The sequence below is a fragment of the Ictidomys tridecemlineatus genome, chromosome 5 (genome assembly GCF_052094955.1).
Source record: "Ictidomys tridecemlineatus isolate mIctTri1 chromosome 5, mIctTri1.hap1, whole genome shotgun sequence".
NCBI classification, from domain to species: Eukaryota; Metazoa; Chordata; class Mammalia; order Rodentia; family Sciuridae; genus Ictidomys; species Ictidomys tridecemlineatus.
In genome coordinates, this window is record NC_135481.1 from 152,477,955 (window position 1) to 152,766,312 (window position 288,358).

The 288,358-nt window shown below is 42.1% G+C and overlaps 4 protein-coding genes and 1 long non-coding RNA gene across 18 annotated transcripts; 3 read left to right on the forward strand and 2 right to left on the reverse strand.

Moving 5' to 3' along the window:
• The first annotated feature begins 604 nt into the window (after nucleotides 1-604).
• On the forward strand, nucleotides 605-87,237 carry Abhd12 (abhydrolase domain containing 12, lysophospholipase). 3 transcript variants are annotated; one of them, XM_005334582.4, is made up of 13 exons: nucleotides 606-990; nucleotides 61,143-61,267; nucleotides 68,837-68,942; nucleotides 71,256-71,375; nucleotides 74,591-74,621; nucleotides 76,180-76,225; nucleotides 77,928-78,057; nucleotides 79,182-79,219; nucleotides 79,564-79,643; nucleotides 80,687-80,769; nucleotides 83,252-83,330; nucleotides 84,575-84,702; nucleotides 86,568-87,237. In XM_005334582.4, the coding sequence occupies exons 1-13, from the start codon at nucleotides 803-805 to the stop codon at nucleotides 86,605-86,607; spliced, it is 1,194 nt and encodes a 397-aa protein (XP_005334639.1). In that variant the 5' UTR covers nucleotides 606-802; the 3' UTR covers nucleotides 86,608-87,237. The 3 variants fall into 3 exon arrangements, with proteins under 3 accessions (XP_021588399.1, XP_005334639.1, XP_040131005.1); XM_040275071.2 differs by lacking the exon at nucleotides 61,143-61,267 and having other exon boundaries at nucleotides 851-990; XM_021732724.3 differs by lacking the exons at nucleotides 74,591-74,621; nucleotides 76,180-76,225; nucleotides 77,928-78,057 and having other exon boundaries at nucleotides 605-990.
• Nucleotides 87,238-89,455: 2,218 nt separating this feature from the next.
• Pygb (glycogen phosphorylase B) lies at nucleotides 89,456-131,445 on the reverse strand. Its single transcript, XM_005334583.5, has 20 exons — nucleotides 131,068-131,445; nucleotides 119,733-119,834; nucleotides 114,142-114,220; nucleotides 111,932-112,035; nucleotides 109,580-109,711; nucleotides 108,862-108,973; nucleotides 108,305-108,387; nucleotides 106,566-106,709; nucleotides 105,984-106,076; nucleotides 104,895-105,041; nucleotides 103,831-103,994; nucleotides 102,392-102,506; nucleotides 101,254-101,355; nucleotides 100,193-100,340; nucleotides 98,975-99,033; nucleotides 97,258-97,399; nucleotides 94,912-95,119; nucleotides 93,325-93,459; nucleotides 91,748-91,814; nucleotides 89,456-91,066 (listed from the first exon to the last, which is right to left on the reverse strand). The coding sequence occupies exons 1-20, from the start codon at nucleotides 131,308-131,310 to the stop codon at nucleotides 90,914-90,916; spliced, it is 2,532 nt and encodes an 843-aa protein (XP_005334640.1). The 5' UTR covers nucleotides 131,311-131,445; the 3' UTR covers nucleotides 89,456-90,913.
• LOC144378033 (uncharacterized) lies at nucleotides 130,278-135,432 on the forward strand. The gene is made up of 2 exons (XR_013439494.1): nucleotides 130,278-130,950; nucleotides 135,173-135,432. It is a non-coding gene; the product is annotated as an uncharacterized LOC144378033 (long non-coding RNA).
• An 18,690-nt stretch (nucleotides 135,433-154,122) lies between these two features.
• On the reverse strand, nucleotides 154,123-183,257 carry Entpd6 (ectonucleoside triphosphate diphosphohydrolase 6). 10 transcript variants are annotated; one of them, XM_040273951.2, is made up of 16 exons: nucleotides 183,078-183,254; nucleotides 182,636-182,737; nucleotides 181,613-181,708; nucleotides 172,625-172,924; nucleotides 170,642-170,718; nucleotides 168,929-169,072; nucleotides 167,714-167,789; nucleotides 166,877-166,912; nucleotides 165,645-165,733; nucleotides 164,280-164,359; nucleotides 163,622-163,686; nucleotides 160,626-160,727; nucleotides 158,889-159,026; nucleotides 156,982-157,038; nucleotides 155,509-155,621; nucleotides 154,123-155,298 (listed from the first exon to the last, which is right to left on the reverse strand). In XM_040273951.2, the coding sequence occupies exons 4-16, from the start codon at nucleotides 172,914-172,916 to the stop codon at nucleotides 155,197-155,199; spliced, it is 1,371 nt and encodes a 456-aa protein (XP_040129885.2). In that variant the 5' UTR covers nucleotides 172,917-172,924; nucleotides 181,613-181,708; nucleotides 182,636-182,737; nucleotides 183,078-183,254; the 3' UTR covers nucleotides 154,123-155,196. The 10 variants fall into 10 exon arrangements, 8 of the variants coding, with proteins under 8 accessions (XP_040129885.2, XP_005334644.2, XP_021588400.2 ...); XM_005334587.5 differs by lacking the exon at nucleotides 182,636-182,737; XR_013439495.1 differs by lacking the exons at nucleotides 181,613-181,708; nucleotides 182,636-182,737 and adding an exon at nucleotides 158,199-158,256 and having other exon boundaries at nucleotides 155,272-155,298; nucleotides 172,625-172,927; nucleotides 183,078-183,255.
• Nucleotides 183,258-265,052: 81,795 nt separating this feature from the next.
• Nucleotides 265,053-273,539, forward strand: Vsx1 (visual system homeobox 1). 3 transcript variants are annotated; one of them, XM_078051316.1, is made up of 6 exons: nucleotides 265,053-265,153; nucleotides 269,390-269,468; nucleotides 270,374-270,497; nucleotides 270,700-270,744; nucleotides 271,393-271,573; nucleotides 272,457-273,539. In XM_078051316.1, the coding sequence occupies exons 3-6, from the start codon at nucleotides 270,456-270,458 to the stop codon at nucleotides 272,744-272,746; spliced, it is 558 nt and encodes a 185-aa protein (XP_077907442.1). In that variant the 5' UTR covers nucleotides 265,053-265,153; nucleotides 269,390-269,468; nucleotides 270,374-270,455; the 3' UTR covers nucleotides 272,747-273,539. The 3 variants fall into 3 exon arrangements, with proteins under 3 accessions (XP_077907442.1, XP_077907441.1, XP_005334670.1); XM_078051315.1 differs by lacking the exon at nucleotides 265,053-265,153 and adding an exon at nucleotides 266,549-267,141; XM_005334613.4 differs by lacking the exons at nucleotides 265,053-265,153; nucleotides 270,700-270,744 and adding an exon at nucleotides 266,554-267,141.
• The last annotated feature ends 14,819 nt before the right edge of the window (nucleotides 273,540-288,358 follow it).

Below are 288,358 nucleotides of genomic sequence, written 5' to 3' on the forward strand. Positions count from 1 at the left end.
GCACTGGGTTCAATCCTCAGCACCACATAAATATAAAATAACTAAAAAATAAATAAATAAAACGGGCTGGGGATGTGGTTTAGTGGTAATGTCCCTTGGTTCATCCCCAGCATCGCCCCCCCCCCCCAAAAAAAGAGTCCTTCTGGAAAAATAGCAACTAATCATTAAAACGGAATTGTGATGTTACCTTTTTGTTCATATAAACCTAAAAGAACAGTAATCCAGGGTTAGGAGCCAGAGGCCCTGGGTTGGAACGGGAGGGAGACAACTTTGGGCAGCAGCTCATGCTCGCAGGGAGGCCACTTTCTGGCCGGCGTCCTCCCAGTGTTTTCGCCGTTCGGACCACTGAACTGAGGCACCACTGGGTTGTCTGCGGGTTACAAGAATGCCCGGAAGGTAGTCCCCTAGCCCCATGCCCGACCCAGTCCTCTGCGCTGCAAAACCTAACAACCTTGCGCTGCCCTGACAATGACGCGAGGAGGCAGCTTCTACCGCCCTACTCCAAGATGGCGGCGGGTCGGCGCTGGGGATGCTGGGCGCGCTCCCCGAGGGACCGGGGTGGAGTTGATGGGGCGGGGAGGGGGCAGAGCGAGCAGGATTCTGGCGCTGATTGGCCTGTGAGGCCGACCGGCCCCCAGCGCTGGTCCTCAGCGGGCGCTGCGGCCTGGGGCTGAGATGTGAGGGGCAGCGGGCGGGCTCCCGGCGGTGAAGGCTGTGAGCTGCGGCGGCTGCGGCGAGGGCGGCGCAGGCGGGCGGGCGAGGCCAGCGGGCGCCGTGGGCGGCCGGCCTTGTCGGCCGCGGGATGAGGAAACGGACCGAGCCCGTCACCTTGGAGCATGAGCGCTGCGCCGCCTCGGGTTCATCCTCCTCCGGCTCGGCCACCGCGGCGCTGGACGCCGACTGCCGCCTGAAGCAGAACCTGCGCCTGGCCGGCAAGGGGCCGGAGCCCCGTTGTGCAGCCGACTCGGGCATGAAGCGGACGCTGGGCAGGTGAGGCGATGCACTGGTAGTGGGGAGGGTTCCCCTCACCTGCCGTGCAGGTGCGGCCCACAGGTCTCCCCGAATCGCCGCCCCCCTCACATTAGCTGCCTGCATAAGGATTTCCCACCTCACCCCCCATTCTCCCGGTGTCCTCTTTGACCCTTCTTCAGACCTCTTCCCCTTACTTGGCCTGCAAGGAGCTCCCAACCCCCATCCTTTCCCCAGGCACCTTCCCTCGGGAGCACCTTACGTCCCTTCAACTCTAGTATCCCCTCTGGCGCTCCGCACTTCGAACGCATCTTTGCACCCCTATACTTTTCCAAGAGAGCCACTGCGGACCCCTAAGCTACGGGTTTGGAGCGGCACGGAAGTCGTGACCTAGCACGAGAGTAGCGTAAGGGGTGGGGAGGCCCCCGGACGCGCGGCACGTAGGCGGTGGGACGTGGAGAGGCTGGCGTCAGACCCTCAGAGCTCCGGGGTCCGCTCATACCTGGTTTGCATTGACCTCCCAAACCGAGCGCACTAGCCGGCGCCTGTGTGCAAGCCTGGTGGTACCCTGGTCTCTCACTTCAGTACTTCTCGGGTAACTGTTGTTAGAAGTGGCATTCGCTGCTCAGAACTGCTGAGCCTTTGGAAAAAGGTTAAATGGCCTGTGGGGTTCAAGGGAAAGAAAGGATACACCACATTCTCAGTTGTTGGAGGAAAACCGATCGTTCGCTGTGCTGGTGGCTGCTTACCTTTGAAATCTGTATAAAGGAGTTGGTCCCACCGAGAATTATTGTAGAGTCCCGAAGTCATTTGAGGTGTGTGCATGTGTTTTCTCCCTTTGCGAAGAAGAATGCGGTTATATAAAGCTGATTTCGGAATTGAGATAGGAGCTTATTTCACAGGGACATATTTTTTTTCCCTCTTTGCTGTTTTCTTAATGATTTGACTGTTTGTGGAACATATAATTCATGGCAATTTTGAAGCGTTGGAATTTCATGATGATGTTTGATTGAAGTTGGTATGTGATGTTCTCAGGTGTTTCTTTTGGAAGCAGTTGGAATGCCTTCAATTGAACCTGAAGCATAAAATATTTATTCAATTAGCCCCTGAAGAAAATGAGAACTTCAACTTTAGTACTTAAAAAGAACATGAAATTAAACTAGGGGCCTCTAAGTCAATGATTCTCAGTCCTGCCAGAAGGGCAGGGACTGATAGGTTTGATTTCACGTGTGAGTATTTTTGGGAAACTAATATGTTCTTTTTGGAAAGGTTTAACTGTTATCAAGAGTTTTTACTTTAATACATTTTATTAGTAGACAGCACAAAACTTAAGTAAGTTGGAAAGTCTTTGCTTGTAAAAGATCGAATTGTTATGCACAATAATGTTGGGAAACAATGCTGCCCTGACACCTTCCTTGTGAGATGTACTATATTAAAAGAATCTGATTTATTTTCAGTTTTGTATCAGGGGACAAAGAGAAACCTTCAATAGTGTCCATATCCTTTAGATAATCAAAAGGCTGTTAGGGAAATAAAATGCACAACACAGAAGAAAGGTCAAATTTGTGTTACCCCTTGGCTTTTTTTCCTGTTGCCTGTCCTAGACATTCTGGTGCTTGACTCAGGCCCAGAGAGACCTTCCCAGACCAGCCCATCCCTGTTTACCTTATCACTTACGTGGCATTATAATTGCATGCATACTTGTTGACTTGCTTTACCTGTGCCTCCTATCCCACAAGAATGGAAGCACCAGAGAGCAGGTTGTTTTCTTCCCTTGTGTATCTCTAGTGCCTGGCACATAGTAGATGGTAGAAAATACTTGTTGAATGAATGAATATCTGGGGAATAAATTCCAAGAAGTGGAATTTCTAGGCCAGGGGTGTGTGTTTATAACTTCAAAAGGTAAAGCTAGGTTAACCCTCCACAGAAGTTGTATTAATCTGTACTCTGACCATCAATGTAAGTTGCCTCCGCCTCCTATATCGTGTATTATCCCATATTTTGACCTTTGTCTGATAGAAGAAAATTATATCTGATTTTGGTATTAATTTCTAGTACTTCCAGGTGGCATTTTATGTGTATATAAGCCTGTTATATGCCTTTGCAATTAGTTGTCTTTTATGGTCCTCCTGCACATTTCTTTTAATTCTTTATTATGAACATTTTATTTTTGATATTAGTGATTGAACCTAGAGCTGATTAACCATTAAGCCACATCCCCAGCCCTTTTTTTTCTTTTTTGGAGACAGGGTCTTTGTAAGTTGCTTAAGGCCTCACTAAGTTGATGAGGCTGGCTTTGAATTACCTACCAATCTTCCTACCTGAGCCTCCAGAGCTGCTGGGATTACAGGAACACAGTACTGTGTCTAGATTCAAGATCACTACAAGATTTTCAAATATATGAAAGTAGACAATATAGTGATCCAATGGTTTGAACAGTTTTCAATGTTTAGCCAAACTTGAATCATTTATCCCTCCTCTCTATTTTCTTGTAGGTTGGGGGACTGTAATATTTTGAAACAAATTATTTTCTTTATAAAATACTTAACAAATAAGGACTTTTTGAAATATATATAACCCCAATGCTATTATCCTATCTATTAAACTAAATTTTTATCTGAAATCAATATTATCAAATATCCAGACCACAAACCACTTCCCAAATTGTCTCAGAAATATATGTCTGAGCTGGGTATGATGGCACAAGCGTATAATCCTAGCAACTCTGGCGGTTGAGGCAGGAGGATCGAAATTTCCAAGCCAGTTTAGGCAACTTAGTAAGATCCTATCTCAAAATAAAAAATAATAAAAGAATTGTAGCTCAGTGGTAAAAGTGCCCCTGAGTTCAATCAATGATATAAAAAAAAGAGAAATATCTTTACTTGAAAATTCTATACATTCTTTATCCTAGTTCATCTTTTTTGTTTTTACTGAAAATAGGATCCTTTATTGTATTGCATATTCTTAGTTCTATTTATTAATTTTATAACTAGCAACTTAATTTTATTGTTTCTAATAGTTTTTACTATTGTTGAATTTTCCAGGAGTACAATCACCTCAGCTACAAATAATAATTTTGTCCCTTGTTTTCCAATATTTATGCCACTTGTTTCTCTTTTCTGATTGCAGTGTATTTCCAGAACAAAGTTAAATAATGGAGATGATACTGGGTACTTTTAACTAATTCCTCACCTTTTGGGGACTCGGGGTGGGAGTTATTATGGCGGTTTACTACTGATCTATATCCCCAGTCCTAGTTTATTTTACTTTGGGAGAGGGTGTTGCTAAGTTGCTAAGTCTGGCCTCGAGCTTCGTGATCCTCCTGCCTCAGCCTCCTGAGTTGCTGGGATTCCAGGCATGCACCACCACTATATCCAACCTACTACCCCCCACCCCCATGTGCTGGGGATTGAACATAGGGCTTCAAACATGCTAGGCAAATACAAGAATGAGCCACCTTCCCCAGCCCTAATTTCTCATCTTTAATGAGATTGCTTTTAGTTTTGTCATTAAGTGTGCTGATTTTACTAAAAAGTATGTTGCTAATAACATTTTAAAATCATTAATAGTGGTTGAATTTTTAAAATTTTAACATCTGTGTTATGATCATAGTAATTTTTCCCTTTACTTGTTAATATGTTATTGTAACAATAGATTTTATGTTATTGAATTATTATTGCATTCCTGGGATGAGCCCTTATTGTGAAGGCAGAGTCCGTTTATTAACATTTTACTTAGAAATGATACATCATTATTTGTGAAAGTAGTGTATAATTTTCTTTTTTCTTTTGCAATACTAGGGATCCAACTCAGGGCCTCCCATATGCCATGTGAGTGCTCTACCACTGAGCTACATCTCCAACCCTCTATTTCTTTTTTAGTGTTATCTTTATCAAGTTGTGTTTTCTATATCTTTTAATATTAAAAATGTTCTTTGGCTGGGTTTATGGCATGTACCTGTAGTCCTAGCCACTCAGAAGACTGAGGCAGGATGATCATTTAATCCCAGGAAGGATCCCAGTCTGAGCAATATAATAAGACTGCATCCCGGGGCTGGGGATGTGGCTCAAGCGGTAGCGCGCTTGCCTGGCATGTGTGCGGCCCGGGTTCGATCCTCAGCACCACATACCAACAAAGATGTTGTGTCCGCCGAGAACTAAAAAATAAATATTAAAAAATTCTCTCTCTATCTCTCTCTCTCTCCTCTCTCACTCTCTCTTTAAAAAAAAAAAAAAAACAGCCACTAGAAGACTGAGGCAGATGGATTGCAAGTTAAGGCCCTGTCTTGAACTGGAAGGTTAGCAAGACCTTGTCTCAAAATAAAAAATTAAAATGGCTGGAGATGTAGTAGCTCAGTAGTAGAGTGCCCCTGGGTTCTGTCTTTTGTGTGTGTGTGTGTGTGTGTGTGTGTGTATGGGGGCTGTACTTTCTCTGCTTTAGTCAGTTTAAAATTCTTTTGAAATTATCTGTTTGTTTTTTTAAATTTGGTAAATTCCCCTATAAAACTACCTAAACCTTGTGCTTTTTTAGAATATAGCACTTTTATAACTATACAGTTTCCTTGAGACCATTGGTCTGTTCAGATTTGTTATCTCTTTCTGGGTTTAGTTTTGGTGGTTTGTGTATTCATAGAAAATCATCCACTTACCAGGTGTGGTGATGCACACCTCTAATTCCAGGGGCTCAGGAGGCTGAGGCAGGAGAATTGCAAGTTCAAAGCTAGTCTCAGCAACTTAGCAAGGCTCTGAGCAGCTTAGTGAGACCCTGTCTCAAAATAAAAAGGGCTAGAGATGTGGCTTACTGGTAAAGCACCCTGAGTTTAGTTCCTGGTACCAAAGGGAAAAAAAAATAAAGAAAATCATGAACTTAATCAGCTTTTAATCAGCTTTTTTTCTTTTTTTAAAAAAATATTTATTTAGTTGTAGATGAACACACAGTATCTTTATTTATTTTTATGTGGTGCTGAGGATTGAACCCAGTGCCTCACATATGCAAGGCAAGCACTTCACCACTGAGTTACAGCCGCAGCCCCAGCTTTTTTCCTCTTTATCTGGGACTTATTTCCCTGGATTTGGTCCCATTTATGTACTTAGGCTTTCTTGCCCTTATTTTTTTTCTTGATTAGGCTGACTAATGATATATCTAACACATAAACACTAGAGTTTGAAATATATGTGTGTGTGTGTGACTGTGTATGTGTATATATACATATATATATACATGTGTATGTGTGTGTGTGTATGTATATAATATATCTATCTCCTTTATTATTTCTGAGAGAGCCAGGTAATGCTGAGGGCTGCCCAGAAGTACAAAACAGGTTCCATCTGCAGCGGGCAGCAGCCTCCACACCTGGTCCTGATACTACCTGGAATGTGGCCCAAGGCAGCCAGGTCCTCTAGTCTTTCCAGAAAAGAGTAGATGTTTTTTTGGTTTTGTAGAGTTTTGTTTTAATTGTATTTGTGTGTGTTGGTCACCATAATTTTAACATTTTTAATTAATTCAAATTAGAACGACTTTGGAAGCCAAAGTTTTTGGTTTTGTTTTGTTTTTTAAAATTTCTGAGCTGAAGGGTAATTTAACTCAGAGGTGATTTACCTCTGAGCTACATCCCAACCATTTTTTTTTTTTTTTTTTAAAGACAGGGTTTCACTAAGTTGCTCAGGGTTTTTCTAAGTTGCTGAGGCTGGCCTTGAACTTGTGATCCTCTTGCCTCAGCCTTATAAGTTGCTGGAACTACCAGCACGCATCACTGCACCTGGCTTAAAAGGTAATTTTTAAAAGTAAATATATATTGAAATCATACATCAACTCTGTATCCCTTAAGAAGATGAACTAGATATTAGGGTTTTTAAAATTGTTTTATTTTATTTGGTTTGGTTTTAAGAATTAAGCCCAGGATCTTGTTTTAAGCACGTGCTTTATTACTGTATTAGGTCAGATTTGCTGTGATGAAGTACCTGAGAAAAATCAATTTTAAAAAAGAGGAAAGATTTATTTTGGCTCATTGTTTCAGAGGATTTAGTTCAACGTCACTTGAGTCCATCACTTTGGTCCTATGATAGGAGCACATGGCAGAGGAGATCTATTCACATCTTGGTGGCTAAGAGACAAAGCAGGAGAAGGTAAGGGACAAGGTTCCAATATCCCCTTCAAGGGAATCCTCTTCTCCCCTACCAACTACCCCATACCCCTCCCTCACCTAACTTCCTTTCACTAGGTCCCACCTCTTAAAGTTTCTACCACCTAGCCACATGCAGTGATACAAGCCTATTTCCCAGTTATTTGGGATGCTGAGGTAGGAGGATCACAAGTTTGAAGCCAGCCTGATCAACTATAGCAAGACCCTGTCTCAAAATAAAAAGGGCTGGTGATATAATCAATGTTAAAACAAACGTGGTTTCAGTCCCTGGTACCTCCCTACCACCACCAAAAAAGTTTCATTACCTCTCAATAATGCTATTAGCTGAGGACTAAGCCTTCAAAACATGGCTTTGGGGGGACATTTAAGATCCAAAGCATAATAACCACATACCTGTATACTCCTAGCTCTAGATACTAATTTTACTTTGCAAATTGTCTGTGAGAAGGTGCTGGGCAAAAAAGAACTTTATGGGCTTCTCATTTTCTTCTCATTTTTGTAGCTCTGGAGTTCTTGGGAAGGTGCATTTAAGGTACACGTTGTCCCATTTGGACCCTGAACTAAAATCATAAGACACGCAAGATCTGTGTATCTCAATCAGCTGGTCTTTACCCTTCCTCTTTCAAACTGTAGGGCAGGCCAGATAGGCCAGATAGATGGAGATCAATGAATTGCATGGGAGATGCTAGAGCACCCTCCTGTGTAAAACCAAAGAAGAGTCATCACCTTAGTTCTTCCTTGACCCAAAGAAGGGATTTCATCTGAAGCTGCTAATGCTTCACCATAATGCTGAAAGGCAGGTGGCTGAGATTAATGCCTATCTCCTTTTCCTTTAGCTGACCTGAGGTGTGATAGTCAGCTCACCCTCCAAGCATTTCTATGTGGTGTCTCTTCACCCTTGCTTCACAGATTGAGGAGATGAGAGCAAGTGTTCACCAAGCTGTTATAGCTAAAGTCTGCTTTATCCCTTTTTCTTTCTTCTCTACCTAGAGTACAGTCTAGGATAAGACTCTAACAAGAATTTAACAGGTGGGTCTGCCACTTCCCAACTTGATATACCTTTTCACAGCCACAGTCCAGACAGAGGCCTGGAACCTTAGAACTGGGATCTGGTTTTATTAGGGCTTTGTGTCCTGTATCTGTGCTTGGTTCAAAGTTACTTTCAGCCAACACACACCCTCCCTTTCCAAGGGAGTGTCTCCCTTTTGTGGTAACTTTTGCAGACAGGCATATTATGGAAGATACCTTTGGGCAGACTGAAAAGAGGCATGGAAGATGATCACTTTGTCAGGTGTAGGCTGATGAAGATGGGACCCCATCCCATATTTCTGCTTTTCCTTACAATAGAACACTTTTCCTCTCAAAATGAAGTCTTCAGGAAGAATGTTTATTGAAATCCAACCATGAAAGAAAACAGATTAAGTCAATGCTTTTCACCCAGAGGTGGTAAAATTAAGTTTTTAAACAGAAATTAAGTTTCAGTGAGTTTGTGCTTTGCCAGTGGGCTTTTTCAGTATGGAGAGGGAATGAGTCATTTGCCTTCTCCTAAACTGAGGGCCAGTGTCTGGAGTGTAGTTTAGAAGAGCTGACCAATACCGAAAGGAATGATAGCTAGAAAGTCTGGACTAAAATAAAATGTCCCATGCTTAGAAGGATCTCTATTTGGGTTTGGTTCCCATTGTAGTATGATTCCATGTTTAAGAGGAAGCTTGCATGGCAAACTGGGTCTTGAGTGAGTGTTTTCAGAATCTGTCATTTGCTTAACTTTCTGATTTGTCTCTTCATCTGTGATGTGGGGAAAAGAATGATGCAGGATTGTGGTGAGGTCTAGGTGTATGGAAAGTTTCCACCAGCAGCAAGCCCTCAGTCAGTGGCATCTTCTATCCCATTATTACTACTGACATTACGTGCTGAGGGAAGTGATAAAGTCATTAGCACATATCGGGAAGAATTTACTGCTTTCTTTTTATTCCCCAGGTTATTAGTCTGGCTTCTCATAGTCATGCATATTCGGTTCATCATGATCCATCATCGTAACTGTTAACACTGGAGCATTTTTAACTATAGTCTTTGATCATCCAGCACTTTTTTCAGCCACTCATTTAACATAGTTTGAATACCTGTGACTGCTGAGGCCATAGTAGTGACCGCAGTCCATGTTCTCATGGACTTTACATTCCAGTAAGGGAGACTGGTGACAAATGAAGAGAGATATGACACATCAGGTGCTCTAGGCCAGTAGAGGAACATCAGGTGCTCTAGAGCCAGTAGAGGAACATCTTTAGACTGGGCACCATGGTGGGATGTGTGGTTTGGGTGAGAAAGAGGCCTTCCTAACAAGGGGACATTTGAATGGAAGCCCCTGACTGCTTTAGAGCAGAAGAATAACATGATAGGTTGTATGTATTATCATGTTACTCTGAGTCTGTAATAAGAACAGACTGGGGACAGGGATGTGGAAGTCCAGCTGGGGCTCTTGTCATCCAGGTAAGATACTGTGAGGGCTTGGGCCAGGTTATTAGCCATGAGGGTAAGAAGAAATGTGGAATTCTGAATGTTTTAAAGGAGATGCCAATAGGATTTGCTAATGGTTTAAATGGATGAGTGTGAAAGAGACAGGAGTCATATTCACAGGATTTTTTCTGAACAATGAGAAAAATAGAGTTGCCATGTACTGAGAAGGGAACTATCTTTGTACATTGGCTGATGCTATAACAGAATACCACAGACTGGGTAAATTAAAAATAATCAAAATTTATATGGCTCATGGTTCTGAGAGGCTGGGAAATCCAAGATCCAAGCACTACATCTGATGAAGATCTTCATACTGAATCATAACATGGAGGAAGGCATCACATAGCAAAGGAACACTTAAGAAAAGGGTGAGAAGGAGCAAGAGAACAACCAAACGAGAGAGTCTGCTTGTATAACAAAGTCATTCCCATAATATCTAAATCACTCCCAATTGTAGCATCATTAATGCATATTCAGGAGGGTGGAGATTTATGACCTTAATACCTCTTAGACATCTCACCTCCCAATACCATCCCAGTGGCTTAAATTTCCACATGAGCCAAGTGTTGTATCATACCTCAAGTTCTACTTGTTCAGGAGGCTGAGGCAGTAGGATCACTTGTGTCTAGGAGTTTGGGGGCAGCCTGGGCAACATAATGAGACTTGTCTTCTTAAAAAAAATTTTTTCTCAGTATGAATTTTGGAGGGAACATTTAAACAATAGCATTTTATTCCAGTAGTCCCAAAAGTCTTAACTCAATACAACATTAACTACACAGTCCAAAGTTCAGAGTCTCATTGGAATCATTATGGATGACATTGAAACACAATTTATCCTGAGGCAAATTTCCTCTAGCTATGTACCTGTGAAATCAAAACAAAGAATGTACTTCAGAAATGCAGTGGTGGGGCACAGGATAGATATTCTCATTCCAAAAAGGAGAGAGCATCAAAAAGAAAGGAGTAAGGCAGTCCAAAGCTCAATGGGAAAAACAGCATTAAGTGTCCACTCCCTCTTCCCAGACTGGGTATTGAACCCAGGGGTACTCTACCACTAGGCTACATCCCCAGCCCTTTTTATGTTTTATTTTGAAACAGGGTCTCACTAAATTGACTAGGCTGGCTTCCAATTTATGATCATCCTCCCTCAGACTCCTGGGCTTTTGGGATTACAGATGTGTGCCACTGTACCTGGCTGGATTAAGTCCTAAAACTAGAGAATGATTTTTGACTTAGTATCTTGCATCCTGGGCACAGTCGTGTGGGGATCAGGCCTTCAAAGCCTCAGGCAGCCCTGCCCCTACAACTTTTTTGGTCTCAGCACCTCTCAGGAGTTAGAGTCTCATGCTGGCACACCGATAGCTCTATAGTTCTGGGATCTTGGGGGTGGCCCTACCCCTGCAGCCTTCATCAGGCATTACCCTAGTAGGGACTCTGTGGTAGCTTTGCCCCCATGACAAGGCTCTGCCTGGGCACCCAGGCTGTCTGCAGCATCCTTTGAAATCTAAGTAGAGAAAAAAAAAAAGAGAGAGAGAGAGAGGAAAAAAGAAAAGAAATCTAGGTAGAGGAAGTCATATCCTCAGAGGCTATTTCATAAAGTTCTAGGGTACAGACATAAGGTCTTTTTGCCACTTTATAACAAGAGTGGTCTTTACTCTAGTTTCCAATATCCTGTTTCTGTCTGAAATTTCAACAGAGTGCCCTTTACTTTTCGCATTTCTAATAGCATTCTGATCACAAGCACTTAAGGAAACTCTCTGAAAGTTCCTGATTTTGCTTACAGCTTTCTTCTGAGCCTTCATCAGAATCACTCTTAATGTTCCATTTATGGCAGTGCGGGCTTTTTCTAGCTTGCTCCACTAGATTCTTCCAATTTCTATCCATTACCCAGTTCCAAAACTGCTTCCACATTTTCAGGTATTTGTAAGCAACAGCCCACTTCTCAATACTGCTATACCACTGACTAGCTAAATTATAAACAATAGAATATTTGGCTCCTTGTTTTGGAGGGTGGAAAGTCCAAGATCAAGGGGCTGCCTTTGATGAGGGCTTTCATGTTGCATTATAATATAATGGAAGTCATAGTTATCACATGGTGAGAGCACAGGACATAGGGGCTGGAGCAAGAGTACCTGTGCCAGAGGGAACTCGCTTTTTTTTTTTTCCTTCTTTGGTAGCAGGGACTGAACCCAGAGGTGCTTAACCACTGACCTACATCCCCAGCCCTTTTTATGTTTTATTTTGAGACAGGGTCTTACTAAGTTGCTTAGTGTCTCACTAAGTTACTAAGGCTGGCTTTGAACTTGCAGTCTTCCTACCTCAGCCTCCTGGTGCTGCTGGGATTACAGATGTGTGCCACCATGTCTGGCTAGTAGCTCACTGGGAGCTCACTAGCTACTCCCTTGATAATACCCCTCTCCCACAGTGTTTGTCAAGATGAATGCAGAGTCCTGGGGTTGTAGTTCAGTGGTAAAGAGCTTGCCTGAGACATGTGAGGCATTGGGTTCAATTCTCAGCACCGCATATAAACAAACAGATAAAAAAATAGATACAAATAAAGATCCATGAACAACTAAAAAATATTTTAAAAAAGAAAAAATAGGAAGTGAAGGAATAGAAACAACTTCATGAGTATTGGAATTTAGGGTTTATTCTGGAAGCTTGAAAGAAGTATCCCTAAGCTTTACGGTAAAAAACTACAACAAAAAGTTCAAATTGTCTTCACTTCTTATCTGACTACCAGATTCTTCATGCAAGATTTGGATATACTGACTGAACTATTATTATGGGCAGGTAAGAAAGATGAGAGTTGAAGTCAGTTTTTTTTGTTTTGTTTTTTGTTTTTGTTTTTTACAATAGCTCAGGTCTCTAGAAGAGATAAAGCTTTGATTTTTTTTTTCAGTTTTCTTCTCCTAATCATGTGTATAACAGATATGCCCTTATCTATTCATTCTTGATTATTATACCATTCTTGGTCCTGCCTGAAAGTGACTATATCAGTGTCAGGTACCCATGGATTATTTTATTTACTACTAGACTTTGGCAGATGCTGTGTCAGGCACTGGAATATAGAGATGCAGGAAGATAGTCCCCTTCCTTAGGAAGTTGGTTGTCTTAATCAGTCTTTATGGGTGGCAACCATCAGCTCTTGCATTCTAATTTTTTTTTTTTTTTGGTACCAGGATTGAACATGGCACTTAACCACTGAGCCACATTTCTAGCGCATTATTAAATATTTTATTTTGAGACAGGGTCTTGTTAAGTTGCTGAGGTTGGACTCAAATTTGCATCCTTCCTACCTCAACCTCCTGAGCCACTGGAATTGCAGGTATATGCCATGACTCCTGGCTACCCAAATGGTTTTTGTGTTTGTGTGTTTGTTATTTGTTTTGGTACTAGAGATTGAACCCAGGGATGTTTAACCACTGAGTCACCTCCCCATTCCTTTTTAAAATTTTTTTTTTTTTTTTTTTAATTTAGAGACAAGTCTCACTAAGTTGCTTAGGGCCTCACTAATTTGCTGAGGCTGACTTTGAACTTGAAATTCTCCTGCCTCGGCCTCCCAACCCACTAGGATTATAGGCATGTGTCACCATGCCTGGCCACCTAAATGTCTTGATTGTGCCTTTGGCAGAGAGTATACAAGGATGCTTACAAGGATACCTGGAGATGGTCAGTCTCCTCCCCACCCCTTTGTTTTTTTGTGTGTGCGTGTTTCTCTCTCTCTCTCTCTCTCTCTCTCTCACTCTCACTGTGGATTAGACCCAGGAGGGGTGCTCTATCACTGAAATACACACACACACACACACACACACACACACACACACACACACACATATGGGGTTTTTTTTGTTTGTTTTTTGTTTTTTTTTTAAAGAGACAGGGTCTCACTAAGTTGCTGAGGCTGGCCTAGAACTTGTGATCCTTCTGCCACAGCCTCCTGAGTTGCTGCAATTACTCTGACATTTTTATGTGCTAATTTATCTTTCTTTGGAACATCCCATCATTTAGCCTTTTACTTTATTAACAGAATGTAATGCAAAGTGACATTACTGGCTAACCAAGCTGTCTAGAAATAGAAAAAAAGAAATTCCCACAGTTTGAGGGCATAGGACACTTTAATAGGGCATGTCATGTCAGAACCTACAGGAAGGAAAAAAAAAAAAAGGTTACAATCCAGGATATTTGGTATTTGTCTTAGGGTTCCTCTAGAAGGAGACTATTACACCAGTGCAGGCCAACTGGGAGCCTGTTAATATAGGCCCAGGGCCTCAAGAGAAAACTCAAGGAGGTTGTACAAAACATAGGAAGGGATCTCCAAGTGTGAGGACACCCAGGAGACGGCCATCACCATGGTGAAAGGTTTCCTCTGAGGAGCTACTTCGCTTTCATTCTGTTCCTTTCAGTTTACTTTTCATGTGATTTCTTTTTTTTTTTTAATATTTATTTAGTTAAGTTAGTTTTCGGCGGACACAATATCTTTGTTTGTATGTGGTGCTGAGGATCGAACCTGGGCCACACACATGCCAGACGAGCGCACCACTGCTTGAGCCACATCCCCAGCCCTTTTCATGTGATTTCTAAGTAAGAAAAAAATCTTTATAAAAACTTGAAACAGAGGAAGATGATGGAGGAACTGAAACTCCCCCTTGATAATTGCTATTAATAGTGTGGCATATTTTGAGAGTATTGCTTGCATGTTCTGTCATTTATTTAACAAATATGTTCTCTTCTTTCATTTAGCCTCTTTGAAGGTTAGAGGGTATGGATAGAATGTCACACAAAATGGAATAGTCTCAGTATCTGCAGAGCTTACATTCTTTCTTTTTTTTTTCCCCACAATACCTTTATTCTATTTATTTATTTATTTTTATGTAGTGCTGAGGATCAAACCCAGAGCTTTACACGTGTTAGGCAAGCACTCTACTGCTGAACCACAGCCCCAGCCCACAATGCTTATATTATTATGCACATAAATATACACTAAAATTTCAACATGGTGGTCCACTGCTATAAAGAAAAATAAAGCAAGATAGGAAGTGTAGTCATATGAAAAGCCCTTGAAAACAAGCTGTGCTGCAATGGGAAAACTCTTTCTGCTAGCAGAATAAGGCCTTCTTAAGGTAAGGCACCAGCTGATCAGCTCTGCCAACAAAATCCTCATGGGTTTTTGCCTTCTTTGGGAACAAAGAGACATTTATGGATTGCTTTTGTATGCTTTATTAAGCCTTAATGTTTTCAATTCCGAAGAGTAAAAATGCTCCTAGGACTGACTGTGTTAGGATATGATTGTTAAGATTTATAACTGAAAAATAAGACAAATTTAATTCAACTATTAGTCTTAGGGAATGAGTCTTGGCTTTAATCTTTTGTTACTTCTGAGAGAATGTAATGAAATAAAATGATAAAGCAAAACACTTTTTCCTCACCATTTTAATGACATTAAATTGTGGAACAAGTTTCAGCAGCCTATTATATGGGTAGTTTGAGTCCCCAGAGAAGGGGAAGGAGAGTAAAAATATTTGAAGAACTTATGGCCAGAAACTTTCCTATCTTGGTGAAAACTGTACCCCCTATTGAGAAACTAAATGAATCTCCTTCCCAAGAAATGTGAAGACAGCTATTCACAAAGACATGTCGTGATCAAATTGCTCAAAATTAGTGATAGAGGAAAAAATACTAAAAGCATCTGGATGGGGAAAAAGACACATACATAAATAAGAACAAAGATATATATATAGCAGTTTTTTTTTTAAGGAAAAATAAAATCCAACTGAGAAGACAGTGGAGAGGCATCTTTATAGTGTTTAAAGAAAAACAAAATTCACCTAGAATTCTCTATCAGGAGGAAAATACTTTTCAAAAATGAAAGCACAATCTTGAAGTTTTCAGACATACAGAAGCTGAAAGAATTCATCGCCAACAGACCAACACCATATAAAATGCAAAGGATGCTGGATATGGTTGTACAGGCCTATAATCCTAGCTACTCCAGAGGCTGAAGAAGGAGGATTGCAAATTCAGAAACATGCGGGGGGCCTGTCTTAAAATAAAAATAAAAAGGGCTGGGGATGTAGCTCAGTGTAAAGGACCTCTGGGGTCAATTCCCAGTGCCCCTCTCCCAAAAAAAGAAGAAACAAAGGATGACCTTCAGGCAGAAAGAAAATTATACCAGATAGAACAACTGAATCTTCACAAATGAATGAAGAACATTTTTAGAAATAATTGCATGAGAAAAGTTTTATTAAGTGATAAGGAATCAATAACAATGCGTTGTAGGGTTTATAATGAATATAAAAGTGAAATTCATGACAATAAATGCATAGACTGGGAAAGAAGAAATGTAATCACATTCTTAAAATGTTCTTATACATGAAATGTTAAAAATTTCACTAAGATGTAGAATGTAATGAAGATGAAAACTGTAAACCTTATGACAACTAAAAATAGAGTTCTAACAACCCAACAAAGGAAATAAAATGGAGTCATAAAAAATGTTTGATTATCTATAGGATGGCAGCCATTAAGAATACAAACAATAAAAAATGCTGGAGAGGATATCAGAAAAAGTAACACTTTTACACCATTGATGGGATTGTTAATTAGTTACAACCATTATGGGAATCAATTTGGAGGGTCCTCAAAAGCCCGCCATACTACTCCTCAGTATTTATCCTAAAGAATTAAAGTTGGCATACCCATGTTTATAGCAGCCCAATTCACAATAGCCAAACTACATGTTTTAGTTAACTTTTTCATTGTTGTGAACAAAAACCTGAGAAGAAGAGTATAGAGTAGTGGAAGTTTATTTGCGTCTCACAGTTTCAGGAGTTTCAGTCCATAGATGGTCAACTCCATAACTTTGGGCCCAAGGTGAGGAAGAACATCATGTTGAAGGTAAACAGCTCAGAAACATGGCCACCAGGAAGCAGAGAGCAAGCTCTGCTCACCACAGAAAAAATATAAACCTTAAAGCATGACACCAGTGACCCACCTCCTAAAGCCACACCCTGCTTCCTCTAATTACCACCTAGTTAATCCATATCATTGAGTCAATCCACAGATTAGGTTAAAGCTCTCATAATCTAACTATTTTGCCTCTGAATGTTATTGCATTGTCTTACACATGAACTTTTGGGGGATACCACATATCTAAACTGTATCACTATGGAACTACCCTAGGTGTTCATCAGTGGATGAATGGGTAAAGAAAAAAAAAACATATATATACAGACACCATATTTTATATGGTATCATATATGTAACACATATATATACACACCATATTTATACAGACATGTGTATATACCACATTTTCTTTATACATACACATATACATGTATGTATATATGTGTATATATATGTATGTATACTGGACATACATGTATATTATATATATATATATATGTATGCACACAAAAAACAAAGGAGTTTTATTCAGCCATAAATAGGAATGAAATTATGTCATTTGGGAAATGGATGGAACAAGAATATTATGTAAAGTGAAATAAGCACATTCAGAAAATCAAGGGTAGTATGTTTTCTGTCATGTGTGGAAGCTAGAGAGATGAAAAAGGCAATGGTAATAGTGCGGTGGGGAGGAATCTCATGAAATTGAAAGGAGATTAGTAAAATAGAGGAAAGGGACCAGGAGGAGGGAGGAGAGGAAGGAAAGGAAAAATACTGGGGAATGATAACAGCAAAATTATATTGTTATATATAAATATGTGACATCAAATCTCACCATTATGTACAATCATAATGCACTAATAAAAATATGGGGAAAAAATTACTATCCACCATATTCCCCACCACCGCAAAACAAAGAGAAAAACATTAAATGTAAACGGCCTAACTACCCAGTTAAAAGATTATCATTTAGATAAAAAAGCAAGCACCAACTATATGATGTTTATTAAACACGTGTTTTCAAAAGGAATCTGTTAAAGCAGAAGACAATAATTTTGACACATTCTTTCAAGGAGCTTCAAGAACATAAAGCAAGTTGATAGAAATGCAAAGAAGAAAGACACCTTTACAATTGTCATCAGAGATTTCAGCATCTCTCTCTCAGTAACTGATAAAAGTAGGTGGAAAACTAGCATGTAGTAGACTTGAATGTCACTATCAAGCAAGCCAACCTAATTAGGATACAGAGTATGTTTTCTGACTATAAGGAATTACATTTGAAATCAATAAAGGAGCTAGACACAATGGTGTGCTCCCACTGGCTCAGGATTCTGAGGCAGGAGTATCACAAGTTCAAAGCCAGCCTATTATCTATTATCTTGCTGTTTGTTTTCTCCAGGAACTTTGTGAGGCCCTAAGCAACTTAGTGAGAACTTGTCTCAAAATTTAAAAAAAGGACAGGATGTAGCTTGGTGGTTAATCTCCCCTAGGTTCAATCCCTGGTAACAGAAGAGAAAAAGAAAGAAAAAAAAGAAAGAAAGAAATTAATAATGGAAAGATATCTGAAAAACATTTGGGAACTGATTGACATACTTCTGAATAAACCATGAATCAAAGAAGAAATCAAACTGGAAATTAAAAAGTAGTTTAGTGAATGAAAATGAAGACATTTACGTTCCTAAAGCATCCTTGAGGAATTTGTAGCCCTAAATGCCTATAGTAGAAAGATAGAAACTGCTTCAGTTGATGATTTCATCCTTTACATTACAAAAGTAGAAAAAACAAATTTAACCCCAAAGTAAGTGTCTAACAAAGAAATCAAGGAAATAGAAAACAAAAAAATAGAGAATGTTAATAGCACCTTTAAACTGTAATAGACCAAACCTGGAAACTACCCAAATGAACATCAGTAGGCAAATATAAAAACAAAATGTGATGTACCCACACAGTGAAATATTACTCAGCAATAAAAACAAATTAACTCAGAGCACAGAGGATTTTTAGGACAGCAAAACTACTCTGAATTATACTGTAATGGTAGATGTGTATCATACATTTGTGAAAATCCACAGAATGTACAACAGCAAGTTCATCAGTGTAGTTTCATTAGTTTAGAAATGTAGTTCTTTGTGTGTTTCTTCAGTTTTGCCGTGGATCTAAAACTATTCTAAAAAATAAAATATTAAATAAACTATTAGTTACAGGCATCAATGAATGAGAAAATGAATCTCAAATAATTATGCTGTGTACAAACAGCCAGATAGATCCCATGTATGTAAAACTAGCCAAATCAAATCAATATATAGTGACAGAAAATAGATCCAAAGAAACTTGGGAATGGAGGGGTTGGGAGGGAAGTATTAAAAGGGGCTGGAGGGAGGGCTACAAGTATAGCTCAATGGTAGAGCACTTGCCTAGTATGTACAAGGTCCTGGGTTCCACTCGTACCACCTAAGGAAGGGAAGAATTGGGGAGTCAATGTTTAATGGGTATAGAGTTTGGGATGATAAAAAAGTCTTAAGAAATAAATGAAAGTGATGGTGCACAAGAGGAAATTCTTGGGATGATGATCTTGATTGTGGTGATGGTTTCACAAGTATTTACATATGCTAAAATTGTATCACATTATATACTTTGTGCAGTATGTGTCAATTATGTATCAATAAATCTATTTTTTTTTTATTGTTGGTCGTTCAAAACATTACACAGTTCTTAATACATCATCTTTCACAGTTTGATTTAAGTGGGTTATGAACTCCCAACTTTACCCCGTATACAGATTGCTGTTTCACATCAGTTACACTTCCATTGATTGACATATTGCCTTTCTAGTGTCTGATGTATTCTGCTGTCTGTCCTATTCTCTACTATCCCCCCTCCCCTCCCCTCCCCTCCCCTCCCCTTTTCTCATCCCTGTTTAATGTAAATCTTCTTCTCAAGCTCTTCGTCCTTACCCTGTCCTTGTTTACTCCCCTTATATCAAAGGGGTCATTTGGTATTTGTTTTTTAACGATTGACTAGCTTCACTTAGCATAATCTGCTCTAATGCCATCCATTTCCCTCCAAATTCTATGATTTTGTCGTTCCTTAATGCAGAGTAATACTCCATTGTGTATAAATGCCACATTTTTTTTATCCATTCATCTATTGAAGGGCATCTAGGCTGATTCCATAATCTTGCTATAGTGAATTGTGCTGCTATGAACATCGTTGTAGCAGTGTCTCTGTAACATGCTCTTATTAGGTCTTTAGGGAATAGATCGAGAAGGGGAATAGCTGGGTCAAATGGTGGTTCCATTCCCAGCTTTCCAAGAAATCTCCATACTGCTTTCCAAATTGGCTGTACCAATTTGCAGTCCCACCAGCAATGAACAAGAGTGCCCTTTTCCCCGCATCCTCTCCAGCACTTATTGTTGTTTGACTTCCTAATGGCTGCCAATCTTACTGGAGTGAGGTGGTATCTTAGGGTAGTTTTGATTTGCATTTCTCTAACTGCTAGCGATGGTGAGCATTTTTTCATGTATTTATTGATTGATTGTATGTCCTCCTCTGAGAACTGTCTGTTCAGGTCCTTGGCCCATTTATTGATTGGGTTATTTGTTATCTTATTGTCTAATTTTTTGAGTTCTTTGTATATTCTGGTTATTAGGGCTCTATCTGAAGTGTGTGGATTAAAGATTTGTTCCCAGGATGTAGGCTCCCTGTTTATCTCTCTTATTGTTTCTTTTGCTGAGAAAAAACTTTTTAGTTTAAGTCCCATTTGTTGATTCTAGTTGTTAACTCTTGCGCTATGGGTGTCCTATTGAGGAATTTGGGGCCCGATCCCACAGTATGTAGATCATAACCAACTTTTTCTTCTATCAGATGCCGTGTCTCTGATTTTATATCAAGCTCCTTAATCCATTTTGAGTTAACTTTTGTGCATGGCGAGAGATAGGGGTTCAGATTCATTTTGATGCAAATGGATTTCCAGTTTTCCCAGCACCATTTGTTGAAGATGCTATCCTTCCTCCATTGCATGCTTTTAGCCCCTTTATCAAATATAAGATAGTTGTAGTTTTGTGGATTGGTTTCTGTGTCCTCTATTCTGTACCATTGGTCCACCCGCCTGTTTTGGTACCAGTACCATGCTGTTTTTGTTACTATTGCTCTGTAGTATAGTTTGAAGTCTGGTATCGCTATACCGCCTGATTCACACTTCCTGCTTAGCATTGTTTTTGCTATTCTGGGTCTTTTATTATTCCATATGAATTTCATGATTCTTTTATCTATTTCTACAAGAAATTCCATTGGGATTTTGATTGGCATTGCATTGAACTTATATAGAACTTTTGGTAATATCGCCATTTTGATGATGTTAGTTCTACCTATCCATGAGCAGGGTATATTTTTCCATCTTCTAAGGTCTTCTTCTATATCTTTCTTTAGGGTTCTATAATTTTCATTATATAAATCTTTCACCTCTTTTGTTAGGTTGATTCCCAAGTATTTTATTTTTTGGGGGGATATTGTGAATGGAGTAGTTGTCCTCATTTCCGTTTCAGAGGATTTGTCACTGATATATAGGAATGCCTTTGATTTATGCGTGTTGATCTTATATCCTGCCACTTTGCTGAATTCATTTATTAGCTCTAATAGCTTCTTTGTAGACCCTTTTGGGTCTGCTAGGTATAGGATCATATCATCTGCAAATAGTGATAATTTAAGTTCTTCTTTTCCTATTTTTATGCCTTTAATTTCTTTCGTCTGTCTAATTGCTCTGGCCAGTGTTTCGAGGACTATGTTGAACAGAAGTGGTGAGAGAGGGCATCCCTGTCTTGTACCAGATCTTAGAGGGAATGCCTTCAATTTTTCTCCATTCAGAATGATGCTGGCCTGTGGCTTATCGTAGATTGCTTTTACAATGTTGAGGTATGTTCCAGTTATCCCTAATTTTTCTAGAGTTTTGAACATAAAGGGATGCTGTACTTTGTCGAATGCTTTTTCTGCATCTATCGAGATGATCATATGGTTCTTATTTTTAAGTCTATTGATGTGGTGAATAACATTTATTGATTTCCGTATATTGAACCAGCCTTGCATCCCAGGGATGAATCCTACTTGATCATGATGTATAATTTTTTTGATATGTATTTGAATCCGATTCGCCAGAATTTTATTGAGGATTTTTGCGTCAAGGTTCATTAGAGATATTGGTCTGTAGTTTTCTTTCTTTGAAGTGTCTTTGTCTGGTTTCGGAATCAGGGTGATGTTGGCCTCGTAGAATGAATTTGGAAGTTCTCCCTCTTTTTCTATTTCCTGAAATAGCTTGAAAAGTATTGGTGTTAGTTCCTCTTTAAAGGTTTTGTAAAACTCTGCTGTATACCCATCCGGTCCTGGGCTTTTCTTAGTTGGTAATCTTTTTATGGTTTCTTCTATTTCCTCTATTGTTATTGGTCTGTTTAGGTTGTCTATATCCTCCTGACTCAATCTGGGCAGGTCATAAGACTTAAGGAATTTATCTATGCCTTCACTATCTTCTATTTTATTGGAGTATAAGGATTCAAAATAATTTCTGATTATCTTCTGTATTTCTGAAGTGTCTGTTGTGATATTACCTTTTTCATCCCGTATGTTAGTAATTTGAGTTCTCCTTCTCTTCGTTAGCATGGCTAAGGGTCTGTCAATTTTATTTATTTTTTCAAAGAACCAACTTTTAGTCTTGTCAATTTTTTCAATTGTTTCTTTTGTTTCAATTTCATTTATTTCAGCTCTGATTTTAATTATTTCTTGCCTTCTACTTCTTTTGCTGTTGTTTTGCTCTTCTTTTTCTAGGATTTTGAGATGAAGTATGAGATCATTTATTTGTTGGTTTTTTCTTTTTTTGAGGAATGAACTCCAAGCAATGAATTTTCCTCTTAGAACTGCTTTCAATGTGTCCCATAGATTCCGATATGTTGTGTCTGTGTTTTCATTTAACTCTAGGAATTTTTTAATTTCCTCCTTGATGTCTTCTAAAACCCATTGATCATTCAGCAACCTATTGTTCATTCTCCAAGTGATGCTTGATTTTTCCTTCATTCTTTTATCATTGATTTTCAGTTTTATTCCATTATGATCAGATAAGATGCATGGTATTATCTCTACCCCTTTATATTGTCTAAGAGTTGCCCTGTGACATAATATATGGTCTATTTTTGAGAAGGTTCCATGTGCTGCTGAGAAAAAAGTGTAACTACTTGATTTTGGGTGGTATAGTCTATATATGTCAATTAAGTCTAGGTTGTTAATTGTGTTATTGAGTTCTATAGTTTCTTTATTTAACTTTTGTTTGTAAGATCTGTCCAGTGGTGAGAGAGGTGTGTTGAAGTCTCCCATGATTATTGTATGGTGGTCTATTAGACTCTTGAACTTGAGGAGAGTTTGCTTGATGAACACAGCCGCACCATTATTTGGGGCATATATATTTATGATTGTTATGTCTTGTTGGTGTATGGTTCCCTTGAGCAGTATGAAGTGTCCTTCTTTATCCCTTTTGATTAACTTTGGCTTGAAATCTATTTTATTAGATATGAGTATGGACACTCCTGCTTGTTTCCGCATTCCATATGAGTGGTATGATTTTTCCCAACCTTTCACCTTCAGTCTATGAATATCTTTTTCTATCAGATGCGTCTCTTGTAGGCAGCATATTGTTGGGTCTTCTTTTGTGATCCATTCTACTAGCCTGTGTCTCTTAATTGGTGAATTTAAGCCATTAACATTTAGGGTTATTATTGAGATATGATTTGTTCTTCTAGCCATATTTGTTTATTGATGTTTCTAAACCTGATTTGTTATTCTCTTTGACTATTTTTCCCCCTTTACTGTCCTATCCCCCATTGTTGGTTTTCAATGTTATTTTCCATTTCCTCTTCCTGTAATGTTTTGCCAAGGATTTTTTGAAGAGATGGTTTTCTAGCTGCGAATTCTTTTAACTTTTGTTTATCATGGAAGGTTTTAATTTCATCTTCTATCCTGAAGCTTAATTTCGCCGGATACACGATTCTTGGTTGGAACCCATTTTCTTTCAGTGTTTGAAATATGTTATTCCAGGATCTTCTAGCTTTCAGGGTCTGTGTTGAGAGATCAGCTGTTATCCTGATTGGTTTGCCCCTAAATGTAATCTGCTTTCTTTCTCTTGCAGCTTTTAAAATTCTCTCCTTATTCTGTATGTTGGACATCTTCATTATAATGTGTCTAGGTGTGGATCTCTTATGATTTTGCACATTCGGCGTCCTGTAGGCTTCTAGGATTTGTGATTCTGTCTCATTCTTCAAGTCTGGGAAGTTTTCTTGTATAATCTCACTGAATAGTCTGTTTATTCCTTTAGTTTGGAGCTCTGTGCCTTCCTGTATCCCAATGACTCTTAAATTTGGTCTTTTGATATTGTCCCATAATTCTTGGATGTTCTGCTCATGGTTTCTTAGCAGACTTGCTGAGCTGTCTATGTTCTTTTCCAGTTGAAATACTTTGTCTTCATTGTCTGATGTTCTCTCTTCTAAGTGATCTAATCTGCTGTTAGTATTCTCAATTGAGTTTTTAAGTTGGTTTAATGATTCCTGCATTTCTAGGATTTCTATTTGTTTGTTTTTTATTACCTCTATCTCCCTGTGAAATTGATCTTTTACTTCCTGGATTTGTTTGTCAATGTGATCTTTCATTGTCTGATTTTGCTGTCTCATGTCTTCCTTGAGACTCCAGATCATCTGAAGCATATATATCCTGTACTCTTTATCTGACATTCCGTCTGTTGCAGCTATTACCTCTTCTAAAGTTGAGTTGACCTGCATTGCTTGTGGTCCTTTCTTTCCTTGTCTTTTCATACTGCTCGCGTTTCTTTCTGCTTGGTGCAACTGTTGTGTTTTTGAAATTTACCTCCTATTTATTTATATTGCTCTTGTATAGTTGGGAAGTCTCCCTTGCAGGGTGGGTAGTGGCTGTGCTCCTCCCCTAATTAGGGTGGTCTGTCTACCACGCTAATTGGTCGCAGGTCTGCCCCCACTGCAGGCACTGGTGGCTGTTCTGCTCTGACCCCACTCCAATTGTGGTAACGTAACTACCACGCCCTGGGGTCGTTGGTCCTGATCTGGATGTGGGTGGCGGCTCTGCTGTGCCCCCACTCCAATTGGTGTGATGTGTCTACCATGCTGGCAGACCTCTAGGCCGGTGGGTCGCAGTTCTGCACAGCCCCCACTCCCAATGGGGGTACCTGACTACCTCTCCAACGGGTCGCTGAGCCCCCTGCGGACCCGGGCGGCGACCCTGCTCCACCCCCACTCCAACCAGTGTGACGCGACTGCCTCAGTGTTACGTGTCCACCACGTTGGCAAGCTACCTGGCCTGTCTTGCCAGTGGGTCGCTGGTCCTATTCTAGGCGTGGGCGGCTTCTCTCTTCAGCCCCAGCTGCATTTGGGGTTTCATGATACCACGCCGGCGGGTCACTTGGCCTGCTCTGGGCGCAGGTGGAAGCTCCACTCTGCCCCCACAGCACCCAGCAGGACCCTGGCCGAGAAGCAGTCACCGCCGGTTCCCTAGCCTTGGGCCAAAGCAGCTTAGGTAGCAAGAACCCCGCCTTTCCGATCCAGATACACTCTCTCCGCTGGGAGCTGGCTCCAGCGAGCGACCCCCACGGGTTCCCCAGCCCCAGGCCAAAACTGTCCCCCGGGAGTCAGAACCCAGTCGCCCCAAGCTCAGCGCACGCTCCACTCGGAGCTCGCCTTCACAGGCAGTCTCCGCAGATTCCTCAGACTTGGGCCCAGTTAGCCCCGGGAACCCAAGTCCCGGGAACCCAAGTCCCGCTGCTCAGTGCCCGGCGCACGCCTTGCCAGGCACGAGCCTTCAAGAGTATTCTCCACAAGATCCCCAGTCCCGATCCTGAGCAAGAAATCTGTCTGCTATGCGCAGGCAAATACCAGCCTGAATTCACCTGTTCCGTAGCTGAATGAGCTGAGATCAGCAGAACAATGGGATGATTACATCATCTCTCCAAGATGGCGGCCGCCGTCCTCCGTGGTCAGACCGGTGACTGGAACCACCGCTTCTCTCCTCTGTCTCAAGCCGGAACTCCGCACCAAGCGCTGCCGATGTATCCCTGGCAGGAGCCCCCGGAATCCGTATCGCTGTTCTCCCTCTCCTCGCTGTTCTCCCGCTCCGGCACCCTGCCGATCCCCAGCGCGCGCCACAGACAACCAGCCGCGGAGCGATCAGGCTATGCGACCCTCCGTGCGGAGAAATGGAGCTCCCACTGCCGAACCTCGCACGATGAAAACCTGTCTATTAGATTCTGTAGCGCCTCAATTTCACTGGAAATTCCCAACAAGATATCCTTCAGCCGTTTCATATCTTCTTTCACTGGCTCAGTGATGCGGCGCACTGGGGTGATGCACTCCCTTCGCCGCCATCTTTACTCCTCTAAATCTATTTTTTTAAAGAGAGAGGTGAGAGAGAGAGAGAGAGAGAAAATTTTTAATATTTATTTTTTAGTTTTCTGCTGACACAACATCTTTGTATGTGGTGCTGAGGATCCAACCCGGGCCGCACGCATGCCAGGCGAGCGCGCTACCACTTGAGCCACTTCCCCAGCCCTAAATCTATTTTTTAAAGTCAAATATATATTATGGCACTTTACATGGGAATTTTGGGGAAAATGCCCCTCAGCCCCCTGTTTAAAAGGGGTGGGCATTTTCATCTATGTTTCTGCTAATTCAAAAGAAAATACCTATTTTACATGTTAATTTTTTGCCCAGTTTTTGTACTGTTTTTTGAGATATTAAGTTACATATTGCTAATTTTACCAAGTCCTTGTATTTTTGCTTTTATATTTTATTTTGTACTGGGGATTGAAGCCAGAGGCATTTTACCACTGAGCCACATCCCCAGCCCTTTTTATTTTTTATTTTGAGACAGGATCTCCCTAAGTTCCTTAGAGCCTTGCTAAACTGCTGAGCTGGATTTGAATTTGTAATCCTCTTGCCTCAGCTTCCTGTGTTGTTGGAATTGCAGGCGTACATCGCTGAACTGAGGCTGTATTTTTTTTTTAATATTTTTAGTTTTCCGCGGACACAACATCTTTATTTGTATGTGGTGCTGAGGATCTAACCCAGCACTGCGCACATGCCAGGTGAGCGCGCTACCTCTTGAGCCACATCCCCAGCCCCGAGGCTGTATTTTTTTACCACAGGTTTCAGAACTCTGTCACATGTTTTCGGTTTTGTTTGTTTGTTTGGTTTGGTTTTGGCTACAAAAGTAGCACTGAAGAATCTCTCCTTCCTTATTCTACTTAATAAAGTGATTCCCAATTCTTTTTCCTAGGCAATGTTTCTTGAGCAAGCTGAAGGGAAATGAATGGAAAAGGAACTATAATTGTTTCTCAGGATAGTTTTTCATAAGATTGTTTTATTATAGTTAAATATACATAACAAAATTTACCATCTTAACTTTTTTGCTTGTTTTTTGGACTGAACACAGGAGCACTTTACCACTGAGCTATATCCCCAGCCTTTTTAAAAAAATTATTTATTTTGAGGCAGTCTCAATATGTTGCTTAGGACTTCACTAAGTTGCTGAGGCTAACCTTGAACTAGTGATCCTCCTGTCAGTCTCCCCAGTCACTGGGAATGCAGGCATGCACTACTGTGTGGCTCATCTTGCCCATTTTTAAGTACACAATTCAGTGGCATTAGTTCATTCATGAATTATGCACCCATCACTACCATGTATCTCTAAAACTTTTTCATCATCCCAAACAAACTTTATACCCATTAAACATAAGACTCCCCAATCCTTCCTTCTCTCAGCCCTTGATAAACACTTCATACTTTTGTTTCTGTGATTTTTTCCTTTTCTAGGCACCATATATGAGTCACACGGTATTTGTCTTTTCACTAACCTTTCCAAAGTTCATCTGTGTTATAGCAGGTGCCAGAATTTCCTTCTGATTTAAAGCTCGATGATATTTCATTGAAGGATATACTACATTTTGTTTACACATTTCTTTATTTCCTTTTTGCAGGACTGGGGAACTCAGAAGCACTTACTTTATCACTAGACTCTATCCCCAACCCTTTTTATTTTGAGGCAGGGTCTCACTAGGCTGGCCTCAAACTTGCAGTCCCCTTGCCTCTGCCTCCTGAGTCACTGTAATTACAGTGTGATGCATGTGCTGCTGAATCCATATAAGTCGTTTCTATTAGGGATAAGGAAAATAAAAATTATCATTTATATTTATGTAGCTGATAAAATAGAAAAACGGTATGTTGGTTTTCTTTAGCATATTCCTTTCTACCTTTTGAACGTGTACTTTTATCCTTTCAGAAAAGTAAAACATAGTCTCGTGATTTTGCATATTATTCCTGCCTTCTCTCTGAATAGCAGGCAATTCTTTCATAAGCTTTTGCTGGATTCTTCTTCCTTTTTCCTCTTCTCCTTCTTTCCTTTCCCCTCTCTTCCTTCAACTCCTGGGCTCAAACAGTCCTCCCCTCTCAGCTTCCTTAGTAACTGAGACTGCAGGCACACACCAGCACACCCCATGGCTGGATTCTAATGTGACTAATGGAAAATGTTTTCAGATATAATACTCACAGGTGGACAAGGTGATACATATCTGTAATCCCAACAGCTGGGGAGGTTGAGGCAGGAGGATTATGAATTCAAAGCCAGCTTCAGCAACTTAGTGAGGCCCTAAGCAACTCAATGAGACACTGTCTCAAAAGATAAAAAGGGCTGGAATGTGGCTCAGTGGTTAAGCACCCCTGGTTCAACCCCTGATACCCCCCCCCAAAAAAAAGAGATAATGCTCACACACAAAAAAATAGTTAACTTATGTTTATCAATTAACTTCTGCAGTTATTTGAAGTCAGAGAAACTTCCTCAAATCATTTAGTACTTTTGGCAGATGTCGTAGTCTGTTTTGTGCTGTTATAACAAAATGCCTGAGATTGGGTAATTTATGTAGAATAGAAATGTATTTCTCATGATTATGGAGGCTGAAAATTCCAAGATCCAGCTGCTGTCTGCTTTCAAGATTGAACCTTGATATGGCGTCCTGGCTGGGGCTGGGGGTTGGATCGGGTGGAAGTGCTAAGTTGTTACGTGGCAAAAAGGTGAAAGGGCAAACTAGTTGAATGCTATATGAAGTCTCTTTTATAGGGCTTTAATTCCTTAGGGCCTCACTCCCTCTTAAAGACCCCATCTCTTAGTACTATCAAACTGCTGACACCAGAATGTTAGAGGAGACATAATTCAAACCATAGCAACATGTGTTGCCATTTCCTGTGTTTTCAAGTAGGGTCAATTTTATATATTGAGTAGAATGATACTGCTTACTATTTGCTACCCCACAAACAAAGAAGAGTAAGAGGAAAGAAAAAAAATAAGTACTCCTCTTCTAAGCAAGGTCTAGGAGAAAGTAAATGGTAGATAAGGGATGGCAGCTCTTACATTATCTAAAATCCAGGACCTGCTGGGTACAGTGGTACATGCCTATAATCTCTGCAACTCAGGAGGCTGAGGCAGGAGGATTGCAAGTTCAGAGCCAGCCTCAACAGCTTAGTGAGACCTTGTTTCAAGATCAAAAATAAAAAGAGGGCTAGGGTTGTACCTCAGTGGTAGAGCACTTGCCTAGTACTTGTGAGGCATTGGGAGTTTCTGGGATTATAGGTGTCCCCCACCACACCTGTCAAGAGATGTTTGATTATCTATTCAATCTCCTTAATAGTTATAGGTCTATTCATATTTCCTATTTCTCTCGATTTTCTCTTGGTAGGTTCTGTGTTTCTGGGAGTTTGTCTGTTTCATCAAGAAGGTTATCCAGTTTGTTGGTTTACAATTGTTTCTGGTACTCTCTCAGAACCCTTTTTACTTCTGTAGAATTGATAAAAGGTACCGTGTCCTTCTACAACTAAAAATATTTACAATAAAATAAAAAGGGCTGGAAATATGACTCAGTGATTAAGTGCTGTTGGGTTCAATCCCCAGTACCAAAAAAAAATTTGAGACAGGAAACAGGATCTTGTCTTACCAAGTTGCCCTAGGCTGGCCCCTGGCCATGAACTTTCGATCCTCCTGCTTCAACCTACCAAGTGGCTAGGATTACAGGTGTGTACCACCTCGTCCAGTTTAGAGCTCTTTTAAAGAGCAAATTTACAGGCAGTGGTGCACACCTGTATTCCCAGCAGCTTGGGATGCTGAGACAGGAGGATCACAAGTTTCAGGCTAGCCTCAGCAACTTAGCAAGACATTGCCTTGAAATCTGAAGAGAAATGACATGTGACTTGTGTGATTCTCCATGCCCTCTGCCCCTGCTATATTAGACCAGGATGCAAGAAAAGACCACTGACTCCAATTAAAATCAAATTAAAGCAAGCTTATTGTTTCGACCGGCCGGGCTGTCTCTCCCTCCCAAAATGGCAGGAACAAGACAACACCCCAGCTTTCCTGCAGCCCAGCTTTATAGCCCAGAAAGTTACCCAAAGGGGGGTTACAGATAACAGAACTCTGACAAGCATCACACTAATGGTAGTTTACATTTTTTGCTGGCCCCAACATCAGAATTTATGAGGACCATTAGAGCCTCAGAGAGGTTCGTTGTCTGGCCAGGGAAGGCCAGTATTTATGAGGTGTCACTAGAGTTTCAGAGAGGGCTGCTATCTGGTCAGAGAGCCAGGCATGGGTGAGTTCAAGGCATGGGCAGGCATTCCAAGCAGGTTCAGAATTTGCAGTAATTTATAGTAAAGCCGAAATTATCTTTTCATGGCTTTGGGGTGAGATAGCTCCCAATTTTAAGAAGAGATCAGGTTGGGTCTATCAGCTACAGCAAATGCTAAAGCCTTGTTTTGGAGATGGCAACATCACAAAGTAACACAGCTTCTGCAAGTCTTTTTCCTGAGTAACTCATTAGTAGGAACTCCCAGTAATCTGTGCTAGACACATAACATGAGCAAGAAATAAATGATTATTCTTTATGCCATTTAGGTTTGATGCCTGCTTGTTACTGTAGTTTATTAGTTCTAATGTAATCCCCAGTTTTTGGAATCTTTTTATTTGTACGAAAGACATTTGGGAGCAGATTCTCAGAGGATGGTACAGCGGGAATCTCTTCCCACCTAGAGAATAACCACATAAGCAAAATGTGTATGCTGTAACTATATTGGAACTCAGGAATTTGTTGAAGGCTTACAATTGAACTCTTGTCCAGTAACAGCTTCTCATCCCTTATCTCCAGGGCTCTGGAGGAAACTGTGTAACACATTCCTGGAACAACCTATGTCACAGTTTACTAAGAAAAGGGTTATCCAAAAGCACCCTGTTCTCTGATTACTGCTTCTGATCTCAGAAATGCAGACAATGAGGCAGGTAGTCACTGTCAAAGCCTCTACTCATTTACTCCCAGGTGAATGACTTTAGAGGAGTTAAACAGCTAAACAGCACTTTTAAATGTCTCATTCTTTAATTTCTGACTTTATCATTTTCCTTTCTCCTTTTGGAGACTAGAAATTAAAGACAGGAATATTTGAAAGAAACTGTATAAGTGAGGAAATTTTAGAAAATGTGTTTGTCTGGGGAAGGTCTCAGGTTCAGAAAAGACTTCAGAAGTGTCTAGGGTGTGGCTAAGTGTAGAAGGGCTTACCCAGCATGTGCTATGCATTCCAATCCCCACTACAGGGAGAAAAAAAGAAGAAGAAGAAAAGACTTGAAAACTTTTAAGTTTTATACATCAGGTGGATCCTTGGCACAGGAACAGACCACCACAATAAACAAAAACAGTAAATAACAACAAAAAACAACAACCAAAAAACCCAACATACCAGCAAACTTTGGGGAAAGAGGAGATGTGAATTCCAGAGTACCACATTAATAGATTCAAATGACAAGTTTTCAAGAAAAAGCTTCAAGGCACATAAAAAAGCAAATGACAAAATGACAGAAGTAATTCTCTCCTTGTTAGTAATTACTTTAAATGTAAATGGATTAAACTTAACAAAAGATAAGAAATTGACAAGATGAATAAAATATACATGATCCAACTACATGCTGTCTACAGAAGGCTCAGTGTATATCCAGACACAGTTTGAAAGTGAACAGATGGGGAAAGATGTTTCATGCAAATAGAAAAAGTGAACAGATATAATAATATAAGCAAAATAAACTTTAAATTAAAAGCTTACCAAGAGGCAAATAAGAATATTATATGTTAATAAAAGGACCCATATAGCTAGAAGATGTAGCAGTTACATTTTTTAACCTAATGACAAATTATCAAAATATATGAAACAAAAACTATCAGAACTGAGGGGGGAAGTATAGTTCTACAGTAGTGGAGACTTAAGTACCCTCCTCTTAAGGACAGGAAGATAAGTTAAGAAAACTCTGAAACCATGAGCCAAAATACAAGGGTTAACACAATAAACCAAAAAGGTCTACAGATATACAGAATACCCAACAATAGCAAACACATTCTCAAGTACACATGGAACATTTTACAGGATAGATCATATGTTGGGCTACAAATTAATTCTCAATAAAATTAAAGAGTGCACACAAAGTATCTAACTACAATGGCATGAAGTTAGAAATCAACAAGTTGACCTGAAAAACTCATTAAATTGTTGAATACACTCCGAAACAACCAATGAATGAAACAAGAATCACAAGGAAAGAAAATAGAGATGAATTTAAAAAAACAAACAACATACCAAAACTTGTGGGATACAATAAAAAATGCTAGGGGGAAATTTATAGCCATGAACACGTTCAAAACAATAAAAATCTCAAGTCAACAACGTAGTTTTATAACTTAAGTGTATAAAACATTGCTGTGGGAAAAAAAGTATTTGCAAAAATCAACTTAATAAAGGAAATGGCTTATTTTGGCTCCTGGTTTTATAGCTTTTAGCCCTTGGTCTCTTGACCCTGTCACTTTGGGCAAGGAAGCACACGGTAGAAGCACCTGGTGGAGGAAACCTCTTCCCCTCCAAGGGGCTAGGAAGTTAAAAAAAAAAAGAGGAAGGACATCCACTATTCAAGGACACACCCCATCTACTTTTTACTAGGCCCCACCTCCTAAATGTTCCACCACCTCCCGGTAACCTCCTTTAGCACATAGATGTTCCGAGAATATTTACGATCTAAAGCATAACTTTAAGGAACTAGAAAAAGAACAAACTACCTCAAAACTAGCAGAAGGAAAGAAATGATATAAATTAGAGCAGAGATAAAGTAGAAAAACAGTGGAGAAAAATTAAAACTAAAAGTTGGTTCTTTAAATTGTCAACAAAGTGGATAAATCTTTAGGTGGACTAGGAAAAGAGAAGACTCAAATAACTAAAAATTAGAAATGAAATCAGGGATATTACCAATTCTACAGAAGTAAAAAGGGTTCTGAGAGAGTACCAGAAACAATTGTAAGCCAACAAATTGGATACCCTTCTTGATGAAACAGACAAATTCCCAGAAACGCAGAGCCTACCAAGGGAAAAATCAAGAAAAATAGGAAATATGAATAGACCTATAACTGTTAAGGAGATTGAATAGATAATCAAACATCTCTTGACAGGTGTGGTGGGGGACACCTATAATCCCAGAAACTCCTTGCTTTTTCTGTTTCCACTTTGTTTTCTATTTTTGGCTTATTTGTTTTAGTCTTTATCTGGATTATGAAAGCCTTCCTTCTGTTATCTTTTTGTATTTAAGAATAAGTAAACCCAGTGTGGTAGTGCATAACTGTAATCCCAGTGATTTGGAAATCTGAGGAAGGAGAATTATGAGTTCATGGCTAGCCTCAGCAATTTAGCAAGGCCCTGAGCAACTAAGACTCTGTCTCAAAATCAAAATTGAAAGGGCTGGGGGTAGAGTGCCCTTGAGTTCAATACCCAGTACCACCAAAAAAAAAAAAAAACAAAAAAACTCAACAAAGAAAAATCTTGAACTGGGTTTAGGTTCACAAAAAATTAAAATATTTAAATTAAAAAGATTCACAAAAATGTATTATCAACAATGAAACTGCAGCCCACAGAAACGGGAAAAAAATATAAATCTAATAAAAAGTTATAGTATCCTGAATAATGAGGGGTTAATATCCTAAGCAGATAGAAAACTCCTAAAACTTAACAGCAACAGGAAAAAAAAAACCACTCAATTTTAAAATAGTAAAGAACATTAATATTTCTCCAAAGAAGATCTATAAATGGACAATAAAGCACATGAATAAATGCTCAGACTCACTAGTCATTAGAGAATGCAAATAAGAGCTACCATGAGATACCATTTCACATTCATTAGGATGGTTAATAAAAAGTAAATAAAAACAGGGCTGGGTTGTAGCCCTATCAAATACCAGTGGTAGAGTATTTGCTTGGGATCCTGAGTTCAATTCTCAGTACCGCATATAAATAAATAAAATAAAGGTCCATTGATAACTAAAGAATTTATTTTTATTTACTGAGTAAAAAATAAATAAAAACAGAAGAAAATAACAAGTGTTGATGAAATCAAGAGAAATTGGAATCCTTGTATACTGTCTCGAATAAAATGTAAAAATGGAAAATATTATGATGGTCCCTCAGAAAACTGAACATAGAATTGTCACAAGTTTTAGCTGGGAGCTAAAACTCCAAATCTTGCTTCTTGTGTTCCAACAAAAGAAAATTTAAAGTCAAGATACAAAAACTCATGCAAGAGAACTTTATTATAAGTGAAAGTAAAGTAAAAGCCAAGTGAGGCTCAAGCAGAAAGCACTCTCAAGAGAGAGAGTAGGCCATCTCCAAGCAGAGAACGATAAAGGAGACAACACTGTCTCCAAATTTATTACTGTTTGATTTACCAGGAGAACTGGGGACCACCTTTTGTACTCTTAACTAATCAGGTATTCAATTCTTCCTTAATATCCATGGTGGAGTTTTTTTACCTTAGTTGATCTGACATGGTGGCCATACTATTTAGGGGCTTCATTTACATGTCAATCTCATGTTAATGTGGGCAGTGGAGTCAATAGCTGGTCCAAAGTTACCTTGGTGCACCTTTGCTACTATAGAAATCTTCCTTCCCAGACAAATGGAGACACCTGCAGCCACAATTCCTAGCTTCACATCAACATCAGTGGACCCTGTCAAGAGTTAGTCCTATTATTCCTTTTCTTTTGACATATTTTCCCATTAGCTCCTTTGCTTCTGTTTACTTTATGCAAATTAACCACCACCCTTCCACTTCAGAGTACATACCCCCCAAAAAAGTGAAAGCAAGGTCCACAGAAGACATTTGTATAGCCGTGTTCTTAGCAGCATATTTACAATAGCCAAATCATGGCAGCCATCCCAGTTAAGGCTGAAAGGATAAGCAAAATGTGGTATTAGCCTTAAAAGGAGGGAAATTCTGACACGTTACAACATATGAAGCTCGAGAAAATTATAAGCGATAAAAGTCACACACACACACACACACACACACACACACACACACACAAATACTATATGAGGGCTGGGGTTGTGGCTTAGTGGTAGAGTGCTCACCTAGCATGCATGAGCACCACATAAATATAAAATAAAGATATTGTGTCCACCCAAAACTAAAAGATAAATATTAAAAAAAATACTATATGATTCCAGGGTACTAGAGTTGTCAAAATCATAGAGACTGGAAGTAGAGTGGTAGTTTCTAGGCGCTCAGGGAAGGGGAAATGGAAGTTGTTTAATGGACTCAAGTTTCTGTTTTACAAGATGAAGAGTTGTGGAGATGGCTGGTGGTGATGGTTATACAAGATATGAGTGTATCTAATAACACTGAACCATACTCTTAAAATAGTTACAATGGTAAATTTACCATAATGAGGTCTGGGGTTGTAGTTCAGTGGAAGGGCACTTGCCTTGCATGTGTGAGGCTCTGGGTTCTATCCTCAGCACCATATAAAAAATAAATAAATAAAAGTTTAAAAAAAAGATTTTTAAAAAATTTTACCATAATGAAAAATATTGAAGGAAAAAAAAAAAAACATGCCAGAGCTGGGAGTGTAGTGCAGTGATAGAGTATTTGACATGTGTGAAGCCCTGAGTTCAATCCCCAGCACCAAAAGAAAAAGAATGTGTGAGATTTTTGAAAATACTGATGGGCTGAGGTTGTGGCTCAGTGGTGGAGCACTTGCCTACCACGTGTGAGGCACTGGGTTCGATCTTCAGCACCACATAAAAAATAAATAAAGGTATTGTGTCCATCAACAACTAAAAATATCTATTTTTAAAAAGTACTACGGGCTGGGGTTGTGACTCAGTGGCAGAGTGCTTGCCTTGCACAAGTGAGGCACTGGATTTGATCCTCAGCACTACATAAAAATAAATAAACAAAGTAAAGCTATTGTGCCCATGTATAACTAAAAATATATACATATATATTGAAAGATATGTGGTAAATTCACCTCCCACTTTCCCTTCTCTTTCTACCCCCTGCCATTGACTACACAGACATGCTTTCTTTGCTTTTAACAGTTGTGCTGCATGACATTTCAATGTGTGGATGCATTATCCCTTATTAAGAAGATCTAAAATTAATATGCTGGAATTTGTAGCTTATTGTATACATACAGTGCTTAGTTATAAAATATATTGGAAGAGAAGATTTTTAAAAATCAATCCAGGGCTGGGGATATGGCTCAAGCGGTAGCGCACTCACCTGGCGTGAGTTCGGCCCGGGTTTGATCCTCAGCACCACATTACAAACAAAGATGTTGTGTCCCTCAATAACTAAAAAATAAATATTAAAATTTAAATAAATAAATAAATAAAAATCAATCCAAAAAATGCCTAAAATGATGCCTAGAGAAATATGCAAAAAAAAAAAAAAAAAAGAGAAAGATCTTTAAAACATTTCTAAAGAACATGAAAACAGACTTGAAATGTAAGAACATACCATGTTCTTGAATAGGAAAGCTCAGCATCAGATTGCCTAACCTTGCTGGCCTGGTGGAGCAAACCTGTAATCCCAGCAATTTAAGAGGGTAAGGCAGGAGAATCACAAATTCCAGGCCAGCCTCAGCAATTTAACAAGGCCCTGTCTCAAACATAAATAGAATTGGAGATTGTAGCTTATTGGTAGAATACCCCTGGATTCAATCCCCCACTACCTAAAAAAGGAAAAGAAAAGAAAGGGCTGTTGGTGTAGCTTTCAATGGTAAAGCTCCACAGGGTTCAATAATCTGTACTGCAAAAAAATAAACAGACTGCCTAACCTCTAGATTATTCCTCAAAATAAGATTTTTTAAAAAGTCCATCTGTTTCTCATGGGTTCTACACAAGCTGATTTGAAGTTCAAATGAAAAGACAGCTCCAAGAGTGTTAAGAACCCTCTGATGAAAGAAAGTTGGCGTGTGGAATCTGGTCCATGTGCAGTGCTCAGTTAGATGATTTGACAGTAACTTTGAATAACAGGGCAGTGAGTCAGAACAGATTACAGAAAAAGACCCAAGCACATTTGGGAATTCAGTATGAGATAAAGGTAGGATAATAAATGAATAGGATTAAAATTATTTTGATTTCTTCCTCCACACACCCCGTACTGGGGATCGATCTCAGGGCTTCACACAAAGTAGGCAATTACTTTGCCACTGAGCTACAGCCCTCCAGCCCCTGATTTTGATTTTTAATAATAAGTTTTGGGACAGCTGGCTACCTATTTGGTATAAAATAAATCTGGAACTGTACCTGTGCTCTATATCAGGATTAAGGTGAAAATGGATCAGATTTGAATGTGAAAGTAAAACCAAGATGTACAAGAAGAAAATATGGCCAGGTATGGTGATGCACACCTGTAATCCCTGTGACTCAGGTGGCTAAGAAAGAAGTATTATAAATTCAAGGCCAGTCTCAACAATATATTGAGATTCTGTCTCAAAATAAAAAGTATTTGGGTATAGCTCAGTTTTAGAGTGCTCCTAGGTTTAATCTTCTAGTACAAGAGAAAGAAAAGAAACAATGAAAAAGAAAATGCAAATGAAATTCTTTATAGTCATGAAATGAAGGAGGCTTTTTGAACTACAATTCAAACTTCAAATTCCATAAAAGTTTGAAAACTTTGTTTCTGAAAAAAAATTGTTTCATGGAAAACATCTATATTGCATACATATGACCAAAAAAAAAAAAATTTGCTCTGGGCATGATAGTGCCCACAGCTACTCAGAAGACTGAGTAGCTTGGGCAATTTAGCAGAATCCTGACTCAAAATAAAAAGTGCTGCCTTGGTTGTGCCTCACTGGTAGAGCACTTGCCTTATGTACAATGCACTGGGTTTGGTTCCTAGTACCATCAAAATAAATAAATATTTGTGACTAAGGTAGGTAAGGACTTAACTACTCTAAAAAGAGTTTCTAGGAATTAAAAAGAAAGGATCAAAATGGAAAATGTGCAAAGGCCATGGATAATTTATAGAAAAAAAGAAATATCATGAGTCTTTAATATGTGAAGGAATGCTCAACTACACTTTATTCCTTTTTTTTTTTTAACCCCCAGTGCTGCAGGTGAAGCTCAGAGCCTTGCACATGCTAGGCAAATTCTCTACCACTAAGCTGTGCCCCAATCCTACTCTTTATTAGAAACAGTTTAATTGAAAGTACACAAAGATGCCATTGCTCATTTATCAGATTGGCAAAATTTTCTTTCTTTCTCTCTCTCTCTTTTTTTTTTTTTTTGTGTGTGTGTGTGTGTGCTGGGAATTGAACTGCAACATTCTACCATTGACCTACATCCTCAGCCCTTTTTATTTATTTATTTTTTATTTTGAGATAGGATTTTGCCAAATTACAAAGTTGCCGAGGCTAGCCTCAAACTTGCAGTCTTCCTGCCTCAGCCTCCCAGTCACTGGGATTACAGGCATGTATCACTGCACCCAGCCAAAATTTCATCTTTGACAACCACTTTCCCAGTGTGGTTTTGAGAAAAGCAAGGATTTGGGAAAGTAATTCCTGAACAATTATAAGAGGACTTGCACTTTGATCTAAGGGTTTCCATTCTAGGATTATCCTACCTGTACCTGCACGAATGAAATTGTATATGTGCAAAGTAAACCACAGTGGCATAGATTGTTGGAAACAACATGATTGCCCAGCAGTGGGAGAATGATTGACTAATTTATGTTATCCCATTTCAGTGAGACACTGGGAGGTGGGGTACAAGAAAGCCATGAATTGATATGAAAAATTGCCTGGATATACATGTTGTAGGATGAAAAATAAAGCATAAAACACTTTACAATGTGTAGTATGTTTTGTATTTAAAAAGAGAGGAATGAGAACATTTTGTATAAGGAAAGTCTGGAAGAATAAATCAGTAGTTAATAAAAATTGTTAGCTGTGAACATGAAGAAGATAGGAAGCAGGTAGACAGGTTGGCCTATACAAATATAATACATCATTAAAAATTATCAGAAAGTTAAAAACAAAAATGGAGCATGTGGAGAACAATTTCAATGTTGGGATAACACTAGCTGCTGTACCAAACCAATACCAACAACCAGCTGCTTTAAATACTGTATGTCAAATTGGTAGAACCACCCACAGGGCCCTCTGTGCTCCCCAGGTGGACTGTGATATGTCCTCAGCTGGGCAACCTGTTCCTGTTACCAGCTATGCATTAGTAGGGAAGAATTCCAATTCTGAGTGATCTACTAGCCATCTCTACCACAGAACTTAAAATTCATAAAATATAGTAGGTATAGAATTGAGCTTTAAAGGGCCTACTACTACTACTATACTGGTATGGTTTAGGATCATATTTATGGAGGCATGCCTATTTCATGCCATTTTGCAATTTCCAAATTTTCTACATTGATGTTATTGAGGGAAGTCAATACTAAGAAAAACTGTCCTGTTTAACATTGCAAATATTTTCCATTTTCCTCTCATAATCTGTGTCACAGAAACTATGTTGGCACAGAAGCTCCCTGGCACACTGGAGTGAGTATGTTCATACGATCAATTCTTCAGAGTGGAATTTCCAGAACTAAGAGCTGTTCCCCATAGCCATCGTGTTTACCTAGACTTACCATTTTGGTATGATCACTGGAGGAGTTCCCAGAGAGGGGGACCTTGACCCAGGACATGTGAGGTCCTTGGCATATGTGACAGAAAAGAATTTCAGCATATGCCAGTTAGAAACACAGTCAAATTTATTTAGAAAAGCAGTTATACGTTCAAGGGAGAATGAGGTCCATTATGAGAGTGAGAAGCTTTTGGTGTAAAATAAGGAATACATGTTCAAGGGAGAAAGTGGGCCAACTCCAGAAGAAAAGACAGCAACCCCTTGGTTTGGACTATTAATATTTATGGAGGGGCTACTAGGGAGTGGACTAGCGGTGAAGTCAGGAAGTCGATACATAATTTCATGCTAGTTTTCCCTGGGCTTGTGTATTGACTTCTACTGTGTTGGGGTTTTTGCTGTAAAGATAAGGACAAAGGATATGGGCTGGGTTGCTCAAAAGTTGTTTTGTAATTCTAAGGTTCATGGATCTTCCCTGCATTCCAGCTGTTCAGGGGTGCTTATCTTTTGAGATTCAGTATATCTTTCTTTTTCTGTATCCCCAAATTCTTGTCTCAGTATTATCAGTATTCTTATTTGCCAACAGTGTAGTGGAAAATTTGCATTTCCACATATCTCTTAAATCAGTTCATGTTTTGGTAACAGAAAGTGTCACAAAATAGAAGTTTGTCATCTTAAGATAAATTCACAGAATACCACCTGTTGTGAATTTTTATGTTATTTAAGTAACAATAGACAATAATTTTGAGAATTGTTTCAGTGTAATCTCAGTGTGACCTTGACCCAGAGATTGGGAAGATAGTCCTAGGGCTTGGATGTATACTTGGTTACAAGGCCTTTGAGGTACAGGAGGGAAGGGTGGCAAGAACATGTAGCAGAGGAAGCTGTCACCTCATGCAGCCAGGAAGGGGGGAGAGAGGATCTGCCAGAGATAAGATATACTTTTCTAGGGCACACCCCAGTGACCTACTTCTTCCAACTTGACCCCTCTTCCTACAGTTTCTACCACCTCCCAATAGTCCATTCAGTCTAGTTTTGTTTGTGAAAAATATCCTTTTGAGTGTACCATCTTGTACTATTTTTCACTTAGCAATACATCAAGAATATATTTTTGCAGTAAAAATTTCTTGTGTAAAATTAATTTACTTTTTAACAATAGCAAATGAAAATCAATATTCTAAAATTCAGGGTTTTTTTTCCTGATTATGAAAGCAACTCACGTTTGTTGTAAAAAAATAAACTTAGAGACAATACAGAAAGGCACAAAGTAGAGAATACAGATACAATTTTACCATCACCAGATAATAGTTGTTAACATTTTAGTTGTAACTTTTCACACTTTAATCTGTGCATACATTGGTACACTGCATTTCTACATAAACTGTAACTTATCACTGTATTCTAGATTTTTGTTCAGCTGTTCACATAGAGATGGCATTGGATTTAATTGTCATATAGCACATGTCTTCTCTGTTTTATGACCCTTCCTCAGCACTGGGTTGGCATGTGCTGCCTGACTCTGAAAGGTATTCATTGAAGGGGGAGGGGATATGACATGGACAAGGAACCACGCCTTCAGTGTATGGGGTTTGCTCTTGTATGGCCTCTTCCTGATCCTCATGTGTTTTGGCACATACTAAGAAGGAGGTTCACATTCTGATGCCAGAAATGCACAAAGGAAGTGGTTTAAAATTCAGATTGGAAAGGAAACAGTAACTTTGGAAGGCCTTCACAAACTCACTGTTGCCTGCAAGTGTAGATCAACAGTTGTGTGGTAGTAGTTGGAAGAAATTCCTACCTATGGCATATTATGACATCAGGGCAATGTTAGAAAAATAATTACTGATTTTGCCAGTCAAGAACTCTGTACAATGCTAAGTGGACTCATCATTTATTTAATCAACATCCTACTGATGAACTGTTTGTTCTGAGTGCTTTTTGCTATAAATAGCAATTTTCTAATATTTAATCTATTTCTTTTTTTCTAAGTGTCTTTTTATTTAAAGTAATTTGACATTTAGTGGGTCAGAGAATATGAATATTTAAAAGTCATTCTGTTGTCAAGATGGCTGCTAACAGGTTTATGAGGTTTTACCCTCCTAACAAGAATATTTCAGTGCCTTCTGCTCTTACCCTTGCCTTCATTAGAAATTATTATCATGAATGTCTGTCAGTTGGTGAATGAAGCCAGCCATTATGGCACTTGCCTGGAATCCCAGCAACTTGGAGACTGAGGCAGGAGGATCACAAGTTCCAGGACACCCTTAGCAAATATAGTAAGAAATTGTCCCAAAATAAAAAATTGAGGACTAAAGATGTAGCTTAGTGGTTGAGCACCCCTGGGTTTAATCCCAGTACTACAACAAACAAATATATAAATTTAAATTTATGATGGGTGAAAATTAAATTTTATATGATATTTTCATTTTATGCATTTGTTGCATGCTATTTGTAATCACTTGAATCTTGGAAAAATTTATAAATTCTTACTATTCCTTGAAAATATTTTGCCAGTCCAAATTGTATTTAAAAAGTTTGACTTCTCTGGGGATTGAACTCAGGGCACTCAACCACTGAGTGCTGAGCCACATCCACAACCCCTTTTTGTGTTTTATTTAGAGACAGCGTCTCACTGAGTTGTTTAGAGCTGGCTAAGTTGCTGAGTCTTGCTTTGAACTCAGGATCCTCTTGCTTCCACCTCCCAAGCTGCTGGGATTACAGGTGCACGCCTTTGAGCCTGGCCAGAAGTTTGACTTCCTATCCTATCAAGTTCCTTTTCCCATCTAGTGAGGGAGTTCATAATAGAATTGCAGCAATTCACCTTTGTTAGTTTATTAATTTCATCCCACCAGTATTTCTTGAGCATACAAATCAACAATTTGAATGCTTGTGTAGGAGATATTTTATAAATGATTATATAGGTAAGTAATTTTGGAGACCATGAAAGGGAAAGGAATAAGATTAAAAGAGATCAGAGGACCAAAGACTTTGCAGCAAAATAGGACAAGACTTGGAGGAAGGACAGGGTTAGGGAGCACACTTGGTGTTCCATGTGGGGACACTTGGCCTGTGCAAGAGACTGAAAGCAGCAGTAGGCACAGGCCCAGTGAGTGAATGCAGAGGAGTGAGCAGCAGCATGGGTCACAAAGGGCCTTGAGTCCATGTTTTATATGCTTTTGCCATGGTTAAGGGGGCACTGGCATGATCAAATTCACATATTAACAAGGTCCCTGGCAGAATGGTAAAGAATGTTGGTGGTGGAAAGCAGGTATAAGGTTGAGAGTTCCATTTAGGAGGTCTTTTCAGGAAGCGAGGGCATTATTCTATGAAGTGGAGTGTTTGGGGAGGAAATATTGAGCTTTCTAATTATATTTGTATTTAGAAGTTAACCAACATAAACATACAGATCATGTTTATAGTCAGTGAGTCAGTAGCCAGAGTGGCTCTGGTTCTCTTATTACCATCTTGGAGTGCTAGGTTCATTGTCTCCATTCAGCAAAGAATTGAAGAACAGGACACAAAGACTGCAAGCAAGAAGTAGGTTTATTGCAAAAGAGACAGAGATAGAATTCTCGAAAGAGAAGGAGCCCCAAAACTGGAAGTTTCTTTGGGAGTTTTGGCCTATTCTTATTATCCCTGGAATTTCCTCCTTTCCTTATCTCCTCCCCTGTCCACACACTCCTCACAGTTACTGATTGGTGCCCCCTCTATCCACATGTCTGTTTTTGTTTTTCTATTGTCTGATTGGGCCCCCACTTTTGTCAAGCAGGAAGTTGACCTCATCAGAACACCGTCTCTTTGCTTCCTTGTTCTGGCCCTCTCCCCAACTTCCTCACTCACCATCTTGCATTGGCTGCCTAAGCCCTTCTACATCTCCCTCACTGTGTGGGCTCGTGTTAGGGCTCCATATCCCTCTCTAAGGTCAGGGGTGGCCAAGCAATATGCTTTGGCTAGGGAAACATGAGCAGAAGAGTGTTTGTCTGAGAGATGGAGGAAGTGTGTGTGGTTCAATCCCCAGCACCGCACACACACACACAAAAAATTTAGGACAACTAGGCTTGTCTGGACAAGAAGGTGACTAGAGGCATATGAGTTTGAATCAGGTTTCAGAGACTTGGTACAGATTGTTAAGGGGAGGGAGGAAGAAAGAAGAATGTCAGTAACATACCCAGGAGCCTGCCACAGTGCTTGTGGGCATGTGGCATTTTGGGGAGGGAAAATGGGAGAAGATCAAGAATTTATTTTTCAACATGTAAATTTTGAGTTGCCCATGAGATTCTAAATGGAAACCCAAGGAGATGGCAGATAAGGAGGTGAATATTGGTCTGAGAGATCTGGTTCTTCCAAAGAATCCAGCCCACTGAAGTGTGTGTCTCTCGTTTCCACTGTGTGCATTAGCTCTGCTTGTTCTGGTCAGTCAGGGTCCAGGCCAACAGATCTGACTCCCACACACACTTCCTCCATCTCTGGGACACAGGCTCTTCTGCTCATGTTTCCCCAGCCAAAGCAAGTTGCTTGGCAACCCCTGACCTTAAAGGAGTCCAGAGAAAATCAGAGCAGTTCTGGCCTTGGGCTCACAGTTTTCAAGACCTTCCTGCTGGTTCTCAGCTATTCACAAATACAGGTTTGAGTTTGCTCAGAACTGTGCCCTCTTCCACTTGTCTCAGGAAATGCCCTGGAGGACCTCAGGCAGAATGCATGCTGCAGCAGAATCTCTCTGGGGCTAGACTGGTACAAATGTCCTCAGACCTAGGAAAGAGAGGTCTCTGCAGGAGAGGTTGCCATCTTGTCATTTGTCTTTCCAATTAGCCTCCCTTCACCACATTACTAGAGGCCACTGCTTTAAAACACAAATGTGGTAAAGAGCAAGTGAGATATATCAGTGAGGTTAAACAAAGCCAGGGTGTATCTCCCTCTCCCTAGCCTCTGCTGCTAGTTTCTGCTAAATTTCTTTAATTTAAACTTTCTTTAAAAATATAGAACAGTCCCTTAGGGCAGATTCCATTGCCATCCCAAGTGGAGACTCAGGAGACCCTCTCTTGGGGGTGGGGCTCTTTCCACCTATGCCTTAGCATCTGAGTTTCAATATTTATTCAGTAGAAGAGAGACAAATCACTATCAAAGTTGCCATCAGAAGACAACCGGTCCCTGCTGTACTTCCTGCTCTGCTGCTGTTAGCCAGGTCCCCACAGGCCTGTTTCTGTGCCCTTCTGTGGTGACTGCGAAGGGCATGAGTTTTTCCTCTGTGGCTCATCTGAAGGATGCTCATGGAGAGACTGGGCCACAGATTGGCCAGGCAGGATTCTGGGCCCAATGCTGGGGAGGTGAGCACAGCAGGCAGGCAGGGGAGGGGGAGTGTACCAGCTGAGATCATGCACCCCTGAAAAATGAGGATGGTGTTACAGGGCACAAACCATGCTGCCGAGCTGAGGCAGCCACAACAGTCCACAACACATCAGAAACATTTCAGGCATGTTCCTCAGAGTTGCAGTCATGAGTTTTAGTAGAAGGGTTAGGAAAAGGAGAAAAGTGACACTCTCAAGGGAGAATGGATCTTCTTAGAGAGGAGAAGGATGATGTGACCTTCCTGCCCTCCGGTTTTATTGGGGATCCTAGGGAATTTTCTAGAGCATCCCTCTCCAGTCCACCTCTTACTTTTGATTGATAGCATAGGAGCTGCATGGACCACCTCCAAGAAAGTATGGTGCAGTGCTCCTAGAGTAGGAGTTTTTGAGTTCCTCTGTTTTTGCCTTGATTTCCTGCCTCCTTGATCAGCTTTTTAAAAATTTTTTTTAATTTAAAAAATGTTTTAATTTATAAGTTTTTAATTTTTTTTTTTAATTTGGGCTGGGGTTGTGGCTCAGTGGCAGAGTGCTTGCCTAGCGTGTATGAGGCACTGGGTTCGATTCTCAGCACCACATATCAATAAATAAAATAAACATCCATTGACAACTAAGAAAAACATTTTAAAAAAAAATTTGTTCTAATTAGTTATACATGAAGTTCATGACCCTTTGACTAGCCCTCAGCAAGTCTTCTTTGTGAGAGTCTTGATGTTTTGATTGCCAGGATCATGGGGGTTGTGATAGTTTGGTGATAAGAGAGGGTCCAGGCTACTTCGTAGAGTGTAATAGGATCTTGAAACAATTTTTTTATTTTTTTATTTATTTCTTACATACATGACAATAGTGGAATGCATTACATTCATAATTATCCATTCACGACAATTTTTCGTGACTCTGTATATAATGTATGTTCACGCCAAATTATGCCATTATACATGAGCTCTTTTTTTTTGCATTACAATTCTTAATACACCTTTATACCACAATTTATCATATCTCTGTTTGTATATAAGGTATGTTGACACCAAATTCACATCTTCATACATGTATTTTGTATAATGGTGACTGTCTCCTACCACCATCCTTGCTTTTCCCCTTCTCCCTCCCTTTCCCTCCCACCCCTATTCCCTGTCTAGAGGTAATCTTCCTCCCATGCTCTCCCCCCCCACACTCCACTTTAAGTCATCCCCCTTATATCAGAGAAAACATACGGTATTTGTTTTGGGGGGATTGGCTAACTTCACTTAGCATAATCTTCTCTAATGCCATCCATTTCCCTGCAAATGCCATGATCTTATTCTTTTTTAGTGCCCAGTAATATTCCATTGTGTATAAATTCTCAGAAGAGGATATACAGTCAATCAACAAATATACAAAAAAATGCTCATCATCTCTAGCAATCAGAGAAATGCAAATCAAAACTACACTAAGATACTATCTCACTCCAGTAAGAATGGCAGCCATTATGAAGTCAAACAATAACCAGTGCTGGTGAGGATGTGGAGAAAAAGGTACACTCATACATTGCTGGTGGGACTGCAAATTGGTGCAGCCAATTTGGAAAGCTATGGAGATTCCTTGGAAATCTAGGAATGGAACCACCATCTGACCCAGCTATTCCTCTTCTCAGACTATACCCAAAAGACCTAAAAACAGCATACTACAAGGGACACAGCCACATCAATGTTTATAGCAGCATAATTCACAATAGCTAAACTGTAGAGTCAACCTAGATGCCCTTCCGTGAATGAATGGATTAAAAAAAAGTGTGGCAATAGCTTTTCTTAAGGGATTGTAATTATGGCTGGAGGAGGTTTTAACATCCCAGGTCTCTTCTTCCAGGTGCTTGCCTGTCAGATAAGTCTCTTTATAGTTTCCATACATCTTTCATGTCCTTTTCCCTGCTCACCCATTCACAACTGACTAGCTACCTAATAGCAGGAATATAAAAGTGGCACTGGGAAGGTTGCCTGTTGCCTTCCAGAAGCGAAACCCTTGTTCTCAGGTACCAGAGCTAAGATCAAGAAGAGTTACCTTGGAGGCCTGATCATGGATGTAGACCCGGGGGGTGACTTTTTCCCCTCAATTTTACGGATGATGTTTGACCAGAGGGCTTCACATAGCACTCTTTAAGCCATACATTTTTTTTTCAGCTCCAAGCACAGGAATTGCCTCTCTGGAAACAAGCCCATTCAGTTAAGGTTTTTTCAGTGCAAAGAGTTTGTGGGCTCCTGTGGTTATTTGACTGGCTTGTTTTCTCAGGAAAAGTCTGTATGTGCCCATTGCTGCTTCATATCATTGCCCAATTTCATAGCTCAAAGTGGAGAAGGAGAAGCCAGCCTCCTGAATATAAATGACAGTTTCTATCAGTGGCATGCAACAAACTGCTTTTTCAAAAATGAGTGCCCTTAAAATATGTTCAGTTTCTATCTGTGGCATGCAGCGAACTATTTTTTCAAAATTTATGTGCCCTTAAAATGTGTTCAAAGGAAATATTTTATTTCGCAGCAGGAAATAGTAAAAATAAAAAGGAAGAAATGGCAAATCCATTCAACTGGAAGCTTTCTTGACCTGAGTTGAAGACACAGCATTTTTTCCTTAAGCATGATCTCAGCCATGTGCTTTTTTTCCCCTTACTTTTGCCAATCCAATAACAAAGATGAGGTTTTGAGAAAAGGGAAAAAAAAGTTTTATTGCTGTTACCAAAATCTTGGTCCTTGTCCTTAATACCAGTCCAATAATGAGGACACAGTTTTGAGTAAAAGGAAAAAGAAGTTTTATTGCTTTGCTAGCAAAAGACAAACACATGGGATTGCTGTCTCAGATGATATGATTCTGCCCATCAGGGAAATAGGGAGCTTTTAAAGGTGATTCAAAGGCTACATTCCATGTGTTCTCTGTTTCCCAAAATTAAGAAGTAGAAGATCCTAGAGGAGATGATCAAGAAGTTAAAAAACAAAACAACAACAACAACAGAAAAAAACACTTGCTGGTTTTAAAGAAGCAAGGGCTATATGCAAAGCATAAAGTGAACCATTGTTAAATTGCTCTGCTAGCAAAGGAGAAACACTGGAGACTCCAGTTCCAGAATCTGTGATGGGGAGCAGATAGTTTTTAAAGACATGATCCAAAGGAATCCTGTTTCCAGACATAAGGAAGGAGAGATCAGGGAAGGGAAGATAACTGAGAAGAGAAACAGGAAGAAAAAGGGTAGGGGAAGGAGGTTAGGGGAGAAGGAAAAATTATGTACATTTTAGAACAGCAAAGGACTATATTCAAAACATTAAGTGAACCACTGAACAATCCTCCCAACCCCCAACCCCCGTGATAGGGATAGAACCCAGAGCCTTCTGCTTAACTAGGCAAGTGCTTTATCACTGAGCTACATCCCAGCCCTTGAGAGTTTTGTTTTGACAGGGAAAAACAGGAAATGAAAAATGTCCCTCTTGCTTTTCTTGAAGGGTGTCATCCAGCCTGCAGGTCATGAGTATGCAGAAGGGTGTGCAAACAATAGCACCAGTGAATTCCACAGGAAAGCAGCTAGTATAGCAGAGGCTGTGCCAGGGTTTACTTGAGAGCAAGGGCCTTTTGGCGGGCATTGTATCATTATTTTTCCTGTAGCCTAGTCCAAATACAAAGTCTTGACAGCTTAAACCAGCCACAGGCCCAGTTCTCCAAGCCAAATCTGATTTCTCTATACCTGGAGCATTTGCTTATTTCTCAACCTTGGCAGGATCACAGTATTTCTCAGCTAATTTCCAGGGATAGAAACTAACATTCCCTGTCCTGCTCTAAAGAGGACCCAGCAGTGGCCCAGCCTATATGAATATGAAACAGATGGGCTTTGATCCAGCTGTATTTCCCCCTCAGGAGCCTTTAATTTTCCCCTCTGGATGGGGAACGGAGGAATCACCATAGTCTTAAGCACATTTTGAGAGGATTATCTTTTGGAACAAGTAGAGAATAATATTCTATATTCTGTCTGTAGACTTATTCTTTAAATTTCTCCCTTGAATTTTTGTTTGTTTTAATACTAGGGAATTGAAACCTGGGGCACTTATTCCTGAGTCACATCCCCAGCCCTTTTTATATTTTGAGATAGGATTTCACTAATTTGCTTAAAGCTTAAGTTGCTGAAACTGGCCTTGAACTTGTGATCCTCCTGCCTCAGCTTCCTGGGTTACTGGAATTACAGGCATGTGCCATCACACCCAGTCTCTATTGATCTTTACAATCATCTTCATAACTTGTTCATACTTAAGGAGTTAACTTTAAAAAGTTCATTAAACATGGTATCTGTCTGCCACGGGAAAAAACGAGGCTAACCTTTGGCTCTAGAATTTAGTTAAAATTATAAAAATGTGTGATAATCCTTAATTATTTTGGTTATTGTTTTTGTATCTTTGACAATATTAAACAAAACAAACTTAGTTCCTCCTGTTCTGTGCTCGAAATACAGATAACTTTTGTGATTCTGAAATGAGGGTGACTTCCTACCCGCAAGCAAGCTATCAGTTCTGAAGTGGACACCAGCTGGGCATCCTGTAGTTTATTTCATTTCTGACACTACATCAGAGTATATCAGGTCCACAGGTTCAGGCAGGGCTCAGTAACACAAAATGGCCCCTACTTTCAGACATAATCACAAGTCTAGGCTTTTGGAACTGCTGACCAACTGGCTACAAATTGGATTCCTATTGTTACAGGGCTAGGACCTCCTGGGAAACTGAGGCAGTACAAAGGCTCCCACCTTTAAACCTAATTCTAAAGATTTCACACATATTGCTCAGAGTGCCAGGCATGAGTTTATTAAAAGAAAGGGGTTTGGCACGGTGGTGCACACCAGTAGCTTGGAAGGCTGAGGCAGGAGGATCACAAATTTAAGGCCAGCCTCAGCAATTTAGCAGGCCCCAAGCAACTCAGCGAGACCCTGTCTGTAAATAAAATACAAAAATGTTAAATGCCCCTGGTTCAATCCCCAGTACCCCCCCGCAAAAAAAAAAAAAAAAAAAAAGGAGGAGGAGGAGAAGATGACGACAACAGTAACACTGAAGGAAGAAGAGAGTGGGTCCTCCAAGAGCAGAGGGATAGCATGCATCTCCTGCTCTCTGGTTTTATTGGGGATCCAGGGAAATTTCCAGAGTCTGCACAGGTCCACCTCTTGACATTTGACTGACAGCAGGATGATAGAAAACTTTCAAGTCTCCATTGCTATGACTCTAGTCACTTTGACGTATGCCAACCAGTTTTAGTTGAAACCCCTTCTTACAGATTTTATGGTTAGGGGGAATTAACCTTATTACCCTGAGTTTCTGGATCTAGTCTGTATAGGGTCATAGAAGCCCCTATTTCAGGGTAACTTGTATTCTTCTTATCGGCATTTTAGGGCCTACATTTCTTTTACAGATAACAGGTAGTTTGCTGAGGAATATAATATATCCTGTGGACATAAGCCAGGCAGGGTTGCAGGTAAATTGCTTCTCAAAAGTGAAATTATGTAGGGGTGAGCACAGTGTGTCCAGTCTATAGAACCATTTCCCCAGCCTCACATTCCTATTACTCACACCTGACTGTTCCCTATCACCATGATCCCTTTTTTTTAGGCTTCATTAATTTACTATAGGAGTTCACAAAATTCAGGAAACCACTTACTTACATTTACCAACATATTACAAAGGATATTTAAAAGACACAAACAGCCAGATGAAGAGATCTGGATAGGTCCTGAGTATAGGACCTTGTGTCTCCATGGAGTTGGGTTGTGCCACCTTTCTAGCACATGAATGAGCTCTTGTTTACCTTCCTACAAATCTCTGAACCATGTCCTTTTGAGTTTTATGAAGATTTCATCATGTAAGCATGATTGAAGCACAAATAGTCATGTAGAAATGTGATTGAACCAAAAGGAGGTGGTCCAGTGCTAATAGACCCGAGTGAGGAATCCCCACAAGGCCTATCTATTCAGATTTTTCTTGGCCTCGCCATGCAGCAGGACCCCTCTGAAATGGGGGTCTTATGAAAGGTGGGGAACATTATAGTTCCTGTGACTGCCTTGAGGAAAAGAAATTCTAGTTTCAATGGTCTGCCTTGGGAGAAAAGAGGGGCAGTTGAAAGAAGGGCAGAAGTTCTGAGAGAAATTTTGCTTGCTGAGGCATAAAGCATCCCAACACTGTAACAGAAGAAAGTCTTTCACCTCATTGCTCTGAAGCTCTGCCAAAGCACGTCCGGAAGCAGGGACAAGTGCCAAATACTTTAACAAGATAAACACATTGTTCTAGGTATTTAAGAAATAACAAGGACTACTGGAGTTATGAGCCTGGAACAATGAACAAAAACCAAAATACAAATATCCTATCAGAATTGCTTAATGATAGAGTCAGATTTCAAGCTAGCTCATTTTCTTTTCTTTTTTTTTTTCAAAGAGAGAGAGAGAGAATCTTTAATATTTATTTTTTAGTTTTCAGCAGACACACCATCTTTATTTGTATGTGGTGCTGAGGATCAAACCCGGGCCGCACGCATGCCAGGCGAGTGCGCTACCACTTGAGCCACATACATCCCCAGCCCATCAAGCTAGCTCATTTTCAACTATAAATTCTTTATATTTGTTCCTTTATAACTAGACATCAAAAAAACTAGGGTGATAGAGCAGCTAATTATAAGTCACTAGTTTGGGTTTTCTTCCTTTTTTTTTTTTTTAACTAGGGATTGAACCCCAGGATGTTTAACCAATAAGCCACATCACTAGCCCTTTTTATTTTTTATTTTAAGACAGGATCTTGCTAAGTTGCTTAGGGCCTCACTAAGTTGCTGAGAGTAGCTCTGGAACTTGGGATCCTCCTGCCTTAGCCTCCTGAGCCACTGGGATTGCAGGCTTGCACTACCATGCCCAGCCTAAATCACCAGTTTTGAAATTAATTTTAAATTTTCAAAATTAATTTTAGTTTTGAGAAATCCACCAGCCCTTTTTATTTTATTTTGAAACAAAACAAAAAAACTCCCTAAATGCTCAGGCTGACCTTGAACCTGTGATCTTTCTTCCTCAACGCCCCAAGTTGTATGGATTAAGGCATGTGCTGCTGTGCCCAGCAAGAAATCCTTTTTGTAGGTATGTACAATTAATAAATGCTCTTTTCGAGAAAATGTCCTGATCCAAAGACACAGAGACTCTTAATTAGTGGTCCCTTCATTTAGTTGTTGATTGATGTAATAAATGAATATGGCTGTGTATGTGTGTATGGCAATGTGTTAGATACTGTGGGTTTTGTTGTTTTAACACGGTGTGTCTGTGTACACACATGCTACTGGATATTGAACCCATAGCCTCAGGCATGCTAGACAAATGCTCTACCGTTGAGCTATGTGGCTATACCCTGTGAGTTGTTTTTTAAAATGATAGTCATAATCAGATCACACTCAAAGCCAATGAAACTAGAATCTCTGGGACAGATATCAAGCACTAGAATTTTATAAACTTCTCAGAGAATTTTAACACACAGCTAAGTGATTGTCAGCTCAAGTAACTTTCAACACAGAGTTGTCCTTCAGTGTCTTTGGGGTATTGGTTTTACACCCCACCATACCTCATGTGGATACCCAAATATGTGGATGCTCAAGTCCCTTATATAAAATGAGTATTTGCATAAAACTTGTATACTTTTTTTTTTGAGGTATTAGGGATTGAACCCAAAGGCACTTTACCACTTAGCAACCTATCCAGTCCTTTTATTTTGAGTCAGGGTCTCACCTCAGTCTTCTAGCCTGAGCCTCTTAAGTAGCTGGGATTATAGACGAAATCATCTTTAGATTACTTATAATATTTACTCCAGTATAAATGCTATGAAAATAGTTGTTATACTACTGTATAGTCTAGAAAATAATGACAAGAAAAAAAAGTCTACATTTTCATTTACAGACACAATTTTCTTTTTAATGTTTTCAATCTGCAGTTGATTGGATCTGAATATAAAGTTTATCTTATTTAAAAAAATAAATGACAGCAGAATGTGTTACAATTCTTATTACACATATACAGCACAATTTTTCATTTCCCTGCTTGAATATAAAGTATGTTGATACCAATTCGTGTCTTCATACGTGTACTTTAGATAATTATGTCTATCACATTCCATCATCCTTGCTAATCCCCTGCCCGCTCTCTTTCCCTCCCAACCCCGCTGCCCTATCTAGAATTCAATTTATTGTATAGTCAGTACTATCATGACCCCAAACCCAGACAGAGAAATTTTATGAATATCAGTAAAAAATCATCAACCAAATACTAGCAATCCAAATATAGTTTTTTTATATATACATTCTCTCTCTCTATATATATATATATACACACATATATATGTATGTGTGTGTATATATATGTAAGATGTTTATAGTATTATACGTCATAAAAAAGTGAGCTTTATTCTAAAAGTACAAGGTTAGTTGAACTTACAAAAAAATCAATTAATGAAATGTACATATCAGGGCTGGGGATGTGGCTCAAGCGGTAGCGCGCTCGCCTGGTATGCGTGTGGCCCGGGTTCGATCCTCAGCACCACATATAAACAAAGATGTTGTGTCTGCTGAAAACTAAAAAATAAATAAATAAATAAAAATTCGTGCTCTCTCAAAAATGAATAAATAAATAATTTTTTTAAAAAAAGAAATATACATATCAGTAGAATGAAGGACAAGAATTACATGATCATCTCAATAGATACAGAAAAGGCATTTGACATAATGTAACACTTTTTCATGATAAAAAAATCAACAAATTATAAATAGAAGGGAACCATCTTAGTCTAATAGAAAGCATCCAAAAAAACCCCACATACTTAAATAGTAAGAGACTGAAAAGCGAGGAGGTCTACTATGTTCACTCCTAGTCAACATTGTACTGAAGGTTCTGCTAGGGCAATTAGGCAAAAAATAAGTTATGTAAGTAGGAAAGAAAGAAGTAAAACTAGTTCTATTTGCATATGACATAAGCTTATGTGTAGAAAATCCTAAGGAATCTAGTAAAAAACTTTACAAGGCCAGTAAGGTTGCAGGATATGAGCAATATATAAGAATCAAGCTAAGCACACTCACACCTGTAATCCCAGAGGCTTGGGAGGCTGAGACAGGAGAATTTCCAGTTCAAAACCAGCCTCAGCAACTTTAAGCAACTCAGTGAGACCCTGTCTCTAAATAAACTACAAAATAGTGCTGGGGATATGGCTCAGTGGTCAAGTGCCCCTGAGTTCAATCCCTGAAGGTTAAAAAAAACAAAAACAAAAAAACCACTCATCTTTTTACTATCTCCATAATTTAGCTTTTTCCAGAATGTCATATAGATGGAATCACACAGTAATTGTCCTCTGTTCTGGTGCACTGAAGATCTTATCATAAGTGGGTATTGGATTTTGTCAAATGGATTTTTATGCTTATATTTTATGACCATGTGATTTTTCTTTTTTAGCCTGCTGAAGGGAAGGATTACATTAATATAATATGCTTAACTATAGTTTAAAGAGGATTTTCACCTCTAACTTCATGTGAGATAATGGTCTGTAGTTTTCTTGTAATGTCTTTGTGTCTGATTTAGGTATTAGGGTAATGCTGTTCTCATATGATGAGTAAGGAAATGTTCTCTTTTTTTCTATCTCCTGGAAGAGATTATAGAGAATGGGATCTCTTCCTTAAGACATTTGGTAGAGGGCTGGGGATATGGCTCAAGTGGTAGCGCGCTCGCCTGGCATGCGTGCGGCCCAGGTTTGATCCTCAGCACCACATACAAACAAAGATGTTGTGTCCACCGAAAACTAAAAAAAAAAAATAAATATTAAAATTCTCTAAAAAAAAAAAAAGACATTTGGTAGAACTCACAATGAACCCAGTACTATCTGTTTTGGAAGGTCATTAATTATTGACTCAGTTTGTTTAGTAGGAATAAACCTATTCAAATAGTTTGCTGCTTGTATTTTGAGAAGTTGTGTCTTTCAAGGAATTGGTCCATTTCTTTTGTATTATCACATTTGTAGACAGTTGTTTGTAGTATTTCTTAATCTTTTAATGTCCATAGAATCTGTAGTGATGTCTCCTCATCATTTCTAATATTAGTAATCTGTGTTCTCCCATTTTTTTCTTAATTGGTATGTGTAGGGGCTTATCAGTTGTATTGATTTTCTTTTTCAGAGAAACAGCTTTTAGTTTCATTGATATATTCCTACTCTCTGTTGAATTTCTCTTTTTGATTTTTCTTATTTTTCTCTTAATTTTTATTCTCTTCTTCTGGTTATGTTGTATTTAATTTGTCTAGTTTTCTAAGCTCAAAGCTTACAGGTTTGGTTTTAGATCTCCATTCTCTTATAATATTGCTTTCAGTGTTATAAGTTTCCTTGTAAATAGTGCTTTCACTGTATCCCACAAATTTCAATAAGTTTTTTCATTTCCAATTAATTAAAAATATTTTAAAGTTTCTTTTGAGATTTCTACCTTGACCTGGTGGAGGACCTGGAGGGAAAACTAACAAAAGCTCCCCACTCCATTCCAACCCCTTGACTGTGTTGACCTCATTCCTTTGGTAAATCTGAGAAGAATTGTTGATTTTTTTAGTTTGTTCAGCTTTCTACTTTTAAAATGGAGTGATAACATCTGTGCTCCCTTATATGCCAGATCAGAAATCAGATATGCTCTGAGAAACATTCTGAATCTCTGCATGACTGAATCAAATTAAACTGATCTGAACTTACTCTGGCTTTGAGGGGTTAGTTGTTGTTGTTTGTTTTTTGTTTTCGTTTTTTTATTTGGTACTAGGGATTGAACTCAGGGATAGTTAACAGCTGAGCCAAATCCCTATCCCTCAAATGACTCTGTTTTTTGATTTCTTTGGAAAGACTAAGGTATCTGACCTAATTTTACATTCTCTTTATTCTAAGAAACACCTTAAATTTATTTGTAGTCCAGCCCCTACTTGAAAGATAGTGGGTTGACATTATATACCTTATAGCAAAACCTCATAAAGTGTTTATAAATCTCTTTCCTTTTCCCAGAGTTTCCTGTGGGTTCTGCCACATCTGTAGACATCTATGTCATTGGTGTGAGAATAACACTGCCTTCCAGATAAGGACACACACACACACACACACACACACACACACACACACACACACACACACACACACACACACACACACGGTGTGAGGTATCAGTATTTGAGTTGTTGGATCCCAGAGAGGCAAAAGGCCTGAAGGATGTAGGACCCAGAAGAGTGGCTGGCTTATGGTCTGGTTCAGAAATGGCTCATTATCTTGTCACCTGCAGGAACTGCTGAATGTTGGCCCAAATCCTCCCCACCTCCTCTACTGGCTGCCAACTTCCTTCTCAGAAACTTGACCTTGCCAGGCCCCTTCTTCACCTGCTCCATTCCTTTCGGCTGCAGGGTGCATCTCCCTCAACCTCTGTTTTGCACACATACCAAGCAGTTCAAATAAGGGCTGCTGTGTGTTGCCCCCTATACCATTGATATAGTTCTTTGTTCATGGTCTTTATCAGACATGTAATCTTAAAAGAAAAACACCTGAACAGGCTGTGGCCAAAATTTTGACCCTGCACTTGGATATGTGAAGTCTGAAGAACCTTGGATCTCTTTGATCAAACCAGGTCCCACGTAGGCAAAGTTGGCAGTGTGTTCCATCAGCCACATGGGCAGTGTTCATTCCTACCAGTAATCAAGAACAGCAGCTGCTTCCAGTGAAGAAGGACTACAAGTAAAGCAGTAGTACCAGTGATAAAGAAAGTTTTCTCACAAATAGTCACAAAAATGACACAATAAACAGGTAGCATTAACTTTTTAAAAATTGGAGAAAGTGGGGCTGGGGATGTGGCTCAAGCGGTAGCGCGCTTCCCTGGCATGCATGCGGCCCGGGTTCGATCCTCAGCACCACATACCAACAAAGATGTTGTGTCCGCCGATAACTAAAAAATAAATATTAAAAAAAAATCCTCTCTCTCTCTTTCTCTCTCTCCCTCTCTCACTCTCTCTTAAAAAAAAAAATTGGAGAAAGTGATATCCCCCACACACATCCTCCCCCCCAAAAAAAAAAACTTGTATCTTTTAAAAAATTTTTTCTTCTTGGTCAGTTCTTTTTAACTTTTTAGGGAACAGATGATTCCTGCCTTTATAGATTATTTCAGAATATAAAGAAGATAGGGCTATCAAGTACAACTAAGTAAAAAAAATTTAAAAAGGAAAAAAAGAAGAAGAAGATAAGGCTAGGGATATAATATGCTCAATGATAAAATGCTTGCCTAACATGCATGAAGCCCTGAGTTCTATCTCCAGTACTACAGAAAAAAAATAATTTTTAAAAATTAGAGAAGATAACTGCCAGGTCATCTTCTGTGGAGGTGCAGTCCTATAATCTCAGCAACTTAGAAGACTGAAGCAGAAAGATCTCAAGTCAAGGCCAGCCTAAGCAAGTTAGTAAGACCCTGTCTCAAAATTTTATGAAAATAAGAGCTGGAGCTATAACTCAGTGGTAAAATGCTCCTGGGTTCAATCCCCAGTATGAAAAAAAGAAGATAGATGCTGTTCATTTCCATCTATGGAAGAATCATCACCCTGAAATATACATCTCAAGAAAGAAACTATTAATTTTGCAAATGAATAGAGATACTTTTTAGGTAAAATAAATGTCTCCGGAGGGAAAAACTGCCAGTGTCCTAGACATCTTTCACTTGGTGTCTTTCATTAAGCTTAATTATTTTGAGAGTATCTACATGGTTACATGTAGCAATAATTTTCTCCATTTTCTTGGTATTCCATTCTGTGTACTTAACCTTTGGTTTGTTCATTCATTGTTGAATGTTGGGGTGGTTTCAGTTTGGGGATATTGTGAATTCAGCTTCTATGAACATTTTGAAACACGACTTTGTATGGGTATTTGCTTTTCCTTCTCTCAAGGCATAAAATCTCAAACTAACAGAACACATTACAGTAGAGCAAAGAATGAGTGAGCAAATTGTGGGAGGACACAGGAGTGATCACAGGTGGCCAGAACAGAGGACTCAAGCACAAGTTGAGCCTTTGGTGGTAACGTTTGATTACAAGCTATTTCTTTTTCTTTCTTTTTTTTTTTTTTATGAACTCTCCATTTCTTTTGGAATCAAGTCCTGAATCCCCAGCCTCTTTTGACCACTCACATTAGATTTATATTCCCCCTTGCAGGGCATTTGTGCACAGAGGGTTATAATAGTTGAGGTGAGTTGCTGATTCTGTGCCAGGATTCATACACATGCTTCACATGCATTATTGTGTATAAGCCTTTTAGGAACCCTGCAAAGGAGATGCCATTATTTTTCCCCCTTCCTCCATATTTATTCATTCTCTTTCCTGCCCTCCTCTGCCCTCCAGTGCTGGGAAATCAAACTAAACTCAGGGCCTCTTGCATGCTCGGCAAGCATTCTACAACTTAGCTAAGATACCAGTTGAGACACCATTAGCATCCCCACTGTGCTTTGAGGAAAAGCAAGGCTCAATCAAGTTAAGGAACCTGCCCACAATTGTATGACTAGACAGTTGGCTGGTTGGATGTTAATCCAAACTTAAGATCTGGCACTTTCAAACACAATATTGTATACCTTTCCTCACTGCAAGGGTAGATTATGAATAGAATTTAAAATGCCATTTTAAACTGTTCTCCCACATCTAATTAATTCCTAAATTTCTTAGTGTGTCAGCTCAGTGGCTTCTTTTGGATTGCCCAGACTTAGTCAGATCACACTGTGGGGTGTCTCGAGGCACCAATTATTTCTCCCAAAGCCTGCCACAGCCTTGAGTCTGCCTTACTGGGCTGTGAGCACAGTGCCTGTGTGGATACTGATCTTTGCTGCCTGATTGTCTAATGCCTACAAGATGCCAGATGCTCAGTAGTGACTGCCGAATGATCCTAGGGTAAGAGTAATTTAATAGCATTACCAGGTATGAATACTTGTCATCAGTTTTATTGAGGTATTTGTATAAGCCTTGTTAACTTATTGTTTGCATTTGTTTTATTTAGGTATTATTTATTTATTTATAGTAAAATTGACCAATTTGCCTTACTTTAATAAGTCTTTTTTTAAACTGTCTTTTGTGTGGTAGATAATGCTTTCTCTCCTTTTTTTTAACCTTTATTTTATTTGTTTATTTTAATGTGGTGCTGAGGATCGAACCCAGCTCCTCGCAAGTGCTAGGCGAGCGTACTACCGCTGAGCCACAATCCCAGCCCAATTTAATGAATCAACAACTGTGTACAATCATGTAGTCATAGCCACAATCAAGATAAAGAATACTCCCATAACTTCAGATTCCCTCATGTGCCTTGTGTTTGATTTCCTTCTCTATCCCAGCTCCTGGCAATCATCATTCTTATATTTTCTGTCCCTGTAGTTTTGCCTTTTCTAGAATTTCAGAAAAATGAAATCATAGAGTCCATAATTTTTTGTGAATGTGTTGTATACCTTGGCATATTGCTTTTGAGGTTCATCTCTGTTGTTGCGCATGTCAACCATTTTTTAAAACCACCTTAATTTTTTTTAATTAGTCCAGAAATAAGAAACCAGTTCCAATAATGTTTAGTGTGGTGAAAGCAGCAATTCTCAAAGTGTTCTGCACACTTGGGGGTGGGCCCCAAGATCCTCTGTAAGTTCAGTGATTTTCATAACATTGAGATGTAATTTACCCTTTCCACTCATCCAAGTATAAGAGGAGTTTTTCAAACACTGTGCATCATGTGATACTACAACAAATTGAAGGCAGAAGCAGATAGGATCCATCTACCTTCTGTTGAGCTGCCTGACTTAAGGAAATTTATAAAAATGTGAATGGCACTCTTCTCACTAAAACTATTTGTGTTAAAAATAAAATAGAACTATTTTTCATGACAAATATTAATCATTAACATGTAATGGGCTGTTTATTATTTTTAAATTTTTAAAATATTTTTTAGGTGGACACAATATCTTCATTTTTTTGTTTGCTTTCATGTGGTGCCAAGAATCTAACCCAGTGCCTCACGCATGCTAGGTGAGCACGCTACCACTTGAGTCACATCTCCAGCCCAACTGTTTATTATTAATAGATAAATTGATACACTTTTTTTTTTTTTGCAGTGTTAAAGATGGAACCCAGGGCCTCGTGCATGCTAGGCAAGTGGTCTGCACTGAGCTGCACGCCCAGCCCTAGACAAAATACCTTAATTTTAACTTTTCATATGATGGATAATAATTCATAGAAGCTATATAAACAGACGTTTCTGTAGAGAGGTGCTGAGACCAAGCAGTGTGAGAATCTTTGGATTAGAGACATTTTTGATAAGGCCTCAGGAAGAGAAAGGAGAGATTCTGATGCTGGGTAGGGATAAGAAGTGGGTCTTAAAACCCTGGGGTTACTGAGTGTGAAGGGCCTAGAGAAGGGATGGGGCCCAGGGGTAGGCATAAATGCCAGGACAGGGCTTGACAGTCACAGTCTTGTTCTCAGCCCTCTGTCATCTCCTTGGACCTGGTTGGACAGGTTCTTCTGATATCCTGATTGTACATGCTTCCTACAAATAGCAAATGAGTAACTAACAAGGGCAGTTGGTTCACAGAAGGGTGACTGCAAGACCCAGAGAAGGCTACTGTTTGCTGAGATGAAGTGGCAACTGGGCTATGATGTCAGGTGGGGTGCTTTCTAAGTCTGCTGTGTGCCAGATGATGATGATGATGGTTATTATTATTATTGTTACTAATACTACTTTTATTATTATTGGTACTGGGAATTAAACCCAGGGGCATTTTACCACTGAGCTACGTTTCCAGCCATTTTTCATTTTGAGACATCTCATTAAATTGCTGAGGCTAGCCTCAAATTTGTGATCCTCCTGCCACAGTCTCCTGCGTCACTGGGATTACAGGCGTGTTCTATGCTCCTGGCTGTCTGCTGAATTCTTACCCGAGAGCAATCATAAGAAATCAATAGGATTGTTTCTTTGGCTTTCAGGAAAAATAAAGACAAAAACTCTCCTCCTACTCAATATAATTCTAAACTCAAAAGACTCTCTGAAGTAATTATTTTGACAAAAGCAGATGGGAGGCTACTATTATTACTGGCAATATTCTGAGGAAAAGATGTGTGTGGTCCTCATTTAATGACTTTACCAGTGCTATTAATAAACAGTGACAAAATTGGACCTACTGATTTTTAATCTTTTAATTACTTCTCTCTTGCAGACGAAAGGGCCTATGGTTCCGACTGAGGAAGATACTTCTCTGTGTTTTGGGGTTGTACATTGCCATTCCATTTCTGGTCAAACTATGTCCTGGGATACAGGCCAAATTGATATTCTTGAATTTTGGTAAGTGGTGTATGTCAAATTTTTAATAAATTCTAGAATTTATTTCCATAGTGATGTCTGATTTTAGTTTTTTTTTAATTTTAGTTGAGATTGAAGTTGTACCTAGTAAAATTTATAAATCTTAAAGATACAGTGCATAGTTAGGTAGGTAGTTAGAGCCACCACCCAGTTTAAGAAATAACACATTTCCATTGCCCAGGAAATTCCCTATGGCCTTTCCCAGTTGTAATGATTTTGTAATGATGGCTTGCCCTTCAGTGCTGCATTGTGTCCCACAATGACTGTACTGTGTTGGGTGTTGGGAACCTGTCTTAAGCTGTGGTGAATAAAATGTTGACGATGTAAAAAGTCATCTGAAGCTGCCATGTTGGAGATGATTTGTCACTTGTACAGTATAGGAAGTTAACTGTCCTTGGAAAAAAATGACCAATGAAAAATTTAGCAACTTTAAAAAAATAGTAATAATAATAATTAGGCCTTTTCTTTTTTTCTTTTAAAAAATGTCTATTTTTTCCTCCTGAACAACACCTTGACACACAGGCTGGGGATGTAGCTCAGATAGAGTGTGCTTGCCTCGTATATATAAAGTCCTGGGTTCCATCCCTAGTACCAAAAAAAAAAAAAAAAAAAACTGACATGGTTTGATTTTTGTGGAATTTCATGCTGGCCTTATAAGTGGCATAGGCTCTTTGTTAGCTTGGACCCGGTGTTTCAAAGTTGTTTTGGGGGAAGTTGGAAGAAATGGTGTGAAAGTATTGAGCCTATGAGACAAAAGGCAGAAGGTAACCAGATGTGGAAATAGTCACTTTGGGAGAATCATTTCACACTCAACCCATTTACTGCATGAAATAAGTCCTTGAAAATGAACATGGACATCATTGGAATTGGATGAGGAGGGCTCCACACAGGCTACTTGCTTGCTCTTTTGCAGGGTTGGTTTGAAAAGAGAGACTTTGGCCCTTGTGTAGATAGAAGCTTGATTCTCAGGAAGCTGGACTTCATGCTGTAGAAGCAGCAGGAGACTGTCAGGATTAGTGGGAATTGCAGGGAGAGGGTAGATGGGAGGAGCTGTGAGGTGCTGGTTGATGTGGATAGATGTGTGGCTTAGGAGATGCAAAGCCAGGGATTGGTGGAGGGTGGCAGGCACCTCTCTAGTGGTACAGCACATTTGGGCTGTCAATCTATAACAGACTTAAATCACAGAAACTTGGAGATGACTGAATAACATGGAATTTCTGCTCCCAACCCCCAACACTGTTCTGTTCCTACAGAGGAACAGAACAGTGAGGCCAACATTTAATGCTTTGTAAATCCAAATCAAGGTTTTTATTTTGGTATGTTATAATAACTGTAAAATACTTTCTACTAAGAGACACATTTGGTTTTTCTTTTTTCTTTTTTTTTCTCTTTGGTACCAGGGATTGAACCCAGTGTTCTTAACCACAAAGCCACATCCCAGGTTCTTTTTTTTTTATTTTTTTATTTTGAGACAAGGCCTCACTAAGTTGCTTAGGGTCTCGCTAAGTTGCTGAGGCTGGCTTTGAACTCACAGTCCTCCTGTCTCGGCCTCCTGAGTCGCTGGGACTACAGGAATACACCACCATACTTGGTGACATTTGATTTTTCTAATGGAAAAATTAGCCAAACTTCTAGAAATTTATGCTTACTAGAGGTTTTACCACTGTGAGAAGCACAACTTAAAAAGAAACTACAATATACTAAAATCAAGGAAGCTTTATTTTTCTGACATTAATGCCCCTTAAATATAAAAAAGAAGAGAATTGGGGGTTCCATGTAAACACAAAAGCACAGGGCTGCAAATTTGCTAGTGACAAACTTGAATGGATCCTGCATGGTCATATAACTTTGCTGGCCCTTTCTTGCCTTAGGCCCCTGGGGACAACAGGGTTGTGTGAGGCATGTTATCCCCTGGGGCCTGGCATACTGTGGGGCCTCAGCAAAGATATGAATTGAATTTTCTTTAGGTTATTTATTGGGTTACTTTAGGTATAGTCCACAAATTTTGCTGGGCTGCTTTCCTAAGAAGATGACAGATTGTTCCACCAGAGTAGAACTCTGGGTAGAATTAGCCTCTTTGGCACAGAGGGGAAGGCTGTGCATGCGAATTGGGGTTATCACAAGCCCCCAGGGAAATATCAGTCCGTAACACTTTCCTTTACATGTCTGTTACATGGAAGTAGGAAGCTTATGGAAGGTTTTCTTGGTTTCTTGGTTTGTTTTTTATCTCATTATTTTTTGCTCTGCTACGGAACAAATCCAGGCCATCATGCATTGCTAGGCAAGTGCTCTGCCACTGACCTATACCCCTAGCCCTATGGCAGTGTTTTGTTTTTAAGGGAGATTTTTAGTTGTCAAATAGATAAATACTGGTTTGGGGCCTCTTTTGAAAAGTTACTCAAAAATCTGGTACTAGGAGCAGCAATTGGACATTTCCTGCATCTTCACCCACATGGGCACCTGCCTGTCTCTATACAACACATCAGATGTCCCCTCACACAGAACTGAGGAACCCTGGTCTCCAGGCCCTGCCACCCTCCCCAGGCAGCTGGAATGGGTCATGACAGCCCTTGAGGTCCTCATCAAGAATAGCCTTTTGTTTGCTGGGAGAAAGGGACATTCTCTGCACAGCTGCTTGAAGCTCCTGGCTTGTCAGTTTTTCTGTTCTTACTGTGTCAAGGTTTAAATGTCCTTGCCCATCTTCCCTGCTTTAGAGGTAGAGGAGATGGTAGTTTGGGCGCCCCCTGGTGGTGACCTGGAATTTTGCCTTAAGCCAGGAGAAGGCCTGTGTGGAGGGAGGAGGTACCTCTCTTCTTATCTCCCCCAGATTGGTATCATGACCTGGTGACTGGCCATTTTGACATTGAAGGAACTATAATAATCTTTTGGGCCCCAGAACATGGTTACTATGGTCTTAAGTTCACAGCAAATCTGAAACCAACGAATCAGATAAATAAACTTTAGAAGCATAGCATCTGAGATTTTTTTTTAATATTTATTTTACGATTGTAGTTGGACACAATACCTTTATTTTACTTGTTTATTTTTATGTGGTGCTGAGAGTCGAATCCAGGGCCTCGAACATGCTAGGCAAGTGCTCTACCACTGAGCCACAACCCAAGCCAGCATCTGAGATTTAATGCATTAGTCTATTCTAAATACATTTTCATCAGCAAAAGGAATGTCTTTTGTAGTTTTGTGTTTTGTTTTTGTTTTTACAATACTAGGGACTGAACTCAGGCCCTCGCCCTTGGAAAGCAAGCATTCTACCACTGAGCTACATCTCAACCCCTTTTAAAATTCTATTTTGAGACAAGGTTTCAATAAGTTGTCCAGGCTAGCCTTGGACTTGAACTTGGGATCCTCCTGCCTCAACCTCCTGAATAACTTGGATTACAGACATGCAACAGTAAAATATATCATCCTTCTAAAACAAACAAACAAATAAGTTGGTCAAAAACTCTGAATAGCTTAAATAACAATAAAAGTCTCTCCGAGAAACTCTTTGGTAACACTGTAGTATCTTGTTTCTCTCTCTCGTGTGTGTGTGTGTGTGTGTGTGTGTGTGTGTGTGTGTGTGTGTGTGTTTTGTGTGTGTGTCTGTCTATCTATCTATCTGCTTTTCAATACTTGGGACTCCAAGTCTGATTCCATCCAAAATATGTCCAGGTGATACCTGTCATCTGTTGTTTGGGAATCTGGAATATGTTCCTGGCTGTCATTCTGCCCTCCAATCAGGGATCAGGATGGCATATCCAAATGAGAAGTGAAAACAGACTGTTAGTTCAGAAGCCAGGAAAATAACTCTAGTCTGAGCACATTGCCTCGGGCCTTTCTTGGAACTAAGTTAGATTCCTATCCCCAGCTTTCTTTTCTTCCTTGCAAAGCAATTCATGTTAACTCCCTATAGTTGTCTTTTTTTATCCGTTTGCTTCCTGGGGAAGCCCCTGTATCCCACATCAAGTAATTAGAATTTGATAAAACTCAGATAACCTGCTCAGTCTTTTCCTTTGTTGATACCACACCTGGTACCAAGTCTGCTCTGTTACAGTGATCAAAATGACATGAAGCCCCATACTAAAGACCCTCAGGCCATCACAAATGCCTGTCACAACTCAGTGGTGTTACCAGTGTCACCTTTTACCCAATATATTTTCCAGATTCACTACAAAAAAATATGACAAGTTGGGCAATATGGTGCACCCATATAACCCCCAATACTTGGGAGGGTGAGGCAGGAGAAGGATCCCAAGTGCAAGGCCAGCCTGGGCAACCACATGAGACTATGTCTCAAAATAAAATTAAAAAGGGCTGAGGATGTAGTTGTAGGGCTTGCATAGGTAACATGCAGAAGGGACTGGGTTCGATTTCCAGTACCACATAGACACACAAAAAGTATTACAGAGTAGGTTGCTTTCTATTCCTTTCACATGTTTATTCACCTACTCTACTAAGTGCCTGTATATGCAAGATCTTTTCTAAATCATGCATGCTGATGTCTGTGGTTGCTGATAGCCACAGCATAGCCAAAAGGTAGATAATGAAAAACTGGGGAAGAAGCCTAAGGACACAGGTGAGTCCTGCTTATCTGGGTGTCAGGGACCTACATGTGGATTTCCTGGGCTGTGCACTCAGCCCTGTTTGAGGTGAGCCTATAAGAAACATTCATAGAGAGGAGTACCCTTGCCCAGGGGCCCACTCATGTGGTGCTGCCCATAGGCCATACAATCTGTCCCTGCTCCAGTCTGTATTAAGCAGGAGGTTGGGCTCCAGTCAGCATTTAGTCACTAGGGCCTCAAATGGCTGATAGCCAAGGGAGATCTGATCATCTGGGAGGTTAGAGGATCCTATGTTCACCTGGTATGAGCCAGCAGGACTGAGGCACTTCTAGCCCAGGCATATCTCTCAGCACTGTTCAGGCCAGCTCCACCTCACACACACCCTGTCCTTCCCTTGCTTGGTGACATTTCTGCTTATTTAGTCCAGCACTGGCTAAGTGATTCTTACAGCCACCAGTCTCTGGAGCTGTTTGATCCTGGAACTGACCAGGCCTCATGTCAGAGAGTCCTCACACTAGAGGACTGCTAAGTAAAAGGGGTGGTGTCCACTGAACTGCAGAGCATTCATTGTGCCTCCTCTAAATCTAAATAAAAGGAAATTTGGAGACCAGCTTCCTAGAATGAGGCTATCTAGAATAAAATAGGGCCTCGTGGTTCCTGAATTTCTTGGGCTTGGAAACTTTCTGGATTAGCGCTAATCCTCAGAACATTTGGCAGTGGCCAGGGAATCCTCTTAGAATACCAGGGCAGTGTTTTAGTACTGGCCTCCTTCTTTGGACAAGAACTGAGCAAGATCTGAAGCCAAGCCAGCAGAGGCCTAGTGCATCAGCCCTTAATTGACACCACCCTCCATTTAGTTGGGAGGTGGGGAAGGTCAGTTCCAGCTTCAGAGGCAGGCCTACTTAAATGAGTCTGGGTGTAGGGATTGACAGTGGGCACCAGGTTGGAATACTTAGTTTTATTAAGGGCGTCATCTTACCTCACAGTTGTTAGATGGTGATGGTGATGCACATCAAACCTTAGCTTTCTGGTTCCAAAAGCATGCAATAGAGCAACAAAGTAGAGACATTGGAGTGGGCCATGAAGTGGAATCACCTTCTAGGCCTTCACTGGGTCCTCCTGCCAGGATAAAATCTGAGCTCCTTTATTGTGGTTGTGTCCATTTCTTGGGGTGCCCTAATAAATACACAGACTGGGAAACTTAAAACAGAAATTTCCCTCACAATTCTGGAGGACAGAAGTCTGACAGTAAAATGTCAGCCAGGCTTGCACTTCATCTGGAACTCTGGGATAGAGTTGTTGCTGCCTCTTCTATCATCTGGTGATGGCCAGAACCCCTTGACATCCCTTGGCTTGTAGATGCATTGGTCCAGTCTCTGCCCCATCTTCTCATACACCTAATGACCTCATTTAAGCCTAATTACCTCAATAAAGATCCTGTTTCTGAGTAAGGTCAAATTCTTAGGTACAAGGCACTGGGACTTTAAAACATCTTTTGGAGGGACATGATAGCCTGTAACAAGGACACTTCAGGAAAGCTTTTAAAATTTAGTCTGCTTCTTATTGAAGAGATGGATTAAGAAGTTGGTGGCAGAAACAACAGTCCAGTGGAAGATTTGTCTCCTGGCATGGTATGGGGTAGACACTCAGGAGTTTCTGGGAAAGGAGCATGTATGTTCCCATGTCCTCGTGAGGCAGATGGTTCATTTATTCAGCAAATGTTCCTCAAGTCTTGGCATTTGAGGAAGTGAGAACTAGACAAGCACAGTGCCACATGATGTATGAGGTTAGTAGTGAAACCCTCTCTTCACCAAAGAAAGCAGTCAGCAGCTAGGGCTTCCTCCTAAAGACGAGGTTATGCCACACGTCAGTCTTTGTCACTGTGCCTGCTGTTTTAAGTGAATAAATTGCTTCTCAGGGTTTGTGGGGTTTTTATTTGAGTTTTTCATTTTCAATTAAATTTCTCTTCCAAAGGTTGTGTTTGCCACAAGTAATAAAAGTACCATGGCATATAAGGGAAAAATTAAGCATCCCCCCCGACACACACACACCTGGCATATATCTTTCTGTATTTTCCTGAGCCACACACAAATGGGTTGTTTATGTTGACTCTGATTGTGTCTGCAGTAATGGGGTGGGGTTGCATAGTACCTTGTGCAATGGCTCCTTTCCTGCTCCTCTCATCTGCCTTTGTGTTCTGGATAATCCTCAATCTAAAGGCCCCATGATTTTCCAGTTTGGGGCAACAGTTTATTCAGCCCTCATTCTACTGACAGGTGATCTCTTCACTATAGGACTCCTGTTGCCTCATTGCATTCCCAACTTTACTTACTCTGGACAGGATTCCATGAACTCATTTATTTCACTGCCCCCACACCTCAGTTTTTTGCTGTTCTTCCTGCGTTAAGTGACAGTATTAGAAACTTTTTACCTCCTGCATTCATTGGATCCTTGGGTCCTGTGGATCCAGCCCCAGAACATCTCATACATCACCCCTTTCCCATCAGCCTTCCACCCACGCCAGCCCACACCTCCAAGCACAGCTTAGCTGAGCTCTTATGCAGCCTCCTCAGGCCTCTGGAGGACATTTTCTTCATTCTCTTGCATCTCCTCACACCTTGAACAACCTCTCTGTTTCCAGGATCTGCTCAGATCCCATCCTTACTGCAGTATCTAGGAAGCTCTTAGTACTCCAGAACCCTCAGACCCATCCCTGCCTGGGCCTAGGGGGTCCCATATGGTAGGGATCCTGAAGAAATAGTACTTTTACTTTCTGAGAGCTTCACCTCTGCTGTAAGCGTTGTATTTGTTGACACAGGCGTATGTGTGCAGACATGTATTTTATGAGTAGGTGTGCTTTTGTGGGTGTGCATGTACATGCATGTATGCACTTGTGAGTGGGTTATGTGTGAGTGTGCACGTGTTTGTGCATGTGTGTACATGTCCTTCCTCCCCTACTAACTGTGATTTTTATCTCCTTGTCCCCCCACAGTGAGGGTTCCCTATTTCATTGACTTGAAAAAACCGCAGGATCAAGGTTTGAATCACACATGCAATTACTACCTCCAGCCAGAAGAAGATGTGACTATTGGAGTCTGGTGAGTGACTGCAATGCAGCTGCAGGGCTGAGGCACCAACTTTGGGGGCCTCTCCAAGAGGCTAGGAGAGACCTGCTAGTGTCCTTGACATTAGTCTCCAAAGTGTTGCTTGCTCACTTTTACCTTCACCCTTTCCTATTCCACACAGAAATCTCAGCTAAATTTGATCCTGATGGTGCAGTATGAAGTGGCACCAAACTCTATCCTGAGGTTTTAAAAACAGCAAAGGCTTTTTAAACTAGATTATTTTTAAAAAGCTTAATTTCCAAGGTAAACAAAAAATAAGCTAGAAATAAAGATAATGTAAGCACATAATTGCAAGCACAGGTTTGAATGTACCTTTTCATTGAAGTGAATATCTAGCTACTGAAAACAGTTTGATTCATTTCCACCTGTAGCACTTCTCAGGAGTGGCAATGGTAGTGCTTGCTGTCTTCTAAGTATTTTCTTTATTTGCCACAAATTTAAACTGGACTTATGCCCTGTGAGTTCTCTTTGTCTCCTTGGAATACACTTTAATGCTTTGGTTTTTTTGTTTGTTGGTTAGTTTTTTGGTTTGTTTGTTTATTTTTATATAGATAGATAGATAAGCACATGTTACTGAATCAATGCTGACCAGTCTCACTGTGGCATTTTTTCCCCCTCAGAAGCAGCTGTGAATCACTGCCTCTTTATCTAGCTGGGTTTAGTTTTCAGTAGCCATAGAGTCTCTTTCCACTGTTTCAGAAAACTGCTGTGTATGTGAGAAGTTTGTAAATGAAATGCCTTGAGTAGATTTCCAGTGTATACGAGGGGACACTTCTAATAATGGTCCTTAGTAAAGAACTTTAAAGAAAAAGGGAGATTTTTGTTCTTAGAAGTTTGTTGTGGGATTAGAATCTTTTGTCAGTTTCTGATTTGATTTAATCTGTCAGTCAGTGACACGTGTTCCTGTGGGACTCCTCACTTTCTTATGTCAGAAGCTTGAACTATTTTACTCAGAGCTATTTTACGGGAATGGTTTGGACTCCACTGATGAACATGGATCTGTCATATTGCAGGAGGGGTGTTTATGGTGATGGTATTTAAGTTTAAAACACCAACAACACCCACATAAATTATCAGTTACCCCCCAAAATTTTAATATCAAGTCTCAAAGTAGCAACAGTCATACAGTGTATTTCTGGGTGCCAGTCTCTGCCCCATTCATGCCCTGTGCCTTCATGATGACACCAGAGCCTCAAGATATAACAGACTCCATTGACAACTGCCCTCACCATCATCTCATCAGTCAGCATCCTGAAAGAAAGGCTCAAGTGCCTCCTGACAGCCATTCTTGGCCATCAGCTTAGAATGCCCATGTCAACAAGTTGGAGAGGCCCAGAAATAGGACCTTTTCTGCTGCCTAGAAGCTTCCTAGAATTCTATCAGGAGCCCAAAGTTTGGGATAGACTGGCTTCTGGAAGCACCTCAGTTTCTAGCACTTTTAAAGTGGACCTACTATTCTGGAGGCTTGATTGTATGATTTATCATGGTAATTATAGTGGCCAGAATCACCCTGAAATGTGATCCTCTTGAATGGATTAGAGATACAAACAAGATTTACAGAAAATTCTTATTAATTCAAATCTTCCCTGTTGATTAATAGTATTCAATTTGGCCTGAGTTAAAATTAACCTTAACCAGGTGCAGTAGCACATACCTATAATCCCACTAACTTAGGGGATGCTAAGGCAGGAGTACTGCAAATTCAAGGCTATCCTTAGCAACTTAGCAAGGCCTTAAGCAATTTAGCAAGACCCTATCTCAAAATCAAAAATTAAAAGGATTATGGATTTAGCTCAGTGATAAAGTACCCCTGGGTTCAACCCCCCAGTACAAAAAAAAAAAAAAAAAAAAGTATCTCTCTGAAAGAGGAATTTGCTAAACAAACTAATGATCTCAGTTGATTGAGATCATGGAATGAGCCCAGTTGATTGTGAACATGTCTCTGCATCCCATGTTGTCCCAGCTCCGCTCCAGAATTCAGGCAAGCTCTTGCCTACAGAAATGGCTCCCCTACCTTGTTAATTGTTGCCAGTACAACTTTTGAGGCCCATGGCCAATCAGGAAACACTTCTTCTGCAGCTGTTAGCATAAGCCTTCCAGCTTGCAGATCCTAGTTATTTATTCCACTGATGGGAAATGTTGCTGCCCTACTCCATCCTTATGTATAGGTAATGAGCTACTTTCTGCTTTCTGAGACTGGAGCTACCTCTGTAACCCTGCCTATAGTTAACTATTGTGTGCAGAAGAGGTATCTATCCATGCCACTCCCTCTGCTTCTGTCTCTAGGCATACCATCCCTGCCGTCTGGTGGAAGAATGCCCAAGGAAAGGATCAGATGTGGTATGAGGATGCCTTGGCTTCCAACCATCCTATCATTTTGTACCTGCATGGGAATGCAGGGACCAGGTAAGGTAAAGGAAACCACACAGACAGTGCATCCTCCCTGCAGAGCACATTTCCTTTCTGAATGTACTGCCCCCAGGCCACTAGGAGCAAAACTAGAGTCCTACAGATTGAGTTTACATTGCAATGAGTGAGAATGTCCCAAGAATGAAGAAAAAGGCAGAGTTCTTAGGGGTGGGGGAAGGTGGGAGTTTAGGTGAAGTTTACATGAGGCAGAACTTCTCCAACAGGCTCTGGCAGAACTATGTGCAAAGGACTAACAGGTCTGGTTTGCAAAGCATACCTGGCTGTGCTTCCTTGGAGACCACAGTGTTGAGCATCTGTGGGAAGCTGTGCCCAGTCATCTTATCTGAAGCCCATTCCTGGGTTGAGATGGAGAAGGAGGCCACCCAGAGGGGGATGTTTCCTATTGCCTGCTATAATATTAAAGGACAAAATCCTGTCCCTGTGTGATTTAGGGAGAAGAATTTCTCAGAAGGAAGGAGGATGTGATAGTCACTCAGAGGAAGGGTCCTAATTACACTTGACAGTGGCTACAGTGCATCTTGGGGGAAATGTCTCCTGTCCACTTACCACTGTTTTTCTCTGTTTATTATCCCCATCTGAGATTGGCAGGCAGGTCCGTATTACCTGTGAGATAGCTTCAGGGTACAGACAGGGGCAGGAGAGAAGGCTGAAGGCAGAGGGCAGCCAGCAAAGACCCCAGCTGATGTACGTGGATATGCCAGTCCTCTTGGGCTACCCATCATGGGATCAGCTCTCTGGAGGCAGCTCTGATACCAGCAATGCCAGCATGTCCTAACAGACTTGATGAAATACAAGGCCATATGGTTTTATCACAGATGCTTCTCCTGAGTGAGTTGAACAGCTCATCCTTTGAACTGGAGTTGCTTTCCCCACCCAAAGACATCTGATGCCCCTTCCACCACATGATGTTGTTCAGAAGAGCCTCTGTGGAGTGCCCACGATGGGGGAGGAAGGGAGATTAATTTTCTGTGTGAAGTATTGTTTGAGAACCCTAAAGTCACTGTTTCTGCTGCTTCCTTAGGTCACCTCTGACAGCCAGAAGGAGCTAGCAGGGAGGCAGGGTGCCCCCACAGGGCTGGGGTTGGGGTGGTTGAGGGGGAGGATATTTTATAGGCAAAAGTATCAGAGAGAACAATAAAGAGCCCTTTCTAGAGAGAAAGCAGGCCTGTATGTCAGTACTGCAAAGCTGTATTACAGAAAGCCCAAAAGCACAGCCCACAGGATGGTCTCTGTGCCAAGAACAGAGTGCTTGGCTACTGAGTCACGTGTGCCCAGTGCATTTTGTTCTCTTCTTTGTGTGGGACAAGCTACAGAGGGTTTCTCTTCTGCTTTCCAAAGAGCAAGTGGCTACAAACAGCTCTTGTAGCATCTTTCTATAAATAAGAAAACTATAGTTGGCAGTGAATAAGGCACAGTTCTGGAGTTCCAATCACATGGTTTAAAAAAAAAAAAAAAAAAAAGACAAAGCCTGTCTGTAAATTCAGGTTTGAGAGGAAATGTGACTTTCAGTTTGTCACCCTCCAAAGACCACCTGTGTTACAGGTCCACCTGTATTCTGCCTGGTTCTGTCTGCAACCCTGTCCTCAGAGCCCCTTCTTTTACTAGATTCCCCCAGGGAAGACCTCCTAGAGGGTTTTGGGATCCATTAGTTTGCAGGATCACAGATCCAGATCACTTCCAGATCCTCTCAGCCCCTATTTCTTTCATTCATTCATTCATTCGTTTGTTTGTTTATTTATGCAGTACTGGGGGAACTCATGCCTGCTAGGAAGCCCTCTGCCACTGAGGTACATTCCCAGCACCTTTTATTTATTTTTTTTTTTATTTGGAGACATGATGTTGCTGTATTACTGAAATTAGCCTTGAACTTATGGCATCAACCTCCTAGGTAGCTGGAATTCCAGGCATGCACCACCACACCTAGCAGCCCTTTTTCCTCTTAACTTTATAGAAGGAATTGAGCAAAGAGCTACCATGAACTCTTCCAAATTTAACTAAAAACATTTTATAGTATTTATTCCTGATCTTGGAACCATTCCTTTTTATTTTTGCTTCTGCTATATATTGGCTTTCCTCCATTTCATCATTGTTTCCCTGCAACATTACTGTGCCACCACCAGAGCCATATACTAGAAATGGACTCATTGATGCTTGTTGATCCCTGTTGTGGGGTCTATCCACTGCAATAGCTGAACAACTGGACAGAAAATGGAATGAGGGATAAATGGTCATTATACAGAGAAGTACAAATATGTGAAACATTTAGTGCACTGAGCCTTAGAAATGAGAGATGCTTCAAAAGCTGAGGTCTGATGGAGAGGGGCTGGAAGCCTGCCATCCCCACATACTATGGTAAGAGGCAAGGTTCTCCTGATGAAATACTGCCAGGTCACAGTGGTACATGCCTCTGTGTCTACAGGTGGGGCAAACATGGGTGAAGAGACATCAGTACAGGCTGGCCATAGCAGTAAAACTGTTAGCACAAGGTAAGGGGAGCCAAGAGATGAGGACAGGGAGCCTCTGCTAAGCAGAGCACTGACTATCTGCTGAGTCCTAAGGAAATGTGGACAAAAAGGTACTCATCAAGGTTTCGTTGGGGGCACAGCTCTGGATGCTACAGTCCTTGGATGCTAGAAAGCTAGGGAGTGGCTAGATGACAGGGGTAGGAGCAAGTATGGGCTTGTTCTGTTTCCTTTTGTGTCTTTTGAATGTGGAGCTGTAGGTATGCATTTCCTATTAACAATTTCCTACCTAACAATAATTAAAATAATTCAATAATTTAAAAATGCTCCTCAGCCAGGCACAGTGACCCATGCCTGTAATCACAGCAGCTCGGTAAGCGGGAGAATCACAAGTTCCAGGCCAGCTTCAGCAACTTAATGAGGCCCAAAGCAAATTAGCAAGACATTGTCTCAGCATAAAAAATAAAAAGGGCTGAGGATATTGCTCAGTGGTTAACCACCTCTGAGTTCAATCCCCAGTACCAAAAAAAATTTTAAAAGTCAGTACTGCCAGAGGCAAGATTGAGGCCACTTAGGAAACCTGAGAAGGATTAAGAGAACCAAGAAAGAGATCATCTGTCCAGTATAGGTCCCTCCTTGGAATGGGTTTGGGATCCCAGACCCTCCAGGATTGACTTGGACATCATTGTCTGAGGTGGGGCACTAACACCCACTTCCTGTTCCTTTCAGAGGAGGCGACCACCGGGTGGAGCTCTATAAGGTAAGTGTCCACAGCTCGCTGGCCAGAACGAGCAGTACTGTTTTATTCCAGGAGGCAGAAACAGAGGGAATCACTTGAATTAATAACTTGTAACGGTAGATGTGCTATATGGTAGTGCCTGGCTGATTTTACCAGGGTTTTTCCCATTATGCTGCCCCTAACTGGCCTCTAAAATCAGAATCCGTGCACTTTATGAATCATCTCCTAACTATTGGCAAAGAGTATAAAAGGTATTTAATTTTTTTGTTTTATTGGTACTAGGGATTGAACCCAGGGACTCTCTACTACTGAACTGCATCCCCAGTTCTTTTATTTTTTATTTTGAGGTAAGGTCTCAATAAGTTGCTGAGGCTAGCCTTGAATTTTCAATCTTCCTGCTTCAGCCTTTTTCCAAGTCTCTGGAATTACAGGTGTGAACCACCATGCCTGGCTTGTTTGGGGTTTTTAATGTTTACTTATTTATTTTTGAGTGCCCTGGATTGATCATCCCTTGCCTTCTCTCAGGGGAGTGTTTTCATCTGCTAACAGGGCAGAAAAGAACATCTGCAGAGGTGTGGACCAAGTCAGGAAAGGCAAGTGCCAGAGAAATTACCAGTGCACTTGAGGTTTCTATCATGGAAGTAACTCTCCCTGACCAGGTGCAGGAGGCATGCTGTGTTGTGCTCTGGATGCTGGCTCTGCAGGGGGCTGGGAATGGGCAGGAAGTACCAGGGTGCCTGGGAGAATGGCACCAGATCTTCCCAAATACAGGGAAGTGGCAAGTAGCTGTGGGTAATGGTAGTGGCATAGCAGCCTCCACATTGCTCTGTTCACACCCCAACCAGGGCACAGAATGATGCCTGGAGGCATAGCTCTGGATACTACAGTCCCTGGATGCTGGAAAGCTAGGGAGGGGCTAGATGGCAGGGATAGGAGCAAGTGTGGACTTGCTCTGTTTCCTTTTGTGTCTTTTGAATGTGGAGCTGTAGGTATGCATTTCCTATTAAAAATAAAAGTACCTAACAATAATTAAAATAATTCAATAATTTAAAAATGTTCCCCAGTCAGGCACAGCGGCCCATGCCTATAATCACAACAGAAAAGGTCAGCTGGTCTATAGGAATTTTTAAATAACTAGTCATGAGAAAAAATTCAACAAAACCACAAAATCTTGAGTGATGCTGGGTTGCAGTAAGTGTCCTCAGATGGGGTCTCCATGCTGTGGATTTCTCTTCTGTATGTCTGCTGTTGTGCTGGGTTGTTAAAGCTCTTTGGCAGCACCTGAGAGCTGTCTGCCCACAAGGAAGCTGACACTATCCTGCAGCATGAACAGAGTGCTGTACTGGGTGCTTCAGCCATCTAAGCAGCAGAAGACGTGCCCTTTCCATGTTCCTTAGGCAAAGGAAGTCAGCACATCCTGCACTAGCAGATCCAAGCAGGAGTCAGTCTGCATGTTATGAAGACTCCACTGTGTACAAGGCACAAAGACAGAACTCTGGATGGGCTTAGAAGAGACAAGTTGTCCTCAATCAGAGATGCTTGGATTTGTTGCCAAAGATGTGTATTTTTCACATTTCAGGTGCTGAGTTCCCTCGGTTACCATGTGGTCACCTTTGACTACAGAGGTGAGATTTGAGAGTGCATCTGTGCACATTCCCACTTCTCCTAATCATATCTAATGGGCATGCTTGCTCTAAGAGCCTGTAGGTCTGGCAGCTTGCTTTTGTTGGTCTATGACCTGTGACAATTGTAACCATGTCAAGGGTGGTGAAGGCTTTGGATCTTTTCTGATGTGGGTCCAGAGAAATGACTTTTCTGGCAAAGCCCCTGACAGACACCTGAGAACACCTGGTAAGATAGGCGCTAGCATCTGGAAACCCCAACATGTGTCCCAGCAACATTTAAATGAAAAAAATATTGCCTTTTTTTTTTTCTTTTTCTTAACTGGATTCAAACTCTCCCCAAGCTGGAAATTAGGCAAATTTTATGCTCAGCAGCAGAACCAGCCTTGTGAAGTAATAGAAATAGGAAATAAAATCATTAAGAAAGAAAACCAATTCTTCTGTACCCTCTGCACTTCTTTCTGTTTTGAATGAATCAGGTTTTGCTAGTAGACAAATCAAGAATCCACAGTTTGATGTACGTTACAAATATTCTACCTTAACAAGCAGTAGAAGTGCTTTGTATCAACAGTAACCAATTTAAAAGAATACTCTTCCATATTTGGAAGAGCTTGGAAAGTAGTTCACTCTATCATCCTTTCCTCTTCCTGTTACATGCTGGACATCTTAGCATAATAATAAGGGGCCACTTCCTCTTTGTTCACCACCCTGTATGGCTGTCATGAAAAGCACCCCACAACACCTTCTCTTTTCAGTTCTTACTGCATCTCTGCATTTCTGAGTAGTATGAGTGACCCCTAGTTCCACCTTTGACTATTTTTCTGTCTCTCTATTCCTGTCTCTGATGGACCACCTCCATATTTCTGTCACTCCTCTATCTCTCCTTCTACTTCCATATTCCTATGTCCCTGTCACCCACAGGGTGTCTTGAGTCTTCAGCCTTACCCTGTCCTTCCTCACCCCTCCCTCCTCTGAGGTCAGGGAGCCTTTTCCTTCTGTCCTTTTGCATTAACTGGGGTTTGCTTATGCAGCAGGACCAGCTCTTCTGAACCTGGTAGTGCTTTCATTTCATTTGATGATGACTCACTGCTGAACTGCTAGAAAGACAATTGTACTTAACCTTTGCAGGAGATGGGAGGAGGAGCAGTTGGGGAGGATCAGAGTTGCCTTGAGCCTGGAAATCCTCCTTCCTATACCAGCTCTGCTTTTCTTCAGACCTTGGGCAGGATAGGCTCTTCCTGGCTGGGTCTGTCAGCATTCCTTCTTGAACCAGCCCCACCACTGGGCTTAAGTGTTGGAAGGTTAGTCTCTCATCAGGGAAAGGAAGGAGGAGAGCCTCTGGCCTGGCCTTAGAGATGCCCATACTTGTAGGCAGCCCTGCCAGGGTATGTGTCTGAGGTTCTGGGATGTATTTTGTTGACTCTGTTCTGTTAGTCACCAAGTATGCAACCCACCTACTTAGAGTGACTGGGAACCTCTGGTTTGTCCAGTCATCGGGGGACAGGAAAGATCACTGCCAGGCCCTCCCATCTTCCCTCACCAGTGCTGGAGGGTAAGTGAGGGCCTCTTTCTCCCCTAACACCCAGTCTGCCAGCAATGTGGGTGGGACCAAAGGCATTCACCAGACAGCTTCTCTACTGTCGCTCTCCTGGTTTCATGATCTGCCTTTGACTTCCTTCTCCTACCTGCTGTTCCTCTCTTGCAGGTTGGGGTGACTCAGTAGGAACACCATCGGAGCGGGGCATGACATATGATGCACTCCACGTTTTTGACTGGATCAAAGCAAGGAGTGGTGACAACCCTGTGTATATTTGGGGCCATTCCCTGGGCACTGGGTAAGAGCTTCCAGCAGGAGTGAACTTTAGTGGACTTCCAGGTGACACTCCAGCCTAGGATCTGAAAAGAGCCCCTGGCCTTGAGGATGCCTCTGACCCTGAGACACCATCAGTCTCAACAATCCTGATTCCTGGTACCTGTAGTGGAGGGTAAAGCTCCACAAAGTACCTCAAAGGGATTGAACTGCTATAACTCTGTATCCCAGGAAGTACCTCAGGACAAACAGGGGTAGTTGTAACAGAGATGAATATCTCTGCAGAGGGCCCTCACCCAGTGCAAATGGAACAATGCTCCTGCTGTGCTGGCACTAGGGCTTTGTGTCAGATATGACTTTGAAGAGCATGGGCAGGCCATCAAGTCCAAGTGTACAAACTAGAAATGTTATAAAGCAGCTTTGCCATTTAGACACCAAAAAGTGTAGGGGAGGAGCAATGTGTGGTCTGCATCCTAAATCTGCCAAGACAGGAAGCATCCTAAATCTGCCAAGACAAGAAGCATCCTAAATCTGCCAAGTCAGGAAGCATCCTAAGTCCATTTGTGTACAACCTGAATTGCTTCTGCTGATGCAAGGTCTAGGATATTTCTGAAAGGAGCCTTCTGTAGCTGCCCCTCTTCCTTCCACCTTTTCCTTCAGAGACAGTGACTTGGCCTTTTCTCACCTCTTGCTCCTCACTTGGACTGCATCCTGTAGGTTGGAAGTATGTAGTACAGAACCCCTATTCCTTTTGGAAAATGATTAGTGTGCCTCATGGGAGGCCCTAATGCAGGGACACCAACTATTCCTGTGACTGTCTACGTGGACCTGCCCTGTGTGATCCTGGGATGGTGATAGGCCCCTGATCCTTGTTGGTGATTAATGCTGCCATCTCCAGGAAGGGTGCATGCAGACCCCAATCTCCTCCCCACTGACAGGGTGGAAGTCAAAGGCACCTTGTCAGAGGGGTCAGCAAGTGGCCTGTGCCCTCCTCCTTGGAGGCATTTTATTACCCCTACTCTGCCTTGAAACCCCATCATTAGTTTCTCAGGTCCCAGAGCTTCTCTGAATGTTTTCCAGGATCAGGACAATCTCATCAAAACAATTTTGGTCATAATTCAACTGAACTGTATTTTTCTTTCTTTCTAGGGTGGCGACAAATCTAGTGCGGCGCCTCTGTGAGCGAGGTACAGACCTCTGCTGCCCTGAGCTGGGCCCCTCATCCTAACAATTAGCATTCCAGCACCTACTGCAAGTTCTTGTCAAGCCAGGGCTGGCCAGCAAGCAGCACAGTGATGGCACTAGCTGGGCATCAAGGGTGGAGATTCTAGGTTGACCCAAGCCTGCCCTCCCATAGGATGCTTGGAAGCCACCTGGGGCCCCCTCGTGGGCACCCCACACACCTGACTGACAGGGGTGGATTGCCATATGGAAGAGATGCCCCTTAGATTTACTGTCCCATCAGGGGAACTCTCACATGGAGCCTTCACCTGGGCCACTCAGACCTTTGTTTGTGATTTTGTTTATCTAGAGACACCTCCAGATGCCCTTATATTGGAATCTCCATTCACTAATATTCGAGAAGAAGCAAAGAGCCATCCATTTTCAGTGGTAAGTGCAGATTTTATTAAAAACTAAATTTTTTTCATTATTAAGATAATTACTATAACATATAAAAGTAGCTAAGTGGATAATTACAAATAAAAATAATAATTATAAAAATATAATTTAAATATTCTCATGAATACAGATTTCATTAAAAAATGAATCCTAATTCTAGGCACTGGCCTGCCTGCAGAGCTTCCCAGAAAACTCATAACTTTGCAGCCAAGTAGGATGGAAGAGTTGGATTGTTGAAGGGCAGCTGGCCGCCAGGAGGCCTTCCCATGTGGTCTCATTACTTGAGTAGTACTGTTGCCCACGTGTTGTCACTGCCCACCATGTCGCTATTAAGCAAGCCTGTGGGGCTCAACCCAGGCTGAGGCAGATGTCTTGGCTCCCTCCCCAGGGATGGAGCTGGTGGGTATCCAGTACTCTCTGCTTGGGAGCCAGGCTGGGTGGATTGGGGAGTCTGGCCTCCCCATCATGTCTTTGTGTGAAACCCATGTAACTCTCACTGGAGATTCCAGGGTGAATTAGCCCTTGTGTCTCTCACTATCTGTGACTGAAGCCTTGGACCCTTCTTATAAATTCTGATCCCTTATTCTCTCCTTCCTTCTGTGCATTCTGAGCCCTGTGTTTTGGACCACCTTGATCTCAAGCAGCTGCAGAAGCCTTTTATTTTTTCTTAATTTCTGATGTTGCATTTTCTCTGAAATTGCATGAGGAAAGCAGCCACAGACCTTCATTTTCTTGGAGGTGGCAGCCCTCGTGTCTATGGGAAGTCTAGCTTCTGAACTGGATTTTGGTGACAGCTGAGGTGCAGGGGCCCTATTTGCAGGCAGCTCCTGCTATAGCCTGTTATGGGCCTGGTGGGTTAGTTTTCTGCCCCTAATCACAAAGCAGGGGGTAGGAGTTGTCCCCTCTGCTACAGAGATAGGTATTTAAGGGTATTATATTGTAAATTCCTGAACTTAAACTGAGTGCTTGACCTTTGCCTTCCACATAAATATCTTAATAAATTCTTATGAAAATGGTTTCCATCTTGTCTTCAGATATATCGATACTTTCCTGGGTTTGACTGGTTCTTCCTGGATCCCATTACAAGCAGTGGAATTAAATTTGCAAATGATGAAAAGTAAGTATTGTGGTTGACTGACTAATTTAGGAAAACACCAGGAACCCCTTAGATAAGCCTCATTTGTCACATTACCCAACTAAAGTGGAATTCAGGATATTTAGTGTTGTTCTAACAAAACTGATCTTTAAAAAGGGAAAGCCTGGGCTCGGGATGTGGCTCAAGTAGTAGCGTGCTCGCCTAGCATGCATGAGGCACTGGGTTCGATTCTCAGTATCACATAAAAATAAAAATAAAGATATTGTGTCCACCTAAAACTAAAAAAAATAAATATTAAAAAAAATTTTAAAAAGGGAAAGACTGCAAAAAAAGGAAATAGGAATTTTAAAAGACTATAAAATTAAAGCAAAATTAAAATAGCATATATTTAAGTGACTGCCTCAGAAATTTGATATGTGTTTGGTAATAGAAAGATATTATAAAGTTTATTATTAAAAATATTTCTTTTGTGTTTATGGTATGGGGGCGAGAGAGGGGAGATGAACCCAGGGCCTTGTGTGTGCCAGGCAAATGTTCTGCCACTGAGTTATATCCCCAGCATTTTTTAAATTTTGAGATGGGGTCTCACTAAATTGCTCAGGCTGGTCTCAAACTTGCAATCCTACTGCCTAAGCCTCTTGGGTAGCTGAGATTAAAGACCAACTATTAAAAATATTTCTATTAGTAAAACACAATTAAGTATTTCTAGTTAAGGGCTCTTTCTTTAAAACAAAAATTGAATATTCTTGTTGAGGCATTTCATTAAACCACTTTCAGATTCTATTGACATTGTCTTTGGGAATTTTCTGTTTCATGGATTTTAATTTCTTAAAAAAAGAGAAAAAGAATAAACCTTAACCTTATCTAAATACACAGTTAATATTCAACAATCTACATTTGGAAACAGAATATATAAAATTACAGCATTTTTTCTCTTCAAGTATATATTCTTTTTAAAAAATTTATTTTTGAGTTTTGTTTATTTTATGTGGTTCTGAGGATCGAATGTGCTAGGCAAGCATTCTACCGTTGAGCAACAACCCCAGCCCTCAAGTATATATTTTGAGTCTCAGAACAAAATAAAATTTTAGCAAATATTACAGGTAAAATATCCTGCTTGTTTGTAAGTATTGTTTTAGAACTTAAAAAATATATACCTGAATAAACTGGATTCCTTCTTAAAATATAAAAGTGAGTACTATGCCTCAGCAAGCTACTTTTGGCCCTTACCCTCACACTAAGCCCAGTGGTGTAGCATGTGGATTCTGTGGTACCATGACCCATATCACTGGAAGACAGGGGCCCAACCTCATGTGCAGTCAAGCTTTCTGTGTAGGGTCCATACCAAGTACTTCCTGCTTTCTCTAGGAACCTCAAGTTGAAGGGACTCACACACTCGAAACACTCTACCATGAAACAGGAATATATGGTGTGCCCCTGACAGGATATAGATTATGCAAGAGGCTGCATGTCTGTGGGTGACAGTCTCTCCCCAGTCTGGGTGCTGCTGCAGGTTCCAGGACAGCACCAGCATTGCCCTTGTGGAGGACACGTCCCTACTGGGGATTCAAGCCAGGCACTGGGGCACATACCTGTAAGTTCAGTTACTCGGGACCTGAAGCAGGAGAATAAAAGTTCAAGTTTAGCCGAGGCAATTCAGCAAAACCCTGTCAAAAAGGGCTTGGGGGTTTGACTTAGTGATAGAGAAGTCCTGTGTTCAATCCCCAGTACCACATACACACACAAAAAAAGATGGAGACTGTAGTCAGCAGCCACCTCAGTGTTGGACTGACAGGAGAGTTCAGACCCTGTCCAATCCTGGGAGTTTGTCCTTTTGTTACATGGTTTGTTAAAGGGATCTGGCTCTATTGAACCTTCTGAAATTTTAATTTATAAACATTTAGAGCTGGAGTGACCTTAAATGTCATTTACACCATAGATAAAAGATATTGACTTTTTCTACCAACATGTATTCATAGTAACATTCATTTGCAGTAACTTCTTTTTTTTTTTTTTTTTAAAGAGAGAGAGAGAATTTTAATATTTATTTTTTAGTTTTCGGCGGACACAACATCTTTATATTTGGTGCTGAGGATCGAACCCTGGCCGCACGCATGCCAGGCGAGCGCGCTACCGCTTGAGCCACATCCCCAGCCCTGCAGTAACTTCTTGGCCCACATAAATTATTCAGTTCATAAGTATTTTTTGTAACTTTTAAAGAACATGCAAACTGGCAAAATAAACATTCTCAATTTTTAGAAAATACTCAGGGGCAAAATTTGGGGAATGAATTGATCTCTAAATTTAATTGACACTTATCCCCTAACTGGAATAGATATTGATTTAAAAAAAAAAACTAATAAATTATCTTTTCATTTTCTAGTAAAGACATACCTGTTAAGAACCACAGTAAAACCTAAACCCAGATCCCTGCCTTGGTGGAGGGTCCAGGCAATGTCACCCTCTCCCCAGTCTATAGCTGGTCCTTTCTCTCCCTCCACAGTGTGAAGCACATCTCCTGTCCCCTGCTTATCCTGCATGCTGAAGATGACCCTGTTGTGCCCTTCCAGCTTGGCAGAAAGGTGGGTGTCCTGGGCTTGTGCCCCAGCATGTGGGACTGGACATGGGCAGACAGGGAAGAAGTGGGCTCAGGCCATGTTAGCCTCAGAGACCACTTTGTCCTTGCTGCATCCCCTCCACGTCTTTTCAGAAGGGCATGAGAGGTCTGGTAGCAGAATATGGGTTGGGGCCAGACTACCGATGCTTCCCACATGAGGAACTATGAAAAATAAATGAATAACTAATGGGTCCCCACACTGGGATCCTTCTCAAGTGGAGAGCTATCCATGTTCAAGAGCCAAGGCCAACCTGGGACTTGGTCAGGAGGACTCCTCAGTTATGAGCTTTTGGGGAAAGACCCTGAATAATGAGGATCCCCAACCTCAAAGCAGAGGTCCTAGCTGGTAGAACTAATACAGAAACTTCTAGTCTGTTTTCTTGCCTTTGGGATGAGACTGATATGAGAAGAATTCTGTGTTATATGTGTTGCCTCAGCATTGGTTTTTGCTGACTTTGCTGCCAGGAAGCAGGATTAGACTTGTGGGAAGGAGTGGGCTAGACAGTACTGCATAGGCACAGCAATGGGAAGGGGCAAGGGGAATCTGGAGGGATGAGTGCTGGGCTTCACTGGCAGATTCAGCCCCATGCTCAGAACATTTTTTGCCTGGAAAAGCTTCTACCCACATATGAGCTCCATAAAGTGTACAGATAATGAAGTCATGCAGGAGGACACAAAGCTGCCCAGAAGTGTACACTCAGACCCATGCACCCCCAGCCATCTATAGAAAAGGAGGGAGGGAGCTGAGACGGGACAAATTATGAGCCAGATTGTTGATTGACCTTGACCCAGGAACACACAGCTAAGCCTGAGAAACACACTCTCCATCCCAGGGTTCCCCTCACCCACTACCATTGCATCATCCCTGCCATTGTCCAGCTAGCTGCACCCTTGAGGACCAGCTGAGGGCATTCTGGGAAGCAAGAACAGAGAAAAGGTCTTGAACAGTAGGCTTGCTGAAGATGAGGAGCAAAGCCTAAGGTCTGGCTCCTCTCAGCTCAATCCCTGTTCCCTAAGTCCACTGCCCCAACCCATGGCTGTGACCAGCAGCAGCGGCAAAAGTGTACAGGAGAGCTTGGGATGTTGTTTGGAGGAAGCAGCCAGACTGGTCTTTTTTGGAGGAGAGGCTGCAGGCAGGTCTCCCTCAGGTCCTGGGCCTCCATGCCAGGTGCCATCTCTGGGCTCTGAACCATCTCTCCCTCTCTCCAGCTCTATAACATTGCTGCACCATCTCGAAGCTTCCGAGACTTCAAAGTTCAGTTTATCCCCTTTCATTCAGACCTTGGCTACAGGCACAAATACATCTACAAGAGCCCCGAGCTTCCACGGATACTGAGGTAAGACCTTCTCTTCTCACCTAGGGACCTCATCTGGGGAGTAGTGGCTCATGCCTTGGGCATGCAGCCTGTGGCAGCCACTGAAGTTATTTGAGGAGCTCAATGGGCCCCAGAGCCAGAATAACTCAAGAGGCTTCTATTAACATCACAGAAGGGTTGGAAAGTTTATCTTCTCTCCATCTTGGACTGCACCCATGCTCAGAGGAGTGGGTGATCTTCCCATTGTAAAGGTCATACAGGACCATGAGAACATACATAGGGCAGCACACAAGTCTGTTCCCAGCTCACAGATGGCCACACTTATATAGGAGCACTCAAATACATATCTACCACTGCCTCAAGCTCTTCAAAAGCCTGACCCCAGCTACTGTTCAAGGAAACGCTGTGTTCCTGGATGCCTCAAAGTGGCCAGAATCTTTGATAGAACAGGGACTGTACCTCAGAGAACAGAGCCCAAATATGAGAGTGAGGCCTTGGCAGTGGTGACAAAGGGCAGGGTTTGGAATGGACCAAACTACCCCTTCACTTATGCTTCTGTCTAGATTGCTGCCCAGCCTCACCTTCCTGTCAAAGGACACAGGCTGCTGAGCATGATGATACATGCCTGTAATCCCAGCAACTCGGGAGGCTGAGGCAGGAAGATCACAGATTCAAGGCCAGCCTCAGCCTCTTAGGCCCTAAGCTACTTAGCAAGAACCTGCTTCAAAATAAAAAATTTTAAAAACGTCTGGGGATGTAGATCAGTAATAAAGTACCCTTAGGTTCAATCCCCAGTACTAAAAACAAAGAATAGACAGGCCCCAACACCAGCCATGTGACTTCAAGCAAGATGCTAAATTTCTCTGTGCACGAGACAGGCAGAGGATGATGTGTAGTGCTTAAGTGGAGCATTGGGCTGCATAGAGTCTGCTGTCATTGTTAATAATAGGGTAATTTTTGCTGTTTTGTGCCAGTAGGCTTTGAGAAGTAGGTCACAGTGCTAGTTTCTTCCTGCAGTGACTAAAATTGCTTGCCTGAATCAACTCTAGGGAGGTATAACTCATGTGTAATTCTACTTCCAACTTCAGCTCCTCTCTAGCTGCCTTTGAGAGTTCCCGAGGCAAAGTTGCATTTCTTTAAAGATTATCATCCTTTGCCACTGGGATATGAGACCTAAGAAAGTATAGATTTGCTTCAGGGTTGTAATTTTTTTCCATTTTAAAAGGAATTATGTTAGCCAGCTTTTCATTGCTGTGACCAAGAACAACTTAGAGGAGGTAAAGTTTCTTTGAGGCTCATAGTTTTAGTGGTCTCAGTCCACAGTCCCATAGACTCCATTGCTCTGGACCTTTTATGAGACAGAACATTGAGGTGGAAGAAAACAGCTTAGCTCATGGTGGTAGGGAAGGTGGGGAAGAGAGAGAGAGAGAGATACCAAATGAACCATGCTCCCAGTGACCTACTTCCTCCAGCTATGCCCACTTGCCTACAGTTACCACCCAGTTAGTCCATTCAAACTAGGATGGATTAGGTGACAGCTCTCATTATCTAATCATTTCACCTCTGAACATTCCTTCATTAACACAGGAGTGTTTGGGGGACACCTCATCTCCAAACCATAAAAGGAATATATTACAGAGAATTTAGACTGAGTATAGAGCTAAATTTTAGAATAAGGAATGGAAGCCCTGGCCTGGATTTGACACAGTACAATGCCATTTGTGCTCCGCTTACCTCAGTATTTTTCTATTCAGGAGCACGGTGCTCTTTAGATTCTTTGCCCCCTCCTCTGTGTGCCCTCTGCTTCTTCAGCTACTTGAGGATCACTGGGATGGAATCTTTGGTCTGAGCTCAGTAATTTGGCTGTTTGTCCTCTTTTGATCTAGGGAATTCCTAGGGAAGTCAGAAGCTGAGCGCCAGCACTGAACCTGGCCTGGGAAGGGAGCATGAAGACCTGCCCTCCTCCCCTTTTCCTCTGGTCTGCAGCCCCGGCCCCTGGAACCCGGGGAGTGCCACACCTGCGGTGCTCAAGAGCCTGGTGCATACCTGGAGAGAGGACTCAGATGCAGCCAGGCAGGCAAAGAGGTCTTGCCAGTGACCAAACATGTATCTGTGGACGGTGTTGGTGGCAGGCATGGGGCCACTCTCCCTCTCCTGCCACTATATCTGAGCTCTTGCTGGGAACACTTACAGCAGCAGCGCACTTGGCCCCACTTGGTTGATCCCCTACTTTCTGAGCCGGGCATGGAGAGCCTGGGCAGGGGGCTCAGGGGCTCGGGACCACTCTGAGCTTTCTGACACCACCTGCCAAGAGTATGGAGATATGGCTTATTTCTGCCCTTACAGACACAGGCAGAACGGACTCCAGCAGTTGGATTATCTCCTCTGGCCCTGTGCATACTGCTTGCCCTTCTGGGCCAACTCTGCCTCCCCTGGGTGTCCGCTCACCCACAGCAAGGGTGCCCGGGATCTGCACTTCTCTCATTCCACCCACCTGTCCTCCTAACCTGGCCGTAGACTGAGCATTTATTTAAGAATAAAATTGTGGTGGTGGTCTGTTTGTTCTTCATTCTGCACGGCAAAAAGGATCAGCAGTGCCTCCCTGCCTCCCAGGTTCTCCCACAGCCCCAGCTCTGGATCCCTGCTTTTGGATGGGAGGAGGGAGGTTCTCTCTTTCCAGACACTAGGGTTTCCTTTAGTGGGCAAAGCCTTTACCAACGTGGTAGCTTTTTCCTAAAATGGAAGCCTAGCCAGGCAGTGCTGTCCCTGTTGCAGTGTCAAGCCAGCATACACACAGCCTGAGATCCCCAAAAGGACCTCCACTGCAGAGTACATGCACTGAACATCATCTCACTTCCCAGTGTCTCTTGAACTAATGGATATGTTGTTTGGCTTATGGTCAAACCAGCCCTTCCTGCAGCTACTGGAACCCATAGTATCACCCACATGTGCAGACTCCCAGCAAGGTAGAATAGGGTCACTAGACATCTGCCAGTCACATAGCAGGCTAAGGAACCTCTGAGAAGGGCAGCAGGGGGATTGCTTAAGTAAGATTAGGTGTTGGAGCCCAAGGGGCTCTCCTGTTGGTTTTGTCTTCCTGCCTTCTGCATCTAACAGATGGGACACTGCAGGTCTCCTGGGGACTCAGCCTCTGCTGATGCCTAGCCTTCCTCCTCTAGGTCCTCAGGCTATAGAACTTTCCAGCTGTCGGTATGCCCAGTATTAGCACCTAGGGACTGGTGGGGAAGGGGGGCTGAGCCCAGCACAGTATATATCCTCTTCATTCTGGGGTACCTTAGACCTACAGTGATTCTAGAAGTAGAAAACAAATACCTTTCCCATTCCAAGGTTGGAATGAGGTCAGTTTGTGAAAACACTTAAGTATCTTCTTCCTGACAAGACTCTTGGCATGTAACCAGGGTCAGTCTTCTGCCACCTGTGGACAGCTCACCCAAAAGCGGGATCTGAGTGCACTGCCACTACAAGTCACAGCCCTCAGAGCTGGGATACTTGCCCTGCCTTTCACAGCCTTTTTGCATAACTGGTTTATGCCAGGGGCCTACAAGGCACTATAATACAGCTGTGCACACAAGACCAAGGCAGCCCTTGTATAAGGCAATGGTAGTCTGAAGTGCAAATCCAGGCCATGGACTCTGTTTCACACTGAAGTTCCTGACACCTTAGCAGAGGTGACTGCTGTGCCTCTACCTGGGCCAGTCTTTTTCTGTCTCTGCAAGTTACTTCAGACTCATTGGTGGGGAAATGAGACAAGATGTAGAAAAACATTTAAAATACAAATGGGTTTTTTTACAAGTGTGTGACAGGCAAGCTAAAGAAGGAATGTAAGGGAGCCCTGAGCTGGCAGCTGCTTTGCTATTATCTATCAGTTAAATGAAAATTTCCACAAACAGCAACAAAGCTTACATTGTGGGTTTCAGACCATTTAATGATCAATCAGGACCAGTCTTTCTTTGAAAAAAAAAGAAAAGGAAGCTAGGAGATGTGACATGTTGGGGGTAAAGCACTGTGCAGCTGCTTTACCCCCAGGAATCTCAGGACAGCCTCCCAAACCTGGGAATTGTAGTAGACTCATTTTGGCACTCTGACCACAGCATGGGATAGAAGTGAGACTGTGAGAAGAACTTGCCAGATGCCAAAACAAGGAAGTCCATGGCACTGTATCAACCTGCAATAGTTTTTTCCTTCCTTTCTTTTTTTTTTTTTAATATTGGGTATTGAACATGGGTGCTTTACACCTGATAGCTCTTTTTGAATTTTTGAAATAGGGTCTCACTAAGTTGTTGAGGCTGGTCCAGCAATGCTCCTGCTTGAGCCTCCTGAATTGCTTGGAATTCAGGAGGTGCCACTGCACACAGCTCCTGATTTTTTTCTGCAGCTATAGATACAATTCAGGAGATGATTTGGTGTCCAGGCCCAGGAACTGGTGGCAGAGGCAGTAAGTGCAGAGAGGGACCAATACATTCACACTAATAATGCAAATACTTTCATTCTATTGCCAGTAAAGTGTTTCCACATGGTTGGATTTGATGACTTTTTAAAGAACAGGTAAGTCCCACACGGTGGGGATGAGAACTCTTTGTCTTTGAAACCAGAACACATAATTCTGGAACCATAATTCAGCACTGGCACAGGTTACAAAGAACTGAAGCCCATCTGCCAAGGTCATCACCCTGGCCTCAGGCCTGCACCCTCCCACCTCCTATAGAACCCTCACAGTGTTGTGTGCAGTGAGTGAAACAGACACAACATCCACTAACCATGGGCAAAAAGGTTTAATCAGTTTCTCATACCAAGCAGTAACAGCAAGTGGTAGGGTTGTGGCCACCCACAGACAGCTTCAGGGAATGTGGCCTCACAGCAGATGACCATAGCCCCAGAGTTTGCCACCACCCAAAAAAAGACCCCAGTGGTTCTGGTGGAACTGTGTACTGTGAGCAAATCCTCCCCAGAAAAGCTGGGGTGAGGGAAAAGCCTTCCCTGGCACCTCAGGTCCGGCATGCAAAGTATGGAAGCCTTTGGAAGGGTGTTTCCATCTGACTTCTCCAACCACCAACTGACTGGAGATGGGCAGCACTAGACTAGTGCTAGGTTCTGCCCCGTAGCCCCAGCCTGAGGAGGGGTTTGGCTGAGAGGGCTCACCCTCAATTCCCTCCCAGGCCTACTGTATGAGTTCAATGGAAACAGGTCCTCTGGGTCCACTGCTCCTTTTTGCAGACCAGGATGCTGCACTGGTGGAAGGGGAAGAATAGACTTTGTATGTACAACAGAAAAATGCACCCCAGGATATGGATGGGAGGTGTCAGGAGGGTACAGATCCACAGCAGAGTCAGCAGCCCTGCCTCAGGCCCCAGTACAGGATAGGCAGCTAATCTTGCTGGGCACAGTGGCTGATTATTACCTCCAGCCAGGCAAAAACAGCCCTAGCATGGCCTCCTACAGACCCAAAATTGACCAAGTGCAATTTTTAGTTGCTAAAACAAGAGGTTAGTTTCATTTCCTTGTGTAATTTTTCTTTTGAAAAAGCAAAACCAAGCTAACCCTGCTTCAGCCAGCCTGTCTTAACCAATGCCTCTGAGACACCAAAACAAGTCCTTCCCCAATGTTCCTTCCCAGATGTCCTGAGTCTAGGGCACCCACATGGCTCCCAAGATGACTACAAAAGGCAGAGCCCATATACCAGGTGAAGAGCCATGGACAGGGATCAGAAGACAGGCAGCCATGAGGATGATGCCTGAAGGATTTGACTCCCCAACAGGGATAGAAAACAGTTGGTCAAGGAGACCACACTGGGCTTAGCCCTGCCCAGGTTCTATGGAAATACATGTCCCCAAGCTTCACCACAGACACCTGCCCAAGCCCCAGAATCCAGAGGATCAAAACTAAATATGTGTGCAAATTTTCAGGGAGCCCATGAGATGGCTCTACCTCCTACCTACCCTCTGTGGGGATGGTTGGCTGAAGCTATGGGGATCAGCTTTGCCCATCTGTACTGAGAATTCTTTCCTTTAGAGGAAAGCAGGAAGATGTCCCCCACTCCTAGCATCTTCCTTCCTTGCCCCCGTCTTCAAAAACACCCTCTCGACCCCACAGCCCCTCCCAGAACCAGCACTGAGAAAAGCAGGAACCACTAGCTGCTGGCAAAGTGCTTGAAAACTGGCATGATGTGCAAAATCAACCAAACAAAAGCCCGCTGGTCCTGCTCACAGGGCACCTAGTCCTTGGGGATATTGGGAGGTGGGATCTGCAGGTCGGAGGGTTCCACTCCCCAGATGTCCCGTGCATATTCAGTAATAGTCCGGTCACTGGAGAACTTGCCAGAGCAGGCAATGTTCTTGATGACCTTCTTGGTCCACTCCTTGGGGTTCTGTGGGGGAGGGAAAGACTGATTAATCTTTGGCACCTTTGCTGGGGCCAAGAGCTCCCAAGAGAGCCTGAGCTTCTGAAATGTCGGGTCTGTTTTCTAGATGAGCCTGGGAAGAAGATATTATACTCATGTGCTCAGAGAATAGGGGACTTCCTACCGAATAACTACATGTAAGGGGCAAGAAGCCTAAGAAAGGGTATCCCGTCACATACATATATAGCACAGAAACACCAGCAGGGGTAAGCACTTGCCACAGGTAGATCCAATGTCCATGGGAGATGGTCAAGCAGTCTTCTGTCCTGGGCCTCACCCATCTCCTATCTTCCATCATAGCCTTACAGCTGCCCCAAAATTATACCTAGCACCAGTAGGGTCTCTGCAGAAAGGCCTGACTCTTCCAAGCCATTCCAAATTGAGGGAAAAGGGTTCCTCCAAGAGCCCCACTAGGGAACTCAGTTTCCAAGTCCCATGTTCCTACTCTCAGCTATGAAAGCTGTTTCCCCAAGAGAGGAAGTGACAGGGTTGCCCTAGAGACTGACAGAGCACATGAGAGACAAATCACAGCCCCAATCCCCTCCAGCTTTGGCCAAGAACCTGCTTCCACAGTTTGGAAAATGAAAAATCTGAGTCAGCAAGTCTGTAACAAACCACCTAGCTGGCCCTGGAGCCCACAAATCTTACCCGGTACAACTGGTCCACCTGGGCTTGGCACTGCATGTAGGCTTCATAGTCTGCAAACACTTTGAACCTGAAATTAGGACAGGACACTGAGCCAGGCTGGTAAATGGCAGTGGGTGAGAAGCCCTGCCCAGAGCAGCCTGCCATGTGGTCCTAGGGGACAATCCCTCAGCCAGAGATCAGAAATCACCTGCCTGGCCCAGCACTCATCCTATAGTTCTGTTAGGGGCTGGAATGAAAAAGCCACCCCACTTGTGGGGCTAGGCTGTGCCAGATCCATCTGACTATAGGGCTTTCCTATGAGCAACATTTATGTCCAGGAGATGCTATTTGATAAAAAAATCTTATTTCAACCCAATATTCCTTTAAGGAAACTGGTGTTTACAGCACTACCAGCACACACAGGGCTACTAGAGCTACACACACCCATATTATCCTGTGCAGACCCAAAGCAGCAGCCTATTTCACTGCCAGGGCCAAGACACACCTGATAAATGACACTGCCATTTAGCTATCTATTCCAAGTCTGAGAATTGGTGACAGAGGAAAGGGTTACTTGTGGTCCCTGATATTCTAGACAAAAATGCAAATTTATGAATATAGATATGCACTTTTGTTCACTGTTGAGAATAAAAGCACAGTTCATAAAATTCACAATTCACAAATTTTAAAATTCCTTCCTGCTTAGTGCAGTGACACATGTCTGTAAAACCAGTGACTCGGGAGGCTGAGACAGGACAATACCAAGTTTGAGGTCAGCCTCAGCCAATTCAGCAAGACCCTGTCTCAAAAAAAAAAAAAAAGGACCCTCCTTCCTTCCTCACATCTCAGCAGGGTCTAGCTTCTACCCACACATCAACTGCTCATGATCTAGTCTGACTGAAGCTGGTGGATAAAAGTGTCCTCAAAGAGCAAAACCAAAACTAAGTAAAAGACTTGGAAAGCAGCAGAGAGGTTAATTCCAGGGATTGATCAGATTCAACTTTCACTAGCAAAAAACTGCCATAAGACAGAAATAGTATCAATCATTTAACCGGTTATATGATTGTACATCTTTTACAGCCATGTGTTCATTGCACTGTGATAAAATGCCAGCCTCATTATAACTTTATGATGTCACAAGCAAGTTCTATTTTAACTATGGTGTGTCCTGAGAGCCACAGTTCCACCACCCTCCCAATCACCTCCCTGCTGGTTCAGGGGCATTCTGCCTATGCTCCCCGACTGCCCTCTACTGGCCTCCTGAGAACACAACCGTATCTGATGCCCAGGGACACCTCCTCCAGCCTCTTGCTCTTGTGTTGAGGCTGTCAACACAAGAGTAGCCTGTGTAGACAGTAGCCTGTCTCCTACTGCTGGGGTCCCCCAAGGCATTGACATAGGCTCCCACAACCTCCCACCCTTATTTTTAGCTGTGATTCTCCCAGCTGGCCATAAGGTCTTGTGGGCTGAGGGGGAGAGAGTATCATGTCACAAATGTGAACTTTCCCTATTCTCCAGGAGGTTCCAACTGTCCCAAAAGTGGGAACTGATGGACAGCTAACTAGGGAAGCCAAAACAGACAAGAGGGTGTGTCCCACCTGTCATGGTACATTAGCATGTTGACCACATCTTTGAAGCAGTGTGGGTCCTTAGGAGAAAAGAAGCCACTGCTGATCTGGTCCATGGCCTGCTTCAGTTCCGGCAGGCGCTCATAGTACTCTCTGGCATTGTACCTGCAGGAAGAAGAGGACATCAATGCCTAGTGTCCCCCAAGTGGGAACCTCTAGGGGACAAGTGGTGGAGACATGTTGTGCCTAGTATAGTTCCTGTCCCAGGTTGGCCCTGGAGATCCGGGTCATCAACAACTAACCACTTGCGGCTACCAGGCCCTTGAGACACATGTGGTTCAAGTAGTGATAACCTATAAGCCTAAAGTCAATTCCACCAGCTCCCTCTATTATTCAAAGAAATACAGCTCCCAGGAGATGTACAATTACATGCACAGCTCACATCATTTCTACTAGAGACCACCAGGTTGCTCACAAACTTGCCTCACTGAAATCCTGAGCAGAGCTTTTAAAAACAGGCTGCCCTGTTAGATCACCTTTGGCTGGCCCCCAGGATGAGGAAATAAAACCAGACAAGATGAGACAGAACCAGCCCTACCCACCTCGGGGCTGGGAGGTGATTTGGGGGGAGGGGCCGGGAGGCAAAGGGGACATGAAAACATGCAGGTCCCAGGATGCAGGACAGTGCAGAAGACCTGAGGGAGGGACAGGTGAAAACTCTATGTGGGCCTGTGAGCTCTCTGGATGACAAGGACACTGTTCTGAGTTTTAAGGTGACATTTGGCTTTCATCTAACTGCTGTCTAAGGCTTCACTGATTTCCCAAGAGCTACAAAAGGCAACTAGAAAACAATAACTTTCCTTTTAAATTAGCCCTCAGAATGAGGCCATGACTCCTCATGAATGTCAAGATCATGAAAAACAAAGAAAGACTGAGAATTTGTCACAGACTAGAGGAGAACTGACCAATCACAATGGGGTACCCTGGATGTGGTCCTGGGGCAGAAAAGGGCATTCATGAAAAAGCTGGCAAAATCACAATGTGGCATGAACTAAGAATTTACAATGTGCCACTATAGGTTAATTAATTTTGACAATGCACCACACTGATTAGTAAGATGTAACAACAGGAGAAACCAGGAGTGAGGTAGACAGGAGCTCTCTCTACTGTGTTTACAAGTTTTCTGAAAACCCAAAACTATTTCAAAATAAAAAGATGATTTACAAATTAGACCATGAACCTCAATGGTAGGTGCTCTCAATTGGCTAATGCTCTCAGCAATGGAGGTGCCTGCCCACTTGCTTCCACATTCTTTGGGCACTGTCCTACTTGCATCCTGGCTAAGAGTGCCGCTCTAAGAGACCCTGCCCTAACAGTGACTTATAAAAACCTTTCCTGGAAGAGGAGCCCTTGATCTGGACTCCGTGGACTCTGCCATGGAGACAAGCACAGGGATGGCCTAGCTAGGATCCAGATGCTTTGGGCTTATGAAGAGACTGGTGATTCCAGTTTTCCCACAGCCGTGGGGTAGCAAACCCCTGCCCAGCCTTAGCCCCTAGACCCAGTTGCCCTCCATGTCCTCCCTCCCCCAAAGCTTCCACATGCAGGGACTTGCACCCTTTCTGGTCCAGGGCCTCGACGTCCTCCACCCGAAGGCCAAAGATGAAGAGGTTCTCAATCCCAGCCTCCTCAGCCATTTCCACATTGGCACCATCCATGGTGCCGATGGTGAGTGCCCCATTCAGCATGAACTTCATGTTGCCTGTGCCTGAGGCCTCAGTGCCCGCGGTGGAGATCTGCTGTGACAGGTCAGCAGCTGGAATCACTACAATGAACGGGAGGCAGGTCAGCCCCAGGCCCTTTTGTTTCATTTTTCTCATACCACACTCCCTCCTCCCAACCCCATCAGCAGGAGATCCTAGGATGGGAAACTTCCATCCTGAGGCTGCTGGGCTCACCACAGTCACTCCAGGACCAGGGGGACCAAGAGACCAGGCAGCCATCAACCACCTAGTACCAAAGTGGCCACTGGCCTCCACAGGGCTCCCCACCCCTTCTTGACTGGAGGAGCCTAAGGCAAAGGGCCCAAGATGAAAACCCCTGAAAAGTCCCACAAGTAGCATAGGATTCTTGTTCGGGAACTTTCCAGGGACAAGTGAAGTGGGTGCCCAGTCCTGAATTGCTGATAATATGTTTCCTTCATTCCCATGACATTGACATCTTAATCATCTCATAAGGCTCTTTGGATCATTTCAGGAGGAACCTGGACTCCTGTAGAACCAGAGGACTGGAAAGGCTGAAAGTAATTCTTAAAGTTCATGTGCATGGGAATTACTGAGTATGCACAGAGTAGGCACAAATACCCAGCCAGATGCTGCAGTTTCATGGTTTCTCCCAAACTCAGGCTTCCTGTGCTCATAAGGTGGCAGGCTAGAAACAGCACAGGTCACTGCCAAGGAACATACCCTGGCTGGACACCTTGATCTCAGTGTTGGTCCTTAACTAGTGCCACAGCTGCCAGTGCTTCCTCAGCCCAGCCAGCACCAGAGCCCAGCCCCTCCTCAGGAAGGGAAGAAAGGTGATAGAGTAGCAGGGCAGCAGGAGCTCTAAAGAGATGAAGGCCAAGCCAAGGTGTCAGGATAAAAAGGAAAAGGCATCCCCAGCCCCCAGCACTGTGGCACAGCAGCACAGCTTGTAACAGCTAGGTGTTGCTGTGGCACATCCAAGGAACCAGGAAAAACCGTGAGGAATCTAGACCCCAGCACTGAGGCCCCAGACTGGTGCCCCCATGGCCAGTTCTAAAAATAAGCAGTAGTCAATTGGTCTCAAAATAAAGGTGAAGAGGGGCTTCCAGAGAGCAGGAAGGACAGCAAGACATTTTAGTTAGAAGTCTCAGGATGTTGGAGCTCAGTGGTAGAGCACTTGCCTAGCACATGGAGGTACCGGGTTCGATCCTCAGCACCACATAAAAAATAAATAAGAGAAAGAGTATTGTGTCCATCTACAACTTACACACACACACACACACATTTTTTTTTTTTTTTTTAAAGAAGTTCCAGGAAGGACTAACCAACATCATCAAAGTTTCCAGTCCCTTGAACAAGACTGGAAGACACTCAAGCACCAAGTGACAGCCAAATGAAGTAGGAACAATTCCAGGCAGCAGCCAGACCATCGGGCCAGCTCTGGTAGACCAGCCTGAGCTCACATTTTAGCAGATTAGCCTGCAGTCTTTATTGCCACAACCTTAGTGGCAGGAAGGGAGTGTGGGAATTCAAGGCTCAGATTCCCCACCTTCTTTCTGGTTATGCAAATCACTTTCTTGCCAAGATAGGGGCATCCAGCTCAAAATGGACATGCTGACATCCTGGTGGTTCTCCCCAGAACCAGCCAAGATAGAGCAGACCCAAACTAAATGTCAAGTTCCAAGCTACCCCCAGACAGGACATGAGAGGCAGGTGCTGGTACATGAGAAATTAGCAGTGCACTTGGAAAGCAAGCAGGTGGTGGTGAACAAGACAGGGGAAGGGAGGGGAGGGGAAGAGAGGGGAGAGAAGCCACTGGCCAGATATGTGTGCTGCCAACAGGAGGGCACAGAAGCAGCAGGCCTGGCTGAGAGGCAGGAGAGAGGAAAGTAGGGAACAATGAGACCACGCAGGACAATAAGGTTCAGAGAGCAAGGATGTTCAAAGCTTTGCTCTCTGGACCTCCTCTGAGCCTGAGTAATTCCACCTAAGATACACAAAGGTGCCTTCTCAGGCATGCTTCAGATGCTTCATGACATAAGAGGGCATTCTCTGAAGTCTTTCACTGCTAGTCTGCAGCCCTGCCCAGGCTAGGTGGGACCCGAGTCTCCAGGACAGAGTGAGGCTGCCTGACGTTGGGAATGGTCCTGGCCAGCACTGCCCCCCAACAGGCCCAGACAGGAGCAAGTCTCCAACCAGTGGAGGCATCCAGGGTTACCTTTCTCAGCCAAAGACACACGGTAATTCTCCAAGAAGATCACTTTGAGCCTGTCACCCACAACTGGATCATGATTGACGACATCACCGATGGATGTGACCAACTTGATGATCATCTTGGCCATGTGGTACCCGGGAGCTGCCTAGAAAAGGGTTTGGGGAGAAAGTTAAGGAGGGTTAAGCTTTGCTCTGGGTCCAAGAAGGGTCCTTGGAGCATCTGGCAACACTACTGGACATATGGGTTTATAAGAGGGTGAACACCGATCCTCAGAAGCCAGCTTTGGTTTGGCCAATAGATACACAGAGGTCACACCCTATAGCATAACCCCAACTGGGGTCAAGGAAAGGGAAAAGGCTGACTCTGCAGAGGTTTCAGCTTCTATCCAGCACTTCTCATGAGTCCTCAGATTTCACTTGTGAAATCTTTCAGCCTCAAGTCTATCTGAGTCCAGTGTTTCAGAAATTATAAGATAAAAGAAACATAGACTTCTGGACCTATCAATTTAAAGGAAAGAGAGAAAATTAAAGAATATACTGGAACAAAACGGGGGAATACATTCAGAAAAAGCCAGCCTAGGATCACAGACAATAACAAACATCTTAGGGAGCGGAAGACATAGAAGGAAAGCCTACTGATTAAGGAAAATTAAAAGACTTATCAATCAATGTGAGGACATTAGACCCCCCTGGGGTCTAATTCAAACAGTTAAAATATTTTTGAGGCTGTGGGTATGGCTCAATGGAAGAGTCCTTGCCTAACATGTGCAAGCAAGGCCCTGGATTTGATCCCCAGGACCCAAAAAGTAATAATATTATAAATAATAACAACTTCAGCCAGGGGAGTAGCACATGTCCTTACTACCAGCAACTCAAGAGGCAGAGGCAAGAGGATAAAAATTTTTTTAAAAGTCCATGTCATTATGGACCTTACAAACTAAAATAATAACAAACAACATGATATCCAAATAATTTGATTCAAAAATACCAGGTGATGGGGTGAGCAAAGACCAAACAAGGTGAGGTTACCAACTGCTGAGCCTGAGCAGGTGCCCTGTCCCCTTGAGTTACCTCTGCAGATGCTGAAGTTAAAGGAAAGGCTTGCAGAACAAGGACAGGTACCTGCATGTGCATCACACACCCCAGCCATACTGTCAGCAAGAGTGCAAACTGCAGATGCACCATGGAAGGCTGACCCAGGGCAGTATCTCACAAAGAAGCTGCACCCCGCAGCCCATATCTTCTGATGAAGAAGACCAGGATACTGGCCAAGTATGATGCTGTGGTGACACTGTGTCTAGTACTCAAGCATGTGTTACAGTAAAGAGAATTAAATGAACACATGCTGAGCTCAGAATGGCCTTACATGTGACAGAAGTAGCAGTTACACTTATCTTATATTCCTCTGACCACAAGTAGCCATGAGATTCTATGGGAACACAGAGAAAGGGTACCACATCTTCTGATGGGGTCCACTGAGACTGGTCCTTGGGGCTAAGGATCTGAGCAGTCAGGTTCCCATCTAATTCCCTCTTATTCAACTGAGTCTAAATGTGCCCCTTGCTCTCATAAGCATCTCTGCAGGACTGGGAACCCACTGGCACTCTGTGTGCAATGCAGGCACCTGGCTTTGAAGTAGGCAAGCTGCCATCAACCAGAGGGGGAGTGTGTGCATCCTGGGCCAAAATATCAAAAAAGGAGTGAAGAGAAAGTCATATCACCTTGCCCCCAATCATCACAGTCCTGGGCACAAAGGACTTGGCTGGGTCTTTCTTTATTCCTGCAGAACAAATAAATGAGATTCAAGTGAGGCAACTTTAAACCAAAAAGTCCCTTCCCAGCAAGCCACAGTGATCTAGCAACCTCAGAGACTTCTCTAGAGGCTGGACAGGCAGGTTTGGCTAGGTGTCCACTTTAGCCTAAGAGGCACAGGTAGGTAGCAGTGGCAAATGGTCATGGCCCCCCACCACATGCCTGCTTAGGAACCTGCCACTTACAGGAGGACAAGGCCACCCCTATGTCTGCACTTCATTCCCAGTTGGTGAGGAGAGCCATCAAAAACACTGACAACTAACCGTGTAGCAAACCAAGGAAAGATGTTCTTCCTAAGGGCTCAGAAGAAAAGCTGCACTACACTTCCAGAAAAGCCTAACCCAGGATCTTGTCTGGCTTTGGTCAGTGTAAATGACCCTTGTATGTAAGGAGTACACACTTTTAAAACATGTTATTCTGGGCACAGTGGTACATATACAATCCCAGCAACTTGGGAGGCTGAGGCAGGAGGATTGTAAGTTTAAGACCTGCCTCAGCAACTTAGCAAGACTCAAAATAAGAAATAAAAAGGGATGGGGCTATAGCTTGGTAGTAGAGCATCCCTGGGTTCAAACCCCAGTACCACAAAACATAGGTAAATAAATAAATAAGCAAGCAGATAAAAAAATATCCAAAAACAATATAAGTATGTGCATGTGTGTGTGTGTGTGTGTGTATATATATGTATATATATAAAATGAACCTATATTACTCTTTTTTATAAGTAGATATTAAATGTCTCTGATGAGCACAGTATTTCCAAACAAGATGAATCTTACAGAAATAATAACTAATCTTAAAATAAAAGCTAATCTGAACCCCAAACCTTGCCTTGGTGAAGACTATTCCTTGCCTCCACCAAGGTCTCAAAACCCACAGAGCCTTTAAATGCTTACCCATTTATGTACCTAAGACTCTGGCACTGAGCACACTGTAAAGCATACAGCCATTGCTCAAAATAAATGTGCCACATCACTCACACACATACATTCTGTGTGAGAAAGGCCAGGGGTCCAAAGATAAGCTGGTGGGCAAGACAAGTCTTGAGCCAGCCTTGGTCTTGAGGGAGGGATGCCACCTAGAACCACACAAGGGAAGCCAGGAGGCACCCAGGGACCCATACTCACGGTTGTACAGTGTGATGATGTGCAGGCAGTTAAGCAGCTGCCGTTTGTACTCATGGATCCTCTTCACATGCACATCAAACATGGAAGACGGGTTGATCTTAACCTTGTATTCCTTCTCTAGGAGGGCAGAGAACTTCAGTTTGTTTTCCTGGAAAGAAGGAAAGTGAAGGATGGGTAGACAGTTCACAGGAACTGTCCTGTGAGCTCCCAAGGTCCCATATATTCCAGCTTTCCACCCAATCCCAGAGAACATCTTGGACAGGTTAGAAATTGTCAGAGAGGAGCTGAGGTTGTGGTTCAGCAGTAGAGCGCTAGCCTAGAACGTGTGAGGCCCTGGGTTCAATCCTCAGCACCACATATAGATAAATAAAGGTATTGTGTCCAACTACAACTAAAAGAGAAATTGTCAGAGAGGGGATGATAGGTCCAGAGACCAGACCTGGAGGCACTGATGACACTGGAGAACAAGGGTGACACTGAAAATGAGTGTACAGGATAAAGTGGGGAAGAAATACATGAAAACCTAACGGAATAGCAGCCTAGAGCTAAGCATAAGGAGAAAACAGAGTAAAGGACACTCAGAATGTGATCTGTAGTCAGAAAAAGAAAATGGAGGGATAAGGCATAGGAAGTGAGAAACTTCCTATGAATTTTCATAGGATGTGGAGGATTGTTTGGGGCTTATAAGACAATGTCATGAGCAGGATAAACATGCAGACCCATGATTCCGACCCTGCACCATGCTGTGAGAACACTCTTAGCTCCTGCCAAGATTGGGAAGCTCCAGCCACTGCTCAGAAATGGAATTACGCTGCAATCAGCTTTCAAAAAAGGCCTCTGTATATACCTGCTACTATAATGGCAGAGCAAGGTGAAGTCAGAGATGTCTTGGGGGTCTGCACACTCCCACCCACTGCATTACCTGAGGTTAAACAAGCCCTCATCTGGAAGGCTGAGTGTAACCCAGACCTTTGGGGGCCTTTCCAAAGTGCTGGATGGGTCCATACAAACTCAACATGCTGGGCCTCAGGAAGATAGGCTGCAGGGCCACATGAACCTACCTGCTTGACCTTGGCCACATCCCTGATGAACACCTCATCACTGACCAATGGCAGCAGCTTCTTCAGTTGGCTCAAGTCGGTCAGAAAGCCTTCCCCAATTCTCTGGAAAAACATATGGCTTCTGTTCACTGCAGCCCTAGTCTCTGTGAGCTTGCCCTCTGCCTGTTACCCCATGCCTGCTTTCCCTGGTTCTTCCTGCCCCTCTGGGCCCTCACAACATCCCCTTCTCAGGGCAACTTGTACCCTATGTCCACATGGCCACCAGGGCCCTGTCCTCCTAAATCAGGCCTGAGCTCACCCCTCAATGGCTCCACCAGGATGTCCAAGTCCTATCAACTCAGTCATCCATAACAAACTCATGAACTTCCTTCAGTCCCCAATACTTGGGACAACCTATTACAGCCTGATATTTGGGGCTAGTGGGACTAAGTCCTCCTCCCATTCCTCCATCACCATGAACAAAGTGGGTGCCATCTCCCTCTCTTTCTCACTATGGTAGGCAGTCACTTCAAAACAATCTCATTGAGGACCCTCTTACTTACTTACTAGCCTCTCGTCACTCTTCCCAGCCTCATCCTGTATGGAAGCCATACTGGCCTTCCAGACCCTTGAGGGGACCTAGTACTAGACCAGATCTGCCTTCTGTTCTGGTCTTGCCAGCACTGTTTCCAGCTCCCAACATCTCAGGGAAGCCCCTCTTGACTCTAGCACTCCAGGCATGCAGTGTCCCCAAGGCAGCCTTAGGATACTCTGCTCTTCAAGGGCACAGACAGCACAGGGCCTGGTATCTGAGAGCACGTGAATAAGTAAATAACCTGCCAGGTCTCTGGCTTAAAACCTTGCCCACCACAGTCAGCTCCCACTTCATCAAGAGGCCTTTCCTTTCCCTCAGCCTTCCCAGATAGGCTTCCAAACTCACACAGAGGGCTAGAGCTGCACCAGTGCACCTGTGTTCACAGGCCTCGCCTGCTCCTGTCCAGGGCCCACTGCTGGTCAATATGTAAGGACACAAATTCCCACTGGTTCAGCAAACAGGCCTGATGACCCTGCCTGGTGTCAACTGCACCTTCTAACTCGTGGTTTCTTCATGGTCTCAGACCTGGTGTCCCCACAGGATAAGGCAATACTGGGTGCTCACCTCCACAATGATGTCTGCCAGACCCGGGTTGCACAGCAACAGCCACCGTCTAGGTGTAATGCCATTTGTCTTATTCTGGAACTTCTCTGGTTCCAGCTCATAAAAATCCTTAAAGCTACAAATAGAAAATAAGGAATTGTCAAAAATGCTGTGTTTTGAACTAGGTGAGCAAAAGAACATAAGAACCTTTTGGGGAGATCCTGAAGCTCAATTTGACTATTTCCTGAAATGTACACAGCAACTAGCATCCCTGTGCATTTTGGGACTAGCATGAAGGGAATGTGTATCTGCCATATGTGAGGTCTAGTGCTAGCTATAGCCTCCCTTACTAGAACTTGGCCATTTTCAGAATTACAGCCTTTAGGACAGCAGTTCTCTGTGTTTCTCCTTTGCTAGCAAAGCAATAAATCTTCTTTTTCCTTTTTCTCAAAAAAAAAAAAAAAAAAATCTTGGCCATTTTCCAGAGATGTCTATGGGGAAGCAGGGTCCAGGTCATAGCAGTGGATACTGAATAGACTTTAGTCTTTCAGAAATTGGGCTATTTCCCCGTTTGTAAGTTGAGAGACATATCTAACTCTGAAGTTTGCTATGGGCCAGGTACAGAGACACACATCTGTAATCTCAACAATTCAAAAGCCTGAAGCAGGAGGATCACAATTTTGAGGCCAGTTAGTAAGACACTATCTCAAAATTTTTAAAAAAATTAAATAAAAAGGGCTGGGAATGTGGCTCAATAGTAGAGCACTTGCCTAGCAGGCACAAGATTCTGGCTTTGATCCTCAGTACTGAAAAAAAAAAAAACAAAAAAATCTAGAAATAAAAAGGGTTGGGAATATAGCTTGGTGGCAAAGCACCCCTAGGTTCAATCCTCTGTATGAAAAACAAAAAAACAAAACAAAAAAGAATTTTCCATGGTGATTAAGCAAAAGCCCCTGGGCCAGACAAAACACAGAAGGTCCTTCACCTGGACTGACATGGTTGAGGGCTCCTTCCACCCTCGGATGACCAACCTAGCCCTCACAGTAGATACTCAACAAGCATCTCATGACAGAATGGAAGGAAGGAATTCCTAGATCCTATTAGGCCCCTGACTTCCACCTGCACATGTGGCCCCTGGTGGGGCATCAGTGGCACTCAGCCTAAAGCAGAAAGACCAGAAGCTCTGAGTCTCCAGCTGAAATGCCTAAGACTGGAAGCATAGGAGGAGGGACTTTTTATGGTGCCATAAAAAGCCACATCTCAGACATCACCCATCAAATCAAGTGCAAACCTGCTGATGAGAGGTGCGGTGGTGATTCTCAGTGGCTCTGTCATTCCCACAAGTCAGTAGCATGGGGTATGTGATGCAACTTGGTTGTGGTATATATGGCAGCCAGTTCTAAGGGAGGATCTGGGTTCTGGAAAGGAACCATCCTTGGTTGGGGAGGGAGTTTACTCACACAGACTGCTTCACGATCTCTGAGTGAATCCTCGCTACACCATTCACAGCATGGGATCCAATCACACACAGATGGGCCATGTTAATTCGCTTGCAGTCCCCTTCCTCAATCACAGACATCCTCCTCAGGCGGTCCACATCCCCAGGAAACAGGGCAGCCACATGCTAAGGCCAAAAACAGAGAGCCCACTGTGACCCGGTAACTCCCCAATGACCAGGCAACAGCCCACCATGCCTGTGAGAAGTTCCACCACCTCTAAGAAAGTCCAGGGGCTGCTGTGCCCAGACCTAGACCCTAAAGGCACCCCAGAACATGCCTCAGATGCACCTCACAAGGGCCCTAACTCTAGGAAGACAATCATGCAGGAAAGTCCCAGCCTGAGATCACAGAGATATGCTGTCTGAGGAGGACAGGACACCAGCAGGTGAAATGCCATTCAATTTCCCAAAAGGAGGCTGAGACACTAACCCTATTAACCTAGGCAGCATTCACCTATATTATCATTAGCTGGACAGCTGCTCTCTGCAGGTCACATGGGAAGGACAGGCTGTGCTCTTTCTCTGAATCACCCCAAGGCTGCCAGGATGGCCACTGGACATCCAGGAAGAGAACAGAGCTTGCTTAGAGTGGAGATTTAAAAAAAAAAAGAAAAAAAAAAATCCAGATCTATGCTGGGTATGGTGGCCTCTTATCCCAGCAACTTGGGATGCTGAGGCGGGCAAATTCATGGTCAGTCTCAACAACTTAGGGAGGTCCTATACAACTTAGTGAGACCTTGTCTCAAAATAAAAATAAAAAGGGTTAGGGTTTAGCTCAGTGGTAAAATAACCTTGGGTTAAATCCTTAGTGCCAAAAAATAAAAATAAAGACCCCAATCTGTGACTCCCACATACACAGCAGGAATCATTTATGTGGAGTCAGCCAACAGCTTTGCCAGGGGACAGTCTCCAGCCCCCAAGGAGTGTAGTACCTCTTCTAAGCCAGATGGGCCCATTGGCCTAGGTGAAGCCCTCCACACCCTGCAATCCACCCCATGTCCTGCCCCAGCAAGGACTGATACTCACATCCAGGTGCCGTTGATTGATGGCATAAATGATATCTAGGTGCCTCGGCAGTAGCTTCTCAAACATGGAGACAGGCCAGCGCTCCAAGGCCTCAGGCAGCACAGTGTGGTTGGTGTAGGCACAGGTCCTCTTGGTGATTTCCCAGGCCTAGACCATTTGAGAATGGTGTTTTTATCTTATTTAGAAGCAGATTCGTGGGCAAGGTGATAGTCTGCTTTATAGGGCTGGTCTGGAGCTTCTCCAAGTGTGCAGTTCAGCCCAGACTCCTCACTTTGTTGAAGCTTTACAGCCTAACATTTGTAGACACCCATGTAAATGAATAACACTGACCCTGCTCCTGGGGAATTCCCTTTTAATTTTCCTTTTTTATTGGCAAACTAACAGACTGATAAGCAGTTTTTCATTTATTTCCTCTAAACTGATCTGACACCCACAGTGTGGGACAATGGTATCATGTGGCTCTGCCTGCTACTGGCCAGGAATGAAGGGGACCTTTGACAAGGCTGCAGCCTCACATACCCCAAGACGAGAAACAGAGTTTAAAAAAGAAATTACCTTAGGGTTTCATCTATGTTGATTTAGTTAAAGCTCAATTAAGAAAATCCTGCTACACCAAAGAATCTATGATCAAAGTAAATTGAGCCATGAGAATAAATGTATAAATACGAAAACTTAAAACTTTTAGGTTTTTTTGGTTTTGTTTTTGGTTTTTTTTTTTTGCCAAACTTCAAGATGAGAAAACTCCTATAAGAAGCCCTAAAAAGTGTTAGAATCCTGTCCTCATCTGTTCTGTCCCCATCCCCAAAAATATCCATATCCTGGAGCCAGACCCTTTCCCACAGCCCTGGTGCTCTCACAGGTGATGTCCCCAAGTCCCCTGAGACTGGGAAGAGAGCCCCCACTTCCCAGGACTAGCTCAGCCGTTTAATGCCATAGATGGCACAGTCTAGAGCTCTACAGAGGACACTCACTCCTGTTCTGGTCTGGGGAGGACACTGTCATCCCACATTCGGTTTTGACAGGTTGCTATCACCCCAAGCCCTGGACTGGGGAGGACACCATCTTCCCTTCTTCTCATGAGACACTCACTTTGTCCCAGTCCACCTTTTCCACGTCCACCAGGATCCGCATGAGTTCAGGAATGGAGAGGGCCGGGTGGGTGTCATTCAGCTGGATGGCTACCTGCAGTTCCCATGAGGAGTGTCATTAGGGTGCCTAGTCACATAAGTGTGCCCACACTGGTCAGTTAAGTACAGCCCAGGGAGTGAAGGTGCCCACCCAGCAACCCACCCCTAGAGTTTGAACCCAGAGAGGCCTCAGAAAAAGCCAGGGGACACTGAAGCTCTGAGGCCACAGTGCCCTGCAGGCAGCTATACACTGGGGCAGGTGTGAAAGGAGCTGCAGGGTCTGTGGCCTGCCTCCCACAGGAATTTCTCTTCACTAGGCTATGACACTGCTGTTTAAAACAGCTGCCCTTGGCCTGCCATAGGAGCCTTTTGGTGTCCTTCCCTCCTCAACTCCTAACAATGCCCAGTGCAGCCCTGACCCCGGATGATGAGACCCTAACACTACCAATCTGCTCCAGCCCCCTCCAAGGACAAGAGGAAGAAACTTCAAGAGCCTGAGATCCTCCTGTCCTGGCATTGAGCTCTCATCCCATAGATCACAAACCTTGTCTGGGAAGGTCTCAAAAGAGGTTCTCACTGGATCCCGGCAGCCAAACTTGGATGACTTAAAGCGGCGAATGATGTCCTGCAGGGTGGCAGCCACCACAAAGTACTCCTGCTTCAGGCGGAGCTCCTTCCCCTCAAAGAACTAACAACAGAGAGCTGCTGTGCATCTGCCACTCACCATCATGAGGCCAACCACAGCCAGTGGGATCAGGACAGGCTAGAGGGTGCCAGGCTGGGAGGTGTCCTGCATATCCCACTTGCCCCCAAATCCTGGGGCAACAGTTATCCCCACAGAAACCCAGGCCACAAGGTCCAGCTCAAGGGAATAGGCAAATGTCTCAAATAGCCTACCTGCCTGACACCCAGGCCAACATGTACACCTTCAAACAGGGAGGGCTTGAAGGGCAGGCGGCACAGGGTCATGCAACTGTGCAACACATACCAGGACACAAAATGTCCATTCCATCAATAGCAAAAGGGCCAAATTTTGAGGGGTGCCAGAGCTTTCAGAAACCACAGTTCCAACGTGTATGCATTAAGAAACACTCTGCACTTGACATTTCAGAAGTCCTTAAAGTCTCATGGGGGCCAAGTCTGTGGATTGGAAAGGATTACAAGCTCTTTCTGTACCAATGCCTTTGCTACTATGCACACAGATTGTTTTGATAAAATAAAACATTCATTTAAAAAAAGGCAAGACCAGCCAGGCACAGGGACAGAGGCCTATAATCCCAGTAACTCAGGAGGCTGAGGCAAGAGGATTGCAAGTTTAAGGCCTGCCTTGACAACTTGGCAAGGCCTTTTCTCAAAATAAAAAACAAAAGGGTTAGAGATGTAGCTCAATGGGAGGGTGGCCCTAAGTTCAGCCCCCAGTACTGAAAAAGAAAGAAAATGTATGACCAACTAAGATAGGTAAATTTTTTTTAATACATTGTTTTTTGTTTTAGGTGGACATAATATCTTTATTTATTTTTATGTGGTGCTGAGGATCGAACCCAGTGCCTCGTGCATGCCAGGCCAGCGCGCTACCACTTGAGCCACATCCCTAGCCCCAAGATAGGTAAATTTCAACAACTGTTTTGATGCTGAGGAATCAACTTTGGGTCTTGTACATGCTAAGCGTATGTTCTACCACAGAGCTACATCCCCTCAAGGACTCTTTCGTGACAACATTGACAACAATAAGCCGTTATGCTACATTCAGGTGGCAGCAAAGAATCTGTGACCACCATCTAAAACATGAAGGGCATGTGCTAAGACCCTACCAAGTGTCAGATATACTTCTGCAAAATAGGTGCTGCTGTCCCCAGGGGAAATATGGACCATCTAACCCTTGGGGAGCTATGTCACACACTAGAAGAGTAGACACCAGCTGGCCTGGTGTCTGTATCGCAAGGAGTCCACCCAGACCTCGTTAAGTGTGTTTCATAGGAGTATAGATAAGAGAGAGTTGAAAAGCCTCTGGAAGGCTTCTTTTAAGTGAATCTGGGCAAAGGAACAATGCAGTGGTCTTGTCTGGACTTTCTGGACTGGACAGAGGACACCTGTCCCTTTCCTCAGATGAGTCATCTGGGCACGTACCAGAGATAGGTGGGACACTGATGGCCACATACACAGCCTCACCTCACAAGCTTATCTAAGTTTAGCAACAGGATATGCTGGAGGGTCCAGCCTTCAGCTCATTTATCTGCATTTAAGAAGTCTATCCAACAGAGATCACACACATTAGCTACTCACATTGTCATTAGGATACAGGACCCTGGAGATGTTCTCAGCCAAGTTCCTGTCCAGAACAGCCTCCACATAGTCCCCCACATTGACTAAAAAAAAAGACAGTGCTCAAGTCAGTGTGTGCCTCTCTCAGTCCTCTGCAGGGCAGGGTTTTGTCAAGTGCAAGCACTGTATTTGCTCAGCTGCTTAATGGAGAAGGTTGAGGAAGTGTGACCTTAGCAGGAAGCCCCGAGATGCTCACCCTTGCCCCAAAGGATGAAAAGCCTCCTCCCACAGCACCCCATACCCACTGCACATCAACACTGCACATGTCTCTTTTCCTAGGGACATGTAGTCTGAAAGACCATGACCCCAGCTGAGTAGGTCCTGGTATGAAATCCACCCTTCACTATTCTCACAGGGAAGCTGCAAGGGGTTCAGGTGCACTCAGTTATGTTTCAGAGACGGAAGGGGCTGTGCAGCTTCCACAGCAGAGAGGGATGGCAGTGGTAAAGGCATAAGCATTTGGGACAATCCATCAAAATGGAGACAAGAGATCAGAGTGGCCACTGGCCAGGACATACAGTCTTGCAGCTTGAAGTCATTGGGCGCCTTGGCAGACCAGAGCCTCATGGTGTTGACGGTGTTGTTCTTGTAGCCGGGCACCGGAGTGTCGTAGGGCATGGCGAGCACCACCTGACCAGACAGAAGACATGCTCAGGGCTGAGTCAGCAAGAGACCCCCCCTCCTTCTTTGGCCTCCCCTTTTCCTGGAGGGACATCCCATACACACACACACAGAGAGAGAGAGAGAGAGAGAGAGAGAGAGAGAGAGAGATATGATGGCTTCAAAAACCACTGAGAACTGTGGTACCAGCAGGTGGGGCAGATAGCCAGTGCTACACATAAATGTGGAAAGGAACCATCTGCATCAGCCCATCAGGGGGGTCAATGCCCTTGTCCCCATCAGGATAAGTTTCTAATTGCCATTAAGCAACAGGAGTTAGTGAAGTACTGACTGACAGACAGGAAAGAATACTCTGTGTTGGGGCTGAGGCCACCAGCCATTCTTGCTAAGCTACAAGAGTGGCTCTCTTTGCTGCATGCAGCATTTTCCACCCTACAGAAAGTTTCTGTCAAAGTGTAAAAAGATGAGGAGACTAAAACCTCCCCAAACTTTTACCATTAAGTCCAGCACAAGCCTCCACTCCTAAAATGAAGTCAGGGTAACGACAACAAACCGTGGGGTTGCCACCTTCATTAGGCAGCAGCTTATTCCCTTGGGAGCTTTGGGTCCTGATACCTGTGTGTCTAGCCACTTCACACCCTCGGGGGTGTGCTCCACTCTCCCATAGAAGTGCACTGGAAGCATATACTCAGGTCGGGCTTTCTCCCAGGGGTTGCCGTAGCGCAGCCAGTCATCGGCCTCTTCAACCTAGAGGAGCAATGGAGAGGGGCATTCTCAAAGGTGAGCAAGCCGGCTATTGCTAGGCGGCCCTGTGCTCAGCCTGGGCACACTATATTGCTGAGATCTCACAGTATCCAATACTGAAACACAACCAAGGACAATTTATAAGTAAAGATATCTAATTTCTCTCAAGCCCACACACTTAAAAATAAACATTTTGCACTGCTTAAAGTAACAAACTCATATAAAATCTGAAAAAAAAAATCCAGATAAAAAAGACATTAAGAACCTGAATGAAGTATCGACACGATACAAAATGGTCAAACCTTGAAAATAATGACAGAAGTGGAAGAAGTCAGTCACAAAAGACCACATATTGTATGGCTCCACTTACAGGGAATGTCCAGAACAGGCAATCCATCAAGACAGAAAGTAGATTAGTGGTTGTCAGGTACTGGGTGTGACTATAAATAAGTGCAGGATTTCATTTTGGGGTGATGAAAATGTTCTGGAGATGAACAGTAGTGCTGGTTACCCAACTCTGAATATACTAAAAACTGCCATTATGACCAGGTGCTGTGGTTCATCCCTGTAATCCCAGATGCTCGAGAGGCTGAAGCATGAAGATCACAAGTTCAAGGCCAACCTCTGCAACTTAGCAAAACCCTGTCTTAAAATAAAAAATAAAATAGGCTAGGAATGTAGCTCATGGTACAGCCCCCTGGGTTAAAACTCCAGTACCACCAAAAAAAAAAACCCCAAACACACATTACTGAATCCAAGACATGGTGGCACAGCTGTAATGCCAGCTACTGGATAGGCTGAGGCAAAAAGGCCAGTCTGGGCAACAAAGTTAAACCCTGCCTCAAAATAAAATAAAAACATGGGAATGCAGCTCAGTGTCTAGCATGTATGAGGTCCTGGATTCAATCCCCAATAACACACACTCACACACAATCTATTTTATATCTCAAAAAGCTGTTATTTTAAAAAAGAAGAAAAGAAATCACCAAAAACTACTGTTTTAAAAATTAAACCATGAAAAAGGAAAAGTATATTATATCACAAATACACAGGTACCAAGGGCTGAGCTGTTACCCTGAAAGGCTTGTAGTGGAAAGGCCTGAGATCCACTTCTATACTAGGCCTTCCTCAACGCAGCTTATGTTCCAAAAACTGTGCTCAGTGGCACCATGATCAGTACAATGATGCAAGAAAATTCCCATCAATAAGATTAAAAGTAGCCCCACTATTTAGCCCTTCAATTTGGTAGGAGTTGCTTTTCCTACCACCCTATGAAATGTACTCTGCTTATAAGTCATGGGATAAATTAATCTGACACACCAGTAAATGAATTTTTTTTGGGGGGGGGTACTGGGGCACTTTACCACTGAGCTACCTACATCTCCAACCCTTTTTGAGACAGGGTCTAGCTAAGTTGCTTAGGGACTCACCAAATTGATGAGGCTGGCTTCAACTTGCAATCCTTCTGCCTAGGCCTCCCAAGTTGCTGGGATTAGAGGCATGCACCACTATGCCCAGCCAAGTGAATGAATTCTGAAGTATTAAGTAACTAAAAAAAAAAAATTTCATTTTGGCTCTAGGGATTAACACCAGGGCTTTGCAAACACTCTACCACTAAGCCACACCTCCAGCCCCTCAAAGTGTTAAAAGATTTAATGGTGAATACCTACACACCCACCATCTAAACACTGTAATTTTTAATATTCTGCTATAACTGATTTATTGCAACTTCATCTATTAATTCATACATTTTTTAATGTGCTTCAAGGTAAGTTATAGACATTAGCACACATTTCCACTAATCATATGAGAATGCCCACCAGGATGAATTCTGAGAGTACTACCTTCTGCCCCATGTTTGGGCACCGCTGGAGAAAACAGCATGCAGCCTAAGGCATCCTAACCCCCAGTTGCAGGTGGCCCTGTCGGGCATCTCCTTGTAAGTTCCAGGTGGGATTCTGTGTCCTGCCCCACATGACTTCCCTTTCACCACACAGGAGCCATTTGCAAGGGCTCACAAAGGGGCCAACCTGGCCAGGGCACCAGGTACCAGAGAACATATGACACTATGCAGCTGGCTACCTTCCCACTGCACTCTGCAGAGGCCTGACCTGAAGTCTCTCCAGGGAGCGAAGACCAATAAAATTTACACTGAAAATGTACCCGCTTACTTCCACGTATGAACAAGAATTGGAAACCAGTGAAAAGACCAATGTCACCTACCTGCCAGCCATTGACAATCTTCTGGTTAAAAATCCCAAATTCATAACGGATTCCATAGCCGTATGCTGCCAGGCCCAGAGTCGCCATTGAATCAAGGAAACAGGCTGAAAAATCCAATTACAGATCAGACCATCAGCAAAATGGAAGCTGCTGTGCACCAAGGCCCAGTAGGATGTGGCTAGCCCATAGTCAGATAAGGAGTGGGAGGTGATCAAGCCAGCTCAGGTTTCATGAAATTCAGGTATACTAGAACTCCCCTCCTCCATGGAACCTGGGGCCATGCCAAGGAAATACCAATGTGTGGGTGTGGGAGAAGGGAGCGAGGAAAAGTAAAGAATCCCACAGAGATCATGGTGAAGCCTGATACTTCTCTAAACACAAAGTCCCCTCGATACCAACTCTCTCTCTCAGACATCTTCACTTATTCATGAGGCCTCCCCACCTTTCTGCACATTCTACTTTAAATCCATGTAGTTTTGATAGCAGGGACAATCACAAACTTCTCCCTACATGCTGGTGAAGTAAACACAGAAACTCTAGTGATGCACATTTCATGGCCCACAACACTTCAATATCCAAGCTCCAACATGCCATCAGAGTCCCCTTCTGAGGGACGCTGCCTTCTAGCAGCAGAAACAGCCATGTCACCAAACTGAGCTCTTGTTCCAATCAAAACTCCTTGAAAGACAAACAACAAAAACAATGGTTTGAATAAAGATTCAGGATGCAGGCCTGGTAAACTTCTGGATTAAGAAGAAGGCTGAGGGTGTGCTTATTGGTAAAGCAGCACTCACCTCACATGTGCACACAATAGCCCTGGTTCGATTCCCAGCACTGCAATAAAAGGAAGGAAGGGATGGAAAGAGGGAGGTCCCCCACATGGAACACTGGCAAACAAAATAAATGTCCAATTTATCAAAAACGTCTGAGTGTCAGATGCTCTGCTTGGGAGGCAGATCTATAATATCCACAAACCTATGAGCTGGACTCTTGTGCTGGGACTCATTCTTACAGGACAGAAACAAACCAGATCAAGCCACAAGGAGTTTGGTACTGCCTGAGTCTGCCCTGCTGGGAAGGACCTGTGCAGATAACAGGATGTTCACACCAGGCCAGAGATAGAGGCATCCCAGGTCCAGAATACACAGGGGCAAGAGGCAAGGAAAAGTATCTGAAGAAGGAAAAAGTAGGAATCTAGCAATGACCAATCAAATGTCACGGGGGTTAATGGGAATTAAGTGGTTGAAACCCTACAGCTCAGCTCCCTGGCAGAAGAAGCCCAGGCACACAGCCTCACACTCAGGGTGCCAAGAGGCTTGCTCTCCTGGCCTGGGGATAGTCTCCTGGGAGTGAAGTCAGCAACAGCAAGATGTGCTTGACCTGAGCTCACTGCATTTGAGAGGAGTATAGAAGGCACATATGAAGGTTGGGGACAGGCAGGCAATTTTTTTCTTTATATAGATCCATCTACTATTTTTTTTTTTTTTAGAAAAACATGTTTCATTTAGAATTTTTGAAGAATTTAAGTTAACATCTAAAATGCAAACACACTCCCACAGATACATTTTAGTGTGCACACTTAGTTTTACAAATTGAAAACTTCCCAAGGGGGTAGTGAAGTGGCTCAAAGCCAGGCCACCCTCCAACTCCCATCCATACACTGCCACAAAACCACTATTCCTACTTCCATATTCTTTACCTAGCTCCCTCGTCCAGAAAGGCTAGCAAAAAGAATTAAAACAGAAAACAACAACACTGTATATATTCTCAAATACAGTAGCCAGAGGGAGTAATATGCCACAAAGGCATATCTCTGTGATGTCAGGGACATCTGTTTTGTGTATTAAAACTACAGCTGCTCAGTGTAAGTGGAGTGACATGCACACCACATTTCCATCCCTCTGTCCTGCTCCCAAGTATTTTTGGTACTGGGAACCAGCTTATCCAGTGCTAGCTACTTTAGCCTTCATGATAATTGTGAAGCGTCTCTGTGGGACAGAAAATATTCTTTTTCCTTTTTTTAACTGAGAGATAAAGATTTTAATCTGAAAATTACATCACCCATCCACTCTGAGGGAGGCTGATATATCCTGACAAAAGTGTCAAGAGAACATCTGATCTGGTCTCCTCTGATCTTGGCCAATGGGCTAGGGACAAGTACAGGTTGCCCTCCAACTGTCCCAAATCCTGTTCCTAAACAGAGCAGTTACCTGCCAGCCGCCCCAGGCCCCCATTTCCAAGGCCCGCATCCTCTTCTATTTCCTCTAGTTCTTCCAAGTCCAACCCCAACTGCAAATGAAAACAGGGGTAACATTTTAATACTATTTAATATTATCTCTCAAACAAAGATTGAAAAATATTCAAATCCTCTAAGTTTATCCCATTCTTTCAGACTTAAAAATCACAAATTAAAATTAAATTTTAAATCAATGCAGAGAAATGAAAAGTCTTCAGGTATTTCAAAAACTGAAAACAAAAGTTAAAATTAGACATGGTTTAATAGCAAAAGATTTATTGCCATATTGTTAACCTATTTATGGTGAACAGATTATATGCTGCCTAAATATGAAATGAATGATTTGTGGGCAGAATTTTCATTTTTATTTTTTAGTTGTAGATGGACACAATATCTTTGTTTTATTTATTTATTTTTGTATGTGGTGCTGAGGATCAAACCCAGTGCCTCCTCACACATGTGAAGTGAGCGCTCAGCCACTGAGCTACAACCTGAGCCCCTGTGGGCAGGATTTTTGTTGCTGTTTGTTTTGTTTTGAGATAGGATTTTGCCATGTCACCCAGGCTGACCTTGAACCTCTAGACTCAAGCAATCCTGCCTCAGCCTCTTGAATAACTGGAATTATAGGCACATGGCACTGAATATGGCTTGAAACCAATTTTAACAATTCCCTAATTTCAAACATGATCAAATATTTATATGTTGTTTTTCTTAAAGCCAAAACCTAAAAGTATTTTCCTCATATTCAAACAATCTAGTGAAAAAGATACGGCATGTTAAAAATCAGAGAAAACACAGCAGAGTCCCAACTACTTAAAGTGTCTTAAAACCATTCTAGAAACCAGGCATTGTGGCACACGCCTGTAATCCCAGTGATTTCAGAGGCTAAGGAAGGAAGATCCAAATTCGAGACTAGCCTCAGCAATACAGTGAGACCCTATCTCAAAATAAAAACAAAAGAACTGTTGATATAGTTCAGTGGTAGAGTTCGAGCCTCCACAACATAAAGTGTGTCTCAAAATTAAAAATTAAAAAAGGGCTGGGTCTGGGGTTGTAGCTCAGTGGTTCAGTGCTTGCCTCCAATGCATGAGGCACTGGGTTCAATCCTCAGCACCACATTAAAAATAAATAAATAAAGAAAGAAAGAAAGAAAGATATTGTGTCCATCTACGACAACAACAAAAAAATTTTTTTAAAGGGCTGGCAATGTGTAACTCAATAGTATAGAATCACAGGGTTCAATCCTTAGTACTGCAAAAAAAAACCTCCAAAATGTAGATTTCAAGCCTCTCAATTATGGCATTATGGTATATGATAAATATTCTATTAATGTGGCTTTAGTATGTATAAAATTCACAAATTATTAATATTATCTGGATCAATAATTTTGAAATTTTTTGGACTTAGGGGGAATCCAAAAAGTTTTTTGCTTATATGAATTATATCTATCAAATTAATAATTTATCAAGTTAAAAATTAAAATGAAGAAAAATGTTAAAGTATGTGTTGCATATGGATATGTATATATACATATATAGCATGTGTGTATATATATATTACACACACACACACACACACACACACACAAATTCATTTAAAAATAACAAACTGAGCACAGTGGAGAATGTCCACAATCCCAACTATTTGAGAGGCTGAGGCAGAAGAATTCAAAGAAACTTTGCTTATCTACTTTCTGTCTCTATGAAATTGCCTACTGGGGACATTTAAAAGCAAACATCCAATATGTGGCATTTTGTGGCTGGTTTCTTTCAATTTAGCATAACATTATCAAGGTTCCACGGATGAGCCTTCAGGATATTTTTTGGTTTTAAGTATTGGGATTCAACTCAGGGGCACTCAACCACTGAGCCACATCTCCAGCTCCACTTTGTATTTTATTTAGAGACAGGGTCTCACTAAGTTGCTTAGGGCCCCATGGTTGCTAAGGCTGGCTTTGAACTTGGGATCCTCCTGCCTCCAGCTGTGTGCCACCACACCTGGTTCCTTTAGGACATTTTGCTAAATGAATAAGTCAGTCACAAAAGGTCAAATTCACAGAAACAGAAAGCAGAATGGTAGTTTCCAGGATCTAGGGAGATGGGAATAGAAAGTTCTTTAATATGAACAGAGTTTCAATTTTAGGAAAAAGAAAAGGTTCTGTAGATGGGTACTGGTGATAGCTGTATAACAATGTGAATGTGCTTAATGCCACTCAGCTGCACATTTAAAAAGGGCTCAGAAGGTGAATTTAAGGTTATATTCATTTTACCACAAATTTTTTTAATGGGAAAAAAAATTTTAACATAATGTGGGGGTTTATTTCTACACTCTCCAACTAATTCTGTTGGTCTGTTATGTCTAACCTGATTGCCATACCATACAATCTCAATGACCTTTGCTTTATTGGGAAGTGTGAGTTGTTGTTTTTCAACATTATTGTTGAAAAAAAATGTTTTTCTTTTTCAACATTGTGTTGACTATTCCTGGTCCCTTTCAAGTCCATCTAGATTTTAGGATCAGCTTCTCAGTCACAGAAGTCAACTAGAGTTGGACTAGGGATAGTGCTGAATTTGGGGAGTATTGCCATCTTGACAATATTAATTGTTCCAAGCTGTTAACATGAGATGTCTTCCCATTTAGTCATCCTTAATTTCTTTTAACTCTATTTGTTCTCAGAATACAGGTGTTATGTTTTGTTTTTGCTTTTGCTAAATTCACACCTAAGTATTTTATTCTTTTTGATGCTGTTGTAATTGGAATTGTGTCATTTTGCATTATTCATTGCAGATGCATAAAAATACTGTTAATTTTTATAGACAAATACTATATCCTGCAACTATGCTAATCTCACTCACTAATTCTAATGCTTGTTTAATGGATTCCTTAGGATTTTCTACGTCATGTCATCTGCAAACAGAGGTTTTACTTCTTTCTTTTTAAGAAGGATGCCTTGTTTCATTTTCTGCTTCTTTCTTTTTAAGATGGATGCTTTGTTTCATTTTCTTATAAAAATACCCTCTCTAGAATTTCCAGTACAATGTTAGGAAACAGTGAGAGCAGACATCTTTGGACAAAGCACACACACAAGATGAGGACACAATCAGTCAAATGCAGAGTGTAGAAACTGTAAGATAAACCTAGTTCTTACAGATTTATCTGTAAATAAATAGTAAGGCAAAAAATTTAGAAAATAAAAAAAGAGGAAATGCGTATAAATTATGAGAAGTTTAAGAGATATAAGCCAAATGCATCTAAATTATTATAAGAAATTTATGTACTGCCTGAAAAACTGATGATATTAAAGGGTTATTATTATTAATATTTTAGGGATCACAATGGTACAACTGTTTTTAAGAGTCCCTATCTTTTAGAGATACCTATTAAAATATGATGCTTTTTGATGTTGGTTTAAATTATCTGGGAGTACAAGGATATAAGTAAAGCATAACTGGCCATAAGCTGGAGCTGATGACTGGTGAAGCCATGTAATAGGTATGTGGAAAAGTTTACTATAACAGTTACTCAATTTTTATATATATTTACAATTTCCTATAGTTAAAACAATTTTAATAAACTTAATCAAGAGAGAGCTGCTTCTTTTAAAGTACTAGTTTTGAGAGTAAATTGCTCCCTAACCTCTCCAGCTCTATATGATGCATTGGTTCATTTTTTTCTAATACTGCACTCTAAATAGGGAGGCCCTTGGGGAAGAGGCTTGTTAAAGCCCTGTGTCCTAGTTTCCTCCCACTCAAAGCATCTGGCACCCATATTAAAACTTGAAGCACTCAGCAAATGTGGACTGGGAGCCATGAAGATCTAGTCACCACAAAAACCTTTCCAACAGGATTTTAGAAACTATAAAAACTATAGTTTCTAAAATCTTTATCTAAAAAGTATTTTTAAAAGTTTCAACAACTAAAACACTTCTACAACTGTAAAATCCACAGAAGGTATGACTAAGATACTATGTTCTATGCTCCTTACAGACACATTCTAAAGTGACTATTCGGTAAACTTAAATGTCAGGTCACCTGCCAGGGTAACTTCTATCCTGAAAACTTTCCCATACACATGCCAAGGAAAAGGAAACTGTGGGGTCACACCCTAGAACTTCTCCAATGGAGACCTGGAAATAATTTTTTTTCATGGTGCTGGAGATTGAACCCATGGCCTTGTACACTCAAGGCAAACCCTCTACAATCTATCAATTGAGGTATATCCTGTCTGGAAATTTTTATTTTTTTTTTTGTATCAGTGATTGAACTCAGGGGCACATAACTACTGAGCCATATTCCCAGCCCAATTTTGTATTTTATTTAAAGACAGGGTCTCAGGGCTGGAGATGTGGCTCAAGCGGTAGTGCGCTCGCCTGGCATGCGTGCGGCCGGGGTTTGATCCTCAGCACCACATACCAACAAGGATGTTGTGTCCTCCGAGAACTAAAATAAAAAAATAAATAAATATTAAAAAAAAAAAAAAAAAGACAAGGTCTCATTGAGTTGCTTGGCGCCTCACTTTTGCTGAGGCTGGCTTTGAACTCATGATCCTCCTGACTCAGCCTCCCAAGCCTCTAGGATTACAGGCAGAAAATAAAATTTTTGCTCCATGTATCAACTCAACTAAGCACTATATTATATACCTCAGGCACTAAGAAGGGGTTCCCAGCAGGGTATCACCTTATAACCTTGCTGGACTTATAGCCCCAAACAAGCTCCACAAGTTCCTTCCACTCAAACCCAACAAGAGCAAAAGCAGGAGCAGGGGGCTGGTAGGGAGGACCCCTCACTGAAAACCTTCCCATACACATGCCAAGGGAAAGGATGCTATGGGGTCACACCCTAGAACTTCTCCACTGGAGACCTGTGTACCAGGAGATGGCAGGAAAAGGAGATAGACTAGGAAGACAGAGCTGAAACCAATCATAGCTCTGCTCTAAGACTACAAATGACCTGTGAAAGGGTTAAGCCCAAGGGGATTCAATGTTACTGAGGTGCCATTAAGGAAAAACAGTTTTTATTCTGATTAGAGAAAAATCACCTTTTTTTTTTTAAGTAGAAAGTAGTTTTTATTATAATTATCATTATTTTTGTTATGACTCTAAAACATTACTTTTAATTTATTTTAGGGCTTATGTAAGCATATTTTTGTCACCTGTTTTTTTTCCCCCCCTATATAATGTGAGCCACTCCGGGCTTTCTTCCATCAAGAAGACCAGCTTTTTAACTAGGTTATCTTAGGGGTATATGTGGAAGATCAGGTCTGGGTTACTAATTAATAAAGCAAGCAGAAATGGGCAATAACAATCACTTTTCCCATGTTCTAAACATGCCCCTGGGGTGGGAGTGAGAAGTACTGCACAATTCAACACAGTCCTTGCACTCCATGTATTATCATCCCCTTGTCCTCTTGAGGGAGAAGAAATTGCCCTCCAACCCATATCCCTCGAGTAGGGTAGAACACATTTGCCCATTCCATGATTGTGGCCAATTGTAACATCTCTGTTGACCTCTGGGACTTCAAGGGCCACAGAGGCCAACCAGAAGCCCAGACACAAGGGCCCCATACCTGATAAATAGCTTCATCACATGCATTCTGAAGGCCCAGGTTCACCATCGTGTTCTGCAATGTACGGCCCATGTAGAATTCCAGGGAAAGATAATAAATGCGCTAAGGAAGCAAAGGAAAGAATTTTAGATTTATCATTCCATCCCCACACACAGGCAGGTTAAGGGCTATGAAAAGGCTATGAAAAGGCTCATGAAGCATCCACTTGGTTCTTTTACTTACATTAATTCCATGCTGACACCACACATGTAAGAACAGCTCACCCAGAGCACAGGATATTTTCCCTGCACTCTTTTGAGTTTTCAGTGAAAATAAACTGACTTTTCCTGATGTATGGATTAAGCCTTATACTTGAGAACAAGGCTCCCCAAAACTGGGCAGATTCCAGGCTGAGAATAGGTTGGCCTCTCACCAGCTGTGTGCCCATGGGCAAAATTATGTCTTCACTTTTCTAAGATAGGATAAAACAACAAAGTAGGGAAAATATTTTCAAGTATTAAATGTAGCTGGACACGATGGCTGGCACCTGAAGTTCTAGTTACTCGGGAGGCTGAGGCAAGAGGGGTACTTGAGCCCAGGAATTTGAGGCCCATCTGGTGACATAGTAAGACCCCTATAACCAAAATGTAAATCAACAATAAACAAAAGAGAATTACTAGCCAGCACAGTGGCACACACCTGTAATCCCAGCTTGGGAGGCAAAGGAAGAAGATCCTGAATTCAAACCAGCCTCAGCAATGGTGAGGCCCTAAGCAACTCAGTGAAACCCTGTCTCTAAATAAAATAAAAAACAGAACTGGGGATGTGGCTCAGTGGTTCAGTACCCCTGAGTTCAATCCACAATAACCCCCCCAAAAAAGAGAGAATTCCTGATCACAGATTTTGAAACACACATGCAGTTCTTGATAAACATCAGCACAATCAATAAATGCTGGGTGTCTGAATGAATGCATCCATTTCCACAAGGCAGAAGTCAATTTTGCTGGGGATGGAACTTGTGGGCCTTGCACATGCTAGGCAAGCGCTCTATAACTAAGTCACACCACAGCCCAGAAGTCTGGTTTCTGCCTGATGCCTAGTGGCTGGTTTAGGGACTCATAAATGCTATCTTGTGTTAAATGAGGTGATTTAGGCCAGGCATGGCGGTTCACAACTTTAATCCCAGCACAGGAGGACCACAGGGAGGTTCAAAATGAGCCTTGGCAACTTAGTAAGGCTGTAAGCAACTTAGTGAGACCCTGTCTCAAATTAAAATTAAAAGTGAGTGGTTGAACACCCTTGGGTTCAATTCCTGCTACCAAAAAAAAAAAAATGAGGTGATTTAACCAGGACTACTATCATATGTAGTGCTACTGAACCCCAAATAGGGTTCCAAAACCTCATATGTTGGGGCTCAGAAAATGATATCCCATGCAGGCACAGTGGTACCCACCTATCTCAGTAACTTGGGAGGCTGAGGCAGAAGGGTTGCAAGTTCAAGGACAGCCTTAGAAACTTAGTAGGACCCTGTCTAATACAAAGGACTAGGGATTTAGCTTATTAGTAAAGGACTCCTGAGTTCAATTCCTAGTGTGTGTGTGTGTGTGTGTGTGTGTGTGTGTGTGTGTGTGTATTTCACATACACATACTCCAAAGACTGCTGCTATGGACATGCTGAGAAGCCTCAGAATCCATCTCAGAATCAAGGTCCCTATCACCTCCCCTTGTTTCTCTCTATCCCAGTCCAAGGAGCAGCATTATGTGACCAGATCCTCCAAAGGAGAAACAGAGTCATCTTCAATCTTCATCCTCTGAAATTTTGCTAACCAGAAAATACTAAACAGTCTCAGGGGACTGCAGTCTGTCAATATATCTGGACAGACTTTTTTCACATACCAATGTCCTCTGTCTTGATCAGTTCAGTATTCCAAAGGCCAGGCATCATTTACAAACCACGGTCTGTTCTGCAAGCCAAACCAACTATATCCCAGGCTTCTGTATGTTCTCCAATGAATTCCCCTAAAAACTGGGCTATCCTTTGAATTCCCTTAAAAATCAGTTTCTAGTCCTCTAAAAATTGCCGACATCCCCTCTTTTCGCCCTATGCCCTATGAAAGGGTATTTAAGTTTCAATTTTCTGCCATTTCCTCTGAAAGGAAAATTTACACTTTGTAAAAATACACTTTGTATGTCTAATTTTTCCCCCAGCACATTAACATATTTGTTTATTCTCCCATATAATCTGTCTATTGTCAGTTCACCCCTGTGAATCTTCAGAGGACAAAGGGAAGCCTTTTGTTTGTCCCCACACATATGCACTCTATCATGTACCAGTCACAGGAAATATGTAAATAAAAGAAATATGTCAATAAAACCACTGAAAACCAAAAGATAGGGAGCAGAAGGTACATTGCAAAAAGTTAGAAAGGATTTTGAATGATTTTGTCATAAAGACTTGATAAATGTTGGAGGAGATAGATACCATGTATACATACACCAAAGCATCACAAGGTAAAGTCAAAACAAAACAACAACAACAAAAAAGGACTGGACTAGGAGTGTGCAAGTGAATAAAACATCAAGCTGGGCACAGTGGCACTTCCCAAAAGTTCAGAAGGCTGAGGCAAGAGGACCACAAGTTCAAAGTCAACCTCAGCAACTTGGTAAGGACCTGTCTTGAAATAAAATAAAAACATAAATAAAAGAACTGGGGATGTGGTTCCATGTTTAAAAAAACAGAGTTCAGTCTTTGATGGCCTTTTTTCTGTTTTGTTTTTGGCCTTTTGTTTTTGTATCATAGGGATCAATCCCAGTGGTACTCTATCACTAAACTACATTCCCAGCCCTTTTAATTTTTTGAGACAGGGTCTCACTATATTGCCCAAGCTGGCCTCCAAATAATATATATATATATATATATATATATATATATATATATATGCTTTTTTAGTTGTAGGTGGACATAATACCTTTATTTTATTTTATTTTTTTTTTTTAAAGAGAGAGTGAGAGGAGAGAGAGAGAGAGAGAGAATTTTTAATATTTATTTTTTAGTTCTCGGCAGACACAACATCTTTGTTGGTATGTGGTGCTGAGGTTCGAACCCGGGCCGCACGCATGCCAGGCGAGCCCGCTACCGCTTGAGCCACATCCCCAGCCCCCTTTATTTTATTTTTATGTGGAGCCTTCCACATGCAAGGCAAGTACTCTACTACTGATCTACAAACACAGCCCTGGCCTCCAGCTTTTGATCCTTCTGCCTCAGCCTCCCAAATAGCTGGAATTATATTATGTGCTATTGCACCCAGTTGATAACCTGTTTTTACTTTTTTAATCATTTGAACATACGGCTTCTAAATTACTATCCAAATTCCAACATCCTTAAAATCACAAAAACATTGCAATGTAATTAACAAGTCTTCACAGTTGCTGTGGGTAAAACTCCCATTCCCATGACTCACAGTCCATTGCTTCTTGCTGACTTTTCATCACCTTGGACTTTATTTACACTACACTTGAACCAACTTATTATTTTATGGGGTTTCCATAGCAGTCTGCCTTCCCACCCACAAAGAAGACTGTGGGTATTTATAACAAATGTGAAAACATACTGGGCCCAGCTAGAACTCAGCTGCCTGAGAAAATACTGAATTAAGGGTTCATACACAATAATTTCCTTTTTCCTATGTACAGTATCCCCACTTTTCTGAGGGGTACATATTCAAACACTCCAGTGGAAACCTGAAACTATAGACAGTACCAAATATTTCACAGGCTAAGCATCCCTCATCTGATAATTTTTGAATAAGAGATGCTCAAATGGCAAATTATACAAATATTCCAAAATCTGAAAAATTCTGAAATCTGCAACACTTCTGGTCCCAAGCCATTCAGATAAAGGATATAAAACTACATTTACTGTGTTTTTTCATAAATGTATAATCTATAATAAAATTTAATTTATAAATGAAGCATACTAAGAGATGAACATCAATAAAAGAAAAATAATATTGTTATTTAATAATAAATATATTTTAATGAAAGCTATGTGAAAGTGTCCTCTCTCAAAGATATCTTATGGCCCTGTAGATTTTAGCAACTTTAGCAACATAATGTTTTCTTTCCTAAACCAAGAACTTTCACTTTAGAGAAGAACTTTACTTCTTCTGTTTCACATATCCAAATTCCCAAGATCACTATTCTTGTGCTTTGAAGCCATTATTTGGTAAAATAAGAGTTACTTAAACATAAGCTCAGTGGTGGAGTGCCCTTGAGTTCAATCTCCAGTTACCTGCCCCTCCCAAAAAAAAAAAAAAAAAACCACTGATTTACAGAGTATTTCAAAGAGACATCTGCCTCCCATGTTTACTGAAGTACTATTCACAGTAGCCAAGATAGAGAAAATGTGATGTATATACACATTACATTATTCAGCCATAAAAGGGATAATGTGGGGTAAGAGATGTAGCTCAGTGGTAGAACATTTGCCTAGTGTGCAGGCCCTTGGCCCAATCTCCAGTACTGAAAACACACACACACACACACACACACACACACACACACACACAGAGAAAGAATAAAGTCCTGTTATCTCCAACAATCTGAACAGAACTGGAGGACCTTCTGTTAAATGAAATAAGCCAGGCACAAAGAGACAAACACCACACAATCTCACTCATATATGGAATCTAAACTTCTCATAGAAGTTGCAAACAGAATATTAGATTCTAGGGAGGAAGAAATGGGGAAGTATTTTTTTAAAAATTACTTTTTTAGTTGTAGTTGGACATAATACCTTTATTTTACTTATTTATTTTTATGTGGTGCTGAGGACTGAACCCAGGGCCTGGCCCGTGCTACGCAAGCACTCGACCACTGAGCCACAACCCCAGCCCCAAAGCCCCACCCTGGTATGTTTCAGATGGCTAGGAAAGTTAAGTTCTAGTGTTGTATTGCACAGTAGGGAACTAATGATAATACACTGAATATTTCCAAAAAACTAGATTTTGAATGTTTTCACTACAACGAAATGAAGTTTGGCAAGATATGCTGACCCTATCATATAACATCACACAATATAGACATGAACTGAAATATCACATGGTTTCCCAAAAACATGTACAACTTTAATGTATTAAGTTAAAAATCTTTTTAAATAAAAAAGTCCATTGATATAAAGTGTTAATGTCATCCAAAAACCCCCTTCACAGAAATATTTGTAATTATGTTCATATTTGGGCACTGTGTCCCAGCCACGGTGACACATAAAACTAGCCATTATAGCTTATAACAGCAGAGGACAGACTGTCTTCTAAGAAAGTTGTGGTGCACACACATTGGTAGACAAATGATGGCCAAACCCTCCCTTCCACTTGGCCAGCTATCAGGGTGAACAGCAACACAGAACAGCTGCCCACCATCAGCTTCAGGCCAGAGAAAATAATTAAGTTATCTGCTGCCCTGGAAGCCTGCCCATGGAATACAAGGTCAACTACACACACCCAAGTAGAAATACATCAGAATGACTGGGAGTGTCAGAAAGACTCCAGCAGCTGTTCTCACTACTGGCTAGCTAAAACAAAACCCCAGAAATGGGGATCAGAGCAGGCAGGGCTACAAAACACTGCCCAGAATTATCCTCCTTTAAAACATCTGGTTACAGCCAGACCATAAAGAGTAATTGTATTCATTGTGATTCTTTTATTAGGAATATTTGGGCAGGGATTGGGGATACAGCTCAGTTAATAGAGTGCTTGCTTCGCACTGGTACAATCCCCAGCACCACAAAAAAAAAAAATGTGTGTGTGTGTGTGTGTGTGTTTACCTATACCTATACATATATATATATATATATGTATATATGAGGCAGAGTTATAGTTCAGTTGGTAGAGCATTTGCCTAGCATGTATGAAGCACTGGATTTGATCTTCAGGACTACATAAAAATTAATAAAAGTATTGTGCCCATCTATAACTAAAAATTAAAAAAAAATAAACATTTAAAAGACAAAAGTTTGGGCCCCATAGTAGAGCTGCTTTCCTTAATTGCAGTCAGGTCATAAGCTTACGGGGAAAAGCCACAGTGACCTGACACTGATGTGGTCAGCTTTATGTAAACCCATGGAAATAACACAGATTGGACAACAAAGATCTGTGACTCTCAAATCTAAGCATGATCTTTCATTTTTGGGGGGACCAGAACTTAGGATCTGTATTTTGGGTCCTAACCTTGCACCTGAATTTAGCCCATTCTCCTTCTCCTACTGTCCCACCCCAACATTCTATCTGAAGCCTTTTATTAGTTGGAACTTTTTGCATTACACCTTGCTGAAACATACTCAAATTCTTTATGGAGACAGAATATCTAAACAAAATTTAAACATCTTTTTAAAAAAAATATTTATTTTTGTTTTTGTTTTGTTTTAGGTGGACACAATATCTTCATTTTATTTTTATGTGGTGCTGAGAATCGAACCCAGTGCCTCAGGCATGCTAGGCGAGCATGCTACCACTTGAGCCACATCCCCAGCCTGAAACATCTTATAAAAAACAAATTCTAACATGTTGGAATGCCAAGAAATCTCAGAAATAGATTCTCCCTTCATTTAAAGAAGAAAAAACTGAGGCCATACCCACAGTGACAGACTGAGTGGTAAAGCCAGGACTGAAATGAGTTTGAGGCCTTGAGGTTTAACTTGGTGCTTGGGTGTTTGCCTAGCACATACAAGGACCCAGGTTCAATCTTCAACACCACAAAAGGAAAATTTTTTGCATAAGTAGTGCAGATTCATGTGCAACCCTCCCTTACCACCACCCAACTCTTCCAGTCCCTGGGTGAGTGGTGTCTCAGGCACTATAGTTTGAGTCCAGAGTTCACTCTTGACCTTGCCAATTTTAGAGAATCCAAGAAATGACTATGTTGCAGAATGAGGCCATTCATGGAGCCAAAGTGACAGGTGTGGGGAGGCTAACATAGTACATGACCAGCATTTGTTTCCCCTTCTGATTGGTGTGGCATTGTCGGTCACCCTGTGATCTGGTTGCCTATGTAAAACAGACAATAGCCCCGATTTTTAGGGTCAAGAAAATGCAATGGTCTTCGTGCATGGGCGTGCCTTCCTACATCCCCATGGGTCCAGCTACTCTCACCTGTTCCTTTGTGATATTTCCCCTAGCCCTGTTTGGGATAGAATGTTCCATGGAAACGCCCTTTGTATGTCCCCTTCTCTTACTCTGCCCTTGTGTGTGGCCTACCTAGAAGTCAGTCATCCTGCTGATAGCAGACATCATGAAGCTAGACTCAGCCCCCTGAAACCTGATCCCTTGCCTTATTTGAATGGCTTCTCCTCAATAAAAGGGGTCAGCACTTGCTCTGGCTTGCTCTGGCTCTCTCTCTCTCTCTCTTTCTGTGGATCCTTAAGATCAGAGGAGCCGTCACAGCACCCCCAAATAAAAAGGTATTTCTGTTTCTTGTGTGGTTATTTCGCGCAGCCCAGTTCTCCTGAAGTGACCCTTGAGTGTTTAAATCGCTGGGAACAGGACAGACAGGGAACGTCCTCTCTCATGGATTCTTGCAATCATGCTGGAAAGATTTCAGAAACACCTTGCAACTTGGGTAGCAAGCATGAGCTTATTAGGAGAGAGGGGAAAAGGAGACACTCTCAAACGAGAGGGACAGCATGCCCGTCCTGCTCTCTTGATGTATTGGGGGTTCCAGGGAATCTTCCTGAGAGTCCACCTCATGTCCACTTCTTTTTTTAAAAAAAAAAAAAGAGAGTGAGAGACAGTGAGAGAGAGAGAGAGAGAGAATTTTTTTTTAATATTTATTTTTTAGTATTTGGCGGACACAACATATTTGTTTGTATGTGGTGCTGAGGATCGAACCCGGGCCGCGCGCATGCCAGACGAGCGCACTACCGCTTGAGCCACATCCCCAGCCCCACATGTCCACTTCTTAACTTGTGACCCACAGCAGGTTTGTGTTAAACTTCCAAGTCTCCACTGTGCATGATTCCTATTATGACATGCTAAATATCCAAGGCAACTCCAGATCACTTTGGCCCACTGAGTAGTTCTAACTGGAACTTTTTTATGGTTGGTTAGGGGGTGCTTTTAATTGTTTTCTCTATCCTCAGTTCTGTAATTTGACCAGTCTAAAGATCACAAAAAGAGTTGGGGTTGTAGTTAAGTAAGTGGTAAACCACTTACCTTGCAAATGTGAGGCACTGCTCACCGGCACCATGTAAAACTAAATAAACAAAATAAAGGTATTGTATCCATCTACAACTAAAAATATATGTTTAAAAAAAAATCACAAAAGCCACCCCTGCTTTAGGGTAACTTGCATTCTTATCAGCTTTTGGGCCAGCACTTCTCCTGTAAATAACAGGTTGTTTATTAAGGCATATAGCATATCCTATTGACTGAATCCAAGCAGGTAAACTGTTTTTTAAAATAATTTACCTGGGCTGGGGATATAGCTCAGCTGGTAAAGTGTTTGCCTTGCATGCACAAGGCCCCGGGTTCAATCCCAGAAAGGAAGGAAGGAATAAAGAAAAATAAAGTTTAAATTCTTTAAAATAAATAAATAAATAAGATCATGGGGAGGACAGCATAGTAGGTATAGTTTATAGAATTTATCCCCTTACCTTCATGTTCCCATCGCTCATGGCTGTTCCCTATCATACATGATAACTAAGCACCCTGGGCACTCCAAGTTTCTATTACTTAAAATGAAGCACTAAAGTCACAAAACAATAGATTCAACACTACACTATTTTATGTGATTAAAAATAAGTTTCTACCAGTAAAGAAAAAAAATATATAGAATACAAAATATTTAACATTTACAATGTTACTATTAGGTTGTCATATTATTTTTTTTCCTATTGGTTCATCTGTGTTTCCTAATTTTTTCTCCAGTAATCATAAGGACTTAACATATTTTCAAAGACAAAAATAATAAATATAAGCATTATATCTTATTAAACATAGTGTCATATCACAGTCTAAGATGTGCTGGTACCAGTCCCTGAGGCAATTCCTAGGGCTTGGGGTATAGCTCTAAGGTTTTTTTTACTGGAAGCCCATTTCCTCTCATAGGCTCTGGCAGAGTCTTGTTTCTGGCATTACCGGCTGAGAAAAAAGATGATGAGCTTATTTTCATCATGAATTAGCCAGAGAAGCACTTAAACTTCAACTTTCCACTTTTAAATGGACTTTCTATCCGGAACAGGCAAACAAGACTTCCATTTACGGGCTGTGTGGTTTCTTTAAAGAAGAAAGGTTTCCACCTATGGCCACAGATCTCTCACCAAGGAGCAAGGCAATATGTTGTTGGAGAAACTAATTTTACTCATGAAGGTCATTTCCTTAATCCCTGGGACCATCACTGACTGGCCTTTCTAGGATACAATTATATGCAAAAACTCTAGCAGGAACTCTAAGGTGTCATCCAGTTCCTGGGACATGCCCTTGAATGTGCAAGCAAAACTGTACCTTTGTCATCCACTGCTTGGACAATAAAAATGTTGCATACCACAGCTCTCCCACTGGCAGAGAATTCTGGAGGAGCCACTGCCTCTTGGCCAGCTTCCCTGGCAGTCATCCCAAGCCCTTGTTGTAATAACCTGTTTTAGTCATTTGGTGCCACTTCTTTCTAAGCTGTCTTGCACACTAAATACTGAAGAGGCTCAAATGGATTTCTAACAGATCTGTCTTTTTTACCATCTCTATTTTATAAGAGAAATCAATTTTGAAAGCCAATCAATCTCACTGTTAACAATTATTAAATATATCTTAATGTCCTACAAATATATCCTACAATATCAACAAAGCACCTGTCCAGTTTCCAGGTGTCTACTGCAAATCAAATCTTTGCAAATTTGCCTCAAGCCTGCTAGTGTCTTTTTCTCAACAATTTTCACCCTACCTTAGTATAGGAAAGACAAAACTCTTCATGGTAAAAACAAAACAAAACAAAACAACAAAAAACAAAAACTGGCAACAGAGGGCTGTCCAAGATTATGATGCACTCATGACACTGAAAACCAGGAAGTAAGCATTTACTGACTTGGAAAACTGTTTCCAAGTGAAAAAGTTACAATTGTTTATGAATGAAACAGAAAAGCCACAAAATTGTGCAACATACTTTTAAAAATAATGTGTATGTATACTTAGAGATAGGACAAAATCTGGAAGAGCATAAAACTACATTTAACATGGTTAAGAATTAGTGAGGGCTATCAATAACTTTCTTTAATGATTTTGTATTTTTCTAATTGCAAGTTAATTTTTTGCAAAATATAAAAAGTAACAATTACTAAAACAATCTATGTGAATCCAAGAAAATTTTTCTTTTTTTTTAATTTATTTTTTAGTTGTAGTCGGACACAATACCTTTATTTTATTTATTTTTTATGGGGTGCTGAGGACTGAACCAGGGCTTCACATGTGCTAGGCGAGCACTCTACCACTGAGCCACAACCCCAGCACCCCCACCCCCGCCAAGCAAAATTTTTCAAAAATTTTTCAATTTTTTTGTGGGAACTTCAAAGACGGAGCCTTCTCCCAGGAATCCATCTCTGAGCTTGGGACCAGTCCTGCTCTAATCAGGAAACAAAATGATTTTCTCCTAATCACCCTTGCCAAGAAAAGCCCCACAATTCCCTGCTGATTACTGACCTCACCCCCTTCCAATCCATAAAACTACCAGGCCTGGTTCCAGTACCCTTTTCTCCCACTCGCTGCTGCAGAAAAACAAAAAGAGTGGAGAGTGGGGGAGGGGGGTCAGAAAGAAAGCACAGACGAGCAGCCATCACTCAAGAAGAGCCCGGCTAAAACCCAGGCGGAAAATTCCACCATGATCTCCGCCACAGGTTCTGCAGGGAACATGGGAACCCTGCAAGGCGCCGGCTCCTAGCGGAAAGGTCTCACGATCTCCGCCCAAGGCTAACAAGCCCCAGGCCTCCAGTGCCCTGACGTCCAAGGATTCCCGGCGACCGCCGGAATCTGCTCATCCCAAGTTGTGCAGAGGGCGGGGGACGGTTCGCCGCAGGCAGACCCCCGCCCAAAGCCATCCACCGTGAGAGGCGAGGGCGCGGATCTGCGAAGGGCTGCGGGAGATGGGTGCACTGGAGCTGGAGTTAACAGAAAAGTGGTCGCCCTCCCTAGACCAATATCGATACCGACGCCTACACGCGTCTTCAGAGAAGGATGCCAGCAACGGGATGCCCTTTGAGGTGAGGGGGAGCCAGCAGCGCGGCAGGGAGCACAGCCAGGCAGTCGCGACCCCGCCCCACCTACGCGACCCGGGCAGGAGGTCTCGGCCTCCGAGCCGAGAGGGGGAGCCGCCTCACCTTGGGGTCACGCTCGTAATAGTGCTGCTGTGTACGGATCCAGCGGCCGACCAGGTGGTCGCGCACGGTGTGGGCTAGCGCGAAGAAGTAGTCGCGAGGCGTGGCCACGTTGCGGTCCTTGACCAGAGTGAAGTGCAGATGCCGGTTGAAGCTCTTCCGCACCTCCGCCACGTCGCCCAACCCCGCCAGGCCGCGCACACTGATCTGCTTCCGCCTCTCGCTGTCGGTCAGTGGCTTCGCCATCGCGCCGGCCGAAGAGGAGGTGGAAGAGAAGACCAGAGAGGAGAAGCTGACACCAAAGATGCTGCAGCGGCTCTGGCGCCAAGGACTGCGGCTTTGGCTGGCTGGCAGGGGCCGCGCCTGCGCGCCGCGTGGGGGGCGGGACCGTGCCGCGGAGAGAGGCCCAGCCTGGGGCGGGGGGGGGGGCGGGGGGGGGGCGGGACACAGGGAGGGGCGGGCCCTGCGGGGGCGGGGCCGCGCTGCGGGAAAAGACCTCGCAGGGCCCGGAGGGGTTTTAACTCAGAAGGGCCTCCAGGAGGGGTTTTAACTCAGAAGGGCAAAAGGTATCCTGTTTCCTAAATGAGAAAGCTGGTATATTGGAAGCTGAGGCGACCTACCTCCCAAGAGCTGAGATTTGCGTCGATGGATCAAAAATGAGAGGCGACTAGAGGGAGCTGAAGAACTGCTGCTAGCTCATCAATCCAGGAGAGGGGTTCTGCTGTGCCCGGACATATTGGAGTTTCTGGGGCCCAGAAACTCCATTTCTACACAAGGTCACCAGCTGTCCTCCTCTGGGAGTGACCTGGGTGCTGGGTTGTGGCTGAGGCCTGGCAAATGTTAAGGGAAACAGTGTTAGCTTGACAGCTCTCAAAGCCTGGTTGGCCCCATCTCTTGAGTTGGAGAGGGGTTGGCTCTAAAAATACCATCTAAGAAAGTAAAAATCGGTTTACAAGCCACACACGCCTGTATCCCCAACTACTTGGGAGGCTGGGGCAGGAGGATATCAAGTTCCAGGCCAGTCTGTACAATTTTGCCAGAGCCTGTCTCAAAATAAAAAATAAAAAGGACTGGGGTATAGATAAGTGGTAAAGCACCCTTGGGTTCAATTCCCAGTGGCCGTACAGGGAGGGGAAGAGAGAGGAAAAAAGGAAGGAAAGAAGATTAATCTACACTGAGAATGTAAATCTTCCTGCCAATTCAGACCTGGCTGACAAAAACAGAACCAGTTGCAAGTGAAAGAGAGAATTATTTCCCTTAAGGGCACACTGGGGATACCATCATGTGTATCACAACCTCAGGATCCACACTGAGAAAACCTGCTCCCAAAACCACAGACCAGCACTTTGCCCTCTGACATTGTTAACAGGAAAAAGGAAACACCCCCTATTATTACTGGCAGCCAAACCAAGGGAACCTGCCTGGCAAAATTCGCTCACCCACTCACATAAGAAATAGGCAAACAATGGAAGAAGTAAGAATTAATTTTATGCAGTTTGATCAAACTGGAGAGAAGCAGACAGATTGCTTCTCCACAGATCCCACAGAAGATAGTTCCACAGAAGCAGTTACAATTTACAGAAACAAAAGTCAGTGTTATACACATGTATATTTAACTGCCAGAGAACATGTCAGTTTCAGCTGGCTAAACTGGCTATGCTCATGCAGACCAAGGAATAGATTCTATTCTCAGCATGAAGAAATTTAGCTCTCTGTTTCATCTGGACAGAGGGACTCCATCCCCTCCTGTCTCTTCCATTTCAACCTGGGATAAAGCTTCAGTTTCTGGCAGTTGCTCAATGCTGTAGTCTCCAAGGAATCAGAGCTGGGTCCACTTTGCAGACCAGACCTGCTGGCCCTTTACAAATAACTCATCTCATGCAAACCTGAACTCCACCCTTCCCAAAACTCATTAGATCTCTGTCTTTTCTTCTTCTTCTTCTTTTTTTAAATATTTTCTTTTTGTTTTAGATAGACACAGTATCTTTATTTTACATTTATGTGGTGCTGAGTATCGAATCCAGTGCCTCATGCATGCTAGGCAAGCCCTCTACCATTGAGCCACAACCCCTCTGCCTTTTCTTTTATTCTTGGGATGTTCTCCCTCACTGCAATGGGTTACAAAATTTACTCCTGGTGGTCTGAAGCTGAAGAGACTGCAAAGCTTCCTGAATTTCACCGAGGTAAAGATAGCCCACAAGAGATGTCACAAAAATTCAGGTGCAGGGCTGGGGATGTGCATCAATGGTGGAGTATGTGCCTAGAATGTGGGCAATCCAAGGTTCTATCCTAGAAGTGAAAAGAAGAAAGTCCAGGTGTTACTGAAAGCTTGGTCCTTTCCCGGATGTTAATCCAATAACAAGGGCACAGTTTTGAGAAATAAAGTTTTATTGCTTTGCTAACAAAGAAGAAACACAGGGGACCCCTGTCCCAGAAGCTGTGATTCTCCCTATCAAGGGGAACAGGGGGCTTTTAGAGAGGCAATTCAAAGGCTACATTCCACATGTTCTGTCCAGAGTTGTAATTTGCTTATTAATTTGGGAGATAGTCATTTCTGAGATATTCTGGTGCCATTCCCAAAGTCTGAGTTACTTTTTTCCTGTATTGGGTGTGTGCTCAAGGACAGATAACTCTGCCTAGAATGGGGAAGAAAGGTAATCCTGTTTCCCTGATATTAGAGAGAGGAAAAAAATGAAACATTTCCATTTTAAGAATAAGTTACATTGGCAGGAGCAGCACTAATTTAAAGCATAAAGTGAACAACTGTTACCCAGGTACATTTTTTTTTTCGGTGTAATGCTTCCAAAATTACCTTACCTGAGTCCACTGCCAGCTTCAAGTCTTCTCCAAGGACCAGTCTTCGGTACTCCTGGTACTCCTGGTACTCCTCCGCCCTATTCTGAATTCACTCATGCACTGTATCCTAGGTATTCTGAAGCCAACAGATCAAATTTCAGTCACTGATGTGAGAACTGTCAGGGGTCCAGATACGGATGGAGGTTGGGGAGATTGACATAATCTCTCTGAAAGGGAACATGGCATCTCATGAGGCACAAAAATGATTGTGCCTCATGACCACTATACCACTCTGGAGAATAGATTGCCAGAGGAGCTTCAAAGACAGAAAAAAAAAAAAAAGTACAAAGATATTTTCTGGCCAGCTGGGCATGGTGGTGCATACCTGTAATCTACTCCTGGTGGTAGATTACAGGAGTAATCTACATAATCTACTCTTGCTGCTCTGCCACAGCAACTTATTTTTATTTATTTTTTAATTGTAAATGGACACAATACCTTTATTTATTTATTTTTATGTGGTCTGGAAGATCGAACCCAGTGCCTCACATGTGGCATGCAGGTGCTCTACCACTGAGCCACAACCCCAGCCCGCAACTTATTTTTAAAATGCACATGTTTCTTTCTTTTCCTCTCTCCCTTTTCCTCCCTACTCTCTACGGGAAAGAGGATTACCTTTCTTTCCCATCCTAGGCAGAGTTATCTGTCCCTAAGTACATACCTACCAAAGGAAGGAAGAAATCCCAGACTTTGGGGATGGTACCAGAAGGTCTCAGAAATGACTATCTCCCAAATTAATAAAACAGGGGTTCATATGATGCTTTGACTATATCCCTCGTGGCTTTGAAACTTACATTGTTTTTCTTTTCTTTTTCCCAACCTTCTTTTCCCTGTTCTCCTCCCTGATTTTTCCCCCTAATATTTTCCCTGATCTTCTCTGATCTTCTTTTCCCTGATAACCTTTCCTGATATTTCCCCTAATCTCATTTTCTCGGAATCACCTCTTTAAAAACGCCCTGTTCCTGATGATGTTCCTTTGGGTCACCTCTTTAATAAGAGCTCCCTGTCCCTGCTGATGAGAGAATCACAGCCTTTGGAATAGGAATCCCCTGTTTTTTCTCCTTTGCTAGCAAAGCAATAAACCTTGTTTACCTTTTTCTCCAAACCATGTCCTCCTTATTGGATTGGCATTGGGGACAAGGACCAAGCTTTTGGCAACAATCTCTGGGTACTCCCTCATTTAAGTACAATTCATATGCTAATCAATTTGTTTTTGTCTTGGGGATCTGACTTTGGCTTATCTAATTCACAGGACCTCTACCTAGAAAACCAACATGGAAAAAGGAAAAGATTGTGCCTCCCGACAAAACCTACAGGCAGATTCAGACCAGAGATGGAGAGCAGAGCTGTGGTGAGGAATCTGGCTCTCATCTTCCATTTTAACAATATTATAGAACTTCAGAACACACCAGATGAAAAGAAACCAGGCTCTGCTTTCATTTTATATAAAGCTGGAAAGTAGATTTGCACTTCCAAGCAAAAAGCTTTGAGTAAAACCTATGTTCCTACCAATTTGAGTCCAAGTTTTCTGGAACCTCTCCAGAATCATGGCCTAAACTCTTCCTTCCTGGGGCAGAATCTTGTGCCATCCAGTAGTACATACTCTACTCTCTTGATAGCCTGGACTCAGAGCTGTGACCAGGCCAGTGTACCTGTTCCTCTTGGAATTAAGAGAAGATCATGAGGCAATTTGAGTCCCCTATCACAAAATGGCTCTTTATAATCTCTTCTCCTTTTGGAAGATCATTTGACTTTTGTTTATTTTTGTTGTTTTTGTTGTTGTTGTTGCAGTACCAGGGATAGAACTCAGGGGTGTTTTATCCATGAACTATATCCCCAGCCCTTTTTATTTTTTATTTTGAGGCAGGTGAACTATGTTGCCCAGATTGGGCTTGAATTTGTGACCCTTCTGCCACACCCTTTTCTCTCCCCTAATTTGCTGGGATTACAGGTATGTGCCTCCATGCTCTTCTGGAAGACCCATCTTTTTTAAAAAAATTCATTCATTAAAAAGGGATGATATGGGCTAGGGTTGTGGCTCAGTGGTAGAGTGCTCACCTAGCATGTTCAAGGCCTTGGGTTCGATCCTCAGCACCATATAAAAATAAATAAACAAAATAAAGGTATTAAAAAAAGTTGGGCTGGGATTGTAGCTCAGCAGCAGCGCCCATGCTAGGCAGGACCCGGGTTCGATCCTCAGCACCACATAAAAATAAAGACATTGTGTTGTGTCCATCTACACCTAAAATAAATAAATAAATAATTTTTTTTTAAAGTCAATTACTTAAAAAGGGGGGCGGGGATGACAGGCCAAACTGTGGGTAGAGCACTTGCCTAGCATGCAGGAAGCCTTGGGTTCCATCCCCAGAACAACAAAATAAATAATAAAGGGATGTGTTGGGTTTGTGGGAGACTCTCCACTGAAGTTAAGTTTCCATCTGGAGAGAACATCACAAACTCCTTTACCCCTCCTCCTATATTACAGGGGTTCAAAAAACTACTGGCTAGCTGGAGGAGATGGTTCAGGTCTGTAATCTCAGTGACTTGGAGGCTGAGGCAGTAGGACCCTAGGTTTAAGGCCAGCCTCGGCATATTAGTGAGAACCTGTGTCAAAATAAAACATAAAAAGGGGTGGGGCTGGGGTTGGGGTGTAGCTCAGCAGTAGAGTGCTCACCTAGCACACATGAGACCCTGGGTTCCATCCTCAGCACCACATAAAAATAAACAAATAAAATAAAGATATTGTGTCCAACTGCAACTAAAAAAAAAAAAAAAATTAAAAAGGGGGTGGGAATGTAGCTCAGTGGTAAAGTGTCCCTGGATTCAGTCTTCAAAATAAAAGGTTGGTGGTGCTGGGGCTGGGGCTCAGTGGTGGAGCATTTGCTTAGCATGTGTGGGGCACTGGGTTCAATCCTCAGCACCACATTAAAAATAAATGAATAAAATAAAGGTCTATTAACAACTAAAAAAATATTTTAAAAAAAAAAAGGTTGAATGAATGGCTTGGGGACATCACCAGTCCTAGGTGAGAAGGCAGATGCAGAGGGCTAAGATGCTGGGATCCTGGCAACATTGCTGGCTGCTCTGTGCCAGTCAATTAAGTGTTTGCAAATGAACACAGACCAGGCCTTTCAGAAAATGGGAATGAAATAACAAATGCATCATCTTTCGAGAGGTTGATAATTATTTTTTGGGGGGAGAGCGGTTACTGGGGATTGAACTCAGGGCCACTCAACCACTAAGCAACATCCCCAGCCTTATTTTGTATTTTGTTTAGAGACAAGGCCTCACTGAGTTGCTTAGTGCCTCACCGTTGCTGAGGCTGGCTTTGAACTAATGATCCTTCTGTCTCAGTCTCCTGAGCCACTGGGATTATAGGCGTGTACCACCAAGCCAGCTGAGAGGTTGGTAATTATAAAGCTTGGTAGAATAAAGACCACCAGCTGGAATGACATGGTAGAGTTGGGTCCCTCCCTCCACTAAGGTACATAAACAGTGATATTAATGTATTTAATACATTTGTGTTAAATAATAATTCAAGGGACTAGAGTGAAAAATGGGAGTGAGAAAGAAGGAAAGAAGCTCCTTTCTATAGCACCAAATAAATGCCAGAGTAGATACTAGCAGTTTTGAGCAAAGGCTGTAGTAGAATATCCATCTGGTATGCTGCCTGAATGAATACCCTACTGAAGCCAGAATCAGACAGGCAGTCAGTATAGATAGGTAAATCGAGTCAGGTCAGGAGGCCAATTTTGAGTGAGTCTGGGAAGTTGGAAACTATACCCTGAGGGATTGAAATGTTAATTTCTTCAGAACCCTTCCCCTACACTTATCAAGAACCCTCCTCCTGCTCCAACCTATTGCCAAGGTAACCTGTCCCAGGAATTACCCCTCCCTAAAGCTATAAGGTTGTTAATATTCTATCCCGCCTTTCCCCCTTCAGCCCACCTGTTTCCCACCTTTTGGGCATCTCACCAAACAATCCTGGGCCTAGTCCTGGGCTTACTCACATATGCACAAAGGAGAAAGATAAGGGGGGAAAAGGCAGGAGACTGAAGGAAGCCTAGGACATATAAAAAGGGCAGAATACCTCACTTTTGGGATACCAGGGTACCAGCTATGGCTCCCTTCTCCCTCGAGGGAGAAGTCTATGTTATCCCCTTTTAAATAAACCCTGCTTTATATGCTTGCCTCAGCATGCTTCTCTAATGTTCAAACTTCAACATGTGGGGAAGCAGGACTCATCACTGGTAACTGGCGCTATTACTATTATCTATAAAAGGAAAAGGTGCTTTACAATAATGGAAAGATATGCCAGGCTCCAGCCTTATGAAGTGATCCAAACTAGCATCACCAACACAGGATAAACCTAAACTGTGTGCCACAGGGCACCACGAAAAAAGAATGTTATTTAAGAATTGTAATATAATATAGGATAGCAATGTACTCAGCCTTCCAGGACCCAGCATACAAAAGAACAGGTACTAATGTAAGCAAGTTTTCCAAATAACTGATAAGAACTCCCCATAGGACTGCTGGATGTGATGGTGCACACACTTATAATCCCAACTATTTGGGATTACTGGTTGATGACAGCCTGGGCAATTTAGTGAGCCCCATTCTCAAAATAAAATTTTAAAAGAGCTAGGAGCGTAGTCTAGTGATAGAGCACCTATCTGGCCTAGGGCAGGCTCTGGGTTCAGTCCCTAGCAACACACACACACACACACACACACACACACACCATCATAAGGCTTGTTACAATTATTTTCCCCAAAGTTTTGGTTTTTATTTATTTATTTATTTATTTATTTTTGTGGTGCTGGGGATTGAACCCAAGGCCTTGTGCATGCAAGGAAAGCACACTACCAACTGAGGTATATCCCCAGCCCTCCCCAAACTCTTAAATCCAAATTCCAGCTCCTAAGGGGCACCTCCAAGGGATTCTTTTTACCGTGCTAATTTGAGAATCTCTGCCCTCCTCCCCAACCCACAAGCTTTTCTAACCAAGTGTGAGAGGAGTTCTAGTAAGAATGTTATTAAATGTATGATGGAAAAGCCAAGCAGGCATGGTGGTGCATGCCAGTAATCAAAACTAATTGGAGAAGATTAAGAGTTGAAAGCCAGTCTCAGCAACTTAGAAAAAAATGTTTTATGGACTTTCACAGTTCTCACACTAGGGCTTTTGGTGTTAAGAGTGGGACACCCGGGAGTTCATAACCCACTTCAATCTAATGTATGAAGTATGATTTGTCAAGAGCTTTGTAATGTTGTGAACAACCAATAAAAAAAAAAAAAAAAGAGTGGGACACCCTCTCGGGTTCAGCTGGGCTTCAAGGCCAAACTTGTAACATGGACCTAAGGGTCACTACTTCTGAAATGATTGTGTTATACCAGATTCATGGGACCCCAGTAGACCTCCAGGAGCCGAATCCGATGCAATTGCACAAGAGCCTTTATTGCAAGCTTGAGCTTGGACTCACAACCATTTCGGATGCAGCAGTCCGAGGAGTGAGTCCCAGTCCTTTGTTCAGTGAGATTTTAGAGGTTTTGGAGGGATACTCTATGTGTCACAACATCACCCAGCAAATCATTTCATACCTCGGGAAAATCAAACAATTCTTAACATTGATTAGCACATTCACTGGTGGGAACAAGTAGGGTAAGGGTGATTGGTGAGTTCAAGAGGTGGATACATTTGAACTGATTGGTTAACCCATGAGGGGTGTACGTGCTAAACTACATGGTTTCTTAACATGTTATCAATTACCAAAACTATTGGGGGAGTCACTTGGCATTCAGGTATCTTCCCTGTCTCACGCGGATTGGTGGTTGCTAGGGGGTTGCTATAGGTCTTCATGGTCAGGCATTAGGCTCCAAACATTCTTTGATCTTTTCAGGAACTAGCATAACTGAGTCAGGGGACACCTGATGCTGCAGGTTTCTCTGGTTATTTACAGACAAAAACTCAGCAGGGTGGCTACCTGCCTAGGGAAGCTCTGTGGGTTTTTCCAAGGACAAGGGTCACTGTCCCCCCCCACCCTCACCCCTTGGACAGGCTTTGCTTTGAGGTAGAGGCTGGTTTTTCAAAAATGGAGTCATATCAGTTTCTAAATTGTGCCTCTGCACATCACCACTCTCTGGCTCTTGTGAGATGGGGCCTGGATGAAATTGTCATCTAGATAATCAGGGCTTTCAATGTTGAACCTGCTGCGACTGCATTGAGGGGAAGGCTCTAGTCCTCTGGTAGACCTGGCTGTTAGATTATCTGTCCAGAGGAGACATTTTAAGTACACACTGAGAGTCTCTCCCTCTCTCCACATGGCTTGAATTAAGGTAAAATGGGTGTCCATGCTCCTGTGGAAGTCCCCTTGGAAGACATTGTCTCCAGGAACTGACTGCTCTGAGTGTGAGTGGTGAGTAGGTTCACATGGCTCCTCCCAAGGAGGCTAGAAAACACATTCATCCTGCCTGAGTCTGCTGCTTCCCAGATGTTACCCCAAGGAGAAACAATAGCAAGCAGAGTGATGCCCTGGACCTCTCTTTGGCTGAGCCCAGACTGAACACAGCAGAGGGAGAGGGAATAGGGGACACCAGGCCACTGCTTCCATCAAGTGAGCAGTGATAGTCATCTTGTGTCAGACACTTGCTCTCCTACACCAACTCCAGGCCAGGCCTTCTGCTTCACTTCCACAGGAAACACAAAGACAGATGGGGGCGGGGGAAAAGAGAGAGACTAGAGGGAGATGGGAAAATTTCCTAGAGGGCTTTTAGGAAGCTTGCTGTATAAAAACCCCATAAGAACACCAGGGTAAAAACCTACACTCCTCAAGTCTTCTTGAGGAATGGACAAGATTCCAGGAGACCTAGCTCCACTCTGTTCCACAAAGTGCCTCAAATGGCAATTCTTAAACTTGTAAGGTGCCAAGAATCACCTGGGGGTCTCTTCTGAAAGAAAGTTACAATTTGGTACCACTAAAGTGGAATGATTCTACATTTCCACCAGGCCCTGGACCCTAGGCCTACATCTTCAAGAGCAAAACCCTAAGGCATAATAGCTGGGTAGAAGTGTTTTTTTTTTTTTTGGTTTTTTTTTTGTTTTTTTTTGTTTTTTTTTTTAGCAATAGGAAGAGCCTGGGGAAAGGGTTTTGGAAAATGACTAATTCTTCACATTCCCTGAAGCACAGTCCTGAGCAGGGAGTAAGAGGCTGTTTCTCCCTGGCTGGATGGAAAGTCTCTTCAGTATATACAATACTCCTTCCTGACTCAGAGTTTCCAAAAAGTCTTCCACACTGCTGTTGACTGTGGGCGAATGGATCCATGGGGTTGTGAGGAACAACCAATGCCTCTGTGGAGATTAGATATGCCACACCACAAATAAAAAGAATATTTGTCTTTGTGTTTACAAACTAGTATCTGCTGAGACTTGCTACAGAACTTAAGTTCTCTTGTTTGATCACCTTTTGGGGGAGAAAAAAAATTGGGTTTGTCAATGTGCAAAACTGAGGCATCTTGGGCATGTGGTCACAAAAGCATCCTCCTGACATCATCTTCTCTTTCCCCCATGCTGAGCCTGACCTTGGCTCAGCATCCCTTCCTTCTCCTCCTTTTCCCCAAATTGTGGTCACTTGGTTCTTGCCTAGAGGTCCTGACATTGGGGTCCCACCTTGCTTACTCCTACCAACAACTCTCTTGGTAACTAAAATCCTGCCTAAGTAGGACAGGGACTTTCTGCCCCTGGAGGTGTAATGCCAGATTCGTGGGACCCCAGTAGACCTCTAGGAGCTGAATCCGATGCAATCACACAAGAGTCTTTATTGCAAGCTGGAGCCTGGACTCACAACTTTTCTGATGCAGTGGTCCCCAGGAGTGAGTCCTGACCCTTAGTTCAGCAAGGATTTATAGGTTTTTGGGGGATACTCTATGCATCACAACATCACACGGCAAATCATTTCATACCACAGGAAAATCAAACAACAACTCTTAATGTTGATTAGCACATTCACTGGTGGGAACAAGTTGGGTAAGGGTGATTGGTTAGTTCAAGTGGTGGATACATTTGAACTGATTGGTTTAGGCTGTGAGGGGTTGCAAGAGCATATATGCTAAACTGCAGTGTGGCCTGATCATGTTATCAATCACCAAAACTACTGAGAGGGTCCACTTGGCATTTCAGATATTTTCCCTGTCTCATGCTGATTGGTGGTTGCTAGGGGGTTGCTATGGGTCTTCACCTAGCGTAACTGAGTCAAGGACACCTGGTGCTGCAGATCCCTCCTGTTAAACAACTCAGCAGGGTGAGTATGTGCCTAGGAGCCTTCTGTGGGTTTTTCCAAGGACAAGAGTCAGGCCTCCTCCCTCTGGACAGGCCTTGAGGTAGAAGCTGGTTTCTCAAAAATGGAGTTACATCAGTTTCTCAGAGGATGCCCTGGAGCTCAGCTAGACTTCCTGGTATTCCCCAATGTGGGAACACTAATGTCCATGCTGGCAGCCTTCTGCTATCACTCAGGGCTCCTTGACATTCAACACTCTGAAAGCCTGAATCACTATCATCTAGGAACCATATATGACCCTCATGTATCATCAATAGAAACCTCTGCGTCCTCTACATCCTCCTCTGGGTTGTCCTTCCTACCCATTCAGCTTGGTCTTGCTTCTGTCAAATGTGCTAATTGTAATGTCAGGCAGCGGTGACCAAAAGTAGGAAGATTTAAAAGGCCACTAAAGGAGGCTTCATTGAGATTTCACTCCTGGGTGGAACTCTCAGACAGGGAGAGTAAGAGGAGGGTCTGAGAAAAAGTGCAGGTGGCTCCATAGGACTGGAATTTTCATTGCGCTTAGGGCAGGAAGGGAGGGCTTGGGACAGGAAAAGGGGTTTTAGAGTCCCTTGTCCTACTGGGGTTGGTTGGAGGTAGCTGGCTAAGATCCAGGATTGGCCAGGAGACCCTGCTGATTGACAGGCGGTTCTGTAGGTGCCTGATGGGTGTTTCTTTTGTGCACACATTTGTGCTACTTGGTGCTTGATTCCTAAGTCACCTTCATCCACCTGAACTGATATAATAGAATATTTGAGGAAAACTAATTTATAAAATAAGAGAAATTTATTGGCTCACAGTTTTTGAAGCTGGAAATTCTAAGGTCCAGGGCTATGTCTGACGGGGCCATTCTTTTCTTCAAAATGTCACTTTGCAGGCTTCTTCACATGGAAGAGGGTAGAAGAACCAACTTGAAAAAGCCTGTTCAGGAAAACCATTTTATTAAGGCATTAAACCTATACACAAGGGTGGAGCCCTCATGGCCTAACCACCTCTTGAAGGTTCCACCATCCAATACCATTATTTTGGCAATTGAGTTTGACCATGAGTTTTGAAGAAGATGAACATTCAAACCATAGCACTGATACCAATGGTTACCAGTTCTGCTTCTTCACATGTTGAAGTTTTTTCTTTTCTTTCTTTCTTTTTTTTTTTTTTTTTTTTGTGTGTGTGTGTGTGTGTGTGGTGCTGCAGATTAAACCCAGGGCCTTGTGAATGCAAGGCAAGCACTCTACCAACTGAGCTATATCCCCAGTCCCAAGCTGAAGTTTGAACATTAGAGAAGCACACCGAGGCAAGCATATAAAGCAGGGTTTATTTAAAAAGGGGTAACATAGACTTCTCCGGGGAGGGAGAGGGAGCGGGGCCATAGCTGGTATCCTGGTATCCCAAGAAGTGAGGTGTTCTGCCCTTTTTATATGTCCTAGGCTTCCTTTCTTCTCCTGCCTTCTTCCCCTTTCTCCCTCCTGTATATGTGACAAGGCCCAGGACTAGACCCAGGACTGCTTGGTGGGATGGCCAAAAGGTAGGAAACAGGTGGGCTGAAGGGGGAAGGGCAGGATGGTGCCGCCAAGGACACATTAGTTAACAACTCTATAACTCCCTATAGGGAGGGGCAATTCTTGGGACAGGTTACCTTGGCAACAGGTTAGAGTAGGGGGAGGTTCTTGATAAGTGTAGGGGAAGGGTTCTGAAGGAATTAACATTTCAATCCCTCAGGGTACAGTCTCCAATTTCCCAGACTCACACAAAATTGGCCTCCTTGATCCGACCTGACTCGATTTACCTATCTATACTGACTGCCTGTCTGATTCTAGCTTCAGCACCACCTGCCTAGTCTTACAGTCTTGAACAGCTCCCATGCCTCTATCCTTGGTCTCCTTACTCAGTCTGTATCTACAATAGTTCATGGTAGATGAATGGGCTGTGGGTACAGCTTAGTGGTAGAGTATTCTTCTAGCATTCATGAGGCTCTGGATTCCATCCTCAGCATTGAAAAAAAATTTTTTTAAAGAGCACCTCCCTCTTCTGTATCCAGACTTACAAAGTTGACATTTTCTTGTATTGTCATCATGATGTATCATATCCAAATCCTATAGCAAATGCTGCAGAATTCAGTACAGATGTCAGTTGGAAATTCTGGGATATCTGTGAACCCTTGAGGTTCATTGGGGGCATTCCTGTCTTCAATTCTGATCCACTAACTGTGCATCTCAACCTCTTTAGTCTTTACATCAACAAAACTCCTTATATGTTGGTACAAGCACTTGAGAAACAGGCAATATTCATTACATCTAAATAGCTCCCTGTGACAGAAATGAATACTTAGGTCTACACAAAGGCGTTTTCAAAAATGCTCATGACAGGTCCATTCAGAACTGCCCTAAAGTAGAAATTATGCAAATGTCCATCACCACTGAAGGGTGGCATATATTGTGGCGTATTCATAGAGCCATGAGAATGATCTATTCGGAACAGCCCTTCCCTGCCCACAGGCAGCTCCTAAGTTCCTTGATTATGGGACTTATCATTTCTCGCTCTAACTGAACTCTCCTGCTAACTTTTCCATGTCCTTCTTGGTCCTGTGGAGTCTGACACACCAGAACACCCATCAGCTTTGGTCCAGTGTCCATCTTCACCCTGGCTACTTTCCCAAGTCTCTCTGCCCCAGTTCCATGCCCAGGCAGAGGACCAGGGGAGAGGAGTTGCCTAGAGCAACAACTACCTCCAAGAACACCAATGAATAATTTTGGGTGACAGGCTCAGTGTGAAAGAGCACTTCCTGTGTGATTCTGCTGCATAAAATTCCAAGGACAGCAAATATCTAGGCTCTTAGAGGTCAGTACAGTGATTGAACCTCAGGGTGGGTGCAACTGGGGGGCTCCAAGACCACATGGGGCCTGGAAAAAAGCTCTTTTTAAAAATTTATTAGAAAAGCTCTTGGGGCTGGGGATGTGGCTCAAGCGGTAGCGCGCTCACCTGGCATGCGTGCGGCCCGGGTTCGACCCTCAGCACCACATACAAACAAAGATGTTGTGTCTGCCAAAAACTAACTAACTAACTAACTAAATAAATTAAAAAAAAAAAAAAGCTCTTTATGGCAATCAAACGGGAACAAGTGTGAAAGGTTATGCCCTTACACTTGATGGTCACCCCCCTGGTGGAAGCATGTGGTGCAGGCCTCGTTCCCCCTGTCTTCTTCCACACCTTACCCTATTGTCTTCTCAAGTTCCCCCCACACCCAGAAGAGCTCCAGGTCTTTTCTTAGGTTACTAGTTTCCTGTTTGCTCCCAAATGAGGTGTCAGCCACATCCAGCCCCATGGGCTCACCTTCTCCCCCTAAACTACCAAAGAACCTGTACCAGCTGCCAGTCTTCCCAAGAGGAAGCCTAGGGCCTCCAATTAATGATGTTCCATGTTTGGTATGTTCCTCCTACCCTCAGCTGTTGTTCCTGCAAGATTTCTCACTGGCTGCCCTGCTTCCAGTTGTCCCCTCAGAGCTAACCTGCTCTGGCTGCAGATTCCACACTTCCAGAGCAAAGAGCTCTGAGGCAGCACTCTTTCTGCAAGCCACTACCTCCCATCAAGGGGCCACTCCTGTCAGGCCCCCACCCCAGGTCCTTGGGCTGGATGTAGGACAAGTTGGGGAGGTGGCCAAGGTGAAGGTGAACCAAAGCTGATGGGTGTTCTGATGACTCCACAGGACCAGGCAGGACAGGGAAGAGTCAGCATGAGGAAATGAGGACAAATAAGAAGTCCCATAATCACGGAGCTTAGGAGTCATCTGTGGGCGGAGAGGGACTGTGCAGAGTGAAAATCTGGCATTTACAGACCTTCCCAGCCTAAACCTCACTCTCCTCTGCCCCTTTCAGTGTCTTTAAACCCCTTGATAAGCAACATATCTACTCCACCTCATCCTCAGGCAACCTCCTTCCTGGAGCTTCAGAAGGAGGCTACAGCCCCACCCATTGAGGCTAGGTGGGGTCCTCTCTGAAGTCCCTCCTGCCAGCCTGCCTAGTTTTGTTTTTTACATTTTTTTTAATGATTGGAAAAATTCAAAATAATTCAGAATGTCAGGAGAATTCATGACATTAACATCTGAATTAAAGTGTTTATAAATTAGGTTTGGGACACAGCTACACTTGTTCATTTTGTCCAAGGCTCTTTTATACACCCATAGCAGAGGTGAGCTGTTGGGACCGAGATCATGTGGCTTGCAAAGCCTGAGGTCTGCACTCTGCCTGTCACAGAAAGAGTTTGCAGGTCCATAGAGTGTGGGCTGTTCAGGAAAGAGCTGGAGTTGCCAGCACTTGTCTTGCACTTCCAGGTCACAAATGAATTCTGAATAAAGTTGGTCCCAGTGGATCTTAATGCAACATGCCAGGCAGAGGTGGCACTGAGGGAGGGAAATGTGAATGACTGGTGCAGGAGGTTTCTTGCAGCTTCTTTGAAAATTTACTAGTGCACCCTAGCACACATTCCATTAACCTCAATGGGATACTAGTATTCACCCTGTGGAATAGTTAGCATTAAAATGACTAGCAGTACCCTGTGCTGGTGAGGATGTGGAACAAACAATCCCCACACACTGCTAATGAGAATGTAAAGTGTCACAGCCATGTTGGCAGATTCTTTTTTATTTTTTTGAGACAGGTCTCAGTTATGTTTTCCAGGCTGACCGTGAATTTCTGGGCTCCAATAATCCTCTTGTCTCTGCCTCCTGAATAGCTGTGATTACAAGTGATGCACCATCTGGTTTGGAAGGCTCCTCTGAAGTTAAATACACTACCATATGATTTCACTTTTAGGTGTTCTTATCAAAAAGTAATAAAAACATGTCCACAGAAAAACTTGTACAAGAATGATCCCCAAATTCTTATTCATTAAAGCCGAAAACTGGACAGAGCCCAGGTGACTATCAATAGGACAATGAAGAAACAAAGTGTAGGAAATTGAAACTATGAATTAGTATTCAACAATAAAAGGGAAGAACTACATTCATCAGTTGGGTGTTTTGGTGCACACTTATAATCCCAGTGACTCAGAAGGCTGAGGCAGAAGGATCACAAATTCCAGGCCAGCCTCAGCAACTTAGCAAGATCTTGTTTTAAAATAAAACGGGCTGGGGATGTAGCTCAGTGGTTAAGCACCCCTAGGTTCAATCCCCAGTACTAAATATCAAACAAACAAAAAAACCACATGTATCAGCCTAGATGAATCTTACAAATTTTGAGTTGAGCTGAAAGCCAGAAATAAAGAGCACATGCTGTTTTCATTTAGATGACATTCCAGAACTGTCAACAGAAATGTGACATAAAGGGCTGGTGTGTAGTTCAGTGGTAGGACATGAGCTCAGCACGTGCCAGGTCCTGGGTTCATTCCTCAGCATCAATAATTAATTGATTAAAGTTTCATAATGAAACTCAGACAGTGGTGGCAAGGGCCCATGGGTGAGGGGATTCTCTGGGAATTTTCTGGGGTTTAGAAATGTTGATATGTTGATAGGGGTACAAATTACACAGGAGCATGTATTTGCCAATGTAATTAAACGTCTAAGATATGTGTATTTTATTAGATGAAAATAATATCTCAAAAAATTTCTTAAAAATATTCATTTGGTCAGGAAGGTCCAGAAGTGGCATCAAATGTCTATCATTATGGGTGCTGTGGTGCACGCCTATAATTCCAGCAGCTCTGGAGGCCGAGACAGGAGGATTGCGGGTTCAAAGCCCAACTCTACAAAAAGTGAGGTGCTAAGCAACTCAGTGAGACCCTATCTCTAAACAACATACAAAATAAGGCTGGAGATGTGGCTCAGTGGTTGAGTGCCTTGAGTTCAATTCCTGGCACTCAAAAAAAAAAAAAAATCTATTAAACAGGCTGCCTTGGCCACTAGAGGCCCCTCAGAAGAAACACCAGTTCCTTCTGAGATCCATTTTGGACAGAGGAATGCTTGCTGAGGCTTTGAGTCAAGCATGGAAATCTGTCCAAGAGGGAAGTAAGAGAAAATTTCTTTCCGAAAACTTATTTACTTTACCTAACAATTTAATCTTAGCTGTTTAGTTTGGGTGGAGCCCCATGAAGAAAACAGAAGACAACCTTCTAACGTGCAAGAGGAGGCCTGGAGAATAACTCATTGGTAGTGTTTGCATAGCCTGCATCAAAACTCTGGATTCAAGGGGGCTGGGGTGGCTTAGTGGTAGAGTGCTTGCTGAACAAGCACGAGGCACTGGGTTCGATCCTCAGAACTGCATAAATGTAAAATAAAGATATTGTGTTCACCTAAAACTTAAGAATAAATATTTAAACAAACAAACAAAAAAACTCTGGATTCAATCCCTAGCACTGGTGTGCATGCGCGCGCGCGCACACACACACACACACACACACACACACACACACACACCCATATGCATGCTTGTATCTGTGAAAGAGTCACTGCCAGGTGGCGCGGCACACATCAGTAAATCCCAGGTACTCGGGAGGCTGAGCCAGGAGGTTAGTAAGTTCCAGGCCATCCTGTACAACATAGTGAAACCCTGTCTCAAAACAACAAGAAAAATAAAAAATAAAAAGGGCTGAGGATGTAGCTCAGGGATAGAGTGATGGGTTCAATCACCAGCACCAGGAAAGAAAAGAAAACAGCCGGGCACTATTCTGACCTTAGAAAAGGCTTCCTGAGAACAGCTGGGCACTCTTCTAACCTTTAAAGAGGATTCCTGAGACAAGTCTCCTTATAGGGAGATGTCTGCTTCTCAACTATGTAAATCATGCAGCTGACACCAAGATTTACAAAGCTGCTCTTAAGCTCTTAAATGGAAACCTTTATCCACTCAATCAATAACACAGGAAAAGAATCAGAGGCTGTCAAGATGACAAAGAGGCAGTTAGACCTGGAGGTGACTATTATTTCTCTTGTCTGTTTAAGTATTTTTTTTAAAACATTATCACCGTGATGATTGATTATTCTGTGGAGAGCTCCTGAGAAGCTCTCCACAGAATACTGAGAAGAGAGCACAGGGCCTGAAAGGATTAGGAAAATTCCTCTGGAGGCACTTCCACCCCGAGGTGGTGAGGCAGCATGTTAGGTTGAGGTTAGAAATCTTTCAGACCCGCATCTCACTTGCTAGCCCTGGAGTCTCGTGAGTTCCTTCAGGCCCACCTTCTTGGCTGCAGGATAGGGATGAACATCATCAGATTTGTGTCTGATGGGGGTGGTCATTGACCACACAAAATACAGTCAGAGCTCTCATGATTGAGATATGAGGTGTCCCCCCAAAGCTCCTATGTCACAGCAGGAATGTTCAGGAACGCTCAGAGGTGAAATAATTGGATCGCGAGGGTGGAACTTAATTCAAGGGGGCTGGGGTTGTGGCTCAGTGGTAGAGTGGGATGAAGGGTGACGGTGGGCAGGTAGGGTATGGCTGGAGGAGGTAGGTCATTGGGGTCATGCTCTGGATGGGTTCATCTTCTTTGTGGCCCCTTCTCCTGTATCTCTTTGCTTCCTGGCTGCTGTCCTGAGCAGCTTCCTTTTGCCACATCCTTTGGCCATAATGTGCAGCCTCACCTTGGGCCCAGAGAATGGACTCGACTAACCACAGACTAAAAGCTCTGAACCATGAGCCAAAATAAACTTTCCCTTCTTTAAGTTGTTCTTGTTAGATATTTGATCACGGAGATGAAAAACTGACTAAAATAAGAGGCATGCCTGGCATACAAGTAAACGTAATAAATACAAGCCACTGTATTTTCAACTTAAACCAAAAGGAAGGTACGTGCAAGTATGTTTGCCTGTTGCCATAGTCCGAATGTGTACCTCAAAGTTCATGGACTGGAAGCTTAATTCACAATGCAACAGCTTTGGGGGGTGGGGCCTAATAAGAGGTGATTAGATCCCCTCATGAATGGATTAATGTCATTATCATGGGAGGGGGTGAGTTATCCTGAGGCAGTTGTTTTAAAAGTGTTTGGCCTCCTCTTGCCCTCTCATAACGTTTTCTTGTCCTTCTTCTTTCTGCCATGAGATGATGTGACATAAAGAGCCTCACCAGATACCAGTGTCAGACTCTTGGACTTGCAAAGTTACAGAACCTTGATCCAAATAATCTCAGGGGTTCTGTTACAGCAGCATGCCCCTAGTTTTCAAAGCTTCAAATATTCCTCAGACTTGTGGTCTCCACACAAGTTTCATAAATACAGCTCTGCCAGAAACTGCTCATCCTCAAAGTTCCAACCTCAGTCTACGACTGACACTGCTATAATTGTGAATGCCTCTGATAATTCCTTTTTTGGATTGCTTCATTAAAGTCAGCCCAGATTTGACCCCAAAATTGTATTAGCCCAGTTTAAACATCACCTTTGCCTTCCAATGACTCTGAAATGGTTCTGAAAATTGAATTCATCCGAAAAAATGATTGCACCTTGGAGTATGCTCTAAGCAAGTGCTTAGAGCACTTAAAGCAATGTAAAAACTAAAACCATAGTAAGTCCACTTGATTAACTTTTTTTCTTTTGTGGTATTGGGAGGGTGGAATCCTGAAGCAAGTGCTCTAACCCGGAGCCATATCCCAGGCCCTGGTCAAATTTTTGTTGTTATTTTGTACTGGGGATTGAACCTAGGAGCACTCTACCATTCAGCCACATTCCCAGGCCGCCCCCAGCCCCCCACGCCCGCTTTTAAAAATTTTATTTTGAGACAGGGTCTTACTAAGTTGCTTAGAGTCTTGATAAGTTATTGAGGCTGACCTTGAACTTGTAATTCTCCTGCCTCAGTCTCCTGAGATGCTGTGATTACAGGCATGTGCCATAGCACCTGGCTTGCTCTGGTTAACTTTTAAAACTATACTAGCAAGGAGGCTTTTCTACTTATGACAGAAACCCAGTAAATCACAAAATAAATTTGTAATTGATTTACAATAAAATTTGAATAAAATCAACTTAAATAAAAATAGTAATATTACACACTGAAAAAATACCACAAAGTAATGAAGTAGAAAAAAACATATTCATGCATATTCATCTGCATTCTATCTCAATGGGCTAATTTCCTTTAAATATATATAGATCTAAAGTCAATAAGAAAATGGCCACAATCTTAGAAAAATGGAAAAGGAACACAAACAGATGCTTCAAAATAGAGAATCAACTGGCTCTTAGACAAACAAGTTGAATTAGTCTGGGTGTGGTGTTGCATGCCTTCTATCTCAGTGTCTGAGACAGGAGGATTTGCAAGTTGAAGGTCAGCCTCTGCAACTTAGGGAGATCCTGTCTCAAAATAAAAACTAAAAAGGACTGGAGATATAGGTCAGTGGTAAAGTACTCCTGGGTTCAATCCCCAGTATTGCTAAATAAATAAATAGATAGATCAATGCATATTAAAACTACCAGTCACCATTTTGTCATGAGGGTTCCCAGAAGCCAGCACCAATGCTTGCAGATGGGATGGGATGCTTGCAGATGCAGATGGGATGGGATGTTGAGCCTAATGAAAATACTCATGACCTTGGATCTGGCAATGTCAGAATGGCTCATGTGTATGGACATGGGACCAGAAACAATTTGATGCTGTGAGGTTCTATTATTTAGACACAGGAATGCCACCGACCACTATAAGACCAAGGCAACTTAGTATGTGACAAATGTGCCTGAGCTGCCATTTCAAGTGGGAACAGAGCAGAAAAGGGCATGTAGGCAGCAGGTGTGTGGGATGCACAGGCAGACCTAAGCATACAGTGCACATGTATTCTGGGAGGGCACAACTTTCATTGTATCCCTGGTTGTTTTGTGTCATGACACATACATTACTATTTTTAGAAATCAAGAGCCTCCTTTATTATCACAAAAGACACTCGATGAAATGACTTGCATATTTTGCTGAGCCCAAAAATATTCCATGACTTATTTGTTACTCTTCTGGGAAACTTCCAGTTGTTTACCCTTTTTCAGGAGTGAGGTCACTAACCCTCTTTAAATGGACCAAATCAATTTTTGCTTTACCTTCATGCATCTTTGATGCTTTGCCTCCAGAGTTCTTTAAATATTCAGACCATTAGATATTATGGAAGCAAAAGGCACTGGTGTAAACACTGCCAAAGCGGGGGCTGTGCAGAGGACAGGTTTTTTCATGCCCTCCTCAGTGAAAGCTTACTGGAGCTGGCCCCGGTGTGGGGGAGCATCTTTCTTACTTTCTTTTCTGGCCTGTATCACCAGTTGGCCAGACCTCTTCCCTAAGGAATAATTTTGGAGAGTCCTAGGGGTAGAGGACAGCTGGCTCTGGTTTTGTTCATGTCCTAGGGTCTCCCTTCTGCCTCTGGAGTTGGAGTCCCACATACCACACTCTGTTGGGTGAGCTCGCTCCCACCCTTTTCCAAGTGTCCTGAAAGTGAAGGGCTGTTCAAACATTGGATAAGTTTTTCACTGGCTCCCTCTCCTGCTCTGGCCCACTGAAGTTCTGGCTCTGGGGGCTGAGGAGTGAAATTTCCCTTGTGGTCTACAGAGCCCTTTCCTTTTCTGCACAGGGCTCTGCCAAATGGCTTGTTCAGCATCTGCAGCCGTGTGTGTGTGTGTGTGTGTGTGTGTGTGTCTAATGAGTCAGACCTGTCATTCCCTCATAGGCAGATTGGGGAGCTGTGAGCACTCCGGATGTGGGGTGGGCTGCAGTTCTCTCCCTGGCATGCAACTTCTTTGGGATTGTACCAGACTCAAGACAGATCTTTGCTAAGCACAGAGTGACATGGGGACCAAGTACTTGCCAGAGGAACTGAAGTTTCCAGAACTTTCTCTGGTGTAATGGTTAATTTGAATTGTCAACTTGATTGGATTAAGAGATAATGGTGAGGGGCTGGGGATGTGGCTCAAGCGGTAGCGCGCTCGCCTGGCATGCGTGCGGCCTGGGTTCGATCCTCAGCACCACATACCAACAAAGATGTTGTGTCCGCCGAGAACTAAAAAATAAACATTAAAAATTCTCTCTCTCTCTCTCTCTCCTCTCTCACTCTCTCTTTAAAAAAAAAAAAAGAGATAATGGTGATTCAGAGGCTTCTGTGTGTGTGTCAAGGAATGATTGGCATGTGGGATAGCCAACTGAAGTGGAGACCCTCTCTAAGCATGGAGAGCACTGGATGATGGCTTGGGTAGAAAAAATGTTGGAAGAACAAGGGGCTGGGGTTGTGGCTCAGAGGTAGAGCACTTGCCTAGCATGTGTGAGGCACTGGGTTCGATTCTAGTACCACATATAAATAAATAAAAGTAAAGGTCCATTGGCAATTTAAAAAATACTTTTAAAAAAGTTGGAAGAACAAGCAAGCAGCAGCAGATGCAAGCTCAATTTCTTCTAGAACTGGTTCTTGATTGCTGCTATGATCATCTGAAATTATCTGACTCTTGCTTCTTCACTCTTTCAAAGCGGACTCTGCTAGTGATTACCTTGGGAATTTGACCAGAACCTTTGGGTCTTGGACTAGGGTACACCTTCTTGTTCTGGGGCTTTAGCCTCTTGGACTGTGCAGCTACTGTTTCTTTCAGCTCTCCGGCCTGCAGACGGCCATTATTGACTATCCATCTTCTGGCTGTATAAGCCAACCTGATAAGTCCCTTTTTATAATTATACTTCCTGTTGATTCTGTTCCTCTAAAGAACCATGACTAATACACCTGGTCATGCTGTGGGTCACTGTCCCCAGAAGAGGGAGGAGGAGCTTTGCTCTAAAAAAACTGCTGGGAAGGACAGAGCCCTGTGGATAGACCTGAATCAGCCCAGTCTCCAGGTGGCCATCTGCTGTTGTGGAGAGTAACAGACACTACCTATGTCACTCCACTTTGGCAAGTTTTTTAACTTTAGTTAACAGATATCTCAGCTGCTGGGTGAACGAACAGAAATCACAGGAGAAAACCTTGTAAACCTTTTATTTGGAGCGGAACACAGATTGAGTTTATTCCATGTACTGCACATTCATAGAAGAAACCCTGGTGGACACAGGCACTGGGACACAAACGATGCTCAAGTGTCAGCTATGACCCAGGCCCATTGAGGAGGGCAGGTTCACCTCAGAAGATGGATTGTAGTCCAAGACAGCACAAGGGCTGCAAGAGTATGGTTCTGGAACTGTGTCTTCTTACCCTTCCCTGTTTGTCTGCAAATGGCTCATAGCAGCAATACATTCACTGGAACACGGAGCTGGTGTTCAAAAAAAGCGGCTCAGACATAGTTTGTACACAAGCACTCAGCACTCACATGACAAAGAGGGCTCCAGCAGCATGGTTACGAATGTTCTTATAGCAGTTCACACTCAGCTCTGCTATGCCTGTGGCAGACTTGCTCAGCAGACCTGGGCACATGGGATCTCCCACCCCTCTTCTTACCCATAGCATCCCCCATCAGTTAACCTTACATCATCCGAGATCTGAGGGAGCAGACCACTGGGTGATATCATATGCTCACCCCCAAGGAAGAGAGAAACATACAAGAGACCTGCTCTCCTGGAGGTCACACTGGTTCTTTCTTGGCTCCCCCAGAGTAGCCAGGACAGCTTGTGTAACCTCTCCAAACTCTCTGGTACAGGTGGAGGCCTGTCCTTGGGGAGGAAACAACAGAGGCTGAGAGCCAGAGCAAGATTCAAGTCACAGGGACGGAGACAACAGCAGCCACAGCCACAGAGATGGAGAGGAGGACACAGGGTCTTGTGGGCCTCCATCTCAGTATGGCCCTTAGCTCTGGCTCACAGCCCACCTGGATCCCAGGCAGGAAGGAAGCATTGGCAAGGCTCTGTTCTAGGTCAGGTTCCCACTCTCAGGTCACCCACAGCACAGCAGAGGCTGATGCACAGGTAGGTAGCTCTGAGGGCTGCAGGAGGAGGGGTCTCGGTCAGCATGGTGGCTCCTGAAGGATAAAATCAAGTCCAGGATGGAGGGGTCCATGGAGATGGGAGCCAGGAATACTGGTTGGAGTGAAGATTGGGGTTCTGCTACTTCAAGGCTGGACTCTTCTCTCTGTTCAGGGAGTCGATGTAGTGAAAAATGGCCCCCAGAGCCCAGCTCGTCTCCACATTGTCGATTTTCCGAGTCAGCTTGAAAAGACAAAGGGAGAGGCAGAGATCATATACCTTCATATGGGAAAGGCTGAGCAGATCTGTAGACTAAGGCAGCCCAGTCAGTAGCTGGAAGTCTGGGCTGTTCCTTGGATGCCAAGGATTGGATGGGGGACAAGATTTCAATAATGGGATCCTAGTACCTCACAACATAATTGGGACAGGGGTGCCCAATAGGTGAGTCCCTACCTTCAGCACTTTATCCCTGGGAAAGCCAAACTCCTGGAGCAGCAAGGTAATGTAGGTGAGATCCATGCACACGAAGGGGCTGCTGTGTGGCTGAGTCTCCAGAGTCCGACACACTGAGAGGAGATGGCCAATTCCCAGTTAGGTTCAGACAATCCCCTCCTTGGGGGACAGTGTGCTGTGTGGACCCCAACTCCACCCACTTTGGGTACCCACCCAGATCCATATTCCTTATTTATAGTTAAGGCTGCAGCTTGGCATGGAAAGGTGACCATGATCAGAGCAACTCAAAGGCAGGCCATGAGGCCAGTCCTAGCCTACCCCAGCCTGCACTCTAGGACCAACAGAGATCTGCACAACTTGTCTTGGGGTCACAGTGGAAAGTCACCAATTTCCAGGCTACATCTTTGCACCTGTGACCCTGGACATCACTCCCAGATATCCACCTGCATAAAACTTGTGCTTTCCAGGGGATGAAAATGACAGAATAACTAGCTTAAAATAATCCACTCTTGTTCTTGAGGAAGAGGGGCAAATTCACCAATATACCCAGTGTCTATGGGGACAAACCCAAAAGTGACATGAAAGCTTAAAAAAAGCCATTGAGTGGTGGGGAGAAGGTAGAACATTTTATGGAAAAATACTAAAATGTAACTTCTTTGGGGGGGCACTAGGGATTGAACTCAGGAACACTTAACCACTGAGCTACATCCCTAGGCCTATTTTGTGTTTTATTTAGAGACAGGGTTTCCCTGAATTGCTTAGGGCCTCACTAAGTAGCTGAGGCTGGCTTTGAACTTGCAATCCTCCTGCCTCAGCCTCATGAGCCACTGGGATTACAGATGTATGCCACCATGCCCTGCATAAAATGTTAATTCTTGACCTGCAAATTGGGAGCAGCAACCAAAAGAGCAGAATACCAACACCAACACTTCACACACACTCATTCCCTGGCTGTTGGGGTGAGCGGGCCTTAGATGAGGTAACAGGTAGAGGGAAAGGGAATACAAGAGTGCAATCCTTCACTTCTACAACCCAGACTGTTCAGGAAACCTGACTTTTTCAGGGTCATGTGATAATCATGAACTCGCTGGGACATCTCAGGGGAAATCACTCTTGTGGTCACCCGGGTAGCAATGAAAAGGTGTCAGAAAAAATGAAATGAGGGAATCTGTTCCTTATAGCCCGATGATGAGGCAGTGGACTGTGGCCCTTTTGCAGCCAGGACAGAACATAGGCCTCTGACCATGGTCACTATTAAAAAGGCAGATGTGGAATACAGGTCCATACTGCTCTTTCAGTGCACTCTGAACTCTGCACTTGCATACCTCTGAATACTCACTTGGTTGGTACAACCCAGAATCAAAGAATTCTGGGGCCACATAAGCACTGTGGGGTGTCTGTCCCCCACTTCCTCAGTTTCTGTCCATCCACCCCCTCAGCCTCTCTTACCCCGGCAAGCACCATGACACTCACCATACTTGGCCGCTATCTCAAAGTCCCCGACCACAAGGCTGCCTCCCTTCTCCGCATCTGTGGGATGAGACAGGCACCCAGTCTCCAGGAGTACCATAGAAGTTCATGATCCTGCTGAGGCTTGAGGCTGGTGCCCAGGGACCCCATCCCAGGAATTCCAAGGTGCAGAGATGCAGACACTAGCCTCCCCTGGTTCTATGTAGCCATCTACACTCATGGGTCATGATTTCTCTTTTCTGCAGTGCTGGGGATGAAATTCAGGGCCTTGCATATTCTACGCGAGTGCTCCACCAGAGCTACACCCCGGCCAGTTTGTGGCCTCTAAGGTGGTACAGCTAGACCAAGTTGGGACAGTTGTTCCCCACAGGATCAAACAGACAGAGGAGCTTTCAAGGATCATCACCCCCCTAAACGCTGCAATGTCCCCCCCAAAGGAACCTCATCAGGATCTCTGGACTGTATGGACTGCACAAACTTGTAGGTTAGGAAAAGTAAAAGTACAGGGGTGGAAATGCTGCTTGAAGCCATAGCACTCATTCAGCAACAGTATTCTGATATCAATTTTCCAACTGTGGGTAAAAAAAAAAGAGTTCTATAAAAAAAAAAAGTAATGGAGGGAGTGGCCCCTGACTCTGGGTATTCTCTAAGTCAGCAAATATCACTGTAAAGATGTCACTATTAAGGGCTGTCTGAGGTGTGCTGTTTTGTTTTTATTCAACTAGAGTGATACTTTACAATAAACTACATCCTCAGCCCTTTTTATTTTGAGACAGAGTGTTACTAAGTTGCTTAGGTCCTTGCTAAGGTGCTGAGGAGGTTGGCTTTGAACTTGTGATCCTCCTGCCTCAGCCACCTGAGTTGCTGGAATTACAGTTGTGCACCACTGTGCCCAGCAAAAGGTAGTCTGAATTCCAAATATAACTCATACTGCTCTTTCAGAGCCAAGCATGACCACAACGGGCAGGTGGATTTGTGTTTCTGAGTAGCTCCATACCTCCTAAGGTCACCCCAGGGAAGATGCTTACCTTCTGGTAAGGACAGCCTGTGGCTAGGGTGTGGGACCCCCAGTGGGCTGCTAGACCAAGCTCGGGTGGGTGGGTTCTGGCTTACAATGTCCATAACTCTGGTGCAATCAGAACAGTGTGCCACTCTAGCTCCTCAGGCCTGGCAGGCCAATCAGCCTTGGGAAGAGGTTGCATGCCACCTTGACCACTCACCCTGGCTGGCACTTTCCACACTCAGTCCTGTCTTGGGGCAGCAGAGCCATTATAGATGCTGTGGGAAGCCCCAGGTCCCAGGGAATGGAATAGTGACATCATTAGTTTCTTCTGGGAAGTTTTTTATTTAAAGTATTAATTGGGGTTCTTATTCTTACCTCAGGCAATGCATGCTATTATCAGTTTATTTCATTAAGAAAATTTTGGTCTCCAACCACTAAAGTGACTTTATAACCTTCACACAAGTGTTTATATAATCTGGCCAATGATAGCCCAGCAAACTCCAACATCTGGCTCTGCACTGACCTTGTTCCCTGGATTAGGAAGGACAAGCTAGAGGGAGACCCACATCATGAGGCTGATCCCTCCAGTGGTGGGGAGAGAGCCACAGGGCCCAGGCAAGATACCAAGAGTCTGAGGCAGTTAAACAATGTGAGTCAGCTCAGGGCAAGACCTGCCCTCCAGCAGGAATCGAAATCAATAGTATGTAACTGTCTATGCATGAACTAACTAGCTTAAGGAACTAATTTATCTATAAAAACAGAGCTCAGTATTTCCTATCCTGATGACAAATGTCTCCCCACAATTCTGCCCTCCTAAGTCTACTTCCAACATGGCAATACAATTATTCACCTGTCACAGGCCCTCTGCCCAGGAAATCCATGATACCCAGCCAGCCCCTATCCTTACCTATGAGACCGACACTGGCTGCAAGGTCATAATAGTAGGAAAAAGCATAAAAGTCCACGTGCTTCACCTCTTCCGTTCTGTGTACTTTATTTCGAAGTACTTCTGACACTCGGCTGGCACACAGCTCATAGAGGCTCCCTGCAGGGAAAGGAAGAGCATACACCCAGCAGTTGAAGAGCCCTGGGCAGTCAGGCCATTATGTGGCTTTTAGAGGCCTTTCTTAGTGACTTCATGTGGTACCAGAAGCCCCCGCCGATCCCAAGTCAGGGGCTGCTTACTGCACATGGCAATAGCAACCATGCTGGTTCAGATCAGCAGGTAAGGAAGCCCGCACGTACAGAGAGGCCGGAGAGAATGGAGCCCAGCTCTGAGGCAGGTGGCCTGGGTACCCTATCTGTGGCCCCAGGTAAAGGGCCCTGTGTAGCTGTCCTCACCAGCCAGCGGGTATCAGTCACTCTGCACTCACTGTCTGCCAGCCAGCACTGAACTACATGTCAGCAGCTGCCTCAGAAGTGCTTCCTCTATATCACAGGGTGGGGGACACTGAGCCCCTCTGGGCCACTTGCCAAGTTCACATAGCTGGCTGGAGAAGAACTGCAACACGGGGCCTTAGAGATTAACAGACTCTGGAGGTCATACTGACAGCCTTGGACATCTCATTAGGCACATCAATATCCCATACTTTGATCTGCCTTAAGCCAGTCTCCCTGTCTTTTCTAGTGTTCTCAACAGGCCACAGAGCCATGCTCTTGACCTTCAGATCTCATTTCCTCCCAATGTCTTTCCTCAGACTAGTCATACTACTGCCTCCTTGTTCACTAAAAAAAATATTTTATCTCAGGGCTTTTGCTCTTGCTTTCCCCTGGCCTGGAGAATCCTTGCTTTAGATCTGGGTGTCTCATTTCCACTTCTTCATGTTTTGGCTCAAATCACCCCACAGGCCTTCCTTGTCTGTCCTGGTTAACATTGCAGTGTGCCTCTTGGCACCCCCATTTCCTTGTTTTATTTCTCGTCAAAGAGATTTTTCATGTTTTACTGTCAGATTCCTCCTCAGGGGACATTAGTTGCACTGTCCTGTGGTATGCTGGGTGCCTACAGGGAGACCTGGTCCTCAGAACATGCACAGTGGACCAATGAGTCAGTAAAGCTGTGTGGTCACCAAAGATGGACCTTGCTTATGCCATGGGTTCAGCCTTGGAACAATAGTTTAATATTTTCACAGACTCCAAGGGTATAAAGCAATACAGACCATTAGGCTGAGAGGGCAAGTCTTGTGAGGCTTACTCACAGGACAGCAGGATCTCCATATCCAGAGCAGGCGGTGGGAAGTAGCCTTTGCCAGAGAAGCCTCCATTTCTCTGTGTACAAAACTGGCCCAGCACAGGACTTCTGGGCCAGCAGCCCAGATAAAGCCGTTTGTCTTGGAACCTGAGGTTTTTAGGTCCTTCCTCATTGGAGGCCTGACAGGAAATTGGGCCCTTTGGAAAGAAGCACTGGAGATAGACAAGGAAGCCTTGTGCAGAGACCCTACAGGGGGGAGGCAAGGCAGCAGTTCCCAAGCTCTGACAAAGGCCTCTGGAGCCCTGGTGAGGGTTCCCAGAGCTGCCTGGGTTTCCAGGGCCAGTGTGGGCTTGTCTGTGCCAGTCTCCTTCTGAGAGGTATTTGGAAAAGGTACAGGGGATGGGCCGGCTGCCAGTGGACCTCATAAGCCACTAACAAATGACCAACATACCATACCTGCCTTCTGTCCTGAAATCCTGTATGTTATTTCAGCATGTTCCCACTCTCCTTTGAAACTTGGAGACAGACAGGGGCTGACCAAGTCCTTTCCATCCTTAACTGAAATAAAGAGATAAAAATGAAAGAAAAAAAAGCATAGTGCCACCAGACCAGGGCCTTACAGAATAGGGAAAGCAGCTGGGCACGGTGGTGTAGGCCTATAATCCCAGCAGCTCGAAGCTGAGACAGGAGGATCATGAGTTCAAAGCCAGCCTCAGCAATGAAGAGGCTCTAAGCAACCCAGTGAGACCCTGTTTCTAAATAATATACAAAATAGGGCTGGGGATGTGGCTCAGTGGTGCAGTACTCCTAAGTTCAATCCCTGGTACCAAAAACAAAACAAAACAAACAAACAAACAAACAAAAACCCAAACAAACCAGAAAATGATGTTGCCTGGTATTCAAGGTACTGAAGTGCTTCCTTCTGCCAGAGGAGACCTGATTCCTGGGGACATTCCAAGTCAGCCGGAGAGGAAAACCCTCCTCCATCACAGAAGATGCAGAAAACTTCATTGGCCCTGGAAACACGACTATTTGCCATTCCTTGGGGACTTCAGGGTTCTAGGTACTGGGCCAAGTACAGTTCAGTCAACAGTCATACAACCCTATTGGGAGGGGAGCCATCATTACCCAATTTTAGAGATGATGAGGCTGTAACTGGCAAGTTGGTGGCAAGGCCAGGAACTGAAGCCACCTGAAGCCACCATGCCATAAATTGAATTGGTGGTACTCTGTAGAACAAAATCCAGGGCCTACAACTAGCAAAAGAAGCTGGTATCTGGTGTCCAAGACTACCCTCTCACTGCCATCCCTCACAGACAGCAGGGTGCTCTCCACTGAGAGGGTCTTGTCCCCTTCCTGGATTCTGGTCAGAGTAGGAAGTAATGGTATGTGAATTTAGGGTGGTCCTCCTTCTTTGGAGGTGCCACATAAGCAGCCTTGTCTATCCTTCTGGGGGCAAAGCCACACAGAGTAGTGCCATGGCACAGAATGCCAGCCTGAGCTTCCTCTACTGCAGCCACACAAGACTCTGGGACTCTAGTGAAGCCACCACCTGACTGAGCCCTGTGGAATCATGAGACACAACAATAAAACAACTACTATTTGCTGTTTTTCTTTCTTGAGGCACATGAGATCAAACCCAGGCTTTAGGCATGCTAGGCAAGCACTCCTTCCCTGAGCTGCATCCTCGGCCCCACCATTTGTTGTTTACCACTGTCTGGGGTGATCTGCTATGTAATAAAGATGTTGAAACCTTCCCAATGCTGTGATGAGTGGGAAGAGAATGGAAGCTGGGCCATGACTCCATAGCTAACCACAGAGGGGCAAATAGTGCCTGCATTCTCCTTGTCAGCTAAAAAGCAGGTGTTTCCGGCCCTGAAGTGAGGGGTGCAAGTGTTTCTGAGACATGGACATATTTTTGTTTTACAACAAGGGAGATACTATTGAGAATATATACCAAGATTTGAAAGAGTGAACCTGGAATAGGGTTACATAGAAAAATGATAATTCTAATTGAACATTCCTACCCTGGCAGAACCACCAGGCCCTTGAAGAAGTGGCAGAAGTGCTGGACAGGTGGAGGGCAGAGTGTGGCCCCATGGCTGGGGAACATACTCTGTACTCTGGATAGAGTGCCTCACATACACATACACATCTGGTCACTGTCAGTGCTGTCAGGAAAACCAGGCTGATACTAGCCTCAGGGTAGCCAAAAATAGATTATTCTAAGAGCTTTTGTGCGTGGACTCGAGGCCCACTGGAAGGAGCAGTGAAGACCTGGGATGAGATGCTCCATCTAATGACCTGGCAAGACTCAGGTTTCTTCTTAGACATGACTGTAGGAAAGGGCCAAGCTGCTGCTTCTTTTTTTAGGTATCTGAGCCACATCCTCCAGCTCTATTTTGTATTTTATTTAGAGATAGGGTCTTACTGAATTGCTTAGCGCCTCCCCATTGCTGAGGCTGGCTTTGAACTTGCGATCCTCCAGTCTCAGCCTCTTGAGCTGCTGAGATTACAGGTGTGTGCCACTGCACCTGGAAGTCAAGTTTTTTTTTTTCTTTTTTAATGATCTTTCATAAGCAGAGATGAGGGAGGGATGTTCTTGCAAGTGGGAATCGCTGTGACTGAGAAAAGCTTCCCCTGATGGAAATCGCTTCAGCATCCCCTTCTCATGGTCTGTCCTGAATTGTCTGAAAAACCAGGTCATCTCTTCAAATCCCTAAAAACAAGTTCCTATGGTTTGGATAAGTGTCCCTCAAAGGCTCAAGTACTAAAGGTTTGCTCCCCAGCATGTGGTACTATTCAGAAGTGGTGGAAGCTTTAGGAGGTGGGGCTACTGGAAGAAAGTTAGGTCACTGGGAGACAGCCCTTGAAAGGCCCCCACCCCCTCCTATCTCTCTTTATGCCTGCCAGCTGCCATGAGGTAGCCTCTGCCATGCACTCCCACCCTGACTGCTGCCTCACCACAGGTCCAGAGGCAACAGGGCTAACTCTCCATAAATGTCTGAAACCATGAGCCAAAGTAAATCCTTCCTCCTTATAAGTTGTTTATCTCAAGCATTTTGTCACAGTGATAGCTCAGTAATACACAAGTTGACTCTAAATGTAGGTGAGGACTGTATAGTTTATTTGGGTTCCTAGAATTTGTGTTTCAGAAATGATTTCACTAGTGCCTCATAAAAATACAACAGTGCTAGGAGGTAGCTCAGTGGTAGGGTGCTTGTGTAGTATGTGCAATGCCTTGGGTTTGATTCCTAGTACGATAAAAACAAAACAAAAAACAAAGCAACAGAATGCGCAGAGGTAAAACATGTCCTCCTCCATCCCCATCAGGACATCACTGACAAGATTGGAGGCCTGTCTTTCCTAGGCCTACAACAGCCCCACACCTTTGCTGGGTGGCCGGTGGCCAGCATGCAGTGAAGGAGACTTGAGCAACATGTTCCACTTACCAGGTTTTCCCTCCACACCGCCTAAGATCGCCAGTCGTGCTGACATCAATCCCAGTCCCAGGTAGCTGTGGAAATAGTGCCCTGGGTAAGGCTGGCCAGAAACACATCCATCTTTCAGGGCCCAACATGAGTGGGAAAGGTGGGACCTTGTGCAGTGACAAAGCATTTAGTGGGCTTTCCTGCTTCTTTAGAAGTCTCTTACTGAGTTTAGGGCATGATTCAGCTAATTAATTCAACAAACGAGGGCCTATTACAATGTGGACAATTCGGTGAATGAGACAGACTCCACTCTAGTTTTCACAAAGCACAAGTATCTATGAATATGCCATATTGCAAATAGGTGGCTTAGGAAATTCCTGCACATTCCATGGGCTCGCCTCAGTCTTTTGCAAGCCTTCTTTAAAGCAGGACAGAATAAGCCTGATAGAAGAATGTGATTTTACTACAAATAAATTTAAAAATGATGAAATTGGGTAGGGCAGAGCAGGCAGGATGAGGAGGATTCAGATGAATACAGCACGAGGGATTCTAGGATTTGGCATATCTGCTGGTATCTAGCTACTCCATGAGGCAGGAGTTGGAGGCAACCAGGGGACGTGCAATGCCAGTAGAGCTGCCCACCTGTCCCATCAGCCTCCCCCAACTCCAGTAAACTTACCTGTAGGAGTAGAGTTTATAGGTCCTGTTAAACATCTGCAGGGCTGTCAGATGGCCAGGTGGAGAGGCCTGAAGAGTGCCCTGGGGAGGAACATAATGGTGACTATATTTCCCTTGTCTTTCCAGAACACCGTCCCCATTCCTTCAATTCATTTGGATGAACAGGGACATTCAGATTGGAGTCAATTAAATGAAATTTTCATTAAGTCCTGTGCTGTGAAAGAGTAAGGAGCAAGGAACAAAAAATAAAGCATCTAGAATGTTTCTTCCCTTTAAGTAGTGTTTTACCCATTCTTAAAAATATGGCCCAACCAAAAGGATCAGGATATCAGTAAACTTCATTACTCTGTTCCACTGGAAACTAAACATAATAGAAAAATTGGTGGGTTGGGAGTTTTTTATTTTTTTGCAGTACAGGGATTGAACCCAGGTAACTTTACTATTGAGCTATATCCCGTGCCCTTTTAAAAATTTTTTTAGTGTATTATAGATATACATAATTGTGGGGTTCATTTTGACATGATCATTGAAGCTAGAGAACATCATGCTAAGTAAAATAAACTAGACACACAAAGTCAAGGGTTGAATGTTTTCTCTCACATGTGGAAGCTAGAGCAAAATAAGGGGGAAAAAATTGGGAGGAGTGCCATGAAAACAAAGGGGAGATCAGTGGAGTTAAGACAGGAGATAGAGGTAAGGAGGGAGAAAGACGGTGTAAAGGGAGGAACTGCAGAATGAAATTGACTGAATTAAGCTAAGTACACATATGAATACACTACAATGAATTCCACTTATATGTATATCTATAAAGCACCAATTTAAATTAAAACCATAAAGAAATAGAAGACCTTTGGCCTTTGTATTTTGAGACAGGAATTCACTGAAAAGCTGAGGCTGGCCTCAAACTTGCTATCCTCCTGCCTCAGCCTCCTGAGTTGCTGTAATTACAGGCATGGTTAGGAGGGAGCTATTTTAAATAGCAGATAATATTAACTGGAAGCATTTTTATCTCCTTAAGAACATCTGTCTTGATAAGGGTAGAGCTCTCTCCTCTCCTATGAGTCAGAATATATGCTGTCTGCTCTTGCTCCTTTTCTAGGACCCTGAAAGGGATGGGAGCCACTGGCTTCATTTTTTCTGACCCAAAGGTTTCTGATTATGATCTAATTTATCACCCCACTGAAGATGGAATTTCTATTTTGGTTTTGTTTTTCAGCTGAGTTAAGATTCAAATAAGAAGTGTTCTCTATGTGGGAGCTGGCCCAGGGTTTGGAGGTGTGGAGTGACTTCTACCAGCCAATGGGCCTTCCCTGGGCAGCCCCTGACCTGCCTCCCCTAAGGCACTGAGGCAGGCAGGGCTGGTTACCTCGACCCGTGGAAGGAAGGTGATCTGAGTGGATCCTCCGCCCAAATCCAGCATGCCCACACTGCTCCTTCCTGGGGTTTTCAAACTGCCTACAGCACAGTGGGTGAAGACACAGCACTGTCATGTTAGTAAGTAGATGATGACAGTAGACAGATCAAAGTGATTAATAGCTGGACCTTTAGCAGAAAGGAAAACAAGACAGAAAAATAACTGCAACTAATTAAAAATCTCCATTGAAAGGAGTACTATATGTTTAAAGGACAACATCAATGGCTCTACCAGCTTTGGAATTTAAATTTTTTTTTTTTTGGTACCAGGGATTAAACCTAGGGGTCACATCCCAGCCCCTTTACTTTCTATTTTGAGACAGTGTCTTGTTAAGTTTCATAGGGCCTCACTAAGTTGATGAGGCTGACTTTGAACTTGAAATCCTCCTGCCTCTGCCTTCCAAGTTGCTGGGATTATAGGACCACCTTGCCCAACCCAGCTTTGGCTTTGACAGGCTAACACTGCCTGTCTGGAGAGACTGTATACTGGCTGCATTCACCGGGTCGCAGGCTGCTGCCTTACCTCCCAGGGAAATGCTGGAACCTGGGACACAGGCCCTGGAAGGATTCCAATCCTCTCCCTTACCCATTGGTCCCATCTTCATTTCTGTTCCCCAAAAGCCTGTGAGGTGGACATTCCTCATATATCCTCTAGCATCTTCTCCCCACGCCCCCCAAAGGAGCAAATTCTGCCAGGAAACTCCTTTCTTTCTCATATCCATATCAGACACACTGCACTATTCCACTGCAGGGACTTGTACTTGTAATCTATGTAAAATGACTTCTTTCTCTGTTCTCAAGAATAGATGTTTTGTTATAAGGTGATTAGCATTTGCATCACATTGACTATTAAGAAACTTGGCTGGTTTTACTCACTACTTCTCTCAGAAATGAGAGAACAGGGCCCCTGGTAGAGAAGTTTGACTGCAGATAGGCAGGAACAGTGAGTGGGAGAAATAGTTCAGGAGAGGTGCTCTTCCAGCATGCACCCCTGTGAGTGCACAGCTGACCATGGGGCCAGGCAACCCCCCCCCCCATAATCCCCAACAGCCTACTTCAGGACCAGCAATGCTGTGAAATCCAAGGCGTTATAAAAACAAGATCTCTGCTCTTCAGAAAGGCCATCAGCCCTCCTTTACATATGACCGTGAACTGTTAGTCTTTCCCTTTGAAGTAAACACACACCTGTTAGGAAGTTGACAGTGATCCATGCTGATACGCCTACAAAAGAGTGGCAGAGGCAGCACTGTAATTGCTTGAGACGCTGTTAACATAACACCAAGATGGCTACATGCTGGTTTTCAGATTGCAGGAGCACCAACTGCCCACTGCCTGAATGCTTTCAGTCTTCAGACCATCCACAAAGAGGTATTCATTCATAAGTAGATCCAACAGCTTCTGGCAGGCTATTCTAGAAGATGCCACACTGAAACCCAGAACACTTTACCAAAAGCCATGCCTCCTTCCCATTCTTTATCACCAGCTTCTTCTTTTGGAAGAGGCAGAAAAAGAACCCAATGTCCCCTCCACTCCCATATAAACTCACTTTTTGTGTGTGTGTCATGTGGTACTAGGGATTGAACTCAAAGCCTCATGCATGCTAGGCAAGTGTTCTACCCCTCGCTACTTCTGCAACCCTACAAACTTACTTTTAAGGTCATATTTAAAATCAGGGCCAGTGAGGATCCTCAAATGTCTGTCTTAGAATTAGCAATGTAACCACAATATTCTAAACATGGAAGCAACTGGGTTCTCTCCAAACATCCTTAACACTGAAGACAAGATGTTTTCAGAAACTTTATCTGGACTAAATCTGAAGTTGGTCAAGATGAGAATCTGTCGCACTGGACCCCCAAAGACCATCTGGTACATTTAAATGTTGAGTGGGACCCTAACCTCAATTATTTTTCATTTCTGTATCTGACCAAGGAGAGAGCTTCCATGTGTGGAATTCCCAGTAGCAGTATAGAGCCCTCTTGTTGTGACAGCATTACTGTCTGGAGGTACTTTTGGACACTCTACCTTCGTCCGTTCCGTTCATGATGGAAACACAGTCATCCCCTACCAGGAAAGGTGATGCCTTAAACACCTCTTTCACCTAAATGTAAAGAGAGACATTGCTTCATCATTTAGAATGTATTCAGTGGTTTCCAGGTGTGGCATGTAGTCAGCAGGCAGTAATCAAACATGGAGGGGTCTGAAGAGCAGCAGAGCTTCCATTTCTCTTTAAGCTTATTCTATCCTCTGGGAGGGGTTTCTTCACTTAATCTCCTCCCCAGGCTAGCTAAGGCATATGCTGCCCTTGTGACCTTGTCTTAGGACACTTTGGACTGGAAGAGCTCTGGGGGAATGGATGGCGTGGGTGTGAGCTGTTTGTTGTACAGTGCGACTACAGGGCCCCAAAACGCTGCCCAGCTTTGGGATGTGAGATGAAGGGTGTGAAGCCCTACAAGTCAGAGCTCAAACCTGGGGACCACTTATAAGTCTAGTGGGCACTGCCCCAGGGAGCCAGCCCAGCAGAAGGGAGGCAGAGGCCATGAGCATTTTGGTGTATTTCCTTCTCTCTTTTCTAGCAAGTCTTAGTATACAGAAACTTACATGCATCTGCACACCCCAACCTCACTGTTGTCCCACAGTTCCACATTGTGTGTAACCCTGATTGATGTACACTGTATCATCACCTCTCAGGTAAATAGTGTAGGAACAGTGTAGAGATTGAGGGGATCATTTTGCCTAAAGCAGTTTCCTGATACAGCCAACAGGAAGAGTCATTCCCAGCCCCAGAGCAGAGTGCCAGGCAGTTAGGGACATGGGAGCCCTGAGGAGTGCTGGTACTGGAGAGGAGGCTAAGGGCCTCTTGAGCAGTGATGTCAGAGCATCAGACCTAGAGCAGGACTCTGTCCCTAGAGAAAATGAGCACAGTAAGTTTGGGCTGAGATGTCAAAGAGTTTAGTTCCCATAGCCTCTGACTGACAGTAAATCTCTGGGTAGGGGATAGACTTCAAAAGCAGTGTACTTTTAAAATAAAGCTGTTTTTCTTGTTACAAGACACAGATCCACTCTAGAAAACATACATATCCTTAAATATCATTCAAAAGACACCTAAAGGTGAGGCTGTGAACACTGAGGGTTCCCTCAGGACACTTCCATGAATTCTTTCTGCTCAACACTGGCTACAGGGAGAGTGTTTTTAACTATCATTAGCCACCCCCTAGAGAGGGAAATGGCTCAGCTCACCTTTTGCAATAACTTATGGGCCTTTTCTCCTGGTAACAGACGCAAACCAGCTGTGGCCTTGAGGACCAGAGGGGTGACCTTCCAGAAGTCGAATGGAATCTCTTGTTTAGCAACATCCAGCAGTTCCTGAATTCCCTGAGCACTCTGTGGACATTGTATAAGCAAATCAGGGGCTGTCATACCCAACATACAGTGCTATCTCCCCACTTTTTAAAATATATAAACATTTTTTTTCTAATTTTCAAAACTGTAGAACTAAGTGCCATGAATAACTACACTGAGGAACTATGTCACACAATGGTGTAAAAGACCCAAAGGTTGCATGAGGTCCTATGTCAAAGAGGTGTGGAGTAGGAAGCAATTTGACAAAGTGTAGCTGAGCATATCAATGGGTACACTGACATAGAGGGTAACTGACAATGTCTGTCCAAGAAGGAAACTCACCTTACTTTTACCCAGAAGTTCCAATCTAAGAATTCACGTGGGGATTATGAAATACATGTCAGGTGACAGACTTTGCTACTCTATTGTGTACATAAAATAAAAACAAAGAAAATAACACATGTGTATGTAAACCAGCTCTTTAAGGCTACATGAGACAGCAGGGGTGTGATTCTGGGGGCAGCATGGAGGGATATTTGCTGATACTCTAGCAAGCTTAGAAATTTGTCTCATTGAATGTGTGTTACCTACCCAGAAGGTTAAAATTTTTAAAATTTATTTATTCTAAGATATATAATTTAATCAGGTTTTAACCTCATTTCTATTCTCAAATACAAATTTCTACTTGTTTTTAAATCAAGCTACAAGAAAGCAAGGCTTGTGTTATGATGTCTGACAACATGACACATCTGTATCCAAGAACAGGATCTGGAAAATGGTGGAACCAGGTTGACACGTAGCTCATGTCACTTATTTAGCACGTGCAAGGCCTCAGGTTCCATTTCCAGCAACAGACACATGCACACATTTGCATGCACACGCGCGCGCGCACACACACACACACACGCAGCTGAAACCACAGGGGAACCCACAATTCTACAAGCACCCTGTTTTGCAAGTGCCTTAAACCAGACATCCTGTAATAGTGCAGTTGTGTTAAGAGCTTTAGAAGTATAAACACTACAAACTTACAGAAATCATTATGTAGCAGTTTAATGAAACTTCTTTTGTTTATTTATTCTTTTACATTTACTTTGTTTTTGGATTTTGCATAATAGACTTTTTTGTGTATGTGTGTGTAGCATTGGGTCTTGAACATAGGGCCTTACTCATGTTAGGCAAAATGTTCTATCATTGAACTATACCCCCAGTTCCTGTAATATATATATTTTTGATATATTTTTAATTTTTTTTGTTGTAGTTTTTTTGATGGAAGGTAGGAAACACTGACTAAAAGAAATTAAAAATATATTATTAAGACTGAGGGAGTAGCTCTGTGGTAGAGCACTTACCTAGCATGTGAAGAGACTCCGACTTTGATTCCTAGTATCATTAAAAGAAAAAAAAATGTGCAAAATTCACAAGACAGTATGAAAAAATAAGAGACTGCACACTTATCTCCACCTGACCATTCTCAAAGGCACCAAAAGCCCCTGCCAGCACCAGCAAAGATGCCTTTCTCTAAGAAGCTAGTCTACCTAATCCAAAGGAAAGGAGTTGGCTTTAACTATTAGAAGACACTTGAACAAACAGACAAAAGAGTATTATTACCTTTTCAACGTCGTCAGCATAAGCAGAAAGACCGGGCTTCAGTGCTTTGAAGGTTTCATGGGTCAAGGTGGGGGTTTCTAAGGGGAAAATGTTTTTAAAAAAGGCACAACAATGAGTACAGGCATATATATATATATATAGTGGCTAGCTGAACTTTTGGTCTGATCACATAGACCAATGCCAGAATGGTAGAGGCCCTATTCTTTTTTGTCTAAATTTTGCCTCTTCAGTTCAGCAGAACATGTATATGCTACCTAATATGTGGGTCAGAACTTTGTTCAACTTTGGGATAGGTGAGGATACAGCTCAGAGGACTATTGCTTGCATGCATGAGGCCCTGGGTTTGATCCCCAGTACAGTAAAAAAACAAAACAAATAATCCCAACAATCTTTATTGAATATAAAACACTCACAGGACACTACATCCATTTAAAGTGTTAAATTTTTTTTTTCAGAGTGGAAAGTAGAAGTTTATTAAAGGACAGCAGAAAAGACTTCTCCCGGAGGAAGAAGGGGACCCAAGAGGTGGAATCCCTAAAGTGTTAAATTTTAACAGTTTATTCTTGCTTATTCAACAGAACAAATGATTTTAACCTATAAATATGAAAATCCCTTCCTTGATGCTGGAATGGATGTATCACAGTCCTAAAGATTTAGGAGCCTGTTAAAGAAATTGAGTATTTTACCTTATTAGGAGGCTGAACTCGAAGGAAAGTGTTCAGATGCATCCTGTGGCTTCAACCCAAGGCCTCATACATGCTAGTCAAATGTTCTATTACTGAGCCTCACTCCAGCCTTTAAATTAGCTTCACAACCACTTCTGGAGGGAGGAATGGTATCTAAATATTTATTTATAGGAATAAATTACAAAATAAAGCAATATCATTTACCCTGTCGAATGAGCAAGAATTAACCATACTAAAACTAACACTTTAAAAAAATATGGATTTTTATATGTAAACTATCTTCAATAAAGGTAATTTATTTATATTTTTTTAAAAAAGCAAAGATTTAGCCCAAACATAAAAATAAATAATAATGAAATTAGATCAACTATTCCACAATAGTTTTAGAGAGAGGTAATTGGTATCAACAGAGAGCAGTTAAATGCCAGAATAGTATCTACTCAAAAGGGTCACTTTTTTGTGGACTAGAGGAGAAACACCTGTTTGTGTGACCTGGCACCTGTCTGGCAAAGGGCCTGACATGCTCACTAGCTCTAGGTCAGAGATGCACCAAAGAGGGCAAACCTTAGGGTAACAGGCATGGGAGATAAACAGTGAAGAACTGGGCAGCAACCAGGGTCCCCTTACAGAAACCAACTGCCCTCTAGACAGAGCCCTAACCCTACCCTAGGAGGCAAAGCTGGCAGGGGCTCAGATTACAGGTTCCTTCTCACCGCTGAGGGCCATACCATCTGTCATCACCTGGCTGTCTGGGCGTACTGTGGCAGCTTCTGGCAGCCTGGGTTCCGGGTTTTTACTATTTATCTAACTTGCCTGTATTCCTGGTTGTTATAAACCTGAATATAGTTACTTCCTGCTTTAAACTCTTGTGATATGACCTCTGGCCCAGGTCATGGTCACAGCTACCCAACCAGTCTGTATGGGGAGGGGACAGGCCACTAAATGCCCTCTAGGGTCTCAACTGTTCTACAGTAGTGATCATTACTTGCTACTATTATAATAACTTGGGAATCCTGGGGAATTTAGATGCCACATCCTGAGTCAACATCTCTTAATAACTGCATTATTTGTGAGTTATGCTAGGATCAGACTCAGGACCTCATACATGCTAGGCAAGTAATTTACTCTGAGCTACATTTTCAGTATCTATATTTTGATAAGCTATCAGGTGAGTCCAAGGCAGGCCTCCAGCCTATACTGTCTTCTAGTTGAGGAGATTCCAAGAGCCCTGCCATGATAGGGGAGAAGGTAGACCCCACGGCTGGGGGTAAAGAGGCTCACAGTCAGGCCAGGATACCTCCAGGAGGCTGAGCAAATTGGAAGACATGCACGCGGGTGCCAGTGCTTCCGGCATCAAACATGATCCCGTAGAAGACCTCATGACCACGTATAGCTGATCCTAGTGAGCTGCGGGCCTGCTGTCCCCACCGGGCCCCTGAGGCTGCCCCAGCGATAGTGAAAAAGGCCTGGGTGGCAGAGGCCCGGTGCCACTTGATGTAGACGACGTAGATGAATAGGCCCAAGCACAGTCCCAGGGGGTATGCCACCTTCGTCATCCGCAGGGTCCCATGATTTGGTATTTTTCTCATTTCTTAGTCTGCTGGTAGGAAAAGAGGAGAGGCAGAAAAACTACGTCAGATTTCAAGGTTTCAATGTGTGTCAGAAGTCCTGCAGTTCAGAGACAAAATGTACAACCAGAAACTGGCCTGCATTTACTCCCTGGAGTCAGAAGCTTCATTTGATCTTTGAAATGGTTCTGGAAGGTGTGGTCCAGAACTGAGGGCTATAAACACTGGGTAACCTGTTCACGGTTGTATCCTTTGTAGGTGCTGAAGTGGGCACAGATCATAGCTGTGGCCTAAGTGTCTGGGATACATTGCTACTTAAAAAACCATGTGTAAGCAATGTTCCCAAGTCATTCAAGTAAGAGAAATGAGTATTTCATCCATTCTTTGAATCATTACTTATACTTCCACTAAAGCAATTTACTCTTCCAAAGGTTTAAAAAACTGTCCCTCAGGCAACTAGAGAGTCTGAAACAAGTGGGAAAAATGTGACTCGTTTTTCTGGAAGTTTCACAACAGAGGCTCCTTTCATTCGCATAGTACATTCCTGCCAAGGAGGAAGTAATGTTTGCATGCTTTCAAAGTCTATGAAAATTCTACCCAGGTAGCAAAATAAATTAATTTGTCACTGTATTTTTGGTTCAATACACCCCCAAATGAAAGCATTTGCTCATGTTTTATTATCAGCTCCTGGTGCAAGGCAGTATGTGGAAACCCGAGTCTTCCATGGATAAGAAGTGAGGGAACTGATTCTCAGGGCTTCCCCTGCCCTTGGGGAACATCCATCACTCTGCCAGTCCTGTACTTTCTTGTCTGTTGTGGGGAGTGCAGTGGCACTACTAGGGGAACAGAGGGTAGCGAAATGAGAGCTGGAGCAGGACCTGGTCTGGGTTTAAACTGCAGTATCATGTGACCATGTCTAACTGTTCCCTCCAGAGGGGCTGCTCTCCTCATCTGTAAGGTTAGGCTGCTCACAGGAAAGCTGCATCTTGACATTGGGGATTCAATGTGCTCAGGACCGGCTACTGAATGCAGAATTTGCAGAGGGGAAAGAGAAGGAAACATCCCCTGGGAACTAGGAACAGTGAGGACTGTGTGGCCACATTGCCTGGGGAGGGAGACACTATAGAGGGGCCAGTGCTATGTGAGCTGCATGCCAACCCTGAGCCTGCTAGGTGGGGTTAGAAATGGAATGAAAAGGTTCTTAAGGAGAGAGCAAGTAGCAGGCCTTCCATGGTCCCTCCTTCCTGGGTTTCAACTTGTGGTCACACCCATATGCCCTCAGGACCTGAGAGCTCAGGGCTGACAAGTACTGCTTTTATGTCCCCGGCTGAGGGAAGAGGCCTAAAATGGGGCAGGAGGCAGGACAAATCACCCTTCTGGGTTGCAGAAAGGCTCTCCAGGCAGGTGCTGAGAAACAAGCCTCCTTTCCCAAACCTACCAGCTAGATTGACTAGGGAATACAGACAGAAGACCTGACTAAAATCAGAAATAAAAGAGGACATTACTATTAATTTTACAGAATAAAAATGATTACAAGAGAGTATTATGAACAATGATATGTCCTCAAATTGGATAACTAGATGAAATGGACAGATTCCTAGGAACATACAACTCACCAAGATGAAGACACAGAGTATCTGAACAGACCTAGAAGCAGTAAGGACATTGAATAAAAAATCTCCCAACAATGAAAAGTATTGGACTAGATAGCTTCACTGCTGACTGTACTAAATATTTTAAAAAGAATTAACATAAATTCTTCTCAAAATTTCCAAAAAATATCTCTTTACTTGTTCCATAAGGCCAGTATTATACTGATATTTAAGCCAGGTAAGACTCTGTAGGTACAGACCAATATCTCTTTTGTATATTGATGAAAAAAATCCTTAACAAATGCTAGAAAACTTTACTCAACAGCATAGTAGAAGATTTATGTACCATGACCAAATGGGATTTATTCTTAGAAAGTAACATATGAAAACCAATCAATGTAATATATGCTTCATTAACACAAGAAAGAGGGGCTGGGGATGTGGCTCAAGCGGTAGCGTGCTCGCCTGGCATGCGTGCGGCCCGGGTTTCATCCTCAGCACCACATACAAACAAAGATGTTGTGTCCGCAGAGAACTAAAAAATAAATATTAAAAAATTCTCTCTCTCTCTCTCTCTCTCTCTCTCTCTCCCCCTCTCTCTTTAAAAAAAAAAAAACACAAGAAAGAGGAAAAAAACCACAATGAAGGAAAAAACCAACAGGATTGTCTCTGTTGATGTAGAAAAAGCACATAATAAAATCGAACACATTTTCAGAATAAAAATAATCAATATATTAGAAATAAAATATCTCAGCATAATAAATGTCATATACGAGAAAATCACAACAGGATCAATGGTGAAAGACTTGACATTTATGGTAAGAACAGGAATAAGAAAGGATGCCTGCTTCTACCACTTCTATTGAACATAGTCTTGAAAGTCGTCTTAATCAGATCTATTAGAAAAGAAAAACAGGTGGGATCCAATATGGCTGGCCAGAGGCAAGCAGCATTCGGTGTTGTTCCATGACCTGGGACTCAAGTAGTGAGAATACTGCTTTTCTGCAAGTGATATCCCTGCTCCTGCATAGGAATCACGGTCACTGTGCATCCAGGGCTGCAGGCTTCAGCGTCAGAGTAGGTCTCCCAACTATTCACCCATGCAGGACTACCAGGTACTAGAGCAGGACCAGTAGCATTAGCACCAGTGCAAAACATCTGGCCATCCACATGAGCAGAAATCACGGATGCCACTCCCACACAGGACACCGGGCCGCTTCCTACATGCCGGGACTCCGGCTGCCACTCCCATGTGGACCCCCATCTAACAATGTGGGGTTCCCCCAGCCGCTGCCATCTTGGGACTCTCCCAGCAGTGGAGATAGTCCCCTAAGCGCAATAGCCTGCCTGCACCCAAGAACTCCATACAGGCTCTGAAGTCAGCCAGCAGCCACACACTGCAAGCCACAGACATCGTCTCTGAAATCAAAGTCCAATACCATCGCCTGGCTCCCTCCACCTGACCCCACACCCCACCATTGAAAGCAGGTGCCTCCATCTTGGGTCACATTCATCACCATTTTCGGTGGGGGCAACTCCTACTTTGGAACTCCGGCTGGCCAGGTACCCAGTTTCTAACTCTCCCCTCTCCTCAGCGGCTGCTAGCCTGGCACAGTGACACTCTGGTTACCTTCACCATCCTGAGGGCAGAGATACCAGCTAACAACAGATGACCCCACCTACTGGATGAGAATGGAAGCAGGAAAGATATTGATCTCCCTGTTTCTTCCTTCAAGATTTTGTTTTCCTTCTCCCTCTCTATTCTCCCACCCTCACATGTTAAATACCCAACCTGTGTGAACCAAGTACTTTGCATGTGTTCGGATTTTGAGGACTGGGATGTCTGAATAGTATATTACCATTGTGTTGTATATTCTTTTTTTTAGTTTGCTTGTTTTCCCCCACCAATTTCTACTATTTTAACCTTTTTTTATTTTTCTTATTTTTGTGTGTGTGTGTTTTATGTACTCTACTGTCTTCCTATTTACTTGTCTACCCAAAATTACTTCTTCTCTCTTCTCCTGCTACTAATCTTCCTCTTTAGATTTCGCTTTCACATTTCCTAAAATATAATAACTCTACATTCTCACCTTCCTCTTCCTCAGCATATCATCCTACTCCTCACCCCCAGTTCTTTGTCCACCATCAGAAACTGTAAACCCTTTTACAGACCTACTTAGTATATTGTAGATAATAATTGAATTCACCATTTCTGTACATTGTGACCAAACTGTAAAAGTCTTAATAGCAAACATTTGTTTTTAGGGTGTATATTGTTTATTCTGGTATCTGTTAATATTGTCCTTCTCCTCAAAGGAGAGGTATTGGAACCCTACAGGGGCACTATAAGTCTACAGGGTAAAAACAGTAATGCCTCGGATCCACAGTGCTAGAAGATACACAAGCAATATGAAAAGACAAGGGAAGAAAGTGCCCCCAACAAATCAAGGTACCACATTATTAGAATCCATGGCCAGCACAGCAGAAGATATGACAGAGAAGGAGTTCAGGATGTACATAGTTAAAATGTTCTGCGAATTAAAAGATAATATAAGAGAGTAAATACAGGCAGCAAAAGATCATTTGGACAAGAGCTACATAAACAAATACAGGAAGCAAAAGATTAGTTTAGTAGGGAAATAGAGGTTCTTAAAAAAAAAACACAGAAATCCTTAAAATGAAAGAAACAATAAACCAAATTAAAAGTTCAATTGAAAGCGTCACCAACAGCACCACTTGGAAGACAGGAAGTCAGACAATGAAGACAAAATATATAATCTTTAAAAAAATGTTGACCACACAGTGAAAATAGTAAGGAAAACATAAGCAGATCATTCAATAAATATGGGACAGCATAAAAAGACCAAATTTAAGTTAATGGGATAGAGGAAGGCATAGAGTTCCAAACCAAAGGAATGAGCAATCTATTCAATGAAATAATATCAGAAAATTTTCCAAACATGAAGAACGAATTGGAAAAACAAATTCAAGAGGCTTACAGGATGCCAGATGTACAACATTACAACAGATCCACACCTTGGTGCACATTATAATGAAAATGCCTAACATACAGAATAAGGAGAGAATATTAAAAGCCACGAGAAAAAGGATTCAGATTACATATAGGGGAAAACCAATTAGAATATGTGCAGATTTTTCAACCCACACTCTGAAAGCTAGAAGATCCTGGAACAACATATATCAAGCCCTGAAAGAAATGGATGCTAACCAAGAATCTTATATCCAGCAACACTAAGCTTTAGATTTGATGATGAAATAAAAATCTTCCATGATAAACAAAAGTTAAAAGAATTTATAACTCGAAAGCCTGCACTACACAACATCCTTGGCAAAATATTCCATGAAGAGGAATTGAAAAACAATAATGAAAATCAGCAAAGGGAGGTATTACACTAAAGGTAAAACTAATCAAAGGAGAAACCAAGTCAAGTTAAATACCAAACATAAACAAAAAATGGCTGGGAATACAAATCATGTCTCAATAATAACCCTAAATGTTAATGGCCTAAACTCACCAATCAAAAGACATAGACTTGCAGATTGGATTTTTAAAAAAAGACCCAACAATATGCTGCCTCTAAGAGACTCATCTCATAGGAAAAGACCTCCACAGACTGAAGGTGAAAGGTTGGGAAAAATCATACCACTCACATGGACTGCGGAAGCAAGCAGGGGTTTCCATCCTCATACCAAATAAAGTAGACTTCAAGTCAAAGTTAATCAAAAGGGATAAAGAAGAATATATTAACAAGACATAACAATAATAAATGTATATGCCCCAAACAATGGAGTATCTACGTTCATCAAACTCTTCTCAAGTTCAAGAGTCAAACTGACCACAACACTATAATTCTGGGTGACTTTAACACAACTCTTTCACCACAGGATAGATATTCCAAACAAAAGCTAAACAAAGGAACTATAGAACTCAATAATATATCAATTACTTAGACTTAACTGACATATATAGAATATGTCAACATTCAATGAATGAATATACTTTCTTCTCAGCATAGATCCTTCTCTAAGACAGACCATAAATTATGATATTATGCTACAAAGCAACTCTTTTCTTATATTTATTTTTTTTAGTTTAGTTTGACCCAATACCTTTGTTTTATTTATTTATTTTTATGTGGTGCTGAGGATGGAACCCAGTGCCTCATCATGGGAGGCAAGAGTTCTACTACTGAGCTACAACCCCAGCCCCACAAAGCAACTCTTAGCAAATATAAAAAAGTAGAGATACTATCCTGAATTCTTTCAGTTCATAATAGAATAAAATTAGAAATCAATGATAAAATAAAAACTAAAAGCCACTCCAACACCTGGAGACTAAGTAACATGCTACTGAATGAATAATGGGTTGCAAAATACATCAAGGAGGAGATTAAAAAATTCTGAGAGATGAATGAGAACACAGATACAATGTATTGAAATCTCTGGGACACTATGAAGGCAGTACTAAGAGGAAAGTTCATTGCATGGAGTTCATTCTTTAAAAGAAGACAAAGTCAACAAATAAATGACTTAACATTACATCTCACAATCCTAGAAAAAGGAGAACAAATCAATATCAAAAGCAGAATAAGTCAGAAAATAATTAAAATCAGAGCTGAAATCAATGAAACTGAAACAAAAGAAACAATTGAAACAATTGACAAAACAAAAAGTTGGTTCTTTGAAAAAAATAAATAAAACTGACAAACCCTTAGCCATGCTAATTAAGCAGAGAAAAAACTCATATTACTAACATACGTAATGAAAAATGAAATATCACCACAGACACTACAGAAATACAGAAGATAATTAGAAATAATTTTGAAAACTTATACTCCAATAAAATAGAAAATATCAAAGGCATTGACAAATTTCTAGAGTCATCTGATTTACTCAAATTAAATCAGGATGAAACAAAACTTAAACAGATCAGTTTCAAGTGATGAAATAGAAGATGCCATCAGAAGCCTACCAACCAAGAAAAGCCCAGGAACAGATGGGTACACAACCGAGTTCTACAAGACCTTTAAAGAAGAACTAATACCAATACTCTTCAATTTATTTCAGGAAATAAAAAAAGAGGGAGCACTTCCAAACTCATTCTATAAGGCCAATGTTACCCTGATTCCAAAACCAGGCAAAGACACATCAAAGCAAGAAAACTCCAGATCAATATCTCTAATGAATATGGATGCAAAAATTCTCGATAAAATTCTGGCAAATCAAATATAAAAACATACCAAAAAGATAGTGCACCACGATCAAGTAGGGTTCATCCCAGGGATGCAAGGTTGTTTGTACAACCATATACATTGGGTCAGATGAAGAAGTTTTAAAGATGTGGTGATGTTTACACAACAATGTGTATATACTTCAAGCCACACTTAAAAATGGCTAAGATGGTAAATTTTATCACAATTAAAAAAAAATCCTCCAATGGCTTAACCCAGGCTGGTAACATACATGAGATCTGAGGTTGGAGGAGGAAAGGCAATGGTGGTGGGGGAATGCAGAGGTTGGGGTCTGCCTACTGCTGCACTGCATCAAATTCATCATTTTTTAAAAAATTTTTTAAAAATTAGCTGTATATGGACACAATACTTTTATTTTATTTGTTTATTTTTTTATGTGGTCCTAAGGATCGAACCCAGTGCCTCATGTGTGCTAGGTAAGTGCTCTACCACTGAGCTACAACCCCAGCCCATCAAATTCATCATTTTATAGTTTTAGTTATCTCCCACTTTCAACAAAGGCAACAGGCCATGCCTTACTGAGATTCATCCTAATTTAAATGTTCTTCTTTTTTATTATTTATTTTATTTTATTTTATTAGCATCCTGTTCCTTTGGTTCTTTTTCCACACCCTTGCAACATTTACTGCTACTCTCAGCCCTAGCCACTTGAGTTCTCTCCTTAGTGTTCAGTGGCTGCTCAGCCAACTGCTGCTGAAGAAGGCTTGAGTGATGGCTTAGAGACAGAAGAGGCAGTAAGAGAAAGATGTAGGCTTTAATAGTGCCCTAGCACCTGAGTGTGGTCACAGATAGGAACAGATCTTTGGGGAGGGTCCACGTGGCAGGAGGAGGTAGTGACCAGGTTTCCCTACACACCAAGTTAGACATGATAGGAAATCAGTCAGAAAAGGGACTGACCCTATGGGAGGTTGGGAAATTACCTGCATTAGGGGATGTTAGCTGATATTATCAGAGAGATGTGGTGTAGGGAATGCCCATGCTGAGGCAGCCAGCTGTTACCCTATTACTGCTTCTCTCATAGGCCTCCCTTTGTTAGGTTATTGTAACCCAGTTTCAGGTTTCTATGTAACCATTAAATATTGACTTAATATTTACAAAGTTCTGAAGCAGTCAGTAATTGCCAGAGATGAATAGTGAGGATACAAAAGTAATACTAACACCTTGTAACTATGAAAGCATTTTATCTCAGCCTCTATAGAAGTAAGTTTTTATCATGCCCTGAGTCAGTCTAAGAACCATGTTCTACACTATCAGATTAATAGGTGGTCTACCAAATTTGAGGCCAAGGTGGCTATTATCTACCCATTAAAAAAAATCCCTTATTTGCCATCTCCTGTGTTCAGGGGTCCATAAGAAGAAGAAGAAGCTGCAGGGAAGATGAGTCCATCTAGGGCATTCCCCCAGTGACCCACCTCCTCCAGCCATACCCCACCGGCCAACAGTTATCACCTATTCACACAAGGATGGACTGATTAAATTATAGCTCTCACAATCCAATCATCTCTGAACATTCCTGCATCAACAAGGAGCTTTTGGGGGATACCGCATATCTAAACCATACAAGTGTTATAGACAGAAGTCTATAGCTTGTCCTGACTAGCTGGGGATAGCAGGTTGGCAGCTGGAAATGCATGCTCCATATGATTGGATTGGTGGTTGCCTAATCTGTTGGCCAGTTTTTGTCAGGTTTTTGTTAAAGTATTGGAAAAGGATACAATTGAAAATGACTGAAGCACAGGCTAAAAAATGAGACATAATAAAGTACACTAGCTAACCACTCCTTCTCCTGGTAGTCATAAAAAAATCTTTTCTCAGCAACAAGCCATACATAAATAAGTTCTGTCAACATCACCTGCTATTTCCTTTTCACAGGACACAGTGGGAGAGGAGGTACTTTCAGACTTCCTTACACAAATAGCTGCCCGCCTCAGGTTCTGAATATTAGGCTCTAGAAAGGAGAAATACACACACACACACACACACACACACACACACACACACACACACACACCATATTAGCCAATTGATGCTTTCCAGGGTAGAACTAGAGGAATAAAAAACTGTTTTGGATTTGCTGCATTATGCTTGTCAGATTTTTCAAGTGACTGCCATTTTTTTTTTCTTTCAGTGCTGGGGATTGAACTCAGGTCCTTTGCACATGCTAGGCAAGCATTCTACTATTCTACCCCCAGCACATGAATGATTACATTTTTAATACAATGGCAACATCAACAGGGAAACCTCTTCCAGAAAAACACTATTCTTCCCCCTCCATGGCTCTGCACACTGGGTCTGAGGGAAAGCCTTTTTCCTTTGTAATCAAAATTCACCATCCACTTCTCCCCAGGGAGACTCCTTCCCAGAGGTTTGAAATTCCCACACTGATGGCTAGGGTTTGGGATTTCCTCTGTATCCTGTGTGATTGTAGGATGTGTGCCTCAGTATACATAATCCCAAAATACAGGCACCTGTAAAGATTCCTAAAACTGTCCAAGAATTTCCCTGTTTTCTAACTGCTTTGGAGGCACATCCAGGGTGAGGGATTGTGCCTACCAAGACCTTCCCAGCAATGTAGGTTTTCTCCCATCTCTTAAAACCATTCAATGGCTTCCAGTTGCACACTTTTCTCTGTCCCCTCTCATCTGTCCTTCCCTTTTCACTCTCTCCTGGCTGTTTCATGCTTCCACTGAATATACCAGAAGGTATACAGCTATGTCCAACCCAGGATCATTCCCTCTCTCAACCAGAAGCACCCATGGCCACAGGTCAACTCAGGCAGAACCACCCTGACCACCTACCAGCTCTTCCTGGTCACCATTCCATCAAAGTTAATTGTCCTCCTACCTTCAGTACTGATGAAACGACAGAATCTTACCTGTTTCCTCGGCATCCCAAATGGACTATGAGATCCAGAAGGAGAAGGGCCTGTTTGTCCTATCCCTGGCACTGAGCTTGGTGGCAGGTCACTAACTGCTGGCTGAATGAATGAATGAGGCAGGAATGTATAGCCTCTTGGGGATAGAGACCCCTGCTACATTACGTATCCTGTTGTCCACAACACTGAACAAGGCCCACGGGTCAGCGGAGTACAGACGTCCAGAGAGGACAAACAGAACCGGGGCAGAAAGGGAGAGAGAGAGGAGCCTAGGGCTGCGAGTGACCCTCAGGCAGCCCTCCAGGCGCTGTCGCTCTGAACCAAGAGTCTGCCAGGTGCGTGAGCCCTGGGAAACCCGGACCCTCCTCCACTCTGGCCCCCGCCTCCAAGGTGCCACCGCTTTGGGAAGGCCCACCTGCAGCCCCCGAAGCCCGTAGCTTACCCTGCACAGCACCCTCTACCCCAACCACGGAGGCTGGTGTCCTTCCCAGGCAGTCGGCGGGGTGCTTCCTAGCTCTCTGGCCCCAGCCGGCGTCACCTCGGCCTCTAACCGCGGAGTGCGACCCCGTGGATCTTGCAAGCCTGGGCCCCGCCCACGTGCATGCTACGTCACCGGCTGGGCGGGGCGTCGCGGTGCAGCTGAGCAGGCGCAGGCGCGGTGTAGCGTGGGGCGGGGCGTCGTGGCTTACGTTCTTTGCCGAGATGCCGAGGTTCTGTCAAGGTACGCGTTCCCTTTGCTGTCAGCATCCGCCTTGCCTTGGTGCTGCTCCTGAAGCCGCCGTTGAGATACTTCGGTTCCCCAGACTTAATTTTCCCTGCCTCTTCCTGTTTGGTGGAGGAGTTACTGCAACCTCACTACCTTGACCAGCTTGTGGAATGTCTCCTGAATCCCTCCACCTTGAAATTTGCTTTTTAAAGGGAATACGTGGTAGAAAATGCATTCACAACTGAGTAGGCAGTGTGATCGTCTCCTCATTCTTGACCCCATTTTCTGATGTTTTTCTTTTCTTTCTTTCGTTTTGTTTTGATTCTGTTTTTGGTACCAGAGATGGAATCCAGAGTCACTTAACCACTGAGCCATGATCCCCAGACCATTTAAAAATATTTTATTTACCGACAGGATCTCCCTGGGTTGCTTGGGACCTCGCTAAGTTACTGAGGCTGCCTTTGAATTTACAATCTTTCTGCCTCAGCCTCCGGAGCGTTGGGATTACAGGTGTGTGCCACCACGCCTGGCTTTCTGATATATTTTCTAGAAGCCACCAAAGTTGCCAGCTTCTGACTCCAGTTGGTCCAGGAATGCTGGCCCTTAGTTTACTTAGGGGCCACATCCTGTGGTGGGATGAACCCCAATTAGGTCACTTTCTCTTTCTACTAAGCTAGGGACTATTTCCCAGATTCTTTTGCGGTTGGGCTGCCCACATGACTGAGCCTGGCCAGTGAGGTGTGGGTGTGCTAGGCCCAGCCCTGAAAGACCTCTCCTTATCAGGGGGCCCTGGGAGAGCCAAGGAGTACGGATTTTTGCAATAGGGAATGGTCACAAATTTACAGTCAAGACAGAATACTTTTGAAAGGGAGTGGGTGCTAACTGTATGGGATGTAGAGACAATAAGCATAAACCAGTACTGGCAGCCAAGTCATGTGGTAGTCCTGTTCAACCACTGCTGAAGGCCACCCATGAGCACCTCATTGGACCCTGCCCTCCTTTTTCCAGGTCAGACCACTGAGCTCACTAAAACTGTTAGTAAGGTCCATCCTTACTGATGGACCTTAAATGTTTTTTTCTCCCCAGTTGTTTGCTATTATAAACAATGCTACAAGATGCCAAGGACTATTTTTTTTTTAGCATACTTGTGGACATATCTTTGGGAAAATTTCTTAGAAATGAATTGACTATGGTAAAGGTTGTGCTTTTTTAAAATAAATACTGCATATGTATGGCTAAATTACCCTTTCAGTTAATTGTACTGATTTATACCCCTACGAATAAATGTGTAAGAGTTAATTTCCCTGCAAATTAAAACTACACTGAAATTTCATCTTACTCCAGTCAAAATGGCAACAATTAAGAATACAGGCAATAATAGATGTTGGAGAGGATGTGGGGAAAAGGATACACTCATACATTGCTTGTGGGAACTGCAAATTAGTACAGCTACTCTGGAAAGCAATATGGTGATTCCTCAAAAAACTAGGAATGGAACCATCATTTGACTGGGTTATTTCCCTTGGTACACATCCAACAGTGTTAAAATCAGCATACTAAAGTGATGCAGCTACATCAATGTATATAGCAGCTCAACTCACAATAGCTAAGCTATGGAACCAAGCGAGGTGCCCTTCAGCAGATGAATAAAGAAATGTACAATAAAGAAAATATACACATGGTTAAAGAAAATCTACAATAAAGAAAATCTACACAATGGAATATTACTCAGCCATAAAAATTACTTCATGACTTCTGCTAGTAAATGAATGGACCTGGAGACTATCATGCTAAGTGAAATAAGCCAGTTCCCAAAAGCCAAAGGTTGAATGTTTTTGCTGAGAGGTGGAAGCTAATCCTCAAAGTGGGAGGGAAAGAATAGAAATTTAGTAAATTAGTCAAAGGGGAATGAAGGGAAGTGAGGATAAGATAGGAAAAGGAAAGACAGTTGGAATGAATCTGAAATAATTTTCCTATGTACATATGTGAATACACCATAATGAATCCTACCATTATGTACAGCCACAAGAATTGAGTCCTAATTAGAATTAGATATATTCTATGCATGTATAATTATATCAAAATGGATTATACTGTCATGTATAACTAAAAAGAATTCATAAAAAAGAATGCATTTCCTCAAGTCTTCACCAATATAATTCTTATAAGCCTTTGTGTCATTGCCAATCAAATAAGTGCAAGACAATATTTCATTTAATTTATACTTTTTCTAGCATTTTCAAATCCTTGTTTATAAAACTATGAGGGCCCTTTTACTGTATGCCTCATTCATAATATCTTTTATCACTTCTTCCATGTTCACCATATTTCACTCTTAGAGCTTCTAGATTTTGTCAATTTTGCTGACATGGTGTTTGTTTGTTTGTTTGTTTTTTAAGAGAGAGAGAATTTTAATATTTATTTATTTATTAGTTTTTGGTGGACACAACATCTTTATTTGTATGAGGTGCTGAGGATTGAACCCAGGCTGCACACATGCCAGGCGAGTGTGCTACCGCTTGAACCACATCCCCAGCCCTGACATGGTGTTTTAATCAGCTTTCTTGATGTTGCAACTAAAAGTACCCAACCACAACAATTGTAGAGGGGAGGAAAAGTTTATTTGAAAGCTCACGGTTTCAGAGGTCTTAGTCCAAAAGACTGGCTGCATTCCTAGGGCTTGAGCCAAGGCTGAACATCATGGCAGGAGAGTGGTGTGGCAGACTGTCCTCAAACAGGGCAATTCTCTGGAATGTCTATAGTAGAATGGAGCTGCAGTTGCCAAGTTGACCTTCTTCCTTTCCCTTTCTTGCTTCTCTGTTCCTCTACTGGTGTTTCCTGGGGTTACCTCCCAAATAAACTGATTGCATCTACATCCTTTCTCAGAATTTGTTTGGAGAGGAATTTGACTCAAGACACCCATTGCTCATAGGTCATTTTGCTAATACCAAATAAAATATCTAAGTTGCCTTTCTGATTTCTTCCTCTGATTCCCTGAAATCCACAAGCACAAATTACTCCCTTTCCAGCCAAATGCGTTCTTTTGAACTCTCAGAAAAGTCAGATCTTCTCTGCTCATGAATAGCTTTTCATTTTTCCAATATCTGGTTCATACATGAAAGAATGGGAGTGAAACCTCACTTTTGCCCACGGGAACTTTGTGTTTATTATTCATACCTGACACATTGGCCATTGTGTGGTCTCTTTTGACTTCCTGATGGATCATTTGACCAGGATCACCTTGCATTATAGTAACAATCTGTGGTGAAGATGGTAATGAAGGTATATCACAGATGAGTAATGTTCTGGGTGATTCATTAAATATATAAGTAGGGAGAGACTAATGTATATGAATTGCCTATTGATTTACTTTCCTCCTATCTATAGGCCTTTAGCATTTTATTATTAAGTATGATTTTACCCTTTATCAGATAAAAACTTTGCTTAAAATTAAAGAGTTTAAAAATCATTAATGAATATTGAATTTTATTTTGTGCATTTACTCTGTTGAGATAATCAAGGCTTTTCCATTAATTTGTTAATGTGGTAGAATTATATTATTATTATTCTGATGATAATGATGATGATGTACTGAGGATTGAACCCAGGGGTACTCAAATACTGAGCTACATTCCCAGTCCTAAATTTTATTTTTATTTTGAGAGATGGTCTTGCTGATTTTCCCAAGCTGTCCTCAATCTTGTGATGCTCCTGCCTTAGCCTCCCTAGTAGCTGGCATTACTGGCATGTGCCATTAAACCTGGTTTAGCAAATTAAATTCTTTTTTTTTCAAATCAAAGAAAAAATATTTACTTGCACCAATGATACACATATTCTCTCTTTATATAAGCATTATATGAGGAATCCAGGGAAGGAAGATTTGAGATATGGCAAACACGGTGGCTTCAAGTGAAACATGAAGTCTGGTCCATTTGGAGTCAAAATAAGAGAAGTGAGAGAAATCCCAGGCTGCAGAGATACATGAGTCAAGAGAGAACATATATTCTGAAGACACTGCACAGAGAAGTGTGTTAGGCAGAGTATGAGGAATAGTGAGAGCTGAGGACTGCAAGGTAGATCTTGGAGGGCCAGTCAGTTGGTTATAATTATAACATTGGGGGCCCAGAGGTCTCCAAGGCCACACACCTGGTGAGCAACACTCTCTCTGCTGTTCTTAAGATTCTTTGGCAGTGCCCCCAGGGAAGAACTGTGTTCTTAGCTGTAGGGCCAGGAGATAGTTTAATAATACACCAGCTCCTTCCTGGTGTCAGTTGGTTAGGGTGATCAACTGGGTTTCAGTGAGAAGGATGCTCCCACCTCCTATATTGGGAGTCTTAGCAATCTCTTCTACTGAAGGAAGGAACCATAAGAAAGCAGGACTTCTCACCACAGATGAAATCTGGACCAAAGAGGAAAGAGTTTTTTTCAAACATCATTAGAGGCCACCAATCTGCAATGGGTTTCACATATCCTTTGAAACCAATTGAGTTGAGAGATGTAAATACAGCAGTTTTCATTTCTTGAATTTCAAGTGAATGATGACTGAGTGGGCAAATCAACTTCCAGGTAAAATCTATTTTACATTTGATGCAAGAGCATTTTTATAGCATTCTCATGGGTAAAATTTCAGTGTTTGAACAGGAAGCATTCATGGTACAAGGATATCAATTCCTTTCCAGGTATTCTATTTTTAGACTGATCTTTTTTCAAGTTCTCTCTTTATTGAGTCACAACTGTTCTCTCATAAATTTTAGCACTTGTTCTGAGTTTGATTTTTTCAGAAAAACAAAGAAAATCTACCAATTTTCATATGAGTAAATTAAATTCTAATGCTGAATCATTCCTGCATTCCTAATACAAGGCATTTTTCTTAAAAAAATAAATTTATTTTAATTAGTTATACATGACAATAGAATGTATTTATGCACTTTGATATATCATACATAGATGGGATATAATTTCATTTTTCGGAGTGTACAAGTTGCAAAATCATATTGGTCACGTAGGCCCATATATACATACAGTAATAATGTCTGTTTTATTCTACTATCTTTTCTTTCCCTACATTCCTTCCCCTTCCCTCCTATCACTTCCCTCTATCTAACCTAAGGTAACACTATTCTTACCTAGTGCCCCCCATCTTATTGTGAATTAGCATCTACATATTAGAGAAAACGTTTGGCCTTTGGTTTTGTGGGATTGGCTTATTTTGCTTAGCATGATGTTCTCCAACTCCAACCATTTTCTGGAAAATATCATAATTTCACTCTTCTTTAAAGCTGAATAATATTCCACTGAAAAAAATATATATATAAATAAAACAATTTCTTTATCCATTATCTATTGAGGTAGACACCTAGGTTGGTTCCATAGTTTAGCTATTGTGAATTGAGCTGCTATAAACATTGATGTAGCTCAGTCACTATAATATGCTGATTTTTAAGTCCTTTGGGTATAAACCAAGGAGTGGGATAGCTGGGTCAAATGGTGGTTCTATTCCAAGTTTTCTGAGGAATCTCCATACTGCTTTTCATAGTGGTTGCACTAATTTGCAGTCCCACCAACAATTTATGAGTGTACCTTTTCACCAACATTTATTGTTGCCTGTATTCTTGATGATTGCCATTCTGACAGGGGTGAGATGAAATCTTAGAGTAGTTTTGATTTGCATTTCTCTAATTGCTAGAGATGTTGAACACCTTTTCATTTATTTGTTGATCAAGTATCTTTCTTCTTCTGTGAAGTGTCTGTTCAGTTCCTTAGTCCATTTATTGATTGGGTTATTTGTTTTCTTGGTGTTGAGGTTTTTGAGTTCTTCATATATCCTAGAGATAATGCTTTATTGGCAGTGCATGTGATAAAGATATTATCCAAATCTGTAGGTTCTTTCCTCATATTATTGTTTCCTTTGCTGAGAAGAAGCTTTTTAATTTGAACCCATCCCATTTATAGATTTGATACAGGTTTAATGCAATTCCTATTAAAATATCAATGACATTCTTCATAGAAATAGAAAAAGCAATCATGAAATTTATTTGGAAAAATATGAGACCTGGAATAGCTAAAGCAATCCTTAGCAAGAAAAGTGAAGCAGGAGGCATCACAATACTAGACCTTAAATTATACTATAGAGCTACAGTAACAAAAACAGTATGTTATTGGCACCAAAATAGACTTGTAGGCCAATGGTACAGAATAGAGGACACAGAGACAAACCCACATAAATATGGTTATCTCATACTAGACAAGAGTGCCAAAAACATTCACTGGAGAAAAGATAGCCTATTCAACAAATGGTGCTGGCAAAACTGTAAATCCATATGTAGCAAATGAAATTAAACCTCTATCTCTCACCCTGCACAAAAATCAACTCAAAGTGGTTCAAAGATTTAGGCACTAGAACAGAGACCCTGCACCAAATAGAAAAAATAGGCCCAAATCTTCACCACATCGGCCTAGGATCTGACTTCCTTAACAAAGCATTTTTTTTTTTTTAATGCATTGCTGGATTTAACTTGCTAGCACTGTGTTAGCCTCTTTGCTTCTGTATTCATGAGAAATTGACTTCTAATTTTCTTTCTTACTCTTGTTTGGATATTCTATCAAGATTTTATTAACCTTACAAAAATGAGTTGGATATTTTCTGGTTTTAAGGTTTCTAAATGTGTAAGGTTTGGCTCTTTTATTTCTTGAATATTTATGGAATGAATATATGTTTTCTATGTGAGACATTTTAAACTGTTGATTCTGTTTCTGATTATTCAAGTTTTCTATTTCAGGCAATTTTGCTGTCTTTCTAGGAATTTTCCCATTTTATCTAAGTTTTTAACTCTATTAACATAACATTATTCATATCTTAGCATTTGTAGTTCTGGCCTCTATTTCATTCATCATATTATTTATTTGTGCACTCTCTTTTAAAAAATTGTTTAACACTTCCAGAAATTTGTAAATATTGTTGCTTTTCACCTTATGAACAACTAAACTTTAGCTTTGTTGAACTTTTCCATATCTTTCTTTTATATTTTAAAATTTCTTTCATTTTTACTACTTATTTCTTTGTACTTTCTTTGCGTATTTTTGTTTTTCTAATTTAAGCTAAACATTTCCTTAATTTTCAGCCTATTTTTCTAGTAAATGCATTTAAGGCTTACTCTGTCCCACAAATGTATTTTTTGTATGGTCAGTTGGAGGGATTTTCTAAATTCCATTATTATACTGTTTTTCTCTTGCATGTTATTTATAAATGTGTTACATTTTGGGGATTAATTTTGAAATTAACTTTTTCATTGATGAATTTCCTCTTGGTTGCATTATAGACATGCAATATAATTTCTATAATATCCTTGTTGAGACAGTTTTGTAGCCATGTTTGTGGCTATTTTCCATGATACTTGGGAAGAACTTATGAACTTCAGCTCTTGGGTAAGTGAAATGTTTTTTTTATCACACTTGTCAAGTATCATAAATTAAGAAAAATCTAAAATGCTGAAACAAAAACACCTCAACATAGGTCTGAAGCAAATAAGAAAAGATTGTTCCCCACCACACTGACCCAGGGCCCCAGGACCTCTGCCCTATGTGGTGATCATGGGCTCTGCTTCCTTCAATATGTAGTGTCCAAGGACACACTCTAAGCATAGTAAACCCCAAGAGGGCAGAAATGTGTCAGTTTTCTTCACCTTTACTTTTCCAGACAGTACCCAGCACACAGAAAACATTCCAATAAATATTTGTTAAATACATGAATCAATGAGTGAAAGACCCCTTTGTCAATCAACTTGTAGAATTTAATAGTCAGATTTTTTTCTTTTTAAAGTTTAATTATTTTTCCAAATAGCAATGTATTCCGTGGCTCGAGTTTGATATGATACACAATAATATACATGATAGTTCTCCCAGTCACTCAGTTCTCCTTTCTAGAGACAAATACAGTTTATTTATATTCTTCAGAGGTATTTGAGACATATACAAGCATATTTTCATGTGTACAGATGGTTCTTTCTTTCTTTTTTTGTTATCGAGGTGCTTAACCACTGAACCACACCACCAGACTTTCTATTATTATTATTTTAAATTTGAGACAAGGTCTCATTAAGTTGCTTAGGGCCTCACTGAGTTGCTGAGGCTAGCTTCGAACTTTTGATCCTCCTTCCTCAGCCTCTCGAATCTCTGAATTACAGGTGTGTACCACCACACCTGGCTAAGATTTCTTTCTTTCCTTCCTTCCTTCCTTCCTTCCTTCCTTCCTTCCTTCCTTCCTTCCTTCCTTCCTTCCTTCCTTCCTTCCTTTGTTTCTTTGTTTCTTGTTTTTTAGTTGTAGATGGACATACCTCTATGTTTTTTATTTATTTGTTTTTATGTGGTGCTGAGGATCAAACCCAGTGCCTCACACATGCTAGGCAAGTGCTCTACTGCTGAGCCACAACCCCAGCCCCCTAAAATTGATTTCTAATACATTTTTCAATCACAATAAAATGGCTTCTCGGGCTGGGGATGTGGCTCAAGCGGTAGCGCGTTCGCCTGGCATGCGTGCGGCCCGGGTTCGATCCTCAGCACCACATACAAATGAATTAAAATTCTCTCTCTCTTTAGAAAAAAAGTGAGCTTGTGCCAAAGCATGGTGGTGCATGTCTGCAGTCCCAGCACTTGGGAGGCTGAGGCAAGAGGGCCACTTGAGCCCAGGAGTTCCACGCCAGAGTGGGTAACATAGAGAGAATAAACCATCTCAAAACAAAAAACAAAACAGGGCTTCTCTTCAATTATATTTATTTCCTTATTTCTGAATGTACTTGAGAATGTCTTTGGTGTCATTTGTTAACTAGACACTAGGGGGAAGTATACTACCATAAGAAGGAAGAAAGGGCCATCAGAACTGATACCCATGATTTTTCTCTGCACTCTACCAACTGAGCTATATCCCCAGCCTGGATGTACTAATTTTAATCAATTAATGGATAATTGGCTGAGTTTTAAATCTATCATAAAATTGACTTACGGAGTTTGACATGGTATCCAGATGTGTTAGTTTATTGAGAAAAACACAACTGTAAATCAGTTCCCCCACTCAGACGCCTTGGTTATGCTTAGATCCTGCATTTACACAGGCCTCATTTCTTGATTTAAACACAAACTACAAAAGTAGCCTGTGGTATTAAAGTACCAATGGAGGTGGGCCTGATGGTACACACCTGTAATTACAGCAACTAAGGATCCTGAGGCAGGAGGATTGCATGTTCAAGGGCAGCCGCAGCAACTTAGCAAGATCTCATCTCAAAATGAAAAATAAGAAGGACTGGGGATGTAACTCAGTGGTAAATCACCCCTGGATTCAATCTGCAGGGAAAAAAAAACAAAACAAAAACCAACAACTCTTATTTTCTCTTCATGTTTGTATTTCCCCCTACTCTATGTGTGTTCCCAGCCCTAGTATTCCAGTCACTCAGTTCTTGCCTCCAGTGGAGAGGGAGTACCTTATCCTTTTTTTTTTTTTTTTTTTTTGGTGCTGAGGATTGAACCCATGGCCTTGTACATGTGAGGCAAGTGCTCTACCGACTAGCTATATCCCCAGCCCACCTTATCCATTTCTCCTATTGTCTTCTAATGAGGTTTCAGACACAGGCAAGGACTGGCACATATCTGTTTACTTTATTGAGCATCCTAAGTATTGCATTCCACAGACATTGTTCTATATGCATTTTTTCATTTTAACAATATACTCTGGAGGTAATTCCTTATCAATACATACATTAAGTGTTAACAGTTCTTTTAAAATTCAACCAGACTTTACTTATGTAAAGTGAACAAGTCTTAAGTACTCAAATCTTAAGAGACTCAATGATTTTTTTAATACTTTTATTTTATTTATTTATTCTTTTGTGGTGGTGAGGATCAAACCCAGGTCTCACACATGCTAGGCAAGTGCTCTACCGCTGAGCCACAACCCCAGCCCGACTCAATAATTTTTTACATACATTTCACAACTGTCAATATCAACTCTTTACAACACAGCATATATGCAGCTCCTATTGGCCCCATTTGTCCCTCTTGAAAACATCCCCTACCAAGTAGGCACAATTGTGACCTATAGTTGTGACTACAGAGAGATCAGTTATTTTTTAATGGATGCATGTCATTCTGTTGTATGGATATAAAAGCCATTTAATTTCAATCTTTTGCTGTTACCAGAGATAATATAGTGACTATCCTTAAGCATATTCTACTTCTTGATTTGTCACCCTGAATTTTATGTGGGATGAATGTGGCAAACCCACAGTCATTCCACATAAAACTCACAAAAATTTATTTTAAACAGGGTCTTTTTGTTCTACTTTTTATTGTCATTTTTTTCATTTTTTTCTGTATACATTCCTTTCTCTCCTTTGAATTCCTATTGATGTTTCCATCTTACCAGTCAGTACAAAGCACCTTTTCTTGATCTCACCTATAAAGGATCTTTTAGCTTTTCCCACCTGAATGGAACATTCCAGAATGACTTGGACCTGGTCTCATATCTCTTTGCATTTTTTTGATATGACACAATAACTGTCAATTTCAGATCTACTTCAATATCTGTTCAAAAACTAATTTGTGTATCAATGTATTAAGGCTTATGAGTATTACAAATACAGAATGTCCTGAAGGATCAAGCATTGTCTGCCAAAGAATTAAGCAACAAAAAGTGCATATAATAAAAGACTGCATGGGGCAGACTCTTATTGCTTAGGAGTTTAATACCTATAGTTACTGTATTTACCAAGGCTCCACCTAAGATACTATCTGGCACATCCACAGTTCACTTATCAAGATCAGAATTTTAACACTGATACAGAAAAACACTATCAAATCCACATAGCTCATGTTTTACCAACTGTTCCAATAGTGTCTTTTGGAGAAAAACAATGAAACAAAACAGAATGGAAAATTCTTTCCTTTATACTCTTTTTCCTTTCTGGTCCAAGAGACAACCCTAAATCACATATTGCATTTAGCTGTCTGTGTAAAAAGAAAAAAAAAATTAGAACAGTTCTCAATCTTTTTATATTTCACGACCCTGCCATTTTTTTTAAAGAAGTTTTTTTTTTTTCAGAGAGAGAATTTTAATATTTATTTATTTATTTTTTAGTTTTTGGCAGACACAACATCTTTGTATGTGGTGCTGAGGATCGAACCTGGGCCGCACACATGCCAGGCGAGCACACTACCTCTTGAGCCATATCCCCAGCCTGACCCTGCCATTTTTGAAGAATAAGAACCAGTTACTTTGAAGAATTTTTCATGCTGTAGTTTGGATGTGATTTGTCCCTGTTAAAACTCATGTTGAAATTTGGTCCCCAGTGTAACAGTATTGAGAGGTGGTAGACCCTTTAGGAGGTGATTTGGTCATTAAGAGGGATAAATGTCTTGCTTAGGGGAATGAGCTCCTGTTCTTGTGGGACTGGATTCATTACTGTGAGAGTGGGTTGTTACATAAATGAATTTAGCTACCTTGGCTTTCTTTTGCTTCCTCTCTCACCCTGTGATCTCTTCTGCACAAGATGCTAGCCCTTCTGCTTTCTGTCTTGAGTTGAAAATGGCATGAGGCCCTCACCAATGCCAAGCAGATGCCAGTCCCTTGGACTTTCAGGACTATGAGCCCAAATTAATTTCTTCACTTTAAAAATCACCCAAGCTGAGGTGCTGTTATAGCAATAGAATATGTATTGGAACATCTCTCATTTTGGGTTAGTCTGATGTTTCTTCAGAATTAAGTTCAGATTATGTGTTTTTGATAGTAATGCCATTGAAGAAATGTTATATTCTTTTTTTTAACAGTTTTTTATTTTTCGGGGGGGCACAACATCTTTATTTTAAATTTTATTTTTATGTGGTGCTGAGGATCAAACCCAGCACCCCGCGCATACCAGGCAGGCAAATTACCACTTGAGCCACATCCCCAGCCCCGAAGAAATGTTATATTCTTAACATCATATCAGGAGGATTGTGCTGTCAGTTTATTTCATTTTGATGATGTTAACTTTGTTTGCTTGGTTGAGATGATATCTGCCATATTTCTTCACCTTGATAAATGCACACTTTAAATAATTCCAGAGACAATTATTATTATCTTCATTTTACAGATGAGGAAATTGAGGCACAAGACAACTTGCCCAAAGTCATACTTGTAGGCCAGGATTCTGACTCAGCTGGTCTGGCTCCAGGAATGCACTCTACACTACACAGAGGAGAGAGATTGTCAGGCTGGAAGACTTGATGGAGAAGCCTTAGAGGTTGAGTAATATCTGTTTGGCAGAATAGAGAAGGTAATGGGCCAAGGTTAGAGTCCCTCTATCAGTTTGTCTGGCCTGGGGCATTATATGCCCCTGGCATCTGACGTTACTCCAAGGGTACTTTTTGTGGAGAATTGGTTTATGCCATGGCTGGTGCTGATCTGGCCTTCTCTCTCTGGTGTTGGAGGGGGTCTCAGGAGACGAATGGATGGTGAGGAGGGTGGAGAAACAACAGAGACACAAAAGTGAAGGTGCTGAGTCCCCATCTTTACTTGTGAAGTTGATCATATGTACTTTTCATTTTGGCAGGCTCACAGTATTTTGTGGTTACAAAACAGGAATCATTATTCAAGGAAACAAAATATTACATTACGTAGCTACAATTAGATAAGAAGAATGTATCTTGGCTTATGCATAAGCAAGCATTTTTACTTTCAGTTCGAGTTTTGCTTTGAGCTGTTTCTGCCTAGTTAGCTTTTAATAATAGTTAGAAATGTCCCAGACTATTGGCCTATGCTGTGGTGAGCCGTTCCTGCGGACTGTGGTCGCCATTACATGATGGCGCTGGCTCCGTTGTGGTCTGTGAAGGACAACTCCATATCAAAGAGAGTTGGCGTGTTCCCAGCTCCTTATCAGAGAAAGTTGGCGTGTCATTTTCTAGCACCCTGTGAGAAGGGTACACGTGGCAGCTTTGCATTGGGGTTCGCGGTGCTTTATTAAGGCTGGGAGGGGCATCCGAAGTTTAGTAGAAGTAGAGTAGAAGAATTATTAGAAGAATATCAAGGGCCTGAATAAACTGCTGAAAGAAGATTCCTGAGTCGCGTCTTCCTTGCGGGCAAGGGGGGTCGCGACAAGTGGTGCCGAGACCCGGGAGAAAAGAAACAAAGAAACACCCAGGAACCAGAACTCTCAGCAGTCAGGGAGGTGCACCGGTAAGTCCCAGGTAACGTGGGACCCGCTGTTAAAAAGCGGGAAGCTCCTCTGTAAAGAGAGGGCGCTACATCTTATAGCAATTGCACTCTGAATTTTTGTTCTCTTTCTGTGTATGTTCGTTTTGTTTTGTGTACTTTCACTTTCGATTTCTGTGTTTTCTTGTGTTGCGTCATGGGTGCCGTGACTTCAAGTCCACTTCTTCTGGCCTTAGATGGCTTTTTACGTTCCAAGGGACTGGAGGTGAAACGCAGTACCTTAGAGAAATTTTTACAGAGGGTAGATACAGCTGCACTGTGGTTTGCATTTTCAGGCAGCCTCACTACACCCAGCTGGGATAAATTAGGCAAAGACCTTGATTTTGCTCGTGAGCAGGGCATGCTAGAGGGCGGGGTGATACCCCTCTGGAAGATGGTCCGTAGTTGCCTTACGGATGGCCGATGCCAAGAAGCGCTTGTTAAAGGGCAAGAGGTTTTAGAACAATTGCATGAAGAAAAATCAGAAACAACAGAGAGCGAAGTGTCTCAGGAAGAGGGGAGTGTGCGGGGCGTGGAGAACGGGAGGAGACTGTATCCAGATCTCAGTGTGCTGCGGCACGCCCCCATGCGAAAGTGGGTCAGAGGTAGAAGATAATGAAGAGGAGGAGCTGGAGACGCTGTCTCGGCAGCTAGGGAGTTTAGGTACAGGGAACAGAGATAAGCAAGGGCTCAAGAACGGACAGCCTCCCCATCCGCCTCCGTATGGCGGGGGTGTTTCAGGCTGCCGCTGCTTTCCTCTGTTCCTCAGGGCTGGCATATCATTGCTATTGACATTAAAGACTGTTTCTTTTCTATTCCTTTGCATCCTAAAGACTCACAGCGTTTTGCCTTCACCCTTCCCTCGTGTAATCACGAGGAACCAGATCAAAGGTTTGAGTGGGTTGTTTTACCACAGGGAATGTCTAACAGTCCTACGATTTGCCAGATGTATGTAGGGAAGGCACTCGCACCTCTCAGACAACAATATCCTTCCATCAAGATTATTCATTATATGGATGATGTATTATTGGCAGCCAAATTAGAACAGTCAGTTTATGAGGCCTATAAAGACCTGGTGAAGTTGTTAGCTCAGTATGGATTACATATTGCACCTGAAAAGGTTCAAACAGGGGATTCTATTCAGTATTTGGGAGCGACGATTGGATATGACATGTTACAACCACAAAAGGTTACTATAAGAACTCAAGATCTCCAAACTTTAAATGATTTTCAAAAACTGTTGGGAGATATTAATTGGATAAGAGGTTATTTACATATTCCTAATATCGTGCTCCAGCCTTTGTATGCTATTCTTAAGGGTGATCCAGATCTTACTTCCCCTCGTACCCTCACTAAAGAGGCTAGAGCGGCCCTTATAAAAGTAGAAGAAGCTATACAACATGCTACTCTATGCAGGCTCCAGAGTGATAAACCTTTCCAGTTATGTGTGCTTGCCACTATGCGGCAGCCTACTGGAGTACTGTGGCAAGATGGGCCTTTACTATGGATCCACCCACATGTATCCCCAGGAAAATCTTTAGAATACTATCCTGATGCTGTTGCAGCGTTAGCACTTAGAGGGATTCAACAGAGCATTCAATTTTTCGGACAAGCACCTTCTTCTCTTATCATACCCTATTCTAAAGTTCAACTTAATGTTTTGTGTGCTACTCTAGACAACTGGGCTATTCTATGTTGCTCGTTTCAAGGGGATATTGATAATCATTACCCTTCTCATCCATTACTCCATTTTGTTAAAGAGCATCCTATCATTTTCCCTAAAGTAACTTCACCCACTCCAATTCCGGGGGCTGTTAATATTTTTACTGATGGCTCTAAGTCTGGAATGGGAGCTTATGTGATTAATGACTCTCCCCCTGTCCAGCATCAATTTGCTCCTGGAAATCCACAATGGGTAGAACTACAAATTGTCATTGAAGTTTTTAAACAGTGTTCTTTTCCTTTCAATCTCATTTCGGACTCCATCTATGTGGTGCAGGCGCTCAAAATTCTGGAGGCTGTAGGAGCTATTAGTGACACCCATACTGTGTCTGCTTACTTTAATCAGCTTCAACAGCTTATCCGTAGCCGTACTGCCCCTTTCTATCCAATGCACATTCGGGCTCACACCTCTCTTCCTGGCCCGTTATCACAGGGTAATGCCTGTGCTGACTCGGCAACTAGAAGCCAGCTGGTATGCTTGGCCTCCTCCTTAGAAGAAGCTAAATTGTTTCATCACAACTTTCATGTCAATGCTATGACACTGCGCAGACGTTTTTCCATCTCCAGAGCAGATGCTCGTCAGATAGTATTACAATGTCCCCATTGTGTCACATTTCTTCATCCTCCTACTTATGGTGTAAACCCACGAGGATTGAAGCCATTGGTCGTCTGGCAAATGGACGTAACTCACGTGCCTGACTTTGGTAACCTCAAATATGTACATGTTTCTATTGACACATACTCTGGAATTATTCATGCTTCTGCTTTATCGGGAGAAAAGGCACGTAATGTTATTACTCATTGCTTAGAGGCATGGGCAGCATGGGGTGCACCTGCATCCCTTAAGACTGATAATGGACCTGCTTATACGGGCAGACAGTTTACATCTTTTTGTTCTACTATTGGAGTACAACTTGCTCATGGGTTGCCTTACAATCCTCAAGGGCAAGGCATTGTTGAACGTGCCCACCGCACCTTAAAAGAAACCTTAGAAAAACAAAAAGGGGGAATAGGAGTTGACCACACTCCTAAAGAACGCCTTTCCTTAGCTCTTTTTACCATTAATTTTTTGAATTTGGATATTCATGGCCGCTCTGCGGCCGATAGACATGTGTCCCCTCAGCCCTCTGTGACTGGCTATGTTAAGTGGAAGGATGTTCTTACGGGCCAATGGAATGGCCCTGACCCCGTGCTGACATGGGCACGAGGATCTGTATGTGTTTTTCCCCAGGATCGCGTGGAGCCGCTGTGGATCCCTGAACGCCTGACAAGAAGAGTCTCGAGATCTACTAACCAGCAGCAGGAGGTGCCACAACAGTCCCATGATGAGGAGCTTCATTCTGATGAGTGCTCTGGCTCTGATGCTGGTGCCAACGGTATAGATGACACCAATGCAGTGGTGGGCAGTGGCACGGGCATGGCCAATGCCAATGCCAGTTCATAGTAATTCTAGTGTCCTCCCCACTCTTTTTTATACCTCATGTGAGATGTCTGCTCCTTGTACCTCTCCTAGAGGGGACATGGAAAATATTTTTAATCAGTCTCAAGTTAATCTCACAGGAGTTTTTTGTTTCAGTCTTGGGAACACTAATTGTATTAGCCTTAAGACCAAAAATTTGACTAACTGGGAGGACCCATTGCGGTCCAGTCGAGTCTCAGGGAGTATTCTCAGTGCTGTATTGAGCCAAGTAGTTTCAGGGAAGCAATCAGGCTCAGGGACCCCCGCAACTAGCTCTGTTTTAAACATAACTACTTTAGCTATTATCTCCAAGGTATTAATCCCAATGCCTCCTTCTTCTAATAGTACTTGCTATGTCACTCATTTCAAGGCCTCTCCTTACTGTACCCCTAATTTTGGTTTTCCCCCGACATTTACGCCTTGTCAGGATCATTCTTGGGAGAAACATCAAGTTGCTAAAGGTTTCTCCTTTCCCCCCCCCCTGAAGAGATATGTTTATAACTTTAACAACAATGCCAACTCCTCTACAGGAACAGGTTGGTCCTGGTTTCAATGGCTCATTTCCAATGAGAAGGGGGCTTCAGCCGATATTTCCGCATTGGCTCAATTACTAGGAGCCAAAAGTTGGCTGGCTAATGTTTCTGGCACTACTAAGGAGAGTGAACGAGGTAATAGGCTTACATCTGTTTCGTTCAACTCTCTGTTACATTATGCCACATTGCCTCCTGCAATGGTCTGTATCCAATCCCCGTTCCTGTTCCTTTTAGCTAATCACACCTCATCGGGGATGCTGGATTGTTCTATTATTACCTGTTTCTTATCTGAGTGTTGGAATGGTTCTTGGACTGTAGCAGTAATTATGAAAATTCCAACTTTTGTCCCAATCCCAGTCACTGCGGATCCAGATAAATTTCCTATTGTAGAGCTACTTAGAGTCCGCAGAGATTTTGGAATCACGGCAGCTATAGTGACAGCCGTGGCGGCATCTGCTGCTGCAGCAGTTACGGCCGGAGTAGCCATGGCCAGTCAAGTACAAACTGCTGCCACTATTAATCAAGTTGTTCAACAAACGTCCACTATACTTGAATCGCAAAATGCGATTAATCAACATATTTTGTCAGGGATTTTAGCTACCAACCAAAGAATAGATTTTCTTCAAGCTCAGGTAGAGGAATTGGCTGACCTAGTACTTTTAGGCTGCATTGACCAACGTGCACATTTATGTATAACCTCTGTCAGATTTAATGATTCCAGAAATGCTTCCCACATCATTGGTGGATATCTGGCCGGAAATTGGTCCATGGAAGCGGAAGACATGATCCAGTCTCAACTAACCCAGATAGCTGTCTTCAATAGTACCCGTGTCGATCCCGTGACTCTGGGTCAATTCATCAATTGGATATCTTCTGCTTTTTCCTTTTTTAAAGAGTGGGTGGGAGTAGGCATTTTTGGTGCACTGTGTTGTTTTGGTATGTTCCTCTGTTTGTGGTTTCTCTGTCGCCTTAAAGCTCGTAGTGCTCAAGATAAGGCTATGATCATACAAGCTCTTGCTGCTTTAGAAACTGGCAACTCGCCACAGGTCTGGCTTGCGCATCTTAAGCACTAAACTTTTGACATGGTCATTGCACCCCAAGTTATTATAACATTGCACTGGGATTGACATGTCTTTCCTCGTTATTCTCTTAGTGTCAGAAAGCCCTTGCACTCTGCCGGTCTTGCTACCATTGCACGCAGATGGGTTTCTACACTAGTGCCTTTGACATGGTCGTTGCACCCCAAGTTATTATAACATTGCACTGGGTACGACATGTCCTTCTTTTGTCTTTCTTTTAGTGCTGGAAAGCCCTTGCACTCTGCGGGTCTTGTTGCCATTGCACGCAGAAGGGTTTCCACACTGGTCTTTATCTATCACTTTAAAGTCCGTGCCTTTCTTTCAGGGTGCTGCCAACTTGTTTGTAGTTGTACTTCTGCATGACCACAGTTCAACCTCAGCTATTCCCTCTTACTCACCATCGTCATGATACAGGATGCGAGGCAAGGCACTGCACTTGAGTGATCCATTGAGAAGAGGGACCTCAAGGGGAGCATGTCCTATTGCATGCGGGTTTGACGTGTCTCCGCCCCGCCCCACGAAAAAAGGCGTCGGCTGATATGGTGTCAGGTCTGGGGAAGGCGCCCCCTGGGGCTGGCCCATACTATGCAGCCACTTTTGCACAGTGGGATAGGACCTCTACTCTCGCCTGTATTGTCTTAGTGAAACAAAAAGGGGGAGCTGTGGTGAGCCGTTCCTGCGGACTGTGGTCGCCATTACATGATGGCGCTGGCTCCGTTGTGGTCTGTGAAGGACAACTCCATATCAAAGAGAGTTGGCGTGTTCCCAGCTCCTTATCAGAGAAAGTTGGCGTGTCATTTTCTAGCACCCTGTGAGAAGGGTACACGTGGCAGCTTTGCATTGGGGTTCGCGGTGCTTTATTAAGGCTGGGAGGGGCATCCGAAGTTTAGTAGAAGTAGAGTAGAAGAATTATTAGAAGAATATCAAGGGCCTGAATAAACTGCTGAAAGAAGATTCCTGAGTCGCGTCTTCCTTGCGGGCAAGGGGGGTCGCGACACTATACCTTGACTATTCTTTCTTGACTTACTGACTAGAACTGGTGCTGCGGTTATGGCAAGTGGTTAACTTGAAAAGAGAGGCTACTAATTTTAATCAAACAAGAGTAAGAGCACAAACCATTGTGCACAGGAACAAGTTGCCCAGTACTAAGCACTAACCTGTCTTCTTAACATTAATTCTTCTTCTCTAGATTTTAATTAATTTCTCAAAAACTTCTTTGACTGTTTTTCCTACAGAGTTTTTTTTTAATTAAACATTAACAATTTACGTTCCACAGATGAATCATTGCATTTAGAGCAAACAGATTTAGTCTTTAGAAGTAGTTGCATTAATTGGGAAAGTCATGTTTTTTCCTTCATACTTAATGGTCATATGAGAAGTCGCAACTATACTTATTAAAGGAATACAAAAATAAACCAGCCCATTTCCAGAAACATACTGCGCTCCTCCAGAGGATGGACACCTTGCACCATCCACCTCAGTAGGGCCTTGCCATTGCCTGAGTCAGGGGAGGGGCACAACACTCTGGGATGCTAGGACCTGGTTAGTTTGAGGTTACCTCTGCTTGAGACCCCTTTCTGAGTGAAAGTTCCTTGTAACTGTTGAAAGATCAAATTTGAACTTCCTAGCTATATGTCCATTGTTTGCACTGTAGGAGCATGCTTCAGAATTTGCTGTAACTAGGTCATGAGTAAGAGTCTTTATCTGTGATTTAACGTGCTATGTTAATAAAAGTTATCGATTATTTCACAAATAAGTCCCATTGTTAGTCAAAAAGTCCCATTAGTTGGTGTTCAAGCTTTCTTGGACCAGAGGCAGGTCCTAGGCCCTGTGGTAGATCACAGCAGACTCGATCCTGATTTCTTTCTTCTTCCCTCTGATTCTTTTGACCCCTGTGCTTCCCCAGCCCTTGTCAACCCTTGAGTCTCTTAGTCATCTGCTCTCACCCCACTCTGCAGGCTTCACAGAGTGCTTCTGACAAGGCACACCCTTGACCGCATACTCTTCTCCCTGGCCTGGCATAACTCCAACTGTCTACTCAGTCAAGTTTTCTCTGCTTCACAGCAGTACTTCAGATTTTTACTGCCTTATTTTGGGTTCCCCCAGAAGCAGAGCCTAAGGCAGGAGGGAGCTGGGGTAGTTATACACCATCTCCTGTCAGTCATTGGTCAATGTTAATTCACCTGTATATCTGGACTGCTGTACATGTGAATTATAGAGCTGGCTCTCGTGGAGTAAAATGAATATGAAAATACTCACTTATTATGTGAACAGTGTGGCCCTCTTAGGATGATGTGTATTCAAATGGGCTTGGGGTTCCCATCAAATTGCTGTACTTTACCAGCTCTGTGATGGTGATATGGAGGTCAATTTCTCCAAGTTTAACCTTTATCAGTGTGTAAAAATGGCATTAAAAAAATACCCAGGGTTGGGGTTGTAGAGCACTTGCTACCATGTGTGAGGTACTGGGTTCTATTCTCAGCACCACATATAAATAAATAAAATAAAGGTATATCAACAACTAAAAAAAATTAAAAAGAAAACAACCAAAATCTTACCCTATAGGTAGCACAGAATAAGCAATAAATGTTAGATGTTATTTTAGGAGGCTTATGTGTGCTAGTTAGCTATTAGAACAACAGTCCTTTGTGACAAACTGTCTCCAGCTGTAGGGTGGTGTGAAGGCTCTCCAGACCCTCTCCCAAGCAGAACAACCATAAATGGAAAAAATTGTTTCACCATGATATATGATTGAGGAAATAGTTATGTAACCTTAGTACAAATTATATAATGTATACTTATACCAAAACATTATATGGTACACCATTATCACATGCAATTATTATGTTTTTATGTATATGTTTTTTAATAGAGCCATTTAAAGTATTTGGAAATTCTCTTCAGGGTATACAGCCAATGAAACATTCATTCAAGAAATTTTAATAAATATTAGTAAGAACAGTAGGATCCTATGGCACTGAACATATCTGTGTTCTCTTCCCCGCTGAAGCTTGACTCTGAGTAAATATGGTCAGGAAGATGGACTTTCTCACCGCTAAGCTCCCAGGAGGGGAAGACTGCTGGCATCTCCCATTTTCTCCAGCTCCATGTTGCAGGAACTCTATTCATAAACTAGGGACAAAGGGTCTGAGCTCTTCTTTCTCCAATGAACACATACCTACTCATAAGGCAGAAGCTGTACTCTATATGTGGCTGTCCAAGAATCCTGGGCGCCAGTTGACCTCACCCTAGCTCATTCATAGGATGGAAGTTCCACATTGGATGAGGCAACATCCTGCCAGTTCCTTGCAGCAAAGAGAGAAGGGGGTCACTATGGCTGCTCCTAGAACCACAGCAGTGGTGCTGAGGTTCTGTGGGGGGAGAGGCAGGCCATAAGAATAAAGGTTTCAGTAGCTCTTCCAAACAGGATCAACTTTATGTTAAACAGCATGGAGGAGTTTGAACCTGATGGTCACCAGCTAATAAAAGGAAATGGCAGATCATCTTAAACTATACTACAGAGCAATAGTAAGAAAAACAGCATGTTACTGGCACCAAAACAGACTGGTAGACCAATGGTAGACTAACTTATAAAACTACTATTATCTTCTATTAGATGAAGGTGCCAAAAACATACATTGGAGAAAAGATAGCCTCTTCAACAATTGGTGCTGGGAAAACTGGAAATCCATATGCAACAAAATGAAATTAAACCCCTATCTCTCACCATGCACAAAATTCAACTCAAAGTGGATCAAGACCTAGGAATTAAACCAGAAATTCTGGGTCTAATAGAAGAAAAAGTAGGCCCTAATCTTTATCATGTGGGATTAGGCCCTAACTTCTTTAATAAGACTCCTATAGCACAAGAATTAAAATCAAGAATCAATAAATGGGATGGATTCAAACTAAAAAGTTTCTTCTTAGCAAAAGAAACAATCATTGAGGTGAATAGAGAGCCTACATCTTAGGAGCAAATTTTTACCCCTCACACATCAGATACAGCACTAATCTCTAGGGTATATAAAGAATTCAGAAAGCTAAACATCCCCCCCAAAATAAAAACCTCACAAATAACCCAATCAACAAATGGGCCAAGGATCTGAACAGACACTTCTCAGAAGAGGATATACAATCAATCAACAAATACATGAAAAAATGTTCATCATCATTAGCAATTAGATAAATGCAAATCAAAACTACTCCAAGATTTCATCTCACTCCTGTCAGAATGGCAACTATTATGAAGACAAACAACAATAAGTTTTGGTGAGGATATGGGGAAAAAGGTGCACTCATACATTGCTGGTGGGACTGCAAATTGGTGCAGCCAATATGGAAAGCAGTATGGAGATTCCTTGGGGAAAAAAAAAAACAGATTCCTTGGAAAACTGGGAATGGAACCACCATCTGACCCAGCTATCCTTCTCCTTGGTCTATACTCACAAGAGTTAAAAACAGCATATTACAAGGACACATCCACATCAATGTTTATAGGAGCACCAACCTAGATGCCCTTCAGTAGATGGGCACACACACACACACATACATACAATGGAATATTACTCAGCAATAAAAGAGAATAAAATCATGGCATTTATGGGTAAATGGATGGAGTTGGAGAAGATAATGCTAAGTGAAGTTAGCTAATCCCAAAAAACCAAATGCTGAATGTTTTTTCTGATATAAGGTGACTGACTCATAGTGGAGTAGGGAGTGTGTGCATGGGAGGAATAGAGAAACTCTAGATAGGGCAGAGGGGTGGGAGGGAAAGGGAGGGGGAAGGATATTATCAATCATGGTAGAATGTGATGGACATTATTATCCAAAGTACATGTATGAAGAAATGAATTGGTGTGAACATACTTTATGTACAACCAAAGGTATGAAAAATTGTGCTCCATATGTGTAATATGATTCGTAATGTATTCTGCTATCATTTATTTTTTAAAAAATCAATAAACAAGAAATGGTAGGTCATACACTTTTAACAAAATGTGGGAAAGAAGCAGGTAAAGACAGTTCTATCATGGTAGAACAAGTCTCAAAGGCTGATCTCAAAGGCCAGTCCCTTAGCGGGCCCTAAATTTAATTGGATCAGAACATGGGACATCATATGCCCAGTGTTTTCAAAAAGCAGTAGAACCCTCAGCTGGCAATCAGTGCAGGTTTAATCTGGGTATGATACCAATAGAGATAGATGAGCTAGGAACATGGAACAGGAGGATTAGGAAAAGAAGTAGTCAGAGAAAGCCTAGCTAAGACCACTGTCACTTCTGGATAGAGAAAGTGTTGGGATAAGTGTGCCAGTGCTAAACACTGCCCACCTCTGAGAAGTGGCATAGGAAGTCCACAGAAGGGGAAGTGGCATAGAAAGCTGTGAGGATAGCTTTAGGTCTGAGCCTAAGCAACTCCATTTTAAAAACTCCAGTTTGAAACCTGCAGTCTCACCGGGCACACCCACAGAGCCCTCCAGTATGGCTTCATACGTGTTACTTCCCCTCACCCTGATAAATAGAGTGAAGCCCCCTGGCAGGCTGTCCTTGCCAGATAAGAGGGAGAAGCAAGAAGATCAGGGTGGAGACCACCAGACCAGAAGTTTCTGACTCTAGGGTAAATGATATCACTGAGAAATCTGGTGGTAGCTGATAAGGATTGAAAGGGGGTCAAAAGCCCCCAAATTTAGTATAAAAATTAGAGCAAATGAACAGGGATTCAGCCAGCCAAAACAAGGATGCACTTGAGCTGGAGAATCTAATGAGAACCTGACATCCCATCACTTGTCCCATCACTTCCTGATCCTCACCGCTCTCAAACTCTACCCCCTCATCTGGACCTTGATAAGAGCTGCAACTTCTCCCTACCATCCTCTTCTCAACCAGTCATCCATTTGGTGCCGGGAAAAGCCTGCCTTGATTCCGGACCTGGTCACCACGGTCTGAGTGAGTGTGCATCTGCTGGACTTAAAAGCCTAAGGCTTAAGACTTTTGAACTTAGCCTGCAGAGGGAATGTCTGTTATTAGCCTGTCATGATTAAGTGTGTTTGCAGTGCTTAGATAAATCTAGAATTGTTTGCTGTGAATTAATTAATCTAGAATTGTTTGCTATGAATTGATTATGTCCACTACAATACCTAGCATTAAGAATTGTCATTTTCTTGATTAACAACCTATAGAGTGAAACTGCATTGAGTAATTTGAGTGAATAAAGCATTGAAAGGGGCAGAAGTGTGTGGACATTCTTTATTTCTCCCCTTGACTGCATACATCGCAATTTTGCCCCCTTGTGACAGAAGCCCATGAAGTGGTCTAGCCAAGTCCCTAAACAAATATACAAGTAACTGAAAAGGTGAAGTTTCTAAGCTGCAAAGCTTGAGTTAAAATGTAAAGGACCAGACATTGTAAACCTGCTTCTAAACTGCAAAGCACGGGTTAAATTCCTGAGGCAGTTAAGACAAGGCCCTACTGGCCATTTAGTTGATTTATGGCCTGGGATCCTGTGTAACTCCTCACGTAAGCATTCAAGACCCTGTACTGCTTGTCACGTAGACATACAGGGCCCGAACCAATCAGTTTAAATGTAACCCCCTCCTTAGGAATGACCTGTCACTCCAGCTCGCCCTGTTCCCGCCAATGAATGTACTAATCAAGTCTAGGAGTTTTGCTTTGTGAGGGATTGAACTCAGTGGTGCTTAACCACAGAGCCACATTCCCAACTCATTTTTAAATTTTTAAAATTTTGAGACAGGTTCTCACTAAATTGCTTAGGGCCTTACTAAATTGCAGAGGCTAGCTTTGAACTTGTGTTCTTACTGACTTAGCCTCCTGAGCTGCTATGATTACAGGTGTGTGGGCCTAGCCAAAGAAGGACCTTGAAGAGGTATTTGCATTTCCATGATCATTGCAACTTTAATCACAATATTCAATATATGGAAACAGTCTAAGGGTGCATTAACAGATGAATGGATAAGGAAATTGTGGTATCTACATACAGTGGAATACTATTTGATTTCAAAGAAGGAGATCCTATAATTTGCAAAAACATACTGGAGAGCATTATATTAAGTAGACCCGATAGAAAAAATCAAGTACTGTATTATCTCACTTACATGTGTGTCTTAGTCTGTGCTGCTATAATAAAATACCGAGATAAGATAAAGTGAAAGGGTAAAGTTTCTAAGCTGCAAAGCCTGAGTTAAAATGTAAAGGACTAGGTATTGTAAAGTTTCTGAACTGCACACAGAAACTTTGTTAAATAACCTGGACACTGTGCAGTTTGGCACGTAGGCATTCAGGGCCCAAACCAATCAGTTTGAATGTATCCCCTCCTTAGGATTGACCTATCACTCCCACCCGACCTGTTCCCACCCAATGAATGTACTAATCATGTTTAAGAATTGTTGTTTGATTTTCCCGCGGTGTATGGTGATTTGTTAAAGGAGACTGTGATGTATGTAAAGTCCCCGCCCTCCCCAAAAAGTGTACTTAAGCACTGCTCAACCCTTGCTCTGGGCTCTTGGTCGCTCTCCCGTCTTGAGTGAACCTGGAGCCCCAGCGCGCTGGATTGGATCCTCAATAAACCCCCTTTTGCTGTTGCATGAGTCAGTCTCTTGGTGGTTTCTTCCTCTGATGTTCGCCGGACCCTTACAAAAGAACCACAATTTATTTCTTAGAGTTCTCTCTGATGTGGTAAGGCATTACATATCTTGATGGTTTGGTGATTGTCTTAGTCAAAAATTTTCACTATTGTGACCAAAAGACTTGACAAAAACAATTTTGAAGGAGGAAAAGTTTATTTAGTGGCTCACAGTTGCACAGGTGTTAGTCCACAGACAGCCAACTCTGTTTTTCTGTGCCCGAGATGTGGCAGAACATCTTGGCAGAAGAGTGTGGCAGAGGAAAGCAACTTAGGGCATTGCACCAGGAAGGAGGGGGGAGGGCTCTGCTCAACAAGGACAAAATATATATTATATACCCCAAAGGCATGCCCCCAATGACCCACCTCCTCCAGCCACATCTTGCCTTCAGTTACCACCCAGTTAATCCCTATTGGGGGATTAATGCACTGATTAGGTTAAGATTCTTGTAACCCTTGCTTTTTTAAAATTTTATTTTATTTTTTAAAACATTTTTTTTAGTTGCTGATGGACCTTTATTTTATTTATTTATAAGTGGTGCTGAGAATCGAACCCAGTGCCTTACACATGCTAGGCGAGCACTTTTCCACTGAGCTACAACCCCACCCACCTCTAAACTTTCTTGCATTGTCTCACATATGAGCTTTTGTGGGACACCTAATATAGAAACCATAACAGTAACTTTTTTGGGGGAGGGGTACCAGGGATTGAACTCAGGAGCACTTGACCACTGAACTACACCCCCAGCCCTATTTTGTATTCTATTTAGAGACAGGGTCTCACTGAGTTGCTTAGTACTTCACTTTTGCTGAGTCTGGCTTTGAATCCTCTTGTCTCAGTCTCCTGAGCCACTGGGATTATAGGCATGTGCCACTGTGCTTAGCAACAGTGACTTTTAAAAAGTAGGAATGTTAAGGTATTTCTCTGGATCTCACAGAAGTTGACAGAGACCTGGATTATTATTATTTTTTTTTTTGAGGTTTCAGGTATATTAAGATACTTATAGCAAAATAGGTTATGATTATGGTGAAAAAAGGAATAGTGTTGTCTGTGGGGCTGGAGGGGTTGAAGATGGGATGGAATTGATTGGGATGGGTCCCAAGAGCTCCCTGACATGATAAGGCATTACATATCTTGAGAGGTGCACACACTCATAGAAGGGTATGCTTGGGAGTGAAGCATGCCTGTATGTGTGTGTATGGACATGTGTGTGTGTGTGTGTGTGTGTGTGTGTCTGTGTCTGTGTCTGTGTTTTACTCCCAAGTCCCCATAAACACATTTGGCTAATGATGCGCATGATGAAGTGTTTAGGGATTAAGGACATGACATTGGCAAGTTAGTTTGAAATGCATCAACAAACAAACAAACAAACAAACAAACAAACCCACAAGGGTTGCAGATGTAGCTCAGTAGTAGAGTACTTGCCCAGAATGTGCGAGGTCCTGGATTGAATCCCCAGTAGTGTAAGAACAAAACAAAACAAAACCACAATAAATTGATAGTGTAAGGGTCCAGCGAAGCGCCGGAGGAAGAGACCACACAAGAGACTGGCTTCATGCAATTGGCAAAGGGGATTTATTAATTCAGCATGCTGAGGTTCCAGGCTCACTCAGGAATATAGAGCAGCCCAGAGCCCAGAGCAGAGGTCAAGCAGAGCTTAAGTACACTTTTTGGGGAGGGTGGGGGGGGCTTTGCATACATCAGAACAAATCATCATGAGGCGCGGGAAAATTGAACAACAACTCTGAGACATGATTAGTACATTCATTGGTGGGAACAGTCTGGGCAGGGGTGATTGGTCACTCCTAAGCGGGGTACACATTTAAACTGATTGGTTTTGGAGCCTGGATGCCTATGTGCCAAGCTACTCAGAGCCCTTAGCTATTAAACAACCAGGGAATCAGTGGAGATATTTACTGGGCAATTCCAGTATTGTCCTAACAGCTACAGGGATTACAGGTTCTGGGGGTACCAGGGGAATTTTAACAATACCTAGTCTTTCACTTTTTAACCTAAGCCCTGCAGCTTGGAAACTTTACGATGCCCCTTTTACACTTTAACTCAGGCTTTGCAATTTAGAATCAACTTAGAAATTTTATCCTTACAATAGGTGGGCAGGAGCATAGACTTGTGATAAGCTAAGTGCCACAAAATTTTAATTGTAGAGTGTGCATGGTAGTGTTACCGCTGTTGGAGTCCTTGCTTCCCCAATGTTGAAGAATAACACCAGAGAAGCATGCCGAGGCAAGGTCAGAGTGGAAAATTAGAAGTTTATTAAAGGAAACAGAAAAGACTTTTCCTGGAGAAAGAAGGGGACCCAAGAGGTGGAATCCGTTGAAGGGCGAATGTGTTCCTCTTTTTATAGTTTTTGGTGATGGAATGTAGGTGGGAAGGGTTGGGACACAGGTGGGCCAAAGAAGTAATCTGGGCACTTACTAGTCAAGTTTGCTGTTCATTAACATTTCTTTGGGATGGGCTATCTCCAAATCTGTTGGGGGCAGTTTCCTGGGCTTCATTAACATTTCTTTGGGATGGGCTGTCTTCAAATCTATGGGGGGCTGTTTCATGGGCTTCATTAACATTCCAAGAGTTGCTCAACTATTCTGGAAATTCATTCTCAACATGGCCTCCATTTTAGATTTCACTGGATATTAGACCCGATTTACCTAACTACACTGACTACCTAGTTTTAAATCTGGCTTCAGTAGGTCCATGGGAATTCCCTGTAAATCAACTTTTCTATATATTTGAAGACTTAAATGTTAAAATTTTGGGGGAAAATAGGTTACCAAAAATTACAGTTTAGTTTAGTTTGTTTTTAACAATTACCTCTTATATGCCAAAACAGTGCAATGAAGTTGTGCCATCTACAAGGTGACTGTTTATTGAAAATATAGTGTCAAATGTGTGGTGGTCCACTTGTAGTGTTACCGCTGTTGACTGGTGACGAGTCCTTGCTTCCCCAATGTTGAAGAATAACACCAAAGAAGCACGCCGAGGCAAGGTCAGAGTAGAAATTAGAAGTTTATTAAAGGACAGCAGAAAAGACTTCTCCCGGAGGAAGAAGGGGACCCAAGAGGTGGAATCCGTGGAAGTGCGGTTGTTTCCCCTTTTTATAGTTTTGGTGATGGAATGTAGGTTGGAGGGCCCGAGGGGTGGGACACAGGTGGGCCAAAGAAGTAATCTGGTCAGGAAGGACTTCTGAGTCAGCACCTTCAAGTTTGCTGGAGGCTGTTCATTAACACTTCTTTGAGGTGAACTTTGGCCTAGGGCCTTTTCGAACTTCATTAACATTCCATGAGTTGTCCTGCATTTCCGGGATCATTCTCAGCATGACCTCCATTTTAGATTTCACTCGGTATTAGACCCGATTTACCTAACTACACTGACTACCTAATTTTAAATCTGACTTCATTAGGACAAAAAATTAACATTGTATGAAATACTTTTTAATTTTTTAAATTCTGACAGTGTAACTCAGAATTACACTGTATTTTGTACAAACTGAGATTTTTATACAAACTCTCCAAAGTCTGTGAAAAACCAGCTTCTCCCTCAGAGCAAAGCCTGTCCAAGGAAGGGACATCACCTTTGTCCTTGGAAAGACCCACAGAGCACTCCTAGGCACATTCCCACCCTGCTAAGTGGTTTATCTACAAATAACAGGAGAGATCTGCTGTGCCCGGTGTCCCTGACTCAGGCTAGGTGGAGATCCATAGCAACCCCCTAGCAGCCACCAATCTGCATGAGACAGGGAAATACCTGGGATGCCAGAGGACCCTCTCAGTAGTTTATGGTGGTTGATAACGTGTTGGGAAACCATGTAGTTCAGCACGAACACCCCTCTTGGCTTAAACCAAACAGTTCAAATGAATCCCCCTTTTGTAGTAACCAATCACCCCTACCCAACTTGTTCCCGCCAGTGAATGTGCTGATCATGTTAAATTTAGAGTTGTTATTTGATTTTCCCGCGGTGTGTGATGATTTACTAAGAGATGCTATGATGTATGTGGGGGTCCCTGCCTTCTCCAAAGAATGTATAAAACTGCTGCAAACCCTGAGCTCGGGGCATCTCAGTGTCACCAGTTGCTGTGTGTGCACGGAGGACCGAGCTAGCTCGCAATAAACACCTCTTTGCTGTCTACATCGATCTTGGTCTCTGGTGGTCTTTTGGGGGTCCCGAATTTGAGCATAACATCTGAATTTGTTGAGTCCCGAAATAACATGACACTTGTCCTCCCATAAACTCTGATGGTGACAGTCATTATAAATGGGCTCCCCACCGCATTTTGCAGAGGAAAAGCAATAACATAGCCCTGTCTGTACACATGGGGACCCTCACTGGCCTTTTTGCCCACTCAAAGGCCATTCATGTCTTTACTGCGCCTGCAAATAACAAATCTTTAACATTTACTAAACAGGAGGTGACAGGTCCTTCCCATCTCTTTCTATTCATGGCTTCAAATTAATAATTAGTTGCTTGAAAAATGAGCCAATCTGTCTCTTGGAGGGAAAGAACCATGAGCCAAGCCAATTAGCATCTTGGTTCTGGCTGCCTTGGGAGTTTAATTTAGTCACACGGCCCATTTAAGTTCTCCCAATATTGTTGTCTCCCGAAGAGGAAAGTCATGATTGTTAACTGAGGGGAAGCCCCTGGGGACCCATATGCTGAAGATGCTGTGCAGGCTGTAGGCTGGTGCAGGGCCCTGGGGCGGGGCGACCTTTGTTAAGCCCACATGCCTGCTCTATTCTTCTGCTAGGACTTAGCATCTGGCTCTAGGGAGCAAAGGCTTTAACCACCCGTGGAGGGAGTGGCTGCTGCCTCCAAATAGTAGCACACTTGAACAGGTCTTTTGTCTGCATAGAAGACATTGCAACTGCCCATTACCAGTTGGCCTTCACACAAAGGGGGGTGGCCATGGGGTGGGGCTGTCTGTCTGTGTAGCATATTGTTGAGGGGTAGTGAATCTGGAGACTGGCCTTTGTAAGTTGCCCCTTTCAGGGGACACATGCAGAGAATGGATGCAATACTGGGGAAGACAGGAGCTGAGGGAGGGAGCAGGGACTAAACCAGACAATTTAATTAGGGAGATTTGAGGAACCATAAAATCAAAATATTGGAGGGGGGGGAACTTGAGGAATGATCTAGGGTTTTTCTCAGGAACTGCCCAAGCTTGAAGATGTGTGGAATTTTCTTTTAAAGAAATTCCAAGGCCTTCTGCATTTAACAACTGTTGCTAGGAGAAAATTCTTTGAATCATTTTTATTAAAAAAATCTGCTTCTCCTTTCTCAAGTGGCCATCAAGAACAGCTGGTGTTGCATCTAAGAGGTCTAAGAGGTTTCAGAGATTTGAAAAGTGGTTACTAATGATGACCATGACAATAGCATCTACTACAGAAAACTTATCATAGCCTGGCCTTGTCCGGTCTGCCTAGCTCCATCTCATTATATCCTTCTCACAACTGCCAGTAATAATATCATTCATATTTTTGAAATGAGATAATTGAGTTTAGGGTTAAGTAACCAGCCCATGGATAGAGGGATTCAAGTCCAGGGTGGCCTTGTTATGCTTGAATTCGGGACCCCCAAAAGACCACCAGAGACCAAGATCGATGTAGACAGCAAAGAGGTATTTACTGTGAGCTAGCTCGGTCCTCCGTGCACACACAGCAACTGGTGACACTGAGAGGCCCTGAGCCCAGGGTTTGCAGCAGTTTTATACATTCTTTGGAGAAGGCAGGGACCCCCACATACATCATAGCATCTCTTAGCACATCATCACACACCTCGGGAAAATCAAATAACAACTCTAAATTTAACATGATCAGCACATTCACTGGCGGGAACAAACTGGCATGGGGTGATTGGTTACTACAAGAGGGGGATTCATTTGAACTGATTGGTTTAAGCCAAGAGGAGTGTTCGTGCTGAACTACATGGTTTCCCAACACATTATCAACCACCATAATCTACTGGGAGGGTCATCTGGCATCCCAGGTATTTCCCTGTCTCATGCAGATTGGTGGCTGCTAGGGGGTTGCTATGGATCCCCACCTAGCCTGACTGAGTCAGGGACACTTGGCACAGCAGATCTCATTTGTAACAATTTAGCAGGGTGGGAATGTGCCTAGGAGTGCTCTGTGGGTCTTTTCAAGGACAAAGGTGATGTCCCTTCCTTGGACAGGCTTTGCTCTGAGGTAGAGGCTGGTTTTTCAGCCTGTCCCCAAACTTATGCTGCATACTCTCCTCCTCTCCCATTTACAACTAACCTCAGTTGCTACTTTTTTTTTTTTCTTTCTCTGTAGGCTTTGGCTTTTCATTCCTCTGTTCCTTAACGTCCCAATCATTCCTCTCAGGCCTCTGGCAGATAGTGTGGGAGGGCTAGGCAGAGTTGCTGCTGACTTCAGACTTTGCTTTAGTATTCCAACATTTACTGCACCTGGTATGGGAATGGCACACCTGGGTGTCTGATGAGCAGAGTGCCATGAACCAGTAGCCAGTGGGAGCTGGGAAGAGTCCTTCAGAAAGCCAGCAGAGCATGGCTGGGAATGAGATATCCTGGAATCATTCTGAGAGCCAAACAGGGGATGGAGGAGGCTTTCACTGTGAAATTTGGCCTTGGATGTATCTTGTCAAAACTAGTGAAAAGGAATAGGAGAGTGCTAGGAAGAAACGATAAGGATCAAGGTTAAGACAACAGGCAGAGGTGGCAAGAGAGGCCTAAGGGTAGGTTCTAAGGGAGCTCTATCAGGGTAGAGGGAACTGCTAGGCTGATGTGAAGAGCCAATGGGATGTGCTCAAGGTGGTGTGTAAGGAAGGGACACCCTGCCCTGGAACTCAGAGCCAGCTATCTAGGATGTTCCAGAAATATTATCACCCTTAGATAAAGGTGAGGGCAAATCTGGACATGATACTTAAGCTCCCTGTCCACTGCTCATGGCCCTACAGTAGATTGGCACTATCAGAAGTGGGTGGACTTTGAGGAAGTAGGGCCTACCATCCCTTAAAGGGGAGGGTAAGATTCCAGTTTCTTGCTCTTGTTTGCTTCCCAGCCATTAGGGGAATAGTTTGCTTTGCCATGTGCTTCTACAAGAAATGCTGTCTCACCACAGCAGGACCGACTAATCATGGACTACAATCTCCAAAACTGTGAGCCCAAACAAACCTTATCTCTATATAAATTGACATATCTCCGGCATTTATTACAATAATGGAAAGCAAAAACATAGAATTTACATGTATTGGGTACTATAAGTAATCCAAAGATGACTTGAAATATATGGGACATATTTATACATTATACATGATACACAAATATTATGCCACATTATATAAGGGACTTGAGTGTCTGTGGGTTTTGATATCCACAGGTGTTTCTATAACTAATCTCCTGTGTATATAGAGGGACAATTGTGGTGGTTTTGAAACATAATCCCAGGAAGCACCAGCAGAGGCAGGGGAAGTGAGACAGGGAGGAGAAAGTGCTCAGATGGTGTGTTTATGGCCAGGTTACCATGTGGGCAGTGGGGTCTCAAGGCTGCTGGGGACCTCCAGGAGTGTAGGTAGACTGTCTTAGCATCATTTCAACTTGCTGGTAGGGAAGGTGATGTTTTTTATCTACTAACAATATTTTGCTTTTTTTTTTTTTTTTTTGGTATCAGGGATTGAACCCAGGGTATTTAACCACTGAGCAACATGCCCAACCCCTTTTTGTATTTTATTTAGAGACAGGGTCTCATTGAATTGCTTAGGGCCTCATTAAGTTGCTTGAGGCTGGCTTTGAACTTGCCATACTCCTGCCTCAGCCTCCCAAGCCACTGGGATTACAGCCGCTACCACTGTGCCTGGTCACTAATGATAGTTGATTGAGATGTTAACCCTTTGGCCTTTCTGCCTGCACTCACATGGGGTTGATCCGACCCTGGGCAGAGAAGAGCCCCACAGATCTGTTCCAGTATGTGATGTGGCCCACCTGCCTGTAGTTTTCACCACCTCCGTAAATCCATTCAAATTATTAATCCGTCAAATGGATTAATCCACTGATCAGGTCTGAGTTCTCATGATCCAATCATTTATCTCCAAATATTCCTGCTTTACCAAACACATGAGCTTTTTAGGAACATTCAGACCATAACAGTATTAGTCAGCTTTCCATCCCTGTGACAAAATACCTGGGATAATCAACTTAAAAAGATCAGATTCATTTTGGCTCAGTTTCAGAGGTTTCAGTCCACAGCTGCTTGGCCCCCTTGCTGTTTGGGTCTGTGGAGAGGCAGAACATTATGGCAGGGAGTGTGTGCTGGAGACAAGCTGCTTACCTTGTGGTGGCTGGGAAGTGAGAAAAAGCCCTTCAATGACCCTACTCCTGTACCAAGCTACCCAGCACTATTGATGGGGACCAAGTCCTCAACATATGACCTTTTCAGGTACATTTAAGATCTAAATAATATCACCTTTTTTTTTTTTTTTTTTTTTAAAGAGAGAGTGAGAGGGGGACAGAGAGAGAATTTTAACATTTATTTTATTTTTTCTTAGTTCTCGGCAGACACAACATCTTCGTTTGTATGTGGTGCTGAGGATCGAACCCGGGCCACATGCACACTAGGCAAGCGTGCTACCGCTTGAGCCACATCCCCAGCCCATCACTTTTTTTTTTTTTTTTAAGTTCTGAAGCTGTCTGGGAACAGCTGGTAGACTGGTGGTTTTGTGTCTGTGACTGTGCAGACTTAGTGATGGTTTTGTCATTCTGGTACTTGACATCCAAGGATGGCTGCAGTTCTCTTGGTGTTGTGAAATGTTCAATATCAAACCAAAATGAGTGTCATTGAATTCCTATGTACATATACATCGATGCACTTCCGGTTGGAGGGAGCGCCTGTGAATACAGAGGGCAGCAGGGTCCTGCAATTTCAGCAGTATTTACAGATCACTATTCTAAAGCTTGTGCCTATGTGGAAAGGGAATGTTAGTGCCCACAGGTCGGCTCCAGTGTGTGATGTGGCTCTTTTCCTCCTGGCACCTGTTCAGCTTGGCTCATCACCTCCTTAGGGAATCCCCTCTTGGCTCATCTCCTCGAGCAGATGTCAGACTCTGCTGTCTGGAGGCTCCCCACCAGTTTGGGTTGGGTGTAAAGACTCCTTTGTGGCCTCCTCAACCCCTTCTCATGGCTGATGCCCAGGCCCACTCATACATCCTGCATAGATGCACCCTGTGGTGCTCATCGAGGCTAGTCTGGGAAAGCACATACTAGGTGCTATAGACTGAATTCCTCAGGGGTTGTCTCTGCCTCTGTGTTGTCCTCCCAAATGGCCCAGGGCATACAAGGGAGGGACTGGGTGAAGAGGAAAGGTAATTCAAAGGGCACTCTGAGGCCACATGAAGTGCAATTCAGGATCTGTCCCAATGGTTCCAGGGAAGCTGGTTTCTTCTTCATGGGCTTCCTTCCTTCATTGGTGAGGAGCTCCTGGAGCTTCCTGTCTTCCTAGGCCAAGTTGAGAATGCCCCCAGGGCACCAGGAAACCCTGGGGCAGAGAATCAGGCTCTTTGGGGGCATTGGAATGCTGTCCTCTTAGAGGTGGACCAAAACAATATGATATTAGTTATAGTGTGACAAATCAGTTATATGTAAGGGGTTAATGGTTATTGTAGCAGTTGTCCTCTCATACAGAGATTGAGCCATTTGGTCCCACAGCAGCTCCACCTGGTACAGTGGAGAGGCAGGTGAGGCTGGGTGAGGGGCAATGGAGGTGTATCGCATCCCAGTATCCAGGGTAGTGCAGCTGCACTGCATGTTGGATTTGATGCTGTCTCTACATAAAGCTAGATAGCAAGCTGCTCAAAGAGACTTGTCTGAGCCTTACTTAGTTCCTTTGTAAACTGGAGATTCAAGACTACTGTATAACACTTTTGAGAGGCAGTGCACAAAGATTCCAGGCATGCATACAGTGTTGGCACTGTGATTTTTACTACGGCTTGGCAGCCTATATCCTATGTGCCCTTTATGTGCTATGGACTTCTGGTCTCAGAGCAGAGCTTCACAGTCCCACCTAATCAGTTACAAAGCTTAGGCCCTACATTTCATAGGGTGAGCCCCAGACTGCATCCCTCTGACGTTTCCTGATGTTAAGGAACATCTCAGGAAAGATGCCATATGTTTTGCCCCAGAATCACATGCCATGATGAGTCAGTTGTTCTGAGACAGGTTCTTTAGCAGGGATAGAAAAATATACCCCAAATTTTGCAGACTAATAGCAGTTTGTCTGGGACCTTTTCTTTTTTAAATTCTTTTTTTTTTAGTTGTCCATAAACCTTTATTTTTTAATTTATTTATATGTGGTGCTGAGAATTGAATCTAGAACCTCACACATGCTAGGCAAGTGCTCTACCACTGAGCTACACAATCCCAGTCCCTCTCTCTCTCTCTCTCTCTCTCTCTCTCTCTCTTTTTTTTTTTAACTGAAAAGCTATTTTGCTGGATATGAAATCTTTGGCTCATGTTGTGAGTGTAACTCAGCATTTCCTAGTATGTGTGAGGGTCTAGGTTCCATTCCCAGTACCACAGGGGGAAAAAAGTCTTTGATCCACATTTTCTTTCCTTGCAATTCAAATTATGACTTCATTTCCTTGTTAATTAACACTAGTGTTAATCAGACTTTTTTGTTCCTTTAATTTTGTGTCTTTTCACATTCTTTTCTCCCAAGATGACCAAAGGAATTATTTATTTGATTTAAAGTTTGATAGTTTTATTAGGATATATCTTAGTACTGGTCATTCTGGGTTGATAATCTTGATACACACTGTGCTCTGTCAATATGTAGTTTCAAATCTTTTGTTTCTACATTTCAGAGAAGTTTTCTGCAATTGTAGATTTCAGTATTTTGTTTCTTCAGTTTTCTTTCTTCAAGTATTCTTATTATTCATCTGCTAAATCTTTTGTCTGCTTAAAAAAAATCCTTTTTGTCTCCTTTTTTGTGTCTGCTGTGGTTTAGTAAGTGTTCTCACAAATGCCCTTTAGAGAATTGGTCTCACTCTTAGTGTTATTGGGAGGTGGTAGAACCTTTAGGGGTCTAGTCGGAGAGAAGTTAGGTCATTGGAGGCATGCTCCTGATGGGAACACTGGGACCCTGTCATCTTCTGTCTCTCCTTGCTTCCTGGCCACCTTAAGGTGAACAGGTTTGTTCTACCATGCACTCCCCACCATGATGTGCTGCCTCTCCACATGCCCAAAAGGGTCAAATGACCATGGACTGATGAAACTTATGAAATTTTGAGCCACAATAAACTTTTGTCTTTGTTTAAAGTTGATTATCTAAGGTATTTTGTCACAGTGATGAAAAGCTAACACAATGTTCTGAGGTTGAAAAAAAGTTCCTCCTATTTCTCTTGAGGCATGAACTGTTGTATTTTTTTGCTCTTATGTTCCTTGTAGTTTAGCCTTCATTTCTCAGAGTTTCTTTCATTATGATTTTTTTTCCTGAGCCAACTCTTTTCTGGTTTTCTCCAATTTCCCTTGATTTTTCTCTTCTCACTCCAAAGAGATATAGAAATCAATGCAGGGTTTGGCCATGGTGATTGTCCCTAGTTTCTTGTGTTTGATGGTCTCAGGAGGGAACTTGATTATCTAGTTTTGTTGTAAATTTGTCCATGCGTTTTGGTTTTTCTATCTACTTGTGATGTTATTTTTGTATAACAAAACCCATGTCTTCTCTGAATTTCTGTAAATCTTATTGAGTTGCTGATATTAGAAACATTCCTGAAATCTTCTATATGGATGCTTTCAGATACAATAAGATCTGATGGTTGCAGATACAAGAAGAGATTGTGAGTCACAAGAAGTATTCATCCTCAACTCAACTCCCTCCCAGTGCAACTCAACATCAGTTGCAGTGATCTCAAATGACTGTGGTTACTTAACTGTTGCATATTTCACAAAAACATGACTGTGAACACATTGCAAGACCTTGGAAAGGACAGATGTCTACCATTTTGGTAAAGATTTAGTAAACCAGATTGTATCCATAAAATGAAATAGTATGCAGCTGTGGAAAATAATCTTTTTAATTAAAAAAATCTTTTTATAATAGTAAATGTTTTGGTTTTTTTTAATGGGGAGAACTAGAAAACACAGATAATTTAAAAATCAGAAAGTAAGAAAATAACAACATTCCCACTACCCAGAAGTTATCACTTATACCTTAGCATATATCTTTCCAGATTTTAAAAATATTTTAATGATAGTTAAAATGGCAGGCAAATAAAGCCAGGTGGGAAAAAACAGTACAACAAATTGTACCTACACTATGACAGTGAGTTGTAAAATTATGTATGTATTAAGAAGCTCAAAATGCAATATATTAAATATTAACAGGGCTTATTTACGGATCAAAGACTTATGAGTGATTGTTGTTTTCTTATTTCCTGTATTCTCCACAATAGGCACAGAGACTTTAATAATCAGAAAAAAAGTGAATCACTTTAGAAAGTAATTATATTTATTTCAAAAGTGAGATGCAATTGTGAGTGCATGTGAAATCGGATAAACAGCTTATTTTGTGTCTGCTGATTATGTGGCTGCATTCTGTTGTTTTGGGTTCTCCCCTCCTTGAAAAAAAAATCAAATCAGATTGTGATTTTACTCCTCGACATTAACACGTGGCATTACAGGAGCGTGGTCCACGTCACATGGTCAATTCATTGGCATGAGGATTATGTCATTGGGGGAATAAATGTGAAATTCTCAAGGTACTTTGCTCTAGTAATCAGGACTTTATTTCTCTCTAAGCTAAAAGAGGGGATTGAATTCTTTAACGATGATCAGAAAATGCTTTTAGGAAGATTCCTTTCCTATTAAACAATTTCTTAAAGTTGCAGTAAACACTGCATGGCCTGTCCATGCCAAGTGAAGGCTGCAGAGGGCTTGCTGGGGCAGGTTCCTTTCCCTTCGAAACCACAGAAAAGAATGCCACTGAATGGAAGGGGAAAAAAAGAAACATTTGAAAGAGGAGGAAAATGACTGACTGAGGAATAGTTAGTGTTGTTGATGACATATCAGCAAGAGTCCCAGGTCCCAATCCTTTCTGGGGAAGTTTGACCTCCTAGCAAATGTCACTGGGTGAAAAACTCTCACCACTGTTCACTGGAGTATTTCCAAAACTATTTAAAATTTAAGTCTTAAACTAAAATTAGATTCATGCAACACTTGTCATATTCCAGCAGTTTTGTTTTAAGTGAAAGTTCTGTGTTTGACATGTAAGAGTGTGGTTGGTTTTGTTAGTGATGTGAATTGGAATGGATGATACTTCCTGTAGGCATCCATTGAGAAAGCAACTACTAGCCCCAATGTCTTGTCTTTCTTTGGAGCCACCTGAGATATCAGGATATTTCCCATGTCTCAGGCCATTGTGCTTACACTTGTTCGAACATGATGATAGAATTGCCACTCTTGTCACCCCTTTCAGAAGACAACAACACTTCTCAGGGACAGTGACCATCTCTTCTCTGGGCCAAGGAAGAATCTTTGTCCATCAGCAGCTGAGCTAGGGTCCTATGTGCTCCTTCCTGTTGCCTCTGGGGAGCCTGAAAGGGCAGGGAACATTTGTGTTTGCTTCTAGGGGACTCTTATCTGGGTATCAAGAACCACTTACAGGAGAGAGAATCTAATCTGGGTTCTAAGTTTGGAACTAAAGGGAACATCTTTGCTCAGACCAAGATGGTAGAAAGTTAGTACTTTGACCCTAGAGAAAGCTGTGGCCTAGGTACTAAGCATTATGCTTAGTTCTTTCATTTATAACCCACATGGGAGAAGTTAAGTTGTGAATAGCATAACTTCAAGAACAAATGATTGACCCAAGTCTGCTTTAGCAATTTGCTGGGCACTCCTGAGTATAATGTTCTCCTGTCAGGACACTAGGGAGGAAACTAAAGACATGAAAGCCTGAGAGAGAGAAATCCACTCATTATGAGAACTGAAGTATCCAGGAATGTCCATGAAACTCCAACTGAATCCTTCTATTGTCCTAGGAATTGGCTCACATGTAAGGGACTTGGTGATAGTAAGGGTCTCTTTTACATTCTATGTGGCTTTCTAAGAGAGGTCATGTGGCTGAAGATCATGCCCCATGGGGTCAGAGTATCATGTTTTTGAATACTATGTGATCTTGGGCAGGCAAGCTATTTAGCCTTTCTGTGTCTTGGATACGTCATTTAAAAAAAAGACAATGATAAAAATAAGTAATAAATAAATAAATAAACCCATATAAGGAAAAAAAAGAGGATGACAGAATCACATTACATAACTTTCACAAATACAATCACACAAGTTTGTAGAAAAAGGGAAGGAGAGAGAAACAGAAACACAGAGAGTAAGGGAGAGAGAGAGAGAGAGAGAGAGAGAGAGAGAGAGAGAGAGAGAGAGAGAGAGAGAGAGAGAACATGAATCAGCAATAACAATTTAAATAGCAGCAGTGATTCAGTAAGTTCTCTCCCTAATGGGCTTGTGCCAGAGACTTTCCCCTTGGTTATTCTAAGGTCCCATGTCAGCCTATTGTTGCTGAGCGTGATTTGTACATTCTTAGAGATGTGAAATGTAAGAGTATATACAGTATTCTTAGACATGTGGTCTTTTTCATGGCTGTGTGAATGGAAATATGCTATATTAATCAGTCACTTATTGGCTTCTTAGGAGTTATTTGGAGGGTAATTTTGACTATCTGAATACTTCCCTTTACTCAAAGCTATTGGAACCTAACCCATGGTGAGCCATGACTCCAGCACTGCCTTGTCTAAAGTTTGTCGTGAGGGAGAAAGGAGACTCTGTCTGAGAACATGACTGGGGTACAGTAAGGGTTCAATAGATATGTTTTCCCTGCTAGTATTAATTTCATTTAAATGTGAAGTCAAAAGCATCATTGAGTAAGACTAGTAGGCAGCCAGCCACTTTGAGCAACGGCTTGACAGTATCCACTAAGGCTGAGCATGGGCATGACTATGACCTAGCAATTCCTCTGCTAGGGGATAACACAACAGATATGCAATGTGATTACCAAGCCAGATTAGAGAGAACCACAATGTACATGGATAAGTAGATTGTTCAATATCACATAGTGATGGCAATGAACATGCGTAAAAGGAGTCAGGAGAAACAGTTCACACTGTATGTATGATCCCTCTTATGTAATGTTTAAAAATTATATAATGACAAAACTAACCTGTGGTGTTAGAATCTAAGACAACAATATTCTTGAGTGATTGGGGGAAGGTACTTATGGGGAACTGGTAATTTTCTATTTCCTTCTATTTGGGATGGGGCAGTGCTGGGGATCAAACCGAGGGCCTCATGTATGCTAGGCAAGTGCACTACCACTGAGTTGCACCCCCAGTACTAATTTTCTTATTTCTTGATTTGGTCTTAAGCATTTTGTAAAAATATAATGAACTGTACATTTATGGTTTTATACGAATGTTCTACTATTTCCTCCCAATTAGAATTGAATTGTGCACTGTTTTGTGTGTTTTTTGCTTTTGGCCTTCTAGTTATGATTGTCCTTGAGAAGATAGCTTTTTTTGCATTTTGTTGTGACTTACCATGGAACCAGGCTGTGATGGTATAACTTAATTATATTTGCTGTCAGATCATCGATGTGTTGCTGTCCAGCTTTCAGTCACTGTAAAAATTACCTAGGGCAAACAACTTAAAGGAAGGAAAGTTTCTCTTGGCTCATGGTTTTAGAGGTTTCAGTCCATGGCTGCAGCCCTGTTGCTTTGGGCCTGGAGTAGTGCAGAACATGGTGGAGAGACTTGTTTACCTTACGGTGGCCAGGATGCAAAAAGAAAGACAGGAAGTAACCAGCGTCTCAATATCTCCTTCAAGGACACACTCCAGTGACCTAACTTTCTTTCACTAGGTTCTACTTCCTAAAGATTCCACCATCTCTCAATAGTGCCATAGGATGTTAACCAAACCTTTGAAATATGGCTTTGGGGGACATTCCAGATCCAAACTCTAACAACTGATACCTTTGTGATGGTGGAGGCATGTGTTTTTTCCTCAGCAAAATAACTTGGTTGGGCATTAGTGGGTAAGAAGAAATAAAATGGCAAAGCGTCCCTGTCCTGTGACCCATTCCTAGAGCTTTCTGTCTTTGGCGAAGACCTTGCCTCACCATCTCTTGCCCATATCATCTTATCATCTTGGAGACTAGAATTTCCAAGCTGGGTGATAATAAATACTTGGGGTATTTATCCATGAACACAATGAAGTCTTCCTTATTGGCCACCACATGAGGATAAGTACCTCATTTGCTTTGGCGAAGGATGGGGTAACTGTGCTGTTGCATGGATTTCAAATAGAAGGCTGGAGTCATGGTGCCTTGGAAGCTCTAAAGACACATGCCCGATGGGGAAGCTAAAAATAGAAGATAAATAAAATAAAACATAGAATAGTGGTCACTAGAGGATAGAAAGAGGAGGTAGAGTTGTGGATAGGGGAGGTTGGAAAATGGATATGAAAATGCCATGAGATAGAACTGGGTAGAGTGCTTGTCTAGCACACTCAAGGCCTTAGGTTCAATCCTCAGTATTGAAAAAAAAAGTTAGGAATGAGTACTAGTTTTTTATAGCAGAGTAGAGTGACTATAGTTTACAATTTATCATATATTTTATAAAGCAATAAAGAGAGGAGTTGGAAAGCCCCCAACACAAAGAAAGGATAAATATTTCAGGAGATGGAAATGCCAATTACCTTGATTTGATAATTATATACTATATTCATGTATATAAAATAATTTCCCTACACCCCCAGAAATGTATACAATTAAAAATACTACAAAGATATAAAAATACATTCAGTTTTTATGAGTCATAAAACAAAAACCAATGTGAATCCCAGTGCTGGTTCTTCCACTAAAAAAAAAAAAACACTAGGACTCCATGAATCTGCTCTATGGATTCTGGTTCCATCACAGCTCTATAAGGCTCTCTCTAAACCAGGGCACATGGGCTGCAAGAATTTGTACTGCAATCCAAGAGTAGTTAAGGCAGTAACCCACTCCACTTCTATTTCTTGTCACCATTTCCCACACTGTGCTAAGCACTGGCAACATAATGAAGAACTGAAATATATGTGGCTCCTGCCCTCAAGTTGCTTCATCCATATTTTCCTTGGTGGCGTTCCCCTGGATTTGCCAGTCATATGGAATCCTCATCATCGTTTTGGCCTCTCAATAGGACCCATATCTATTCTACAGTAAACTTCTTTGGTTTGAACAACTTCTGTTAAGTGTAGACAGACAGCTCCAAGGTTGTATAGTGGGTAGTTTGCCTTTTTTCTTTTTTTCTTTTTTTTTTTTGAGTTGGAATAATTTTTAATATTTAAATACAAAAATTGAGCACTGACTTTTTAAAATTATTATTATTTTTACACACAGGTCTAATAGCCAAAATGTGCAGAGGAAACGAGCCTCTGCTCTGTCCTCTACACTCATTATGCCCATTTCGTGGCTGAAGCTGCAAACAGCCTCCCTTCTCTTCAATATACATGGGGCTTCCTGGCGCTTTATAAGACAGCAACAGTGCACTTTGTCAGTTTCATAATACATGCATGTCCCTCCCCAACATCTTCATTCTTTAAAAAACAAAAAGAAAAAAGAAAGAAAAGCCATTAATGGTCAGGGATCCTTCCCTCCCATTGTGGGGTATCATTCTACCCCATAATGAGATAGTGAGGAGATCTTCCAGTTAGGAGCAATTTATTAGAAGGGCCAGAGCTGGAAAAACCATCTGCATAGCTGTGCTCTGGTATCCCAGTGAGGACAGAATAAACATTGAGGACAGTGTGGAGGGTACAGTTGAAAGTTGAGAGTCTCTCCGTGAGACAATGAGAGTCTCTCCGTGAGACTCTCCGTGAGACAATGAAGGGAGAATTCTACCAGGTTTGGATCAATGTGCCACAGTTTAAAAATAAATTTTTTTCCCCTCTAAATAATCAGCAGTTCAAACTCAATTGAATTTCCAATTTCTCCCATCAAGACAGCTCAAATAGAGCAGTAACAATCTATATATTTCCAGGAAGTGAAGGCAGAGCCCCTGACATTCCTCCTGACAGCCCTGTGTTAGGCTCTAGAAGTATCTGCTGCTGTTGCAGTTGCTGTGGTTGCTCCATTTGTCACTTTTCAGCCTCAAAGACAACAGGAAGAACCAGTATCATAAAGGAAATGGTCGCAATCCATAAGACTTCCCTGGAAAACCTGCACATTTTTTGAGCCACGAAGAGGGAGAGATCAAAAGTGGCTCTGGCGGAGGGCTGGACCCTCTCCGAGAACCGTCATACCCCAGAGTCTCTCCGACACGGTCTCCTGTAGCTCATTGTGGTTGTCCACTTCCAGCGGTTGGTAGTTTGCCTTTGATTGGGAAAGATGGAGCATCTTCATATTTCTTTCTGCTGGTATCCAGTAGCTCTCCTGGATCACCTTGCCACTCCACAGTTACCTTCTCAACATACAACAGAAGACTGAAAGCAAAACAATAGATCTCTGTGATTCCAAATTCATTCAAAAACTCAGCTATATTTGTTCTATGCTGTTATGGTTTAGATATGAGGCGAAGGTGAAATGATTAGGTTATAAGAACTTCAACATAATTAGTCCTTCCTAAGTTTGAATAGACTGACTGGCCAGTAACAGTAGCAGGTGGGGTGTGGCTGGAGGAACTGAGTCACTTGGGGCCATACCCTGGAAGGGCTCATCTTCCCTGCAGCCCCCTTCCCTCCCTTTGCCTCTGCTTTTTTGCTCATCATGCCCTGAGCAGCTTCCCCTGCCACACCCTTCTTCCAGGATGTTCTGTCTCAGGCTCAGAGCAATGGAGTTGGCCCACCATGGAATAAACGTCTAAATCTGTGAGCCAAAATGAACTTTTCCTCCTCTAAGTTGTTTTTGTTGGGAATTTTGGTCACAGTGATGAAAAGTTGACCAATGCACATGCCTGTGGCGATTGCAAAGCACTTTTATTTATCAATTTCCCATTCCATAAAAATATCTTGGGTCAGATTCACTCTCATTGGTCAGATTCATTCAGCATGTGGTGAGCTCTGAGGGCTTCTATAGAGCGGAGGGAAAGTTTAAATCACCATGAATTTACAAACTTGCTTATCAAAGCTCTCTGGTTATTCTGCAGGTCCAAATTTCAGTTTTACAGAAATCAAAATTTAAGCACAGACATCAGAATTAGACTACATATCCAAACTGGAACTAAACTTTATTTCGAAAATGATCATTTCCCCTTAGAAATTAAGATGAAAGGCAACAGTCACCCAAGCCTGTATGCATCTAATTACATAGTTTTCAACTACATTCCCAAGATACATGCTCTTTCATTTTTGAGTAGCCATGAAATTAGGATGTCCCATGATTATGATGCCTGAGTGCACACGAATTTGCCCAGTGGCCTGATGGATGATGGTAATCCACATTTCAGTCTTCAAACCACGTGAGGGCTTTCTAGGAGGGACATGAGACCTGGATATTATCTGAAGGCCTTGTGTTGGTGTTTCAGTAACATCAATTTTAAAGCAGCATCATTGATGTATGTGTATGTGAACACCTTGGAAGAAAATCTAAGAAACAACAGAACATTTTTTTTTAAAGAGATCCTGTGTCCCTAACACTCTTGAGGGGTGAGAGAATAAAATGTGTAGAAAACAAGGATAGGTGCTAGAGTTGTGGCTCAGTGGTAGAACGCCTTCCTGGAATGTGTGAGGCCCTGGGTTCGATCATCAGCACCACAATAAATAAATAAATCAAGCTATTGTGTCTATCTACAACTACAAGAAATTAAAAAAAAAAACAAAAACAAGGATAGGAATGGTCCTAATTCATAAATAATGCAGAAGTGTCAGGTTCTAGAAGAGAAGAAGATTCAGGAGTACCTTAACCAATTATTTTGCTTATATTTTTTCTCTTTGGTATACATTTAAGAAAATATACAATAAAATGATTTTAAAAATAGCCTAAAAGAAGTCTTTCAATAAATATAAAAATTCTCACAGATAAGAAGCATTGTGTCCTAGCAATCAGTAGCTTTATTTTTCTCAGCAGTGTATAAAATAACAGTGAGACTGGACAAAAGGTATTAGTGATAGTGGTTGGGGGGCGTAACTTAGATCCAAGCTATTAGGACTTAAATCTTGACTTTGCCATTCTAGGCATATAATATGGGGCTCCTCTTTGCCTTAGGTTCTCATCTGAAAAATAATAATAATAATGGATCCCTCATATGCTGTTATGAGTTATTAAATGAGGTAATAGATGTCAAGTCTTTATCATAGGTTCTGACACACAGGGGACAGTGAATGACAGCAGTTCAAACACACTTTTATAAAAAATGATGGAAATACAAAGAGAAATGTAAATTTCTTTTTTTTAATTTTTTAAATATTTATTTATTTTTTCTTAGTTCTTGGCGGACACAACATCTTTGTTTGTATGTGGTGCTGAGGATCGAACCCGGGCCGCACGCATGCCAGGCGAGCGCGCTACCGCTTGAGCCACATCCCCAGCCCCAGAGAAATGTAAATTTCACTATCATGTTTTAATGAGGTTTTAAATGTACATCTCTTTTTTCTTTTGCATATTAATTATACAGAACAGAGAGTTTCATTGTGGCAACTTGTACATGTATAGAACCCATTTTGATCATGACCATAAAAATAAAATAATAAAACATGTTATCCAGTAGCTCTCCTGGGTCACCTTGCCACTCCACATTTGCTTTTCTCAACATATAACAGAAGACTGAAAGCAAAAAAAAAATAGGTCTCTGTGATTCCAAATTCATTCAAAAACTCAGCTATATTTGTTCTAGGCTATTGTTTGGATATGAGGCTTCCCCCAAAGATGAAATGAAAAAAAAAAAAAAGTGGCAGAGCGCTTTTCCCTTCCCTGCCCTATCTATGCTCCCCCCTCCATTACCCCAATCCCCTTACTCTTCTCTAATAGTCTTTCCTGCTACTTTCATGTCACCTTACCCTCCCCCCCCCACACACACACTGGATTCCACATATGAGAAAAAAAATGTGATACTTGTATTTCTGAGTCTGGCTTATTTCAATGAATACACTGATCTCTAGTTGCATGCATTTTTGTGAAAATGACATGATTTTGTTTTCCTTTATGGCTGAATCATGTGTATACATATACATCACATTTTTCTTTATTTATTTATCCATCAACGGGCATCTAGACTGATTCCATCACTTAGCTATTGTGAATTGTGTCCTCATAAACATTTATATGCAGGTATCTCTGTAGTATGCTGACTTCGATTCCTTCAGGTATATACCTAGGAGTGGTATACCTGGATCATATGGTAATTCTATTTTTAGTTTTTTGAGGAAACTCCATTTTGATTTCCGTAGTGGCTGTACTAATTTACATTCCTACCAACAGTGTATAAGGATTTTTTTTTTCCCCCTCACATCCTCACTAGTATTATTTGGGTTTCTTTTCTTTTCTTCTTCTTTTTTTTTTGCATTCTTAATTATAGCCATTCTACCACCAAAGAGGTGAGAGAGAATCTCAATGTAGTTTTAATTTGTATTTCCTGATGGTTAAAGATATTTAAACATTTTAAAAATATAATTATTTGCCATTTGTATTTTTTGAGAAAAGTTTATTCAGTTCATTTGCTCATTTATCAATGGTGTCAATGTTGGTATTTGTTTTCTGATGTTAAGTTTTCTTGAGTTCCTTGTATGTTCTGGATATTCTTTATACATTTGGGATATTCTATTGAAAGAGCAGCTGGCAAAGATGTTTCTCTCATTCTGTAGTTCTCTCTTCATGCTTAATTGTTTTCTTTGTTGTACAGAAACCTTTTAATTTGATGAAATTCCATTTGTTGATTCTTGATATTATTTCCTGAATTATGGGAGTCCTAATCAGAAAGTTGTTGCATATGCCAATACCTTGAAGTATTTCCTTTATGTTTTCTTTTAGTGGTTTCAAGATTCCAGGTCTTATGTTTAGGTTTTTTGATCCATGTTGAGTTGATTTTTGGATAGAAAAGAGATAGATCTAGATCTCTATCTCTTTTTAATCTTCTACATATGGATATTCAGTTTTCCTTACACCATTTGTTAAAGAGGCTGTCTATTCTCCAAATCTGTTTTTGGCACTTTTGTCTTCTGATGATGGCTGTTTCTGTGTGGTTTTATCTCTACATCTTCTATTCCAGTCCATTGATCTACATGTCTATTTTTAATGCTAGTACCATACTTTTTTTAAAAAAACATAGCTATATAGTATGTTTTGTAACCATGAATTATGATGCCTCCAGCATGGTTCTTTCTGCTCAGAATTTATTTGGCTATTCTGCGTCCCTTGTTTTTCATAAGAATTTTAGGATTAATTTTTCCAATTCTGTGAAGAATGTCATTGGTATTTTAATGGGAATTTTATTGAATCTGCAGATCACTTTTGTAAGTGACTATTTAATGGATATCTCTTAACATTGACAGAGATAAAGAAGATTAAAAATAAACACATCTTGATTAACACAGATGACAAACATCATATAACAGATAATAGGTTTTTTTATCCATTTGAGAATATACCATTTGTAACATAGTCAAAAGAATTGGCCATATGTTTTCATAAAGAAACTGTCAATAAATTCTCAAAAACAGCAATCATGTTATACAGCATACTTATGATCACAATACAGTAGAATGAAGAATTGAGAACTGAAGATAACACATATACTCAGAAAGGATCATTTAATAAATGTGCAAAGATGCATATACAAGGTTTATGGCTAGTAATAGAAAAAATGCAAACTTCCAAAATCTCCTTTACTAGGGGAATTATTGAAGCCATGGCACATCTACATTATGGAATTCCATGCAGCATGTAAAAAGAATGAGGTGGGCTAGTATACAGAAGCAATGAATGATGTCCAATTTGTATTGATAAGTAAAAAAGTAGTCTAGAGAGAAAGGATACATTCAGTGATACATACCACTTTTGTACAAAAACACAAAATGAAATTACATTTCTCAGGCTGGGGCTGGGGTTCAGGCAAAACACTTGCCTAGCATGTGTGAGGCACTGGGTTTGATCCTTAACATTGTATATAAAAAATAAATAAAACAAAGGCATGCTGTCCATCTACCACTACAAAAAATAATTTAAAAAAAGAAATTATATGAAATCCATTTCTTACCACACACACATAAAATGTACTATAAAGGGGAAATAGTAAACGAAAATCCTACTATATTACATCATTGTAGTAATAAAAATCATCTCTAGAAAGGGTCTGGCATTCAAGGTGTTTGGTTAAGAAGAGCTTTTCTCATCACCTGCATTGTTCGACCTTTTTTTTGTTGTTGTTATGAAGACTGAACCCAGGGGCGTTTAACCACTGAGCCACATCATCAGGCCTTTTAATAAGTTATTTAGAGATAAGATCTTGCTGAATTGCTTAGGGCCTCACTTTTGCTGAGGCTGACTTTGAACATGCAGTCCTCTTGCCTCAGCCTCCTGAGCTACTGGGATTATAAACGTGTGCCACTGCACCTGGCATAGACATTCTTATCATGAAGATATAGTCATTTATTCATATATTATGGCATTTAAAGTAATTTTAAATAACAGAAAGGTGAGAAAGAAAGAGAAATTTTGGGTACTACTGTTCAATGGAAGGATAAGAAGGTTTTAAAGATATTTTCCTCCTCTCTTTGCTAATTCTTCATCTTTACCTTCCTTTACCAATATTTATAGAATATCATAACCTTGATATGGCCACTTACAGTTTTAGATTTCCATAGACTGTCTTTGTTTGTGATCTCCAAGTTTCAAAACAGTAGTCATTGTTCTTCCTCTTCTGGGGGTCACACTCTTGTGCAATCCTTCTCACACTGAGTCAGGGCTGGCCTCTGTCCAAGAATTGGATGTAAAAAGTAATGCAGCTTTTATTTTACTTTTTTGGATGACTTGTGCCGAGGGAAATCAGCCACCATGTCATAAGAAAGCCCAAGCGGCCTTGTGGAGGGGCCTGCAGAAAGAAGCACCAAAGACTCCCCCAAACAACAAACACCAACTCAGCAGCCATGTGAGGGGGTGCCTTGGAAGTGGATTCTTCATCCGTAGACAAACCTTCTGATAATGGTAACCCAGGATGAGGTAATAGGCTGATAATGGTAACTCGTGAGAGACCCTGTCTTATTCCATTTTGTGCTTCTCTAATAGAGCACCACAGACTGGATAATTTATAATGATCTCATGGTTCTGGAGGTCAGGAAGGCCAAGATTGAGGGACTGGCATCCAGTGAGGATGTACTTGCTACCATATCCTAAGGTGGAAAAGCACAGAGGAGACAAAGGTCATTCATGAGGGCAAACCTCATCGCCTAATCACCTCTCATTAGGCCCTACTCCCAGCATTGTTAGATTAGGGATGAAATTTCCAGCACATGCTTCTGGGAGGAAACATTCAAACCCATAGCAGACCCTAAGCAAGAACAGGCCAGCAGAACTATTTGCAAATCCTTGACCCACAGAAACAAAGAGAGATGGTACATGTTTATTGTTTTAAACCATTAAGTCGTGTGGATACTTTGTTATATAGTGCTAGATATCTAAAAGACCACCCTTTGTTGGGAAGATCCTTTCTGTTTCATCATTTTTCATATCTTGAGCATGCTGCTGACCTCCATTCATAGGCATCTAACCATTTTAGCAGTCTTTGAAATCTCCATTCTTCCACTCAGCATCCAGCATTCACCATCATTGATTCTTTGATGTTGGTTCAGTCTGCTTCCATCTCTTTGTGTACCTCTCTTTCCAGGTTTCTGTGAGGGAGCTCATATTCATTCTCTCTCTCTCTCTCCCCCCCCCCCCCGCCCCCGCCCCACCTCTCCCTGGATTTTGTCTAGGGTAAGGAGGTGAAGTGATTGGATAAAAATCAAGCGTATGATCTTGACCTTGGGCACTGTCACAGCCAGGACCATTTTGTAGGTCAATCCTAGTGTTACTTTGTAATTGGACAAGAGGCTCCAGTAAGAATGCAGCCTGCTTTGTTTTCAGAGCCTAATTCTTTTTCTCTCCTCTGAGGGATAAACCAACCTGGTGGGAAGACTTTCCCAATAGGGGCCAGACAAGACAGTCCTTTCAAGATAGGTATTTTTTGGAATGAATGTGGTTTTTTTGGATTAGTTCACTGGGGACCTCCTATTTGGCTATGGAAGCCACCTTAGCAACAAAGCTGTCTCAGGCTTGGGTTTCCTGCCAAGATGCCATCTGACTATAAAATGTCTGTCCCAGGTCTGGTGCAAGGTGTGGCCTTGTTTATGAGAGGGAGTCTGCTCTGGTGCACCTCTGGGGGAGGAGAGGCAATACCTCCTATGGGGAAGGGGCACCCTTTCTCAGCCTATGATGGCCAGGCCACAAGACAAGTATAAATGCATACGTTGGCATTTCAGAGCCATGAAGGACTTGGAGAGGCCATCCAGCATTTTAGTGCCTCCATTGCATGGAAGTCTCTACAGGTTTTAAGATAAAGAAATGAGACAGCATCTATGAGTAGACTCAGGACAATCTCCAAGACTTATTGAGTGAAAAATGCCAGGTGTGGGAACAGATGTTTGTGTCAATAAAGTGAATGATGTTATAGATACACAACATCCCCATTGTCTACTTTTACCATAAATACAATGCAATCTGTTTATTTTTGGTCATATTGGTTCATCTTTATAAACTCTGAAAGACTCATGAAATCTTGAGTGATGTAGTTTATTCCTGTTTTCCACCAAGAATTCTCTTTCCCTGCTTTCTATTTCTTATCCACTCTCTAAAACTCCGTTCAAGTACTTTTTTTTTTCCTTTATAAAGCTGAGTGAGAATTCTGGTAAACTTTTATCTCTTTTATTCTATGACATGGCTTAAATGCATACTATTTTGCATATCATCTAACATTACTGAGCACCCCTGTGGACCAATCTCTAATGCTAAGAATAGGGGAAAATGAGCCAGGTGTGGTAGTGCATACCTGTAGTCCAAATTACTCAGGAGGCCAAGGCAGGAAGATTATGTAATCCAGGAGTTCAGATCAGAGCCAGCCTAAGAAACACAGATGCTCTTAATTAAATGAAAAATCAATCCCAGCACCCAAAAAAAAAAAAAGAAAAAAAAAGAATAGGAGAAAGCAAGGCAAATATAATAGTAGTCTCTCTCTGTATAAGAGTTGCATAATTAACTGAACAGCATGACGTTTGGTGAAACTCACGTTCTGATTTTTTCTTTCTTGAGCCATGGTCTTGATATATTGCCCAGACTAGGCTTGATCCCACAATTTTCCAGCCTCAGCCTCACCAGTAGCTGGAATTACAGGGATGTGCTATTGCACCTGGCTAGGTTCTGAATCATTTCACATACAGAGATGTTATAAATTTGGAGCACACATAATTCCATATGTTTATTATTTCTGTGTTTTTTCATTATTTTTCTTCCTATATTAAGTACCTATTATCCTGATGCTGTTGTCATTACTGAACACTACCTGGTTCTGTTTCTTTGGTCATCAACTTGGCCCCCTAGTCTCTCCCTCTAGGTCTCTCTCCCTTCTTTAAAGCCATCATCCAGATACATGAAAACTAGGAAATAATTACAGGCTGGTAGTTGGGGATGACAAGACTTCTCATCAAGCATGTCCTGGGTGAGAGAAGACAGAGGGAGGGGGAGCTGGAGCTGGTTTCCTTTCACCTGATGGTCCAGCTCCCCATATTGGGAGGCAACCATATTAAAAATCTCCCAAGCCAGGCATGGTAGTGCATGCCTGTAATCCCAGTGACTTGGAAGGCTGAGGAAGGAGGATTGAAAGTTTGAGGCCAGCCTGAGGAACTTAGGGAGACCCTATCTAAAATAAAAAATAAAAAGGACTGGGGATGTGACTCAGTGGTTAAGTGCCCCTGGGTTCAATCCCCAGTACCAATACAAAAAAATAAAATGTCTCCTGAGTCCCTCCAGTGGGATCTCCTTTTCTGTACTGCACAGGTACAGATGTTACACAGCTGTCCCACTGTTGGTTTAGTGGGACAGTCCTACTTTCATGAAATTGAATACTTTGCAGTCGGATTCCACTATATATTTATATTTATAAATGTAAATCCCACTATAACCCAGTGGGATTTATTTAGATGTGACCCTTTGTACACTATGTTTTTGGATTAACAAAAGTGAATTGAATTAGAAACTCCTCATGCTAGATTAGAGCTTGATCTTTCTGAATATTCTGGACTCTTTCGGATGTCTAGCACTGGAGTTCCTGGATGAGCTTTCTCTTATGCTCTTCTGTGATCTTAGTGTTAATGCACTCCCTCAACTTGCTTGTTGGTCCTAATGGTCAGTGTGATGCACTAAGATGGGGGGGACCTTTAGCATGTGATTAGGTCATGAGAGGTCTGCCTTCATGAATGGGACTGGTGCTTTGTTTTTGGTACCAGGAATTGAACCCAGGAACACTTAACCATTGAATCCCATCCCCAGTCCTTTTTATTCATTTTGAGACAAGGTCTCTCTAAGTTGCTTAAGGCCTCACTAAGTTGCTGAGGCTTGCTTTGAACTTGTGATCCCCCTGCCTCAGGCTCCCAAGAAACTGAGATTATTGGAGTTCACCACTGTGCCCAGTGGGATTGGTGCTTTTATAAAGGAGGCTTAAGATAGTCTCCTGGTCCCTTCTGCCATGAAAGGACACAGTGTTTGCTTTCCCTTAACTTCCATCCTGTTAGGATACTAACATAGAAGAAGGTATCATCCATGTAGAACAGGCTCTCCCCAGACACTGCATCTGCTAGCAGATCTTGGACTTCCCAGTCTCTAGAACTGTGAACAGTAGTTTTCTGTTTATAAATTAGTCAGTCTAAGGTATTTTATTATAGCAGCAGGAATGAACTAAGCTTTTAAGCAGGTGGTCAGAGCCCCTAGGAATTGTTTTTTCCCTTTAAAGTGTTTGTCCTCCCAGGCTACCTGCTCTTGGACCCCTATGGGGAGCTGAAGTTGTCTTTCCCAGGGCAATTGCCTCCACTCTCCTGGCATCCTGAGGGTGGGGTATGGATGAGGTAGGGTACTATTTTAGTCAGCTTTTTCACTGCTATAACTAAAAGATCTGACAAGAACAATTTTGAAGGAAGAAAAATTTGAGGGCTCACAGTTTCAGAGTTCTCAGTCCACAGAAAGCTAGCTCCATTCCTCGGTGCTTGCAATGAGAGTGAACATCATGGCTGAAGAGTGTGGCGGAGGGAAGTGGCTCACAAGATGATCAGAAAGCAGAGAGAGACTCCACAGGCCAGATACAAAATACATACCCCAAAGGCATGCCCCTAGGGATCCACCTTCTTCAGCCACACCCTACCTGCCTTTAGTTACCCTCACTTAATCCCATCAGGGGATTAATTCAGTGTTGGGTTAAAACTCTCATAACCCAATCATTTCTCCTCAAACCTTCTTGCATTGTCTCACATATGCGCTTTTGGGGGACACCTCCCATCCAAACCATAAAAGGTCAAAGTCCTTACTTCCCTAACAGAAAGACTGTGGACTAATTTTTTTTTTTTTGTAGTTCCTATGGGTCAAGCTGAATGTGAACACTTCCTGGAATTCAGAGACAGTGTAGACATGGGTTAGACAATGGCTGCATCTACTTGTAGAAAGCCACCAGAATAAATTCATAGATGATAGTTCCAGCATTCCTGTGTGCAGAGCAGCTCAACTGCAGGTGCAATTAGATCAAAGATCGTGACTGATGGCTGGGGAGGAGATGCAACCTAAATGTGATACCAGGGTAGTGGAGAAGTGAGGCAGGAAGAAGGAGGCCAAATCAGTACATCATCTGAGAGTTACCCTGTGAGCAATGCAACTCCATCCCAGCTGGCAGCTCTGGAGACCATGAGCCCACACCTGAGGGGATCTCACCTAAGGGCCAGAAAGCTGGAACAACCACCAGTAGCTCCCTTCCCTCATTGGTTGAGGGATATTTCTGGGACATTAACTTTCTGGTATTCCTGGACAGAGTGAGGTCCCAGGTCAGACAAAATCCTGTTGGGGGTGTTTGTAGAAAACACTATCTGCATATAGAGGTGCATAATACAGTGCACAGGGCAGGGCCAGATGCTGCTTGCACAGTGAATTTTACTAGTATTGTGTGGAGCACACTACCTTCTCTGACTCCTTTGATTCTCACCACAACCCTGTGGAATATATTACAATTTTAAAGACCAGAAAACTGTCTGAGAAGGCCAAGTCTGTTGCCCTGGGATACACAGCTCCCAAACGGCAGGGTATGGATTTAAGATCAAGTTAGCCTGGCCAAGAACTCTTGTCCTACTTCCACTGAGATACTTGGTGTCTAAGTTGGAGCCTCTCCATGCATTATGAAGACTAGGGCAGACGTCTGCTTCTGTGGCACACACAGCTTTGCAGAGTCTTTGCTCCATACTGAGCATCCCATTTCTCCAGTGCTGTGGGTGTTTCTAATCTCACTGGTGGGCAGCAGGCAGGTGCAGGCCAGCCCTCCCCATGCCTGATGCCAGGAGGCCTTCCCATATCACTCCACCTGCAAGTTGCTGGGAATCTCCCCTTGGGATTGGGAGAAGAGGCAGGTGACTGTGATTCAAAGTTCATGGCTATAGAGGGATGTAATGAAATTCCCATTTAGGAACTTTCCACCTTACTCCTGTGAAAGGGAATGCCATGAAAGGGTTAAACACTTTATGTAGATGGCTTTGCTTGTTCTGGAGAATTAATGGAAGATAAGCTAAAAGTTCATTTATAAGAGTATTAAAGGATAATTATGATGGAGTAAGTGCAGAGGGTCAAAAGGCATTATGATGAACAGACTTATAACACAGAGAGCTGGGAAAAATAGGCTAAAGTACATTCAATAATGCAGTACCTAACATTTCCCTCGTAAATTCCACCATATATGAAAATCACCTCTTTCTCTCCCCTTTCCTTCTCTTTCTTTCCCTCTCTCTTTTCTCTTTTTCTATTTTAATTAAAAGTAGAGCAATTTAGTTCCTGGTTAGGTCATCAGTGAACTTATAATTATGAATTGATCCCAGGAACTTAGAGTTCGAGGCAGATCCAAATAGGTGATCTTTTAATAGCAACAGAATAAAAAAAGATTTTGTAGAAAATCTGTTTCAATCAGATTAGATGAAAAGTGGGTAAAGCTGATTACAATCCTACTAAAGACAGTATTTGGGCAGTATTTGTTCTAAAACAATGACATTAATTCTTTCCTAACACGTATTCTCTGGAGAAAAATCAATAATTAACAGAAACTTGTTTTTAACTTTGTATGTAACATTGACATTGTATTAGATGGTATAAGTAATCTGGAGATGCTGTGTATAAGGCATAAGCAAATACTATGCCATTTTGTATAAGGGACTCAAGCATCCATGGATTACCTAATCCACAGGGGTCTTGGAACCAATCCCTTCATACACTGAGGGACAACTGAATTGAGACTTAGAAAATAGTAACTTCACAGATGTGGAACTTCCTATGTCAAAAGAGAAAATCCTGGCAATCTTCTTTGATGTGGCAGGGGGTGTAACACCTAGATCCCCCGTGAGAGGGACTTACTGTCCAGATGTGGGAGAGTGGCCAACAGGACCTGGGGCTTTGTCTACCTTGGCCACAAAATTGCCACCTTGCTCTTCCCAGGAAGCTAGTATCCAATGACCAACTGATTAAACCCAGCTATTTGCACCCAGTGGGGATACTCATGAACTATCTTTGCTCCAGAGCTCTGAACTGGGCTGGTTGAGGCATCATCAAAATTAATTCCCCCCCCCCCCCCCCCCCCGCTTGCTCAATCCTACTGCCTCCATTTCCTTTTATAGGCATCATATCTCAATAAATTTCTTTTTTTCTTTTTTAAAAATTGTTGGTTGTTCAAAACATTACATAATTCTTGATATATCATATTTCACACTTTGATTCAAGTGGGTTATGAACTCCCATTTTTACCCCATATACAGATTGCAGAATCACTTCAGTTATACTTCCATTGATTTACATATTGACATACTCATGTCTGTTGTATTGTGCTGCCTTTCCTATCCTCTACTATCCCCTCTCCCCTCCCATCCCCTCCCCTCTTCTCTCTACCCCCTCTACTGTAATTCATTTCTCCCCCTTGTATTATTTTTCCCTTTCCCCTCACTTCCTCTTGTATGTAATTTTGTATAACCCTGAGGGTCTCCTTCCATTTCCATGCAATTTCCCTTCTCTTTCCCTTTCCCTCCCACCTCTCATCCTTGTTTAATGTTGGTCTTCTTCTCGTGCTCTTCTTCTCTAGTCTGTTCTTAGTTGCTCTCCTTATATCAAAGAAGACATTTGGCATTTGTTTTTTAGGGCTTGGCTAGCTTCACTTAGCATAATCTGCTCTAATGCCATCCATTTCCCTCCAAATTACAATAAACTTCTTGTACCACAAACTCCTTCTCAGGATCTACTTTGAGATATAAACACAGCATACAAATCTAGGTTGCTATACAAAGGCTCAAAATAAGGTAATAACCTATACTTGTTTCTGAAAGCTGAAAGAAAGGGATCCTTTACTTTCTCTGTCACTTTTTTAAAAAATTTGAACTTAGACAAAAATTGACAGTTCTACATCGAACACTTGTATAAACAATCATAAGTATTCACTCCAAACACATTTTTGTCACATATGTGTGCTTGGGAGTCCCCCCCCACCAAAGTAAATATTTGTAGACATTTTGACATCTCACTCAATGTTCACAAGGAAGAGAACATTCTAGAGAACCTCAATACCATTGCCACACTGATAATAATAATAATATCTAGTATTCAGATTATATTATTACTATAAGTTCAGACTTCCTCCTTTGTGACAATAATGCCTCTGGTAATGATTTTTTTGTTCTTTTTATAATCAAGGATTTCATCAAAGATTGTGGCATTTCATTTTGTTGTCTATGGTGTTTATGCTTTTGAAATTGTAAACCTCTTTTCATATATAGATAACTCCACTGACATTCATCTTGATCTTATCTGTGCCATTTCTAAGGCAGTTCACCTAATATGTTTAATATTGAGAAGTCTTTCAAGTGAATGGGCTGATTTCCTTTTTTTTTTTTTTGGTCTGATTTTTCCTATTCTCTTTCCAGAATTCCTAGTATTGAATGGTGAAACTTTTTGGTCTGAACCTCCAATTTTCCTACTGTTTTACTCCTATTTTATAATTCTTTTTAGTCTACTTTATGAAATGATGTTTCTTCATTTTTTTTAAAGAGAGAGTGAGAGAGAGAGGGCGACAGAGAGAGAGAGAATTTTAATATTTATTTATTTTTTCTTAGTTCTCGGCGGACACAACATCTTGGTTTGTATGTGGTGCTGAGGATCGAACCCGGGCCGCACGCACGATAGGCGAGCGCGCTACCACTTGAGCCACATCCCCAGCCCCATGTTTCTTCATTTTTATCTTTCCAACCCTAATATTGCATTTTAAATTTCTACCACCAAGTATTCAGATGCCAAGAGTTCCTTTTTGTAGTACCATGTTCTTGTTTCATGGATGCATTCTTCTCTCCTCCTCCATCTGGTATCTATTTTATCCAGGTAACATTTACCTTTTAATCTGCATCTTGCAGGCTAGAGGTGTCTCACATTTTCAGCCATATTTGGTTCATGATTTAGAGAGGAGGGATTAAAAATCTGATTTGAAACCCAAGAGTGAGTGCAAACTCATGAAGTTTGAATTTTAATATAATGTGATTCCATAGAACATATATTGGAGAAACCTTGAAGTCAATATCTTCAAGTCTTTCTTTTTGAGTTAGTCAGAATCTCAAAGAAACCTTTTTTAATTTCTTAACTCTGGGAATATGGTCTGGCTACCAATGGGAAGACACCTAGGGTGTCTAGACCCTTGGTTCTCCCAGAAATTATGGACCTTTGTCTCATTTCCATCAGTCTTCTGCCAGGGTAGAGAGAACAATTTTTTATGTCCAGGATCAAGAATGATCCAGGGGAGTTATTAGGTAATTTCATTACTGCACAATACACAATACTATGGAGTGTACTTACACAAATGGAGATGACTATGATGTCACTAGTGAAAGTATTATGGGACATCTTGATATATGTAGCCTGTCATTAGTTTAGAAATCATTATATGTGTGTATACTATGTTTTCTGTATCCATTTATCTGTTCATGGACATTTAGTTTCTTCTTGAATGCCTATTGTGAATAATGTAATGAATAAAGCTCTTTAGATACTAATTTCACTCCCTTTGGATACAAAACCAGAAGTAGGGTTATTGGATGATATGATAGTTTTGTTTTTATATAGCTATTTTATTTTTAGTTTCCATAGGGATTACATTAAACATCCTAAGGTTATAACATTCTCCTTTGAATTTATGCCAGCTTAACTTTAATATCATATAAAATGCTACTTCTTTAATAGCTTTGTCCCCTTTGCTAGTGCCCCTAAATTACATCTTTAAACATTGTCTGCCCCCCAAAATTAGTTAATAATTCTTTTAGATGTTTTACATTCTTAAACTATGTAGAAAGCAAAATATTATAATATTATTAGTTTTTAGACAAATATTTTTTTATTATATTTATGTAGGTCTATTGAGATATATGTATTTCTTCATATGATTTGAATTATATCTAATGTCTTTTCATCTGATCCTATAAGACTCCTATGAATGTTTCTTGCAGAGCAGGTCTAGTGTAAATGAATCTATCAGCATTTTTCTGTCTAGGAATGTTTTAATTTGTCCTTCACTTTTTTAAAAAAATATTTTTTTAGTTGTTCATCGACCTTTATTTTATTTATTTATATGTGGTGCTGAGAATTGAACCCAGTGGTTCACACATGCCAGGCAAGTGTGCTACCGCTGAGCCCCAACTCCAGCCTTGTCTTTCACTTTTGAAAGACAGTTTTGTTAGTGTTTTAGTTAGCTTTTTCATCACTGTAACCAAAAGGCTTGGCAAGAACAATTTTAGAGGACGAAAAGTTACTTGGCATTTATGGTTTCAGAGGTCTCAGTCCATAGAGAGCAACTAAATAGTTCTAAGCCTACATACAGTGGGGTAGAACATCAAGTTGGGACGATGTGAAGGAGAAAAGCAGCTTAGGAGATGGCAACCAGGATTCAGAGAGAGCTCCCATCACCAGGGACAACATATAAACCCCAAAGGTACTCCCCCAGTGACTCCCCTCTTCCAGCCACTCTCCACCTGCCCACAGTTGCAGCCAGTTAGTTAATATCACTGGGTTAATTCACTGATTAGGTTAAGGCTCTCATAATTCAATAATTTCACCTGTAAACTTTCTTGCATTGTCTTACATGAACTTTTGTGGGAACACATCATTTCTAAACCATAACAGTCAGGTATAAGATTCTTGGTTGACAGTTTTCTTCTTTTAGCATTTTGAATACAATGGCCCACTCTCTTCTGGCCTCCAAAGTTTCTGATAAGAAATCTGCTCAAAGTCTTATTGAGGATCCCCTGTGTGTGAAAACTCGCTTCTCTTTTGCTGCTTTCAAGTCCTCTATTTGTCTTTTAAAATTTTGATAATGTCTTTTTAAATATATTTTTTTAGTTGTCAATGGACCTTTATTTTATTTATTTATACGTGGTGCTGAGAGTCAAACCCAGGACTTCACATATGCTAGGCAAGTGCTCTACCAGTAAGCCACAACCCCAGCCCCTTGGTAATGTCTTGGCGTGGGTCTCCTTGAATTCATCTTACTTGGAGTTTGTGGAGCCTTTTGAATGTTCATATCCATGTGTTTCACCAAATTTGGAAGGTTCCTGTCATTATGTCTTCAAATAGTCTCTCTTCCCCTTTCTCTTTCTCCTCCTTCTGTGTCTTCCACAACACATATGTTGGTAGGCTTGATGGTGTCCCACAGGTCTGTTGGGCTTTGTTTACCTCATAATATTTTTTTTAGCTCTGTTTCCTCATATTTGATACTTTCATTGTTCTAGTTCACTGATTGCTTGTTCTGCCTGCTCAAATCAATCTTTGAAACTCTCTAATAAATTTTTTATTTCAGTTATTGTATTTTTGGCTCTAGAATTTCTTTTTGGTATGATAAGAGTGGGATCCTCTTAAATAGGGTTGGGATTCCTTTAAAGAACAGCCATGAGAAAACTTGCTTTCCGTCTCTACTGCCATGTGAAGATACGAGAAGATGGCTATTTACAAACCAGAAAGCAAGCCCTCATTAGCCACCAGATCTACTGGCACCTTGATCTTTGACTTCCCAGTCTTCAGAACTGTGACAAATGAACATTTGTTGTTTATCTGTTCAGTCTATGATAAAATTTGATATAAGAGCCCCAAATTACCAAGACAGATATAAAAGCATCAATACTTCAATGCTATGATATAAAGTTATTACATCTTATATTACATAATAAGGGGAGAAAAGAGGATCCCCCCAAATCTGCTATAGACATATTCATTACAAAATAGGATGAAATACTCATGACAATACTCACAGTCCTTGTTTTTGTAACTAGTTATATGTTCATAGCTAATATTTATAACTTCTTCCACTACCCATTTTTTGGGGGGCTTTGCTAGCATACCCAACACTACCTGAATGTTCAATTGTCAAGAGAGGTTTTGCCATCCAGAGCTGGACAGAGAATGGGTGGGGGTAGGGTTTTTTTTCCCTAGAAAACTTACCATACTGCCAGAAACAAAAATCAAGAGAGCTCTTTCAGATTTTTTAATTTACCCCTAATCTTTTAAAGGTTTTTTTGTCAACATGTAATTTAAAAGTAATCTTACTTTTGCATTTTTATCTCTTTGGTTTTCAGATGATTTAACTAATTTGAATAATGCTAACAAGTACAAAAGGCAGGTAACAATCCCTACTAACAGTTGGGAAGCATGATGCTTAATTGGTAGGAACTGCAACTCTAAAGCCAGTTGTGAGAGTACTGATGAATATTCATTGGGAAATAGGCATAACTCTTATAGAGGGACTAAAAGAACCTATTGGTTTCCTAAAAGTCATCTTTTGGAACGTTCATTGTAGTTCAAAAATTCAAAGACTCCTAGTAGTTTATAATGCATAACAATCCCTTAGTCCATGTAGCAACAGTTGGTGCCTCATCACTACCCACTTTCCCCATCAGAGGTTGTAGGAAGTCTCAGTGGATGAATCACATCCATGCTGATGACTTCTTACCTAGAGCATCTGCATATTTCTGCTTTAGGATATTATCTGACCATAGGAGTGGATTCAACTCCTGCATGGAGCAGGCACAAAGTTCCAGGGACTTTGTGCTTCAGTGAGTAAGCCTGAGAGCTGTGACAATTTTGAGTGGGCAATTTGGTCTGCACTGTCTTCTAGAGATTTCTAGTAAGATTGAGCCCCAGTTGCCCACAGTGGCAACCTAATCATCCAACTCATCCTATATTGGTTTCTTTCCCTTCCCTGCTCACTTCCCCTTTTGCCTTCCAGTGTTTCCTGGAATCATCTCGCATATGAATTTGTATGAAATGTTTGGGGCAGGAGCTGTTTGGGCAGGTGGGGGGAAAATCTAGTATAAGAAAGCTCACTATTTTCTACTGTTCAGAGATAACCATTTTTAATCCTTCTAGCTATTTCTAAGATTTTCCTTATTATTAAATAATATTTAATATTAATAATATTAATAATATTTAATATTTAAATGTAGCCATGTCTTGATTTAACCATTTTAGAAATTATGATATTTGAGGATTTTACTGTCTTCTCCCCTAGCTTCTCTTTTTCACATCCTCCTTATAATTTTTGTTGAACAGATAATATTTACATTATGATGATAATATAGTAATTATATTCCAGGTCTTGTAGAATTTTTTGTTTTTTTTTTTTGAGTTATCATTATCTCCTTTTTCTTGCCTTTTTCTTTTGAGAATCTCTCACTAGTTCTTCCCTCACCTTTTGACAGTTTGTTATTTTGTTATGACAGTCTTTTTATACTGCCAAATATATCAGATGATCTTCCTAAGTGATTTTTGATCTATTTTCTCATATCTCCCGGAATCCCTCCAATCTCTTCTTCAACTCTGCACAAACATTATCTTGAGTCTTCCCGTTGAACACTCTAGCAATTCCTTTAGCATCTCTCCTGTGGAACCCCTGTCTTCTGTGGCCTTCATTCTGTTATAATTTTCTATCTAGTAACTTCCTCCGGGATGATGATTCAAGATAATTGTTTTATGACCTTACAAGTGTGAAAATATCCTTGTGTTCACATTCCACATCATCTTACAATTGGTTGACAGTTTGAACTGGATATAATTCTAGACTGAATATGCTCTCCCCTTCGAGTTGTGAAAGCTCAGTTTTTAGATGCCAATGCTGTGTTGGAAAGGCTGTTCTGATTCCTCACTCTCATCATTTGACCTAAGTTTTCCTCTCTGAAAACATTTGGAATCTTTTCATTGTTCCCCAGTGTTCTCTAATTCTTCATGTTGACCTTTAATCATGTGTGTTTCTAGTGTCTGTTGGGCCTTTTGAATGAGGGACAAGTTCACTTCTGTTTTCTGACTCTCTTTCTAGAACCCTCATCTGCTGCGTATTGTTCCTCTGTAGTGATTTCTTTAGTTTTTGTACTTCTTTTGTCTTTTTGCCCATCTTCTTGCCTCTCCCTGTCTCTGACAGATGCCTTCAATTTTGTCGTAAACTTCTACTACTGATGACTTTGTTTTGGCTATTATGTTTTGAATTTCCAAGGGAATATTTGGTCATTCTTACTTTCTTTCTTTTCCTTTTTTCTCCAACAGTGCTGAGTTTTAGTTTCATAGAGACAATATCTCTCATCTCTTGAAGGATATTAGTTATAATTCTCTTACAATTTCTTCTCTTCCATACTTTCTGTTTCCATTGTGTTTCCTAGACTGAATATACTCTTTCCTAGTTTTGGCTTTTCTGTTGTAGTCTCTGTCTTGACCATTAAAGGCTCCCCTCTGTTATATTTTTATATTTAAAAATGAGAAAACAGGGCTGGGGATCTAGGTTAGTGGTACAGTGTTACCTAGTAAGAATGAAGCTCTGGGTTCCATTCCCAGTACTGCCAAGAGGAAAAAAAAAAAAAAAAGAAACAAACAAACAAAAAGCAAGCAGGTGAAGTCCTGTGGGTGAGTGTGTAAGAGTATATGAGTGTATGTGAGAGTTGTGCATGTGAGTGTGGTCAGAGTACTTGGGGGTACTTGTGGATTTTTCCCTGCAGGTCACCAGACCCCTCTCAAAGAAAAAGTCCAGCTTTCAGAGGGCTGGGAGAGGAGTGGTTCCATCAAGAATGTGGGGGGTCCTGGTTCTAATTGCTCCCCATACTGAATTCTCCTCTTTTAGCCCCAGATTCTATCTTGTCTTCCGAGGAATGTGGGGTGTCTAATGCCTGGCTTTCCTGGGTCCTCATGGGAGACACAGCCCACATGTCATCAATGTCCCCTTCACAGGCCCTTGGTCCTTCCTGCTTTGCCCCAGAATGCCTGTCCCCTGAATACTGTTTCGGTTTAAATTTCTGTTGACCTTCCATGTCTATTGTGTTTGCTGCCTTTTTTCCTTTCCCATTTTCTTTCTCTGTATGGATTTTTCCCTTTAACTTTTTTTCTTTAAAGACAGAGACTTTTTTTAAGAGAGAGAGAGAGAGAGAGAGAGAGAGAGAGAGAGAGAGAGAGAATTTTTAAAAATATTTATTTATTTTAGTTCTCGGCAGACACAACATCTTTGTTTGTATGTGGTGCTGAGGATCGAACCGGGCCGCACACATGCCAGGCGAGCGCGCTACCGCTTGAGCCACATCCCCAGCCCTCCCTTTAACTTTTAATTTGGCAGGATTTGGGGAAACAAGGAACATAAAATTGGCTGTTCCTTTGGCCACATTTAACCAAGTGTTCCATCATAACCAATCAAATGCATTTGTTATTATATATTGTATCTACCTATAAAAGGGGTTTCAAATTATTTTCAGTTTTTTTTTTTTAATTACACCAAATGTTTCAATGGACCTCCACCTAAATTGAACTTTTCAGCCAGGCATTTTGGCACAGGCCTGTAAGCTCAGTGATTGGGGCTAAGGTAGGAAGATCACAAGTTCAATACCAGCCTGGGTAACTAGTGAGACCCTATCTCAAAATAAGATTTAAAAAGGGGTTGGAAATGTAGCTTAGTGATAGATTACTCCTGGATTCAATCCTCAATACTGCTGAATAAATAAACAAGCAAATAAATAATTGTTTTCATGTCTGTGAAATTGTTTCCTTGGTAAAAAAATGGCCAGGAGAGGGTTATTATTCTGACATCTTTGTTTTCTTTTTCTTTTTTTCTTTCTTTACTTGTGGCTGTCCTGGCCAGAGAAGCTACCCATGACAGCTTTTATTTTCAATTGGCAGCATAGTATTAGTTGTCCCCAAATGTCCTTTGGGATGGGGCCAAGGATGGGGCATGGGAAGGCTGTGGTTGGCATGGGGCTTACCTCTGGAGAAGGCCCACAACTTGCAGGAAATGTGGGGTTTTGTGGCCAGTAATGACACTGTGCCTGCAGAAAGAAACAGGTTGTGTGAACAAGGAGGGGCCTCTGCAGTGACATTTAATCACTGGACATTAACAGGGGACATCTGTCACCACCTCTCAGTGAGGAGGCCAGGCTTGCAGCCCCAGGATGACAATATGTTCTGGGCCTCATAATCACTTGAAAAATACCACTTTTGCAGAGGGTTCTTCCAGCATTTGTTGCAAATCCTTCTATTTTATTACAGAAATCCCAGGCAAATCCTTCAGTGAAGGGGACTTTCTATTAACACGCAGCTGGTAAGTGAAGAATAAAACAAACAAGAGAAAACCTAAGCCAGATCCCAAATAATCACACGTTGGCTCTCTGAACACAGGAGAATCAGGCAGAGGAGAGGATAGCTTCAGGGATCTGAACCACACTTTTTTGAAAGCCATAGCAGAGACCATAACCCTGGTCCAACAAGGCCCTTCTCTCTCTGCTCTTCTCTATCACTTTCTTCCTCTTCTTCTCCTTCTTAAACTAATTTTTCCTCCCAGTAGATGACTTTTATTTGGTGCTGAAGATCAAAACCAGTGCCTCACATATGCCAGGCAAGCACTGTACTGCTGAGCCACAACCCCAGCCCCCTTCTTCTCCTGATGAGACTTTAATCACTATTCACCCTTCAATCCATCTGGGACACCCCTTAGCTAAGTCTCTGCACGTATGGGCTGCTGAAGGCCTGATCCTATCAATCAGGAGAATATTTTAAATGCTTTTTACACTTGGGGTGTAGCTCACACATGCTTAGAGTGCATGCTTAGCATGTGTGAGGCCCTCGGTTCAATCACTTTCATACACATATACATAAAGAAGTTGATGTGTTTGGCTTCTGAAGTTTTTCCTTGATTAACATGTTATAAATAGAGATCTTTTCTCTTAGTAATAGCAGGTACTATTTCCCATAGGCGGTTCTCTTCTTCTTTTTTTCTTTTTCAGTGTTAGGGATGGAACCCAGGGCATCACACATGCTAAGCAGGTACTCTGACATTGAGTTATACTCTGAGCCCATCATCTTCTTTTTAAGGGAAAATTTTGAGGTATAATTAAAACCAGTAAAATGTGTTCTTTTTAATGGATAGTTCTTTAAGTTATAATCTAGTAGCCACCAATCTTAGAGGTTCATTCATCCAAAGCCACTTGGCTTAGATGGTTTGTTGGAAGCAGAGTCTAAGGCAAGAATTTAGTGTCTGTGGTTTATTGTGGAAGTGGGAGTGAGTCAAGCTTGATTGGGCCAAGGGCAAGGAGCCAAGCAAGGACGTAGGCTACTTGCACCACAGCAAGGAAGGGCACAGCTGAAGGCTCCTTCAGTCATCCAGTTGAGTGATGCTGGGACCTCCAGGCACTCTGGAGCCAGGTGTCTATGTCAGGTTCAGGCTGTTCTCTAGGGAAAGATGCCCAAGAGCCTGTGGCTGCCAACTTCCACAGCAGCAGGTGGATGGCAGCATCAGCCAGGAAAAGACATCTGAGTAGCACCAATTCTACAGCTACACTTTCTGAGAGCTAGAATATTTGACACTCACAAAAGGCATCCTGGGAAATGCCAGACAACCTGCTAGGGTGCCAGCACTGCCTCTTGAACTTCTCAGCAGTGAGAAAAAGCTCACCCAGGGCACAGCCTGAGTATCTGCTGTATATTTTGGCTTCAAGGCAGAGGAGGTGAAAATTTTCCTTTATTTTTGACTGAGAAGCATTATATATGTATACATGAAAAGAATATCAATGTAGGAAATAAGTTCTTATCACATGTATATAGGCTACTACTTATGAATTTTTTCTACTTATGCATTTTTTGAGAAAATATACCAAAATATTTTATTAAGATCTATCAGATGACTATTTATCTATCTATCTTCCATCAATCCCAATGCTGGGGATTGAATCCAGGGCTTTGTGCATGTTAAGCATGCACTCTACTACTGAACCACACCTCCAGCCCTGTCTTATATGTTTTTAAACAACCTTTAAGACTTATAGGAGAAATACTTTCCTTGACCTTTCAAAAAATGGCACCGGAAATACATAGAATATAAAATACCAAAGAAAAAATTGGGAGGAAGGTGATGGCATTGCTCAGTGGTAGAAAATATGCTTACTCTGCCAGAGACCATGAGTTCAATTCCTTAAATAATCCCCCCAAAATAAAAAATAAACACATAAAAAATTTAAACTTGGGTGCAAGCATCCTGTTGTTACTCATGAGCTATTTTTTTCTGCTCTTTCACAGAGATATGTGTGGTAGAATGTCCTGTGAATAACTCGTTTAATAGCAATCATTAACATCCATTCTGTAAGCCCAGATTAAAATGCACTCCTACTAGCAAAACATATATGGATACATGCGCAGGATAAACATCTTCCTAAAACATAATCTAGGAATCAATTCCCTGAATTTGAGAAAACCGGCTTCATTTAGTAGGATTAATCCCCCCCTTTCAGATGTGGAGAGGTTGTGCTAAATCTGTCAGAAACATAACTAGAAAGACAGTTCATATGTACATGCATATATAGGTGTATTTATCTCTCTGTCCATCTGCCATGCATTTAATTTCTCAGGCATTTTAAGATGGCATATAAAATGGAAATAAATTGAATATATTAATTTTTGCTCAGAACTGCCAGGAACATTTCTAAAATGTATAGTTTCAGATGTTACCTTATCCTTAGTTCCAGAGTTTTGTTCCTTAAACAAAGTACCTTTAACATCTCAGATATGGTGATAAATAAGGTGCCTCTAAGTTAAAGAAAAATTGGTACAATTAGCAGTCACTTAATAGATTTAAATAAAGCCTTTTGCTTAAACTTTCCCCAAAAGGAGCAAGTGGTAGGTTCTGAAAGCAGGATATCAGGTGTTATCTTACTCTTTAGCCTAGCAAATTAAATAGCTATCTGATCATTAGGTTGTTAGCTGATGGATAACCGATCAAAACTTGAATTTGGGACATGTAATCAAGAGAGGACTCAAATATTTAAGTGATGCTGCCCTAATAAAACTGCTTCAAGTTCCATCTACTTCTTTTGTGAACAGGAGATCTCAATGTCCCAAATGTAAAAAAATGAGAAATGCAATTAAATGGATGCTGCCCAATAGTATGCAGTGTTGACCCAGGCATGCATGAACTAGCCCTGGAAGAGTTCTGTTTCAATAAAAGATAAATTTTCTCAGTAGAATACAAGTTTTTTTTTAATGATTCTTTAAACATTAAGTATATTTATGACGTATTATTTAATTGTGCACTAATATTATAATTCAACCCAGATGACCTTTTCAAAGACTTAGAATCATAGGGTTGCAGGGAATTTTTAAAACTTAGAATTAAGGTGATATAATTTTGTTCTGGAGAGGTGACAATACTCAATGAAAAATCTTCAAGCACAAAGCATATAACATGGAATTAAATTCTATGGGAGAACTTGGTTGAAAATAAAAATTCTGTGAGAACTTGGGGAGAAATCTGATGCAGCCATATTGTGCACTGATCCTCAGATGGGTAGATGGGAGCAGCCCCAATGTTATGGAGAGAATATAGCCTCAGAAGGGGGACATCTGTTTCAGCCCCAGGGCCAGGCTTCACTCACCTAGTGACTTCAGGAATTCTGGAGCCTCTGGGAGGCTCTGTTCTACCCACTAGAAAGCAATCACCTGTGATGAGGCTGCAGACAGCAGTGGGCATGACCTGTAGCCATGCACCTTTCCAGTCAGAGCAGGGCAGTGATCAAGAGTTTGTTGAAAACGTTTATTGTACATCTTCTTCTGAGAAGTGTCTGTTCAGTTACTTAGCCCGTTTATTGATTTGGGTTATTATTATTATTTTTTGGTGTCAAGTAAGTAACAGTAAGTGATGGCAAGGATGTGGGGGAAAAGGCACACTCTTATATTTGGTGGGACTGCAAACTGATGCAACCCATCTGGAAAGCAGTATATGGAGATTCCTTAGAAAACTTGGAATGGAACCACCATGTGATCCTGCTCGGTTTATATCCTAAGGAATTAAAAACAGCATACTATGATGATGCTGCCACATCCATGTTTATAACAGCACATTTCACAATAGCTAAATTGTGGAACCAACCTAGATGCCCTTCAATAGATGAATGGATAAAGAAACTGTGATTTATATACACAATGGAATTTTACTCGGCCTTAAAAGAGAATAAAATCATGGCATTTTCAGATAAATGGATTGAGTTGGAGAATATCATGCTAAGTGAAGTAAGCCAATCCCAAAAAACCAAAGACCGAATGTTTTCTCTGATAAGTGGATGCTCATCCACAATAGGGGTGGGGGGTATCATGGGAAGAATGGAGGAACTTTAGATAGGGCAAAGGGGAGGGAGGGGAATGGAAGGGGCTTGGGGGTAGGAAAGATGGTGGAATGAGATGGACATCATTACCCTAGGTACATGTATGAAGACACAATGATATGACTCTACTTTGTGTACAGCCAGAATAATGAAAAATTGTGCTCCATACATGTACTATGAATTGAAATGCATTCTGCTGTCATGTATAACAAATTAGTTAATTAATTTTAAAAAAGAAAGAGTATACTGGGAGCAGGGCGCAGTTGAAGATGCCTGTAATCCCGGTGGTTCAGGAGGCTGAGGCAGGAGAATCGTGAGTTCAAAGCCAGCCTCAGAAACTCAGCTAGACATTTCTCTAAAAACATAAAAAAAAAAAAAAACAAGCTGGGGATGTGGCTCAGTGGTTAAGCACCTCTGGGTTCAATCACTGTTTACCCCCAACCCCGCAAAAAAAAAGTGTTTGTGGGAAGCCCAGGAGACCAGGTGCAGCCCCTCTGCCAGTGGTGTGAAGGTGGGACCCATAAAACCAGGTGATGGGTTTTCTGAAGACCCTGTTTCCTCCCTCCCAGAATCTTCCCTTGTGTGTGCTCTCAGGGTAACAGGGTAACAGCAGCAATTTTGTAATGGGGAGCGTCAGGTCTGCTGACCCTAAAAGAGAAGGCTTTTAGTGTTCAGCCTGGTGAGATTCTCTGCAAGTGGGTCTCAGGCTGACTCCCAGGAACTGGGGAAGGCTAATGTCTTTTTTTTTTTTTTTTTGGCACCAGGGAGTGAACTCAGGGCCACTCAACCACTGAGCCACATCCCCAGGCCTATTTTTGTATTTTATTTAGAGACAGGGCCTCACTGAGTTGCTTAGGGCCTCGCTGTTGCTGAGGTTGGCCTTGAACTCGAGATCCTCCTGTCTCAGCCTCCTGAGCCTCTGGGATTACAGGCGTGTGCACTGCACTGGCTCCAATGTCTTTCTGACCTCATTTGTGCCTAAACCCAACCCTCTAAGGCATAGGTGGTCAACAGAACCTGTTTTGCAGAGCCCGCGGTTAGGTTCTGCACTCAGAGTGATCTCAGTGCTTTTCCTTTTGCAGGTGGAGCACCCACCCTTCCTTCCATTCTGCCTCTTGTATTCTTCCCTGCCTTCTTTTTTAATGTTCTGCTTGCAGTAGTTGGGTTTTTGACTGACCACTAAAGAATGCTAATGAAATCTTCCTCTTTTGCCTCTCTCAATTTCATCCCATCCTTCAACAGACAGGAGGCAAGGAAAAGCTTAAGAAACGGTATACAATACATTCTGTTCCTGCAATGGCATGTGTTCCTCCAAATGTTCTCTTACTTCAGAGGAAGGTGGGTGGCCTAGCATGTGTGCAGCTCCAGGGGTGAGAGTCAGAGGGGGAGGGATCCTGGCAGCTGTTTCTGTGGGTCCAGCTGCACCCATTTGTTTTCCTGTTCCTTAAGCTAATAAATTCTCTCTGCCTACGTTGGTTCAGGTTGGTTTTGTCACTCAGAGCCAGACACATGTTGAAAATTTTATCTGGAGAGTATTTTATTTCCATTGTTAGCAATCATTGTGAACTGAATAAACAGAAAACCTAGAAATGCTGAATAAAAAATAACACAAGTCCTTTATAAAGTCAGAGTTTATCTTGCAAGGGGAATTTTCAGGAGCTAAAAATGAAGGTGAAAACCAGAGTGGTGAGAGGAACTGAGAGCAGGCTCTTCTTTGTGGTTCCTGTCAGCTTTAGGAACCAAAATTTGTCTTAAAAAAAAAACTGAGCAGAAAGTACAGAGAGTTCCAATAGACAGCCCTCCTCCTCCATAATTTACCCTAATGTCAAGGTCTTTCATGAATGTGGCAAATTTGTTATAATTGATGAACCAATATTGGTAAACCTGTTATTAACTGAAGTCCACAGTTTACATTGGGATTCATTGTGTTGTACATGCTATGGGTTTGGACAAATATATAATGTTATGTATCAACCATTATGGTATCTTACAAAATAGTTTCACTGTGACCCCAAATCCTCTGTGCTCTGCCTACTTATCTTTCCCATCCCCCTAGTCCCTGGCAATCACTGGTCCTTTTTACTGTCTCTGTAGTTTTGCCTTTTTCACACTGTCATATACTTTTATTAAATGGTATGTAGACCTTTCAGATTGACTTCTTTCACTTAGTAATATGCATTTAAGTTTCCTCCGTGTATTTTTATGGCTTGATAGCTAATTTCTTTTTATCACTGAATAATATCTTATTATCTGGATGTACCACAGTTTATTTGAATGTTCACCAATGGAAGGACCATCTTGATTTCTTCCAACATTTAGCTATTATTAAAAAAAAAACTACTATAAACATTCATATGCAAACTTTGTGAGGTAATAAATTATCAACTCAATTGACTAAATACCAAGAAGTGCGATTGTTGGATCACACGGAAATATTACGTTTAACTTTCTAATAAACTGCCACACTGTCTTCCAAAACAGCTGTATCATTTTGAATTCTCACCAGCAAAAATCACACAGAAAAAGGTAATGGTGAAAGCATGAAAGGAACTTTAAGCAATGCAGCTGCACTGAGCAGACACGGGGACCCATGTGATTAGCCTTGTGTTCAAGGGATTGACAATGACTTTGAGATTTTATAGAAAGGGGAATGAGGGCAAGGGTCAGGGGTTTGCTTAGCTTGAGGCTTTTCACAGCTTACAAAGCAGGTGATCTTGATCAGGTGTGGTCTGCTCCATCATGATCTCAAGATTGGTTAAGTGGAGTCTTGTTCTGGATAAAAAAGCTGCTATTGCCTTTTGGGTAGCCTAGATTCGGTCACAAGGTGTTTATCCATCCTTATTCCTGGACTTCAAGGTGACTTAGAGCAAAGGAGACAGATACAAAATGGAAGCAAAGATACCAAGTCTTTAACCCTGCTTTTAGCCACCAATTGGACAGCTGCAGGCAAAAGTGAAGTATCCAAGTCCTTTGTTACATAAAGATAAACAGAAGTGAATAAATGGGAAAGAAGCCACCTCCTTTACTTTCCTTTCTTAGAGTATCTATTTGGGAAGCAAAGTGGATCTGAGTCTTTTTTCCTAACCTTTGGAAGGTAGATAAATCTCTCCAGGAACTAGAAAAAATCCTTATTCTCAGTTTTACAATGCAGCGATTTCTCCTGGAACAGAGGTCTATAAGACCCTTGAAATGTGGAGTTAACCTAGCAGCCTAGATCAAGGTATAAGTATTTGTCCTTCAGGAGAGAAATTTTGTTATTCTTTTGGAGGAGGTGAATTAGCTACACAAGTAGCTACCTCATTCCTAAGTAAACTTTTTTCCTTCTTTGTTGTACAAACTGTGTGGAATTTTACTGTGACTTGATCATCTTTTGTGAGCTATCTATATTCATGTGCTCTGTTATGCTCACTAAATAATTAACTACCTTTCTTTCTGTGTTGATATGGGGAAATACCTCTGTTGGCAGTATTTTTATTTCTCCAAAAGCAGATATTTAGAACTAAGTCCTCTATTAGAAGTTGATACCCTTAGCTGGGTGCTCTGGCACACACCTGAAATTCCAGCTATTCAAGAGGTTCAGGCAGGAAAATCGCAAATTCAAGGCCAGCCTTGGCAACTGAGTGAGACCCTGTCTCAAAACTAAAAGGGGAATGAAGCTCAGCAATAGAGTGCCCCTGGGTTCAATTCCCAGCACCCCGCCCACACACACAATGTTGATCTTCTTGAAAATCCCACCCTATGAGAAAGACCATGGAGGCCACAGAGGGATTATTTATCTTGGACTTGGCTCTAGATTGAAACAGCCTTCTTTAAGTCTATGGTCTGAATGTTGATGTTCCCTCGAAACACATGTTGGAACCTAATACCCAATGTAATAGTATTAAAAAGTGGGGTCCTTGGGAAAGTGATTAAGCCATGACAGTTTTACCTTCATAAATGGAATTAGTTCCATTATAAAAGAGATTGAAGGGCTGGGGGTGTGGCTCAGTGGTACAGTGTGCATTTAGCATGTACGAGGCCCTGGATTCAATCCCTAGCACCAAGAAGAAAGAAAGAGAGAAAGAAAAAAAAGGAGGGGGGGGGAGAAAGAAAGAAAAAAGTGAGAGAGAAAAAGACTGAAGAGAGCTGCCTTGTTCCTTTTGCCATGTGAGGATGCAACCAGAGTGACATTCATGAAGCAGAGAGCAAGATTTCACCAGACACTGAATCTGATCTTGGATCTTGATGTCAGACTTCCCAGACTCCAGAACTATGAGAAATAAATTTATATTAATTATAAATTACCCAGTCTAAGGGCAACCTGAGCACAATAAGACCTCAAAATTCAGAAGTGACAAGCCTGCCAACATGTGAGCCTAGGGTTCTAGTTTATACCAATGGATTGATTGGCATAGGAACCCCATGTCAAAAATTAGCCTATTGAGTAGCAGGTATTACAGGCATATCTCACCATGCCTGACATTTGCAGATCATTTTGTGGTCTGTGCTCATGATCCCTAATCCTGGGTTTTGACTCCTCCCCAACCCCCACCCCATTCCATCCTCCAAAAACAAAAAGAAAAAAGAAAAAAAAAAAGTGGTTTCTGACTGATAAACATAAATGGAGGATCTTGAAGTAAACACAAATATAGGATCAGAGCTCAGAAGAACCTATATAACATGACCACAGATAAAGTCTGATGGAACATGAGGCAATCCTTGATTGTTACAGAGCCCAGGAAGAACTACTGTGAGCAGGAATCAGCAGAAACCTAAACAGCAGCATTTGACCTGCACATCAAATTCTGATAGCAAAAATTGTTTGATGTCTATCCTAAAATGGGTGTTTTTAAATCAGATAGAAATGAAAAATATAGCCACTGAATTTAAAAACACCATACATAGTTTTGAAAGCAGATTAGGCACTATTTAAGAGAGAATTGGGGAAGTCACATTAGACTTGCTGCACAAAGAGATTTTTTTTTCACACAGAGATTTTTTTTTTGATGGACCTTTATTTTATTTTTATGTGGTGCTGAGAATCGAACCAAGTGCCTCACACATGCTAGGTGAGCGCTCTACCACTGAGCTACAAACCCAATCCTCATAAAGAGATTTTAAAAAAAATATGAAAAAGGTTTAAGAGCATGTAGAGGGCTGGGGATGTGGCTCAAGCGGTAGCGAGCTCGCCTGGCATGCGTGCGTCCCGGGTTGGATCCTCAGCACCACATACAAACAAAGATGTTGTGTCTGTTGAAAACTAAAAAAATAATATTAAAAAAAGAGCATGTAGAATGGGATAAGAAAGTCTAATCTAAAAATAACAGGTACAATAAGGAGAGAATAGAAGAAAAGGGGGAGCAGCAATATCCCCCCCCCCCAAAAAAGTCTGATAATTTCTTAGAACAAATGAAAGACAGGAGTTCCAGAAATCTAAGGAGTATGTGATGAAAGTTTCCTTAAGCACTTAACCAAGAACATAAACCACTCCTTGGGGCAGATGAAAGACTCAAGTAGAATTGTATTTGAAGGAATAAAATGTCTCAGCATTTGCCATCTCCTCTCTCTATGTAGCTAAACTTTGAGTAGAAGCATCTCTACCATGCTCAGAAATGATGGCTTAAAGGCACACGGCAGCCAGCATCTGCAGTGGGTGTATCTTCATTGTCAAATCCTCTCCTTCTCTGACTTCTCTTTTCCTACTCCTTCACTGATCACAGCAGTGCTGGGATCAAACCCGGGCATTCGCACATGCCAGGCAAAGCACTTTATCACTGAGCTAAATCCCTACCTTTTTATTTTATTTTATTTTGAGGCAGGTTCTTGCTAATTTGCCCAGGCTGGTCTCAAATATGTGATTCTCCTGCTTCAGCCTATGGAGTAGCAGGTATTCCAGGCATGTCTCACATGCCTGACATTTGCAGACCTTTTTGTGGTCTGTGCTCATGATATTCTGTGCCCTGGAGGTCCTAGGGCAAGTTCTGGTCATTGTGTCCTCTTCCTAGTTTGGCTTGGTCCTGGGGTTCGTTAGATTCACAGGTGGGACTTAACAAAGAGGGTGGCCATGAGCTCTTTATAGAGGTGAGGGAGGAGCTGAAGAAGAGGAGGGCAGGGGCCAGGAAGGAGAAGATAGGTACCAGGAGAAGAAGGGAGGAAATCAGTGTGTTTCCTGGATTCCTATCTAGACCTTCCTTGTTATCTCAGGGCCTAAAAAAAAAAAAAAAGAAAAGATCAGTCACAGAGCTCATGAGTCTCTCCTAGAAATCTGCCCACAGCCCATAATGCCATCAGTTGACTGCAATTGTAGTAGTGCAAAAAAGTAAGACTTTTAAAGACCCCACCCGTTTAAATAATAAGAATACAGGTGTGATGGCACATGCCTGTGATCCCAGACACTCCAGGAGGCTGAGGCAGGAGAATTTCAAGTTAGAGGCCAGTCTCAGCAATTTACACAAGAACTTGTTTCAAAGTAAAAAAATAAATAGGATTGGGGATGTAGTTCAATGGTAAAGTGCTTCTGGGTTTGATCCCCAGAGCCTAAATAAATAAAGAATAAAAATAATACTAAGTACAAGGAACTCCCCAGCATTTTCATTCCTGATGGTCAGGTTGGAACCCTGATCTCTTCACTTACTGCTGAGCTAATTATAGCTCCACACTTCAGTTTTCTCATCCACAAAATGAGGATAATAATAGAATCTCATGTGAGCTTGGTGTGGTGGCACATGCCTGTAATCCCAAACACCGGGGAGGCTGAGGCAGGAGGATTGTAAACGCAAAGCCAGCCTCAGCAACTTAATGAGACTCTGTCTCAAAAAAAAAAAACAAAACAGATAATAATAATGAAAACAACAGCAATAATAATAAAATCTCATTAGGGTTGTGAGAAGTAGTAAACAAATTGATGCCTATAAATTATGTAGCACAGGGCCTGGCACAGAGTGAGTGAGTGCTCCACTGGTAGGTATTAATTTTATCAATGTTATATGTTTTGGAAGATAACATTACATTTTTTTTCTTTTTTCCATTATTTTTTGATGCCCTGATTTGCTAGTTCTCTTTGCTGGTTGATAACTGTTGTCCTAACACTGCACTTAAGTGGTCTTCATAGTTCCTCAGAGCATTTGGGAACAGCCAGATGTTTCTGTGCCAGGACATATTTGTTAAACAAATGAGTACACACGGTTCATGTAGCATTAATAGAAAACCTTGGTTTTTGAACTTGGGTGGGCATTAGAGTCCCTGGGGTCTTGTAAACATGCTGATACCCAGATCACCCCCAGGATCTCTATTTTGGAGGGTCCATGGTTTGTTTTTCCAGCCAGTTCCCAGGTGATGCTGTTGTAGCCAGGAACCATACTTGGAGAACCACTGCTTTGGAAGAGGGATGTGATGATGAGGAAGACTTTTTTCAGGGCAACTGAAGTCCCTGGGTGATGAGTGCAATATGAGATGGCATAGGGAATATTAAGAGCTACAGGAATTTGGAAAAGTGTCTTTCTATCCAGGCAGGAAAATCTGAGAGGGACTCATGTTGAGGAGCCATTTGAAATGGGTCTGTGTGGCAGGGAGAATTTCTGCTCAGCTACTGGCCCTACAGATATTTTGTGGTGGCCTTGAAGTATATACTTCTGTCGTGAAGAGGTGGGATTTATGTCTTGTCCTTGTATCTAGGTGGGTTTGTGGCTGCTTGGATCAGTCAACAAGGTCAACTTATCCAGTAAGCACAGTGCACAGGGACCATATTTTTAAGGCCAATGAATATATTTTAATTCCTTAAAGTCAAAAGGAAAGACGAATTGACAATATTGAACATAGAGTTATCAATCTGGACTTGATTATATTTTGCATTTTACCAACATGGTCTTACAATATAAGTTAATATATTTTATGGAAGAAGGGACTCGTGAAGGTGAATATACCTAAGACCCTCCCAAAAGTTGGTTCTACCTATTGAGTATGTTGGAAATGATGCTCTGGCTCCTGAGTGAGCCTGCTAAGCCCATGCATCATGGACCTGGCTCTCTTGGGAGGCTCCCATTTCCCTTGAGACTCCACGAGACCCATCAGCTATAGCCAGTAATCAAGCCACCTTGGCGTTCAGCCTGGTTGAACTCTTGGGTGATTGCAGTCCCAAAGGCAACCGTGTGTGGAATTTCAAGTGAGAATATATTAATAATCCCCAAATTTCTGGCCCCCAAACCATGACTAAAATAAAAATGGTTTATTTTCAGTGGCTAAGATTGTTGTTTTTGTTTTTGTATTTTGTGGTGCTGGAGATCAAAGCCAGTGCCTTGACCATGATAGTGGATAAGTTTTGGGATAATTTGCTAAGTTGAAATAGTAGTCAGAATATTCAGTCAAGGAAGGGTGCAGAGACTGTTGCTCTTGTGGTCATGATAAATAGATTCATGATCCCTGATCCCAGCACCAACTGCAGTTTGGGGTGAGTTTTATGACATACTGGTTTGTGGACTCTTGATTGCCCACTTGATGAGCCAAGCCTGTGAAGCAATTGCCTCTTCAGTCACTGGAAGAAAAGGGTTAGAAATCAGTACTGTGTGGGTGATGATTGGGAGATGGTGAGGAATTTGAAGTTAAGAGCAATAATAGGGCATGCTCTCACAAAGATCACAGGTGGTGGAACAGAGATTGGAGTCGTGGGACTGCAAGGAAAGGCTTGGAAAAGGTGGGAGGAGACAACAGAGGATGGAGCCTGATCTGTAGACAGTAGAGAGGTTTCTTGGACACAAACCACAGGGAGAAAGGCTAGCAAATTTATGCAGAAAAGAAGATTACTGAATGACAACTTTTCCAGGTTGATGGAAGGTTGGAGAAAAGGTGTAGAGCTGCATCAGGCTGGGCATCTGTGCATAAGGTCAAATCATGCCAGGGAACAGTGTGGTGTGAAAAGGAGTCATTGGACAGTCCCCTGAAGCTGCTATGGAAAATATTCCCTTTCCTTCAGTCCCTGGGTCAAGGTCCCACGTAAGAACTTTGAATTGTGGCCTGGGGGGTGTACCTAGCATACATGAGGCCCTGGACTCAATCCCTAGCACTGAAAGAAAAGGAAAGAAATTTATTTGGTGGCGGGATTTCAGTGGTAGATTGTGCGCTTAGCTGGGTTTAGTCCCCAGCACCAAACACACATTCAAAAATTTCACTCTACAAGTAAGAGATTGGCTTGATCCAAGGTGTGGCAATGGGCAAGGAGAGAAGATAAAATTAAGGAACACAGGCTATCCCAGAGTCAAGCTGTCAATTCACACTGTTTGGATTCAAATCTTGGCTTACAGTGACCTCGGGTAATTTCAATAATTATTTGACTAATAGAAATCTTTGTTTCTTCATGTGAAAAATGTGGACAATGATATTATCTACCCAATGAGTTGTGAACAGGATAAAATATGATTATCCTGACAAGGTATTTATAATAAATGCCCATTGTGACATGAAAAAATTGTGCTGTATACATGTAATAAGAATTGTAATGCAGTCCTCTGTCATTTATTTTAAAAAAATCAATAAAAAATGCCCATTGAAAAAGCCAAGAGGGGTCAGTTATCCTTATTACCATCCAAAATTGGAGGTGAGCAATATGGGGATAGTGGGGAATCGAGGACTATGCTCAGGGTTTGTCTGGGCCCCTGGGTAGAGAGGTGAAGAAGACTTGAGGAGGTACAGGCTGCAAAGGAAAATGCTGACTTCAGCTCTGGATGGGTTGTGTTTCTGTGCTCCCAGGAAATTCTGGGGCCTTGTGAAATGGGGCCTGGCTTCAGGAGCAAGTCCCAGGCTGAAGATAGATTTAAAAATTCTTGGCAGGGAGACAGTGATTGTGCTATGGGTGCTTAATGGTAAGGGAGAGAAGTGCCCAGGTAGACTCTGAGCCATGCATTATAAAAGAGATCAGGTATCTGAAGGTTTCTTTCAGTGAGGAAGCAAGATGGAAAAGGAAAGCATCTGAGGTTGGAGTCCCTAGAAGGAAAGCTGGAGAAAATGTCTTTAGGGGCACTCTCAGAAGTGGGGGAACCCAGGGAGGGAGGGAGGGAATGGAGCTCAGAAAGCATGCAACTGACCTGATCCACAGTGGGGAGGGTTTTGGAGCAGAAATGACTCTACAGTCACGCTGGCTGTTCAGGTGTGTGTTCTGGGGTAAGGGACCTTTGTGCAGCAGAGGATTCTCCTGATGAGGGAGCCTGTACTCAGCTGATAGGGGTAGGTGCAAGAGTCCAGGAAAGGGGTCTAGGTGGGTACCAACAGCAGTAAAGAAGGAAGCAATGTAGAATGTGATCATTAGCAAGGAAACAGGGTTCATTCCTGCTGGGAATTGCTGGGAGACAGAGTAGAATGCATCCCAGACTAGGGAGGGGCAGGGTATTTATAATTCAACTCCTGTTCATTTGTGGTCTAGAACTTTTCAGGACATATTAGTTCTTGGCACCTTTGGCTAGTGGGCAAAATTGACTCAGAGCAGAGAAAAACCCCAAAGAAAAATGTGCAAGTGTGGGTGCTGGAGGCTGGGTAGCTGTTCTGGCAGGGTGGTCAGGGCAGGAGATGTGGATAGGTCAAAACAGGGTCCCCTTTAAGGTGGGGCACAAAAACAACCAAGAAGGAACAGCCAAAGAGGTGGGAGGAGGGGGTCATTCACCTGAAATCCCAGCTGCTCCAGAGACTGAGGCAGGAGGATTACAAGTTTTGAGACCAGCCTAGGCAATTTAGGGAGACCCTGTCTTAAATTTTTAAGAGAGAGGGGAGTGTTCTGGGGAAGTAGCTCAGAGGTGAGGTTCCCCTGGGTTTAATTCCCGGTGGTGATGTGGTGAGGGGGAGGGAGAAAGTGGGAGGAAATCTAAGAACAGAGCCAGAGGCATGGGAATGATTTGTGACAAGCGTATCCATGCTGTGCATCCCACTTCTATTGTATTCGCATATAGCAGTGGCGCTGAAAGGCCCAAGAGAGATATCTGTTGCTCCAGTCTCAGCTTGGCACAGTGAAGAGCCAAGTCACTGTGGTCATCCAGGTTGGGCAAGCTGAAGATCGCGTGGTCTGGGAAGTGAAATGAAGCAGAGAGGGGCTGGAAAGCTTCCCTGAAAAATAATGAGAGGAGAAATCTTTACTGATTAGTTAAATCCCGGATAATCCTGGCTGATGAAGGCAGATCCGGACCCCTTAACGGATTTAGGGTTCCAAAATGACTCCGGGGGTATCCCGGGGCGGGGATGGGACGGGACACTCGCGAGGGCCACGCCTCCGGCTGCAGATTTGCATGCGGTGGGAGAAGCCCACACTCCAGCCTGCCAGGGCGTGGAGCCCTCTTTCAAAGGCCGGCGGCCACAAAGACTCCGCGTCTGCCCCGGCGCCAGGATGCACGAGAGGAGAGTGAGTGGGTTCGGGGACCAGCCAGCTTTCCCTTGTCCACTACTCCTAAGCCAAGATAAGCTCTTCCTCCATCTTGATGGACGCGGAGCGAAACACTTCGCCCCTTCTTGCTGCTGCGACCCGGTCCCCTGACACAGAACTGATTTTCCCGTCACAGGGCGCGATCCTCTGAGGCTGCTGAGGGTGGGGTGCAGGTTAGAGTGACGGGGCAAGGGAGGCGTTTCTCAGTGGAGGGCAGGTCCTGAAAGTGGTTTTTTGGTGTGATATTCCGTGGCCTCTAGGTTGGGAAAAGAAAGTGCCCCAGGGTCCAACGAGCTTCTGTGGTGGTTTCTACCATTGGGGATGCGACTGTCTGAAACTGCTGGACATCCCCTGGAGACACGCCTTTTCATGGTCTCCGAGTTCCCTTAGAGCCCCAAGTAGGACTCTTTTTTCTTGGGTCTCTTTGGTCTACTTCCCCTTCCCCATTTCTTTCTCTGAGTCCAATGTTGCCAGGTTAATAGAAACGTCACTTTCTTTCATCTGTAAAATGGGTTTAGTAAGATCTTTTACAAAGGGTTGGAAAAGGGTCTGTTTGGAGCACTGTGTCGAAGTCACCATGTGGAGTGGCTAAGATTCGGTCTCCCTCCCATCTCCCGCCTTTTGGTACTTCTGGATACCTTACCGTACACTTGGGGTCTGTGGTCTTGGAGACTTCCTGCCTCCCTAGGCAGAAGCTAGGAGAGGAAGGCCCCAAGTCTGTGGACCAGGTGAAGTTGTGCCGTTTGCACCTCGAACTGCAGGTGAGGTGTGCGCATCAGCTGGAGCCTCGTAGACTCTCCCCTGCCGGTGACCCTAGTTGAACCATCTTTCACGGTCCTGCCTGCCCATCATGGTGGAGGGCTACTTAATCCATGGAACGGTAGGTATCTTTCCTAACTGCGACCCTTAAATTCACATTTACAAATGACCACGTTGCTGGTCGAAGAGCAGGAGCACTTGGCAGTGTTCTGTATCTTCAACGCCTTCCCCTAAATCCAGAGATAAAATTGGGGGAAAATTCCTGGTGGAGCCGAAAAGGACGCCCGCGTCTAAAGCCGCCCCCAAAGCCGCCCCCGACCCGGAGCGATTCAAAAGACAATTATCCCAAACGAAAGTTATTGTTTTGCTAATCCCGGGAACAGCTTGCAAGGGGAGATTTGGGTCTTCCTTTAATAATGGAAAGTTAATGCGCAGCCTCTTGTAATTATCTTTATCGGAAGCCCCTCGTTTAATCTGTATGTTTAGCAGAGGCCTCACTCCAACGCGCAAGGAGCGGGAGACCCACTTGCTGAGCGTGGGCTCCCGCGTGCACGCAGCGAGCAGCGTAGCATCCTCACAGGGCTCTGGGAGTTCCTCCTCACTAGCTGAATGACCTCGACCGTCTGGCCCTTCACGAGTGACACTGAGGTTTCTGGATTCTATGATTGGGAGAAGGGTAAACTCAGGGCTCCCAAAGATGAGTGTTGTGTGGACCTAAAGCTGAGCCAAAAGTGGCTTGCCCACGTGCTTTGGCGCCAATTTTAACAATATAGTAGTTTAACATGAAAATCATGGTGACTTTGAAGAATCATATAATCAGACAATAATTTGTTAGTTTCCATGAAGGAGTGTGTCCCAGTGTTTGCACTCTATTTTATTGCAACCTCCCCCCCCCTCAATTTAGGGCCGTTTGACAAAATACTGGTACACTACCAAAACAATATTCACTACTTAACTGAAATTCAAATTTCACTGGGACTCAAATATTTTTATTTGTTAAACCCAGTACATGCTCCATCATTTTAGCCCGCTTCAGTCCATTCAGGCCTCTTGTCCCCAGATCCAGTAAGTTTGCGACCCCCTACAGCCTAATTAGAGTAGGCAGGGGCGGGGTAAGAATTTGACAGGAAGTAGAGTGCCAAAGGATTGGATAAAGGTTTCCCACTCTTTTCCTCTTGGGGATTTTCAGGGAAGGTCTTCTGTGCTCAGGCAGTGGAATTGGAGAGCTGGAAGGGGTCGTTTTAGCGGTGGGGGTGTGGTTGGGAATGGGACCCTGGATCTTGTTGTGCGATTTGGTCCTGTCGGGGAGGGTTCGTGGCGGCCAGGAGTGGAGCCTCTTCCCCGAAGAGTCTGGAAAGAAGCAGAAGACCACACTAGGATGTGGAGCTTGCGGCTTTTAGAGGGATAGGCAGACCCTACAGAGTCGTTGTTCTTTCCCTTTCCCTCCTCCCGGGATTGGGGATGGGGTGGGTTAGGGGATTGCTGTAGGGCGTCTGGGAGGGCGGCGACTAAGGGGAGGGGACCTGGAGGCGTCCCCACTTCGCAGGATCCAAACGGTGACGCTGATTGGAGCCCTCCAGGCCTTCGTGCCCGACGGGCAGCCCAGGTATAAAAAGCGTCTTCTGAGCTGAGCCTCGTCTGCAAGGGTGAACCACAGAGGATCTCGCCTCGCAGGCTAAGAGGCTATGACCGGACGGGACGCGCATTCGGATGGGCGCACCGGGAGCAGGGCGCTGGTACCGGGCGGTTCCTCCACCGGATCGCGTTCCCGGGGTTTCGCCATCACCGACCTGCTGGGCTTGGAGGCCGACCTGCCGGCACCCGCCGGTCCCGGGCCAGGATCAGGATGCGAGGGCCCAGTGACGACTCCGTGCCCCGGCCCGGGGCTCGGTGGCTCCTGCATAGCGCGCGGGGCTCTCCCGCTGGGGCTGGGCCTCCTCTGTGGCTTCAGCGCACAACCACCCGCTGCTGCTCGGGCGCCCTGCCTGCTCCTAGCCGACATGCCGTTCTTGCCACCTGGGGGACCAGAGCCTGCTGCCCCGCAGGTCCCCGGCCGCCCGCCACCCGCTCTTGGCCGCCAGAAGCGCTGCGAGAGTGTCTCGACGTCCGGTAATAAGAAGGCCCGCGCTTCCCGCCCCTGCCCGGGACCCGGGTGACTTTGAGCCGCGCAAGGGTAACACACCCTTGCCCGACTGCAGCCCTAGGTCTCAGGGAATTTGGGATCCCAGAGGGAAGCCCAGCTGGGACAGGCGTATTCGCGTAGCTGCTGCAGCTGCCCTTTGCTGGACCCCAAATCCCTGCCTCTGCTCCGAAATCTGATCCCTGAATCGCTGCGGGGACGGCTACCATGGGTGCCAGATTGAACACTATAATGAAACAAAATGGATCTTGGCGCCTCAGGAGCCGTCTTCCGACGGCTCTTTACTTGGCGGCTGGCTGGGACAGGCGTGAGTCGGGTAGGCCCGGGCATGACTTGTTCACCAGCAGTACAGAACCTGGTATCCTGAGGGTGAGCAACCATTGGTTGAACTGATTGAAACTAGTTAGGGGTGCTTGAAGCGAGTTGGGCTACGAGCCCTGGAACTGTCCGCCTTTACGAGGTGCTGAAAAAGGGAGTCCTGGCTCTCCCGCTGCTCTGCTCCCAATTCCAGTAAGAAAGAAAACAATTTCGCTGATTTCACAGTACTTGTGCTTTGTTCGGAGCCCACCCGCTTCCTCAAAGAAGTAGAGGTGCATTTAGGGGGAAAGAGAAGGAATCAGTGAAATTCCATAAACAACGAGAGCAGGGAATTAGGGTATGGGGGAAGGAAAGAGATAATTATGTACGAAAATGTAAGCTTAGAGGAAACTATTTGGAGAATCTAGAGCAGAGCTTCCAGGCAGCCAAGTCAAAAAGAGTACTTTGTGTCTCACAGATAACAAAAGGAGGCATGCCAGATCAGCGAGCAGGTGAACACTGAGCCCTAAAAGGGCTTTATTTCACGAATCTCTGTAAAATAAAAATGAAGCCCTCTATTGGTTGTTCCATTAAAAATTCAAAGGCCAGCCAGATGGGGTGACACACAACTGTAATCTCAGTTACCCGCTAAGCAGGACAGCCAGCCTAGACTGTGCAATTTAGGAACACTGCTTAAAATTAAAAGGGGGTGGGAGGGAATAGTGACATAGCTTGGTGATAAAGCATCCCCAAGTTCATTTCTAGTACTCTCTTAAAAAAATCTAGGATGGATTCTTTCTTCTATGGGCACTGATAAAAACAAAAGGCAAAATGCATCCTATCCTGTGCAAGCATATCAGGAAGATCTAGAGCAGAACTGTCCAATGGAAATAGTATGTGATCACATATTCAATAAAAAATTCTATCACCTTAAAAGGAAAAAACAGGTGAACTTAATTTAAATACTGTATTTTAATCCAATATATGCAAATATCATCATTGCAATATAATCAATATAAAACTATTTTATTTGGGGGGTACTAAATCTTCTAAATCACGGAGTATTTTATATTTACCGTAGGTCTAAATATAACTAACTACATTTCATGTGGTCAATAAACTTCTGTGTCTGATGATGACCAGATGAGACAGCACATCCTAAATTCTGTAACCAAAGCATAAAATTTTCTGATGACCTAATTGATGTAGGATCAAAACTTTATTTTGATATTTTTTTACTTTATTATTTTGAATAATAATGCTTTCTCAGGATGAATCTGACAACTTTCCTTTCCAGCTAGATTTTTTAATACAATGGATATAAAAAGATAAGGCATAATAAAGTGATTCTTGAGATTTCAAGTTCATCTACAAATCATTTGGGCATACTTGTTAAGAATGAGTTTCCTGGATTCCAACTTTAGAGATTATGAATTGGTACATCAGGGTAAGGGTGCAGAATCCACAGGGATTCTTATGTCACACAACCTCAGTCCTCCTTATGAGAAATCTTGCTGTAGAAGCAAACATGAAAAGGTGGGAGGCAGAGGGAGGTGGATGAATTTAGGGGCTATGGGAGATAGAATATGCAATTAGTGGCTGATTAGCTTTGACTGCCACACAATTTGGGATTTGAATCTCAAACCATTTACTTTTTATGTGATCTTGAGCAAATTATCTAACATCTCTTTGCCTTTGTTTCTTCATATATAAAAATAGGATCATAATAGTAGCTACTTATGAAGAATATTTGCGATAATGTATGGATAGTGACAGTGACTGGAGTCTGGGAATTGGTAAAATTCTAGCTCATATTGTTAAATACCTTCCTAACAAATATGTTAACTCTCACATGAAAATCTAGGAAATAAAGTAAAAAATGTGATAAGCTTTTGAGTCCTCTTCTCATTGTGCCAGCAGATGAGGAAAGTCCACCTGAAGACAGGAGTGATCTGAAGGCATCTCCCACCCTAGGCAAGAGGAAGAAGCGGCGGCACAGGTATAGGGACAGGTTGTCCTTTCTGACCACTTTCCCCTAACATCTATGGGACCAGCATCTGAAAATTTATTGCCCTGATTTATAGCAGGCCCAGGGGCCTCCTGGTTGGCAGTAAAAAGGGCACAGCAACCATTTGCAGATAATTCTGCAGTTCCTAGAGGGCCACAAAAGACCACTTTGCATCATTTTAAAGACATGATTTTGTGGGTCTGTAAAATAGGTCTTGTCAGAAGAGTTGATGGAATTCATTAAGAAAGAGTTTAAAAACCAGATGCAATGGTACATGCCTGTAATCCCAGGTGGCTGAGGCAAGAGGATCCCAAGTTTGAGGCTAACTCAGACTTATCAAGAGCTGTTAAAAAAACAAATAAGAAAAAAAGGAATGGGTGTAGCTCCTCTAGGTTCAATCCTGGTACTGGGGGGAAAAAATCCCACAAGGCCTTTGGTTCAAACACCAGCACACACACACACAAAAAAAAAAAAAAATCAAGAAAAACAGAAACACCTGAAGAATTCTGCTTTGAACAAAGATTTTCCAGAGACTAATCATTCAGCTGTGGAATGTCCAGTTATCATAAAGGGGAATTTTTTTGGGGGGAGGAGTGAGGAGGGATACTGGGGATTGAACCCAGGGGCAAACTATTATTAAGCTACATTCCCAGCCCTTTTTATTTTTTGAGTCAAGGTTTCCATTAAGTTGCTTGGGGTCTCACTAAGTTGCAGAGGCTGGCCTCAAACTTGTGATCCTCCTGCCTCAGCCTCCAGAGTCCCTGGAATTACAAGTATGCTCCACCACTACCCAGTATGAGATAGCTTTTGGGGTGAGGACTGAAAGGGTTAAGGCAGAAAAACATAGTTTCCCCTGTGGACATGTGCCCGCACACATATTTTGGGTTTATCCACAGGACAGTTTTCACCGCTCACCAGCTGGAAGAGCTGGAGAAGGCATTCAGTGAGGCCCACTACCCTGATGTGTACGCTCGGGAAATGCTGGCTGTGAAAACTGAACTCCCAGAAGACCGAATTCAGGTATCTGGAGTTCCCCCTTCTGCTTCCCAAAGACATCCAGAGAATATGTCACTCCTGCACACAGTGAGCCAACCCATAGCCACTTCTAAATAGCCCAACTCAGTCCCCTTGGCTCCAGCCCTGAGGGTCACTTAGCTAAAGGCACAATAAGCTTCCCTCTGACCCTCATGCCTTTTCTCTTATTATTTTTATTTATTGTTAGATCATTCTCAAAAACATGTGTGCTGCAACTAGAAACTACCTGAAGGTATATAGCTAAACACTCTCCACCTTCTATCCTCAAAGAAATCATGTGTAATCCCATGTGATTGTTCTATACCTTGTGCTGTCTCATGTCATATATATATATATATATATATATATATGAATATTCAAGTGTATGTACATATATGTGCACACATATGTGCACTCACACTTAGAGAATTTTATTCTTTGTCTTGTCAGATTTGCCACTAGTTTTTTAAAGAGTTAAACTTCCAGAGCATCCAGTTATTAACAAAATATTTTTCATTAGAAATATCAGTAGCCATACAACCACCTAAGATTAGATTGGGTCATTGACCCAGTGGACTCTTTCCAATTAATCGTAACAATTTAGAAGATGCTGTAGTCCACCTACTTCCACAATGTGGGAAAAAGTACTTCGCTTTCGTTTTTATCCTTCCTGACTCATTGGAAAACCCGAGTGGGAGCGTTACGCGTTATCCCCACGGGGCTGAATCTCTGTGAGGTTGGAGGGAACGTGGACATAGTCCTGAGAAGTTCCAGGAGCGTCGCTTTACGGTGGAGAGTTGGCTCTTTTTAGTTAAGGGACACTCTTCAGTTTCTCCAAGTGCCCCTCTTCACGCTGTCTCTTCTTGTATGCCCTTCCGTCTCCTTTCCTTTCTCCAACCAGGTCTGGTTTCAAAACCGGAGGGCCAAGTGGCGCAAGCGGGAGAAGCGCTGGGGCGGCAGCAGTGTGATGGCGGAGTATGGGCTGTACGGCGCGATGGTGAGACACTGCATCCCGCTGCCGGACTCAGTGCTCAACTCCACAGAAGGCGGCCTTCGCGGCGCCTGTGCGCCCTGGCTCCTAGGTAAGCAGGAGGCGCAGAGATGCTGGGCGGGGGTTTCCATGAGGTCAGACAGACATTTGTGAAACGAAGCAGCATACACGCAATCAGATTAAAAGTCAGAATCTTGCATCTGATTTCTACTTAATTCCAATCCTAAACTATTGCCTTGTTTTTCACAGTTTTAGGGCACATAGTAATTGGAAATGGGAAGGTTCAGAGCAATGAAAAGCTAGAGACAATCAACAGTGAAGTTAGGAGTTCTGGTCCCTATTCCTGCTTCTGCCATTAACAACCTACCATGTAGCTTTTCTGTTCCTTAGATTTTCCATACTAAAATAGTCTCTGCTGGAGCGGTTCAAACTTTGAGGCTGGGTGTTATTCTGCTGTGGCCAGAGAGGAACAGGCACGGATAGCAGATTGGAAGAATGAATCACAAGATGAGCAACTGGGGTCAGATTAGTTATGGGGATTATGGTGGTATTGTAGGTTGTGAAAGAGTTGTTTTCTTTGTTCAGCAAACACTTTCTGAACACCCATTTGCCAGGTTCTACCTGAAGAACCAATGATTAATATAATCTTGATTTGTGCTTGCTGGCATCCTCAGTACAAGAAAAGAGGTTCAGTGCCCAGTCACCATGTTATACAAGCAAAGGCAAAGTCACTGTGTCATCCAAACAAAGCACCTTTGCAGACGTTACAATTGGCAGACACCAGTTTTCAGCCCCTAATGGTGAGAGTCAATGTGAGTGAATTACCTACTTGACTCTCCTGTTGGCCCCACAGAGAGCTACTAACAGCATAATTCTAATGGAATTTATGAAACAATGATAGGAAGTGTACCTAATCACTGAATTTTAAAAATATTTTAGTACTAACTTTTAAAAAAATTTTTTTATTTTGCCAGGGATGCATAAAAAATCCACAGGAATGATAAGGAAACCAGGAAGTGAAGACAAATTGCCAGGACTCTGGGGCTCTGACCACCTCAAGGAAGGTTCTAGTGAGAGTCAGGCAGGACATCAGAGAGGCTCAGACAAAGCCAGCCCTGAGAATGGCTTGGAAGATGTGGCCATTGATCTTTCCAGCTCTGCCAGGCAGGAGACCAAGAAAACACACCAGGCGGCCAGTGCTCAAGGATCCTCTGACTCCACTGGGGTAGAGGGGCTCCAGCCATCGAAGGTTGGTGACCTATGAGATCCACAGGCCCCACCCACAAAGGCTGAAAGTGTGCTTATTTCTCACTGGCATTTTTCAAAAGACAACAGTGGTCTAAGACAAATACCTTCAGTTCAATTTTCTCTTAATGGTGTCAGGATAAAATGCAGGACCACTTGTTTTAAGAGGACAAATGGATGATTTAGGGACAATTCCTTTTTGTTCTAGAATGGAAACCATTTCTTAAAGGTACTGGGAACCAGTTCCATTTGGTGTAAAAGTTTGATTCTGTTTTGTGGAACTTGGGCAGGCAGGATTGAAAGTTCAAAAGATGATTTACTGCTTGCTGCACATCATTTGAGATGTGGTTCAGGATACTATGTAGATAAATAGGATAGGCCCTCACTCTAAATTAGAGAATAAATTATTTTTAACTTCCAGAAGAATCAGACATCTTTATAATGAAGACTCCAGAAAAATATATGAATGAGTTACATAGTATCTTCCTTCAACTTGGTGTTGGACATTTTATTTTTCATATTAGGTAATAATTTTATGTTCCAAGTGTCATTTGGTAGGCTATACACATTGGAAGTCATAAACAACAAAGAAAGCCATTCTCCCCTTCACCTTCTGAAGTAGCTGGGACCATATTTAAACAATTGTTGAGATCTGGAAACAGTTTTCAAAGTTCAGACCAGGCTTCTTGATCTTCTTAAATTTATGTTTGAAAGCACTTTAGTGACTTGGTTTTCATGAACATTTCCTTTCCTGTATTTCCTTTGCCTACTTATTTATTATTTTAAAATAAACATTGTGTGGTGTGTTTGTTTCTGGAGGTCCTCCTTGCATTACACATGTGCATATATCTCCACTATTGCTGATCCCTGGATGGGCTGTTTCTCTCCATTTGTCCCTTTTCAATCTCTTAACAACCAAAGCATTTTATCCTTTAGTCTGCAGAACTTACTCTGGGTTGCTTTGTAAACTACTGTGGGGCAACAGCCATGTCTAATTCATTCACCTTTCGGAGTTCAGAGCCCCGAGAGAGGTTCCTTCTAATGGGGACAGTGTGGAGCTTCATGAAGAAGGGATTACAGGTGTGCACCACTATGCCAGACTGAATACAATATTCTGAACCTAAATAGAATTTGGCATTTAAAATCCAAGTGTAATTTTTTTAAAACAATTTTAATTGTGTATAGACACACTACCTTTATTTTATTCTTTTTTTTTTTTTTTTTAATGTGGTGTAGAGAATTGAACCCAGTGCCTCTTAGGTGCAAGTACTCTACTGCTGAGCCACAACCCCAGCCCCACAAATGTAATTTTTTAAATTTATTTTTTAATTTTCAATTTTTATTTTTGGCACCAGGGATTGAACCAGGTGTACCTTGCCAGTAAGCTGCGTCCCCAGCCCTTTTTATTTATTTTTTTTAGTTTTGTGACAGGGTCTTGCTAAGTTGCTGAGGCTGGCCTTGAATTTGTGAACTTCCTGCTTCAGCCTTCCAAGTCACTGGGATTCCAGGTGTGTGCCACTGCACCTGGCTAGCACTGAAGTTTTGAAGGATGCAGATCACTCATTTCATAGAATGTCCCTTCATTTTAGGACTGTCTAATGTTTCTTCACATTTTTACATTTTTGGCAAGAATGCTACTGAAGTGAGTTTAAAAAGGGTGACTCTGGACTGAGTGGTAGCTCAGTGGTAGAGAGCTTGCCTTAAATGTATAAGGCCCTAACTTCCATTCCCAGCACTGCAGAATAAATAAAGTAAAACAAAGATTGATGGCCAGGCATGGAGGTGCATTCCTTAATCCCAGCTACTCACAAGACTGAGGCAGGAGGATTGCATATGATTTGATACAGTCTTTTTTAAAATGAAGGGAATTAATTGGCATGTATTTTGGAAGTAAGCAGGCATGCCAATTGGTGTTTTTTTTTTTTTTTTTTTTTAGTGACGAAGAGAGTTTTTTGAGAGAGAGAGAGAGAGAGAGAGAGAGAGAGAGAGAGAGAGAGAGAGAGAGAGAGAGATTTATTTTTTCAGTTCTCGGCGGACACAACATCTTTGTTTGTATGTGGTGCTGAGGATCGAACCCTGGCCGCACGCATGCCAGGCGAGCGCGCTACCGCTTGAGTCACATCCCCAGCCCCATGCCAATTGTTTTTGAACTCCATTGAGCTGGCCAGGAATTTAGAAATGCTATGAATGGTTTAGGAACGAATCGTTTCTGTCTAGGACAGCAAATACTCAGGCATTTAATGACTTGCTGTCCTAAAAATTCAATTTTTTTCTTTTAAAATGCTATGGATTGAACCCAGGGCCTCACACATGCTAGAAAAGTGCTCTACCACTGAACTACATCCCTAGCTCCAGAGTCCAAATTTTATGTGCTTTGCAGGACCAGAATCCTAGTCTTCTTTCTGCTCTGTGTTCCCTATTTCTGAGCTTATGCCAAGCATGTCCAGACCTTCCCAAGCCACTGTGGCTACTGCTGTTGAAATTCTTGGGACCTCACTTTGCTAGCTGAGTAGGATTCTCAGGGGCCAAAAAGGTTTACACAGTCCTGAAGATGGGAGCAAAACTTTGTCCTAAGTATATAGCAATTTCCCTCTTGTTTTACGGGAGACCTGCCTCTCCAAGAGCTTCTATGAAATACTCTATCTAGTTTCTAATTCAAACTTCATTGAGGATTGTATTTACAGGACCAATTTTTGACTGAATATTGATTTTATCAGAGTGCACACAAACTCCACCACACCCTGTTATTGCATGATTACTATTATGTTTTGGATCTGAGTGTCCCCAAAGGCACTGGTCACCAGCCTGTGGTGCTATTCATGACGATTGGCGCCACCTGCTGGCAAGCATGATTAATATACGTTTACCTTGACACTGTTTAGTATCCATTTAAATTTATACAAATCATTGTCCTTAGAGGAATTTCTATGCTTTTCTAAGCTAAGTCTTCTAACTGTCTCTCAAAATCACCAGCCATGGTCTTTTCCTCTCTGAGCCCTGATCTTAACCCAGAGCTTGATGTCTTTAGTCACATAATTATCTGGTTTTCCATCTTTCCAGGCTTTGCAGTGTTCTGTATCATTGACATTTTAGGACTCTCCTTTCACTCCCTTCCACCAAGGATCACCTACACTTCATCTTTTCTTTTTATTTCCTTTTAAAAACAGATCAATTGCTGGTAACTGTGGCACATGCTTGTAATCTCAGCTACTTGGGAAGCTGAAGCAGGGGGACCACAAGTTTGAGGTCAGCCTCAGCAACTTAGTGATATCTTGTCGGCGCAAATAAAAAATAAAAAGGACTGGGGATGTAGCTCAATGGCAAAGTAACCCTGGTTTCTGTCCCTAGTGCAAAAAAATATAATAATAAATGAAATAAAAATTAATTACAATTTTAATTCACAAAATGTTCATATTTATGGTGTACAATGTGAAGTTTTAATATATGTATATATTCTGGAACAACTAAATGAAACTAATTAACATATGCATCACCTCTCTTACTTAATCTTTTTTTATGTGTGAGAACATTAAACAATCTAATTTTTTAAAAAAATGACACAGAGATCCATGAAGTTAAAGACATTATGCTTTAGTATTCGTTTTACAGTCTTACTCATTTCATTCTAGTGAGATAAAATCAATCTACAGGGAGATTCAGAAAGTTATAATGAAAACCATTTTTAAAACACAATGACTTTGTAGAAATCACTTTTTATGATAAGAGTTACATAAAAAGTTTTTTTCTTCCTTCTTGGAATTACCAGTATTTCCCAATGTTTATATAGGCATATCTATACTTTTAACAATTTTATTGAAATATAATTAGCATCAATCAACTATAAAGGGAATAATTTAATAAGTTTTGACATATATATACACTTGCTACAATAAAAATAATGAACATTTTAAACCTCTCCCCAAATTTCCTCATTCCTTTTTAAATCCATCCTTTCCTACATTATCTCCTTCTACAACAGTCCCCAGACAACCAATGACTTTCTTTCATTGTAGATTAATTAGTAGTTCCTGAAAATTTATATAAAAGGGATCATAATAATCATGTTCTTTTTAAAAGGGAGGTGTCTGGGTTCTTTAAGAAGACTTTGAGATTTATCCACATTGTTGAATATATCAATAGGTCATTCCATCTTATTACTAAGTAGTATTCCATTGTATGGATGTACCATTCATCTGTCGGTGAACTTTTGAATAATTTCCAGTTTGGGGATATAAAAATAAAAATAAAAGCTTTGGGCATTTGTATACAAGTCTTTGTGTGTGCATCTTGGATAAATATCTTGTGTGGAGAGGTTGGTATATAACTATTTCAGAAACAGCAAAGCTTTTAAAAAATTTTGCTCTAATATATGCCCTCCAACAGCATAAGAAATTTTCAGTTGTTCCTCATCTTCATCACAAGTTTGTATGGTCTGTTTTTAATTTGGTCATTTTAATGGATGGGGGTTTTCTATATTTTGTTTGTTTGTGTTTTAGGTGTCACATTCAAGGTTTTAACTTGAATTTCTTTGGTAATGAATTATACCAAGCAATTTTTAATGTGCTTTTAACCATCTATATATCTTCTTTTGTAAATCATCTGTTCATACTTTTTGTCCATTTTTTTAAAAAAATTGGATTATTTGCTTTTTGCTATTAAGTTGTAGTTTTGGTACATTTTGGATACAAGTTCCTTTTCTGTTATATGTGTTACAAAGTTTTTCTTCCAGTCTGAGGTTTGCTTTATTCTTTTTTGTTTGTTTGTTTTGGCTTTTGGCAGTATTTGGAGATTGAACTCAGGTCCTTGCTTATGGGAGGCAAATACTCTATCACTGAGTCTCTATCTCTGGTCTTTTTTTGTTTTATTTTGAGACAAGGTTTCACTAAGTTGCCAAGCTGGCTTTGAACTTGCTATCCTCCTGTGTCAGCTTCCCAAGTAGGCGCGTAACAGACATGACCACCACAACTAGTTTTCAAAGTTATTGAATTGCTTTGGAATATTCATCAAATTAATTGATAATGCAGTTGTGTGTGTATTTCTGGACTTTCTATACTGTACCATTGACCTAAATGTCTTTTACTTCCAACGATGTCAAACTGTCTGTATTAATATAAATTTACAGTAAGTTTTATTATCTTTGTATTAATATAGATTTATAGTAGGTTTTATTATCAAGTATTATAAATCCTTCAGCAATTTTATTCTTTTTGAATTTTTTTTTTTGGTTATTCTAGAACAGGGAAAGAACAGATCCTCATAACAAAAGATAGATTAATAAGAGAAAAGTATTTTAACATACAATTTCATCTATAAGTGGGAGATACCCAGGGAATGAGTAGTTCTCAAAGAAGTTGTTGTTAAATTTGTTTATGCAGCATCATTACTGTACAAAGTACAGTAAATTTTTTGAGAAATGGTAAGGCAAAGGAAAAAGACTTCACCTCTCTCTCTCTCTCTCTCTCTCTCTCTCTCTCTCTCTCTCTCTTTAAATGAGGCAATACCAAGATGCTTGTGATTCCCCCAAAGTGCAATGCTCTTGTAGGGGAGGTAAGACTTTGCCTCTATCTGCTGAGAGTTTGATGACTTAGTTGATGAAATAAGCTTACAGTGAGCAAATTAATTCTAGGGAAGGTATATTAATTTATTACATACATTGGAGTATTCATAAAAGAAAAGTAAATAGTGTAAAACCCAGCAAAATCTAGAAGTTTATATGAACTCCTTGTAGGGGAGAATAAATTATTTCTGCTAAAGATGAAAGGGTCCTCAGCCTGTGACAACACCTGTCTGGGCGTGCGTGGTGTTGATCACCAGTATTCTCCTGTGGTACTGTTCATCTTCTCTGGTTGATTAGATTCTGGCAACCATGCAGAGTGACTGTGGCATGATTCTTCGTTTTATAAAATGAGGCTGAGTCCAAATGAAATCCAATTGCAGATGGAGAGGAATTTTAATGATTTTCAGAACTAGAGAACTCAGGTTATTGACTTTTCCTTTCCAAGTGTATCTTGTTGTTTTTAAAATTACAATAAGTCTAGTTTTACAGATCTTGGTTGGCCTTATTTCTGATTCTAGAATTTGGTAGCAGTCTGGATCAAAATTTGGTTTAGAATGTTGGTTTCAGAGGTCTTAGTCCAGAGAAGGCCAGCTCCATTCCTCGGGGCTCGAGGTGAGGCTATATATCATGGCGGCGTGTGTGGCAGAAGGAAGCAGCTCACATCATGGTGATCAAGAAGCAGAGAGCACAATCTAATCTTAGAGATTTTCAGGAACAAAATCTCTATTATTATATGTTGATATTAGCTGTGATTACCATGTTGTAGAATGGATCTCTTAAACTCATTCCTGTGGTCTCACTGATATTTTCTATCCTTTGGTCAGCCACACCATTTCTCTGCTAGTTCCCTCTTCAGCACACTGCAGGTTTTGTCCAATGACTAAAGTTTCATTCAGTCCTGAGCAAAGGAACTAGGGAATGCCATTGAGTGTGTGTGTATGCATGCATCTGTGCCCACACACACATGCATGCAGTGGGGGAGATCATTCTAGGATCTCTCTCTCTCTCATTAAATATTTTTAAATTATTAATAGAACTTTATTTATTTATATGTGTTGCTGAGAATTGAACCCAGTGCCTCACAGATGCTGCTAGGCAAGCGCTCTACCACTGAGCCAAACCTCAGCCCCTAGAATATCTTTTAGGATCATTGGTGGAAAGCTCCTGGAAGACCAAGGATTCTATAATAATTATCACTTAAGCCCAGTATTGCAAGGAAGTGTTATTTTTACCAAGTAACACAATGAGGAGTCCTTCCAGAAATTTTCGGTGGGGACATTCCTGTGTCCCATGTCACATCTTCTTGTGACATTTTTACTCCAGCCATTGCTGCAGTGACCAGTCTTTGTCTTGCCCAGAGTTTCTCTGAATTTGAGGTGTGGATGCCATGGCAGCTTGTCTGAGTGACCCGGAAGAACTTCCTTGCAGGGAGTCCACAGCACACCAGCAACTCATGAATAGCATGGTAAATTCCCCCTCTACCCCCATCATGGAGAACTAAAAAATTATTCAGTACATACAACGAGAAGGTTCTGGTGGGTTCCAACCCTAATTGCCCAAGGAGGTGACAAACTGGAAAATGAATCCTTGCTTAATGTTCTCCCCTTCCTGTCTTACACTCCTCAGTTCCCGACTCCTTTCTCTGGATCACCTGCTAAGCCAAGCCACCGGCTCCAGAGACCCATCTCAGGCAAAGGTGGGGTAGGGGATGGGAAGAAGGTTGGAAGGAGGGTAGAGGGTAAGGGGTAGGAGGATCTACAATCCTAGCCATGATAGAAAGTATAATGGAACCTGAAATAACTATCTTAATGACCTAAAATTCCATCTGCACACAGAAACTGGTTTTACTGAATTCTGTTTTGAAGGCAAAGAATCCAATCAACCACTTTTATGAATTTAAATGATTCCTATTGTCCAATATTTAAGAGACAGTTTTGGGACTGTGTATACATGCACTGAAAATAATGTGAGAGTCAACTTGTCTGCCTGTCCTTACATCTCTGTCCATTTTTGCTCATATTTTTAGAGTCACATTATTAAGTATATGCAAGTTAACATTGACTTCCTGGTGAACACTGACTGTATGTCATTTCCTTTTTATCTTTCCTCTTACATTTTGTGTTACTGTTCATTCTGTGTGATATTTATTTAGTGTGTGTTACTAGGGATTGAATCTAGAGGTGCTCTACTACTCAACCATATCCTCAGCCCTTTTTATTTTTCATTTGAAACAGGGTCTTATTAAGTTGCTGAGGCTGGCCTTGAACTTTCGATCCTCCTGCCTAAGCCTCCCAAGTAGCTGGGATTGCTGCACCTGGCTGGTAAATATTTTCTCTCTTTCCCCTAGCAACGTTCCTGAATGTTTTAGATTTAGTTATGTATATTGAGAAGTATATATTGAGAAGCCCAATCAACAAATGGGCTAAGGACCTGAACAGACACTTCTCAGAGGAGGACATACAATCAATCAACAAGTACATGAAAAAATGCTCACCATCTCTAGCAGTCAGAGAAATGCAAATCAAAACCACCCTAAGATACCATCTCACTCCAGTAAGATTGGCAGCCATTACGAAGTCAAACAACAATAAGTGCTGGTGAGGATGTGGGGAAAAGGGTACTCTTGTACATTGCTGGTGGGACTGCAAATTGGTGTGGCTAATTTGGAAAACAGTATGGAGATTCCTGGGAAAGCTGGGAATGGAACCACCATTTGACCCAGCTATTGCCCTTCTCAGACTATTCCCTGAAGACCTTAAAAGAGCGCACTTCAGGGATACTGCCACATCGATGTTCATAGCAGCACAATTCACAATAGCTAGACTATGGAACCAACCCAGATGCCCTTCAAAAGATGAATGGCTAAAAAAATGTGGCATTTATACACCATGGAGTATTACACAGCACTAAAAAATGACAAACTCATGGAATTTGCAGGGAAATGGATGGCACTAGAGCAGATTATGCTTAGTGAAGCTAGCCAATCCCTAAAAAACAAATACTAAATGTCTTCTTCGATATAACGAGAGCAACTAAGAACAGAGCAGGGAGGAAGAACAGGAAAAAAAGATTAACATTAAACAGAGACATGAGGTGGGAGGGAAAGGGAGAGAAAAGGGAAATTGCATGGAAATGGAGGGAGACCCTCATTGTTATACAAAATTACATATAAGAGGTTGTGAGGGGAATGGGAAAATAAACAAGGAGAGAAATGAATTACAGTAGATGGGGTAGAGAGAGAAGATGAGAGGGGAGGGGAGGGGGGATAGTAGAGGATAGGAAAGGCAGCAGAATACAACAGTCACTAATAGAGCATTATGTAAAATTGTGGATGTGTAACCAATGTGATTCTGCAATCTATATTTGGGGTAAAAATGGGAGTTCCTAACCCACTTCAATCTAATGTATGAAATATGATATGTCAAGAGCTTTGTAATGTTTTGAACAACCAATAAAAAAAAGAGAAAAAAAAGAAGTATATTGAGAAGTAGTTGGGACTTTTAAAAATCCATTCCAATAATCTTTTCCTTTAACCAGAGAAGTTGTTCTATTTACAGCAATTTTAATTGTTGATATTTGAAAATTTGCTTTCATAAATTTATTTTTGTACATTTTTAGTTTTTTCTCCTTTTTTTTTTTTGCAATTTCCATTTTATTTTTCTTTCAGATTTTTTTGGTTCCATTTCCTACTCTACTAGATTAGAAGTTATATATTCTGCTTGCAAATGGTTAGCCTAGAAAATTTAACAGGCATATTAAATTTAAAATTTTGTGGGGTATGGTGGTATTTGCCTGTAATTACAATTACTCAGAAGGCGGAGGCCAGAGAATCACAAGTTGGAGGCTATCCTGGGCAATTTAGCAAGACCCTGTCTCAAAATAAAAATAAAAATAAAAATAAAAATAAAAAGGGGTGGGGATGTAGCTCAATAGAATGCCCCTGGGTTTAATCCCCAGCACTGGAAAAAATATTAATTTAAAAACTATCCTAAATATTAACAGTATTATAGGACACTTGTTTTGGTTCTCTCATTATCTATGCTCTTATTTGGGATTTTGCCTATATCTTGTTTCTCTTAACCCCATGATACAAGCATTCATTTTGCTATAATTTTCTCCTATTAGTATTTGTTTACATTCACCCAACATAATAATTTCCTTGCTCATTGTCCTTCTTTCATTTCATATCTTCATTTGGTGATCATTTCTCTTCCTTCTGAAATAATTTTTTTTTCAGTACTGGGAACTGTACTGTATAGAGCACCATAAAGGGGTGCTCTACCACTGAGCTACATCCCAGTCCTTTATATTTTTTATTTTGAGGCAGGGTCTTGCTAAGTTGCTGAGAATCTTGCTAAGTTGCTGAGGCTGGCCTTGAACTTGTGATCCTACTACCTCAGTCTCCCGAGTTGCAGGAGCTACAGGCTTGTGCCACCATTCCCAGATGAAATAATTCTTCAGTGAAGGTCTAGATTCAGGAACTCTCCTAAATTTTTGTCTGAAAAATGTATTTTGTACTTGTTCTAGGGGAGATGATTTTATTAAATACACTTCTCAAGATTGAAAATTATTTTCCTGGAGAACTTTGAAGTTGTGTCTCATCTGTCAGCTGTTAGTCTAATCCCTATTCTTGGGTATGTCATCTGTCTTCTCTTTCTGTTTTTAAGGCCTATAGCTCATGTTCAGTTTTTGACAGATTCACTAGGATGTGTATAGAAGATAATTTCACTTTTATTTAACTTGCTTAGAATTCGTGTACTTTCTGAGTTTGAAAGTAGCTTTGGATGCAACTTCTAGAGGAAAACGTAGGTCAAAATTCTAGATTTAATTAATCTTATTAATTAAATTTGCAACTTTTAACTCATTGAGTATTGCCTCTCTGTGGTCTTTCCTCCTTATGTTTCAAATATGCATATGTGTGAGTCTTACATCCTCTTTTACAAATTTTCTATCCTTTTGACTCTGTGCCATATTTTCTATTAATGGAGAATTTATTCATAGTTATTAAATAAGGCAAAGTAGAGACATATCCCATGATCTTATATTTTCCAACTTATCATTCTTATTTATTCCTTCTGCACCCCACCCTCTTCTCCTTTTCTTTTATTTTTCTCCTTTTATATTTATTTATTTATAAATGAAAGTCATTTATAAATAAATGACTAAACACCAAAATCCAAGCAGGACCAATGTTCCTGAAAGTATCCAGATGTATTTTTCCCGTATTTTTTTTTCTATTGGTGCATTATAGCTTTATAGAATGGTGGGATTTGTTGTTGCATATTCATACATGTGCACAATACAACAATATAATTTGGCTAGTATCATTCCCTAGTATTTCTTCTTTTTTTTGAGATAGGGTCTTACTATTTGGTCCAGCCTGGCCTTGAACTCCTGGGCTCAATTGAGCCTCCTGCTTCAGTCTCCTGAATAAATGACTAGGTCTTTTTACCCACCCCCCCTTCCTTTTTTTTTTTTTTTTAAGAGACAGGGTTTTGCTAAGTTGCTTAGGGCCTTAAGTTGCTGAGGCTGGCTTTGAACTTGTGATCCTCCTGAATCAGCCTCTTTTTTCCCTTTTTTTTTAAAAAAAAATTTTTATTTTTTAGTTTTAGGTGGACACAATATCTTTATTTTATTTTTATGTGGTGCTGAGAATCGAACCCAGTGACTCACATGCTAGGCGAGCGCACTACCACTTGAGCCACATCCCCAGCCCTTCTTTTTCCCTTTTTATTTGACTAACTTTTTTTTTTTTTTTTAGTTTTTCATGGAAATTTTAATGGTTGTATAACATTCCATAGAGTGGTACATTTATTTAACAAATTTCCACTTTTGAACACTTAGGATATTTACTAAAGGCAGAAATGGGTGAGCAAGTATTAAGGGCATGACGAATAGGATGAAATTTCCTTGGTTTACATGTTAGCTCTTTTGTTCTATTTCTTTCACCAATAGTTTGAGATACACACACACACACACACACACACACACACACACACACACACACACTTTTTTTTTTTAAAGAGAGAGAGAGAGAGAAACTATATTTATTTTATAGTTTTCGACAGACACAACATCTTTGTTTGTATGTGGTGCTGAGGATCGAACCCGGGCTGCATGCATGCCAGGCGAGCGCGCTACTGCTTGAGCCACATCCCCAGCCCGTCTGTTTGGTTTCCTAAGAACTGTGCATAAATTTTAAACTACATACTTAATCATATGATTCTACCAACACCTAGAGTTACACAGCATTTACATCATTCTTCCATCCAGGAAAGAGATTTTACATAGTTTTCCTCTATCTGTGGTTCTCCCAGACAAAAAAGTAGCTTTGGATGCAACTCCTAGAGGAAAACGTAGGTCAAAATTCCAGTGTATGTGCACAGGCAACGATTTTCCCAAAAGGACCCCTAAAGCTCAGGAATTAATGCCAAGAGTTATTAAGTGGGATGGCATCAAATTAAAAAGCTTCTGCACAGCAAAGAAAACAATTAGCAATGTGAAGAGAGAACCTACAGAATGGGAGAAAATCTTTGCTAACTACTCTTCTGACAGATTAATATCTAGAATATATAAATAACTCAAAAGATTACATCGAAAATCAAATAGCCCAATTAATAAATGGGCAAATGAATTAAGCAGACAGTTCTCAAAAGAAGAAACATAAATGGCCAACAAACATATGAAAACTGTTCAACATCATTAGCAATTGGGGAAATGCAAATCAAAACTGTACTGAGATTTTGTCATATACCGGTGAGAATGGCATTCATCAAGAATACAAATAATAAGAAATGCTGAAGAGCCAGACGTGGTGGTGCGTGCCTGTGATCCCAGCAGCTCAGGAAGCTGAGGCAGGCGGATGGAGAGTTCAAAGCCAGCCTCAGCAATGGTGAGACACTAAGCAATTCATTGAGACTCTGTCTCTAAATAAAATACAAAATAGGGCTGAGGTTGTGGCTTAGAGGTGGAGTACCCCTGAGTTCAATCCCCTGGTACCCAAAAAGAGAAAAAACATGCTAAAGAGGATATGGAGAAAAAGGAACATTTTTACACTGTTGGTGAAACTGTAAATTAGTACAATCACTGTGGAAATCAGTGTGGAGGTTCCTTGAAAGGCTAGGCATGGAACCGCCATATGTCCCAGCTATACTACCTTTCAATATTTATCCTAAAAAATTAAAGTCATCATACTATAATGATACATACATACACATGTTTATAAGCAGCACAATTCACAGTAGCCAAACTCTGGAACCAGCCTAGATGTCCATCAACAGATGAATGGATAAAGACAATGTGGTATATATACACAACAGAATTTTTTTCAGCCATAAAGAAAAATGAAATTATGTCACTTGCAGGAAAATGAATGGAACTAGAGACCATTTTGTTAAGTGAAATAAGTCAAACTCAGAAAGTTAAGAGTTGTATGCTTTCTGTCATAGGTAGACACTAGAGAGGAAAAAGAAAACGAAAGTTGGGGGCAGATGTAATGAAAAATCAAAGGGAGATCAGAGAGGAAAGGGCCCAAGTTGTGGGAGATGGGATGGAGGGAGGAAGTGCTGGGGAGTGATAATGGCCAAATTATGTCATATTATGTATCGTGTGCATGTAAGAATACGTAACAACAAATTCCAACAGTACGCACAAGTGTAATGTGCCAATTTAAAAAATATGGAGCAAAAATAAGATTTAAGAAGACACAGACTAGCTTTGGGGTTGGGGATGTAGCTCAGAGGTAAAGTGCTTGCCTAGCATTCAGAAAGCCCTGGGTTCAACCTCCAGTATCATTTAAAAATAAATAAATAAAAAGTAGCTTTGATGACAAATACAGAACTTCACCACCAGGTGGAAGTGTTGGCCAATTTAACATTTTCTTAAAATTACTGCAAGGAATTTGGTTGATGATATTAACTCCTGATCAATAAATAAATACCCTCTTGGGTCCTGAGCTGGTGTTTTCAAAGTAGGGGCATGTTTATTTTCTCTTTGAGAGCCACAGGGATTGGTCCCAGAAAGCAACGTCCAGCCCAGGTGATCAGCACATGCTTGCTTCGTTAGTGGTTTCTTACTCTAATGAGTATCATAAATCCTCAAATCCTTGGGTTTGAGCTGAGAGGCTGGGAGGCCCACACGGAAGTTCCTGAGGCCACAGGAAGAGATGGCAATGGCAGTTTCAGTTGCCTTTGCCTCTGGGGGCAAGGCTCATATCTACCCAAACACCCAAACATTGTTCTCTGGTTTCCTTCCCTTGGTCTTGTGCCTTTTGTGTGTGTGTGCTGGGGATTGAACCCAGGGGTGTTTTACTGCTGAGCTTTATCCCAGTTCTTTTGTTATTTTGAGACAGGGTCTCACCAAGGTGCTAAGGGTGACTTTAAATTGCCCAGGCTGGCATGGAACTTGAGATCCTCCTGTCTCTGTCTCCTCCTGAATTGCTGGGATTTCAGGCATGCTACACCACACCATTGTGCCTCTTATTGTAAAGGAGCCAAGAAACCAGGGTGATTATTGCAAAACAAGCCTCCAAGCCATATCTGCTTGAAGGTTAAAACAGTTTTTCTGGCTCCAAGACCACCTGAGCAACAAGGTGGGGTATCAGTGAGCACAGGACCTTTCTTAGAGTGAATGGGCTGGTACGGGCTGCTGGACAATGCACCCATGGTACAAAATCATAAGGGCCTTAATTGAGAGCAGGTTGTGTTGCTACCACAGTGAAGGATTCACTCAGAGAGGCAGCTCAAGTGTCCAGGGTAAGGGTGCAGCTTCTTTTATTTATTTATTTTAACACTTATGGAGAGCTGGAGCTGGAGTGGGTTAGTAAGAGTAACCAAGGGTCTGGGGTATAGTTCAGTGGTAGAATGCATGCTAAGCATGGGCAATGCCCTAGATTCAATCCCTAGACCTACAAAAAAAGTACCAGGATTTGGTGTTGATGGAATTTAGTTAGCATATTGCTAGAGCTGACTCCATCATGGAGTCTGACTGCTCTGCATCCTGCAGTGCCCTCAGAATATCACAGAGTAAAACTGCATGACAGGTATCCCATAGCTTCAGGAAAGATACTTGGTGGTCACTAGAGTTGGTCCTGGTCTTCACTTTCTATCTCTTCCTAGTCTTAATGGTAAACCTCTCTGTCCTGTGTATGGCTGTGGCTTGACTGCAGAGTAGAGGGTGACTTCTGCTCACCCACAGGGATAGGAGTGTAGCGTTGTACAGTGAGACCCTGGGCATGTTGCAGCTGTGCTGGGCCCTGACCATTGAAGTGGATGTTCATGCAGATCCCCCTCCCTTCGTGGTTTTGCCTTGCATTCCAGTTATTTGAACTGGTGTCTGCTCTACCCCCACCCCAAACTTCCTATAGATTGTGACATGGTTCAGTGCAGGGATTGGAGCCAGTCCATCCTTGCTCCACTGAAGGACCTCAGCTCTGGGTGGTGTGCACTGGGTGGCCTCTCAGACATCCTGTGTCATTGGAAAGAAATGTGCAGCGTGGAGGAAGTGAGGGACGAAAAGGACTGGAGGAGGTGTGGGAAAGAAGAGTGGGGATGGAGCTTTTCAGTTCCTTTGGAGGCCATTGACCTCACAGTGATGGATTTGGTGGCTCCACCCCAGGCCTTGCTGGTTGTGGGGAGAAATCTCTAGGGAATCTCCTCAACCAAGGCTGTTTCTTAGGTTAAAGAAAATTTCAAGAGGCCAAGGTTTTGGACTGGGCTTCTTGCCACTGGGTCCCAGTGACTAGACTCGTAAAAATGAAATCACTCAGGCTAAAATTCGAGACACCAAACTGAAACTAAGCTCTTTATCTGACCTTTCAAGAAATCAACATTAAAGAAATAATAGCCAAATCTCCCCAGAACTGGACAGTCTCAGTTGGCCTGATAATGAAGTTCTCTCCACCTTAAAGTCCCCAATGAGCATCCTAATGTGAACCAGTTATTTCTCTATTGTTCAGTCTCCCTATCCTCACCTGTCAAGGAAAAAAACTTTGAAATGACCAAACTGTTTTTTTTTTGTTCTTTGTTTTAATTCTCTTTGACCTTTCTGTGTCTATAAACCCAAACTCCTCTGCTC

Bases quoted from the DNA above. Each gene is read 5' to 3' on its own strand.
- Abhd12 (XM_005334582.4), top strand. From the start codon at position 803: ATGAGGAAACGGACCGAGCCCGTCACCTTGGAGCATGAGCGCTGCGCC. The intron at 74,622-76,179 runs GTAAGTGTCCAC...TTCACATTTCAG, and splicing joins ACCGGGTGGAGCTCTATAAG to GTGCTGAGTTCCCTCGGTTA. The intron at 79,644-80,686 runs GTAAGTGCAGAT...TCTTGTCTTCAG, and splicing joins AGAGCCATCCATTTTCAGTG to ATATATCGATACTTTCCTGG.
- Pygb (XM_005334583.5), bottom strand. From the start codon at position 131,310: ATGGCGAAGCCACTGACCGACAGCGAGAGGCGGAAGCAGATCAGTGTG. The intron at 119,835-131,067 runs GTGAGGCGGCTC...TTGCTTCCTTAG, and splicing joins ATTACGAGCGTGACCCCAAG to CGCATTTATTATCTTTCCCT. The intron at 100,341-101,253 runs GTAGGTTCATGT...CCTTCTTTCCAG, and splicing joins ATGTGGCCAAGGTCAAGCAG to GAAAACAAACTGAAGTTCTC.
- Entpd6 (XM_021732725.3), bottom strand. From the start codon at position 172,916: ATGAGAAAAATACCAAATCATGGGACCCTGCGGATGACGAAGGTGGCA. The intron at 160,728-163,621 runs GTAAGTGGAACA...TCTTTATTTCAG, and splicing joins CGGTGTGGAGGGAAAACCTG to TTAAGGATGGAAAGGACTTG. The intron at 157,039-158,888 runs GTAAGGATAGGG...CTCATCCCACAG, and splicing joins AGCCAGTGTCGGTCTCATAG to ATGCGGAGAAGGGAGGCAGC.
- Vsx1 (XM_078051315.1), top strand. From the start codon at position 266,718: ATGACCGGACGGGACGCGCATTCGGATGGGCGCACCGGGAGCAGGGCG. The intron at 267,142-269,389 runs GTAATAAGAAGG...TTGTGCCAGCAG, and splicing joins CGAGAGTGTCTCGACGTCCG to ATGAGGAAAGTCCACCTGAA. The intron at 269,469-270,373 runs GTATAGGGACAG...GTTTATCCACAG, and splicing joins AGGAAGAAGCGGCGGCACAG to GACAGTTTTCACCGCTCACC.